The following is a 286,558-nucleotide window of genomic DNA, read 5'->3' as shown; positions in this document are numbered from 1 at the left end:
AGCAATGTTAACGAGGGAGAGAGCAGAACAATCAAATGGTGCGCCTCATTGGAGCTGCCGAACGGAGACTGCCAGACTGGGAAATGAAGCTGTCAATTATGAGTCTCCCATCGACTCTCCACTGGAGGGAGCAGCAGAACCTCATGGGGGGAAGCCTCGAATGGAAGTGGAGCAAACTTTATCCAGGATAAATATTTAAATATTTGGAGCTGGCCAAATGAAGCGGAGCAGGAGACAAAAGGAGGTGGAGCGAGGCAAACGAAGCAAATGAAAAGGAACATGAAAGCTGCCGCAATTTGTTGCAAAAACAAAGAAAACTTTTCCAAGCTGGAAAGGAAATGCAACAAAGTGAGAGCCATGGAGAGGGAGGAGGAGAATACAGCTTGGGAGATATTCAAATGTCTTCCTCTGCTCTGCTCTGCTCTGCTTCTTCCTCCCTCCAATGCAACTGCAATCAGCCACGCCTCCTGCAGTTGCCGCCCACTGTGATGGGGCTTAATAAAAAAGGAGCAGCGAACGTTGACAGCAGCAGGGAAAAGAGGAGAGAGAAAGGTTCGCTCTGAACTCTTTCTGTCTCCTTTGCTTTGTCTGGAGAATAACGACGGAGAGAGCGGAGGCGGAGGAGACACTTTCCCCATCTTGTTTACAACTTGAGAGTGACTTTTATTGCCTCCCATTTTGATTTGCATTTCGGGGGAGTCGCCAAACGCCACATAATTGAATGTTGCAGAAGGGAGAAGGGAGAAGGAAGAGTGTATATGGATGGAATATAATGGAGACTAAGTAGGGCTGCATTTGGAGATCGATTCATGATCGAAGTTCTATGGGAAGCCAGCCACACACCCATCCCAAAGCAAGTAAATGGAATACTCCAAGCGACTCTCCTCGAGTCCTCTCCTTGCTTTGGCTTCAGTTACTCCCGCCACATGGAACAGTAGCTGGGATGCTGAGCTGAATACGGAATCATAAAACTAAGTGCTCCCATTCATTCCTCTCCCTCTCTCCATCCCTGAAACTATCACCCACCCCCCACCATATTACTTCCCCTCGCTGTCGTGCGGCTGTACTTCCTGCGATGCTTGTGCGAATCCTTTCATTTCATATTTAACCAAAGGAAAACGCAACTGAAAGGAAAATGCGGCTAGACGAGAGCCAGGAGGTGGGAGAAAGGGAGAGGAAACAATGAAGAGGAAGGGGAGAGTGTAGCGGGGAGTGTGTGTGGCAGGCAGTGAGGCGAATGACTTCAGCGGGGGAGGGGGGGGAGATGTGTGGGCAGAGGCAGTGTCAGGATAGTAGTCAACATTTGCTGACTTAGCTGCAATTATGGCAGATATTTTTATGAACTTGATGTCAGCCCGGGACCCACACTGAGATACAGATACATTCTCACACATGGCGAGGGATATAAAGGGAGAGAGACTGAGAGACGGGGAGCTGTGTGGCAAGTGTCCTGAATGGGAGACAGGACTGTGGCTAAAGGCCAAGCGATGCATGGAAAATGAAGATGAAGATGAAGTTGGAAATGTCAGTTGGAAAAACATCCTCTCCAACAGTTTGTGGAGCTGCTGCAGAGATTGTGAACTTAGCGAGGGAAAACATTCTGTAATGTGGAAAAAAAAATGCGGAGATGGGAGATATCTGTAACTGCTGATCTGGAAGGAAATCAAAAGCGAATCTCTTTGAGGTTTGTTCTCTCTTCATCTTTCTTATTGATCTCAACAGCAACCCAGAAATGGCTAGCATTTGTTTGTCACATTTAAGATTATGCTTAATTATATATTTATTGAGATTATTATATTAAATCGCGGCATACTGGTAGAAGTGCAAGAACAATAAATGCCTGCTGCTCCTTTACTCTCCTTCTCTGTTGCTGCTGTTGATCTACATGGCTCTGCTGTTACTGTTACTGTTGATCTACATGGCTCTGCTGTTACTGTTTCTGTTGATCTACATAGCTCGGTCTTACTGTTACTGTTACTGCTGTTAGTCTGCTTCTCTGCTGTTAATCTTATTCCGTTGTTACTGCGGTCCCCTAATTCTAATATACATTAATCCCCTTCCTATTGAGAAAAGTATTGTCCTCATTTACCAAAAACATAATGGATAATTTCCTCATATTCCCATGCTCCTTTTTAATTCCAAAATTGCATAATTATTTCCATTATGTTGCTGTTTTTGCTGTTTTTCTTGTGGAGGATGTGGCTGTTGTTGCCTTTGTTGGTTCTGGTGAAATTTCGGGTGAAAAGGAAAAAGGTGTCCACCGGAAAAACCACACAAATTTCCGCCAGCGGCCGCCAGCAAAAAGCAAAAGTTAATTGTTCAAATATTTCCAGAGCACACATGCAACGCCCTTTGACCTGCCCCTCAGTCAGTCCTCCGACAGCAACAATGAAAAGGGGAAAATCCGAGCTCTGCTTTCGTGTGCCACAAAATGTTGCACCTCTCCTCCTGCGTCTACTTCTCCTCCTCCTCCTGCTCGAATGATTCACGGAGCCGTTTAACAGCGAACATTTTGGTTGTTGTTTTTATGCTCATAGAGTAGGGAGGGGGATGGAAATGAAGGGGAAAAAGCCTCTTCCTTTGTGGCACTCGACACTGGAGAGGAAAAAACAAATTTGGAGAGAGGGTTTCATCGCATTTTCCATCACATTTTCACCGCTTTTAATTCGAGTCTCAATAAAAATCATCAACAATTCATTTTCACGGCGCCCCAAAATAGGCGGGCGAATTTCGGGGAATTCTCCAGTTTTATTCCTCTTTAAGCGGCGCTGAGAGGAGAGCCATGAAATTCCGTGTCATAAAATTAAATTTCTCTGCAATTAATTCCATTCTGCACCACGCCCCTGGTCCTTGGCTATTTGGCTTCTCCAAGGGAGAACTTTTGGTCGAATTTTAATCGCTGACCCAGAATGACCTTCGCATCGATTTCTTCTGCCTGCCTCCTCTCCCCCTCCTGCCAAACACTTTCTTTTCTTTTATTTTCTTTTAATTTATTTATCTTTTTCGGCCATGTTGCTCCACTTTCCTTTTCTCCATCCCTCTCTCTCTCTTCTCTTTAACTTTTCTCTGTTGCTGGTGGCACTTCCTGTCGCCTGTTAATTGTCTTTAAATTACTGCTGGAAAATGTGTGCTGGGGAGGGGAGGGAGAATACTTCGATTTGTGTTTATCTTTGGCAATTTCAAATGAATTTTCTTGGATATTTATTGCTGCAGAAACTAAAGGATGTTTTCCAAAGGCAAAGGGTTCTCAAAGCGAGTGTCTAAATGGGGGAAATTCGGGATTAACGAGAGTCTTCTTTTCTATGGTAATAGTTCTCCATTCGGGGATTCATTGCTCATCTGGAATCATCGGAATAAACCCAGCAATTGCCAAATTATCCACGAGAGTTCCCATGTATATTCAGCATCCATTTATGGCTCTCTCTCCCTTCTCTAGTTAGAGTCCTACCCATGAAGGACTCTCGGAAAAACAGCAAGTGGAGGCTCCCATATATTTCTATTTCTTTGTGCGTTTTCATGGCCGATTTTTATCACCACGAACATTGAAAATTTACGAGTTTTCACAGGGCATAAATTCAGTGTTTTTCTCGCAGCTTTTATTATCTGCAAAATATTTTATACGCGGCGAGTGGGGCATGCGAGGGATACACGAGAGTGGAGTGGAGTGGGGAGTATCTAATGGATACATGAACCCAAATTGAGTCACTTTGCATGGACCAGAGCAATCATCAGCCAGGCGTCATCCCACTGGGAAACTTCATTCGGGGAAAGCGAGCAAAATGGGCGAACAATAATGATAAAAGGTGAAAAATGCACTCAGAGGGTGGCATGGGCTGGGGCAGGGGGAATACTAAGCGTAACTTATTATGGGAGAGGTTTCTCCTTCTCTGAGGTGGAGATGGAGGAGTGGCAAACTTTGCGCTCAACTTTCCCAGCTTTCAGCTGCATGTGTTGCATGCTTTGTGGCCCTCGAAAGAAAGCATGAAAAATGCACGAGAAGGGGGGGACAAACTTGTGGGAAGGCAGTGAAATTGTTGGGAAACTGCAGCTCCAAGTAAACAGGCAAAACTAATTTTTAATGTCTTGCCTAGAGAGCGGGCACTGGAGGAGGGGTCTCTCTCCGTTTGTCTCCGTTTGATAGCGGTGCAAAATGTTGGCACTTTGTCTCCTGACAGAAAGGATCATCAATTCGCGCAACTGCAGCACTCGCCCATCCCTCATCGCTCGCTGAAGGATCTCTGGGAGACTTCCACCCAGTGAAGGTAACGAAAAACAAGGAAAGAGAAGTTCGAGGAGAAAGTTCAAGGAGCAGCAGAAGGGGGAGGAGGCGGGAGGACAGCCGTTAACAACTTTTTCTTTCTTGCCAATAAATTTTCAATTTCCGCCTTGAAATTTGCAATTTATTTCACTGCAGCAGAGCTAATTTCCCCCTGACCCGTCACCCACCGTCGCTCTCCTTCTTTGTAAGTCAATTTCTGAGAGTTTTCCATGTCGGACTGCAGGCTTTCCCATCAAAACTCCCACACGAGTAAAGGGGAGGCAACGGGGAGACAAAAGTACACCTGCAAATTGCATTGTCTGCAGAGGGGATTGCCCCATGTGGAGATCTGAGGAGGAGGGAATGGAAATGGGGCGAGTCCCATGCAATCCTTTGACAAGTAAACAACTGCAGGAGTGCCTTCGCTGTGGCACTGCTCCCCCTCGTTCCTATCATAAATCACTCGGACAGAATTTGATTTGATTTGCAGAATCTGCGAAAATATTTCATAAATATTTACCATCGCATTTTTTTGACGCTTTTCCAACAGTTTTCCTGGCAACGAAGGGGAACTTTTGCAACTGTGAAAATATTTTTCACGTTTTTCGTTTGTTTTCCTTTTGCTACTTTGTTGTGCAAATATTTTCCCACTTCGTTTTCCCCCGATTTTGCACTTCATTTGTGTCCGAAGGGGGAGGGGTGGGGCGTGGCTGTTTGCTTTCCTTTGATAGGCGAAATTTATGCACCGATTGCATTCGAAGCGAGAGAGTTCCCATCCCTGAAATTATGATGAGGTCACTTCGGCCCCCACTGCAACCCACAGAGGGAGGAGCGACACAAGTGGGTGGAATGGGCTTGCTTAACTACGACAGCTGTGGAGAGATCGTTCCCCCCTGGAGGCCATTTCCATTGGATTTTAACGACTTGAGAGTTAAGTTTGCCCGCAGGGTCCGGGAATCCTTTTCCAAGCGAAACATTAAACTTTGTCCCTGAAGAGGTGGGGAAGGGAGGAGGAGGGAAAAAGCAACAGCAGGGAGCAGGGATTACAGCAGCTAGGATAATGGCCAAACAGGAAGCGGCAGCAATAGGAGAAAACATTTCCAATAATGCCAAGGAAAATGTTAAGGACACTTCTCTGCTCCCCTCTGGTCTTGTTCTTTGGTTCAGGGACATTCAAAATAATATTCCCCGAATATAAGCCCCGAATCACGGACATCATTTATGTTATATTTTATATTATAATTTGGGAATGTTTTGTGAAGTTCAAAATGCAAATGCCACAGCCTATTGGATAAGCCACAGCCGAAAAGGAAAGAGAGGGAAAGAATAGATGTAGGCACACTGCTCTAGATCGGATTGTTCACCACAGGATGGTGAGTGTTGTGTCTGCGCAAAGGAAGTTGATTTCGTTGACTAATTATAAATTATAAATAATATTTAATGATTATAACTATTGTAATTAAATGGAGAAGAGAACTGAAATGGTCCACTCTCTCTGTGGTCCATCCCTTCGTGTAAAGCACAGCTGGGGCCCCTTGAAGAACGTTTTACACGTTAAGCCCTCGGCCCTCTCGGTTCTCTGTTCTCTCCTCTTTATACATATAAATATTTGCCGTCTATAGGAGGCTCTGAGTTCGAACTTCACTCTATACTGGCATGGGATTGCATCCCATTCGAATCCTCGTATTCCGATGGTGAAGTTCAGTCGTTCTCAGACATGTTGCCAAATAACAAAAGCGGAAGGAAACGACACGAATAAAAATATTTTATTTTATTTTATTGTTTTGTAATTTGGAGTTTTGTAGTATTTTTCGGTATTTTGTAGTATATACTGGTCTACTATACTGGTACTGCAACAGAACAAATGTGATATTAGAGAGGAATAAAATAGACAGCAGTAGAACCCCTGATATTCGTCCTTGAGGGACATGCGATGTATCATATGAAAGGTGTTGGATCATAGATCAAGAGTATGCATGATAATTCACTTGGTTCGAAGGAGGATCAACTTAGCAACTTTTATTTATGATTATTGAATTTTTAAATAAAAGCCACGGAATAACTCGCGTTGTAAACGTTTAAATAAAAATGATATTCAATTCATATTTTTATTTTAGTTAAACAAAATTACAAGTAACTCTTACTCTTTTATATTACAACTTATAACAGTTACGGTTCCTGCCTGGAATCACTTGATCCAAAGCTAAAAAGGGGAAAGAATAAGGAAAGAATTATAAATCGTATTACATTGCTTACTAAGCACGCCTACTGCCCCCCATCCATCCCCTCTAACCCTTTGCTAACTCAATTTGTCTAATTAACTTATTTTCGGTCTGCCCCAGCCACACCCTCGAGGGTGGAGTATCCCTCTCCGGCTGAAGGGCTTTCCCATCTCCAGTCAAGGCTGGAGGAGGAATCGGAATCCCTGGGATGCTTCACATCCTTTATATCCCTTTCGGGTCGTGTCTGCCTGTAATTATGTGAGCGGGATAAAAATAGGAGCGGCGTTGCCTAATTGCAGGCGACAGTCTCGGGGGCGGCTCACGTGGCGTATACGCAGCGCGGGAGAACTTTTTCCGCATTCCATTTTCCAAGGCAAACCTTTGAGATGTTGTCGTTATTTTTGAGCCTTATTTAAAAGAAAATCACGCACGTGGGTGGCAAATGGGGTGCAAAGGGAAACAATTCTAATTGTCAGCATTGTCAACGGAGGAAGGGAAAGGCAAGCCCCGAGGCAGAGATGTGCCTATAGAAGTGCGTTTGACGCTTCAATGCTGCGTTTAATCACGAATTTAGATGTAGAGAGGGGCTGGAGGTAGAGAGGGGCTATCAAATATCTGACAGATAAGAGATACAAGTGAAGGAGCTGATGGCAGAGTGAATGGGGAGGAGAACCCCCAACCAACTGTGACCACAAACATTTCCACGTCTCCTCTCAGCTGCAATCGTTTTGCGGTTTCCCAGAGAAGGAAGGGGGAGGCAGGAGAAAGGCAGAGACCCGCCACAATTGGAGACCATTTCATGTTAAATTAAGCTGCGAATGCGAATGGTTGAAGTCACTTTCAGGGTCCTCCACCACAGCAGTGGGAGTCGGAGGCGGAGTCCCTGCCCAGAAGTCATTCCGGTTATGCAGCGATGCAAATTGGATGAGCCGCAGGAGGTCCCCCGTTCCAAAGGATCCTCGCAGGTGCTCCGGCTGTTTGCAGTTTCTTTGTTGTGGTCAGCAATTAAAAATTTAAACTGCAATTGTGTACTCGGAGAATCCTAATACTAATTCCAATTGCAAATGCAAATGGCAAATGGCCGCAAGGGACCGTCAAAGGACCGTCAGCCACCCCACAGGACACAGGACAGAGGACACAGGATGCGGCTCTGCTCTTATGAGAATGCGGTTGGATAATGAATTGGATCTGCTTATAAATGCACTAGCCAGAGGACAAATACGGAGGGTACTTGCATCCAAATTGAATTCTGCTCGGACTATAATAAACAACATTTAATGCGGACACAACTCTTCCCTCCTGACAAGGGAGTGGACCAAAGGGTCGGAACTAATCACCTCAACATTTTACCCAAGGTTTTGCGTCCAAGAGCAAGGGGAACCCCTCACCTGTCACTCGTCCAAATGCTGCCAAAAACAAACTCCGAAAGGAGGAAAAAAATGCACGCGAAATGAAAAGGGAAGCGGGAAAGGGCAAGGGAAAGGAGATGGCGTTTACTGGTGACAGGTGCTAAAAGTTTTCCAGTAAACATAACTGCCACAGAGGGGGGTGGGTGTGGCAGGGGGGCAGGTGCAGGTGCAGGAGAACTGTTAACTTTGCAACAGTGTCAAAAACTGCAGGCGCATCGGCATCGGGGGAACAAGTTGAAGCCATTCGAAAGTTTGTTGCGGCCAGCAGCGGGCAGAGGAGGTGCAAGCAGGTCCAATCGAGTGACATCGATGGGATGTCCCGATGGGGAGTACTTCTTGTTCTTGTCGAGTGGCAGGTCAGCCTGAGGTCATATCGGATGCCCTCTGAGCCACCAATCGAGCCTAATTAAGCGAAGATTCTCTGAGAGATGAGAGGATTTCCATCGCCCGACTGCCCAGACATTCTCCATCCCACATTCTCCCCATCCCTGCTCGCATCTCAGCTGCTCAGTGAGGCATCAAAATTGTCGTCTGAGATGTGTGGGACGATGCCAATCGAATGGCATTTAATTTGCACAACTTCAGAGACTTCCACGGCAGTGCAGGCTATCAATTTGGGACGTCGCTTGGTTGGGCAATCCTCCTCCATTGGTTTCTGCTTGTCTGCTTGAAGAACTCTGCAAATGTGAAGATATTTCCCTTCAGGGACAAAATCGCACTCGAATCCTTGAGCTGCGTATTTTATACAGATTTTAGATCTAAATGTTTTTCTGGGGGGGCTTGAGTCTCTCCTAAGAATATTTCTCGTTTGGTTTTTTCCTCTTGAAATTATTTTTATGAGCTGTCCATCAGGAATGGCATAGCCCAGACAGCAGCATGGGGCAGGAGGAGCTTCAGCTCCAACGCCTACTCCTACTCCATGTCCATCCAATTAATTAAACGATTTAATCGCAGCAAACGTTGCTCGCATTATGAGTCAGGATACAAAGAGGTCGTTTATGTGCATACCCGCCAGCAAAACAGGGGAACGTACAGGCAGGCATATGGAGTGATGGGACAATGTTTGCTGGGCAGTGTAGTTAAGCCCTTCATCAGCCTTTTACCATCTGTCGTCCAGCCATCCTTGTCGCTGCTCACATTCGTTGCCCGAAACGAGGGAAATTGCCTTTCCCATTCAACGTTGATTCTCCGGCCCGGGATGTTCCGCCGTGGTGGTGGCTTCCGACAGAAATTAGTTCACTTCACCCTGAGGGGAGCGCTGTACGGCTCATGGATCCTGGGACTGTTCCCTTTCACCTACGACCGCTGGACGAGGAAATTGCATCGTTCCAAGTGGCTAATTGGCTATGGCATCGTCCTCAATGTGGGCATCGTGGCCATGATCCGGGCCAACGACACGGAGACGGAGACACCCGTGCGTATGGAGGTCTTCCAGCGAAATCCCCTGGCCGAGCAAATCAACGCCGCTCACGATTTGCACAGCCTCGTTATGGTAGCCCTGATGCTGCTGCGGTGCTACTGGCGCAGCGAGGACATTGCCAAGATCCTCAACGAGCTGATGGATCTCCAGAGGTGCCACTTCCGCCACTATACCCTGGACGATAGCTGCAGCTTCGATGACTTTGTGCTGTACAAGGGCTTGTCCGTGGTGCTGGAAGTCTGTTCTATGCTCATAATGGAACTGGGAATGAATCCTAAATACAGCCTGCAGCTGTTTCTCGGTGTCACCGGTCTATGCACGATCATCCTGGGGGTCCTCCTGGGCGCCTCGCACTTCCATCTGGCCGTCGTCTATATCTATCGCTGTGTGTGGATCGTGAATCGAGAGCTGCTGCGATTTGCCAACCAGCTGGCGGAGGGCGAAGCAGTGGACTCCTCCAGCGTGGACAGACTTCTCTGCCTGTACAGTCGCCTGCTGGAGCTGAACCGTCGCCTGGCCGGCCTCTACGACTACCAGATGGTACTGGTGATGGTCAGCTTTCTCTCCGCAAACATCTTTGGCATCTACTACTACATCATCTTCAGCATCAGCCTGCACAAGGGCATGGATCTCATCCTGTGGCTGATTGTGCCCCAGGCCCTGATCATCAACATGTGGGACTTCTGGCTGGCCATCGCCGTATGCGATCTGGCCGAACGAACGGGCAGAAAGACCTCCACGATCCTCAAGCTCTTCAATGACATCGAGCACTTGGATGTGGCAATGGAACGAAGTGTAAGCTCAAAGGGGCTTCTGCTGGTTGGCTGATTCTCAGGGCTTACTTTTGTCTCTTGCAGATCTCGGACTTTGCTCTGTTCTGCAGCCATCAAAGGTTTAGGTTCCGTCACTGCGGACTGTTCTACGTGAACTATGGGATGGGCTTCCGCATGGCCATTACCAGCTTCCTCTATCTGCTGTTCCTCATCCAGTTTGATTTTAGCAATCTCTGAAGAATGAATATTAAAGGAGTCTCCATCTCCATCTTCGTCTCCGTCTAGTTGGTTCGCACTCTTTGTGTCGTCTGGAGTCGAGGGCTCTTCTTTCCGCGAGGAAGGGTAGGTCCCCGGTCCCAGTGATGCCATGAAAAGGACTTACAAGTGACAGCTGAGGATGTTACTGGTTGGTGGGGGGGGATGTCTGGTAGGGGATGACACGCGACTTTTCCATGTTCAGCGAGAGAGATGCGAAAGGAGTCGTGTCTAAGTGAATGCCTTGTTGACTTTTGAAGCCATCTCCGGGTGAGATTTGCGTGTGGGGGAGACGTGCAAAGACAGCCGCAGGACATCTGCCTCAATGGAGAACGAGTTTCAGCAATAAAAGCAGAATTCGTGCTGTGCTAAAAGCCAAAAAGGGTGCACACAAATGGCTTGGAAAAGCACTGGAATTAGGGCCAACAAATGAACGAGTTTGCAGCTTTGCAGCTGGCCAAGAATGCAGGCAGGCATTTCCTGGCTATAATCTCCACCGGTTCCCCAGAGAACAATGCAGAGAAAAACATGCACAAAGCAGCCACTAACATGCACGGCCCCACTGTACTTTCCTTTGTTGGCCAGCTGGTGGTTTTTTCTTGGGGGCTCTGTTCATTTTCCAGCTTGTTTGGCTTAATTTATATACATACCTTTGCCTCTCACCTAGATGAAAGTCTGTGCCACGGACAGAAATATATATCCGAGTATCTGCTCATAATTCTATCAGCATGATAGAAGCAGAAGTAACCCCGGGGGAAAGAAAAGCAATTGAAAGCAACAATTAATGTGGGCGCTGTGGCAACAACAACAAACAAGTCCTGTGAAACATCAGCACTCGAGGCCAGAGATAAGCTGCATGCTACCCACTCATTGACAGGAGCCAACCGCTGTCAAAGCCAGGCACTTTCCTCCTCCATTCCCTCCACGGAGCCAGTCTCCCATTAGCCCCGATTAGACCCCAGGAAGACAATGCCAAAGGAGACATCGACAACATCGAGTGGAGCAGCAATAAAGGCCACGTCCCTCACAGGCAAAAGTGCGTAAATTGATTTTTATTATCCCAGGCAGAAAAACTTCCTCTGAAACCCCCTCTGGGGGTCTCCGTTTCATTCTGCTTGGCTTGGCAAAAAGTTTCGGCCACTCTCGATTCCATCTCTCTCTCTCTCTCTCTCTCTCTCTCGCTCTCCCTTCCTCTGCTCTCTTTTATCGCCAATATATCCCCAATATAGTTGATTTATTGGCTTTATCCGTACGGGCCAGAAATGGTTCATTGCTTTGTTTACACCATAAAAATCCTGATGAACGCATTAGTTCCACGAAATGTTCCCCATCCAGCCCTCGTAAATTCCATCGATAATTTTTGTGCTTTTTCTGCTGTTCTTCTCTGGTGGTTTAAATTTATTTTACGATAATACGAAATTGGTTTAAGGTTCTGCAAATTGATATTCATCTTTGGAATAACTTCAGAAAATAACTGAACATTTTTGCAAATTTTTATAGAGCAGACTTTAAGCAGGGAACCTTTTTTTCAACATTTCGCTCTCTCTTTTCCATCTGATAGGACTTTCCCTGCAGGAAGTTTATCGTTTTCGGCTCTGCGGCTCGAAGGCCCCACCACGCCTGCCCTTTGTGCAGATCAAGTTCACCTCAAATTACAATTTGTACAGCAAATTAATTAAAATTTGCCACTGGGCTTTCCACGAAATTGAGCTGACTGGCCATTTATTGTAATTAGGCGGCGGCAGCCCGAAATTTGGCCTCGTACTCGTATTTTTTTTTGTTGAGGTTTCTCTGTAGGCCGTCCAATGACCCAAAGGATTGCTGCAGGCTCGAATGAAAGGCCAGAGTTTATCAGCGAATTTTTAATTTAAATTTATATGTTTTCGCAGCAACCCAGCCCCCCATTCGAGGCACAAATTTGATTGACTTTCGAGGGGGGGAAGAGAGAAAGGGGGAAACAGTTCCTTTGAACTTGAAACCAGACATTGGGGCCGCTCGCGCCCGTGATGTAAGTGCTCGTAATGAAAGGAGCAGCAACAAAGGCGACCCGCAACCTTTGACCCGCAGCCCTGTCTCTAATTACGATAAATGCCCGCCAATTGTTCCATGGAATCAGCCCAACTGCCTTAATTAGTTTGCCAATGCGTTATAATTTGGCCCCCAGCCATCAATTTATATGAGCCGATCGGCCAAAGAGACGAGCGAGGCGAGGCGACGAGCAGCTGCAAAGCTTGAAAGTTGAGCTTTGGCGCTGACTCCAAAGAAAAGTTTTTGCGAAATTAAATAATTGGCAATTTGCTGCAAGTTGCTGGCAGTTTAAACAACAATTCAGCGACCAGCAAAGCCGATTTGTGTCTCCGGCGATAGAGAAATAGAGCAACAGCGGGTGCAGGGGCTGGGTAAAGCCAGGAGGAGCAAAGCAATTAGTGGCAAGTCTCAAACGCTGCTAAAATATTTATTTAATGAGAAATTTCTGCCTTGGTACAAAAAGTTTAGTTCACTTGAAAGGAAATCGCAAAAGAAACGAAGAGCAGCTGAGAGAAAGTTCTTGATTTTATTTATTATATGCTGTTAAGGCACCCAGCAGTGTCCTGCAGAGTCTCCCTATACACGGTCCACTATATCGTTCCCTCATACAGTTACTTCCCTTTGAGCTTTAACAAAGGAAATCCTTATAGTATACCCTGCACGGCTATAACACTGACATAAAAATCGAACAACGATTCCAGAACTTATCACTATGCGACGACTATGCGTGGAATAGGTGTCGTGTCAGAAATATTTCTGCTGTCCGCTGACACAGCAAATCATCATAAAAGAATATATTTTTATGATATTTTGGCGCCCTGCCCGCGGAAAAACTGCTGTCCTCAGGCATTGTTCGCTCATCTCATTTCGGGGCGAGAGCCATAACCAGATGCTGTCATTTTAATAAAAATATATATTGAAAGCTGGCAGAAATCAACGAAGGGACGAATCCAATCGAATCGAATTATCTGAAACATTTGACGAGCTGCTAAGAGCAGGAATGTTGACCCATCGAGCGGGGTTTTTATTGTGCAAACAAGGGAGCGGAGGAACAGAGAAGCAAGAGGCGAAGCTGGAGCTGTAGCTGGAGCAGGGCCACGTGGCCCTCCAACAATTGGCGGATGTCCTGGACGAAGGCAATAAATCAAATGCCTGTGTACACTCTGGCTTATATTTTGTTTGCCCGTCGTGCAGATGAGCAGGAAATTTGCCAGAAACTTGGCAGGAGAGCCAAGCCAGCCTTTTTGAATGGGTCGAAAAGAGAATCCCCTACACAGGATAATAAAAATCAATTTACGCGATTGTTTGGAGTGCCTCTGCTGCTGCTGCTCCTGCTCCTGCTGCTGCTGGTGCTTGTGCTATCGCCGCTGGCTTTGTGCTCTCTCGATAATCGAAGATAATGGGGGCTGGGCCCCTCGACGGGGACCAGAGGCCTGTCACTGACAGCGATGGCTTCCTCCTGCCAAGGACACCGCCCACTTGTGCTCTCCTCTCCCTTTCTGTGTGTGTGTGTGTGTGTCTGCCATTGTGTGGCTTCTGTGCTGCGTCTCCCATTGTTGGCCTAATTGTTGCTGTCAGTTGTGTATTTTCCCCTGTAGCCGCTTGGCCTAAATGTAGCCGAATGTCTGGACAAATGTGGAATTGAATCTTCCACTTGCACCAAGAATAAAATAACAGATGGGAAAGCATAAATCAGCCATAGTTAGGCGGCGAGGGAAAAGCGTATGAAACTGGAAAGTCGCAGTCACGGAAATTAGCAGAGCACCGAACAGAGAGCACACATCCAATAGCAAAAGCCTGTGCAAACTTGGCCAACAAAAGGACTGGAGAGAGGGGAGTAGAGTAAAGGAAATGCACTGCGGCTGCTCATGTTAGTTTCTGCTTTGTGCACGCTTTTCTCTTCTTTCTCTGCATTGTTCTCTAGGGAAGGAAAGGAGGGGGGACTGCCTCCACTCTGAGCTTAGCCAAAAAGTACAGTAAGCTGAAAAACTCGTTCATTTCTCGGCCTTAATTGCACTGCTTCTCTTTAGACTCTTTTCACTCTTGTGTGTTCCTCTTTTTGGCTTCCTACAAAGCGTTTTCTGAATGGGAGTTTTTCTTTTATTGCTGCCCCGCGGCCATGTTCCGATTTCCTTACATATCTGAGCTTGGCTTCTGCTCTGATTGCAACTCATTCGCTTTGAGCCAACTGTGTGGAGGCTTGCAGCTTACGGCTTACGGCTTAGAGTTTATTTCCCATTGACTCTGGGGTGACTTCCCCTCACTTTGTGCCTGGCTGCTACTTCTAATGATGTGTCCTGCTGCGCACTCGTACGAATTACAAATTCATATAATCAAATTGCACCAGGAAGAGCAAATACAAGACACTCGTGACGAGCATGTGGAAGCCCATCTCAAAGTTCACGTAGAACATGCCACAGTGATGGAGCCTCAGCCGGCGATGGCTGCAGAATAAAGCGAATTCGGAGAACTGCAATGCAAAATAAACACTTTAAGCATCAGCAGTATATATTCCGCCTCCCCCCCTGGCAACTTACACTGCGTTCCAGCTCCTGGTCCAATGTCTGCATATCATTAAATAGCTTCAGGATCATGGAGGTTTGCCTGCCCGTCCGCTCCGCCAGGTCGCACACTGCGATGCTCAGCCAAAAGTCCAGGAAATTGTTCACCAGAGCCAGCGGAAACATAACCAGCATTACAAACACGGACATCTGGCTGAGGCTGACGCTGTAGACGATCATGTAGAAGGAGACGATGATGTTGCCGCCCAGGAAAATGGTCATCATCATGGCTGTCTGGTAGTCATAGCAGGCGGTGAGTCGTGCGCTCAGTTCCAGCAAGCGACTGTAGAGCGACAGGAGGAGGCGAACACGAGCGGAGCTTCCGGCTTCCGGCCTGATCCTCAGCCGATTGGCCAGGTCAAGAAGCTCGAGGTTGATGAGCCACACGAAACGGTAGATGAATGCCACGCCCAGGTGGAAGTGAATGGCCAGCAGGAAGCTGCCCAGCTTCACCAGCGAAACGGACTCGTTGGGCATGCCAATGTGGATGACCAGTGTGGATGCCACGCCCCCGACGATGAGCAAACCCTTTTGGATCACATACCGATCGAAGGTCGGGCACTCCACGGCAGAGTCTGCAAAGTGTTTCACCTGCAACTCCAGCAGCTGGTTGTAGATCCTGCACAGGTCTCTGCTCCGCCAGAAGGTTCGCAGATACATCGCACATATTGTGATTATTCCGCCAACTCCCAGGATCAGGCTGATTTGCTCCAGCACAAAGTTGCGCCGAAACACGTCCAACTTGGGGTCCTTCGCCACGGGTGCCTCTTCCCCACCATGTGGTCGCAGCATCAGCACCACCAGAGTCGTGTTGAAGGCAATGCCGTAGACCAATAGCCACTTGGAGCGACGCAATCGTCTTTTCTTGGAGGCATACGTAAAGGGGAAAATGCCAAGAGCCCAGGAGCTGTACAGAATCGAGCGGAGTATGAAACAAACCAACTTATGACGACAGCCACGACGTGGTCGGAACATCGTAAGGCAACTGTTGTCGCCCATCCATACGGAGGCCCAAATCAAGCTGAAAATCGATGAAGATTCGGTCGAAGTGCTGAAATAATTAAATTGCTGGATGCATCATGCATGAATGGTTTCCCGTAGGTAGGGGAAGTAGCACTATCAATATTAATTTCATACAATTGTAAGATTGCTTCTGGATTAATATTTAATGTGTTAAGTACTCAATTCTTATTTATTCAAAGGCTTCGTGTCCAGGCAGTAGCTTTAAGAGAGCAACAGCGCTGTTAATAGCCCAGGTTAACAGTATCTGGCCCCTGTCCGTTAACAGCCTCTGGCCACACTCCGTTAACAGTCTGTGGCTGCTCTCTTTTACAGCTCACTGTTAGCGCTCTCACCATCCACACGGCCTTAGCTGTTAGCTAATATTAATATGTACTTACGGTCCAATCACCAGTGGGAACGGAAAGAAAATGCAAAGTGAATTATAACTCGCACTTGATTTTTACTTCTGAATGCAACTCTATCCACACTCTGTGGGGACACTGTGGATCTCCTACAAATTCATGAAATCAAACTGCACCAAACAGAGCAGATACGTGAAGGTGGCGACGATCATCTGGAAACCCATTTGATAATTCACGGAGATAAATCCGTACAGCCTGAATCGAAATCTGCGATGACTGCAGAGCCACGTAAACTCGTTAATCTGCTGGGAAAAAGGGCTCTCAGCTGCTGCTCACCAAGAGTAGGAATCGATTTACTTACACTTCTCTCCAGATGCACATCGGTATGCTCGAGGTCACTGAAGAGCTTCAGGATTGTGGAGGTGCGCCTGCCCGTTCGCTCGGTGAGATCACACACGGAAATGCTTAGCCAATAGTCCCACACATTCATAGCCAAGGAGAAGGGAAAGATGATCAGGGGCATCGACAGCTGGCCCAGGCTGACGGTGTACACGATCAGGAAGTAGATGATCACAATGTTGCCAGCCAGTCCGGATGCCAGTATCAGTGTGATCTGGCCCTCAAAGGTGGCCTCCAACTCGTTGCTCAGCGCCAGCAGGCGACCGTACAGGGAGAGGAGTAGCCGAATCCGCGAAGTGTCTGACCGAGGGTCCACTCTCAATCGACTCACCACAGCAAGGAGCTGTCGATTGATGAGCCACACATAGCGATATATGCAGAGGATGGCCAGGAGGAAGTGCATCACCACCAAATGCACACAGAACTCCATCAAGCAGAGTATCACCAAGAAGAGACTCGACGTATATAATTCGGGCACTCCGAAGCTCACCACCAGCACGCTCAGCACAGCACCCACAACGCACATGCCCTTCTGGATCACATAGAAATTGAATTTGGAAGCATCCTGCACATCAAGGCACCAGAAGTGTCGATGCTCCAAGACCAGCAGCTCGTTCAGAATTCTCAGAACTTGTCCGTTCTTCCAGAAGGTAATGAAGTGTGTTCCGCAGCTGGCAATTAGAGCGAGGATCCCGATGAGTACGTCGATCCATTCTAGCAGCTGATTTCGCTTGAAGATTTCCAGATTCTGCACAGTTTCTGCACTATAGAAAGAGCTCACGACGACGAGGCACATCAGCAAGCTGTTTATCGCCACGCCATAGGCCAGAAACCAACTGTGACGCCTCAGCTGCCTCGCCTGCGGGTCGAAGGTGAATGGAAACAGACCGAAGGCCCACGAGCCCCACAGTGCTAGCCGCAGGACGAGCCAAGTTAGTTTCGCCGCGAAGCCCTCACGCCGTCGAAACATTGCCGACTGCCTTTCCATGTGTTGTGGCAGAAGAGCAGCCCGGCCATTAATATTTATATCAAAATTAAACCATCTAACCGAAAGGCTTTCAGCTAATTAAAGGAGCAAAAACTGTGTGGACATATCGATTGATGGGAACTCTTATTTGTATTCCAGGTTCATGTAATCGAACTGCACCAGGAACACCAGATACAAAATGTTCGTGACGATCATCCGGAAACCCATCTCATAGTTCACGTAGAACAGTCCACAGTGGCGGAACCTCAGCCTGCGATGGCTGCAGAACAGTGCAAAGTCCGAGAGCTGCAATACGAACAGATGGATTCGGAATCGGATTAAAGATACATCGACTATAGCTTACACTTCGCTGCAGTTCTTCATCCGTTTGCTGCCCATCATTGTATAGCTTGAGAATATCCGAAGTCTGCCTGCCGGTGCGCTCTGCCAGGTCGCAGAAGGCTATGCTCAGCCACAGATCATAGAAATTGATGACTAGGGCTTGGGGAATATCAGAGCAACTTCGAGGAGCGAGAACCTGCTCCTGTTGTTCCAGAAAATAATGAGCACGTGGGCGATCATGACATTGGCAGACATGAGCGTGACCATGAAGAGGGTCACCTGAATATCGTAGATGGCAGCCAGTCGAGAGTTAAGTGCCAGCAGGCGACTATACAGCCACAGCAGCAGCTGGATCCGAGCGGTGTCCACCCGCTGGCCGCGCCGCTGTTGGTTGGCCAGCTCGAGCAGCTGTCCGTTGATGGTCCACACGAAGCGATAGATGTAGATCACGGCCAGGTGGAAGTGCGTCACGCCCAGGAGCACGGCCAACTGCGCCAGGTAGATGCAGAAGGCTTTCGTGATCACGACACGGCTGTTAGGTACTCCGAAGTAGATCACCAGCGAGGAGCAGACTTCCAACAGCACCATGAGGAACTTCTCGATTACATACTGGTCGAACTGGTCCCCGTCCCTGAGGATGAGCTGGCTGAAGTGTCGCTTCTCCAGGAGTAGGAGCTCGCTGATTATGGTGGCCATTTCCTTACTCTTCCAGAAAGTTCGCAGATGCATAACGAGGGCGCTCAGCAAGCTGATAATTTCCACCAGTCCCTCCACATGCTTTACCACGGGATTCCGGTCGAACACCTCTATCTTGACGTAATTTTTCATGTCTGTGTCTGGCAGCAGCGACAGCCCCAACAAGGCCAGGTTCAGGACCAGGCCATACGCTAGAAGCCATCGGCAGCGGCTCAACTGCCGCGTCCGGGAGTCGTAGGTGAACGGGAACAGGCCCAGTGCCCAGGACCCGTACAGAGTCGCCTTCAGAGTGAAGTGAGCGACTCGCTGACGATAGCCGCGACGCGCTTGTTGTGGCATTGTTGAAGTTCGGATCCGAATGAAGTGCTGACAGGACAATAATCAGAAATGTTCGATGTCGAGTGCTGCTGATGGGATAGCAAAGAAGAGAGCTTGATAAGAAAACCATTAGGGCAAAGTAATTTCCCATTGGACTCGTTCCGAGGGTGCATTTAATGAAGAGCAATCCATATTCCACATCAACAAATATATCCAAAATACAGAACATAAACCACTTGAGGTATCCCTTGGGATATTCCACTTCACATTTGCAGAGTTCTTCAAGCAGACAAGCAGAAACCAACGGAGGAGGATTGCCCAACCAAGAGACGTCCCAAATTGATGGCCTGCACTGCCGTGGAAGTCTCTGAAGTTGTGCAAATTAAATGCCATTCGATTGGCATCGTCCCACACATCTCAGACGACAATTGTGATGCCTCACTGAGCAGCTGAGATGCGAGCAGGGATGGGGAGAAGAATGTGGGATGGAGAATGTCTGGGCAGTCGGGCGATGGAAATCCTCTCATCTCTCAGAGAATCTTCGCTTAATTAGGCTCGATTGGTGGCTGAGAGGGCATCCGATATGACCTCAGGCTGACCTGCCACTCGACAAGAACAAGAAGTACTCCCCATCGGGACATCCCATCGATGTCACTCGATTGGACCTGCTGGCACCTCCTCTGCCCGCTGCTGGCCGCAACAAACTTTCGAATGGCTTCAACTTGTTCCCCCGATGCCGATGCGCCTGCAGTTTTTGACACTGTTGCAAAGTTAACAGTTCTCCTGCATCTGCACCTGCACCTGCCCCCCTGCCACACCCACCCCTCTCTGTGGCAGTTATGTTTACTGGAAAACTTTTAGCACCTGTCACCAGTAAACGGCATCTCCTTTCCCTTGCCCTTTCCCTTTCCCGCTTCCCTTTTCATTTCGCGTGCATTTTTTTCCTCCTTTCGAAGTTTGTTTTTGGCAGCATTTGGACGAGTGACAGGTGAGAGGCTCCTCCTCCTCTTGGAAGCAAAACCTTGGGTAAAATGTTGAGCTGATTAGTTCCGACCCTTTGGTCCACTCCCTTGTCAGGAGGGAAGAGTTGGGTCCGCATTAAATGTTGTTTATTATTGTCCGAGCAGAATTCAATTTGGATGCAAGTACCCTCCGTATTTGTCCTCTGGCTAGTACATTTATAAGCAGATCCAATCCATTATCCAACCGCATTCTCATAAGAGCAGAGCCGCATCCTGTGTCCTCTGTCCTGTGTCCTGTGGGGTGGCTGACGGTCCTTTGACGGTCCCTTGCGGCCATTTGCCATTTGCATTTGCAATTGGAATTAGTATTAGGATTCTCCGAGTACACAATTGCAGCTTAAATTTTTAATTGCTGACCACAACAAAGAAACTGCAAACAGCCGGAGCACCTGCGAGGATCCTTTGGAACGGGGGACCTCCTGCGGCTCATCCAATTTGCATCGCTGCATAACCGGAATGATTTCTGGGCAGGGACTCCGCCTCCGACTCCGACTCCCACTGCTGTGGTGGAGGAACCTGAAAGTGACTTCAACCATTCGCATTCGCAGCTTAATTTAACATGAAATGGTCTCCAATTGTGGCGGGTCCCTCGCCTCTCTCGGCTCTCTCCTGCCTCCCCCTTCCTTCTCTGGGAAACCGCAAAACGATTGCAGCTGAGAGGAGACGTGGAAATGTTTGTGGTCACAGTTGGTTGGGGGTTCTCCTCCCCATTCACTCCGCCATCAGCTCCTTCACTTGTATCTCTTATCTGTCGGATATTTGATAGCCCCTCTCTACCTCCAGCCCCTCTCTGCATCTAAATCCGTGATTAAACGCAGCATTGAAGCGTCAAACGCACTTCTATAGGCACATCACTGCCTTGGGGCTTCCCTTTCCCTTCCCCCGTGTGACAATGCTGACAATTAGAATTGTTTCCCTTTGCACCCCATTTGCCACCCACGTGCGTGATTTTCTTTTAAATAAGGCTCAAAAATAACGACAACATCTCAAAGGTTTGCCTTGGAAAATGGAATGCGGGAAAAGTTCTCCCGCGTTGCGTATACGCCACGTGAGCCGCCCCCGAGACTGTCGCCTGCAATTAGGCAACTCCGCTGATATTTTTATCCCGCTCACATAATTACAAGCAGACACGACCCAAAAGGGATATAAAGGATGTGAAGCATCGCAGGGATTCCGATTCCCCCTCCATCTTTGACTGGAGATGGGAAAGCCCTTCAGCCGGAGAGGGATACTCCACCCTCGAGGGTGTGGCTGGGGCAGGCCGAAAATAAGTTAATTAGACAAATTGAGTTGGCAAAGGGTAAGAGGGGATGGATGGGGGGCAGTAGGCGTGCTTAGTCAGCAATGTAATACGATTTATAATTCTTTCCTTATTCTTTCCCCTTTTTGGCTTTGGATCAAGTGATTCCAGGCAGGAACCGTAACTGTTATAAGTTGTAATATAAAAGAGTAAGAGTTACTTGTGATTTTGTTTAACTAAAATAAAAATATGAATTGAATATCGTTTTTATTTAAACGGTGACAACGAGAGTTATTCCGTGACTTTTATTTAAAAATTCAATAATCATAAATAAAAGTTGATAAGTTGATCCTCCTTCGAACCGAGTGAATTATCATGCATACTCTTGATCTATGATCCAACACCTTTCATATGATACATCGCATGTCCCTCAAGGACGAATATCAGGGATTCTACTGCTGTCTATTTTATTCCTCTCTAATATCACATTTGTTCTGTTGCAGTACCAGTATAGTAGACCAGTATATACTACAAAATACCGAAAAATACTACAAAACTCCAAATTACAAAACAATAAAATAAAATAAAATATTTTTATTCGTGTCGGTTCTTTCCGCCTTTGTTATTTTGCAACATGTCTGAGAACGACTGAGCTTCATCATCGGAAGACGAGGATTCGAATGGGATGCAGTCCCATGCCGGTATAGAGTGAAGTTCGAACTCAGAGCCTCCTATAGACGGCCAATATTTATATGTACAAATAAGAGAGAGCACAGAACCGAGAGGGCCGAGGGATTAACGTGTAAAACCTTATTCAAGGGGCCCCAGCTGTGCTTTACACGAAGGGATGGACCACAGAGAGAGGTGGGTGGATTGCAGAGGGAGGGAGCAACCAGTGTGCACACATCGGCCGACTATAAAAAATATTGAACCATTTCAGTTCTCTTCTCCATTTAATTACAATAGTTATAATCATTAATCATTAATTATAATATATAATTAGTCAACGAAATCAACTTCCTTTGCGCAGACACAACACTCACCATCCTGTGGTGAACAATCCGATCTAGAGCAGTGTGCCTACATCTATTCTTCCCCTCTCTTTCCTTTTGGGCACCAATAGGCTGTGGCATTTGCATTTTGAACTTCGTAAAACATTCCCAAAATATAAAATATAAAACAAATGATGTCCATGATTCGGAGCTTATATTCGGGGAATATTATTTTGAATGTCCCTGAATGTCCTTAACATTTTCCTTGGCGTCCTGTTTGGCCATTATCCTAGGTGCTGTAATCCCTGCTCCCTGCTGTTGCTTTTTCCCTCCTCCTCCCTCCTCCATCACTGCAGAGCCAAAGTTTAATTTTTCGCTTGGAAAAGGATTCCCGGAGCCTGCGGGCAAACTTAACTCTCAAGTCGTTAAAATCCAATGGAAATGGCCTCCAGGGGGGAACGATCTCTCCACTGCTGTCGGAGTTAAGTATGCAAACTAAACCCATTCCACCCACTTGTGTCGCTCCTCCCTCTGTGGGTTGCAGTGGGGGCCGAAGTGACCTCTTCATAATTTCAGGGATGGAAAGTCTCTCGCTTCGAATGCAATCGGTGCATAAATTTCGCATATCAAAGGAAAGCAAACAGCTACGCCCCACCCCTCCCCCTTCGGACACAAATGAAGTGCAAAATCGGGGCAAAACGAAGTGGGAAAATATTTGCACAACAAAGTAGCAAAAGGAAAACAAACGAAAAACGTGAAAATATTTTCACAGTTGCAAAAGTTCCCCTTCGTTGCCAGGAAAACTGTTGGAAAAGCGTCAAAAAAATGCGATGGTAAATATTTATGAAATATTTTCGCAGATTCTGCAAATCAAATCAAATTCTGTCCGAGTGATTTATGATAGGAACGAGGGGGAGCAGTGCCACAGCGAAGGCACTCCTGCAGCTGTTTACTTGTCAAAGGATTGGACGGGACTCCCCCCACTTCCATTGCTTCCTCCTCGGATCTCCACATGGGGCAATCCCCTCTGCAGACAATGCAATTTGCAGGTGTACTTTTGTCTCCCCTTTACTCGTGTGGGAAATCTGATGGCAGTCCGACATGAAAAACTCTCAGAAATTGACTTAAAAAGGAGGAGAGCGACGGTGGGTGACGGGTCAGGGGGAAATTAGCTCTGCTGCAGGGAAACAAATTGCAAATTTCAAGGCGGAAATTGAAAATTTATTGGCAAAAAAGTTGTTAACGGCTGTCCTCCCGTCTCATCCTCCTTCTGCTGCTCCTTGAACTTTCTCCTCGAACTTCTCTTTCCTCGTTTTTCGTTACCTTCACTGGGTGGAAGTCTCCCAGAGATCCTTTAGCGAGAGATGAGGGATGGGCGAGTGCTGCAGTTGCGCGAATTGATGATCCTTTCTGTCAGGAGACAAAGTGCCAACATTTTGCACCGCTATCAAACGGAGACAAACGGACAGAGACCCCTCCTCCAGTCCCCTCTCTCTAGGCAAGACATTAAAAATTAGTTTTGCCTGTTTACTTGGAGCTGCAGTTTCCCAACAATTTCACTGCCTTCCCACAAGTTTGTCCCCCCCTTCTCGGGCATTTTTCATGCTTTCTTTCCAGCGCCACAAAGCATGCAACACATGCAGCTGAAAGCTGGGAAAGTTGAGCGCAAAGTTTTCCACTCCTCCATCTCCACCTCAGAGAAGGAGAAACCTCTCCCATAATAAGTTACGCTTAGTATTCCCCCCGCCCCTGCCCCTGCCATGCCACCCTCTGAGTGCATTTTTCATTATTTGTTCGCCCATTTTGCTCGCTTTCCCAGTGGGATGACGCCTGGCTGATGATTGCTCTGGTCTATGCAAAGTGACTCAATTTGGGTTCATGTATCCATTAGATACTCCCCACTCCACTTCCCAGTATCCCTCGCATGCCCCACTTGCCGCGTATAAAATATTTTGCAGATAATAAAAGCTGCGAGAAAAACACTAAATTTATGCCCTGTGAAAACTCGTAAATTTTCAATGTTCGTGATGATAAAAATCGGCCATGAAAACGCACAAAGAAATAGAAATATATAGGAGCCTCCCCTTGCTGTTTTTCGGAGAGTCCTTCATGGGGAGAGACTCTAACTAGAGAAGGGAGAGAGCCATAAATGGATGCTGAATATTTATGGGAACTCTCGTGGATAATTTGGCAATTGCTGGGTTTATTCCGATGATTCCAGATGAGCAATGAATCCCCGAATGGAGAACTATTACCATAGAAAAGAAGACTCTCGTTAATCCTGAATTTCCCCCATTTAGACACTCGTTTTGAGAACCCTTTTCCTTTGGAAAACATCCTTTAGTTTCTGCAGCAATAAATATCCAAGAAAATTCATTTGAAATTGCCAAAGATAAACAGGAATCGAAGTTTTCTCCCTCCCCTCCCCAGCACACATTTTCCAGCAGTAATTTAAAGACAATTAACAGGCGACAGGAAGTGCCACCAGCAACAGAAAAAAGTTAAAGAGAAGAGAGAGAGAGGGATGGAGAAAAGGAAAGTGGAGCAACATGGCCGAAAAAGATAAATAAATTAAAAGAAAATAAAAGAAAGTCTTTGGCAGGAGGGGGAGAGGAGGCAGGCAGAAGAAATCGATGCGAAGGTCATTCTGGGTCAGCGATTAAAATTCGACCAAAAGTTCTCCCTTGGAGAAGCCAAATAGCCAAGGACCAGGGGGTTGGTGCAGAATGGAATTAATTGCAGAGAAATTTAATTTTATGACACGGAATTTCATGGCTCTCCTCTCAGCGCCGCTTAAAGAGGAATAAAACTGGAGAATTCCCCGAAATTCGCCCGCCGATTTGGGGCGCCGTGAAAATGAATTGTTGATGATTTTTATTGAGACTCGAATTAAAAGCGGTGAAAATGTGATGGAAAATGCGATGAAACTCTCTCTCCAAATTTGTTTTTTCCTCTCCAGTGTCGAGTGCCACAAAGGAAGAGGCTTTTTCCCCTTCATGTCCATCCCCCTCCCTACTCTATGAGCATAAAAACAACAACCAAAATGTTCGCTGTTAAACGGCTCCGTGAATCATTCGACTAGGAGGAGGAGGAGAAGTAGACGCAGGAGGAGAGGTGCAACATTTTGTGGCACACGAAAGCAGAGCTCGGATTTTCCCCTTTTCATTGTTGCTGTCGGAGGACTGACTGAGGGGCAGGTCAAAGGGCGTTGCATGTGTGCTCTGGAAATATTTGAACAATTAACTTTTGCTTTTTGCTGGTTTGTGTGGTTTTTCCGGTGGACACCTTTTTCATTTTCACCCGAAATTTCACCAGAATCAACAAAGACAACAACAGCCACATCCTCCACAAGAAAAACAGCAAAAACAGCAACATAATGGAATTAATTATGCAATTTTGGAATTAAAAAGGAGCGTGGGAACATGAGGAAATTATCTATTATGTTTTTGGTAAATGATGAAAATACCTGTCTCAAGAGGAAGGAGATTAATGTATGATGGAATGAGGGGTCCAGCAGCAACAACAGAATAAGATTAACAGCAGAGAAGCAGACTAACAGCAGTAACAGTTACAGTAAGAGCGAACTATGTAGATCAACACCAACAGTAACAGCAGAGCCATGTAGATCAACAGTAACAGTAACAGCAGAGCCATGTAGATCAACAGTAACAGTGACAGCAGAGCCATGTAGATCAACAGTAACAGTGACAGCAGAGCCATGTAGATCAACAGTAACAGTGACAGCAGAGCCATGTAGATCAACAGTAACAGTAACAGCAGAGCCATGTAGATCAACAGCAGCAACAGAGAAGAAGAGTAAAGGAGCAGCAGGCATTTATTGTTCTTGCACTTTTACCAGTATGCCGCGATTTAATATAATATCAATAAATATATAATTAAGCATTATCTTAAATGTCACAAAAACAATTGCTAGCCATTTCTGGATTGCTGTTGAGATCAATAGGAAAGATGAAAAGTGAACAAAACCTCAAAGAGATTCGCTTTTGATTTCCTTCCAGATCAGCAGTTACAGATATCTCCCATCTCCGCATTTTATTTTCCACATTGCAGAATGTTTTCCCTCGCTAAGTTCACAATCTCTGCAGCAGCTCCACAAACTGTTGGAGAGGATATTTTTCCAACTGACATTTCCAACTTCATCTTCATTTTCCATGCATCGCTTGGCCTTTAGCCACAGTCCTGTCTCCCATTCAGGACACTTGCCACACATCTCTCCCCATCTCTCTCTCCCCATGTGTGAGAATGTATCTGTATCTCAGTGTGGGTCCTGGGCTGACATCAAGTTCATAAAAATATCTGCCATAATTGCAGCTAAGTCAGCAAATGTTGACTACTATCCTGACACTGCCTCCACCCACATCTCCCATCTCCCCTCTCACCCCGCTGAAGTCGTTCGCCTCACTGCCTGCCACTTTCCCCTCTCCCCTTCCTCTTCATTGTTTCCTCTCCCTTTCTCCCACCTCCTGGCTCTCGTCTAGCCGCATTTTCCTTTCAGTTGCGTTTTCCTTTGGTTAAATATGAAATGAAAGGATTCGCACAAGCATCGCAGGAAGTACAGCCGCACGACAGCGAGGGGAAGTAATATGGTGGGGGGTGGGGGATAGTTTCAGGGATGGAGAGAGGGGGAGGAATGAATGGGAGCACTTAGTTTTATGATTCCGTATTCAGCTCAGCATCCCAGCTACTGTTCCATGTGGCGGGAGTAACTGAAGCCAAAGCAAGGAGAGGACTCGAGGAGAGTCGCTTGGAGTATTCCATTTACTTGCTTTGGGGTGGGTGTGTGGCTGGCTTCCCATAGAACATCGATCATGAATCGATCTCCAAATGCAGCCCTCCTTAGTCTCCATTATATTCCATCCATATACACTCTTCCTTCTCCCTTCTACAACATTCAATTATGTGGCGTTTGGCGACTCCCCCGAAATGCAAATCAAAATGGGAGGCAATAAAAGTCACTCTCAAGTTGTAAACAAGATGGGGCAAGTGCCTCCTCCGCCTCCGCCCTCTCCGCCAATATTCTCCAGACAAAGCAAAGGAGACAGAAAGAGTTCAGCGTGAACCTTTCTCTTTCCTCTTTTCCCTGCTGCTGTCAACGTTCGCTGCTCCTTTTTTATTAAGACCCATCACAGTGGGCGGCAACTGCAGGAGGCGTGGCTGATTGCAGTTGCATCGCAGGGAGGAAGAAGCAGAGCAGAGGAAGACATTTGAATATCTCCCAAGCTGCATTCTCCTTCTCCCTTCTCCCTCTCCATGGCTCTCACTTTGTTGCATTTCCTTTCCAGCTTGGAAAAGTTTTCTTTGTTTTTGCAACAAATTGCGGCAGCTTTCATGTTCCTTTTCATTTGCTTCGTTTGCCTCGCTCCACCTCCTTTTGTCTCCTCCTCCGCTTCATTTGGCCAGCTCCAAATATTTAAATATTTATCCTGGACAAAGTTTGCTCCGCTTCCATTCGAGGCTTCCCCCATGAGGTTCTGCTGCTCCCCTGCTTCGGCAGCTCCAATGAGGCGCACCATTTGATTGTTCTGCTCTCTCCCTCGTTAACATTGCTTACATTTCCCTTCGATTTCCACTTCTGTTTCAATTCGAATTCCATCATTTACAGCATTTGGAATGTGTTCCATGTGAATGCCTCATTAGCCAGCCTCTGGTTTCTACTCTCTGCTCCATCGATTTCAACTGTTTTCATACACTTTTCCACACATTTTGACCCACTTTGGAACCCTCTTCGCCTTTCGCCATTCGCTACTCCAACTGCAGTTGAAGCTGAACCTGGGAATTCATTTGAAACTTATTTGTATTTTCAATTAAACTCTCGAATATTTCCCTCCACAAATGCAGACCCCACAGCGGATAGGGTGCCTTGCTCCATTCACATCCTGTAACTGCTCCCTCCCTCCCTCTCTCCCTCCTGCCACACTTCCTGGCTCTGCTGTCCGTTATCGGAGCTTCCGCCTCTGCTTAGTTTCCTCTCCCCTTCCCTGCCCGGAACTGTATCCCTCCGAAAGTGTTTATCATTAGTTCACATGACCTGCCCTCCCAGTCCCCCATTCACCTCCCCCGCAGTAGCTCCATTTTCCCTCCCTCCCATCCTGCAGTCTCCTCTTCATTTGCGTAGTCATACAAAATTAATTAGGAACCTCTTCACACATCTCCAGCTCCCAGTGAAAACTGAGAATGGGAATGGGAATGGGAGAGGAAATCCGAGTGAGGGTTGGGAACGAACTGAGTCCTAAATTACTCATACGCCACCGGCAGCCATTAATTTCCCTAATGTGCTGCATCCAATCCCTTCCAGCTGCGACTCCAATTTCATTCTCGCTCCCACTATGAATTGGGGCCCGAGACTCCTTTTGGCAGGATTCGGGGTCGAATTGATATATTTGTCTGTTGATGAGGTGAAAAGTGGGCGAAAGTCAAGGTGAGAGCGGCAGAAGGTGAGAGCGGAAAGCTTTCTTATCGGGAAGCGATTCTCCCTGAAGATTAATTGCGATTTGTCAGGGGAGAGAGCACTTATAGCTCATAGGTGACTCCGAAAGGTGAACAGCAAACAGAAAAGAAAGCCAAGAAAGCAGCAACAGAAATGATTGAGGTGCGGAAACAAGGAAGAGAAAACAGGCATAGGAAAGTGCAATTGAAAGTGAAAGAAAGCCTGGAAAACTCTGCCGTCTCTCCACTCTATCCTTCCCTCCCCCCTACACACAGATTTCCCCTCCAGTGGGTCGGGGAAAAGTTTCCAACTTGCGATGGAATTGCATTTAATTAACATTCAGCCACAACTTATCCACCCCCCTCGCATTACTCACGGAAATCACTCTGCAAGGGGGGAGCGCGGGTTCGCCCCTTACATAACTTAATTGCAACAGTTGGCCAACTCCTCCGCTCCTCCGCTCTCCCTGCCCCTCCATCTTCCTTCTTTAATTCCACTCCACGCATTCGGTGAATCGAAACTTTTAAATCTTCATTATGGCAGCTCCGTTCTGGCCATCATCTGATCATCTGGACAGAAAGCGCGGAGTCCTCTGCCTTCCCCTTTCTCTTGCTGAACTCTCTCCACCCGTCCCGGCTCTTTCCGCCTCTCCCTGATGACATTTCACTTTACATGGCCTTTCCTCGCTTGGCTTTAAATTTCCCCACCATTTCTGGTGACATTTTTCCGGCTTGCTCTGCTTTCCTCTTTTTAATTGAAAGACGAAAGATTTTAACGAATTTATCGATGGCTGGATGGCACCTCCCCCTGCCCTTCCATTGCCCACCCCTCCCCCTGTTCGGTCTGCCTTGTACCATATTTTATGCATGCCCCACTGGGCGCTCACTGAACAATTCTCCGAGCAGCAGAGAACGGGAGACTGAGACTCTGAGGGATATGAAATATATCTCCATCGCATTTGCATGGATTCAGTGCAAAGTCGCGGCAAGTGGCTCAGTAGGGCAGGGGCAGGGACGGGGGCAGGTGCAAGTGTGGCATATGCAAATAATGATGCGATTCAGGAGAGAGTTGCCCTTTTCCCTGTGCTGTGTCTCTCCCTTCTCGGAGGATATTAACCAACTGGAAGATAAACAGCAACAACACAATGTTCCCCCTCACTACATTCCCCCTCCATCCATCCATCCATCCATCCATCCATTCATCCTTCCATAAATCATGCAACACCTTCGACCCGTTCTGTGAAGTTCTCCGAGTCTGTCGCACAATTGAGCGTCGCACGACGTGACTTTGAAGCAGTTGCAACTAGACTTTCCCCTCTGGCCCCCTGTTAACCTCTCGAGAACTGAGATATTCATGTTCCCCTGCATCTTTCTCCCTCCATCCCTCGTACTCCCTCGCCAGCTGACATTAGCATCTCAAACAAGGCGAAACATTCAAATTGATGTGACCCCAGACCCACAGCCACAGCCACAGCCAGCCCGAGAACGAGAAGATGGAGGGATAGATGGCTGAGGAGGGAGAACCCAATGGAGAGCCACAACTAGTCATGCATTGGGGTCAGGCCATGTCAGGGAGCAGGGTGGAGGGGAGGCATCACTTTTTCCTTGGCAGAGCCGCGAGCATGCGTGGGGCGGAATGTAGTGAGGATTTTCCACTCTATCCAAGTGTTTCCATTTGCATTTGTAGGCCAAGAACATTCAGAAAGAAAAACAATAAGGAAAATGAATTAGAAATGGGAAAGTATCAGGTGGGTGGGGGAGGGGCTGCCTCCCTCTGCTGCTGCTGCTGCTGCTGTGGCAGAGTTTCATTCAGAGAAATACTTTCCCAGGCTGCTGTTCCCATTCCACTCCAACTTCCATTTGAGTTTCTTCATCTGTGAGTTCAAGGCCAGGACTCAGCCTTGAACTCTGCTGAAGCGAAGGCAGCAGAGCAGCAGAGGATGGGGAATACATTCCTCGAATTTGTCCGAACTTCTCTCGGACCGAAAACTCATTAAAAATTCTGAAAGCAGAACCGAAAGCAGTTCCCAGTCAGATGGACAAGCTTTTCCCCCCGGAGAGCACACGAGAAGAGGAGGAGGGAGACATCCCTGGACACCTCTGCGTATGAGTAATGCCATGTAAAGCTGTTTGTGGGCAGAGAAAAAACTATATAGAGGGGCAGATTCAATTGAAGGATACAGTAAATGGACAGAAGGTACTGCAAAGGGATATTTAACATTGAAACCAGATATAGGACCAGCTCGGGATAAGAGTGGAATAAATGCAAATTAAGAGCCACTTCCAATGGATCATCTGAAGACTTTCCCTTTAATCAAACTGTGTAAATCGATCTAATGTTCTGTCCCACATCTGACATGGGCATCCACCTGCTCGATGTTCCTTTGCCAAGTGCAGATTTCATCCCAATTTGGATGCCTTTCATCGTCAGATGGCTGGAAAATGCTTTGTTTGCTGTCTCGCTGGAACTCGCCTTGGCCCAAAGGAAAACGTGCAACGTGCAACGTGGAAAAATGCTCCAATCAACTGAACTCAGCTGCACACTACACCGCAACCGTTCCCATACCTCGCCCCATCCCTCCTCATCCGCCCCCGCCCTGGTCAAAAATGCGGGCAATAATGAAAGTGCTGACAATGTGAACCGAGCCCAGGCCCCAAATTGCAGCTGCACCTTGTCGGCTTCCCCCCCTCAGCACTCTGTCACTCCCCCAATTCCTGATACGCAATCGGACCCCCATCCATGGCGACCACAGCTCCCTGCAGTTTAGCGAGCGACGAGTCCGGAACAGGACCACAGCCAGGACGAGGACGAGGACGAGGACGGGAATGCGAACGAGGAGCAGCGCTGACGTTCTGCGTGCTCGGAATTTAAAATGGGTGCCAAAAACAGGCAGCTCCATCCATCATGGGCGGTGGGGGGTGTGGCGCAGATCCATTGGGGTGAGAGTGGGAGGGAGGGAACATTCTCCGTTGCACTTTGACCTGCATCTGCTCATTAATTTTTGGCTTTGTTTGCGGAATCCCGTTGGATATTCGCGACCCCACACAAAACACATATTTTGTGGCTGAGTCCTGCGGTGGGGCATCCGCCTCTAATTGCCAGGGAAAACTTTGTGCCAAGGCCTTAAACTCAATTACCTGTTCGGCGCTCGGTTCGGGCCAAGTTCGTAATTGGTTTAAAGTGTTGTCAGAGTGGGATGGAGGTCCATGTTGAACATGGTACCAGTGTGTGTGGCCTCTTCAGCGAACAGAAATACGCACACGGAAAGCAATTGACCCAGAAATCCATCTCCTGCTGCCTCCTTCCGCCCCCAAATCGAAGCCCAAACAGAGCGACAAATCAATAGGAAGGACACGCGAAGGGAGCCCCAAGGGATGCTGCCTGCCCTGCCCTGCCCCTTTGGCCACAGGCAACAAATGTTGCCAGACATCGGTGGCATGCTGCCAGCAGCATCCCATCCGCGTTTCTCTCATTTGCCATGGGAGTGCCGCTCAGATAACTCGGAGAAGGAGCTTTCACTCTCTTGTATCCTCTCTTTCGCTCTCTCTCTATTGCTCGCTGGCTGTTGCCATAAATTTGTTGTCTGAGGATGCCCGACATCCGTTCGGGGGAGGTCAGTAGTCCTTTCAGTGGCCCCCCGAAAGGAGTCTGCCGCCAGTCGATGGCTCTGCCCGAAATGCTCTTGTTATTCATGTCAACGATTCGCACATTAAGGGTGGCAGGAAGGAGGGAGGCTACCCGTCTTGGGCACTTGATTTCGGGATGGAAATTTAAATATATTTATCCAAGGGGATGGGAATGTCCTCAGACCTTCGGTGCAGCAAGCAAAAGTCTCAATTTAAATATCAATTAGAAATGTTTATCGCAGAAGGAGATGGTGATGGAATGGAGCGATGGGAAGGAGAATGAGTCGAGTGGATGCTGCCATCAATCAACGTTCGATTTGCCTCCACATCAGCTGCTTACATCCCATCCTAGTTCATGGCCAGGGATGCCGATCCCCGTCCCAACCAGGAGACAGTTTCCTTTAAATCCCGATGAAGATGGAAGATTGAAGAGATTCTGTCGGAGCTTGGGGCAAACTTTTAATTGATTTGTGTGGCAGGAAAACTTCTTCCGCTCTCCCTCTGTTTTCCCTCTGCTGTCTGTCTTTGAACAATATTGTTCAACATTTCTGTTAATTTGTTTGCCACCGACTAAAAGAGCAGAAGCAGACAGCAGACACAGCAGACAAACAGAAGGAAAACTGCGCAATTTCCATGTTTATTTCCCTGGGAAATACTCCGGGAAACACACACGAAAACCCCAACGAGAACTGAGCAACACACAGACCGACCTTTGTGGTTCCTTTTGCGTTGGTTCTTTGATTCCTGGCAATCCGCAGAGCAAACGGAATATTCAATTGAAATATTTTGGGAATCGGAAGAGTGAGATGTGAGGATTAGCTCCACCCCCGCACCCCCCGAACACATCTCGATTTATTGGCAAACTTTCCACTGCAAAACATTCTCCCACACGTATCAGGGGAATATTTATAGTTTTATTTATGTTTTGGGCTGAAAGTTTCTTAACTTTTTAATTGTTTCTCAAGTTCCTCGGAGATGTAAATTAATTTGGTAATTGTTTTTAATATTTTTGCCTATCCCTCCCCACCCCTCTCTCCCACAAAAAATGTTAAACTTTCAGTTTGATTGTTAGCCAAAGTTTTCCTTCCTTTTCCAAGTGGAAATAAATATTTTCATTTGCCTGGAAAAATATTTACAGGAAGAACAGAAGGCGAACAGCAGGAAGGATACGAAATAAAATGTTTTGCAGCATTTATTTCTGTTTATTTCTCGGTGATAAGTTTGGGGAAAAGTGGCTTAAGTGGGCGAGAGGGAAATGCTGCACTGCGGATTATTTATTGCTCTTGTCACAGATATTTTTAACAATTTCCAAATACACTCGTACTTCCCTTTCTCCAAATACACTCGTACTTCCCTTTCCATGGGTTTTCTTTCGATATTCCTTTGAGCAGCTTAGAGCAGAGTTTTCCCTTTGAATTTCCTCTTCTTTCAGGGTCACTTTTCCTCATTTGTGTCGCTTTTCCGATGGAACAGACAAAAGAAGCCTCGGCCCAGAGTAGGAACAGTGCAAAGCAGCAAAAGAAAAGAAAAGAAAAGTTCTGCGATAAATGGAAACAAAGTCAGCAGTAAATTTCCCTTCTCCGCTTCTCGGCACATTTTCACTTTTTTAATACTTTTCCCCATCCCCCAATTTGAGGTCGTGTCACAGTTTGTTTCCCCTCCAACAGATCCGTGGGACTTCCCTGAATGGTAAACAAATTTCCTGCTTCCTCTTCTTAATTATGAAATGCACGGGGGGCGGTGGGGGAGGGGCAGCAGTTTTCAATTGTTTTCCTCCTGCAGGTTCCCCTCCAACCAGCACTCCGTCGGCAGAGGACGAAGCCAACTTTTGTTTCTCTCCCTTCGCTTTAACACATTTTGGACTCGCCAAGGGAGTGGGATGAGGGTGGTGGGTGTCGAGAGCTGTCAATCCCTTGACTTTCCCACGATTCCCTTTCCCCATCTCCGATAGAGGAGTCGTTTAAGGCCTCCTCCTCCCCATCCTACCTCTCCTACTACTGCGACAGTGAAGGACGCATCGTAATTGCTTTTGTATGCTGAGAGGAGGACTTACAGCGATGTCGGACGGAGACAAAGGGCCTCTAAGCCGAAAGGTAACTGTTGTGGCTCCTGTGGGGTGTGAGCGACTCCCACCACCTCCCCCCTCTGCACCCATTGGGTACTTTCAGCTACCAAATAATTTGCAGCAGCCAAAGAGGAGAAAGCCACAGAAAAGGAAGCGAAAAATTTCCGCTAAAAGGAAGCAGCACACACACACACGCTCACTAACACATATTAACACACTCACACACCACACACACACACACACACGGACACACAGAGATATAAAGGGAAAAAGGGGAGCATTAACATCCCGCAGAAAAAGTTGAATTAAATTATGAGTCTGCGGCGGAATAAATTCGAAAGAATGAAAATTTAAATAATGCGCCATAAACCGCATTTGTGTTGTGTGTTGGTGTGTGTTTCCGCTATACATGCATGCATGTGTGTGTGGTGTGTGTCTCTGTGTGCGTGTGAGCAAGAGTATTCCAAATTTGATGCTCAGTTGCTGTGTGGCTCTGTTGCTGTGTGGCTGTGGCATTCAGCATAAATTGTTGCCATTTACACGATACTTGAGCACGGAACGCAGGCTCCTCCCACTCTGCCCTCCCTCCACATTCTCTGCCTGTAATTTCTCTTCTCCACAGATGAGAATAGAAGCGTCGCGAATCCGAATGTCTCTCTGGGCAAACTTTGCTCATCAGTCCGCGTAATTTCGCGGTGCAAGTTTCAAATTTGTCTGCGGTTCCTTCCTGAATTATGTGGCCCGCCACCCACTCCCCACCACCCACTCCCACTTCGTATCCTGAGTTCCAGGATCCTTTGGAACTGCCTCTGGCCGAAACTCAAAACGTTGACAATCTGCTGCTCAGGTTGTCCCAGAGATGGGCAGTGGGGAGTGGGGCATGGGGAGTGGGGCATGGGGCCAGGAGTAATCACCTCTCCGTCTGGCTTCTTTTGAATCACAAATTAGTTTTCATCAGGCTCAAGTGCCATCAGTTCCAGTTCCACTCGCAGTTTACTGTAGTTCTGCAGAAAGTTTTCAAATGAACTTAGGCTGATTCTCTGGCAGGGAGAGAGAGAGGAAGTGAAGGGCAGGGATAATGCCCTGGGGTCAGGCGGAGCATAATTCTAATGAATTGAGCTGGATTTCGAGGCTCGTTTGCTATGGTCAGGTAAGCTATGGAAGACAGAGGCTTAAACTGGCCAACTGGCAGATCCAACCACAGCTCTTCCGCATCAGCCACAGCAGCCTCTCCTGCTTATGCTGCTAACTGGCTCAGTGGAACTAACTGATTCAGAGTGAATCCATTAATTAGGCCACATAAATTGAAAGTACATGTACGAGCGCTTTGCAGGGGGGTGTGACAAGTGCTGAACCCATTTCATTGGTCAGAATACTCTCAAGAAGTGAACTCAGAGTATTTTCTGCAGCTTTTATCCATCATTTCCAGCAAGATCAAAGAATATTTGCCAGTCAGTGCAGTGGAAAATATTGATCCGAGCAGTGGAAAATGTCCGCTTCACTCGCCCCACTTTAACTCCTGGGATCCCAGTCCCCTCTGAGCAGCCTCGTTCTATCGTTTCCCTCTCCTATCCTCCCATAACCCACATTTGGTGCCCTTAAGCATATAAATCTGACTCTGGATTCGGTCTGACGGCGTTCCTTCCTTCCTTCCTGTTCGAATTTATAATTCAGACGACTTCTCATTCCGATTTGCATGCGAGCTTCTCATGAATGTTTCCATTTCCCATATTAATTTCATATTTACTCCCCCCCTTCCGCCTTCCCACTAGCTCTTCGTCTCTAACTGTGCCCAGCACTTCTCCCATCGGTCTCGTTACTCATCTCCTTCTCCTTCTCTCCTTCTGCTGCTCCTGCTGCTGTTTCCCCGTAATCTTGTAAATTATTTTGGCCGAAAGCCAAGAAACTGAATTCTGAATTCAGAAACGAATTAAATTGGCAACCTGAATGGTTTATCCCCTCATCCTCTTCCCCTTCCATTTCCCGCTCGTACTCTCTTTCCTGGCTGAAGGACGTTCTCAGCATTTGGCCTTCTTTTAATTTCGTTGAAATGTCGCGTGGATCTGAATTCTCCTTCTGCCTCTCTGCCCGAGGGAAGAATTGGCAATAATAAAGTCGCATCAGGGCCTATCTTCTCTCGATTTAGAGAGCGGACGGCAGGCATTGTTAGGGAGGGGAGGGAGAGGGGAGGCGTGGCAGGGCATCCTCCATGCAAAATTTGTAGTTTCTGCCTGTCGTTCGCTTTACGCGTCGCTCCGCTTGGGTTTTATCGAACCAAAAATGTTTTACGGCTACGTGAGGAACAAGGCTACCATCTGGTTCTCCCCTTCACTCTCTCCCCCTTTCTCTTTCTCTCTTGTGAGCATATTGACAGTGGGATTGGGGATTGGGGATTGTGGCATACGCATGCAAAATACAAAGCCAAACAAAATATTCACTTGGCGAATTGACTGAGGAACCTCTCCCCTTCCTTCCCCTTCTCCACTTCTATTTTCACCACACGCTCCTCTCGATTTCTTCGCTTCTGTTTGTTGACATTTTCCGGCTCTTTTGTTTCCCATTCGAAGGATAGAGAGAGGGCAAGCGAGGGGGGATTCATGTGGCATTGGGTCACGTCCTACCTCATCGATGAGGATGATGATGATGGGGATGATGGGGATGATGGGGATGATGATGATGTGGAGGTCGTCTGTGGAATGTCCGAGAAATGCGTGGATTGAACTGCCAAATGCTTGGAGACAATTACTCAGCGCCTAAATAGGAAGAGAGAATCCAGCAGAGAGCATAGAGCATAGAGAGAATCCCGAATGAGACCAAATAAATGCTCTCCAATTCACTTTGTCCTCTGCTCCATCTCGCTGGCGAAAAAAAGGGAATTTGGGGAATATTTTCATGAATCTTTAAACATTTTTCACATGCAAATTTACATTTTAGTTCCAAAGTGGGCAAAAGCTTCGGCGACAGTCGCGGAAATTAAAGAGAAAATCCTGCATAGTGGAAACTGCGGGGGCAGCCCACAAAATATGTGGATTAGAAATGGGAGACAAAATCTCTTGCAGATAGAAATTTAGTGGCAGTTCCCCTACCCCCTGCTACCACCACTACCCTGCTCAGTTATATTTTCGAGTGAAATAATCGATAGCAACGCGAGACAAACAAAAGTCCCCGCGGCAATGTGAGGCAAGGCTGAGAGACAGCGAGAATTGTGACAGGATATTGTCTGAATCGCATTGGGAAAGCGCGGAAGCGCGGAAAACCGATGGGAAAAGTTGCCAAAAATGCCAGAAACGAAAGCCGAGCAGCGGCAACGAAATTGATAAAAATTTGAAAGGCCTGCGGCAGTCGAAGACAGTGAAGGGGAAGGAGCAGGAGGAGGAGGCTCTTCTCCTTCCTCCCATTTGCCTCTGACAATTTCCATTGAATGTCAATGCAGCCACGCCCCTCTAACCGTATCCATATCAGCCGCCCACATTGTTTGCCCATATAATTTGGCGATTAAATAGTTCTGGGGAATATATCATGAGGCGGCGGACACACATTTCCCATTTGGCGGTCACTGCAGCATTTCTCAATTATTTACCGATGGCCACAAATGAAATGCGGACTTCCTCCTCCCACCTCCCTCCGCCAGTCCCTTCTCCACTAGTATTTCGGTTGGTTTTTGGTATTTCCCAATTAATTTGGAAATTGTTTTCCCATTGGGGGGTCTCCCTTTTAGCTCCGTTTGCTGCTGCTCCTTTTTAGTTTTGGCTCTGGTTAAATGTCGTTTATAATTGGCAGTAAATCGCTTTTTGATTGTTTAGAATTTACATTCGGCTTACCCACTCCATAGAGATGAATGATCTTGGGTGGGCTGGAAACCACAGAGGGAAGGGAGAGAGAAGAGAGGTCACATACATTAAAGTTGGTTACCTTTGCCCCATTCCCTTACTGGATGATATCTATGGCTGATTGTTTGGCCATCATTATTTATTTATGCAATGAATATTCCCCCAAATACCCCTCACTCTTCCACCCATACCCTTACCCCTCCTCTGTTCACTGTTTCCAGACATTTAACTTTTGTCTTCTGCCCAATTACAAATTCATAGACCCAAAAGTTGATTGCTCTGAGGCAGCCGCAGACAGACACAGTGCCTCTCCCCTTCCCCTTCCCATTCCTATACTTTCACACCTGTTCTACCTCTATCTCCCCTCCCTGCTGTGCCGCTCCTCTTCACCATGAATAATTCGGGGACAGTGGAATGCCTTGTCCGCTCTCCGCTGTCTGCTCTCCGCTGACAAATTGTTGGGCTCGTTAAATGTTGGCCACAAAACTTGCAACGAATTATGTAAATTTGAATGGAACGATCCTGAAGATCCTTGTAGTAATATTTCCACTCAAAGTACTCCTCCTCCCCCCCTTACCCGCAGATGTCTCGGAAGGGTGGGGAGACGGGAAGCTGAAGACAGACATTAATTCCATTTGAGTTGTATCCTTGGCTTCCTGTTATCCTTGGGTTCCGCCCACATAAATAATTTTTAATGATGTGAAAATGTTTTGCCAAGCACTTTTCCTATAATTAATGGCAACTTCCCAGGGGAACGAGGAGGAGGAGGAGCTGCAGGCAGCCCCAAGGAAAGCCGCAAAACAAATTAAATTGGAAGGTGAGGGCCGACATGTGGCGGCAGCTCTAGCCGGAAGCGGAAGGAGAAACATACCTCGGGAATCCACAGGCACTTCCCAGAATCCCCTCTCGTCTCTCTTACTCTCTCTCTCTCTCTCTCTCCTCCTGCCATGACCATGTTGCTCGATTCCTTGACGCCAATTCAATCAGAGTCCCCGATTCGGTATTTCCTGATTTCCCATCCCCCTCCGCCCCCTCCGCACTCATCGTCGTCTGCTTGTCACTTCTTAAATTTTCTTTGACATTTTCCCATTTGCTTTCGCCCTGCAATTTATATTTAGAAATAATTTCCGTTGCACTTTGTGCCCATTGCCCTCCCCTGTCCCGTCATCTGCACAATGGATGGACAGGAGAGCGAGAGCAGAGGAAAGGAGAAACTCTCCGAAGAGCAATGTGCATTCATTTGTACTCGGGAGAACTCGGAAGAGAAAGCAGGCAAAAGTTTTCTTTGTCCGCGAGCAGAATTTAATGCAATTGAAATGGGAATTCCAGCTCGGGAAAGTTCTCAAAGCAAAGGGAAGATGGAGAGCAAAGGGATCGCCCCTCGCCACCGCCCTTCTTGGACCTTGAACTTGATGGAAACCACACACTAAATCCCTTCCTGCACTGGGATAATTCCTCAGCAAAACGGCAAAGAGGATTCCAAGTTGGAGTCACTCCAGAGCCACAGCCACAGCCCCAACTCTGGTGGGGCAGGCATCCCCCAAAGAGCCAAACACCGCAGTGCAGTTCGTGTCCGAGTCCTGTTTCACGGCAGCTGCGAAGCGAAGGAGGAGCCGCAGGTGGAGCTAGTGGTGGCACCTGCACATAGGTAAATTTGTCCAGCAGCGAACTAAATTCCAAACGGAAGTGACACTCTAATTGAGAGCAACGAGCCAGCTGGGAGATGTCCGGCTGGAGAGGGGAAAAAGAGGTGGGGCAGGAGAGCTGGGAGAGGAGCGCGGAGAGCAGGACATGTCCACTTCATGCGGGTTCTGGGAGCAGCACTAAAAAAAGTAAACTCGTTAATTGCTAAGTGCAAAACCATAAAACGGATGTGGAGCAGTGGAAGAGATCTTGGCTGGGGAGCAGGATGGGGAGCAGGATGGGGAGCAGGATGGAGATTGGTTTGTTGGTTCCGCAATCAGTTGGCAGAGGGGTGGAGAGTGGTGAGTGGTGAGGGGAACTATAATGCGGGTCTGGAGTCGGACTCTGCCGAGTGCCGCAGAATTAAATAAATTTAATTGAGGAATTTGCAGTGCAGAATGATTTAATGAGTGAAATTAGTTATCCTTTGGGGTGGGAGATCCAATCCATGTCCCTTTCATCGAGTATATCATATTTTATTTCGATGGATATCTTCTGTGGCGTCTCATTTCACATTCAACTGATTTGCATAGCCTTCCAAGGGGATTTCCCACAGAGGTTCAGTGGCAGCCTCACCTTCGAGGCGTTCTCCTTCCTTCTTCTGCTTCGACAAATCTGTGCTCGCATTTCCTTCGCCAGTCATCGACTGGGGAACATTTTCCACAGAAACGAAGAATAAGACGGGAAATGCGTTGCACACTCGTATTTATGAATAATTCAGCAGAGGGACATCCGACGACCCTTTCCTCCTTCCTCCTTCCTTCTGATTTTCCTATTTGTTTACCACAAATTGTCAAAATGTTGCCGGAATGACACTGGCAGCACGTGTAAGCCCCCCAGCCCTTCCCTCTCTCTCTCTCTGTCCTTCTCCGACCCATTGCCTTCCACATGCCAGAAAGTTTGTCCAAAATTGGCCATTGGAATTTATTCATGTCGATGCCGCAGGAGGGAGGAGGGGTACGTCGGAGGAGCATGTGAAGCATCATCATGCAAATCACTCACTCGGAGCCACCTCCTCACCATCATCACCATTGATGCTGTCTGTTGGTCAGCTCTCCGCCAGAGTCCCGCAGCTGGAAAACTTCCCCCCGGTGACAGCTGGAAAAATTACATCAATTTCATAATTATCGTGGGTGGTCGCCTGCCTCCCTCCCTTCGCCTGTTTTCTGACATTTTTATTAAATTTCTTCGTCTGTCCGAACCCCCTCCCAGCGGGGCAGCAACTCGTGTCCGGTGCGAGGCGACTCTGCGCTTTAATTAAAGAGAAATCAAGTGGAGTTTGTCCCTTGTAATATATCAAGATTTCCTTCTCCGCCAATATAACTTTTTGGGTGTGACGAATGTGGGTGGTCCGCAGGGGCATGGTATGGGATTTGATTAATGAATGGAACATGGAAGGCCAAAAGTTGTCCACTTATTGGGAGAGCAATCCAATTAGCAATCCCAACACTCAGCGAAACAATTCCACCATCGGATTCCCCTCTCTGTATCCCCAGTAATACCCATTACCCTCACATATTAGATCATATTTTTCTGCCAAAATAAAATTTTTGTTTTTCTCCGCTTTTATGATTTGTCTTGCGAAAGTTTACGACTGTCTCTCCGCGCTTATTTAAAATTTATGACAGAACATAAACCAAAATCCGCTCTCAGCCGCCCCCAGACGGACTCTCCCTCCCATTATTACAGACAAACGTCAGTGCTGAGAGAGCAAGGAGTGCCTTTCCGTGGCCAAATCATCTCGAATGTTCAACTTTTGGCGCATTTTTAAAGATTTAATCTGTGGCTGTGAGCAAACAATTGGGAAATGTTTTCCAGCGGCAAGGAAAATAAACAAATATGGAACACGAAAACAATTAAGGAAACAGAACCACAAGAACAAAGTCAAAGGAAGAGCACGAGGATGAGAGAGAGAGAGAGAGAGCAGAGTGGGAAGCAAATTAATTAACAATCGAGGCTATGAAAATGCAAGCAAAATGGATAAAATACTGATTGCAGATCTCTTTCTCTCTCTGCTCTTTCGTTAGTTGCAGCTTTTTGTGGCAATAACAACACTGCGGGACGGGCGTGGCAGCAACATGCGTCAGGAAAGGAAAATCAGCCAACAATCAAACGTCTCTTCCGATTTCCACTGTGGGAAAAATCATAAGGAAGACGATATAGAAATGGTTGAACATCTTAGAGTTTAATTATAATTTTTCAACAGTGCGTGGAGTAGTTTACGTTTTATTTGGCGCCGTCAGTGTCGATCCCATCCACCCCTCGCCATCCATCCATCCTCTAGTACCAGAAACGCACCTTCAATTCAGCTTCTTGCAAAAATTGCCGTCTAATATGGCGCAATTGGTTTTCTGTATATCGAAAGCTCTGTTCTTGGGTGCGTTGAATACCGCGAACGGGAATGTTTATAGCATTTGGTTCATGTGCCCCAGCTGGCACCTCTGCTGGCTGTGTGCCGCCCGACGCCACTTCTGCACCGGCTACTGCAAGTTGCATAAAACACCAATTAAACACACACACACACACACACATAGGGACTGAAACATACCTTCTTGTGGATTGCGATTGCCATACTGTTGGGTGGATCCAGATGGGTTTCCTTCGGGCTGAGAATTCATCTTTAGTTAGTCGCTTGAATTTTTCGTCTGTAGTTTGACTTTATAAACAAAATCAGAGGCTGTTGAGTGCTGGAAAACAGCCCAAAAAATGCCTGCTATCAGAGTTGCTCTGGAGAATGAAGTGTTGGGAAACGTCCAAAACTCAGACGCGCCGAATAAGGAAGGGAGGTATATCCAAGGCTTCCAGACTTGGAATATGTTCAGCGATCGATCTGCTGATTTATATTTCCCTTAATCTTTGAGTTGCTTGGACACACAATGCATCTACATTCATTTAGGAATGATTTCAAACAAATATAGGCTTACCCCCATATTTTTTAATGCGTGTAGCAAACATCTAGAACTCCATCATAGGTCTAAATGCAATCCACTCTCCTTCTGCTTCCCCTAGTCGATCCATCCCACCACCAGGGTGATTCTTCGCCTTGGCATACAATGCAACTGTTTGGCAAACTTCTTACGCTCCTCCAGCCAACAGGCTCAAACAGTTTCCATCACAGCTCTCTTCCTCTCTCCCCGACGTTCCCTGGCAATCGGAACCACCCAACCAGGTCAAGTGAAATGTGCTCCACAAACTTTTCTTTGCTTCCCTCTTTGCCTTCCTTTCCTTTCCTTTCGTTCTGTTCCTTATCCACACACTGGCAACATGCATCAAAGGAGGAACACACAATGAGTGCTCCGCCAGCTCAAGAGAAAGTGGAAACTGTGACCCGATTCCTGTGAGCCTCTCCTACTTGGACACGTTCCAATGCAGATGTGTTGGCTGCTCGTGTTTGGACATTGGGGATTTATGCCACGCCTCCACACCACTGAGAAATTTATACAGAAATTCCCAACTTTGCAATGAAATTTTTGACAAATGCTTCCAATTAAGTGGAACAGAGTGTGAGTGGGAGTGGGGGGAGGGAAATCTCCCAGGATCACCCACCGAAAACACAGGGCGCTCACATGGTGTGGCCAGGCATATTGATTCGGATTTGGACTCGGTCTGCCATGGGGATTTGGCCCTAAATGCTTCTCATTTATTTTAACGCCCAGCGAGAGTCGAAAGCCCAAAGCTCATATGTGATACGGGGCGGGGACTGAGGCTGGTGTTTTTGAGCAGTCGGACCTGGGTGCCGCAGGATATATTTCCGACTTGAAGCCGCCGCCGCCGCCTGTGGCGTAAATATCTGATTAGGCTTCTGCCCACGAAGCCTTCTCCGTCTCCTGTTCCTCCTCTCTCATTCTCCTTTTCTAGGCAACCGAACAAAGGAAAGCAAGAAAATGGTGAAAATGAAAATAATCTTGGGCAACATCTGCAGGAGCAAGGGGCGGGGACGCTGCAGGACTTGACTGCTCCCTTTTCGATTGGGGACAAGGTTAAGCATTCGGCAGTAAAGTGGCAACTTATTGTTTGGAATTGCCTGAAATTGTGTTGGCCAAAAGGCTGAACATGGGAAGCTGGAAAATGCTTGAACCTTGAGGTTTTCCTCTGAGAAATTGCCTTGAGTGGAGGATGAAAACTGTTTTCAGGACATATTGAAAATGTTTCGACCCATCAAACAGATAATCTTGGCCTTAAGCTGAACAATTAGTTGCCTTATTGATATCTGTGGTATCTCAGTCTATACCTCTTTCATCCTTTCTCTTCTCTCAGACTCTCTTTTCAGAGCTGTTCACTGGTGGTCTGGAGAGCATCCTCATCATGAGGTGGCTGTGGTTGCTGTGGTCATACTGTTTGCTCCTTCATGTTTTTCCTGCAGCTGACACTCCAGTCCATTCAGGCTTCGTCTCCTCCTGCTCATTGTGTAGCTTCGTAATTGTCCTTGTCCGGCAGGGTCCTGTGTCAGTTATCCTTTTGCTGGTTGTCAGTGTCCTGGCCAGCTTGTTGCTTCTCTCTGTGTGCTTCTCTAATAACTGACGAATATAATTTGCCCTTTTCATGTCTGCAAAAGGAATTTAATTTAGTTTAATTGGCCAAATAGAACATATAATAAAGAGGGCAAAACTAATTGGCAGATGGAGTCCAGCAGAGTGGAAATGGAGAGCTTATTAAAGTTGCATCCTTACGAAAATGCTTTCATTACCAAAAGCTGATTTGCCCGCATGACATTTATTACTTTTTAATGAGCAATTTTCCCCCAAGAGCATGGAAACTTCCGTGTGTCAAAGTAAGACCAAAACCAGAGGAAGGAGCTGCCGAGCAGCCGAGCAGCCAAGCAGCACTCCACGTGGCTGTCATTAGGTTGCCCCGAAAAACCTTGGCCACGCCAAGTAAAACTTGCAACACTTGCACAAACTTTGTAAAGTTGAAACAAGTTCAAAATGAACTCGATAAAATGGCCAAATCATGGGCCCCATCCAAGACACTCTCGGCCAGATTAGTGCAGAAGTCATAAAGGCAAACGATGGCTAAATAAAAATGGTAAATGCGAGTTGCCAACTCATGCAAACGTTTTGTCAGCGTCAGTGGCCGAAACTTGCTTGCCTTTAAAATTATGTCTCGGCGCCTCAGGCCTGTGGTTAGGCGAGTGCTGGTGGCAGTGGCATGCCCCGCAACAGCACGCTGCAACATGGCCAGCAGCAACTAGGCTCCAAGTCAGGCCTGTGGTCGGGCCCGAGCCTTGATTCTTGAGGAACTTTCAGCGAGGCCAAACTTCCACTGCAGTGGAAGGAAACTTCAGTTTTGTCAACATGTTGCGGCTGGCAGAATTTCTACAAGAGACAACAAAAAAAAACAAACAAAAAACTTTTAGCAAAGTGTGGAGTAACATTTGGATTACATTTTTAACAAGAGATGAAAAGGGCAAATGGAATTAAAGTGATGTGAGTTTAACAGAATTATATTTGGTTTTAACTTAATTACGCACAGCTGAAATTTCTTAGCTACAAAAATGTATATGGACTTGCAGCTAAAACTAATTTGTTCTGCATAATATACATACATAAAAACATCATCTTTCCAACATTTCATGAAGGTAATACAAGTTATGTAAAATAGACAAAAGGACAGTCGAAAGTGTGGCCTCAAGAGGATTAGTTACAGTCCCTTAAAGATCTTAGAATATTTTGCCTATTAAAAGTGTACAATATTTTTATATTTGTTTTTAATTCTATATAAAAGGCACACACAATTTTTTAAATAAAGGCAGCATAGAAATTGATTGTCTTATAATTATTTTATCAGATTTAACGAAAAGAAAGTTGAATTTTCATGACGTTCATTCGACTTTTTCAATACTTTTTCAATATATATACAAAGATAAATAGAAAATGTTAGCAATATACACACATTTGTATGTACCTCAGGGAAAGAAGTACATACATATGTTTGTAGAATAAAATATATTTCTTAAATCTATTCATAATTTAAACAAACACTAATGCTCGAATAAAACTGTTGCCAAAATCAATCAATATAAATCAATTCCAATTTCGTATATCTTAAATCCAGTTTGAAAACATTTTTATTATTGTCGATAAACTGTGAATGCATTTTGGGCTAAGCGACGCTCAACAGAATAAACTGAAATCTTTTGTGCCAAACATTTCCATGGGGCGGGAAAATCCTTTTCTCTATTGCGCACACAATATAAACTAACAATTCTCTCTGAATCGCTTTTTGTTTTGTGGGATTTCCTTTTTAGCTGAAAGCGTTCGCAATAATCCTTTGTGCATATCCGAGGCAAACAAAACTAATTTCGTATTTGTTTTTCCGAGCTTTTGCTTGCAGCCAGGATTTGCGCACCCTTTCACGAAGAGAGAGAGACAGAGAGAGAGAGAGTGGGCCACCATAAGTGAAGTTGGTAAATAAATCATTTTATGCAACTGCAAATGGAGTTTGTAATGCAAATCCTTTTTGCCAAGCTAAAGGGGGATTTTTGCCAAGGCTCCTCAAGCCCTATTCCCTTTTTCCCCTCACGTATCCCTGTGGCTGTGGCAGTGGCAATTGGAGCACTAAAGAGACCGCGGGGAGAAATTAAGACAATTGTCGATCCGCTTCGACGCTTCCACGCAGCCGGAAAAATGCTGCTCCCAGTCGACTTCCATTTCCACTTCCACTTTGAGACATCGCCAGTTGCATGCGAAATGAAGCTCTTGCTCCATGGCTAATTGGGGGATAGACCAAACGCCAAACGGCAAACGCCAAACTCAAGTCTCACCAATGCGATTAGCTGCAATGAAAGTTTAAAGTTGTTGAAACTTTTAATCCAAGCAGCACTACGCAAAAACTTCTGCCAAAGACAAAAAAAAAAAATCGACTTTGCATCGAAATATACATAAATAAATAGGGGACAAAATGGACTTCAAAAATTGCTGGGCAATTTTCAGCTTGAAAAGTTTGCAGTTTGAAGTGCAGAAATAACTAGCGACTAAATATTCAGAGGACTACGCAGCTGCGGGTGTACAGGGTGTTCAAGCAAATTTATGTACCCAATGATCTTTAAGAGAACAGTCCAATAATATTAAATTTGTATGCCAAAAGGTTCTCAAAAAGTACCCCAACTTGAAGCGCAGAAGACAGTCAAGTTTGGGATAAAACATTATAATAAATTCCAACATCATTTTCAGCTCTCAATGTATTCAACAGCAGATTGAATATCTCATTGCCTGCTTTGTGAAGCCACCCACTCGGACGTGCCCCTGCAACCTCATGAATATCTCAACGATTTGCCACAAGTAAAAGAAAAAAAAGAACAACTCAACGCATCGCATGACAGAGTTTTCTTTCAGCCCCGAAGGCAGTCATGGCAACTAATCCAATAAGTTCCACTTGCACTATCCTAATGAGCCATTTTATTTGCCTAACCCTCGCCCAGTCAACCCCATGGAACTGCCAGGAGACCCATCTGAGCTATCCCCCTATCCACATCCACATCCACATCCTGTTGCTGGAACAAAAAGTTTTCTGTGCCGCCTTCCGAGACAGGCGACAAAAGTTACATTTAATGAAGCGTCAGGGCCAACACACAACGCTGGCTTCGGCTTCCTGCAGATTCAGATAGGGAGAGAGAGAGCGATAGAGTTGATAGAGGGGCCACCAGTACTTGCAACTTGTTGGCTGGCAATTTTCCATGTCGCGCAATTAGGCAGAAAAAGTTAAATTGCTTGTCATAAATGTAAAATTTGCAGCACAAAAATTGACTTAAGTGAGTGCAGTGCAGCGGCAGCTCCCAAAACCAGGACGAGATTCATCTCCAGCAGCAGCTCGAAATAAATTTAAGCGGCTTTTGAATTTAAATTGCACTCATAAGCGTCGTAACTCCTTGAGCTGTAAAAAGCGCTGAGCTGGTCTGAGCCGAAACCCCCCATAAAGATTACAAAAAAGTCGTAAAAGGCCAGAAATATGAATGCGATAGTCATACTCTCTCTCCTCTCTCTCTCGTACTAGTCCTCGTTCTAGTCCTCGCGCTGTGAGGGCACCGAAAAATGGCTCAAATAATATAAAACAGCAGACTCATGCGGAAAAGTCAACGCAGCCAACATTTTGCCTGACATTTTCCGCTGTCAGCCAGCGGGATATTGGTGGGGCAGGGGCAGGGGGATTGTCCCCACCAAAATGGAGCTGAGGGGGGGTGTCTCTCTTGTAGTTGTTAAGCTGCTTGGGGAGGAAGGCTTAAAATATGCGCCGCTGGCTCAACATTTTGTCATATTTTGCAGCGGCTACAAGAAGCTGGCTTCATTATAGAACAGCTTGAAGCAACGCCCCCTTGCCACCCCTCCCCCTTGCATAAAATATAGAATTAAAAAGCTCGCCAAAAAGTTGGGAGGGGGCTACACAAAAAAAACCACAGCAAAAGTTGAAAAGCAACGACAAAAGCGAAAAATATAAACAAAAAAGTAACAAAAATGTTTGCTGACTTGTTGGTCGCTCGAGTAAGTGTATTAGTGCGGGGTAATGGCTAAGCGGGCGAGGGGGGAGGAAATTGCAGAGAATTTTGTATGGTTAGAAGCTTAAGTCACACCTGCTCTGTGTCTAGATGGCCGTATATCGGTATGGCTGTGTGTGCGTGTTGTCCTAAAGTTGAAACTTAATGTGGCAGCATGCCCCGTACATGCCTAGCTTAACTTTACATTGTAGTCAAAGACAATGGTATAAATAGGTCGAATTCTGGGTAAAAGGAAGTTAAAGTTGGTGCTAAAATTCCATTCAAGATAAGGACAACAGCTGGCGTAATAATAGAGCTACTGCCTTGCCGCTTTGCTTATCAAATTCTTTGCCAGGAATTATCATTCCATCACAGTTCTATTTAAAATAAAATAATTCTGTTGGCCCACATACATTTCTTAAATCTTAGCTTAAATAATAGAGATGCTCGCCCATTTAATTTTCAGACCAAATCCAACACTTAATCAACCCCACAGCACAGCCCCTGCATATTGTATATCTGCCCATCGTAAAGATTCCATTGTTGCTGTTGCTGCTACTGCTGGCCGCAATCCAAGTTGACATTTCTCCGACCCCTTGGAGACCACTCGCACTAGTTTCATGTTGCTCCTACGAGTATTTCTACGGCACAAGTAAACCAACGCACGCACCAAATATGCAGGAGGCCGGGAGGAAGCACCAGCACAAACAAGGAGTGGCAATAAAATGCAAAGAGGCAAACAAAAACAACACTGAGAGGGGGGCGGACAGACAGGCGGACAGCTTTTGAGTCAACTCGAATTTCAGATGGTTTACAACTTTTGTTTATTTATGGAGCCCCGTAGCCGAGGCCTGTGTATTTCGTGCTTTCATTTGGGCACGGCACTCAAATTAAAGGACCTACAGAAAAATGTGATTTTTCGAAAAAACATTTATAGACCTCCCCTAAAACCCTACACACACGCACACCCACACAGACACTCACTTTGGGGCAAAAAGCTTTCACCTGCAATTTAGTTTGGTTGCACTTGCCATAAAACGAAAATTTCATTAGGCCCCTAACCCCGAGGAGCGAAAAAAGCAACACATAATGGAATAGGAGACTTTTCCCTCCGATTAGTACTGGACCACTGGACCACCCCACCGCTCCATTTGCAGTTTGCCTTTTCTCTCAACTCTCCATGTCTTTTTTTTTTTGCTATTCCTGTTGTATTTTGCCGTAAATTCCAAACCATTTCCATTTTCCACAAAACGTGACTGAGTTTCCGGGCTCTCCGATCTCCGCCCCTCCCGCTCCAGCCGGCCTGCCCCATTTCGTTCGTTTCGGGGCAGCCATCGGCAGAGGAAACTGTAAATAAATTTTATTTTTTGGCCGCCTGCAAAGTGCATAGAGGAGGTCCGGGCCGGACCGGGGCGGGCCGGAGTCCGAAACGGCCGTAAGGCAAGCCTTAAAAATGGAAACTTTATCTGCATTTAGTACATAAATAATCGAGGGGGCCGGCCTCTGTCTGAGGCTCGGCACTGGAGGTGCAAAAAGGCTTTTAGCTGCATCGGGATGAGCCCCAGCCCTGGATCCGGTCCAGTTCTGTCGGCAATTTGGTTGCTAATTTGTTTTATCTTGATGGCCGAGAATTTCCCATCTCCACGATTAATTTGTCTCGATAAATATTAGAGCAGGTTATCGATTGGATGCCAGCGCCAAATGACAGCTGAGCCGACGAAAAATAAAACATTTTACAAATTGACGGAGTAAATTGCACAAAAATGTCTTCGCGCTGTGATTTTGAGTTTACGAATCGAAAGAACCCGAAACGCCATTGTGCCACACCAAGTGCAGAGCGCCGAACATATAGCGAGGTAGGAATAAATGAGATTGCTCTTCAAACTATTTACTCACAGCGGTCGGTCTCGTGCCACAGTCCTACGAACATCGGGCTCCCGTTCCAGCGCCTGAATGGGATCGGCTTCCAACTGTAGACTATGATACGTTCGATGGCTTGTCGAACTTGAATGAGCCCCTGGACAATCTATCCCTGCAGGAGCGTCATCGCAGCAAGCTGACCAACCGTAAAAAGGTGTTGGCCTATCAGCGCAGCCACCACCAGCGTCTCGCTGAGCTTCTGGCCGCGCAGCAGCAGGCGGCCCAATGTGATACATCCGAAGCTTAGTTCCGTAAGTGAATTGGTGCACAGTTGGTCATAAGTGAATTATCCTCTTCCATTTCCATTTCCCACGCAGTGTCCATGTGTCTCTGGGTGTCTCTTTTGATGGCACGAGGGGCTGCCGACATCGATTGATGGCCGGACATGAGGCTCTCTCCCTAGGGCCAAGCTATGACAGATAGTGCGTTTTGCTGTACCAGGATCTACACTACAATAATATCAACCATTTACAAAATACACAACAATACACAAAAGATAATAATATGTAAGCAAATATCACACGTGGCTGCTATGCAACATTTCCTGCAAATTCGTCTGCGTCTGCATCTGTGTGCGTCCGCTTAGGCTGTTGCTATGACATCGCCACTCAACAATACAATAAATAATAACCATGATTTTGAACTGATGCAATGCCACTTTTATTAGTTTATTTGCTTAAAAAAATATCCGCGAATTTGGCTGCGCAAGCGTGTGAGATCGATTAAGCTGTTAGTTCCGCTGTTAAGTTAACAGCTTCTGTCGCGAACTGAGCTGCGGCTGTTGAGACAATATATACTTGCAAATTGTAATACAAGAACTGCAGGTAAATAATCATAGGCTTAATAATAATTAAAAATATTTAGTCTTATGGTTAACAGGTAACAACATTTTTTTTTAGCTTAAATTCAGTTGTTTTAACAGCTTAGCGCCATTTTGAATTAACATGCGCAGCCAACCTTGCACATTTCGTGCTGTTAGCGTCAGCTTAATCAGCTGATAAACAAAAGGCGTAAAATTTGCAAAAGCACACAAATAAATTCACCGATTAATCCAATTGATCATCTTCAATGTCTTGGGGGCGGGCGCTAGATCATTTCCTGCTTGTCCAAGAAATCGTAAACCTCTTTGCACTGTTCTGGGTCAGCGCAGTAGATTTGTGCGGCGTCAGGGATCGACTGCAGATGCCTGAGTAGGGAGCGCTTATGCGGCTTGTACGGTGCTGGACGAGTGCACATCGCATGCTCCTTAGAACGCTTGAGCACGACGAGCTGCGACGGTTTTGTGCATCGAACCACATTGTTGGCGGAGCAAACGGGAACCATGTTTTCTGCTTCGTGATCTTCGAACTGATAGCGCAGCTCGATGAGCGCGGCGGCGGCATCCATTTCCAGGGCGCCGTACGTGATTACGGCCAACTCCGGATGATACATCGTATTCCCGGGTAGTTAATGTGGCTTCAGTTCTTTTCTTATAACTTGTTATGATTAATGGGACCTGATCTACCCGCAATTAAAAGTTTACTGCCTCTGTTGGGTTAATCGATCTGCGCTGTTACGCTAACAGCATGTTAGCCGATCCTGCCAACTGATTGCAGGCATGCCCAGATGCCCGGACAGCTGATTTCAGGCAAGTGCTTAATATTGTTCGTGCCACTATTTTCTTGATGTGCTAGTGTAACTTCAAGTGGCTACTATCTAATTCAGGTTTGAGCTAATTGTTAACAGCCGAGTGAATGCATTTTAAGCAATTGCCGTTTATGCTTTCAAGTGATTAAAAGCCTACATCGTTCAGTGGATTGCTTTTAGCTTGTGTACACACAATATGCACATGTCACCGGCATCCAAAGGCACACACACACACAGAGAAATGCCTCTGCTGATACACGGACGGACGGACGGGCCATGACAATGTCAAATGCATTGAAGGCAATGAAGCACTTTAAATGCAAAACTCACTCAAAATGTGTGTCTACAGAATTGTCATTGAGTTTCCATTTAACGAGCTTGGCAAATAACCATCTCCCATTTACCAGAGAGACAGACACACAGACAGACAGAGAGAGAGAGAGAGAGACAATCAACTCTGGCCAGGCAGGATGTACAATTTGTGTCCAGGATGCATTGATTTATGTCCAGCACGAACCTGAGCGAGTGTGGGAGTGAGCTGGCAGATGACTGCCAAAAACATGAATCTTCATTTGTGAATTACATTTTATATGGGTGTCGGACATTCGGTCAAGCAGGCCGTGCAACCGACAGCCCTGCATACACACATATATGCATACATATGTTTCAATTAGTGCACAAATGAAGGGTCGGGATACATCCCACCAAAGGGATACATCTCCCTACTATGCATGCCTTGAGCTTAATTAAAGCAAGTCTTGCAGCTTTATATATGCAGATCCTGTATCTCCATCGCTTGGACAAAACCAAATGCATTCGAGTGTAAAATTTCCTGTTTAGAATACTCCAATGTCTGCCTGCCGAGTGTATTGCATTTTGTAAATGGAATTTTACAGTTGCCAACGAAAGACAATGCACATACTATTTGGAATAAATATTGGTTCTCCAGCACTTTGTCTGTGTGCAGCTCTCTCTCAATTATTTAATGAAGATGTCTTGTCTGCTTGGAAATTGTTTGAGAAATTGAATCCCAAGTTGGGTCGCTGGATTTTGGCAAACATTAAATACAGCTAGTAAAATTGCAAACAGACTGTACCATTGCTCGTAATTAAAACTAAAGTTCGGAGTAATTAGAAGAGAGAAATGAGTTTGGAATTTCATTCATACACTTATGTATGCCTGGTGTTGTGTTATTTATTCTGAAATATCTTGGAGACTATTTCCGGCAGTACTCAGACTCCAATCTCTATGAAAATCATTAGATTTTTCGCTCATGCTGGCATATATACGCCTGTAAAAAGCTATAACGCCTTAGCCCATTTAATGCAGTTGAAATATGTTCCCCTCTTGCAGCCCCATTTAAACAATTTCTTCCACTTTCGTTCCATGAAATATCTCCCATTGTAGTGCTGCCTGCATTTCTGAAATATTTCATAAACCCCCTGCATGCGCAATTTTGCGCCAGAAAAGAATCTGAAAGTTGTTGAAAATTAGCTGGGAATGGAATAAGTTAAGTTGCCTGCCGTCGAGCAATTTCGTGTATGGGGGTGGGTGGGTTGGCACAATTGAAATTCATAAGACTCGGAGAAATTCCCCATGCAGTTAACTATGGAAGGTAACTTGTTCATAACTTCATGTTATTTCCTTAATGAAATTCCCCCGTCAGCAGCACAGTTTGCCCGGCCCGGAGTGTATCCCCCAATTTCAGCCTCCCAGCCCACCCACACCTTTCAGCAGGCCAAGCCAGAGCTTTAGCTTATTGAAATGCTGAACGTTGAGTCCAGGCCCCAGCCCCAACCCCACTTAAGTCTCCCCTTTTCAGCTACAACAATGCAAATATTATTCCTTGACACCAGCTGTAGGCGAGGAGGAAGGCTTTTGCCAGCTGCTGTCACAGTCAACCCAACCACCAGCCAACGCTTCATCCCAGGGGTGGACTTCCCTTCAGCCACATGGCTGTACGTGTGCCCCACCCACTTGGCATTTCCATTTTGCTGCTAATAACTTGTTGCATAACCAGAAATCCCTGACGCCCTGACGCCTGCCATAAAGCACTTAATCAAGTTAATAAAAATTGATGGCTGGCACGCAAACAATTTATATTTTAACTGCCAAAAGGCGAGAGAGACATTGGCTTGGAGCAGCTCCTTTAAACAATCTGGATTATTGCAATTTGATGTCAATCTGAAATATGATGTAACATGAGAAGTAATTGAGTAATGGTAATGCTACATATATGATAGATACATATCACAATATGTGTGCTATGATTGCTTTTCGACGTGCTTATAATGCATCTTTTTATATGTTTATGATTTTTATTCATTTTAGGAAAGACAAATTCTTGGAAAATGGAGAGGAGGAGCGTATCTGGGACTCCTTTGTGAAAAATCAGTTGTGTAATTTTTGGAACGTGATTTATGCATGCAGCATTATTGATTTTCTGATCTAAAGGTAATTTCTGGTTTCTAAATTAATGAATACATATTTGTATACGTTTTTTTAATTAATTAACAGATGAAACAAGCAATAGAGTCAACGGAATTTGTGAGTATATATTTTATCATTCGATTTGAAAATTCAAATATTTATAATGTTTTATTTACAGGTTCTATCTGGAGCTCAAGAGGACTAAGATGTTTATTTACGAGATGTAAAAGACTGCATAATACAGAGAACTCTAAGAAATGTAGATGGCATACCAATCGACAATCTTATATTTTCTGTTTCTCAACACATTTTGCGGGTCGATAAAGTGTTTCCAATCGAATCCAGCATAGTTATGTTCACCTTTGTGATTCCTTGAACATTTATGGCCACGCTTGTGCCCATTCAACAGACTGATATTGAATTGGATTCTCGTGCGAAAAGAAGAACATATCATCAGCTTGAATGAGTTGATTTACGATTCATTTACGACTTCAAGCAGCAAGCGAATGAGTAATTTCTTAGTACGAAACATTTCCTCGATTGTGCAACCGTTTTTAGTGTTATTATGTTTATGTGAATATAAACTGTTGAATGCATTACCATAAGTGATATTATATTAACAACAGCTTTACGACTACTCCCGTGAATTGTACGCCCCCCCACTAATTTCTGGGCAATGCGTGACTTATGATTAATTCACATGTAGTGCGCGAAAGGAGCGTGACTCTAACCCATTCCTGACCCCTTCGTGGGTGATACGTGATTGGAAATAATTTAAGCTGTTCTGTTCTTTTTTCTGTGCTGCGTTGCGCTGTGCGGCTGTCTTGCCTATCAGCGCATGATAAACCAATTTGCGCAAATTTAAGATGAAAGAGAAGACAGGACCACAGCGACGCAACGCCATGCCACGACACGCACACATACCCATACCCATACCCATACTCGTACTCGTTCGTATTCTCATGAAATGGAAGCATTTTCACAACTGTCATTGAAATGTCAACATAAATCTACTGACAGCCGGGGACAGGACAGGCCAGGGAACGAACCCCCCTGATTTCGCTCATCCCAGCAGCCTTTGCTTCTGCCTCTGCCTCCCTGGCTCTGGCTCTGGCTACTCCTCCCCTTTCCCCAGCGACTTTTGCGCGCTGCGTGACGTAAATGCTGATGAATATTTCTCATCTGTTGTCTGTGGTTCCCCGTCTGATGCGGGGGCCATCGAGATTGTGGGCCAGTGCTCGGTGCTCGGTGTTCGCTGCTCGGTGTTCGGTGGCAATGCCAGTGGGTGGTCGAGGGTATCCTTGCAGTTTTGTTATATGTCGTGGATTTCAGAGTTGGCTTCGGACCAGGAGCAGGATGCGGACGCGGAGCAGGACTCCTCATTCTACAGCGAAATGGGCTTGTCAGTTTTGATGAACTATCTTTGGTGCTCGCCGCGTGGCAACGTCCTCGTCCTTGTTCATTGCTAATGCTAATGCCTCTGACAGAGATCTATGTGCGGTCTGATTCATTCGAGTCGCAGTCTCAGTCCCAGTGCCAGTCCTAGTCCCAGTCTCGGGAGCACCACAAGATGAGGTCACGTACAACTGCGTCGACGCTGACTAGGACTCTTGTTTGGCTTATTAAATGTTCAGTTGTACTTTGCAATTCCATACAATTCCAGACAGTTTTTGGTCTTGTCTTGTCTTGCCCATGCATTTAGTATTAATCTGGCTTAAATGTGATTAATGTCTGGCCAAAAAGGTGCCCCCCTCTGACAAGAGTCGTGCGTTCTCAGACACCCAAGTCTCGTTTAAGCTAAGCCTGGCTTAGCAAACGTAATCAATATACCCGGCCCATTAACATATAGTTTTCAATTAAAGAATATGTTTTGTGGGACATCTGGAGACTTGCAAGATGACTGGAGATTTAATTTAATTGGCTGGAGACAGCTGTAAGTATGGGGGGGTGTTCTTAAAACTGTTTGATTTATGCTGCTTGGCACTAGGAATTTTAAGTCCACAGCTCTAGCGAAATTGGAGCATTAACAAAGCAGAATATTAGTAAATTCCATGTAAACATTTCCACAAAGGCAGGACAATTGGTGTCTTTATTATATCTTTCTTTATAAAATAATTTCAAAATATTTGTACAATAAGCAAAGAGCACTAAGATTGCCAGTCTTCTAGAATCTAGATTGATTGATCTGATTGCAAATACTTCTCTGTGTTGCTTTTAAACGTGATGTATCTGTATTGTAATTATCATTCTTTTAGGATTTTTGTCCATTCCCAGAACCAATGCTAAGGGGTATAGTTGGTGTGGTTACGCGGGGAAAGCCCAGTGAGAAAGCCGGGGCAGGCGCCGCGGGGCGCGCGGCGTCTTGTGGCGCAATCTAAAAAACAAAAAAAGCAAGGGCAACCAAATTTGGTTTCCACCTTTCCAGCCCCCCCCCAAAAAGGAAAGGGGGGGGAAAAAAAAAAAAGGGACTGCCGAACTACCAGATCGGTCATTAGCCAGAGTTATTTTAGTGCTCGCCCCCCCGGCACGAACAACGAAACTCAATGGAGCTGTACATTGTACAATCTACATGTTAGATTTAAATATACATGGTAGATGTAGATTTACCAGATGTAGCTAAAAAATGTAAAATTTTTTTTTTTTCTAAAATTCTATAAGCGTACTGTGGCGGGTATGGTCGCGTCCCCGCGCTCGCACTTTCCTTCACGTTTTGGTACTTGATTTAGTGCTTGGAGGTTTCACGTTCATACTTTTTCACTGAAACATCGATACCATCGTACTATCAATTGTGCCATCGATGGTTTTACGGGCGTCTCTGATCTGCGTTTCCGCTTCCGTTTCGTCCGCTCTTTCAATTTTGCAACCCGAATCGCACAGACGTGTCGAGCAGAGCACCGATTACTTACAAAGTGTTTAATATTCAAACAAGCCGATATGTTTACAAATGTTCCCGTAAGGCGAGAAAGAAGTCTTTAATTACTTATTTATATTTGCATAAGATCATATCATATTTGATCCAGATTGAACATATTTGTGCGTGATTCACGTGCACATGGAATAGCATGCGGTTTCATTTTTTTATACAAACGTGCATTAAATATTGTGACTAAACATACTTAAAGTATTACCAATTAATAGTTTAGTGTGCCCTTCCCTTTTGGTGTTCTGTTTCCTTTCCTTGTCTACTTTCTTCGACATTCATTTATTCTGAAATGAGTGTAAATATGTATGTATGCATGCGTGTGTGTGCAAGTTTAAACACGATCTACTTCACCAATATTTCATGAAATCATTGAGCTTAGTTTCTTTTGGCTGGATTTTGTGTGTGGTATTTTTTTTTACTAATTTGGACGCATTTTCATGTCCCATCTGAAGCAGCGTCATTTTATGTGAATACATATGTACTCTTACATATGTATGTATGTATGTGCATATGTATGTTCGCGTTGCTTTTAATTTGTCCATGGCATATACATATGTATGTTGTGTGCATACTTTATTTTATTCTTTATTTTTAAATACTCCAGCTCATGTTTTATCTTAATTAATCATACATACATTCATACAAATTTATATAACAATTTGACGCCCCCTTTTTGTGTGTACTTGTGTTCAGACGCGTGTCAATGTGTGTGTTGGTGTGAGTGTGTGCTTCCACCCTTTTAATGGCTGATTGAAATTATGTCAGCAAATATTCTTAGTATTATTATATTATATTATATTATTAATATTATATTCTAATTTTAGTATTATATTATATTATTAATATATGCGTTTCTCAAATAAAATAGTAGCAGATTTTAGTAGCCTTTCTACAATAGATTGGGCTGTGCCGACCCCTGTTCTAGAACCCTCAAACCGTTTGTTCTTCTAATTGGTTTCTTTCCCTATTTGTTGTTGTTGTATTTTATTTAGCTGTCGCAATTTTTTTGTTTATTTGCGATTCTTGTATTCTATCATATATGCTATATTAATTTAAACAACTATTAATTGTAAAATCAAACAATCTTACAGGAAATCGCTCGAAGGGATTGGCAGCAAATTTCCTATGTTGATTTCAAGCAGCCGTTTCGATGCCAGTGCGGCAAATTGTTTAAGGACCAAGATGTCTTTTCGAAGCATCTCAAGCTTCTGCCAGGAGGCATTCACGTTTGCGAAGCTGCAAGGGCTGCAGGCTTTAAAACTGATGAATCCAAAGCTTAGTTCAAGCGCCTAGAAGAACCAAAGACAAGTCGCAGATATTTGCATTGGGTACTGGGACGTCCGTTCCAGTTTAAGTCCAGCAGCCAAATGTTATTTCAATCCATAAAATAAATGAAAAGCTTGTAACAAAAACATTAAAAACAAGAAACAGCAGCTAGAGAATCAACCGAATATACAACCGCATAGCGCAGTTAGACGCCGAAATGCCAAATCTGCAAAAGTTTCGCACCTATGGGCAGAGTCGGAGACCTGGAAATGAGGCTGGCTACCACAGGCCCATGCAGCTCTGTGTGGGGTGTTTCCCTTCGGAGAGCTCAAGCGGATGGCTAGCTCCGAGGCGCTTCAGTGGAATCAGTTCAGCCAGAAGGCCCAATATAAGAGAATTATCTGTATGCGAGAGGTGCCAAGATTACGCGCCTGGATGCAAAAATTATATCCGTAATTATTCAATACATCTCTTGCCCCATTCCCCTTCAGCCTCTTCAAATGAACTCCTCCTGCAATCCGACTATTTCTACTATACCCTTGAGTGAATCGATGCATAATTTAATGTGCCCCTTTGGGGAAGCTTCGTAATAACGCCCTTAGCTAACTTAATCTTGAACAGCTTTAACACTGCCACTTTTGCTGGGGCACTGATATCATTCATGACTTGGTAGTGAATGGCCTGTGGGGTCGGGTGGTCCATTCATTAGCTGTTTGCTGAGGCCAGTGGGTTTGCTTTAAAGTTGATTGTTTGCCAGCTGTGCTGCTGTGCACTTTGTGTGGTTTAATTAAAGCTCCGCAAGCAACACAACACCAAAAACACACACACGCCCCCACATATGCGGGGGAGGAGATGGCAGTCGACAGGCGGCAGCTGCCTTAAACCAAATTACACTAATTGGGTTACCATATGACAGGGCAATGCGTCGACTGTGACATTTGTTTGCCATGGCTTGCCAATGCTTGCATTATATCCTGCTGCTGACATATCCACCTCACAGACGCCGCCGCCCCCATATATACATACACAAATATGTGCGTCGAGGCGTGGCATAAGCCCAGTCGCCAGTAAGTCCTTCACTTCCTCCCTGCTGGTAATAAGCTGCAAAATGATTTTCCGCATGCCGGCTGCTTTGACAGCTGGAATAACACCCATATGGCTCAAAGCGGAGTGCGGAAATGTCGTCTGAAGGGAGCTTCTGAAAGGGGGGAACCCCCCCACCCAACGAAGATCGTGTGTCGTGTGTGGTGTGAAACTTTAATTTATTTGAATTCTTCATCTTGTAGTTTAAACATTTGCGGGCGGTTCAAAGGACAACTGCTTGCTGGAACCACCAGTCGCACCCGATGGTGCCTGGAGCCCCTCCAGTATGCGATTGAGTGCCTCCGAGCCGAGTGTATACTCCTGTTTGTTGGCATTATTGTGCATGGCATCGATGTAGACACTGCTACGATCCAGGTTCCCAATCTCTTTGCTGCTGAACAAACGCTGCAGAGCCGCATTGACCGTTTCCGAGCCGAGAGCGGGAGGTTCGATCATGTCCGAGTGGTCGATTGCTGCCGTCACTGGTTGGCCAGCAAACCGCTGCGACGCTGACTCCTCTTCGTTTGCCAGGGCGGAGCTGTCGATTTCCGCCGAGTTTGCGATGCTGACAGTCCTGTGCGCCGTCTCCTTATCGTTAGCGACATGGCAGTGGCGCAGCACATTCGTGACCGTCACCACACCCACGACACAGGACACAAGCCACTGGGCCAATGTATTTGTAGCCATTTTACTTGGTTTTGATCTTTTTGAAAGTTTTAATTTTGAATAGTCAAGGCTAAGGCCTACATTTTCAGAAAATTCAAAATCAAATTTAAAAAGCCGCCTGCTCACTGACAAAAGCTGTATTGCAGCCAACAGCAGCGCAGTTGACAGTGTGCTGTAAGGCGCACATTTCAGTGCTGTTAAGCGCATATAGTGCAGTATCTTTGTTGACCAGCAACAATGATGGAGTGTGTCCGGAGTTCACACTTACTTTTTATCCTTTTGCCGTTTTTGTTTGAACCTTATAATGTAAACAATCCAATAAAATGGAGTTCTGAAAGTTAGCCAATCTTGTACTATATTTATTGATGAATCGGATTAAATTATTTGTTAAGGGCTGAGAAGGCTAACTGGCCAGTAATTTTAAACCGAATATCAAAATCGAGGAATATTAAGGCATCTTGTCGTGTCCGCCAGTACATTTACGGTTTTGTTTTTACAAAATACATACCGTATTTTAGTATATTTCTGACGGTCAGTCGGTATATTTGCTCGATAAATCCGCGGTCACACTGGTCCTGCTGAATTTGTTTTGATTTTCAAGTTTTTTAGTTTTTTCTTAAAATCGCAGCTGTGATATGCTGCCGGGCGTGGGTGTGTTTGGAACGGGCGAAATAGCCAATGTGCTGGTGCCCCTGCTGCGCGAGAAGGGCTTCGAGGTGCGTGCCATCTGGGGGCGCACCCTAAAAGAAGCCAAAGAGACGGCCACCGCACAAAATGTCTCGTTCCACACGAACGTCATCGATGACGTTCTGCTGCGCAAGGATGTGGACCTGGTGTTCATCGTGTGCCAGCCGTTCCTGCATGCGGAGATCTCTGTGAAGGCTCTGGGCATTGGCAAGCACGTGGTGTGCGACAAGCCCGCGGGACTGCATCAGCAGGATGCTCTGAAAATGGTGCGAGCCTCGCAATACTATCCCACTCTGATATCGCTGGTGAATCATCCGCTGCGCTTTCTGCCGGCCTTCACGCACATGCGACGCTGCCTGCAGGAGGAGCTGATTGGACCGCTGCCCGAGGTGGTGCTGATGGATGTGCGCGTCCAGATGGGCACGCTCTTCCCGGAGAAGTACAACTGGATGTGCGATGCCCAGATGGGCGGTGGAGCCCTCAATCTGGTGGGCAGCGTCGTGGATCTGGTTACCTTTCTGCTGCAGCAGCAGGCGGTGCGAGTGCACGGCGTTCTCAGAGCCTACACCAAGACGACGCCGGCCATCAATGGCATTCGGCAGATAACGGCCCCGGACTTTTGCAATTTTCAAATGGAGCTGGCCAGCGGCACCCTCGTCACGGTGGCCCTGCACAGTCACACGGTGCCGGCCAAGGCCTTCTCACAGGAGGTGCTCGTCTATGGCAGCAAGGGACATCTCGTGGTGCGCGGCGGAGATCTCTTCGTGCTGAAGGAGGGCCAGCCCAAGGAGGAGGCTGTCTATGTGGATGTACAGGATCTGCATTTCGCCACGAACAACTCGCTGCTGCCACGTCCCTACATCAAGGGTCTGTGCAAGATGGTTGGCGCCCTCAAAGAAGCCTTTGGCAGCAAAGAATCCTCGTGGGTAAAGGCGCCCGTCTCCACGGCGGCCACCTTCGAGGATGGCCTCTACGTGCAGGCCGTTGTGGAGGCCATACGCAAATCCAACGAATCCCGGCAATGGCAGCGCGTTCAGCTCTCCACCGATGCGCCGCTCAATCATGACCAGATCATTCGATATGCACGCATGTCCACCATGTAGAGCGGGATCTGTGCAATCCCCATTAAATCACTAATATATATTCATATATATATATTTTTTAGGTGTTTAGTCTTTAAGCATTTACCTGATTGGGGAATTATCTATGGGATATAGTACTCCCTCATCGCATCCATCAATGTATTGTATTTAACTTATTTTCTTTGGCATTTACATTTTGCTACTAATAAAATGGTTTTATTTAGTTTATTAGCCTCTTAAATAACGAAACTCTTTTTTGATATGCGTAAGGGTTATAGCCTTAAGTATATATATGTATATATAGGATTGATATAGTTTGTTTTTTGGTGTAAATATTTGTAGACAACAATTTTGATTTTTCATTTTGACTTGGACACCTGTATGTGTTTTTGTTCTTCAGTTCTTTGATCTACTATATTTGCTGGAAATATTTTTGCTCATTATAAATCCATGTAAAAATATATTTTCGAAAACATTTATCAAAAGAAAAGTTTCTTGTTGAAGTAAGCTTAATCAGAATAGAGATAAATGTTTTCCATTCTGATATTCCTGTATATAATAATCATTCTCTGTCATTTGTTAATGGCTTAAATATTACACTCCGTTTCATCGATTCACATATAGTTTCCTCCTTTTGTACTCACAAATTTCCTTCCGTAGGAACAATATTTCATGCATAGGAACCTGCTTCAAAGCAACACCTTTATAGGGTCTCCTCATTCTTTTATATTCCCAAAATAACAAAATCAAAATCCAAATGAAAAGCATTTAAAATTATATATCAAATTTACCAAAATTTTTTTATTTAAGAAACTAAAACAAATCAAAATATAATCTAAAAGATTTGCTATACACATAAGACATAAGAAATTTCGATCATCATCAGCCGTTTTAAACATAAAATTCGAACTTAGGAGTAAAACTAAAGCTACATAAACACTAAAGAGACAAAACAAAAATGTGGATCACAAATGTATCTTTGTTGTGCCGGAACCTTACGAGCTTAGATGATGATATTCAAGATTTGGCATAGCCCGGATCCCTGTACGAGGAGGGAGTCCCAGCTCGTTGGATGAGTTTTGGGTTTTTCGTATGGAAAATGGCAAGTTTTGATTGCTAAAATGGAAACTGGGCGATTGATATTGTTTATGGGTAATTTTTGTGGATTTGTTTTTGTTTTTTTTTGGTATTCAGCACTTAAACTGGAATAAGCTACCCTAAAGCCTTCTTGTATCAATGAATATTTAAATAAATAACTAAGCTAGCTTCAACATGAACGATTGGGTCGATCGATATAAAAATGAGCCAAGAAAACGCTGACGAAATAGGTATTATGTAAATTAAAGACTTAACTAAAGATACAGGGAATTAAAAACAGAGAGTTTGTTGATAGACACACCCAATTATGTACATAAGGAATAAAACGTAGACTTAAGAACGTACACGTAGGCGATTTAAACATAGTATGTGTAGGACCTAGCTCCTATCGTTTGTTCAGCTTGTGCCAGAGCGTGAGGATGGTCAGGACATGCATCACACCGATCACAATGCCCATCAGCAGCAGACAGTCGGACATGTGCACGTCCGAGATCATCATGTACTTGAGAAACACTTTGGGACTCCGAAAATGACAGTACATCGTGTTCTCTGGACACTCGAGGAAAGCGCGATCCATCCCATAGATGGCATTCAAAGCACCATGGAATCCGGCCCGGAAATAGCTCAGATGCCACATCCAACGGAACAGCGGTGTAATGTCAATGTATCGCGTACAGAAGCCAAACACGGAGAACATCACCGCCAATATGGGTCCCAGAAACACGGCAAGCTATGGCATTAAGGATAAAACATCAATTAACTTTTAGTTTTTGGTGAATGCTAAGCTGTGATTAACCCACCTTTGTTGGCATGGTGGCTCCCACGAAGAAGCCCCAGGCCTGGGCACTCAACGAAGCCATTATTCCCAGCAGCATAAAGTAGTAAATGCGAAAAGACTCGACGCTATCGTTGCCCGTCAAATGTACGCTGATGATGATGTACAGGGCGGTGCAGAGGCTCTGTAGGATATCAAAATACGTACGTAAAGGTTAAAGTAAGTGAATAAGGAGAGAAATGATGTAGCTTTTAATTCAGATGATATATCATGCACAGATGTATTTTTTAACTCTCTTTCTTTACTTTCAGCCTCTAAGAATTGATTCGAAAGAATCTTCATGTCAGAAAAGCCTGGCTTAGCCAGTTAAATAAATCTTCTCTTGCCATCTAGTAATTTGTTAAGCATGCCTTAACTATTGCTTGTTAGAAATTTGCTTGCTTGATCAGAACCAATTGAGAATGCTTTGATTACTCGTTCTCCAGCGATTCTCAAGATTCTCTCGTTCGAGTAAAAGCAATTGCAATCAGCAAACCATTAAGTATAACGAAAGCAATGCCTTTCAAAGGCGAAACAACAGAGCGTGGAAATTTCACTCGCTCGCCGTACGAACAATTGTTTCGGTGGAATTGCTGCTAGCGAAATTGTCCGTGGGGTTCACATACGCGAGTCTGTCACGCAAAATAAACCTGAAAATCAGCGATTTTACGTCGCTAATTTGACTTAATGACCGAACCAGCAATTCATTAAACAAAAGCCCACCACCACCATCTATGATTGTTAAATATTAAATAATGATTGATGATGTCCAGCATGGTGAATGATGCGGGTGGTGGGAATAACCTACCTGGAAGGGTATCTCGAAGGAGATCAGCGATAGGAAGTACGGACCGAGCTTATACCAGCGGTTAAAGTGCTCCCTTGTCAGCATGTCAATTTCCAGCGGAACTGCAAATAAACATTAATTAAGAAATTTTTATTCAATTCGATATGAGCACGAAGACCTTTTTATATATGTTTATTTCTGTATGTACCTATGTAGGTCAGGTCAGTAAACCGAAACCGGTAAAGATCTTAACTCGTATCCATCCCATTCCCCTGATCCCTTTTATCTCTCTCTCTCTTAAGAGATCCCCCAATCCCTGGCATGGACTCATTTTTTATTTTTAAAATGCGTTGAGAATCGTTCATATACCGGTTTTGTTATACAATAGCCATAGCCCCGTCCCCCCACCAAGCTCGTGTCGCTTGTCCATACGCTTATCGTCGGGTACTTTATGATTATTTACTTTTTAGGCTTCAGGATTACCTTTTTTTCGAATTTTTTTAAGGTGAGAAACTCATTTTGGGGGGGTAATTTACATGGAAATTATAAATGAAAAAGTGGTTCGACTTTTAGACATTTCAGCTGATCGAAGCTGCGACCTTGTGCAGGAGGTTAATGTGTGAATTCTGAGTGGAATATAATCGTAGGTTAATAAAGGGAGTGCAGAAAAATATGCATATGAAATTACCTATTTGGGGGATTTAAATTTTGGGAAATATTCCCCTTAAGATTTCCCTAAGAAAAATGTCATAAAATCTTTTAGGATTTTAAGCGTCAGTCCTAATGCATTCTACAATTTTTTTTTAAGCTTCTATTCAATTTCCTTATGTCCAATTTTAATAGACTTTAAAGTTTAATGATTTGTTTGCCAATTCTCTACTAGTATTGCGAAACCAGTTGCCGCTTTTCGCTTTTTGCGTTTTTTTTACTGAATATTTATACAAATTAATTTGATATATTAATCCCTTATAAATTGTATGATATTCATTTTAGATAATTATTTTCCTGTTCCCAAGTTGAAGTACCACTCCGCACTTCCCCTCCCCGTTGATTTCAATATTATTCGTATATCTATATGTTTATTCATAAGTTCTTCAATTTTGCCAATTCTTTCGAATAAGCGATAAAATTAGTCATATCTTCTAACATTGATCTACAGACTTAAGCCGACAATGATCCACTATCTTGTCCGCTAATCTTTGCTCTTTTTGCCAATTAAAATTCGGCAAAACGTTTGTGCAAAATGTTAAGACAAATGTATTCGTGTTCGGAGTGTTGGCCAATTCGCATTCCGAAAAAATATAATTAATAAATACACACAAAAATAAGACAGTTGACAGTGTACACACAGAATGGCCAAGAAACAACAACTAGAAAGACAAAGCCAAAGGTGGCCAAGATAAATAGCCATTGCACAAGACCAACCAGTGAACAGCCCAAACAGCAGCAGCAGCAGCAGCCGCAGCAGCTGCACTTTTGACCAAATTTGGGGACAAATTTTTGCAAAATTTGTTGGCCACAAGATTATTATTGAATGGGAAATGTTGGCCAAAATTGTGATAGTCTCTGTCTGAGGCGGAGGCTAAGGCTGCAAACCAGTGGCTGCCTCTGAAACACTTGAAATACTTGAACAGACCCCCAAGCACCATGGAGCATACACAATCCCCGCTACTTACATGTCAAGACCACCGCCATTTTGCCCGTGTAGACCAAGAGCAGTGTCGAACCGTACAGATAGACGTAATTGCCCAGCACGCTCTGTGCATTGTTGCCCACATTCAGGTAGAGATAGCCAAAGACAACGCCAATGAAAATGTGCGAAAAGATCCGGGCCAGCAGCAGAAACTGAAAAAGATACAAAGCGGTACGTACATTAGATACATTCATGTGGGGGCAGTAGATACACAAAAATTCAGAAAATAAAAATAAGAACATTAGAGTTTAGTTAGACCGACTAAATGATACTTGGGAACAGGTTCCTTATGCTCATTTGTGCAGTCGAAAAATCACATTGACTAGATATAAGCACCCATGATAGACGCTATGATATATTAAGAATTATAATTGATCTTCTTATTTAATTGCCTTTCGTATAAGAAATTTCTTAAGCTAGCTCTTATAGCTTTTCTTTTGCCTGTTACACCAAGAATACTCAGCTGGGTGCCCTTCGTTTCCGTCTGGTATCGCATAACAATTTTGGGGTCAACGTCCCCAGCAACACAATATGCCCATATCCATCTCGAACTGCACAGCACTGGGTACCCAAACAAGCACTCGTGCACTCCCAGTGATGTTGGCCATTAGAACACGCTAAAAAACCGAAATCTATGTGAAGGTTAGAGCTGTGGAATAGCTCGTTGAATTTATGGCCCGGTTGAGTGGTTCTCTGCTGCTTGGATAACATGAGAAATTCTCGATCGTTGGTCGGGGTGTTTGACAAGTCAATAGCAAATTGGCAAGGTGCTAAAACCTCCACTCAAACGCAATTGCAGTGTATGCAAATCCATATTAATCATTTTGTGCAGCGTTGGCGGGGCAGCTGCAGGGCAGCAACAAAATTATGGCCGGATGCTAATGCTAATTATTCATTAAACAATTTCACATTTAAAGCAAATGTCATGTGCTAATTGCTCACATTCAGATGATAAACGTCATCCATCAATCTTGTGGGAATTGCTTTTTAGCCAATGCCGCGATGCCGATGCCGATGCCGCCTAGCACGCGGTAATTGATTCATTTGCCATGGTAAATATTTAAACTTTTGCCCTCACTCAATATTTATCGCACCTGCCAACCAATAAGCGCAAATAAGCAAAGAAATAAAACTAAACGAGCTCTAAACTGTGACATCTAAATGGGTAAATAAAATCTAATTAAGTATAGTGATAGCGCTTTTGATTTCATGAGATTTATTCAGATGAATTGCGATGTGAGAGCATCTGCTGAATAGTTTCCTGGGGAATAAACTCTCAAGAGTTTCATTAGAGTTGAACAAATATTTTTGTAGATATTTTTGGCAAGCTAAGGGGAATATTTCAAGCTCATTTCTGGAAGGTATTCTATAGGTATACCTGAATTTACTCTTAGAACTGATATGCATATTTTTAGCAATTTCGTAAAGCCTCAAAAATAGCTTTAAAAAGCAAAAAAAAAATTAAATAAATTACACTTAAACCACACTTTTATATTCTCTTAATGTGCGCGCATAACGCAAAAAAAAAATTATAATTATTATTATGAACATAAGGCCATGAAGAGCCTTCAGCAATTATCTCCTAGTACAAGCAATTAAATCTATGCATTATTTCACTTGAAACCGCAGACATTAAAGCCACACATAAATCTTATTTTTTGTGTTTTATTTTTTTTGTGCCAAAATGCGAAAGCGCAGCCAAGCTACCGAAAAAAAAACACCTTTGCTTTGGCAATAAATTAAAATGGAAGCAAGACAAATGACAATTAAATGAAATGAAATTATAAAGTAAAGCAACAATAATAACCACCGCAAAAAAAAGCCACAAAAAAACTAGATAAAAAGTAAAAACCAGACATTAAGGCAGTTTAGTTAGAAAAATGAAAATGAAACCAAGTTCCGAACTGGATTTTACTTAAAATTTCGAGGACAAATTACCAGAGAGCGAGAGACAAATTACCAAATCAAAGTGACAGGCGCTATCCAGGCCAAGCCCTAAAACCGGCTTAAAAAAGGTAATGGCTATCCATATTTTATATAATTTATTTTCATTTATGCATTCAAGTACGAGTATAACTCACGTAGCTGCGACGGGCACAGATCAAGATGCGTTGCATCAGGAGCATATATTGCATGAGGAACGAGGCCGAGCTGGTGGCATTCGTTGGCTTGGCAAGCTCTTTGACGGTTGCTTTGACATTGGCGAGTGGCAGCGGCTGCTGCTGCTGCTGCTGCTGTTGCTGTTGCTGATTCTCCGATTGCTCTTGATCCACCAACTCCAACTCGGTGGAGCCATTGAGTGCCTTGATCTCCTCCAGCGCCAGTTCCTGCTGTGCCGGTTTTACATAGTCGTAGCTGGAGAATTGCGCCAGCGCAACTGTTGGCAACATTTGACTCGAAGTGCTCAGCTCTTTGCCGCCAATGTTGTCTGTAATTAAGGTGGAGAAAACCCCAAGGGGATTAGAGAAAGTTAAGACTGAAAGAGATCTAGCAAAGATCATACTTAAGCAGAAAATGTACTTTTCATAGAGCTAACTTTTGAAAGAAATCAACGTTAAATGTGCTGGAGAAACATTATGTTAGATTCTACGTATAGACTTGCTGGAGAAACATTATGTTAGATTCTACGTATAGACTTTTGCTATGGGAAAACTATCTAAATTGAGGATATTTATAAAGATTGGTTATACTTTCAGGAGCTACTACTTGCTTAGTGCCAACGAGTACCTGCAGCGAGTGAGCCAAGAAGTTCGGGGGCACTCGCTGTGTGTGAATCAGCGACTGTACCGACGACTGTATAAAACGAGAACAGCAAAGTGTGCCTCAGAATCATGCCAGCTAAACCAGTTAAAGGTTTTTTATAGACCATTAAAGGCCTTTATGTCATATAGCATTACAAGCCTCACACGAGATCTTTAACTTAATTTCCGACTGTCAAATTTAACTAAAAGTTCCCAAACACAAAATAATTTGGTAATGCTCTATTCAAGTCATAGGAAAAGTCTCCAAAAAAACACGTCTACTATATATAGAAATCTATTTGTAAATTCAAAGTGTAACTCCAATAGTTCTCCTCAAAAAAGTTATATAAAAAAAACTCTTACCTGATATTTTTGCCATGAGCCGTGAGACCTCCGCACTGTTCATATAACGATATCGATCCACATCCTCGTAATACTTTTTATTCGCCGCATGGATCAATTCATTCAGATCACGTTGATGCTCGCCGACGGCCACCTCCAGCACTGGATACAACATACAAATGAGTTCAATATATAATATATGCATACAGATTGGGCAGATCTATATAGATTTGGCAGATCTATATAGATTGGGGAGATCTCTACACTTACGATAATCAGCTGGATTGTGATAGCTGGGACAGACGAGCTGCTGTTCGGCAAGGAATGGCACCAGCTCTCGCACTGGTCCCTGGTACATGCAGTGACCATCGACCACCGTATAGAGCTTGTCAAACATCTCAAATATCAAAGCACTAGGCTGATGAATGGTGCAAACAATGGTGTGGCCCTGGGAGGCGAGTTTCTTCAGCAGCGCCACGCAAGAACTGCACGAAGAGCTGTCCAGACCACTAAAAATGAGAGAAAACAAATTACACTTTAAGTATGGTGTGACTCAACGGCATTTAATGGCTGTTCACCTAACCTATGACAACAAATTGGCAACTTGGTAACTCATTAAGCCGCATTATGGCCAGGAGATAGATGGAGAGAGAACCGAACCCCTAAAGCCCAAAGAATAACACTAAGAAATTTGACAATTTCTAACTTTTATGAGAGATTGTTGTTTGAACTTGATTGTATGAAAGTACATATAAAACTCGTTTTGGCTTTTGTACCCTAAGCCCATTATCCATTGCAAGTCGAGCGGCAAGTCGGCCTGATTGGCATTACAAAGGTTTGAGGCATTTGGAGGAGGTGTACTTGCAATATAATTTATTGATCCGCATCAAGCGACACAATATAATATCTATCTGTGACTCTGTGGCTCTCCGGCTCTGTGTATCGATTAAAACTGGTCCCTCCCCGTAATGTGGAAGCCATTAACGATAAAATGTTACACAGAGTCTGCCCTTTAGCTGATGATTTATATACAATAACAAGTCGATAAGATCTGTGCACTATATTACAAGTACCCGTGGTAGTTGTATTACGGAAATCTGATTGCTTGCCACAGCAATTTTCATTATGAAAATCGACATCGATTTTGCAGTTCAAAGTTTTCCGTTCCCTTGCAGGGGGAATGATTCCCCAAAAGGGAACGAAAATCTGTAGAGTCATTGGAGTACATTAAAAGTTAGAATTAATTGGACTAAGTCTGTGTCTAGACGCCGGGGGGTAAGGCTAAAAATAGTTTGTGTCCCCAGAGGGACTGTGGCAACAGCTCGCTACAAAAATAGCTTCAATTGGACAATTAAAAAAAAAAAAAGTCACTTGATTCTTGCTGCCTGGGGGTGAACCCGGATCTAGAGTCTGGCTCGACTGTTGGACTCTGCTCTGAGAAAGATTTTTGGAAATAAATGAATAGAAAATACGATTGAGAAATTTGATATTCAATGAGTTTACCATTCTTGCTTTTAATTATTCCAATCAAATTGTATTAAAATTTTTAATTTAATACATTTTTTTTCTGTATTTACTGAACAACTCAATTGATAGTCGCGCCGTCAAACAAACTATTAATTGTGGACTTAACTGTCAGTTAATGCAATAATTAAATGATTGATAAACCCAGTCGACTTTAGATAAATTCAGCAATTGGTTCTAAATAATTAAACAGCTTAAACGTTGGCTCCTGCTCAATGAACCCAATCGATCAAAGCAAAAACTAAATAACTATATAGAATATAAATAATATATATATAGAAAACAGATAAGCCAGTAGCAATATACAGACAAACTTGACTTGTGGGTCAGGCATTGGATGGATTTTATATTTTATATTTTGCTGTTGTTGTGTTTAATTTCCGTTTATATAGGAAACTTCAGTATCAGTACAGAGTATCATCATCCGTGCTGCATGAGATGACGATCACTATCATGGCTACTCGAATTACATAGATGTATCCGTATTTACTATATATAGTACTTGTACTTGTACTCACGTCGTTGGCTCATCCAGATAGAGTACTGGAGGATTACTTATCAGCTCCAGGGCAATGGCGAGACGTTTCTTCTGGCCACCCGAAAGCTTTGCCGTATGCACATTATACCGATGCTCCATGCCCAGCAGCGATAAGATGTGCTTAATCTAAGAACAAAATAAAAAAAAGATGTGCAAAACTATCTGTTAGATAACATTTGGTTGGAGATTTCTACCAAGATCACTTACCAAATCCAATTTGTAGGCCTTGCTGACCTTAAAACCCAGCTTAAGATGTGCAGCTAGGAGCATTATTTCGCCCACCATTAACTGGGGACGCAACAGATCGTCCTGATGAATGTAGCACAACATTTGACGGAATCTGTCAGAGCTGGGCGCCATGGGCTTGCCATTAACTCGAATATTGCCCGACACACCAGTGGCGCTGGCAGAGAAATGATTGGAAGAAATCACAAATTAAAATCAGCAAATAAACGAGTACAAGCAATTAAAATAATTATTATAATGTTAACGAGCTCACGAGTTCACAAGCCTTCAAAACAAAAAAAAAAATCCACAAAAAAGAAACAATAAAAATAAATATCTCCGCACATGTCTGGGGACAGAGGCGGAGGCACTACTCTGAAATCGACAAAAACCGAACTTAAATTAAATGTACATACATATATCAAGTTCATAGTTTACTGACCGATAACGTTTAGCAATGAAAAGCTGTGGTAACGCCTCGGCTTGCCTCTGGCGGTGCCTCTTTTGGCACATTCATTTAATTATGATACAGACTACGCGTAATTACAGACATTACCCACAACAGAGATTTGATTTGTGCGATTTCCCTTTCGACACGTGCATCGTTTTTACTTAATAATTATATAGCTCAAAATGGTAAATGCTGTAATAGCTGTCATTTGGCCATCAAAAATGTAGAGAGAGATTACATTCAGATTTCCTTTCAGCTGCGTCAGCGGAGGGTCGCATTCAACGGACAAGGAATGAATCACTCACCCCACTGCACTGGGATCGGGTCTAAAGTTCTACTTATACAATGGGCTCTTGAACTGTTTTGTCAGAGAGCGAGAGAGAGAGAGGAAGTAATGAGATTATGTCCGGGATGGGAGGCCAAGCTTAATGCCTTAAATAAACTAAAGATTGTGAATAATTTTGAGAAGCGTAGATCATGAAAATAGAGCAGAGAGAGGTAGAGTAAAGTATACTTATAGTCCCGCATGTGTCCCTACGCTTATGGGAAATTGCAGGTGTGACCTAGTGGAACTAAGGTAGTATATCCCGATACTCTCAGACCACAGACAACAATCTCGTATCTTTTTTTTTCTCAAGTAACTATTTAAATTGAAGTACTTTTCATCTGCAACTTGAATTAATTGTCAGGCCATTAGGCACCACTTAAAATGCCGCCCCTTCTGTATATCCTATTGCCATATACATATATATATATATATATATATATACATATTCATAATCAATCGTGCCATAGAACCAAGAGCAATTTGCTCGGCATTGCTGACATCTGAACAATGTGTTGATTGATGGAACGAACGAATGGCAGCGTCTGCGCTTTATATTCGTTTTACTCGTACGATGCGAGCAACATGTAATTAAATCGACTGAAACCTGATTGCATATTCAGCGATACATCAGACACAGCGCAGAGTAGCGGGCAGTAAGAAAATTGAATTTTCAAGTTCAAGTGCGAGTGCGAGGGCGAGGACGAGAGGGGGAAAACACTCACCAGAAGCCAGACATGACATTTAACAGGGTGCTCTTGCCCGCACCCGAGGGACCCATGATGGCTGTCAGTTCCCCAGCACGAAAACTACCATTCAGACCATGAAGGATTTCCTTGGTGACTGCAAATACATAAGACCATAATGAGTAATTCTCTTCCGCATACATACATATATCCCCCATAATGATTACTCACCAAATTTTCGTTCTGGAAATGAGAACTTTTTCACTTGATATCGCACATCGGAAAACTCAATATTGACTGGCTCGCAAGGATCGAAATTGGCATGCGACATGCCCTCAAGATAGTTGGGCCTCTGGAAGACATTCAAATTGTTGTTCAACTTGGCTGCCAGGGCATCCGAACCCCGGGACGATGTGGACGATGTCTCATCGATGGACAGCTCCGAGCTGGCGGCTGTGGTGCAGCAATTAATGCCCAGACAGCCACTGTCGTGATGTTTGCCCTGGTGGTGTCTCTTGTGACTGCTGGCACCGGAGGTGCTGCTGGCATCACTGCTTGCCCCACCGCCACAGCAGGCGGCATCCGAGGGTTTGATATCTGGCAAGAGTGTCATATTTAAGTGGTTCTTCGGGAGAGGTTCTATAGCTCTGGAAAAAGCAAAGAAAAGAAAAAGGTCATGAAAAGTCATGAACTTTAAATCTTTAATCTTATTTATTTATTTTATTTTATTTTATTTATTAAATAGTTAGTAAGTAAATTGCAGGTGCTTAACCTTCCCAATTTCCCTCTAAAGTCCAACCCATTAATCTCTCATTCATTTCATTTATATGTACATATATGTATATCATCCGATGTCTTCCCACATTTTTATTTCATTTGTGGAGTTCCAAAGATCAACAGCCAGCCAAGTGACGGACTTCACATATCATCTCTCACCCCATAAATTATTGTGCAATTTTCCTCACCCCAATATGCAGCTATAAGCAATCATTCCATTTCCCAGATTATTATCCAGCCTTACGATAATAATAATAGTCAGAAACCCTAACGATCTGTTGCCGCTCGTTAGGTGGGGTGTTATTTTCTTTCAAAAGCAAAACAAAAATAGTTGGCGAATTGTACATACTTATTTTTGTGGGCGTTCTCTCGTTTAGATTTCACAATTTAGAGCTCGGGACACTCTATTGAAACTACATACATCTGTACATGCATACAATCTCTCTGCTGCGACAGATGCGTCATTTAATCATTGTACACATAAATGACTGCTTTGTTTCATACGAACAAAGAAAGTTATTATAATGTGAGAATTCTGTGAGTAATGTGCATACGATTATGCAGAAAATGTTTTTGTTTTAATTATATAAGTCTGTGCACAATATTTTGTGGAATTTCAACCAGACACCAGGGACAGACACCCATCACTGTACTTTCAGTCTGATGGACAGACAATATTTAATAGACTTTCCATCTGATGGACAGACACCATTATGTGTACACTTTCAAGCCTTTTCCATTCTGATGGACTGCCAACAGCCCAACGGACTTTCAGTCAGTAGATCTCTTATCTAGAAAGAATTCCTCTTTGGTTCTTTATGTAATTTATGCGCAGACTGTGTTTGGTCTATCGGGAATCATTTATCAGCCGACTACCCAAAAACAATCTCTCCCTGTAACCAAAACTCAACTCAACTCAAAACTCAATATGTATTTCTGCTTTGTCATATTTTAGGGTTTCTTTTTTGTGATTATTGAATGACTGGACACTATGCAAATATAGTGAAATTCGTGGCTTAAATTCTTACTTCGATCATTTCTGGAATTAATTCTATATAAACCCATAAGCGTTTCAATATAAATAAGGTAAATATTTGTCAATTTGGCTGTTGAATATTAATTAGGATTGAGATAGATATTCGATTGTTTGTTGTTCGATTAGCTAAGGTCTGTTAATTTGTCAAAACCTTGACATAGGTCAGGTTCGAGGCTTACGTTCAAACAAGTTAAATAAACAAAACTTGGGAATACTATAAGGGATGGCTCAGAAATTTGTTCGAGAAATATTTACTCAAAGTATTTAAGTATTTTTGGAGCACAAAAAAATATGTTTGAAAATGTTTTAGCATAAAAAAGAAAATTATCTGAAAGTAGTGTAAGAAATGTATTAATTTTGGGTGCTAATGGAAAAGTAAACAAGAACAAGAAAAAAGGGGAAAACTATTCCAAAATAGTGTAAGAAATATATGAAATATTCATGCATAAAATATCATAACTCCGGTAGTCTTTTTGTTAAAAACTTATTACCAAAAATTGGCCTTCGATATGTCATTCAACCAACCAAAGAATATCTAGGCTATACCGCCGATAAGTCTGTCCATAAAACGCTGCAAATAGCCGCCACAAAGTGCTTAAAAGTTGTTTTACATCTTTTTTTACAGCGTGTCTCACTGTGCACGTTTGTATGTATTTTATTTTTTTGCCAAGTATAGATATCTTTTTTGTTGTTGTTGATGTTTGCCAAACAACTCCTCGATTGGTAAACTGATATTGACTTTGATGTAAAGAGCTTGGTGTCTGGCGGCTCGGCTGCCCCTCGGTAGTAGAATGTCAAACTCAAAAGTGGGCAAAGACCGCGAAAACCAGTTTACAAGAAATAAACCAAAAGCGAAAAAAAAACACGAAAAACTGAAAAATAATTTTCTTTAGAGACCGAAAATTAGCCAAAAAAAAAAATCAAATCAAGATCAAGTCTGGTACGAATATGTTCTTGATTCAACTAGTTGTCTTTCGAGTGCATTTCGAGTGCAGTTTCATTGAGTCTTTGCCATTGATTGGGGCAGGGCACGACAATTGCCGATCAATTTATCGTGTTGGCTGTGGCCGTTGGCCGTATGACATAATTATTTAAATATGTAAATATCCGAAACGGGTATACATACGAGTATGTATTTATGTGAATATGAAACTGAAAGAATGCTGAATGAATGAGAATGTTACGTGTAAGGAATGCTTTTGCTTTCGAAGATTGTTTACTCTGATGGAAATTATTGTATAAATTATTGAAGCAAACTTGATGAATAGGAATATCTGATAGAAGTTAAGGGTGTTTTTCCGCTCTGTAGCTCGATATGTGGTGTATTTTAAGTGAAGTTTGAATATGATTCAGACGGATAGAGAATATGTATACATATATTTAATAATCTTTGAGCCATGGTATTAAAGCAGATCATACAAAGTAGATGGCAGATTTATATAGCTTTTATAATGATTTGCAACTGTTATATGAATCATTAAAATATATCCCTGACATTATAAGATTTATGTAGCCCAAATACTCGTAACATATAATTTGCAACGAATAAAAACCCTCGTAAATTGCTTTCAAAAGTAGTTCAAAAGCACCGAACCGAAACAACTGGCTGCATGTAAACGTAATTTAAATTTTTTGGCAAAACTCTCAACAACGAACTATCAAAGGTAGGTTGTTGCTGGGTAAAGGTCCCAGACACACGTTCTTGCCCATAACTCACTCAGTCAATGCAAATTACTCATTCGCTGCTGTCTGCTGTTTTTTTTTTTTGACATGCAAATACATAAAACTCACAGAAGAAACAAAAAAAAAAAACGAAAAAAAAACCGATTGCCATTTCCATTAAAGTCACGAAACTTTGAGAGAACATGAAACAACTTCAGAACCCAACAAAAAAATAATAATAGTACTGGTAAAAAAAAACAGCACATTAAAAAAAAAAATTGAGAAACATATTTCTACGAGTACTACGAGAAATTCGACCCCAAGCATCACATTTGGCTAGCGATAAGGAAAAGTGACATTGTCCAGGGTCAGCACGTGTCCAGTACGGTTCAGGGCATTGCTACACATCCATCCATATATGTTTATGTAAAAAGCGGGGGGGCGTGGCTGTAACTGAACGACTCAAAAGAACTCTTTCCACGAAATGTCGCAGTAGCCGGCACAAAAATGTTTGCTTGTTTGTTTGGCTTTCTGAAAGGCAAATATTATTCTGCTCTTCTCTCCCTTTTCGCATTTGTATACTACACGACTGTTGATTGAGTAGTCGATCCATCAGTTCAGGCAATGACCGCTATATTCGGTTTGTATATGATATATGATGCGAGTACATATGTACATATATACTGTTTCTGTATATTAGTTCTCAATTTGTTTTTATTTGTATTTGCAATCCGTAAAGGTATGGTATGCAAGATCACGTAATGAGACAAAATTGCTGAAAATTAAGTTGATTTGAGTGGGAATTTAAAGGGGGGGAAATGAAGCTGAAGCTACTTTAGCGATAGAGCTAGCAGATACTGCAACAAGTTTAGCTCAAACTTAATTTGCATTTTATTTAAATTTTAAACAAGTGGGCACTATAATTAGCTGAAGTAGAAGGCATCCCTGTCAAAAATAATTATCTTAACCGCTTCCGCGCCTAATTGCTAACACATTTTAGATAAGCCACAAAGCTGTATACATATTAGCTACGATTTGCATGCCGCGAGTTCTCATATGCCACAACACAGTGACTGCTGGAAGTGCGCCTGCAACTCCCGCAACAAATTTTAAATTGTAATTCCATGCACAAGTCCCAACAGCCCGCGAGTCATGAATACGTTAAGCGAAGCACCAGATCGAATGACATAACTGGAAACGTTCCCACTTATCAGAGATAACTTTATCACATCAAGTCGATGTCCATTGTACGAGTTGTAGCACTGTGGCCTACATTTTCAAGTTCTGTCTAAAAAAAAGAGTGAGAGTGGGAGAGACAGAGAGAGAGACAGAGTGGCAGAGAGAGAGAGAGAGAGTAAGGAAGCTTTTTTTCCCCCTCGATCGATTGACCAAAGAACACATGTGCAGCAGGCAGGCATTGCAGGCATAGCCATATGGCACTTACTTAGTATTCATTCCACTGTAAGAGGCAGCTGCTCACTGTGCGAGTAAGAAAATATGACTAATTGGATTTTTGAATAAATTAAACAAGCCGGAGACTTATGTTTGAAATTGTTTAGCATCTAGTAATTAAAATACAATGCTTGTGAAATATAACACCTAGCAATGCATTGCTATGAAATCAGCTGTTTTGTGCAATGCACTTTGCAAGTGAAAGCAGTTTACTGTAGAAAGCAGCTGATTTGCATGCCGAACCAGCTGAATATGAAGACTAGTTTCAGTTTACTTTAACTAGGCTCAGTACATACATTCTTTCGTTCAGTTAATTGTTTATTTTCGCGGTGAAAAGCACTAATTTTATTTAATTACTACCAAGTGCTACTCTTTTTCGTGGAAGAGTAGAGACTGGTGTGCCTTAAGAACTCTTCTTGGAAACAGTTTATTTTGAGGTCTGCACTGTTTTCACTGCTTTCTTCAGGCCTCTGACCAAACTACCAGTAAATGTCATACGGGCCTGACAGGAGTGCACTCTCATACGTACATATGCTTTCGTTCTTTCACTCTCCTGCACACACTCTCATGTGTGCGCCCTCTCTCTTTTTTTTCGCTTCAACTCTTCTACATTCTCACACCTCACTCTTTTGTTAGTGGGTCAGAGGTTGGGTAATGTTAACGAACCTGTTGACTGCGCTCCCAAATGACGATGCTCACACACGCGATGCGCCCGGAAAGTTCTTTCTTTCTTTCGTTTGGTTTCGTTTCGATGCTTTGGCTGGTCTTTGTTGTCGAAAGTTTGTTGCTGTTGCTGTTGCTATAGTTACTAATAATATTGTTCGCCCTAAGACGCAGAATACGAGTGGCGGCGCATATGGACCAAGACAATGCGACGTAGCAATTGACAAGTGGAAAAGCATCGGCACAGAACGCAATTCATGAATGAAAACACAACATTCCACTGGGAAAATTGAAGAAAACTTGAGCCCAAGAAAACTTTTCTTCTTTGATTTGAAATTGTTTTTGGATTCTTCTTTAAATCGTTTGCGGTTTTATTTTATTTTTATTTTGTATTTTGTGTGTAATTGAATTCGATTTTGTGTTGCACTTTCTTCCTTTTCGGACTGACATTCACCAGGAGGGGGGACGGTGTAAACGAGAGGGGACGACCGACTCACTCACTGTATGTTTGCGCTGTTTTGTTTCACTCTGCTTTTGCCTCCTTCATTGAACTTATGCAGATGGGCAGCGGCGCGTAAATTAATTTCAATTGTTTTTGTATTTGTCAGGCACGCCACTGTACATTATATACTTTTTTTTTTCTTTTCGATTTTGCTTTATGTTATTTCTTTTTGGGTCTCCCGTCTGCCCCTTTTGCGCTACTGTTTCGTTTACACGTGCGCTTCAAACGCGACGCTCGCCACAAATAAACGGTAAAGTGCTCTCCCCATGGCTCTTATAAGACCCCAACCAGACCCCAACCAACAGCTGCTCCAGCGCACAGCTGATGATCGCTTGCTCTCACGTTTGGTCTCGCTCGCGCACGCCGCAGCGCTGGTTTCTGTCGCCTCTCTCTTCCAAGCGCTTTTGCTCTCTTGCCGGCCGCTTACGTTATTACATTACGTTAGGCGCTGGGTTTTTGTATGTTGTTGGTTGTAATGGCAATGTAAATTACCAGGCCCTGACCTCCATATTGGTACCGTTAACTGTTGTAAACGGGTAAGTAAGCTCGCGCTCTCTCTCTGGATACCACTTGGGCGGGTAATTCTCGCCATTTCTTGGGGCTTGGCTCCGTGCGTGGTTTGGCACAAGTTTCCCTGGTGACGTCGCCTTGCATTTTAGATTCGCAATTTTCTTTCATTTTGTGATTCATTCTGCGGTTTCTACAATTATATTTCTGTGATATGGAAAATCTCTTTGGGCTCTGGGTATTGTTCAACAGAGCGGGGGATGACTGATGATTGGGTTTTATTGTTGGTTAAAAATAAAGCAATTATTGGCTTGCAGCAATTAGCTTGCACTATTAATGGCCTTTTAATACTAGGGTTTGAAGAGGGTTTCCTACCCAATAGGCTTTGGCGGAATTTACTGTAATCATCAGTTCGTTATGGAATTTAGTTAGAACGGGCTATTTGGTGGGTTATATATACTACATACATGCTGTACTTCCTTCCATTATGGGTTATCTTTGCCTATATATGTATGTATATATTTTTCTGGTTTTTATTGGCTTGTATAAAATTAAAATACTCTTTCTTTTGCATACGTTATCTTTTGTATAATTTTGTGATACCTGTAAGATAAGATAACCCTTAAAGCTGAAATATTTTTCTTTAGTTTAATTCATATTCTGATGCTGCTCTGCTCTGCTTTAAATATTATCCAAAACTCTCAATCTATAATAATTGCCATGGCTTTTAGGTAGTATCTCAAAGCAGTTTCCCAATTGGATCCAAATATCCTCCGATTTAGGGATTAAAAATCATCTAGGATCCTTTTCTCCATATCTTTACAGAACATATCTTTACGCAAATGCACAGCAAGTTGTTTTCATTCAATCAACTTTAAAATGCTGCTCACTTAGGCCTAAACAATCCCCTTAATAAATTTGCGTAACCAATCAATTAGTCAATCAATACCTGACACTCAAATTACTCAAAGATTTTATCTGCGTTCATAGTACAACTGTGAGCCCTACCTTAGCACCCTATGGCACCCTGTGGCACCCCATAGCACCTGGCTGCATCTCAAAAACCATACCTTTAGCCCTTACCCTCCGCCTAGCCCTTACCGGTTCTGTTCTCATCCCGAACACTTACATTGTACACACACAGACAATTCCTAACTGGCAATTAGACGAAAGGCAAATCGCGTTCGACGTGTCGTATGAGCATTTTGTGTTGATAATTGATAATTACGTGATCTGCAAGCCGTATGGGATCGCGAGCTCTATCGGTCAAACCTAAGCCAGCGATTAGGTCGGGCCATCGATTTTTATAGCATCAAATTATGGTGATTAAGTTGGGTTCGTGAACCCAGCCAATTGTTCAACCATAAAATGGATAAATGGCGCAGTTCCCTTCTGGATGTGCATGTGGAATATCTGGCCTTGGATGCCAACGGTTGGAATGCGAGTAATTAATTTGCCAACTACAGGCGGGTAGATAAGCCTCATTGGATGGGCAAACACAAGACAACAATCCAGCAATCCACCTCCGCAGATAATGCAAAATATTTGCCCTTCTTATCAGTGCCTCCCCCAATTATGTATGTGGGTTTTTCAAGCGATGATGCCAGTGATAATAAACGGTGTGGCAGATAGCACACAGAATACTGTACATCAAATGATTAGGCTACCAATTGCGTAGCCAACATTTGCAGCGATTCCCACGAACTTTGGCCAATGAAAATTTACTCTTTTATCGCACAGCTAGTAATATTACTCAATCCTCTTCAGTTGATTTATCTCAGTTACTTGGATTCCCCTTCGCACACAACGTGTGTGTGTGTGTGTGTGTTTGTGTGTGGGAGCTGCATTTGAATTTCTAATTCGCAACTCGCGAGACCAACGTCACGATATTTTTCCCCCTCTAGCAATTGTCGCTGGAAATACAAAAATACCTCAAAGATCTTGTGGGAGTTGCTTCAATCTCTGGTCAGCGTGAATCACACTGGGAGAGTGCATTGCGGTTTAAAAATGGTTACATATTGATATGAAGTTAAACGCTTTTGCCTAAACATTTATTAAATGCATTTGAAATCACAGGGTGCAAAGAGGAATTTCCGGAAATGGTTTAAAAAAAATTACACAAATTTACATATTAATTTTAAAAAAACACCATTACACAGTGCTGATTAGATCCACATCATCCACATCCCTAGTTTATTGATCAATATTTTACAACCTCCAGAAGAAGTTGTCATTAAAAAAGAGCATCTGCCATCATTAGTTTTCAATTTTCTGGCAATGTTTCAAGTGTTTTAAGGTCTCAAAGTAGCATGTTAATTCAAAAGGAATTAAATTTTAGAACTATGATTTTTAATTCAATTATTACATGTGAATATAATAATTTATATAATATATAATTATATAATATAATATAATTAATTGAAATCACCTCACACACATTATGGACATGTCTGTGAATCATTAAAGTTGTTGTTCTCAACTAAACAATATTTTTAGAGGTCTCTTACCCCAAACAAAAACCAAAACAAATTTCTCTAAAAATATATGTGTTTATGGAGCAGTAAAAACTTAAATGTTCTTTTTTTATTTACACAAAGGCCTCACTCATCACAGATGCGTATATCACCGAGATACGAACAGACCTTTGTCTTATAGAGAAACAAAATTTCGAAGGATTTCCATGGCAAGAAGAGCCATTCCCCAAGAACCTGGCACCCGTCTATAGCTTATCAGCAGGGCCCCCAAACCATTAAGCTGATTTAAATGAATGGGAAACCTATTTTGCTTATACAATACGGTTGACAACTTAAGCTTTAATGCACTGAGAAAGCTAATAAACAAATTAGACTTTGTCGTCGGTGGCGAAACTACGCAAGCAGAGATCACGTTGACGGGATCGTTGATGATGATTTTAATGATCGTCAGCAAGGGGCTGTTGATTCCTGCTTATAAGCCCCACCGACAGCTGATTAGGCAGCTCGTGTCGCACTTACCCCCCACCACCACCCGGATGAGAGGTGACAAAATCTTTTGGTTTCTTCTATGCCATTCTATGTACGATCCAAATACAAATTATATAGAATAGATTTAAATTCCAAAAATATAGTATAGAAACCTTGATAGCAATCCGTAGGGACAGGCACATGTCGATGGAGCGTGTGCGACGGAAAACGAACCCAACAAAACTAATATATGAAAACTTACCCCCCGATTCAGTGCAAAAACTTTTGCTAAACAAAGGGTCAACATCTGGGTTCATGATCATTTTTATTTTTTTCCAGGGCGACACTTTTACACAAGGAGAGATTTATTCGAAACAAAAAATTCCAAGACGATAACATAGCAAAATAGAATACAAACAATAAATAAACAGAATTCATATAGCAACAAAAAGAAAGAGAAGAATCGTTCAGCCGAACATGAGAGAAGTGAAGTCTTTCTTAAGGCCGAGCCAGAAATCGCAAGAAAATAAAATCGCATTATTAAAAGTCCACTTTGGACGCCAAATGTTTTGCTAATGAGGTATAAATATATACTATATATACATATATATCCAAAGCCAAATCGGCTTACGTACAGCAATATGCACAGCACCCGGACTCGACTCGACTCGGACTCCTCACCATTTGGCAACTAATTAAGACTGCTGCGAGGGGGCGGAAAGGTAGCATAGGAAGAGTCTGGGCCCTGGCACTGGGGCTGTCTTGGAGCGTCTCTCAGCCTGATTGGCATGCACACCACTGCAGGGCGCAGAGCGGTGGGCGAGCGGCAACGTACTCGGGGGCAAGCCCATTTGGCGTGACGTTAGATAAATATGAATGAATCCAATGAATGAATAAATGAAATGAAGTGAAGTGAAGTGAAGCCGGCCTGGCCTGGCCACAGGCTACCTCTCTACTTAGCATTTTGGTCTGCTCCCATCTGCCCCATCGTATGATAGAGCGATCAATCGTTTAATGATCGTATCAGTTCTCGGCTGGCGGGATTATACGACAGGCGTACATGACGATGGTAGCGTAGACAGGCGAGACCTGAACTGAATGGAACTAAGGGACGGTATATAGTTCACTGTTTAGCGATGGGATTTTGTTGTAATGGAAATTAAGCGAACCAAAACTAATGCTGCTGCACTTAAGCGTCCAACTAAGTGAAAAGATTGCAAATGAGCAATGAATACTGGTATTTACTTTTCCGCCACAAGCAGCAGTTATACAATGAAAAGAGAAATCAAATGTTATTATAGTCCGATTTTCGTGTGGGGGTATAATTAAGCTTCTAACAATACAAACGTAGACTGGGTCCATAGGAAAAATACCAAGGAATTAAAGTACAGCGGAAAAACTGCAAGGAAATGTTTAAACTATTACAATCTAAAATTTAAAAATAATAATAAATAACTAAACATAATAAAAGCAAAAGAACTTGGGCTTTATTGGCATTCTTTGAGCAATTTTTTTTAGTTTTATATATAAAAATATCTGGGTACTAACATTTTGAAAACGAAGCGCCAATGAGCTAGAGATTCATGAGATATTTTAAGAGTCTCCAGATGACTCAATCTTAAACAAAGTACAACAATTCAAAAAACTAAAACAAATACAGAACTATTCAGTTGGCACATTTTTATTGAGGCATTTATCGTATACTCGTATTTTCAAATTTTTTGGCTGTGCGGCTTGCTTGAACACACTGCTTTCAAATATTAATTTCCAATAAAGGATATTATAGGTATATTTAATGCACTAGAAAATGTAACCCATCTGTTTGGACACCCACTATAAGTATATATGTATATAAATACTCGAATTTAGATATCCTCCACACTCAACATACATTTTATTCTCCCTTAAAAGAACATTAAAATAAACTTCAATTACTATTACTAGCCAACCAACAAAACGACTGACATTTGTGGTTTTTCCTTTCCGTAGTAGCGCTACCTGCCCCATCCAAAGTTTCATCTCTAGGCCCAAAACCCATGCGTCACTTTCTTTCCAACCACCAACAGCGACAAAGGCCAGCCAACAGAGCGTCGGCCAGAAAGCCACCGGAAACCCGCAAAAGAACCGAACAGAACAGCAAAAAAAGGGGGGGAGAAATTAGAATTCGAGGCACGCCAGACATGACCATACTTTACGATGCCATGTTCCCGTATATTGTATATCGAAAGGTGTGTTCTGAAAGGAGGACTCAGCTGCTCAGCTGCTCAGCTGCTCAGCTCAGCTCAGCGCACAATGGATTGTTGCATATGAATATCAATATTCGTTTGGTCATTTCATTGTTTCAATTCCTATGCGACTGGCTGCTGTTGCTGCTCCTCATCGACCACTCGAGTTGAATAAACTGTAAGAATAAACTGTAAAGTGGTGGAAAATTATGATGATGATCCTACAGAGTGTTGAGGTGATTGCACTCGACCTCCAGTCGGCGGCAGCTGTCAATGGCACTCAACCTTCGTAGATTAAGAGGCGGCGGGGAAAAGAACAAAAGAAAAATATAATAGATCAAGCAGCTGCTGGGCGCTGCATGGGCTGCATCATATGTGGGGCTTTATCGGCATGTCATTATGCACAAACTTGACCGATATTGCTTATCATAGGGAAAAAAACTATAGAGGAATCCCACTCCAATAAGAATGATAAGCAGAAAACTTGAAGCTGCAAAAACGTTTCCCCATTAATTGAATGCCAATTGAGTAGATTGCAGTACCAGACAGAGAGAGATTGCATATAGCGAAAGAGAGAGATGGAGCAGCGAATAGAAGAAACAAAATAAAATGCAAATTGCAAGCGGTATCTACTAAGCGAATAGAAATTTTACAGTCAATGCTCTCCAGGTGGACAATTCTGTACCTTCCATAAACTGGCAGCTGCCGCAGGAAAACTTCGTTTCAATTTTATACTTGAACCAACCCTAATAGGCAGAGGAAAAAAGTAACAAAGGATATCCTGTGCCGTGAAGGGAATTTTTACTGTATGTACTCTGCTCTATGGAGAATTAATATTCCGCTGAAGAGAGCTTGCACTGTGCGAGTACGTAGACATTTGATATTGTATGAATAAACCATCTCCGAAAAGGCGGCAGAGAGCTTGTGGTGCATATACTCGTACTCGCACTCGTACTCGCACTCGCAATCGCACTCGCATAATATGAATAATCCATATCCGACCCTGTCGAAGTCGGACGTGTCTGCCCAAAGCTGACCAAAATACACCAACTGTTGATAGCCGCTCCAGGGAGATCTTACTGTACGATACACTGTGCTATATAGACATTTGATTGAACATATGAATAATCCATATACGCACGGCCCGGTTCACAAGTCTCCTCAAACACAGCACTTACAATAATTGAAATTGCAGTAAGCATTCAAGATTAACCTTTGACTCCACACGAGCCTTGCAGCCTTCCACTTATTATTGTTATTTCACATTTACTTAAACACTTGCCTTGCTGCTCTAAATAAACTTCAACTTACACAGTATATAAAAAATATGCATATAAAAATGCGGCGGCTGTGTCTTTGCGCTACTTGTTGTGCCCGCAACTGCAGTAAAAGTACAAATAAAATTAAGAACTACTATATGGAAAAAGGGAAACGAAAACAAAACGCGTAATAGGCACGAGTGTGAGGGGTGAAAGTGCAAAAGGGGGTTGAAAATGCAATGCAGTCTCTGATTACAGTGCCCCGAGGCGCCAACAGCTGGAAATTTCAAAATTGTCCAGCAGTTGACAGCACTGTTTTTTTTGATATCACTGCAACTTATCGCACAAAAGTACCGATAATTTCCGATTTCCGCGAAAGCTTAACCCACTGTCGACCAGTGGGTAAATCAATTTACACACAAATATAATGAAACCTGAACAGTTCTAGTGCAGTTCAGGTGAAACATATCGTGGTCATTTTTGTTTTGTAAGTAATTAAAAGTAAAATTAGTATTATATTCCACGATTTGACTCGTAGTTGTTTCCGCCAGTTTAATAGACGCGGGCTAAGAGGGTTAAGTTCGTATATTTTATCGATAAATAATATTAAAATAATTACAAAAATATAATTAAAATTAAATTAAACAATGAAAATATCAAGATTTAAAAAGTCTCACAAGACTTTGGTGTTTTTTGCCACCAACTTTGACTATCGGGAGCCCTACCAGGTGTTGGTGGACGCCACATTCTGCCAGGCAGCGCTGCTGGTGAGGAGTCGCCATGAAACTTGTTGAATATTTGATACAAATTATAAATTGCAGCACAAAATTGGCATTGACGAGCAGATAAGGAAGTATTTCCAATGCAGTGCCAAGCTGCTGACCACCCAGTGTGTGATCCTAGAGGCGGAGGCATTGGGCGCACCCCTGACAGGAGCCACAACGATTGTCAAGAAGTTCCATGTGCACAAATGCGGGCACGAGGGCAAACCTGTGGCCGCCGCTGATTGCATCAAATCAATGGTAAGATTGAGACGAACAGAGGAATATCGAACTAATTCCACACTTTCGCCGACAGACCAAAGACAATCGCTACATAGTCGCCTCCCAGGATCGCCTGCTGCAGGAGAGTCTGCGCAAGATTCCCGGACGCTGCCTGCTGTATCTGCACAAAGCCACTCCCGTGCTGGAGGGGCCCTCGAAAGCATCCAAAAAGTGGGTGCTAAAACAGGCCAAGGACCTCATGCTGGGCAAGCATGCCGCAAAGATTGACTACATGAAGGAAAAGCAGGGCCTAAAGCCAGTAGAAGCCACCAGCACGAGTTCAACGAAACGCAAGGGACCCAAAAATCCCAATCCGCTGTCCTGCAAAAAGAGCAAAAAGGAAAAGTCGAAGCCGCCGCTACAAGGCGTAGAACAAACTGTTCTGACAAAGGCGAAACGGAAACGTGTCAAGATCCCTGCCCATGTCAAGGCAGCTCTGGGTAAAGATTAGGTCTTAGTAGTAGTTGTTTATGTGATTAAAGAATGATAAAATGGTGAAGAAATCTTCGTTCCATAGTGCGTTTTGCAAGCATAACCACACCCTCAAGCGAATATACTGGAAACTTAGTGCCTCCAACGCACTGTAGATGCTCCAGCAAACAAACGCAATTCCAGTTTTTATCTTTGTGTACATATTTGTATACTATATTTGTATAATTAAACGTTGTACAATGTATAAAATAAAAGTTGACTGAGCACCGAGAGGGGCAACCAACGCCGCATCTTACAATTTACCCTCGCGTATTTTGTTGAGCGTCTGCTCGGTCATAAACTGGCCGAGGATCTTGGTCAGCGTGGGATTGCGGGCGCAGTAGGCCAGCAGATTGACGGGGAAGAGGCCACACCAGGTGAGATCCATCTTGTTGGCCAGTGCAACGGCAAAGAGTTCGCCGCAGCGTTCCGCTGTCATCCGCTTCTGATTGGCCGTACTTTGTCCATACTTGGCGCCCTGCTCGCCCGTGAAGGCCTCCTGCAGGAAGTCGGTGGCAATGGGCCCCGGGGCGAAGATAGTCACGTCCAGCTTGCGCATCTCCAGCTTCAGGGACAGCAGATACGCGTTCAGGGCATGCTTGGCCGCGCAATAGGTGGCCGAGAAGGGCACAGGACCGAATCCGGCGATGCTGGAAGTGGCGGCCACATGACCACGACCCCCGTTCTGCTCGATGAAGTAGCGCACCACCAGACGCGTGAGATGGACCACAGAAAAGACATCCAACTCGAAGAGCTCCCGATCCACCTCGATCTCGATGTCCGTCCAGCTGGCGCGCTGCGATCTTCCCGCATTGTTGACCAGCACATCCAGGCGATCAAAGTGATTGAGCACCGTGAAGAGATTGGACTCGTGCCGCTGCAGCTGCAGCATATCCATGGGCAGAATGAGCACATCCTTGGTGGCCAGCAGACCGCGTGCCGCTGCCAAACACTCCTCCTGGACCTCCTCCAGCTGCTCCACACGGCGCGCACTCAACACCAGTCGAACGCCATGGCGGGCCAGGCTCAGCGCCAGGGAGCGGCCAATGCCGCTCGAGGCGCCCGTTATCCAAACCACCTGTCCGCGCATCGACGACAGCGAGACGCCAAACTTTGACTTGATCCACAGCGCCACATTGCAGTCGAGCACGATCCACAGCAGCACATAGATCACATAGTAGCCCACCAGCAGGATCAACAGGAACTCCAGGAAGGTCATTGTACACTCTCTGAGATTTGCTACCTTTGCACTTTGCCGTAATACAATCAACTGCAAAGCAAAAGTTTGCGACTCCTCTTACGGCGGCCGTCTCTCTCACAGATAAGAGCCGGATCAGCTGTTCCGCACTAGAATGCCTATGGCGGTGGGCAAAGATTGCTCTGGTGTGGGTTGGGTGGAGATGATGCAGTGATTCAGTGGGGTGGCGTGTTAATTATGTGATTTGTTATAATATATTAAATGGAATTGTTTTCGCCGTTGGTATGTGAAATGAGTTTCACACATTTAATGGTTCCAATGGGTCACGTCACTGCTGCAGCACAGGCAAATCCCTTCCATTAAATAAATAACAAAATTCTCATATCGTGATCACCATGCAGTTGTCACACAATTGCTCATCTCCGACAGCCAGCAGCAGGGCTGCCTTTACATAAAAGTCGTATCAAAAGTATTAAAAAAAAATTGCTCGTTTCTTTTGTTTTTTTTTGGAAATGTAAGTAAACTAAGTAAAGATTTATTGGAAGCGAGCTAGGCCTGCAGCACATCGCCCAGATTGTCGCAGATTTTCTCAATCTCCGTGTAGCCGGCCTGCTCCATCGTCAGTATGGCATTCGACAGAGCCATTGTCTCGCGCAGGGAATTCGCCTTCAGCCAGATGCGTCCATTGACGCCGATGGCGATCTCGTAGGGCAGTTCACGGGTAAGGGCGGCCAGCGCGGGACAATTCTCGCGCAGCAGCAGGCGTCCCAGATTGAGGGTGCACTTGAAGAAGAAGCCATCGGCGAGGAGACCCAGCTTGCCGCGCTTTCCATTCGAGTTGACGCACACCAGCTCCGGCTCAATGTCCGCACTGGCGTTCAGCACACGCGCATAGATGATGTCGCCCGGATTGAGGTCGGGCCGGTTCTTCTTGGTGGCCGCCTCAAAGGCCAGATACGAAATGGAGGCAATGTCCGCCGAGCCAATGTCCACGCGATACAGATCCCCAGCCTTGCCCTTGATGATGCCCAGCACCAGATCGCCGCGCGCGGGCACATAGCGTCTCTGGTAGTTGTCAATCCAGTACGTGTTGGGCTCCTTGTGACGCAGTGGACCCGCTTTGCTGGCCACCACCGTATCGTCCAGTCGCCGCAGTCCAGGGCCCAGTATTACGCGTTTTTCCTTTGCCACCTCCTCTATGCTGGTGATGCGCTCTCCAGGCATTACAATGGCGCTGCTGCTGTCCATTTTAAAAGTAGTTTTGTGTTAATTTAATTCCGCGTTGGAGTCCAAAACAAAAAGCCGGCCGCGTGTCGTTTGAAACATATGGTCACGGGTGGCACGTTTTGCAGCACTGCTTAAGATTGCAGCCCTGGTTGCTGTGCGTGTGTGTGTGTGCATGATCAGCTGTTATGCTACAAAAATATCTGGTTTTTTTTTTTGAATTTAAACTGATTTTATACCCTACATGAGTGTGGTATGACATTTGCAGACTCATTTTCTAGTTTCTACTCTCATTTCTAACCACAACTCTCTTTTGCAGCTTGGGCCCATATGCCACAGGAAGCCCCTGTGCGTTGGCAGCGACTAACCTTGTGCGAAGGTCAATTCTCTCAAAAGAACAGTTGCGTGAGAACAATCACCCCAAAAGCATAGCCGGCGCAGCACCTGGAAACGCATACATATAGAGAGAGCGACAGCAACTCTCTCTCTCTCTGCAATGGCGAGCATATTAGCTTTACGTGGCGCTCTCCGCTGCTGGCCCCACTCTGTGGGAGCAGAGGTGGCTTCCACAGCCTTTTTCTCGTCCGCAGCTTTCATTAGCAAAGCAGCCAGCAACAGCAACGCCGGAAGCTCTCTAGAATCGCTATCATCTGGATTTAAATTTCTCAAATTTAAAAGTTCTTGGTATGTATTAGTGTGTGTGTGTGTGATTAGTAATATTTAATAATTTGATATGCCAAGTGCGTGCTTAATTGTTTGCCTTAATTTGTTAATCAAAGCGTAATGCAAATGCAAAGATTTTTCTGCCACAAAGCTCCTGCGATTATCTAACAAAAATGTCTGTGCAAAATTTTCAAGTGCCGCTCCCTGCTCTGTATCTGTTCTTAATTGAATTTAATTTCAACTAAAACAATGACAAATATTGTTTATTGCAATTATTTCCACAAATCGTGTACTTTCGCTTTTTTTTCTCGGCGATAATTTACACGTATTCCGGCTGCGGTTTTTCGCGTACTTTGCGAGTGACCTTTAAAAGCTGCTTAGAGGTCATACGGGAGCAGCGCTCAGTGCGCTGCGCCGCTCTCCCGCTGTGTAGAAAATACATTTTCTTCGCTTCGTGTTTCAGACAAAATGCCGCCCGTGTTGTTGACTTTGGACAATTTTAGAATACTTTAATTAAAGATTTGATCGAAATTAAATATAGATTTGGTTGGAATTAACGGGAATATTCCATGATGAAAGTCCAACAAGCATTTTTGTAATTCTTATCTGTCTTTGGGCAATCTGGTTGTCTTTTTCATACCCTTCCAGAGGGCATTACAATGATGGTGTGATTGAAAAAATTTGATTTTCGATCTAAAGAGCTATGAGAATAACACAAATATCGTTGCAAATTAATTGTATAAATCATAGAATAATTTTTAATAAAAATCCAATTTTGTGGTTTCACTTACGCCACAAACCCCAACGAATTACAAATGTTTAACCTTTTGCCATCTCTCTCTCTCGTTGCATTTGCAGCAGCAATATGACTATCAAGGCGATCAAGGCACGTCAAATCTACGACTCCCGTGGCAACCCCACCGTGGAGGTCGATCTGACCACCGAAAATGGTCTGTTCCGTGCCGCCGTTCCATCTGGCGCATCCACCGGTGTCCATGAGGCACTGGAGCTGCGCGACAACGACAAGGCCAACTACCATGGCAAGTCTGTGCTGAAGGCTGTGGCCCATGTCAACGACACCCTCGGACCTGCGGTGATCAAGGCCAATCTGGATGTGGTTGATCAGGCTGCTGTCGACAACTTCATGATCAAGCTGGACGGCACCGAGAACAAGAGCAAGTTCGGTGCCAATGCCATTCTGGGCATTTCCCTGGCCGTTGCTAAGGCCGGCGCCGCCAAGAAGAGCGTGCCCCTGTACAAACACATCGCCGATCTGGCTGGCAACAAGGAGATCATCCTGCCCGTGCCCGCTTTCAACGTGATCAACGGTGGCAGCCATGCCGGCAACAAGCTGGCCATGCAGGAGTTCATGATCCTGCCCACCGGCGCCACCACCTTCACCGAGGCCATGAAGATGGGCTCCGAGGTGTACCATCACCTGAAGAACGTGATCAAGGCCAAGTTTGGTCTGGATGCCACCGCTGTCGGTGATGAGGGTGGCTTCGCCCCCAACATTCAGTCCAACAAGGAGGCTCTCGTCCTGATCACCGATGCCATCGCCAAGGCTGGCTACACCGGCAAGGTAAGGAGTCCCTCAAGAGTTACTCGCCATTGAAGAGGAAATCTCTATAATCCCATTTCGTATACGCTTTGCAGATCGAAATCGGCATGGATGTGGCCGCCTCTGAGTTCTTCCGGGATGGTCTGTACGATCTGGACTTCAAGAACGAGAAGAGCGACAAGACCCAGTGGCTGTCAGCCGACAAGCTGGCCGATCTGTACCAGGAGTTCATCAAGGATTTCCCCATTACATCCATTGAGGATCCCTTCGACCAGGATCACTGGGAGGCCTGGACCAATCTGACCTGCAACACCAAGATCCAGATTGTCGGCGACGATCTGACCGTGACCAATCCCAAGCGCATTGCCACCGCCGTCGAGAAGGGCGCCTGCAACTGCCTGCTGCTGAAGGTGAACCAGATCGGTACCGTCACCGAATCGATTGCCGCCCATCTGCTGGCCAAGAAGAACGGCTGGGGCACCATGGTCTCTCACCGTTCCGGCGAGACTGAGGACTCGTTTATTGGTGATTTGGTTGTGGGTCTGTCCACTGGCCAGATCAAGACCGGTGCTCCATGCCGCTCCGAGCGTCTGGCCAAGTACAACCAGATCTTGCGCATTGAGGAGGAGATCGGCGCCGGTGTCAAGTTCGCCGGCAAGAGCTTCAGGAAGCCCCAGTAAGCGTTGCTACTTCAAAATTCCAACCACACCGAATGCACCCGCTGATGATGATCAGCAGCAGCTGCAGGAGAACACCCATCCTGGGGTGGTGCTGATACTTTTTGGTGTACGTGTTCTCGTCAACCCCCCTTTTGGATTTATTTGTGTCTGGCGCACAAATCGGCAACAGAATTAAAATACCAAAATACCGTTTGCTGTCTCTATGCTTCGTTATTAGACATTATTATTAATGTTAAAACATGATCTAATCATTATTTATATAAACAAACAACCAACAAACACCCCCCTATGTATCAGATATTCTGTTAGCCGGCCCCGCGTGGATATCGTATTCGTAGTCGTTGTAATTCTCTTGAAATTATATACACACTCAATCCCCCCACCCCACTCTACCACCCAATACAGTGAAATGAAACCACAAAATTATCGTTGAGACATAGAATTAAATTAAGCATAAAATCGTTCAACTCAAATAAAGCGAATGCCCCCCGCAGGTGTTCCAATAGTCGATGGGGCTTACTTCTTTAACATGTATAGCATGGTGCAGCTCCTTCTTGGAGGTTCAGTCATAATATAATATCTCCAACATTTCAATCGCTTCGCTAAAGATTCTCTCCTAGTGGTGCTGGTTGTCAGAGAGACGTGGGGGGCAATTATCCAAGAGTAGTCGCTTTGATGGCCCATCCCCATCAAGGGGTTAATGTAACGTATTTGTTTTATATTTTCGACTAGTGGCGGCACTGTGGGGAGTCTGCTACACTGCTATACGCGCTCTGTCGGTCGTTGGCTGTACTTGCATCAAGTAGATTGCATGTAATAAAACATACATGTAAAATAATCAAAGTGGTGTGAAACCCGGCTAACCCGGCGGTGGGGTGGCGCCCTAGCGTACCTTAATGTCATCACTTATCATCATTCCCGCCAGGTGGAGCTGAAGACAATTAAGTCCATCTTAGTATGTGTGTTTAACCCTTGTAGATGTAGATGTAGTTCGGCGATGGCTCGGGCACAGCGTCGGGATTGACAAAGAACGGTTTGGGGAACTCTTTTGGATGTGGAAGGGGGGCTATAGTGTAGGGTCGCCTATTTTAGACCAGAAGGAGACAGCCACGGCGATGGCCACAAGAGCCAATAGACCTCGTGTCGCTACTCGAGTTGTCGGCTATGGAGCTGCAAGGCAGGAAAGAGATTTCAATCCATCGGGAGAAGATTGTCAAAGCGGTCCAGCGGATCCTTGGGATTGCCCGAGTAGACAGGTCTTTGCTGCACATGGCAGCACATGGATTCATGCACAATTTTAGATTATATTCAAAATTTCGTTTAAAATTCCAAAATATTAATTAATACAATTTTAGTTAAGTTTTTATATTACAAAGTAAATATTTATTGTTTCATAACGTTGTTTAACTAACTAATCAATTAACATTCAATACTCGGCGCATTCGTTTAAAAATCAACAAAGTTAAAATCATAGTAGAGTAGGCAGTGTATCGTAATAATACGCTAATAATACGAAACGTAATCGTCGATAATGCATGAACTAAAAGTAGGTTTAGCACATGCTACAAATTGCTTAAACTATTCGAAGGTAGGTAGTGATGATTGATGCTTGGAAGTGTATCCAAATGAAACAGTGTCAAGTCTTGGGTAAAAATTCTAATAAAAACTAAGGCACCGAATTGGTTGCAATCGCAATGGGCCATGTGGTGGGCCCCTTCATGACAATGTCCTCCAGTGCGTTCTTGATCTTGATGAAGCGCCGCTTGAACTCCAGGCCACAGCCCTTGGATAGGCGGAAATCGACTAGTATCTTGCCATCCATCTCGATGATGTGCGCCTTGAAGACCAGCCGCAGCTTGTTCCGATCAATGGTGGATACCGTGACCACACCCTCCTCGCTGGCCTTGCACGTGTATCCGCCCAGCCGTTCGATGGTGCCCACCAGCCGCTTGATCGTGTCGTCCCAGCGCGTGGTGACAAAGAATCTCGTCATGCGCCGCACCAGACGCTGGAAGTAGTTCTGCGAGGCGCTCTGCGTCTGATTCATCTGCGTGGCCAACAGCAGATCGTCCAGCAGGGCCGGCTGCGAGAAGCAGTAGCTGAGACGCGCCTCCTGCGCCACGGCCTGATTCTCCTGACCGCCAGTGGCACGACCGCTGCGCAATCTCACATCAAAGTCCTCGTCACTGCGCATCGTGGGCATCGGCTGGGAGCAGTAGTTCCGCGATATGGAGTCATCCAAGCCATTGCTCAGATGGGCACTCGACTGCAAACGTTGTCGCTTGGCCTTGGGCGAGCAAATCTCCAGGGCAGCCGCCGAATCGACCAAATCAAAGGAGCGATCTGTGCGTGCGTGGGTGGGTGGGTGAAGAAAAAGAGAAGAAAAGAAAAGTGTTTTAGTGGGCATAATATTGATGCAGATTTTCCATTCATTCATTATCAATAAAAACAACAAAAATTGTAAAAAACGTAAACAACTCAAGCGATAAAAATGCAAAAACCATTTGGGTTTTGGTGATAAAGCTCTATGGAACTTGGATATACACCATACAGCTAAAATCACCAAAGATCAAATAATGTGCAAACAAAAGAAAACTCATGGCCAAAAATAAAACATAAGCTGCAAAACAAAATGCAAAAATGGAATAAAATGCAAAAAATTTGTATGCAGAACGGCGGATTGTATTGGCTTGGTTGAGGGTTTTCCCACAGAGCCAATGCTTTGGTAATCTAGCTTTATGAAGTAGTTTAAATCTATCATACAGCTAAAGCGCCAAAGCAGAAGCAGAGCAGCGCAGAGCTTAGGCACAGTTTAAATCACTTTCGAATATATAACACTTTTTATCACAGAACACTAGATATAACACCCTTAATCGTTAGTCACTTTCGTTGCGGTTGCAGTTGCATCACCGTCAGTACAGGCACAGAGAGACTCTCAAGATGTCAAAAGCATTGAGAGTCACTAAGTACCTGAGCCGGCAAAAAGTGTGCTTGCACATAAATCACTCGATGAACACACATCACTTCTCATCATGCACGCGTGTCATTCAAATTCAAATTCAATTGCGCCTTACCGTGCTCGGTAAACTGCATGTTGGACCACTTGTGATCGAGAATCTTCTCCAGGGTTAGGCGTGTGCCCGGACTGGTGGCCAGCACTTTGCGCAGCAAGGATATGGCCAGCGTGTCCAGTTTGCTCCATGGCGTCTGTGTTTGCCAGCGATCATTGTCCTTCCAGTTGATGAACTCCGGACAACTGGCCGATGGCTGATCCCAGGGCAATTCTGTGTACAAATTTTATAATATTATACAAATTATATTAGCAATATGCGAAATTTGACAAGAGCAACAAAAAACAAAAAACGTGCGAAATGAAAAGCAATTTCAATTAAATATGTAAACGAGAGTAGGGTAGAGTAGAGTAGAGTATACGAAACGTGCTTTGACTGCGTAATGATTGCATTATTATTCTTCTTTTTTTTTAGTTCTGGTTATAACTGTGGTATTATCGTTCGATTTCGGTTTTCGTTTTCTGATTACTGTTGTTACTGTTGTTGTTGTTTTTGTTGTTGTTCTGGTTGGTGCGTTGTTAAGCAATTTAAGCTGGAGCTTTGGTATAAAAGCTTTAGATGATATACAATGTGCAAAAAACAATCTACAGCTAGAATACCAAAGAAACAGCAAAAATTAAAGGTGAACAAAAAGTGCATATGAAAGGCGGCAGACAGCGAATGGGCGAAAGGGCGAACAAGAGAGAGATAGACAAAACACAAAGCACAAAAAAAAAAAAAATGTAACGATAATACGTATGTGCATGTGCGTATACGTATGTATGTATGAATTCCCGTTAGATGAAAGCGAGTCGAGACGAGAGATGCTTGGCGTGGCGTGGACGATGCGATGCGAGGTGCTTAGGCGAGGGCGATGATTGCGATGCTTGGGTGAGGTGAGGTGCGGTGTGTGACAAAGAACACAGAATGCAAGGCAGGCAGGCGAGGACGTGCGAGAGAGCGAGCGAGCGAGCGAGACAAATATGCTTCAGATTTTGCAACTGTTGCCCTGTTACTGTTTTTTTTTTGCTTTAATCGGTGCACAAAATTATAAAAATTTGCCAACAAAACCAAAAACGGTGCATTAAACGGTTTTCTCCACACACACACACACGAAACACGTAAAATGATGATTATATCACTTGGTTCCAACCGATTTACACTTACCTCCTGCCAGCATGGTGACCAGTATGACGCCACATGACCAAATATCCGCAGGCTGTGCATGATATGGCTTCAGGAGCACCTCGGGGGCCACATACGGCAAAGTGCCGCAACGTTTGTCCAACAGCCGCTCCTTTCCCTTGCATCTGCATGACGAAAATGATGAGCAGCGGCAGCACCAGAGGGAACAGAGCAAAGCGCCAGCCGCCAAAAAGCGCCGCATGTGAAAGAGAAGAGAAGAACATAGAGAAAAAGTTTTAGCATAAGGGCAAGAGACAGATCGATCTTTCGTTTGATTGTGTTTGTATGTGTGTGTGTGTGTGTGTGTGTGTGTGTAAGCTTCTCCTTATCTATTCGAAATGCAGAACTGCCCAGGCACTGGCTAAACGGGAATGCAAGCATAAACTTCTTCCAGCATGAAAGCTCAAAGGTAGTTCTGGGTTTCTTTTACATTAAAATTCCCCAACACTAATGAGAGCACATCTACGAAATCTGTTTGTAAATCATCTGCCTCGTTTAACCAGTGCTTAAAAGTCCATTGAAAAGTGCATAGCAACAGAAAAAATGTCAAGCATAGGCGGCTAAAAGAGAATCCAAAAGCAAAGCAGCACAAAGATATGAAAGATAATGCCTGCCGCCGTCTCAAGCTCGAGTTGAAGTGTAAACACAAGTGTTTTATGGTGCAGAAAATGATGATTTGACAAATCTTTAACTATAAATAATTATTTTTCGGCATTTTCCTCCCCTCCCCTCCCCCGTCAATGGAGTGCAGTCTAAAGCAGAAGCAAAATTGCAATTAGCTAAATTGAGTTTTCGTTTGGCTCCCAAGGCAAAATCCTTTGGGGGTGTTTTCAATTAACAATTCTGCTTGTGGGTTCATTTTTGGCAACAAACTTTTCTTTCCTGGTCGGTCGGTCGGTCAGTGGCAGCGCTAATGGATTTTCTATGCTTAGCTATATGTGGAACCCCCCCCCTGCAGGGGTCTGTATTAATTTACTCAGTAGTTTTGACATGTTTCAATTGAAGCTTTTTGGAGTACATAAAGTTGGGAAATTTCCAGATCCGGAATTCAATATTTTGTCCGACTGATTGTTACTTCCAAGTATATGGGAAGGTTATTGGGTCTAAGTTAAAGACATAAAGTCCCTAGAGTTAGTATAGCCAACTATTTCTGAGGCAGCACGGTCTAATATTCTTTTCGTCATGATCGGAGGACTTTCAGAGGATCAATTGATCGTAAAAATTATCTGACAGGCAACTATTTCTTTCCTTTAAGGAAAAATAAACATTTTCCTAGCTTTAACTCTCATTGTCTATGGTTTCCAGAGCCTGAGACTCAGGAACCAAATATAATTTTCTCTTTGAGATTAATCTTTAAGCAAACAATCCATCTTCCTTTTCATAATCCTGCAAAAATCGCTTGAAAATTCTACATCCATCATCTATTATTATCTCGGGGTCTGTTCCGTTTGTGTTTGGTCAGATGTTTCCTTGGAAATGTAATTTTGTTGTACCTAATACCTAAACATGGTGGCCATGCCAAAGTCGGAGATCTTCACATTGTCATGCTCGTCCAGCAGCAGATTCTCCGGCTTGAGATCACGATGGGCAATGCCACGCTGATGCAAATAATTGAGTCCGGACAGGAGTTGTGTGAAATAGCGCTGGGCCTCGTGTTGCGGCATTCCCACATCGGGTTCTGTAAAAGAAAAAAAAATGCCAAAGAAAAATACGTTAAAAATACGACGCTTACTCTCTGGATAAATGTTCAGTTTAAGAGGTGGTTAAATGGTGTCAGTCAGGCAAAAACCAGCAAAAAGAAGTCACGGAAATTGAATTAAATTTTGTGACACATTTAAACAAAATGCAATTTATGTTTTAACCGCCTCGCACGTTCTATCTGTTGCTAGGAGTGTATCCTTCCTTGCCGCCTCTCCTATCTCTATATGTGGTGTGTGTTTTCCCCTAGAGAAACACGCAAAAACTGAAAATGGAAAATATGTGCAGCAGAGCACACAAAAACCCCGGGTGCCATGCACTGGCCGGCCAGGGGTCAGGTCAGGCCAGGGCAGGTGGAAAAACAAATGTAATGCGAGCGGCGAGAGCATCATCCTTCTGCCTGCCTGTCGTGCTGTGCGTGTCTAAAGGATTTATGGGCTTAGCCACGGCCTCGTCTAGTAGAACACCAAAAACAACAACAATGGCAAACAACAACAACAACCACAATAGCCATAGCAATGATGTTCGGGGTCGTACAACAAAAATGCAATCAACAGTTTTATGAAATTTTAATCAAAGCCTCTGGACACAAACAATGCGCCACAAAATGTTTGTTTAGTTTCCACTTTTACCTGTTGAGATTTTTGCCTCTCTGTAGTATGTAGTCTCGGTTTCTGTTTCTGTGTCCTTTTCAGAGCATTAGAAAGTCTCTCAAGTAAAGGACCAAACACAGTTTTCCCCACTCGGAAGTGCAGCATTTTCACCCCCTGCCAACTCAACACTCAAACGACATAATCAGAAAGACAGATACGACGAGCGATGGCAGGAAAACCTCAAGAGAGAGAACAAGAGGAGCCGCCTTCATCTGAGAGAACTAAAAGCTAGACAGATTGTATATCCTCCTGTCCCCTTGCTCCTTTCACCTGATTGACTGTCAAAGAAAGGTCGGTCGGTCCCTGAACATCCTGCTGCTGCATCCTGCTCGGCTGAGTCGTCTCTTCATTCCCATCTCCATATCTTTGGCCACACATATACATTTTCCATCATTTTGTTGCTTATTGATTTTGCTTTTCTGCTATTGACTCGACGATATGACTCTCCCTCAAAGGCAAAGAGCAAAATTATGTTTAGACATTTTCAATCGACAGAGCGCCTTGATGGAATTATCCACATATTGATTGAATTTTATAGTTTTCCCAATGAACGGTACGAACAGGCGGAAACCCTTTAAAAAGGCAAAAGGGAAGCTCTGTAAAGGTAAGGAATTTTTTGTTTTCTTGTTGCTTGTTTTTGTATTTGCGGAACACAAAAAGCTGATGAAAAGTTTAGTGAAAACAGAAAATTCCCGTAGTTTCAACAATTTTAATTGTCTGTCATTCATTCGAGTGTAGCTTTGATAGGGCAAAGCAAGTGGAGAAAACATTGGAAAAACTTGAGCATCGAGTGAAGAATTCAAGTGGCTGCATGGATGGATGATGTGGTGTTTTTTTTTTTTTCTGGTGCTAAAACGTTCAATTTCCTTTGGAAAATGGACCACCCTTTTGGGTGCGGGTGGTGCTGGGTGTTCGCTTCTTTGGTTTGCAAAAGTTTCAGTAATTAATTGAGATTAAGGGAAAACTCTGCTAAAGTTTTTGGCCTTGGGGCGACGCTCTACTTTTAAATGGAAATTGCAATCTATTGATTAAGGAAGGTTGTGGTCTGTCTGTCGCCTGCCTTAATTCGCTTAAATTCTTAGCAAGTTTAGATGCAATTTTCCTTGAGAAAATTCTCACTTGGTTACAATTTTGCCTTTTTGGTTACAACATTTCGTAGAAAATTCACAAAACGTGAATTACTTCATTTACTTTAATTGGAAATGGGTTTTCTTTGGTTTGTGTAGTTTTACTACGCATTTTACCAGTTAAGTTTACAAATAAATTTAATTTTCTTCATCAAAGTTCTCTGCACTTTGAGAAGAGAAACTTATGCCTAAAACGTGTGGCTCTAATTTGATAATGGAGATATTGAGTTCAAGTTAAGTTTCGTTTAATTATTAAACTTGGTAACAATTTCTATCGCTTGACAAAGTTTATGGGGTAATTTTTCTGGGATGCACAAATTGGAATCTCGAGACTATAGTCAAGATTAATCCTTGTGCAAGGACGTTTATAGTAATAAGGCGGATACTTATTTTCGTTCTTTCTTTCCATTTCTGTTACACGTCCCACGCGTCGTACAGCAGCGCTTCTTGGTCTCAGGTTTTAATGGAAATAAGTTGAAATAAAATTATCCCTTTAACGTTATTCATTCGTAATATCTTTATTCCGCTTTGCAGTAAAGAAATAAAAGTCCTGATTGAAAGTCTTGAATTTAATTTTCTGCAGCATAAAAATACGCTTGAAAATGAAAACTACTCAGAAAGTCGTGACACCGATAAAGCCCTGCTATCTCTACCTTTTTTTTTCCACTTTATATATTCTAAGAAAAGAGTGTAAAAATATAAATTTTAGTGAAGATAACAATTTCTAGGTAATCATTCCCCCCCACCAAACCACTTTCTTACAATTTTCCACAGAAATGTTGGACATTTTGCTTATATTTTGATAGTCTTCTTGCAGACATTTCCAGCTGCTTTTCTCGCTCTTGCGTTTTCACTGTCTATCCCTTTAGTTGGTTGGCTTCTTGTCACTCTCAATTTGTACTACCTGAAAAGTTTACGGGGGGGCGGAGGGAAAAAGATAAAGTTATAACAGGTGTACACCCACCCACCCAGAGGAGACCATCATGGTGGCGGCGCTTTTCCCATCTATAAGCTGCTGGCATGGCATGTCATGGCATCCTACTCTCGTTGTTGTCAGCATTCCGTGGTGGCGTGTGGCACACACACACAAAGACACACACACACAGAGAGTGTGGCACATTGTTTGCCATTCATTTATCATGTGGCATGTTGGCTGTTTCCTGCCATCCTGATGCTCCCTGATGCCTCCTCTGATGCTGGCGCCATTTGCACAACTCTTTGCGGGTTTAAATTAAATGGGAAAACGAGTGCGCGAATCTTCTTTTTCAATGTAGAATATTGACTGACTTTAAGAAGCTGAAGTGGCATTGCCGCCGCCCGTGGCATCAAGAAAAACACATCATTTGCATGCATTTCAAAGTCACAGAGAATACGCGCCCCAGATGATGATGGCGATGGCGATGGCGATGATGACGATGGGGCACTGCCACGAGCAGATGAAAGCTATAAAATTGCATGTCAGTAACATTTTAGCATAATTAATTGCATTTTACAAAGAGAGAGAGAGAGATACAGAGAGAGACGGAGAAAAGCGGAAGGAAGTATACCGAGATCATGTCCTTTTGCTCCAATCACAGAGCCAGCCACCGACCTCATTTATGCGAGGAAATTGCTCGAAAATTTCATTTGTAATTGAAGCATAACTTATATAGCATACGCCACCAGCAGGCAGGCAGCAGGGCACGGCAGGCCTTCTCTCTTTCACTGCCATCGCATCAGAAAAGGACGTGCTGATTGAGTGAATGACCAAATCGGTTCAGAATCGATATATCCTTCTGCTGCTGGTGCTGCTGCTGCTGCTGGGGTGAGTGGGTAGGTACAAGCTTAATGAATGCATTTCTGTGCAAACAGACACAATTAAACACACACGCACACACACACACACACGCATCCCACATGCGAGTGTAAGGACATCACATCTGTCTCTGGGAGAGTGCAGTGCACGGACTGTGTGTGTGTGTGTGTGTGCCTCTCCATTATGTTTCATTTGCATATTGAACCTATTTATGGCAACCCATTCATCGCACTCCACTCATAGGCCCTCACGCCCTCACTTCCTCCTCCTTCTCCTCCAAAAAGACTTTTTGTTGCATGCCCAACAGGCGCTAGACCACATCCAATGAGAGAGAGGGCGAGAGAGATGAGAGTGGTGACCAAATTGGAAGCTTGTGATGAAAGCTCGTGACTAACGGGAATATCAGATGATAAACCATTTAGTGATGATTCAAATTAATGAATAGATGCAGATCTCTAATGCAGAAACTTTTGGTGCAATTTGATTGATTTTTAAAAGCAAGTAAGTTTTAGTAAATTTACTCAAAGAAATTAAACCAACATTTGTGGTGGAAGCATAATTGATTTTCGATGAAAAGATGCGAAAAAATCTTTAATTTCTAATTATGTATTTATTTATTATTATTATTTATTTATTATTATTATTTATTTATTATTATTATTTATTTATTATTATTATTTATTTATTATTATTATTTATTTATTATTATTATTTATTTATTATTATTATTTATTTATTATTATTTATTAATTTATTGTTATTATTTATTTATTTAATTATCGCTCAGGCAAACACATTTTGTTGAAATTTTTCTGTTAAATATTGAAGCAAGGATCGTTGTGTTAAGTAAAGGAATATACCATGGACAATTTGTAAGCAAAAATTGCTGTTGACTTCTGGCGGGGATCAACTCAGTTGTCAGCATAAATTCCGATACATGAAAATAGATCAACTAACTCCCTTCCAAAATAGGTTCTTCTACAAATAAAATGAACACAAAATACCACACATAATTTATGAATGTTTGCTTTGATCTCTCTGTCTCTATATGCCACTAACTCATGGTAGATGGTAGCCACGGCCCACGCTCTCATCTCTAGATATCATTAAAAATGGCTTAGCAGCGTGGGACTAAATATGGCTGCCACCACATTGATTATTGCACTAGCTCCCACCCTCCACCAATGCAACAGAACCGAAACTGCCCCCTCTATCCCCAACAGATACAAAAACCAGCAGCAGCAGCAGCAAGAGTATGATGGAAAGTACAATGATGATGACGGTGTGATTGCGAAATAGGAGAAGGAAAATGAGCTATGAGGTGGCAATCAATGCAAGGATGCCACTTCCATTAATAGGAAAACTCTCTGTCTCTCTCTTTCTCCCTGTGCTCCCTGCCGCCTCTTGTCAACCCACCGATACCGAGTTGTATGTACGCGCGCTGACCTTTTGCCAAGTTGTTAATATTTATGAAAATGCCACGAACTTTGCACCTATTACTCCTCCCACACAGTTGCCTTTCCATTCCGTCTGTTTTTGGCAAATTGTCATTGCAAGTGGCAGGCAGGACAGAATAGGGAGGAACGAACCCCGCGCACTGTAATCAAGATCTGTATCTTGTCAATGTGATTTGTCGCTGGTCCCTACCCTCCATCCAACTGGTTTGTATTTTGGAATGTATTTTCCATCCATCCATGCCACATCCTTTAATCCTCCTCCGCTTGTCTCGTTCGTCTCTCTCTCTCTCTCTCTATTTTTGTGTGTGTGTCTGTGTGGCATTTTTCTGGGCTCCACATATTGGCATATTTGCGTCTGGGGGCCAACGTCTATATGGTTTTGGCATGTGTCGTCTACTTTACGTAGTCGAGTAAGAGTATTCTTTCATAACTCTGAGCTCTGTCTATCTGTCTGTCTGTCTGTCTGTCTGTTGTCTGCTATTTGTGTGGGTTGCACGGATTGTTAGGTTTTGGTGGACGGACAGGACACATACGGATTCTAGGACACACATCACATCATCTGTATGGATGGATGGATGGATGGATGGATGGTAAACCCGATTCTAATGAGCAATCCGACAGAAGTCTCCTCTTCCTCTTTTCAAGCCATAGTCTCGTTGTTTTCTGTGTTGTCTCTCTGGTAACCACTTTGAGGGATCATTTATGTTATTGGATTCCAGTTGTTGTTGTTGCTCTTGGTTTTGAGTTTGAGTTTGGCAAAGTTTTATGCGAAATTCGGACTTATAGCCAGTTGAGTGGCCAACAAACTTTAAGTAGTTTCTCCAACAGGCTTTTGTAATACGTACACAACTAAAAATAAAAAAAAAACAGTTTGACTGCAGTTTTGCTTTGTGGTTAAGTGGGATTTCACTTTGGTTTTTGGAAACTATCCAAAGAAGATTGCATTTGGCCATGAAATTTCAGTTTCAATCTATTCACTCGAATTGTCTTTTCAAATGGCATTTAAGTGGGCGTTGAATAAATGTCAAGTCAGAAGTAAATTTAAGTTTATTTTCTAGTTTTATTCTACTTTTCAGCAGCATCTGTTTTGGCTTTTAGAATGGTGTAAGAAAAGAGCAAAGAACAGTTAGAAGAACTTTTACTGGCTTACAATAAACTCTATACATCAAGCAAGGCATCATATAGGTGGAGATTTTTTAGCAAACTTTAACGTTTGATGGCCTAAAAGCAGTCGTGGGTCTTCTTAAATTTAAAAGCAGCGTAACAAAAATAATCCCTTATCTGCGAGACACGATTGAGCATCATTGAAGAGATCAAGCACACGACATGTATTTTGTTTTTTGTTTGTTTTGTTTATTCACAACAATAGGAGCAAGATATTGGGATCAGGTTTATTTTATTGACCCTGTTGCCCTATTGCAACTTTGATTCGCTGTACACAATTTCCCCTAAGCGAATAGACACATTTATTACGAATGACACGCTACAGATACAATTTGCCAGATAGAATTCGGGTTTTTTATGCGATAAATTCTAAAAAATATATCAAGCTTTAAATAATAAAAACCCTATAGTTTTCGATATATTTAGATACGAATTTTTCCATATTATGGGGTAAAAAACCACCAGTTTAAACGTAATACGACACGATGTAATTAACAGCTGTTTTGTTCTTTCCCACTGAATGGCCGGCCAGTCTAGCGTTAACGTGGAATACAACATCCAGATGAAACCAATGCCTATGGTACTTTATTATATAAATGAAATATTTGTTTTCACAGAAATCAGCTTTCTGCTATCATTCAGGGAACATATTTCAGAGACAACTCGTTGGCGGTTTTCCAATAATTGTTGCGTTACCAGTTAGACAACTTATTCGGCTGGCTCAACAAATGTTGATTTTTATAAGCTTTTATCACTGTCATTCTTACACTTTCAAGTGTAAAATTTCATTGCGTACTCACCAATTCGATCGAATAGCTCTCCGCCGGCGGCATATTCCAAGAAGATGTACTCCACACTGCCCTGCGAGCGCTTGCCAAAGAACCGCAGAATGTGTGTGTCCTGAAGCATCTTTTGTATGCACACCTCCTTCCGCACCGATGTGACGGCATCCGGATGCTTCTTCAGATCCACCATCTTCATGGCCACAGCTTCGCCCGTCTGTCGATTGATGAGCAGCTTCACTCTGCATTTTCACACAGACGCACACACACACACAAACACACAGGAAAGGGAAGAAAGGAGAGAAAGTACTGGAATTAGCTACTGGAACAGCTCGGGGGGAACAACTGTGAATTGCTGCAGTTGCAACTCGGTTCGTTGTCGTCTGTGCATCGACTGGTCCGGTGTGGCAGCGCCGTGTTCCCCGTTTCGGTGGCGGGATGTCAGGATGCCGCCGCCGCCGCCGCCATGGGACATGCGCAGTGTGGAGCCTGCCCGGCAGGGGGCACAGCAGCAGCAGTCGTTGTCGTATACAGCGGGAATACGCCGGAAAAGTGCGTTTCAGTTACAGTTCGTTCGGTTTCTTTTTTTTGCCACTGCTCTGCGGCAGAAGCATTTCCGGTTTATTGACTTCGACCCACACACATATGCATGCACGGGGGGACACACACACACACACAGACCCAGATGCCAAAAACTTGATGAAATTTTTCGGATGGTAACTTACTCGCCATAGGCGCCCTCGCCGAGGGTCTGCGCCAGTGTCCAGCCCTCGACAAATTCCCGAGTGGCTCCGCCAACAGCTCCTCCACCGGCGGCTGCTGCTGCTCCTGCCATAAAAGCCGCCATTTGTTTGCCTAGTCCTACCGATAGGCTCCTATCGGTCGCTCGCTGGGTGCACGGTTGGAGGAGGTCTGGGTTCTGTTTATTTTGCTGCGTGCCTTAATATCCTGTTGGCCGTATCCTGTGTGTTGTATTGGTGCCTTGCCGCCATGTGGTATCGTCCTCTTCGTCGTCGTCATCTGTCGCCTGCTAAAGCTTCTGCGGCGACCTCGTGCATAGCTGTCACAGAGGCAAAAACAAAGATGGCTATTAGTGGAAGAACACACAGAGTAGAAGCGTCAAAAAAAGAAGCAAAAAGTTAAGGGTAAGGGTAAAGGATATAGCACGGGGGGGTACGTAATGAGAGGGTAATGCCGCCAAGCGTCGAACTTTTCTAATTTGTATTGCGATGTGTTCCACACAATTCCACAACGTTCCGCTGCCGCGCGCTGTCATTCACATTTACGCTTTGTTTCACACGCATACATATACGCACACACACACTTCTACGAGCCAGGGAGAGAGAGAGAGTAAGAGAGAGTGCGAAAAAAGCACATGGGGATGCTGCCTGCCTGCCTGCCTGCTGCTGTTGAAATTTTGTGGTGTTTTCAACTACGTTTTCCTGCTCCTGCCTGCCGCCTTTAATATTTCATCCTTTGGCATGGTCATGGTTCGTTCGGCTCACCATTCGGGCAGCCGGCCGACAGCCAGCGCAGGCGCTTCACAGCTTTTGCGAATACAACAAAAAAAAAAGAGCGCGCAAGCTTCGCTTCGACGGGCAATTGAAGCGAAAAAGGACATGGGCAGAGTTGAGTGAATCATGCGAGTGTGTGTGTGAGTGTGTGTGTTTGCATGAGTAATAAGGAAGGACACAGTGGAACATGCGAGATATGACAAAGAACTAAACAAAGGAATACTCAAAGGAATTTCAACAAACAAGTTCATAGATCGGTAGTAACCACCACTTTCATTCCTAGCTATTCATTCAACCCTTTAAATTCCTGTATACCTTTTTATGGCAATTGTATGTACGCTATGGTTTCTCTTCTGGTATGATGATCTGGTTCCAGCAGAATATTTTGAAATGGTATAACAAAGAGTGGCACAAAGGAACACATGTGAAGGCAGTTAAAGAGGTCATAGGACCGATCTAGAAGCCACCCTTTAATCTCATTTCACAATAATTATTCATTGAGCGCACATCCAAATGTTTGTCCCTCGTTTATCTCACATATTATATTTTTGGTTCTTTCCCACTGTGCCTGTTCTATGTGGTTGTGTGTGTGTACATTTGCGTGGGTGTGTATCCATGAGTGGGGGGGTGGTACAGCAGAGCATCATCATCAACAGTCGCAGTTCCTCTTCCACTACAAACCACCATCCTTCCCACTTCCTTTGCCCCTCGACAAGCCTCCATGGCAGCATATTGCGTATATTAAACTAGCGCTGGAAAAAGCTCTCCACTCATCATGCACCATCTCCACTGTCGGTCCAATCACCCTTCCTCACGCTAGCTCCTACTCTGCTCCCTCTGGATCCATCTCTGTCGGTTCCTAGCTCTCTCTCTCTGACATTCCATCCTCTGTCCAATCACCCCCTTCCCTCTCGGGCTCCAGCGCTCTCTCTTCTGTCCATCAGCGCAATATGACGTCGCCGCTATGCCTGACTAGCTTTAATTTGCTGCCATTGCTCTCTCTCTCTCTCTCTGTTCAGCTCTCAACGAGCTTGCGCTTGACTAAGCTTGAGTGAAGCTGGAGAGGATGCTGTGCTGGCTGTGTTCCCCGAGAGAATTCTGTTAGTTGGAGTCTGTTCTGCCGCTGCTTCTTCTTCTTTATGCCGGCTCTCTGCTGCTGCTGCTGCTTGTTTTACCGGCAAAGCTTCTTCGCCTGCCTCTGCTAGCGTTGATTTCTCTGCCAGCTACGACTGCGCTGCCACTGTTGCTTTTGGCTTGTTCAACAGGCCACCATTAACATTTCTTATGGGGCATGGCTTGTCTGTCCCGTCTGTCCTATCTGTACTTTTTCTTTGTACATTCAACAGAGTGGAATTTTTTCCTGCGTAAGCGTCTGTTTGCGTTAACGTATGTATGTTTGTTTGTGTGTGCGTGCGTATTCGAGAGTTTTCCTTTTTTCTTCTGTTCTCTTTTTTTTTTGCTTTATTTTTTCATGTCAGTTTTTCTTGGGGCTATTTTTAGGTTTTGTGCCAGAGGGAAAACCATTTTTTGTGGGTTCTCTTCCTCCTATTCTTATCCAGTTATTTCTTTCTTCTTTTTTTTTTTGTGGTGAATAATTGAAAAGTTTTTTAAAATCCAATTTTTGCATAAGAACTGGGTTTTGATATTCATGGAAATTGTAAAGGGGATTTATGGATAATGGATATAGAGGGATCCCTGAGGCCGGAGGGATATATGCACCTATCCTATGTGTATATCCTCAAAGGATTATAATCTGTCACACTGCTAACAAAAAGTTTAGTTGAGTTGAGTTAATTTCCCAAAATGATGAAATATCCTTTTCTAAATTATTCATACAATCCCAAAACCCCCTTTCTCATCGCATAGCACAAGGTGTGCAAAGAGAGGGTGTTGTGGAAGATAACATGTGTTGCACCATTAAAGCTTCAACGACAAAATGTAGAGTGGGCCAGGGCAGCAAGTGGCAGCGGGGCGTGTCACACAGCACGTGTCGACAGCCTAAAGCCAAGCCAAAACCTCAAAAGTGATGGAATGAAAAGAAGGGGTGAAAGAGTGTGGGGAGAGAGAGATACCGGATGAGTAATGAAACTCCACTAAAAACTTTGACAAGTTTTTCACAAAAAAAACTTTCCACTGCGGCTGAAAGAAGCAAAAAACTTCCGCCCGAGAGATATCAAAGTTGGAAAAGTATGTTATGGAGACCATTCATTCATTCATTCATGCAGATGTGTATATGGGGAAAGACAGGAAAAGACACAACCCCCAAAAATCAGTTTCAAGAGAATTCCTTGCTTAAAGTTTAGGCGGCAAAAGAAATAGCTGAAGTATGTTAGATAGAAGTTACTAAGCATAGTTTTGCTCTGATGTGGAGAGTTCCCTTACATACTCTGTGAATATGGATAAGCTAATGCTGTCTAAACATATGTCTTAGGTAAGGAGCATCTTACTTAGAGAGGATAGGGACAGTTCTATAGTTTCAATATTTCTTAAAATATATCTAGATCAAATAATTAAACGCTTAAAGCACTGTATTTATAGCAGATGTTTGTCATCCACACGGCATTTATTTTGTTTTTGTTTTATTCTCGGGCATTCTCTCGAGTCTAGCATCTAGCTAGCATGTGACGCGTCATGTGGGAGCGATGAAAGCAAAGATGGTGGGTACAAGGCAATCTCCCAAGTTCTCTCTCTATAGAAAGTCTCCATCGAATAGAAAACCGCATTAAAACCGCACTGATGCTCGTATTTGAACCCAAATCATTAAGAAATTGTCACCTGTCATAGGCCTCGTATCATAATAAATGAAATGAAAATGTTGTGTGATGCGGGGGAAAAACCCATAAATTTGTCCTGCGTTTCCACTCTTATCAAAACAATATAAATGACTCAGAGGCCGAGGGGGTGCCCATGACAAACAAAAGTAAATTGTAGGACATTTTTTGGCTCCTTTTTTGTGTGTTGCCCCATCAGATAAATGCAACTAGATTAACTTTTGTGTAATGAAATCTAAGGATATTTAAGGCTATGACTAAACAATTTCACAGGAACACGAAATTGGATGAGAATGAGGATAATATTACCAGCAGCAGGCAGAACTACCCACAAAGGAGCCAACAACGAAAATCCTAAACAAACAGAGCGAGAGAGTTTTAGAGTAAAAATCAAATAAAATTAAAGAGTCAAACGAAGCGCACAAGAGGATAAGGAGGAGGAGGGATGTTGAAGCGTGTCTTTGTTGCCACACCAGCAAACACACACACACACACACAGAGAACCAGTAGAACCATTTTCATGGATTAGTGAAAAGGCAAAAAGCGAGCCAAGAGGAGAGACCAAAGCAGGCCACAGAGGACAGGAGTCACCAGCCCTGGACACAAGTGGCTGTGGGGTGGGGGGATACCCCATCCCAGGAGGAGTACAGAAGGAGAGTTGGAGTACAGGAGACAGACAAAACTAGTCGAGTCGCTGGCTGGATGAGTGGGCAGAGGGAAAGCCAGCCAACAAGCGGCTACAAAATTAATGATATTGTGGCAAGTCGAAATCCAGTCTAGCGAGAGTCGAGTCCAGTCCAGTCCAAGTCCAAGTCCAGGCCATGGTCAAAACCATCTGGGTTGGCTTATTGGCTAATGCCAAATAGAAAAAAAAAAGAAAGAAAACCCTGTAATGATGATGGTTGATGGTTAGCCAAGCCATTAGCCCCGCAGGAGCCAAGATTTCCAGCAGCGGTTTCAGATTTCTTCCAGCTCAAAGGGCGGAGGGAAAAATGGAGGTTTGCAATAAAGAAATTTATGAATATTTTTTATGGCTTGACAGAGTCCGAAACACAGAGCAAAGCAATGAGATCCCAAGAAACTAATAGTAATAGCTGTTGTGGGAGCAAGCGCGGAGGGCTCCGACTCACGATTCCAATGGAAGGAACGAAAAGTCCACGCGAGAACTGAAACTGAGTTATAGGATAAGGATTACTAAAAATCTATGTTTTCATTATCAGAATCACTTTAAAGTTTAAACAATTGGTTTACGAAATTCTTAAGAAATGCATTTTTCTGGATATGAGAACAACAACTAGAAATTGAAGATATGAGCGATGAGATGGTTAAATGGTTCAAGCAAGAGGCTGCCTAAAACTTATAGTTGGACCATAGAACACAGAAAAATATCAATATCTTATCGAGAGCACTAAAAATACATTTTTTAAAATGCTTTTAACAGAAATTTCCTACTCAACAGAAAGAATGTAACATTCAACATGTTTAAAAAATCAGATCAGATTCTGAGATCAGATAAAACTAAGATCAATCCTGCACCCAAGAACTATTTATAGCAAGCTCTCCAATATTAATCACCCTTCAAACACCTTCCAATTCCACGGTTTCCACTATATTTAAGCTTCTTCTAATAATTTATCTCTCGTTGTGGCCAGAGGAAGGATCCTCTAGTTTGCTGATCATTTTGCAGATAGTATGCAGATACACCAGCAGGCAGGCGGCTTTTGCAGAGGCCGGTCTTTGCGACTCGTTACAGCACCACCACCTCCTCCTCCTCCTTCTCTGGGGACCAGGGGACAGGCACATAGCAACAGCGCGAGTTGCAGAAAAACTTCAGGACAGAGTCGTCGTCGCTGAGGTGTGTGTATATGTGTGTAGTGTACGTGTGTGTGTGTGTGTGTAGTGTCGGTCTGCACGGCGGCCGATAAGGCTAAGCAAATACGAGTTTTGTAAAGTATTTCAATTTGAACATTCGCTTTTTTTTGTGCGCCCTGTACATGAAGAAGGAAGGAGGCTCCAACGGCTGGCTGCTGCGAACAGGAAAGCAAGAAATGAAAAAAGATATTGCATGGCTATAAAAAAAAGAAGAAAAAGAGACACAGGCATCGGAAGGATGGACCGACCGACCGACCGACGGACAGGCATAACAGGCTGGCAGACGGACAGACAAGTGGCAAGACCAGCGTTGCAAGTTTTTTTTCTTCAATTTTTTTGTTGCTTTCTGGTAACCTCGAGAGTTTTTCCTTTTTTTTTTGCGGGCATTGCAAAAAGAGCAGGGGAGGGGCAAACAAAAAAAATGCCGCATATGCAATATGTTGTTTATAAATTGCACGCCCAAGCAAAAGTTTATTTAATTAATATGATAAAGAGTGATTACCGTCGCGTCTGCAGTAGGAGGGGTGGAGGGAGACTGGGTGTCATCAATGGAATCGTTTCGGGGGATTCATCTTCTCCATTTTCAGAGCGAGCACGCGTTCGCGGTTCCTTTGAGGTTATTTACTCTTCACATTCTGGCGGTTCCATCTTTATTCCTTGCTCTCCTTGGACTGCCTTCTTCTCCTTGATCCGCTTTATTTTTCTCCAACTCGGGTTTTTGGGACGTTTCCTTCTGCATTTTTTTTCTCCGTTCTCCTTAGAAGCTTTCCTTCCAAGCATCACCATCGGGCAAAGGCAACAACTACCCCCAGGGGGTTATAAGAAAAGGCGCTCCGAATCGAGACCGAAACGAACCGAATTGAACCGTGTTTTTTTGTCGAAAAAGTCACCACTGAAAAATGTCTCAGTCCGCGTCTTCGTCGAAGCTTAGGACACACTCACACACACGCGCGCGCAGAGACACAGACACAGACGGTATCCATCCGGCATCCTGTGAGCCGCGTTGTGTCTGTATCTACACCGAAGTCGCCACCTCTTGGCAGGGACATCCTCCTCGTGGTCCGTGGTCTGTTTTCGCCTCCCCATTCTGATTCGGCTTTTCGGGAAATTCGATTGAAAAACGTTTACTACAATAGTACAACTACTACTATACGACACTACTATGATGGCGAGTAAAGCTATTTTCGGGTTTTTCTTTTTTAGCTTTTGCAAGTCCTGCTGAAGGCCGTTCGTCCTGTTTCACCGTTGAATTTGAATTGGATTATTTGAGTGCGATTGCATTTGGCATGGACAAAAAACTCGTACCAAACGCAGACACACTCAAGAGCGCGTGAGCTCAGTTCTGCGTTCAGTGAAGAGCGACGTCACAAAAGCTAGAGAGCACAGCCGAAGATAGAGAGAGATGGCAGAATGGGAGCTTACGCTTGCGCGCGCCAAAACGGTGGATGGATGGATGAGATGAGTGAGAAAGGAAAGCAACAGCCACACACATACACACGTTTCCTCGGTGGTGGTGGATCCTCTCTCTCTGCAGCCTCTCGCCAAAATCTTTCAAGTTTAACTTGCTCTCAACGTTGAGAAAGCCGGCTGCCGGCGAGGGCTGTTGCCCCTTTTTTTCTTTGCTTTGCCACTGCTACTTCTCTGCATCTTCTTCGTCTTTTATGTGACTCGACTCCTTCTCCCTTTCCAGCGTTTGCGTCTTCCTAACTACCTATTCCTTTAGGAAGCTTTGCTAACGTCGCTGCGGACCTTTTTCCTCAAGCCAACATAGGAACAGAGTGAACCTTACAAGAAATTTGCGAAATTCGATACTGTCACCTATTAAAAGTAATTGGATTGAACAGAATTTCAGACAAAACAAAATCAAACTGGTCCACTCTAAAAAGGGAGCGAGGCAGCCACACTCGGAAAAGTATTTATTCATACACGTTCGAAATAAAACCTGAGAACATAATGAAGACCATGTAAGGTTTGCAATATTGCTGTGGGTAAAGTCAAAAAATTTTCCCAAAATAATTGTTTCTTAACCATACAAATTATATTTAACCAGCTGTTCGAACTTATTTGGGAGTAACTGTAACTTTATCTTTTGGTGTCGCTTCTCGACTCTTCTATTATCGCTCCTGAAAAAGACTCAAGTCTCGTTTACATACTCATACACCCCTCCTGCTACTCTTTCTCTGTTTCACCATCTCCTTTTCGCTGACTGGACTCACTACTACTTCAATATTTATGTGTGTATTCTGCGTAACAGCAACAATATGATGTTAATGCAAAAAACACAACCACAGCAGCAGCAGAGCGACAGCAGCATCCAATTCCCCACCAACTACAACAGCTTTTGGCTTGACAACCAAACAAAAGGGAGAGAGAATAAGAAAAATAATAAAATAAAATAAAGAAAGAAAGAGAAAAGAAAAGCAGAGAAGACACAATAGACGCACGCGGTTGCCGGGGAAACAGTGAACTTGCAGTACTTTGCAGGGCTTTGCATGTGCGAATGTACAAATGTGTGTGTCTCGTTCACACTCTCAGGCGAGAAGCGAAGCTGAGGACACAACAAGATGAGAGAGATGCCGACTGAGCCATGGAAAGCTAATATAGGGTGAGGCAATCGATCAGTTCGAGGACGCACATTTGATAAGCTTTTTCTTAAGTCTCATGGTGATGCTTGCATAGATTGGACAAATCAAGATATGGTCTCTGATATAATAATTCATCACCCTATATTAATAAACCTTGCCCCCTTCTGACGAAAGACTGGTGAACACACACACACACACGCAGTTATTCTCTTTTCCAAGCGGGCGCTTTGGGTAAATTTGCTCTGGCGACACTGCGACAGATTATTTGGCTTAATTGATTGGCTCATCAAATTAATAACAGTTCCATACACAGAAACAATACTATTCCGAAGGGGGTGTAGCCGAGAATTGATTAGGGAATTATTCTGCTCCTTTCTTGGACATATGATAAATGGGATAAATAAATACAGTGGAAGTTGTGTAATTGAAACCAGCAGCTGGCAGAAGTAAAATGAGAGAGTATATCTGTATATATCATTTTACAAGCTATTCATTCTTTTATTATGATTTGCTATTTATACAGGGTGTGCCAAGTTTTAGTCCTCCATGTAAACATTAAATAACTTTGACATTTGTGAACAGTTTTGCATATAGAAGGTATTTTTATTTATTTGGTCTTTTAGAATTCATTCAGACTAATTTTTGAATTTTTCCCCCCTTTTTGCATACTTGTTAGTTAGAAACCAAAATTAAAACTGAATGTACATTGGAAATTTTAGCTGATTCAGCCCTCCCTTTCGCAAAATCCTGGGTACTACCTTGGTTAAACCTTTGGAAGATCATATTTTTGCCCTATTTTTTTATGTTGATTTCAACTAATTGATCCTAATGCTGGGCTACATCTGAATCGTTTTCTTTAAATATTATACTCTTCATAACGCTTTCATTGATTCTCATGGACTTTTTCATCGCAGTTTTTTAAATACATTCTCCGTTTTTTATACCCGGTACTCAAAGAGTTAAGGGGTATATTCGATTTTTTGTTAAATTTAGAAAGTAAAAAAAAAAAATAATGTTTAGCTATACTAGAAATTTTCTATTATAATATAGAATTCTCTTCCTTCCCTATTTATATGAATATATAAATTATGTGTTATGTGTAGCTAGGCCTCCAGTTATGTGTGTGTGTGTGTAAATACTGATTAAATCAGTTCAGTTCCCTATTTGAGGATTCTGTGGCCACCCCAGGGCACGATGTTGCCGCTGCCTCATGCGCCGCTTGGATATATGTCCCGTAGGTTCTCCCTTTTTGGGTTCTGCAGTAGCTTCGGTTTTCTCCAGCGGTTTCTTCGGTATGGCTCCAGTTTCTGCGGCCTTCTTTGGTCCTGTTGCTGCGACCGGCTTTAGTCCTGTTGCTGCGATCGGGTTTAGTCCTGTTGCTGCGACCGGCTTTGGTCCTCTTGCTGCGATCGTCTTTGGTCCTGTTGCTGCGCCCGGCTTTGGTCCTGTTGCTGTAGTCTTCTTCGGTTCCAGTGTCATCTTTTCGAGCAGTTTGTATGGTACACCGGCATCATCCTGACTGCTTAACGTTGTTTCCACATCCGATACGGCGGATCCGTAGATGCTGTCCAAAGTGCTGTCGTTGGCAGTGTGGTACGAGCCAGAATCGTTGAAGCTGGTCGAGAGACTGCTTTTGGTAGTGTCCTTGGCCAGACGTGTCTTGCGAGGCCGAAAGTATTCGGGATCCGTGATCAAGGGCAACTTACGGTGGCCATTGCGGACCAAATGAATCGGCCCCTTGGGTACGTACTCTTCCTTAAGCGGAAGCGGGGCCAAGGGTTCAGCACCCATGGACATCAGGCCGTAGTGGCGCATCATGGCGATGGCCTCTTGCTCAACGGTGCTCGTGTCTTTCCAGTCGGCCATGGTGGCGTGCTCACCCAGCGGCTTGGTGCCGGAGATCTGTTGAATGCGCTCCATCATGGTCAGGGAGTCCTGAATCCTCTTGGTCTTGGAGCTGGCCGGGCCGTACTGCATATCAATCTCGGCGTTGCGCTTGTCGCGATCCGCCAAGTATTCGTACGTGCCCGGTGGACGCGGAGTATACTCCGCTTCGCGCTTCATCTCATAGGCCATCTGGCCCAGCACAAAATTGCAGCCCGGCTGCGAATCGACGAGATCGTCCTCAAAGCGTGTCGACGGGGTCCAAGCCATTTTGGATCCAAACTAACGGAGCAAATTTCAGATTTACAGTTAAGCGCGAGTCAGCATAAATTGCGTTCTACACTTACTTTCTCGGTTTAACACGAAACTGGCGCACAAATGTAGCATGCAAGCCGTTGGCACAAGTCTCACAACTTACTTAACTCGAAAATAAAATAAATTAAATAACGCTAAGCTAAGCTAAGCTATATTATTAAAACAAAAAAAAATTCGATTTGAGCGTCAACTTAAAAGGCGTCGGAAAAAGGGTTGCCACCCGGCGTGGAAAGGGAACACGCGTTTGGGCAAATATTGCGCATTGGGCCACCATGCTGTGGGGAGTTGTCGCTCACCGGTGTGGTAGATTATTTTGCGCCAAAAAGTCAAACAAAAGGAAAATGTTTAAAAACGCACAAAAACCATGCCAGACACTGCGTCAGCAAACGGGAGATACAACTGCTTGGCAGGGGGCGGGGGCACTCTTCACTCGATTGATATGTCGCATGGAATGCTAATGTTTATTTAAGCAAACTTACCAGAGGCGTCTCTTTTTCGCACACCTTCCGGCTGCCTTCTGTATGGCTGTCTACGTATACACAAATTGCACTGGCTCGCGCACAAACGCACGGCTGACAAATGGACTTTTTCCCACCGGCACTCACTTCAATTTGGACGTGCACATGCTCTCATTTATGAATTTAATTATTTAATTTGCGAAAAATGGCCAGTAGAGGTGTCAAACCATCGAGGGCACTATCCATAGTATCGATATTTTACTGCTAGTCTCTACTATCGACGGTTTTGCGACTATCATGATAGTATCGAGCTACAGTCGTTGCGCTTTTGATATGTTTGGATTGGCTGCTATAAAATACGAAGACAAATTTGTAAAAAAAATCGACAGGTGGCATCTAATTTTTACAATGGACAAGTTCCTAAAATGTTTCAATGGTTTTTAAATAATTATTTCAGCCCGATACTATCACGATAGTATCGACTGTTTTTTCAAAACATTCGACGTTGATATTCCTCGATATTGATATTCCGTTTAATATTACCAGCTAGCTGGGACTCTCAGCCGTAAAAAAATAATTTTATCCGATAGATACATACATTTTGTTCAGGATTGGTTAGTTTTTAGAACTCTTTTTCATTGGATTGTTTACATATTAAGGTTCAAACAAAAACGGCCACACCACGAAAATGAGGGGAAAGTCTCCACAAAAACACTCTATTCTCCACTGAGAAGAGAGCACTCTCCACGAATTGAGAGCAAATTTTGAAAGCTCTCCACGAATTGAGAGCGAGTTTGCAAACTCTCCACGAATTGAGAGCGAGTTTTGCAAACTCTCCACGAATTGAGAGCGAAAAATGTCAGTATTTTTGGTGCGCTAAATTGAGTTTGGCGGTCAATTTGAAATGTGTCTTAATATTTGGAAAAATAACTTGATTTGTTTTGTCGAGTGACCTCAGAAACCGAGCACCAGTAACCAGTAAATAAAAAAAAAAAATTAATAGTTAATTTTTTTAGCCCGATACTATCATGATAGTATCGATTGTTTTTTTCAAAACATTCAAAGCTATCGATGGCTCAACTATCAATCGTTTGACAGCCTCTAATGGCCAGTCTGCTGCTCGTTCTGCGGTGCTGTGATCAGTGTGACTGACCATCGGAAATATACCGAAATATGCATCGCATTTTATAAAAATACCAAACAATTTCTGATATATACCATTATATACCGATGATAATTGATCGAGCTTAACCCACTAAGCACCACCACTATGTAAACAGGTGAATAACTTGAGTTAAATAATGAAATATAATACGAAACGTACAGTTTTCTACTTCTTTCTGATTCCTCTTTAATTATAAAACTAAAATGACCCATCTTCAAGTTTCATAATATTCGTGCGTGATTTGAAATATTCATTGGTCGACAATAGGTTAATCGTTCTCTGTCAATTGGAGATCATTTTCCTCGATTTTGATATTCCGTTAAATATTAGCAGCTAGCTAGGACCCTGAGCCCTAAACACGTATTTTTATACGATTACTTAATTATTTTTCTACAAGATGGGCTGATTTTATGTACGCCATTTATTGGATGCCCATACAATACAATTAAAACAAAAACGGTCCACGAAAAAGAGAGCAAAAATATAAATGTTGCATATCAAATTTTATACAGTTTTAATATTGCTTGAAAAATGTTGAAAGAAAAGAGGAAAACTTGAATCACTTTCGTTTCCCGAAATTAAGCTTACAATATACTTAGGAATACATCTAACTATGTATGGATGTGTTTTTGCCTACGTGCCCAGCTTCGAGTACATATCTTTAATAATCTGCATTCTCGTCATCCGTGTGGCGCAGAGCCATGAGTCTTTGATCTGAAAGACATCGAACATCTTGCGATCCTCTCTGAATGGCTTGTAGTACAGGTCATAGATGATGCGCAGGATACGCTGGATGTTCTCCTTGGTAGTGCCGTGGTGCTCGCGATAGGCGGTGTTCTTGTGCATTTTCGTGTACTCGCCGTCGTCCCACCAAAATGGAAAATCATCCTCTATGACTGGCTCCAAGGTGAGGGTGATTGGATGGTCCGTGGAATTGGTTGATGTTTCATTGCCAGTCTTCAAAGGAGAGAAAGAAAAATATAGATTTTATTGGGGATTGCATTGCATTTAATCGAAAATCACTTACTTGAGGTACACTCCAGCGCCAGTTCAGTGCCTGCTCCTTGGGTGGTGTGAGTGGTGCTGGTGGTGGCGGCTGGTATTGAGGTGGTTGCGGCACCTCTATCGTCACCGCTGTAGGGATCTCTATCGTCACCACCGCTGTCGGGACCTCTGTTGTCACCTCTGGGGGCACCTCTGTCGTCACCAGTTCCACATACTCCATATGCTCGTCATCCGCCTGGGCATCGTGCTCGGCCATCGACAGAGCCAGCTCATCGTCCAGGGCCTCCATTTGCATAGTGTCTACATTGACCTGCACCTGCTCCTCGATTATGGGCTGCTCTGGCTCCGCGATGAATTCATGCTCCTGCTTCGCGATATAGGCCTGCTCCTGCTGCTCGAAGTCCTGCTGCAGCGCTTCATCCGCGGCCTGATCAATGGCCTCGTACCAGTGCAATTCGCCATTGAAATCGACAGCCTAAAACATACAAAAGGAAGATATTAAAGTGCTTTCCAGAGATATAAATGGCAGCAGTACTCACTATCAGTTGCTTGTGGCCAATCATGGTGTCCTGCAGTCGCGACAATGTTTCCTCCGCCTCGGGGCATTCCTCAACAATCATATCATCATTTTCCAATTCCTCGAATAACTCATCGTACAGTCGTTCCTTCAGTTTTGGTTTTATCGTTGTCACCGCCACTTTCCCGCCCGTCCCGTCTTTACCCACAAACGGCACCTCCTTCTCCTCCTCCTCCTGGAACTCGTCCGGCTCAGACTCCTCCTCATCTGTGGATTCGACGTCACTCAAGCCACTGTATCGCACATTCCGTCGCGGCCTCAGAGTTGACTTTCTGTCCGCGCCAAAGCTGCCCTTTGACCCTTTGACCGGCTCCGGCAGCTCTTCTTTTGGATATGAGACCACTTTTCTGCTCACGCCACGGTGCCGTTGATCCATATGCCGCCTCAGATTCGGCTCCCTGTTCGAGCTATAGTTGCACAGCGAACATGTATGGATGGTCACAAACGGTTTCATAGGCTCCCGTACGTCTCCTGTCTCCTCTGGCTCCAGTTCTGCATCTTCTTCAGGTGACGACTCTTTGTCACTGGGGCAATTGTGCACTGCATCCACATGCCGTTCCAGATTCGCCTTTCTTTTGAAGCTTTGGCTGCACAGCGAGCATTTATGGCTGACAGTCGGCTTGGGCTTCTGCCGATTTTCCAACTTCACCTTCTGCCGTACTTCCCGCTTCACCTTCTTCAGTACTTCCTGCTGCACCTTCTGCAGTACGTCCGGCTTCGCCTCCTCATCATTTGACGACTCATTGCCACTAATGCCTTTGTGTTCTTGCTCCAGATGCCGAGCCAGATTCTCCTTCCGTTTGGAGCTGTAGCTGCACAGCGCGCATGAATATCGGAATCTGGGCACATTCGGCTCAAACGGTACAATCGACACCACACTTTCGTCCGGCTCTGGCTCCGGCTCCTCTTCGTCTGAGGTGTGTTTCCCACTCAGGCCACTGTGCCTCAGGTCCAGATGCCGCTGCAGATTGCCCTTCCTCTCCGAGCTGTAGGTGCACAGCAGGCATTTAAACGACTTGTCGCCTCTCGCTGGATTGTTGTGCACCTGGATGTGGCGCTTCATGTCATACGGACGATTCGTTGAGTAGGTGCATCCCGTCACGTCGCAGACGAGAGATGCCGGCTTCGAAGATTTGTATGCCGGTGCCTCGCAGCCCGGATGTCGGTTCTGGTGGTGTCTCTTTATGTTGCACGCTTTATCTGAGCTGTACCAGCACAGATGGCACTTGAACTCCCGTCCCTCGAAATCCACCTTCGAGTGGCTCGCCTCATGACGCCACCTGTTGTAGGCACGGTCGGTCTCGTAGTTGCAGTTGTCGAAGCAGCACTTGAACTTGCCGTTGGCCGCGTCCTCTGGCCGCAAATTCGTATTATTTTCCATTTAAACCGCCAAACAAAAACATTTGTCCATTTTATGCAGCAGTGTGACCGCAGATTGAAAATGGATGCAATTTCCTATTATATACAAAAATACCTCAAAAATACCGTCACCTCAATTTAGACTTGAAAATATACCAAAACACGATAAATGGTCACTCTGATATTTTAGTATTGGTACTAACCATACAGTATATATGTACATAGATGTACATAGATGTACATATACATATGTGTGTACATATACATATGGTAACAAGCGAAAGGTCGACACGACATTTTCTGCGGATGATCCCAGGGTCTTCGGCTCAGGGATCGATCTAATGCACTCGGCGCGTTCGGCTCATGACGTGTAACACACAATACATATATAATTGTATGTTTTTCTAGCGCTTGGAATTGTATATTCTGACTTGATCCACAGCGCAGTACTCCTTATCCACACAATCGCATTTGATGTTGGTAAACTCTACTCTAGATAAGATCTTGGAAACATTTTCACTAATTAAAGGATCACTATGACATGTTATCTAGTTGATACATACTTCAGTGATCGAATAAAAGATCACAAAAAGAGAGAGCCAGTTCAGCTTAGGCCACATGTTAAGGTTTTGATGCATCCATCATACGTATTGCTGGCGTTTCCCTATACTTTAGAATTTTTTTTAGAATATTGTGACACTTTTCTTAAAAGGACATAAAATCATAATTTTCTTCACATTCGAAGAATGTTCCATTAGTGTATTTAAGGAGCGAGCTGCAAGTTCTTATCACATATATAGTTATATATACATATATAGTTATACCCTTTGCGGCACATCATTGACCGCCAATCAACCGCTTTAGTGATCGATCACATATTGATAACTTACACGCATATTTAATTGCTTGCTTTAAAATACCTTTAACGATCAGCAATTATTCATAAATACATTCCCAAAAACCACCTTCCGAAAAGCGTTCAAAATGGTATTAGTTTTTGTTTGACCATCAAAACCTTAACATGTGGCCTAAGCTGAACTGGCTCTCTCTTTTTGTGATCTTTTATTCGATCACTGAAGTATGTTTCAACTAGATAACATGTCATAGTGATCCTTTAATTAGTGAAAATGTTTCCAAGATCTTATCTAGAGTAGAGTTTACCAACATCAAATGCGATTGTGTGGATAAGGAGTACTGCGCTGTGGATCAATGTTACTTGAAGTCGATAAATCGAACCTACAAATATCTTAGTATAAAAGTGAACTTACTTAAACCCTTAGTTACCAATGTTATGGTATGCGAGTACTTTATTATGAAGAAATTGAATCTCATATTCTCCTATCTTAGGTAAATGGGGCGATGCTAAAACGGGCAAATGGATACAAGCCATTTCTCTACAATATCACTATCGATTTCTGTAGATTCATGAAATATCGTAGGTCGAATCCAGTCGCACTTTACGCACTTGGTTTGCTTGGAACGAACACCAATTTGAACCACTCATGTCCCTACCACGTAAGCTGTGGATCCTTCCAGCACGATCAGATTCTACATCTTTCTAATACCGATTCTCCTGCAGGGTGTTATGTTTGTGGATAAGCTGCCTACCAGCTTTATCAATCATCAGATAACAGAGATTTTGCCCTTTCCTGAAGGTGACTACATGTTGGAATACCGTTTCTCTTCAGAAAACATCAATCGAGCTGTCTTCCAAGTCTATGGAACTCTTTCTTAACTTGGTAATGTTTATGGTTGACTTAAAAATTATATATTTTCTACCTTATTACTTTTAAACTTTTAAAACATAACTGTGACGTAGATTGGAAACTCGCAGAACCGTTTTGCTTTCGCTGTCAAATTTTCCATTAACAAATAATTGCAATACATAGTGGCTATATAATATTGTAGAAATTCAACTTTTTATTTAATTTTCTTTACGAAAATGATTTGATAATTATTACATTATTAATTATTATTATAAATAATTTTAATAATATTAATATTGATCAATCAAAATAAATACAAAAAAAATTACAAAATTGACCTTCATCTTCCGTCTGTACATACATATGTATATGACTTACATATTTATTCTGTTACAGTGAAACACTTCAAAAAACTTCTTGTAGATTGAATTAAAATCCGTCATTAATCCGTTACAAATTTAATTTTAAGCTTCGTCGCTTTCAATTGTTCCGTAACATTGAGCGCGTTCACCAGTACAACTTGATCAGCGCTCAGTGATGGATTTCCTACGATAGTTCTGGTGACCGCTCATGATAAGTGTTTTTGTTGCAAATATTGGAGCAGTATTTGCCATGCAAAATCAGTTAAAAATAAACGTAGTCTAGAAATACCTGAATAAAAGGAATATTTCACTTGATTATTATTATTATTTGCTGCATGCAGCTTCCCCCTGCCACCTCACCCCCCTTTTGTACAATGACCTGGTGACACAAAGTTCATTATCCTTGCCACCGTTTACTACAGCACACATGCGCTTTGCGCCGCATGCAGCCGGCTTTCCGTTTTCATTGAGTTTTCATTAATGGACATTCCCCCCTCAGTCACGCCAGCCCCTGCCTCGACCGACTCTTCGTGGCGATGCTTCGTCTTCGCTGCAATGTTCGTGGTAGTCCTTGCAGTTCTAGCCATTCCGTGCTTTCCGTTCTGTTTTTGGGGCCAGTTGCAAGTCGACAGCTGGCCAAGGCACATGGAAAACTCGGCGAGAGGAAAACGCGCCAACTACACATAGAAATAAATTGAAGAAAAACAGCGACGGGTAGAAATATATTTCCAATTATTAAAGTGAAAAAAAAAAACATTATTTTGGCAGGCATTAGCGGAGAGGGGGGTATAAAAAGTAAAATTCTAATGAAAAATGGGCTTGCCTCGGTCCCTGGCTTTTTCACTCTCCATCTCCGCTCGTGTGTGTGTGTGTGTGTGTGTGTGTGTGTGTGTGTGTGTGTGTGTGGGCGTCGCTTGCCATTAAAATAATTGCACAAATATATCCGGTTATGTTGCTACGAAAATGCTGTTTGCTCATGGTGCCAGGGACCCCCGACTGGGGCACAAACAAGCAACCATTCCACAATAAAAAAAAATTATGTTTTAATTGGTTAGCCAACGCCCCCCCACATCACCCTTCATGGGGCACGACCCCCTCTGGCTTTAATTTCGAGCCTCCCCTGGGGAGGCACGATGGTGTTAGTTAGCCCTTCTAAATTGGCATAAATTCATTTATGGGTCAAACACCCTCTTGAAAAGTTACGAATACCAACAGCGAACAAAAAATTCCCCTGCACTCGAGTGTGCCTGTGTGTGTGTGGTTGTGTGTGTGGGACTTCCGGTTGCACTGCACGTAACGGAAATATGCAGCCCCCGGCCCTCTTAACCCACACTGATTGCTGCTTTAACAATTTCCAATTTGTGCAAGGTTATTCGCAGTGAAAGAGAAATGGAATGTTGCCCGAATATAGTATTTCAAAAATAAGTGAGATATTCTAACCAGCTAAATGAACTAAACGTTAACAAGAACCATTCAAAACGTCCAAACGTGTAATTAAAGCCAAAACAAAGGAATCATGAAAATCAAATGAAAATATTGAAAAGCGATTTGCAATGCTAATTGTTTATAATTCAAACGAAATGTTTTTCATCGTTTTCGCGCCGCTCCTCGAGAGGCACACTCATAAACAAGCAAAGCGAAGTGTAAAGGGGAAAATGTTTGACGGAAGTTTGAGCGGAACCCCGAACGTGGGATGCTCTTGCCAGAACGGGGGGGAGGCTTTCAAAGCAACATAGTTCCCATTTATTGCATATTTATTTAACCTTTATTTACGGAATTATATAATGTATTTCTTCATACTCCATCTCATTAAATCCTCATGGTTTTGATTTACTAAACACCCAATTTAATATTTCATTAATCCCTCTAATCTTACCCCAAGTATAAACAAAATTCATTCATTTAAAATTTGTTTTGGTTCAGTTCTGATTTATATTCCAATCCTCCCGTCAGCAATCTCCCAACAATCCTACCTATCATCTACAATATATTTCAGCCATCCCATGCTTTACCCATTCGTTTCATTCACAAATCAATTAGTTCAAACATTACTTAATTTTTCGTTCCTCTAAATTTACCCTTGAAATTCGTTTTAATTATACGCCCATTCAGCCTATTCTCAAGTCGCCTATAAATTGGATATCCCAGCTATTTATACCCTTCTCTGGCTAGAGTATTTCTCGAAAACCAAAAGAAATGTAAAAATATGAAAACAAAATCTGATTTCGTGAGAGTTTAAACAAATTGGATTCGTGCCTCAAAAATCGCTTCTCTTCCGTCAATTACAGTTTTTGGCAGGAATATTCGAATATTCGAAAAGTGAATACAAAAGGAAAAAACTCAAAAACTGAAATTATTTTGAACTTACTGTCGCTGTCGAAGTCAACGTCAACGTCGCTGCTAACGTCACTGCCAACGGTGCACTGGAGGTTCTACGACAGCAAACCCGTTCAATTGCCGCTCTCAAGAGGAAATCTCAACTCAAGGTGAGTCATGAAGGGAGGGGTACAATACAATGATAAGGAGAATCATTATTTGCTTCTGCCACTTTTTCCATTGTTTGCCCCGTGGCCTTTGACCCGGCCAGGTGGTCGTTCTCCTCCACATCTTGTCGATGACTCTTCAGTGTCGTCCACTTGTCCCAGTTTCTCAATTTCCATGCAGCTCTGCAGCTTGGATAGGGGTCAATGGGTGGCATGGGAGGGGGTTGCGAAGAAGGATGAGGATAAGGAGTGATATTTTCTCATCTAATTTGCTGTTTTCTAGAAGTTGAAGGAGTTGCTTGCACTCGAGAGTTCTTTTGATTAGCTCAATGCAAAATAAATGGGGAAATGGAAACAGTTGGAGGATAAGAGAAGTTTATGATTTCTGTGGGTATTACTATAACTGATTTTTTGGCAAATTAATTGTAAGGTTATTTAGTATCAGAGGATCCTATGAATATAGCAAAATAATTGCCGAGTACTCGGATTATGGGAAAATGCAAAGTAAAAGATATGCCAAGATAATGAGAGTCCAAGAATCTTAGCTGTGTATTGCAAAGAAAAATAGTTTTAAATTGGCAGTACAGATTGATGGAATTTATAGGAAATATTAAAATAAAAAAAATAAATAATTATAATAAATAAAAAAGGACTTTTTATAAAGGGTATCCAACAAAATGCACAAGAATGAAGATGCCATTAATTGAAAAAGAAAATTATGGCATAAGATGTGAGGTATAGAAAAGCAGGAGCATCCTTTGCATTAAAGGTTTTATTTGCAGAAATACCATCCAAGACATATATTCTTATTTATATACAACTTCTTTGTATCTCCATACCATCAACATAGCGGTTCGCGCACGGTAATCTAACACTATTAAGCAGCTGCTAGCTACAATAGATACAACTAGTAGATGATACCATTTTAGATCACTACTCACTGCACTAATTATATACATATATGTATGTATGCCTGTGAATCTTCATGACCATCGAACTTTATCCGCCTGCACTTTCTTTCAACTTTCCTTCAGAAAAGCGTGCGTTTTCTTATACCTTTCGTGTATTTTTTTCTACAAAAATGTAACCGTAAAAACGAGTTAACCTACTTTTTTGATGTAATTGTGTGTGTGTGTGTGTGTGAGCTCTGGGTGCTAATGTATGTGTGTGTTTGTGCCAGGCATACAGTTGCATTTGAACTGTTGTTAAGCGACCCACCCACTCCCCTGCACGTCTGCGTTGCATGCAAATAAAGCACAAGAAGCACAAACACAAATACGAACACAGCCAAGAAATTTGATTCATTTGCCTTTGCATGTTGCGCCCTCAACGGAAGCGGACACACAACACACACACACACACACACACAGACACACATGCACACAAAGGATCAAATACATATAACAATTCTCACATAAAAAGAAAGGGAGCGCAGGGAGCAGCGAAACAGCTAAACAGCTAAACAGCTGTTAAACAAAAACAAAACATCAACACGAAAGGAAAGGATTTTCGTTTGAAAGTCGAAGATTTAAATACCCTCAAAGATCGATTGTTTTATTGGTGGATATATGCTTCCATTTGGATCAACTCGATCCACTTTGAGAATATAGAAAAATTCACAAACAATATTAGGTTTTTGGCCCATTAATTGCTATTAATATAACTCCTGGTGCTGCAATACAAAATGGTTTCAATACAAGCAATGCCGACCCCCCTGCTATTATTCCTTCTATGCACCACCATCATCAACATCTAGCAAAAATCAACATATCCTGCATGCGAAGGGCATAATGAAAGGGTTGAAACATGTGGCAAAAAACTTGTGGTGGCACAAAGGGTGCTGGCGGTGACGGTGGCACGGGGGGGTGTGCCTTGGGGTCACCGCAGACCGAGTGCAGTGCCCTCAATTAGAAGGCGCTCAAGGACAGCGGCAAACAGCTGCAACAGCAATGGCAACGGTCGCTAAGTTCGCCTTTAATTGCTGGGAACACGGCGTATACGTAATGCCGACCTGTATTTCCATACAAAAATTACACTGAATGTATGTGTGTGTGTGTGTGGGGGGGGGGGGGGGGGCTTTTCTTACATTGAATTTTGATTTGTATGGCGCGCCGTCCTACACTTTGAACTTTTCCCTTTTTCTCAAGCAGCTTGCATTTGGCCTTCTCCTAAACACAGGGGGAGAGAGCACAGGGGGGCAGCTGGTAGCAGAGTAGGAGGATATGGTGAAGGAGGCGTGACGCGTCGAGAGGAGGCGCCAAGTAGTTTGCCGTTGCCTTGGGTTGCATCCTCAGCCTCATCTTCAGACTCAAGTTACTGCCGCAAACAAAAACACGAAAAGAACGAAAACAAACTTGGCAAATTTTCGATTGCCTTGCTCATTGGGGGGCTTCTCTGCATACCCTTGCCCCGATTCAGGTTGAGAAACTGTGTTATATAGGGTTATACAGTGCAGTGAAAAGTATTCTATGAGTGAAAGATAATTTCTATAATTGTTTCTTTAACTTTCTGTGCTTAGTTTTAGCTATTTGGATTTTTCGCTTAGTTTTTTTTTGCTTGAATATTTTCTATACATATTTTCTGTAGCTCTGCGCAGTAAATTTTAATCTAATCTTAATTTAATCGTTGACTCTTTGCATAAACATTTTTTACTATAGATTGTATCTCTATTTAATTGCGCACATAGACCCCCCCCCTAAAGGGTCCATTGCATTTTTGCATAGTTTAGAATGTGGCCCTTTTGATCGCCTCCTTCTCCCTCTGACCGACGCTATCTTTCTCGCTTTTTCGCCAACTCTTTCTATGCCTATCTCTTTCTGTGTCGAGTGTTGCAATTTGTGCAATGTTTGTCCGGTATTCTCCTACTCTCAGCTGCTCTTGCTGCTGTTGTTTTTGCTGGCTGTCCTCGACGTTGTCTTTGCCTGCTGCACGAGCCAAGGACACGCATTTTGCGTCTGTATTTGTAACTGCAACTGTGTGTGTGTGTGTGTGTCTGTGCGTTGGGCGCCAGAGGAGCCACAAGTCGTTGGCGCTGTTGCCCGCAACAAGGACACTCGAGGCATGCATGCCAGATTTATGCCATTCTACAGCTCCTCCTCCTCCTCCTCCACGGCTTCACCTGGGGCTGCCACTGCATCTGCTTTCAGCTGCCGAGTGCATCAGCATCAGAGCCCCCCCCCCCCAATATCAGCCGGATGTGAGAGACCTTCGCTGGAGGTGAAGCGACAAACCTGAACCTGAAGCTCGACAGGAAATTACGCTGTTGAGTCTCTCTTTTTCTACTTCCCTATGCGACTAAGTCTGAGTTTAAAATTACTTTAAAACATCAAAGATGACAGTGGACTGTCATCGATGATTTTGATTATGATCTAAAGAATATTTAAAGCGGAGGGAAGGAACAGAGCAGAAGTAACTGGTGTTCTTCGGTTTCTAGTACGCAAAAATCAGCATCAGCATCAGAGTTAAATCTGTACAACGTATACCATATGCTTATAATGCCATAAAAATCGGATGACTTTAAAGGAAAATATGTCTCTTGAAGTGTATTCCTTCTTCTGATACCAAACTTATATTTCCTCCCTGCTTGTGTGTGGCTTTTGAATGTGGCTGCTGGTTTGCTTGCTGCTGGTTGGTGTCTGTGTCTCCCAGCCACATCCTCTTGCGCCGTTTCCCTCTCCTGGTAGTGGTTGTTACTGCAGTCTTGACATTTAATTATCTGCTGTTTGTTGGTGCCACAGACACTGCCATGGCTCTTGCAAACTGCAACTGATGCTGTTGCTGTTGCTGTTCTTGCAGTTATTCTGTGTGTCAAGGTTGTGGTTTGTTTTTGGCCAGAGACAGTGACTGTGGCAGTGACTGTGGTAGAGAAAGAGACAGTGGCCGAGCCTGCCTGTGGCAGGGACAGTGCCAGAGACAGTTTCAGAGCCTGTGGCAGAGACTGGGTGCCAGCCTGGTAGAAGGGTAAGGTGAGCCTGCTGTCAAGGTCTTGTCGTCTGTTTAGGAAATTCGAGAAAATTTTCAAGGCGGAACTCATCAATTCTTAAATTTACAAAAAACAAAGTCAACGAATCTCAAAGAGGAAATGGGAACTTAGAGACTGATTTGGATTTTGGGGGGCAAAATAAGGAGACTATCTCCACAGAATTGACTCGGAAATTGATAACCAAAACTATTATGATTAAGTCTTAATTTTAAAACCAAAACGAATATGATTAAGTCTTAATTTTAAAACTAATCAGAAGAAAATATACACCTCAGCACACATTAATTAAATATTACCAGATATAATGTTGCTGAAAATTCTGTAAGATTAAATTTCCCATGCCCTGAACTACCTGAACTAACAACACTAACTAACTAATATACATACGTTCTCTCTCTCTCTTTATCTTATTTACTGCCAACTTAGTTGTCGAAATGGAGCGATGCGAAAACCGGCGAAGAAGGCGAAGGTAAGCAAAACTTGGCAAATCCCTCGTACTACATACGCATTACGTATGCGCCGCGTACACTGTCTTTTCTTGTTGGATTACTTATGGCTTGCAAAGCCAAATGGAACCATAAATGGGTCAAACAAATTTAAGGGGAACTTTATCAAACTTAAGTTGAACAAATGGCAAGTGCTAAATATCTGTTTAGTGCGGATTTTCAACAATTTTTATGGGTGGCATAAGCACATTGAACGTGAAGGGAGAAGAAGGTAAAAGGAAGCTATTTATAGGCACCTATATATATATAGTAAAGCCTTAATATTGTTCGGATAAGTGGGAGGAATCACGAGTTTCAAGGAGTCAAATCGAAGTATGCATAGAGCTACTCAGATATGCCCAACCATACGCTCTGTTTCTGAGCCAGTCAGTGTCCACTAAAGGAGCTCATCACTAAGTCAACTGGTGATAATGGCAACTGAATAATAAAGCAGCTCTAACCAGAACAAATCGCAGCTGTTTGAGGTTCGATGTTGGCCAATACGAGTGAGTGCTCGTACACAGTTTTCAGGTCAATCAATAGCATTTCGATGGTTCAGGCAGGTGATTAGTATGCCAGCCGTGAAACGAGCAAAATGTCTATGTGTGTGTGTGTGTGTGTGTGAGTTAGGGTTGGGTGCAAAATGGCGGCATAGTCGTCGCCATTTTTCGCTGTGGTTTCCTGTGCACACGACCTACGACAACCCAAAACGGAACTGTCCTAGGTTAGGTCCTGCGCAGACTCACACCACACGAGGCACCCATACGCCCACACATGCATGTATTTAGTATTTAGTATATATATATTGCGTGTGTTTGTGTGTTGTAGGTGCAATCAATGAAAGTTCAACGCACGTAAAATGAAGGCGAACCACTTTGCCTTGTCCGAAAGTTCTTCTGTGTGGCAAAGACCATTTCAAAGTTAATTTAAAAGTGCAGACAAAATAAACTGTTGAGGTTTAACCAAGTTATAGATGGCAACTAGCAAAGGTAGCTATTAAATATTGATCCTTGTATCCTTGCACAGAGCTTCTGTGGGTGGTGGAATGAAAGTTAAATTGAATCAAAGCCCATAGTCTAGTCTAGTGTAGTTTGCAGCGAAATGCAGTGGTTTGACCCTCGGCATTGTAATTAAAGTTTCATTTATGGGTTTTGAATGGATGGTAACACGGTCAGAGTAGTTATGAGAGCAGGCACTTGAGGACATGCCAGTTATGCCTTAAGTTTTAATTAGTTTCAAGAATTTTATTTAAATAATATTTTTATTTATTTTAAGTTATTCCATATCTATACACTTAGCTGTGTGTGTTGCTGTTACAACAATTCCTAACATTTATTCACAATTTATTTACCCTGAAATAATATTTAATCTTTAAATGCTTTCTGGTCAAGCTCTGAATGAAATTTTCTTTTTCGTCACGTTCAATGAATCCTCTTTTAGCCATTCCAATCATTCCGTGCCGTGCCCACAGCCAACAACTTTCCCCCAATATCCAAAAATATTTCAAAATGTTTGAACAAATCCTACGACCCTCTCTCCACCATCCCGCACCCCCCAGCACTCCATAGCCAATGCCAAGTTAAGGGCTCTGCAAACAACGTTGCATATTTTATGGCGCTATGGGGCGGGGCTGTGGTGTGGGGGAGATTTGAAAGAGCACAGGCATGGCCATGCCCCCATGCATGCGGGAAGCAAGATGTTTAGGGCGCTGTGGGTGTTGGGGGCTGGCTGTTACTTTTGGGGGGTGTTGATGTGTGTTTGGCCACCGATGCAGCCAATGTCATTTGAAATTAAATGCCAAAAACTGACAGCATCAGCGAACCTCACACACATACACACACACACACAGTTGCAGACTGATACGCAGACAGGCAGCTTTTGTCACTGTCGGTGTGTTTGAGTGTCAGTGTGTGTGTGTGTGTGTGTGTCAGTGTGCGTGCATTGCTTTTTAATATGCAAGCAATAATTGACCCAGATTTCTGTTGCCACCCTCTAAAAGAAATCCCCCCCATATCGCGTATACGCCGCGTGTTTGTGTTTGCTTTTCTGCTTTCACTTTCTTTTTATTCTTTTTGCTTTTTTCTATACCCTTTTGCAGGGGAATTATATTCTTGAAGAGATTTTTGCAACGCATAAGGGGAAGCGTTTTTGAGTGTTTCAGTTTTAGTGATATATTTTCGAGAGCAGAAAAACAAGCCACAAGTCTAACCACAGAAGGCTCAGGGAAGAGAAAAAAGGTCCTTAAGTGCTTGAAGATTTCCCACGGAATTTTTAAAATTCTTGTCTAATAAAAAACCGCAAATACTTTCAAGCTCCTATTAATATCAACTAGGAGCCATAGAAACAATATGACAAAAAGTCCAGGAAGATTCGGCATATAGTCCGAAAAAAGGTGCAAACTTTTACATATCTATAAATTACTTTAAGTATGAATATTATGACGTTATTCGTTATTTGTAGTTAAATCTAAATTTAATCATACCAATGGATCTCGAAGGGGGAAGGAAACGTTTCCGACACGTTTCCGATCTGTGGCAGCACAATTTTAAATATACGAAAAAACTAAAAACGCAGTATCGTAGAGGAAGACCATATTTACCAGATTCTGAATCAGAATCAGAAATAAATTTATTTTCAGTTGCTTTCCCCACCTCCTTCGGCGCTGCTGACGCTACTCATTCTTTTTCTCGCTCGCACACACTCTGTCCTGTGCAATGCGCGACCTTTGCGAAGAAGATGTAGAATATACATTGTGTATCTACAATCTACAATTGAGATGTGGAATCGACATTGTAGGTGTAGTTAACACATGTAATTTAAAAATTCTACATAAATCATAAGCTCACAAATTTATATACTGGGTACTTAGTACGGGCATAAAAGTAGAGTCGCGTCCACAGAAGCGACTCACACGTTCCATCTCGTTTTTTTTCCTTTTTGTGTTTGCATTTGCGCTTGGAAATTATTATTTAATTCTGCGGCTCAGCCAAAGGCTATCGAAAATCAGTGCAAATAAGTGTTAATGGCAATTGGATGATTTCCATTGGAGTTGCCATGCCAGTGGCCTTGAACAGCGTCGCGTCTGTCTGCCCTGCCTGTGGGGTGGTGATGGGGGGGTTGAGTGTTGGCTGTTCAAGGCCGAGCGTACGGGCAATGTGTTAACTGGATTATCTGCGCCAGACATCAATGGGGAGCATGGGTGGAGAGGAAGCAGTGGTGTGGCACTGCCTGCAGGTAGATGTTTTGTCCGCGGTACTCACGAAGTGTTTAATTCTGTTTATTCGCACAGACGACGGAAAAAAGTTGCACTTTGTGAGCCCCGCACGAAGGAAATCGGTTCTGGCGCCCATCCTCAATAAGATCAAGAATGGAGCGGATGCCTCGGAGAGCGCTGACAAGAAATTGGGCAGCGAGAGCAGTGGCAGCGGGCACATAGCAGTCCAGATCGAGCCAGCCAGGCGTGTCAAGGTGGGTCCAACTTCGCACTGAAGTTCAACTTGAATCCATTCCTACTCTATGCCCACAGCGTCACAGCATTCACGGCATGATGGAGGAGGAGAACACCATACGACCGCATCAGGAGATCCGACAGCTGACCCTCGAGGAGAAGAAGTTCCTGCTGGCCGTGGAGCGTGGCGACATGGCCGGCACTCGCAGGATGCTGCAGAAGGCACAGGACACGGACTACATCAATGTGAACTGCGTGGATCCGCTGGGACGCACCGCCCTGCTGATGGCCATCGACAATGAGAATCTGGAGATGGTCGAGCTGCTGATCAACTACAATGTGGACACGAAGGATGCACTGCTGCACTCCATCTCCGAGGAGTTCGTGGAGGCTGTGGAGGTGCTGCTGGATCACGAGAATGTCACCTTCCACAACGAAGGGAATCATGTGAGTGGCTCGGTCTTTATTTTATCCCCCCGCAACGAACATTAAAGTTAATTATTCTGCATAGAGCTGGGAGTCTGCCTCGGAGGACACTTCTACTTTTACGCCGGACATCACGCCGCTGATACTGGCCGCCCATCGGGACAACTATGAGATAATCAAGATTCTGCTGGATCGTGGCGCCGTTCTGCCCATGCCCCATGATGTGCGCTGTGGCTGCGATGAGTGCGTCCAGTCCAGGCAGGAGGACTCGCTCAGGCACTCGCGCTCACGCATCAATGCGTACAGGGCACTGGCCAGTCCCAGTCTCATAGCACTCTCCTCCAAGGATCCTATACTCACGGCCTTTGAGCTGTCCTGGGAGCTGCGGCGTCTCAGTTTCCTCGAGCACGAATTTAAGGTGAGCCAGGGAAGTGCTGCAAGGCCATAAAATAACGAATCTTCTTTGTATGCGATGCAGAATGAATACCAGGAGCTGCGTAAGCAGTGCCAGGACTTTGCCACTGCACTGCTGGACCACACACGCACCTCCCATGAGCTGGAGATACTGCTTAATCACGATCCCACCGGTCCGATCTACGAACATGGTGAACGGATGCATTTAAATCGCCTCAAGCTGGCCATCAAACTGCGCCAGAAAAAGGTATGCTATAAAGCTGAGATATAAACCAATAAACTCTGTTAATTCCGCCCCCCATCCTCTTGCAGTTTGTGGCCCACTCGAATGTGCAGCAATTGCTGGCGAGCATTTGGTACGAGGGTCTGCCCGGATTCAGGCGCAAGAACATGGCACTGCAGGCCGTCGACATCATACGCATTGGCATCATGTTCCCCATCTTCTCGCTGGCCTACATACTGGCTCCCTACTCCGGCATTGGCCAGACCATGCGGAAGCCCTTCATCAAGTTCATCTGCCACAGCGCCTCGTACTTCACTTTTCTCTGTAAGCCACCACACGGTGAAACTCTCAGCAAATCCTCCCCTTACAATTCTCACCTATGCAGTTCTATTGATGCTGGCCTCACAGCGCATTGAGACCTTCATTGGGGGCTGGTTCTTTGCCGATGACTCGAACGTGCTGAACAAAGTGGAGGAGGTGCCCACCAAGCGGGGCGCCAAGCCCACCTTCATCGAGTGGCTCATCCTGTCGTGGGTGAGTGGCCTCATCTGGAGCGAGGTCAAGCAGCTCTGGGACGTGGGTCTGCAGGAGTATCTCAACGATATGTGGAATGTGATCGATTTCGTTACCAATTCCCTATACGTGGCGACGGTTGCACTGCGAGTGGTGTCCTTCTTTCAGGTTAGTTCTAATCCACTAAAATATGATTCACTTAGCATTGAAAAAGAAAATCTTTTCTCTTTTTTGTAGGTGCAAAAGGAAATGATTTATAATTCGCATGCCACCGATTTGCCGCGTGAACGTTGGGATGCCTGGGATCCGATGCTCATATCGGAGGGTCTGTTCAGTGCGGCGAACATTTTTAGTAGCCTCAAACTGGTATACATCTTTTCGGTGAATCCACATTTGGGGCCACTGCAAGTGTCGCTGTCACGCATGGTCATGGACATTATGAAGTTCTTCTTTCTATATGTCCTGGTGCTGTTCGCCTTTGGCAGTGGTCTCAATCAGCTATTATGGTGGGTGGAACAGCACACACAACCAGATATGATTATTATTTCATGGTTCTTGCAGGTACTATGCGGATCTGGAAAAGAAGCGCTGTCCGGAGGTCTCGCCCAGCAGCGTGCTGCTCAATATGAATGGCACCAATGATCCCAATGCCTGCATTGTGTGGCGTAGATTCTCCAAGTGAGTGTCTCAGCATCTACTTAATTAGTAAACTATTCGATTAGGTATATAACTCCCTACTTTCAGTTTATTTGAGACCACTCAAACGCTCTTCTGGGCTGTGTTTGGTCTGATCGATTTGGACAGCTTCGAGTTGGATGGCATAAAGATCTTCACACGCTTTTGGGGCATGCTTATGTTCGGCACCTATTCGGTGATCAATATTGTTGTGCTGCTCAACCTGCTCATAGCCATGATGAATCATTCGTATCAACTGATTTCGGTGGGTAACAGAAACAGAGATGAACCGTTGTTAGGTATTAAAGTTGTTCTCTTTATGGCGTAGGAACGTGCCGATGTGGAGTGGAAATTTGCACGCTCAAAGCTGTGGATTAGCTACTTCGAGGAGGGCGGCACATGTCCACCGCCATTCAATATTATACCCACACCAAAGTCCATTTGGTATGCCTGCAAGTGGATGCGCCGTGTGTTCTGCAGTGGCTCCTCAGCAGCGCGTAGAGAGCATCTGAAGACGATACGGGTGGGTGGCTTGCATACAAAAAAGAGGCTTTAAATCTATCCCTGAATCCCACACAGCGCAAGGCACAACAGGCGAGCGATCGGGACTTTAAGTACCAGCAGATTATGCGCAATCTGGTGCGTCGCTATGTGACGGTGGAGCAGCGAAAGGCCGAGTCCCAGGGCGTCACCGAGGACGATGTGAACGAGATCAAACAGGATATATCCGCCTTCCGCTGTGAGCTGGTCGAGATACTCAAGAACAGTGGCATGGACACGAATGTAACGGCCGGACAAGGTGGTGGTAAGCCCAGGAAACTGTTAATTAGAATATCGCGTCTTTCTCTAAGAGTTTTCTCCACCAGGAGGCGGTGGCAAAAAGAATCGCCAGAAGGAGCGGCGCCTGATGAAGGGCTTCAATATTGCGCCACCGGGCTCAACGGGTTCCCTGGCGCCGGTGGCCGAGTTTTCCACATCGTTGGACAACTATGACAACCAGCACGAGATACTGAGCTCAACCATTTCCACGCTCTTCACGCCCAACTTTATGCACAAGCGACAGCAGAGCCAGCAGGCGGGCTGCGGCGGCGCCGAATCACCCACCTCACCCACACAGGGCACGGCGGCGGTGACGACGCCAAGTGGGCCCGTCACCAAGTACAATAAGTCCGCACTGAAGCCGTACAACAAGCGCATAGCTGGACACAAGAAGCGATGGGGTGGGGTCTAGCTTTATCTGCCAAAATGGAGCCTTAGTTAATTGGCAAATTGTTTTCTTTTAGGCACCCTCATCGAAGCAGCCAAGGTGGGCAATGTGAGCAAAATGCTGGGACGCTCCAAGTCCGAGGATTCGGTTTGCAATACCTCAAATAATGCCACACCAGTGCATGGCCAGCTGCGGGTCACTTATGCCCAGAACTCACCGCAGCATGCAGGCTATGCTGGCTACCATGGAGAGTCCACGCCGCCGGGTGGAGCAGCCAAAGCCACAGCCACAGCAACGCCCACTGCCTCGAGCCATCCGACACCCACGCATGTGGGCGTGGGCTCACATTTCTTTCACACAACCAGCGGTGGGTGAATCTTTAGATGGCAAGCCAATGCCCCTGCCTCGCTACTCATGGTCTCCTCTCTCTCCTACCAGGTCTTACTGCCATTGCTGCGCTGAAGCGTAAGCGCAAAAAGTTCTCCTCCAGCAAGAACATTTGCCCTGTCACCGAATCGGTGGCAGCTGCCACGGCTGCAGCAGAGCTATTGAACGATAAGGTTTGTTGGCATTTGGCAATAGATCCTCGAAACCCATAACTAATGGAAGATCTTTGTCAGACCCTCAAGCGTGTGTCCAGCTATCCGGCAGCCACTGCCGAGGGCGGCGTACAGCACAAGGATCCCGCCCAATTGGTGAAGCCGCGACGACACGAGCAGACCCAGAGCCAGCATGATTCGGTGGAGACGTCCACATTTACGCTGTCCATTGATCCATCCAATACGTCGGTCAACTCAAGGGAGCCACTGATCAGCACCAGCTGTGTCTCCACCATGGGAGCCGTTGGCTGAGGGAGCACCACGGCGAAAATACTCAGCGAATTGAGTGGATGATTGTCAGAGAGATACCAAAGAAGATATAGCAGCTAGCTAACTTAGATAGCGCACCTGATATGCAGATACCTAGAGGCAGCGATGGATACGGCGCTAAACTAACCAAATAAAACATAAACCAACACAGCCTAGATCTTAAATTACCTCACCACGGATATAGGACATAGAAATCACACTTACCAAATAACGAATAAGAAAGCGAACACTCTCTATAGCTGGGTTTCAGCCGCATACTAACTACCAACTACTCTGTAACTGTTAACCAAGAATACTTTTCATGCAGCACTACACTTACCTCTCCCACACTCACAGAAGTTCAAAGTATTCTCCTACTCAATAACCGTGTTCCAACACTACTTGTCAGTGCTGCTATGCAACACTACACCTAAATCATCACCTGAAACTCTAGCAGTACTCTCTCCAGCACACCACACACACACACATATCATATGATCGCTTTATAGAGAAACCTTTACAGGAAACAAAGCAAAACAAAGCCACTCGAAATGATGCCCAGATAAAGCCCTTTACCAAACACCAAAATACAAATACAACAAAATACGAATTAAACTAATACAAAAACTATCCCATATCGATGTTGAACCGTTGCCTTAGCATGAAACATATTTTTTGATACACATAAGTTTTGGATGAACATTGAATTACCGTATTGTACTCGGAACTGAGGGAAGCGCGCGCTGTGTATTTGTTGATTTGATAGAATGGATTTGAAGCCAAGGATTTGTCATTGTTCAAGCAAGCAAAGCAAAGCAAAGCAAAGCAAAGTAAAGTAAATAAATCAAGATATGTACCACAAATTTTATACACCGATTTTAACCAAAAAAAAAAAACAAAACAAAAACACAGCAAAACAATAATCGAAATTGCAGTACAGTACTACTAAAGTGTTTGCATTTTATGGATATAAAATATATCCGGATATCCGGACTATGATATGCCCATATCCATAATCTACACACACACAACGATTTTAGCATAGCATACAAGTATAATATACAATTACCTATACTATACCTAAATATAGACTAAACAAATATTACAAATTAAAAACAAATACGAATAATCCAAATTTTTAGATGATTTTTTGCGTTAAAGTAGTTAAAGTAGACAAACACCCACACACCCACACCCACACGAACAATACATTAAATACATACATATATGGAATATCAACGAATACAATAGCGAATACAATGTCGTAGAACATTTTATATCATTCGATGCAATGAATCAACCGAAATATGTATGTCGTACAATAGCAATGCAATGCATCCCAAGTACATATCTCTGTTGCTTCAAACGAACAATTGCAGGCAGGCGAACCGAACAGAAAAGAACAGAATACGAAAAACCAGTGTTAGAATAAATACAAATAAAATTGTTATTTGCACGGACAAAATAAAAATAATACAAAGTATCTAAACGAAAATAAAAACAATTACTAAATATTATCCTTTTTAATAATGGTTGGTGGAATTGTTTCATAGGCATTACAAACATTTTTTGGGAATACAAATGGTTTAGCAATTATAGCCAGATATATCAACCAGAAATTGTCCCTACTTTGATCAAGTCATGGCCTCTCAAAAAAAAATCTTTCTAAAAATCTATCCTAAAAAAATGTAATGAAATAGGCGTAGCCTATATCCTTTGAGTGTCAGGTAAACCTCATTTTTAACGTTGGTTTACTAAGTCTCAATTGTCAGATAGTCCAAAGAACTTTAGGAAATGATGGTGACCCAGAAGTCTAATCGATAAGATACTGAATTTGGAACTTGTAGAGGCCATATTTGAACGCAGTCTACAAAGTTAGGGAAGAGCTACCACAGCATCATAATTGGCGACTCCCCCAACTTATCTAAGCTATATGATGCGCAAAAACTGTTGTGCAGACTCAAACTGCGGATCCGGATGAAATAGTTTTAGCATTATTTAACAATCCTTCCTTCATAGATATCAGACTGCAAGAAAAAATTAAGATTTAGGCATGGTTTTTAGCGTGTAAGCGAGCTTTACAACTTTTAATCTCTGAGATGCTGCTTATCTGCGCTCCAAGTGTGAGTTCATTAGCTCTTCTATGGCAATCCAAGGCAAAACCCACTTCCGATCATTAACAACACAAGTTTCTTGATTATTATTTGTATATCGCATTTATTTTAAATGTTTCATATATATATATTTGCAAATAAATTTTATATATATGTATATATATTTTGTTGTTGTTTCATTTATTTTTGTTGTTGTAATGTTGCGTCATTTATATAAGATAAACAAATAAATCGACACATAGGTATATAATTAGAAATATTTTTTCGGCATCAGTTTTTTCCGCATTTGTCCCTTATTAATCATTTTTGTTGTTGTTTTATTTATGTAAAAAACAAAATAATATACATGTATATTGTTGTATTTTTCGTTAATACACACATATATAATATATATTTTAACCATTTACCGTTGTAAACATAGAAACATTACATAATTTCCATTTATTTATCATTTGATTCCGATTTAAGTTTATTTATTTATATATATATATATATATATGTATATCTGGTTTGTTTTTGTTTTTGTTTTTTTTAATTTGCATCTAGCAAATGTTTATTTTTTACATGAACAAACATTTGTTTTTTGTTTTCTTTTTTTTGGGATTTTTGTTGTGATTTTTTGTTTTTTTGTAGATAAGATTCCGTTTTTGTATAATTCACATTAAATGCTATGGAAAGAAACAATTACATTTATTTTAATTTATTTAATTAGAAAAATAATAATAATTGGAATATAAATCACTTTGCGTTGCATTAATTAGGCTATAAATTTCATATATATTCATACATATATACTAAATAATTTTTTCGTTTTAATTTGTTTTTTTTTTCTCATTTTCCCCAGTTGGGACTGCTATAGCAGTGGACAAGCCTACAAAAATATTTTGGATTCAATTTGTTTTAGTCGGTTGTGAAAAATGCAACAATTAGCCACAAGATAGCAGACCCAACTGGGGATTTTGCCTTGGTTCTCCCTTTTTTTATTATTATTTTTTATTTTTCTCATTTCTCATCTTGTGGTTGTCCTTTCAATATGTATTTAATGTTTATCATAATAAATTGTGTAATAATTCGTATAAAAATTTTTTTTTGTGAGAATGAAAAAAAGCGTCTGCTGTTTACATATACATTTATATATCTATGCAAGTGTGTATACATGTGTGTGTATGTATGTAAATTGGAGCGATTGGGGAAACAATTGTACAGCACGGAAATACTTGTTTGCTGGTAGTCTAATAAATTCATATATTTCGTTTTTTTAAATCGTTTTGCATTTGCTCTTTTCTATCTTTTTTCCTCCTTCTCATAGAGTTCATTTTTTTGTGGTTTTAGCTTGAACTATTTATTATTTACATTCCTATGTTTATAAAAATCATTAAAAATTAATCATCAAAATTCGGATGTCGTTTAAGAATGTATAAGTATTTTGGGGGCTGGCTGGGGGCACGCCTCCAAATGCTTGTTTTACACGTATTTTACATGCAGAGCAAATGCAAATGTGTGTCTCTTGCCAAAGCTGCCTGCTATGCGCATAAAAGTAACAGTTTGAGAAGCATTTCGGCACAGGTTGTTTTTTGACAAGGGCTGTTTACAAAATTCTTTATATATAGCACATATGGAGATTATTCTTTTGTTTCGTTTTTGTGACAATGATTTTAGCAACAACAAATATTACATATACTCGTAAGTAAATACCATTATTGTAACATTTTACAAACATTTAGACGTGGTGTGAATGTATTAGTTTTACTCCTTTTTTCCCACTTCGTTTTCTTTTTTTGTGTACAGTTTTTATTGTGTGTGGTTTTTCTTTTAGGTTTTCCTGTTCTTATTTTGCTGGTTTTTGTTTTTTTTTTTTTGTTTGTTTAAAATTAGACAATTTACAATTTGATTTCTTTTGATTTTTTGTTTTTGTTTTGTTTTTGTTTATATAAAAAATACATAATTACAACTAATTGTTTTGAATCACTTCTTTGAGACATAAAGTGCATTTGTTTTTGTTTTCTTCGTTTTTTTGCCCTCATTTTTCTTACTTTTTCCTTCGATTTGCATGCTTACAGTTGCAGAGCCACTTTAGCCGCGCAGCATGTTGACCAGCATCGCCGCTAAAATGGTGACGAACAGGAATGAAACCACAATGCAGACGGCCTTCTGCTGGTCACTCAGCCGCTTCCGGTTGCTGTACAGCGACGTCATCTTGGCCGCAAAGCGACGCAGTGTGCCGCCCTGGCTGGCCAGTCTGGCGGAGATGGCCGTAGAGGAGCTTCCGGTGATGGCACCGACAACGCCACCGCCACCGCCGCCGCCGCCGTGCGGATGATGGGCATGGTGCATGTGATGGGAGTGATGCATATGGTGCTGGTGATGCATGTGGTTGCCGCGCAGAAGGAGATTGGAGCCGGCGCAGCTGGAGCCCGCCGTGGAGGAGCCGGACGATGCGTTGCCATCCCCGCCACACGGCTGATGGTGATGGTGGTGGTGATGATGATGATGGTGCAGTGGATCGCCGCATGCATTGAAGTTCGACAGCTCCTGCTGCAGCCGGCCAATGGCCAGGGGATCGGCGCCCACGCCGCTGCTGCCACTGATGGCCGAGGCACTCACGGACCTCAGGTGCAGGCCATTGGTGGAGCCATTGCCCGCCGATAGCTTCCTGCTGCTGCGCTGCGAGTGTGTGGCCGTATTGGGGGACGTGGAGCCGTGCAGGTGGTGGTGGCAGGTGGCCGAACTGGGGTCCAGCTCGCTGGGCACCTGATACCGCAACGGACTTGACGGCTGGCCATAGAGCAGCTCTCCGCCGGACGCTATCCGCACGGGACACACACGGAACTGGTAGCAAGTGCCCGCTGCCAGATTGTCAATGGTGAACTTGGTCTCGGGCCCACGGTACAGCTGACGGTAGTCCTGGTTGGCCAGATTGAGGGGAGCGCCGCTCGCACTGCCACTGGAACTGCTGCTGCGCCCCTTGGGCGACTCCGTTTCCAGTTCGGCGGCGCCCAGGACCGCGTACTGCAGCTCGTACTCGACGCGGTCGTGGAAGGAGTTCTTCGAGTGCTGCCACTCGAGGGTCAGCTGCATGCCCAACTGTCCGGGCACGTCCATCAGGCACACACTATTCTCGTGCACGACGCGCGGCGGCTTGATGTTGGCCGGCAGCGTGGCACTCGTCTCGAACACGTAATCCTCGGAGTAGTCCCCGTCGCCAGCCCTGTCCGTGTGCGCGTAGATGCGGAAGGTGTAGCTGCTGCGCTCCTGCAGCTTGTGCACCTTGCACATGCAATTGGTGCCGGAGTAGACGGCCTGGAACTGCTTCGCTCGCGTCACATACATCTCCACAAAGTACTTGGTGAAGTCAGCGCCACCGCCGGCCGCAGCTCCTCCATTGGTCTTGCCGGCGGGTCCACCCTCGCCCCACTTCAGCTTGATGTAGTTGTGGCCCGCGCCGCTGCACTCGAGGCGCGGCGGAGCTGGTGGCGCCGGCTGCGTGGTCAACTTCGCATAGGCACTGAACGCTCCGGCTCCGATGGCGTTGACGGCCTGCACGCGGAACTTGTAGCTGGTCTCGGGCATCAGACCCGTCACCGTGTACCGAGTGCACGCATCCGGCGTGGCAATGGTCCGCTCGCCATACTCGATGTTGTACGAGCAGATGGGCGAGCCATGCGCCGCCGGCTGGGTCCAGTTGAGGGTCACCTCTTGGGCGGTGAACTCGTAGCCCTGCATTTGGGGTGCGCCGGGCACGGCGGCCGGCGTGCTCACGCACACCACATCCGAGGCGGCGCCAGAGCCGGCGGCATTGCTGGCCAGAATGCGGAAGAAGTAGCGTGTGAAGGGCGCCAGGTTCCTCAGTTCGGCACACATCACCGCTCCCTGGTAGCAGTTGTGGAAGTCCGTGCTGGGCGGCTCTCGCAGGGGCTCCTGCTCCAGCTCCTCGCTGCGCTTCTCTTGGCTGGCACTTTTCAGGATGTAGTTGGTGACTGGGGCGCCGTTGTCCTGGAGCGGCGCCTGCCAGCTGACACTCAAATGGGTGGCCGACTTGACCAGCACGCGCAGCTCCTCGGGCACACCAGGCGCGGCTGCTGCTGCGGTGAATTTCATCCACTGGGACCAGTTGCCGGCTCCGATGCGATTGATGGCCCGCACCTGCACCTCGTAGGCGCCGCCAGGCACCAGATCCTGGGCCACAAAGTACGCCTGCTTGCCTCTGTACACGATGTGGGGTGGCTGCACTTGCTCCAAGCGGCGCATTTGCACCTCAAACTCCAGTATGGGGGCGCCGCCATTGTAGTCTGGCTGATGGAGCTTCAGCAGCGCTGCATACGGCGAGGGCGGGTCACTGGAGTACGGTGGAGGAGGGGCCGCTGGGGCCACAGCCTCTGTGGTGACATGTCCGATGTCCGAGTAGGGACTCTGACCGGCGGGACCCTCGCAACAGGCACGCAGCTGATAGGTGGTGCCCGGCTGGAGGCGCTCGCACATGGCCTCGGACTCGGAGCCGCTGTAGATGCGCTCGAACACAGGGCCCGAACTCAGTTCCAGATGGTAGCGAAGGATGCTCGCTCCACCAGTGTCCGCGGGCGTGTCCCAGCGCGCCTTAAAGTGGGTGCCATGGATCTTGCCCTTGGCACTCGGCTTGCCCGGCCTGCCCGGACGCTCGGCGGCCGTTCGGTAGCTAACCTCTGGCGACCAGGGCGAGACGCCGGCCTCGTTCTCGGACCTCAGACGGAACTGGTAGCTGCACGCCCGACGCAGCTGCAGGCACTCGTAGTGGAGATCGGTACCCTTGTAGGTGTTCAGGTAGCCGTGTCCGGAATCAGCATCCTGCAGCTGCAGCAGAAAGTCCCCGTCCTGGGTGCGCCTCTCCCAGAACAGCTTCAGCGTACTGGGGCTGCTCGAGTGCAGCTGGGGGGGCTTGGGCGCGGCCGGCGGATTGCCGGCGGTGCTGTAGCTGCTGATGGGCGAGTACAGGGACTGGCCCACCTCGTTGACGGCGGCCAGCCGGAAGCTGTAGACAGTCGTGGGCTGCAGCTTGCTGATCACATAGTGCTTGGCCTTGATCTTGGCCAGCTCCACGAACTTGATGGGTTGGCCCTTGCCCTCGTCGTACTCCAGCAGATAGTGCTGAATGGTCGCTCCGTTCGCAGGCGGTGCTGCCCAGCGCAGATTGATGGAGCTCTTGGTGCGCGACACCAGTTTGGGTGGCAAAGGCTGGTCCGGCTCACAGGCCGGGGTGCGGAACTCTGTCGGCTCGCTGACCGTGCCCTGCAGCTTCTGGTAGTGCACCTGCAGTCGCACCAGATAGTCCTGTCCCGGCTGCAGATCCTGCACAATGCACTCGTATGCCTCGCCCCGATAGAGACTCTTGTATTTGCACTGTTTGCCCGAGTCGCTGAGCAGCACCTGATAGCGCAGATCGCGCATATTGATGAGCAGGGCATCCGTGATGACCGGCGATTCCCAGATGATTTTCGCTGCCCGCGAGGTCACATCAATCACCTCGGGCTTCTCAATTGCCGAAATTTGCTCCACAATCGTCGACTGGTAGTCCTCCTCATCCTCTCCGGCCAAACTGGAGTTGTCTTCGCCATCCTCGGACGTGCCCACCGAACTTGCGCCACCCACACTGCTGCCCGTTCGCTGGGGCAGTGGCGTGGCTGTTCCCTTCGTGGCATTTCCGGGATTTCCGTTCCTCTGCGGCTGCTGCTGTTGTTGTTGTTGCTGTTGCTGCTGTTGCTGTTGCAGCTGCTGCTGGGCGAGGCGACGCACATCATGAGGTCCATGATTGTTGTTGTTGTTGTGCAAGTGGCTGCTGTTGTTGTTGTTGTTGTTGTTCATGTGATGGTGATTGTTGAGGTGCGGTGGCAGGGGCAGTACACCCACCGGAATGTTGTTGTTGTTGTTGTTGGTGTGATGGCCATTCAGATCGTTGACACCTCGCAGCGAAGGCGAATGTGTGGGCGTGGACAAGGCGGGATCTAAAAGCAAAAAAACACTTTAGCATGGGGATCAATCCTTTCAAGACAGTTCCTTTTTGGACAGGATTCACTCACTGGACTCCCTTTGCCTTTCCAGCTTCCGCAGCAGCTTCGTATGCTGCCTCTGGCTGCGCTCGTCCCGATAGTTGGGCGGCGACGGCGAGTGCGGGGAATGTGTATGGACTGCTGGCGGTGGCTGCTGCTGCTGCTGTGCCGCATTCACAGGTGGCTGTGGTCCAACTCCGCCTCCCACACTGGGCGGTGGCTGCTGTGGTGCACCCTGTGGCGGCGGCGGCGGCGGTAGATGATAGTGCGGTGGTCCATTGCCAGCAGGACCTGGTGGATAGCCGGCCATGGCCGGCGTATAGAAATGCGATGTACCATTGGCGCTAATCTGTGGAGGGGGACACCAATGTTTATGTTTAACAAGTGCATCAAATTTGATGGTTAAATAGTGGTTAAATACTTTAAACACAACAGTTTTGGTGCTGCTTGTGGTCGAGGTTGTCGTTTTGGTGGTTTTCTTTTGCTGCTGCTGCTGCTCCATTTTCCCCATTTCCCAGGCAAACTAGAACTACCACGTCAACGTCTACACGTTGGCTATAAATAACAGTCGAGGTTCGTGGTACGCAGAGAGAGAGTGCTGATAACAATAACTAATTAATTTGCCAAATGTTATCAGGAGGCAGTGAGCACTGAACTTTCTAGCGCAGCTCACACGAAAATTTCATTGGAAATTGGCTGGCAAAATCTTTGACAACTGGCGCAAAATGTTCCCAACAATCAGTTCAACGTTTGAAATTTGAATAATAACAAATGCAACAACAACACATCGCGTAAATCGGTGGTTTTTTCGAAAATTAATTAATTAAATTTTATTGGGGAAATATACCGAAATATACCGAAAATATACCGTGGAAAAAAAGAGTTTAACCCTCTTAGCCCCCCGTATTTAAACAGTTGAATTATTGAGCTAAATGGTTGAAAACAATACTGTTTGTGAATTATATTCTTCTTCTTCACCATCATAAAAAATTACTACGATGTCTGTCACCTGAACTGCGCTAAAATTGTTCAAGTTTTCTAATATTCGTGGGTTAATTTAAATACCCCCTGGTCAACAATGGGCTAAGCGTGCTCTGCCGATCGGAAATTACTAAAACCTGTATCCTTTGAAATTAGTATTAGCCATTGGTTGCTTAACCATTTTAATGGGGTTGAAACTGTTTAATGTATGCTAACATTTTATTAGCCATTCAGTCACTGTTATAAACATTCACTCAAGCAGTGCCATGTGGAGTGCCATAGCAAGCAGCTTCTAGTCAATGCATTCTGTTTGGCGCGCCCGTTTGAAAGTTAAATTTGAACGGAATTCCAGTGTGATCTGATTTCCACAGCAAATCATTAACTAAATTGGTTTCGCTGTTTATGGGCACCGGCAATTATCCACGCCCGCATGCTGTATTAAGCAAAAATTACACCACGATGCCTGATGATTGATAATTTTTTTTCAGCTCAAAACTGTGTGAAAAATGCTTCACTGACATCAAGCTAATTTCAGGTTTTTTTTGCATGTCCAAAATTGGCAAAACTTGTGCAATGATGTTTTTAGATGACTTTAAAGCATTTTGCACCTAATTGTTGGCACTTGGCTATCGTTCGGTCCAAAAATGGACGATGCTGCACGGTTATTATGGATGATCATAAAATATGAATAATGCCGCCCAGGCCACAAATATAGGTCAAAGTTAATGAGTTTCTTCTTTTATTTGGTTTTTTTTTTTTTGCGGGCCAGCAACGGAAACGGCATAACTGAGAGAACAAAAGAAGTCGGTGGGGGGGGATTAACACACAACAGAAAAAAAGTGTGGTGTTTTTTTGCAAGCAAAAAATGAGAGATGAAAACTCATTCGGCGAGGGAGTTACAGAGTTAGAGAGCTGCAGAGTTTCGGTTTCAGTTTGGAGCTTCTCCACGGATATGGTGCGACAGTTACAGTTATCCGAGCGCATAGCTCAAGTTGCATAATGGCAGTGGATGGATTCCGCAGATGCAGAGACTCCGACCACAAATACGACTATGCTATGCAAATTAGCATACAATCAAATTATAAACATTTCAACATAAACACACAAGCGGAAACTGCCATTTTGTGCGGCACTGTTTGCGAATATCTCTGCGAGTGAGTGGAGTGTGTCTCGTATGTGTGTGTGTCTCGTGTGTATGTGTGTGTGTGTTGTGGCAGCAAATTGTTAATTAAGTCAAGGAAAATTCAGCTCGAGTCAAGCAACCGCCGGGCACTTTCATTTCAGCAACAAACCGTGACGACGCCACATGTGTCCGAAGCTGCACCACCAACCACAACCGGCAGCCAACGGATGAAGTTGTTGGCGCTGCTGCTGCTGCTGCTGCTGCTGCTGCATGCATTAATCAAGTTTTCCACTGTCAAAATGGCATTAGGAGAGCCAAAGCCAGAGCCTGAGACTACTTCAGCTGCTTCGGCTGCTGCTGACTGGCAAGTTATGTAAAAATGTGACAGCAAAAGTTCAACTCAAGTGGAGTTCAATTAAAAGTCATCGAGTGGCTGCGAATGGGTATGGGGTATGGAGGTCCGGGGTCTGGAGTTTCGGCCTAACCTATGTGCAACAATGTTGCCAGCAGCGGGCACGACCAGGCCAGGCCAGGCCAGGCCGGGCCGGGCCAGGGCAGCATTTACTCGTAATGGATTGCATTTACCAGATAAAACAACAGCCACAACCATTAGCTTGGGTCTACAAATTGTTATGCAAATCGAAAATGTTTAAAGGTAAACGTTTGTCTTCTCGGGTTGACAGTTCGCGTTGGTTGGCAACCCTGCCATACCCCCCACCCCCTTCAGCACAACAGTTAGCTGGCTGCTGGGAAATCCAACGTTGAGTTCTGTTGCTAAAATACATTTTCAATTTATTAACCGCTAATAATTAATGCATTTTTGATGCTCTGACTGCCGTTTTAATTGTCTTCTCCCGTAATTTATGTTCATTGGGTAAAACTGTCTGCAATTTCTGCTCAAATAATATAAATCAACCCCGAAAAGTGTCAACCAATTATGGAAGACAGACGATTGCTGCTGCAGAGCATAACCGGAAAGCGGGTAATCATTGGAAATTATATAATCCACAATTGCAATTAATATCAGTTTTAATTGAGAGATTGATAATATTATAATAAATAACATCAAGGGGGACGGGACGCGACAGGTGGGGGGTGGGGGCTGGTGGCGTGCTGTCGGAGAGAGCGTTGGGTAACAGAATATAAATTGCGCTAGGCGCTAAGCCAGAACCGGAATGCCAATTTCAGTATGGGGGCCAAGTCACGAGCTTGTGGCATTAAGAGAGCTATTTCCTCTCTCTACTGGGGCGGAGGGGCCAGTCGGCCAGGGTTTTTCCAGCAATGCAAATGGAAAATATTTCAATCAAATTTTGTTAACAACTTTCTGCACATAAAAGAAATGATGAGAATGTTTATGTTGTACAATGAAATTGTTATTATTAAATTATTAGATATAAGTGGCCCGCCAGTGGCGGACAGAGCAGACTCTGGGGATGACAGAGCAGAGCAGAGGCAGGAGCGGTCCGAAACGTGATGTGAATGGGTAACGCTCATCTGCTTTGGTTAACAACCATCTATTTTTTTATATATATATTTATTTTTTTTGCTATTTTGCAAATTAGCGAGGCAATTTGAATGGAATGCATGTGCCTCTGCCGCTGGCCGCTCTCATGGGAGCCGAACTAGTTCCGAACGGTAATGGAGCAAAAAATATGTGCAATAAAGTTAAATTTAAAAATGATTTAAAATGGCAGCAATTTGTAACATTTCAAGAGGAAATAAATGTAACCACATGCAGTGTAATATGTCAATTATTGAAAACGCTTTTGCATTGCTCAGATAATTGTTTTAGCAAAAATGAAGAATTAAATATTGGATATTAGTGAAAATGATTAGCTTCAATCTTTTATTACGTCTGTAATTATGTCTATAATTTTGTGAGAATTCATAAGAATCTTTTCGAGGTTTATGCTAGGCCCAGCTGTAGCTTGATAAAAATGTAAATTCATCAGTAAAATGCTCAAATAAATTCAAAAAAATGGAATATAATTTCAAAATTGCAACCTCATGCTATAGCTATAAAAAAAAACTGAAATGAAATAGACATTTTTCTACGAAACGATAAGAAACTGAAGTTGAAGAAACTATGCCTCACGCGAACTTTGCTTCCAATGAACCCCCTGGCGCGCAAACAACAAACTTTGTTCATCTGGCGATCATTCGCCGGGTTCGCCCCTCTGGTCACGTATCCCCTCGCCCCAGTAGCCACGCCGGCAATTAGCATTCAAAGCAAACGTCTTCGTAGCGCCCTCCCCTCCCCTCCCCGCCCAGTCAAATGATTGTCAAAGCTCACGCCTAAGTGACAGCTTGCGAAACGAACGGCAAGCAGAGACGGTGAGTGCATTTTTGTGGCACTGCATATTCAAATATTTGCCGGAGGGTGACTCACGTACGGAGGCTGCGACAATTGGAATAATGCGAGCAGCTAATTAGTTATGCAATTTTCACGCTTTTCCTCCGTAGTTTTCCCCGCGGGATTCTCCAAGTCACAGTTAGTCAGCGAAATGGAGAAAGGCAAACACAAACACAATGGATGCAGGAGCACACACACAAAACAGGCAAACAAAGCAGAATTGCAGTTTATAAACTAACTAACCAATAAATAAATAAATTATAGATGCAAAGCGTCGCGTCGTCCGACAGCTTGCCAGCTGTTTTTTTTCCATTTAATGTTGTTTTTTTTTTATTATTTGTTTTGTTTAAAGTTTATTTTAATAGTTGTTGCTTTTTGTAATTGGCATTTAGCTAAAAGTTAAAGCCATTTTAGATCGTCTAACTCGTTGCGGAGAGTTTTTGTTTCCATTGTTCGGTTTAGTTCAGTTCTGTTGGGTTTTAGTTTCGCAATGAATAAACAGCTGGCATAAACAGTCTCCTCCTTTTGTATCAGGCCCCTGATTGCCCCCACCCAGCAATTGAATTGTTTTCTAGGAACAACTTCACCCGGATCCGATCCGGTGCACAATAAATTATATTACCAGACGTCGACGACGACGACGACGACGAGACTCGCGACTCGCCCCCTCCATGAAAATTTCACTTGAAAATCGAATTAGCATCGGGGAATTATTGTTGCATTCGCTGATTGCAATATTGTTCGCTCAATTAGCTGTAAAATAATTGATAAGCAGCCCTGGGGCTCGCGCTCTCGCGTTGCCAACTGTGAGAACTGTGGAAGTCCCAGGAAGTTTGAATCAATTTTGTAATCGAAATGGGATGTCTGTATAGTATTCGAGAGCACACAGTGACAGATGGGCAATATATTGCACATTTTGATGGGCTGCCAAAGGAAACAATGTATCAGAGCATCAATTTTTCAAACTAGAAATACAACAGACCTCGTATGGCACGAAACAAAGTATTTAATGTGGTGGAATATTCTGCATAGTTCTTTAAATAATCCTTTGCAAACAGAGACAGACACCTTCTGCAGCTCATGCTCATGCTCCACTATTTAATTACATTTTTGAATAGCTTTAAAAATCTCCACAAAGTTATGAAACTTCTCTTACAAGTCATTGAAAATGTATGAACTTGCTTACAGTTTGCATGTACTCGGAAAGCCGTTCATAAATTATAATCAATTTTTGAACAAAGTTTATGAAAATACATTGAAGTTTGCTCAAATAAATTACTCTTAAGGTTGATAGCTCTTGAGTGCTAATGAAAATTAATGATGCTAGCTGATACATATCGATGTACATTCACTTAAACAGTAGCAAAATGCGGTCACTAGTTTAAGTAGCTCCCCATACATACATATATTAGAAAGCGTGGAACAACTTTTTGCCATGCCAATCAATTATAAAGTATCCAATGAGAGAACCCAAACAAAACACTTTGACTCATTTAAAGCCTATCTGGATTTCTCTAGTCTATTCATTCCTGATCTATGGCGCATCTCCCAGGCAGTCATAAAACACAAGTTAATTGCACTTAACGGCTAGCTCTCATGGCTGGGAGAGAGCCCACTCGAAGCTACTTACAAATGAAGGTGGATGTAGGTGTCCCTGTCCGGGATGAAGCTGTTGGTACTGCTGCGGCGACAGCATCACGTGGGTCACAGTTCCATTCTCGTTGACGTACTGCGGCACCTGGACGGGCACCGTCATCGGTGGCGGCGGTCGACTCTGGGAAACCATTTGAACGGTTGCGGGACCTGCAAAGAGCAAAAGAGCGATGGGCGAAAATTATTTAAAGAATGCTTCAACAAATGGCAATATGCTGATGATACATACAGATAGATGTGTGTGCGATATGTACGATGTATATATACATACATACATATATATATATACATATATATATATTCATATGTGTGTGGTATATGTAAAGCTTGAAGGCAAAAGCTAGAGCAGTCGACAGTTGGCGCCAGCGAGGCGACATCGAGACAGAGACAACGCCAGGACATGGCCAGGACATGGCCAGGACATGGGATGGAACTGGATGGGACATGGACGGAGACTGGGGGGACAGTCATGGCTGCTTTATGTCAGCGGCGATTTCACTGTGTTTGTTTAATGGATATCTCTCTTTCTCTCTGACTCTGAATCTCTCTGAATATACATATCCATATCTATATATATGTATGTGTGTGTGTGTGTGTGTGTGTGTGTTTGCTGCAGCCAACGAAATGCTTGACAGAGTCTGCCAATTTCCCTCACCCCTTGGGGCACTCTCCCTCTCCACACTCCACAGTCTGCCTCTCCCTCTCGAACTACTCAACTACGATACGCATACGCACCGTTGCCCAATTCCGATTTCATTTGCAATTTAAGTCTGCCCGATGATTAATATCCAACCCGTACACCCCTTGCTGCCCAAAAGCCATAGGCGGCCTGCATTGTGCCCATCTCTCTCGCTCTCCCGCTATCTCTCTCTCTCTCCATTTCTCTTTAATAAATGTGTAGAAATCTCTAGAGCAAACATTTTTTGGCAGCTGTTGGCCAAGAGGCAGAGTGATAGAGGGGGGGCAGAGCTGGGTTGAACAAACGACAAAGGGAGTTGAAGTTTTTGGGGTTCTTGGCACTGCTTCACAGCCGCCGCTTCAGAGCTTCATCTTGCATTGTCTGGGATCTGTTCTGTTTCGGTTTTCGGATACTGTTTCTGGTAACTGGTTCTGGTTTCTGTTAGTGTCATTAGATACAGCGAAAAAGGGAGATATAGATGGTGGGGAACGGGTCTGTGCAGCTCCCATTTCCATTTCCATCTATGGATCCATTTCAGCTGCAACTTTGTCGCATGTCATTGCCACAGAATAAACGACAGCAGGCCGCCCCATAGGTCGACACACACCCCAAGTCCCCACCCCTCAAACATTTCAGATATATTTTGATTTGTGGATTTGTATTGCTTTTCAATTCCATTTCTCTGCCTTCGTTCCTTCCATCCTTCCAGCCGCCTTTTGGCTGCATTGCGACGACTAAAAGCCAACACACACACACACACACACACATAGAAGAAAAAAAAGAGCACTCCCCGAAGAATGAGCAATCATTTGGTAGACTTCCCCGGTGATTTGTTAACTGTAGATGTCTGGACAAGATAGGCGTTTAATTTTGGGCGTAAATGATAAGATATTTTGTTTGAATTACAGAAAATTCCTAATATGATAAACAAATAACTTGATAAAAATAATCTAAAATTAGATTTGTTTGAAGCTTCGATATCATTAAATTAACACATGGAAACAAAGTGAGTGCAATCCATTTTAAACAAACAAATATTACATGTTGGTTTCTTCTTAAATTTCAATTTGATCGCTTGCAAATTCATAAATTCTCTCGTACCAAAACATACAGCCACAAATATGCAGATACGTATGTATGTACTATTTCCCATAAAAACAAAACGAGCGCAATTCATGAATTTTCGTGTTCATCATAAAAAGCATTCCGTGTTTGCCCATCAATATGGATGGGGTCAAAATGCGATTTACCAGCTGCGCTTTGGCGGGGCGCCTCCACTACCATCAACATCCAACATCATCACCACCATCAGCAGCCAGATGCAGTTGGCAGCTTTGCACTTTGCATGCGCCGGCACGTAAAAATAATGTTGCCACGCCTGCCCACCCTCCCCCCACCAACCAACCGCACACCATCCTTGCTCTGGCGGCTACTTTCGCATTTCTATTATTTTTTTGCTGCATTTTTTTCTAGTATTTTATGCAGAGTTTTTTTTTTTGTTGTAGTTGTAGTTGCGTTGTGTTCTGTTTCTGCTTGCTAAACAATGCAGCGTTGCATTTTTTATGGACACCACGCGGCGTATGCGTAATATCGGCTAATGGATCGTGGGGGCGCCTTCGTTCTCCGGCTCTCGCACTTGCTTTTATAGTTAAACTGTAAACTTAACGGTAATGCGGCCTGGTAATACGCTTAGCCATGTCTCGCGTCCATTCAGGCCGAAAATGCGAGCAGCAGACGTTGAAGATTGAGCCACCAGACGGGGGCACTGGCACTCACTCATCACCCCCCACCGACCCAGCTCTATTGCGGGGGCTTCCACTTTCCACTTCCATCCTTACGGCTCTATCGAGGGGACGTGGTCTAATCAACTGTTAAATGCTGTCCGCCAGCCAGTCAGCCGTACAGTACTTTGCGATGGGTCTACTCCGTGTACGTGTACGTGCACGTGTCCATTGTCCGTTTGTCCGTTTGTCCGCTGTCCGAAGCTCTGCTCTTTATCTGCTCTTAGGTGTAAAAATGTTGGTTTAGTGCGCTGACGCATAACGCGACAAAGCAAAAAACTGATGATGGCTGATAAAAGCAAACACCACTGCCGTAGTGCTGCACTTTGGGCCAATGCCTGATGCAGTTAATCATCCAGCTAAGGGTTGGGCTGTCTGGGGTCTGGCCAGGAAATGCACACCGCACCGTTGCGAATTTCCGAGCAGCGCATTTGGCCGAGTGTTAAAAGGCAGCAATTAGTTAGGCGAGACTTTCAGCTCCCACTGGGGGTAAGAGTGGGCTCGGCTCGTTCAGCTTATCACTTGGTAAGCAGACAGACAGTTAAATGAAGTACTTCAGCCACTGCCCCCCATCTATCCACAAGCCCATTCCCGGCAAATGTCTGCGACTTCAACTCAAACTTAATTAATGCTAAACTGCTTAAGAAGCGATGGGCTGCACTAGGGGTGGCGGTCTACAGGAAGAGCGATGGGTAAGGAGGCCTCGCTGGCACTTGCGGAAAGTGTAAGTAAAACCATTTGTCAGCGAGGGTTGTCCCAGGTGGAAGATATATTTTAGGCATTTAAGGCGCATATTTAAATGGAGTTGAAGTTTTTTCGGCAATTGTTTTAGCTAATAAAATACTTTCTTTGGATTTCAAAATATTTCTTCTACATTAGATTGACATGGGACTTATTGGTAATGAAACTTTTGCATAATCGAGGAGCAAAATTTACTTAATTTGTTGCTTGAACCTGAATCTGATTCTTCTTATGTTAGGCCTTTCCTCAGTCAATCCTGCTTAAAATAATTCTCTAGAGACTCCAATTTCAACCCTCGCTGGCAACCAGATCATCATCTTCTACTTTAATTTTCTACGCTGATGCGTTGACCTTGTCCTCCCCCCAACAGTGTCGAAAATAAAGTTGCGTCTCCAACGCGTTTTGGCTAATTGCAAATTGTTATTGCTTTCCTGTTTGTTACGCATTGTTGCCTCACTGGCCTCCCATCCTCCTATCCTACAGTCCTACTGCCTGCCTGCCTGCCTGCCTGCCTGCCCGCCAGGCTGTCTGTCATACACTCTTCACTTAGTCATTGTCTAGAGACCGAGTCTGAGGTCAGGGGCACGAGCGCGGGCACCTCAGCGCGCGGTTGTCTGGAAGGTTCCGATTGTTCCGACACGCACACGCAAAACACGCACAAAATGCCTATAAAATTAATAACAATTCGGTTAACTTTGAATGCGATGTGGAAAATGTTCTGTTCTGTCTGAAATCGTTCTGGCTGTGGGGGATTTGTGTGTTCTGTGGTTTTCTAAATGAATTGAGTGCTATAAGTGAGTTATTGATGTTGATTTAATCAGATATATGTATGCCATAATATAATATACATAGTCATACCGAAAACACTTATTCATATTCATATTCACTTTCGTTTTTGGAGTTGAATAAACTTTCGATTTGCTGTGGGGCTGATTTATGTTTATTTTCTTGGGGACATTGACAGGCCTGATGATGATTTGTGTGTGGTGTCCCAACATATTATACATATATTTTGATTTGTGAAAGTTAATTCTCCATGGGAGTCTCCCCTCTTTGGCCGTCTCTTTCTCTTTGGATGTACATACTCGAATCTGCTCGTTAAGTTTCCCTCTTTTGTTCTTGATAATTACCAACCAAATCTAGACCAATTTGCGGTTAGTTGGCTCATTATAATCGACACTTTTCCACACTTATCTCACATTTTCCGCTCATCTTCATTGCGTGTCTCCCTCTCTCTCTCTCTCTCTCTCTCTTTGTCTCTCCTTCTCTCTCTCTAGCAATTATTCAACTTCAATTAACGATGCGTGCGCAATTATCTCGATAATTATGGCGACTTTTGTAGCTTTAAATATAAAACAAAAAAAATAAAAAAAACTTTCGCAAAATGCAATTAGAGCATAAAATTCACGAGTTCTTCAATGGAAAGCTCTCGTTTCTTAGCTTTTCCTACAACAATTTTGCTCAGCTGTTAAAGTGTTCTCCCTCTCTCCGCCGTACAAATCGCATTAATTGCGCATACGCCCCGTTAAACGTTGCCCACAAAAATCGACTAAGACTCATTGATTGATGGGCGGGCATAAGGGGAGGGCCTGCTGCTGCTGCTGCTGCCGCTGGAGGCTGTACGAGAGAGGCTGTTAGGTGGCAGTGGGTGCTGAAGGCTGTCTGAGTGAGGGTGGCGGTTTGCTGGAGGCTGTCTGTGAGGGGCGGTAACTGTCTGAGGGATCGGGAATGGGTATTTGACTTTCCCCGGTTACGGGCTGGGGTGGCGCCATCCAGCGCCATTTGACAGTCTGCACGTGTCGCACGTTTTGTTGATTGTAGGGATTGGTATGGGTATTGGCAAGGGGGGGGGGGCTGAATCGGCTGCTGTTTTCGCGCCTGTTCTCTGTTTATTTGAATTTCCAATATTTTGCGCACCCAACAACCTCTCAGTGGCCCACTCCAAGCGACGAAATTCTCCATCTTCACTGTAAATATTGTCATTTTGTGTGTCAACGTAAGTGAAGTCCTCATAGGCAACGAAGCAAATGGGTCCCGACACCAAAAAGAAATGTTAAGCAATTACGGAGCCGAAGGTTTAAATACTCTGCCAGTTGCATTGTTGCAATGGCATCTAAATAATTCAGTTAAAAATTGACATAAATATGTAGAGGAATATTTTTTAGATTTATAGATTTCAGTTTAAAGATCAACAGTTAAAAACCCTGAAAATTTACTACAATATTTCCTTTTTTGCCTTGCAAAAATCTGTCCAAAAATCATATTACCCCCCATTTACAAGTGCATAAAAAACCTTGAAACAGGAAAAACGTTGAAACAGTCGTGAAATTTTTCGTCAACGTCCCATGGAATGAGGGCGTGTCAGGCATTCTGTCAGCTGTGGCTGCCCCCCAGTAAGCGAAACTCTCATCATATCGTACAGATACAGATACAGACATAAATACATGCGGATATCTGTATGTGTATATATCACGTCAACACATTATGCCTTCATTTATACTTTATGATGAGTAAATATTGTTATTAAAACGAAAAATTGCGCGTTGTCGGAGCGATAAAGCATGCCCTCTGACACCACCCAAAAACGGGGGCATGTGGCAAGGCTGTTATTCAGCATTTGGTTTATTGGTTCTGTCTCTTTAGTGCAGGAAAAGAGTGTGCGAGGAAGAGACATCATCGAGGCAGGCAGGCAGGCAGGCAGGAAAGGAAGAGAAGAGGGCTTTAAATTAATGTCTGAAGGCATGAACGGCTCTGAGGTTGTATCAGGTGCATAATGTATCAGGGTATCAGGTGGGATAGCCAAGTTAATGACGGGAATTTTCGGTTTAGTTACAGGATTTATACCGATTAGTGAGATATTTAGATGGTGGAGCAGCAAGACGGAGACTAAAGAAGAGATGTGCAAAGTTATTTAGGGAGAGAGATGGGAAATGTAAGTGAGGAAGAGAGATGGGCTCTGGAAACATTTCAGGTATTTGCTTTTCTCTGTTTATCCAGCCAGAAACTGATTGGATTAGATTCGTTTAATTATGTTTGGTCCATGCGAAGGAAAGAAAATTACATAAATGTTGGATGCCTGTGCGGAAAATTCTTTAACTATGTCAGGAATAGTATTCAACGAACTAAATATTACATTATTTAGTAATTTAAAATACTGAAATTCTCTTAAATTTAAAGCTCAAACAAAGTCATTAATAAGTAAATACTGGTATTAATTATTTGACAGCTCAAAACACATTGCAATTTTTGAATTTGAATGTGTATAAATCGCTCAGGAATATGCAGAGCAAATATATTGCATATATTAATCCAACTATTGCCAAGCATTCTTTATTGCGAAACTTTTCTTTACTCCTCACTTTCGTCTCCCTTTTCTCAGTGCACAACAATTATATAGCCCCACTTAATCAACATGTTTAATTATTCCACTAACTGCCAGCGTGTCTCCCCTGCTTCCATTACCATTTCTAGCCACAATCATTAACACTTTCAATTTGTTGCACTTTCGGCCCTGATCCGCACTTCAATTTGCCTCATAACAGGGCTTCAGTCCCGCCTCCCCCGTTGCGTTCGACATTACATTACCATAAATGAATGCAGTGCTCCTCTGCTCCTCTCTCTCTCTCTCCCCTGCTTACTCTTCTGTCAATTAGTAGAAACTGTAGCATTTCAGCCCTGCTGTTCGACTGTCCACCCCACGCATAAGCCCCAATTCAATTAACTTGCACACTTAAGCCAAAACAAAATAACAAAAAAAAGAGAGCAAATTTCGTTGTTCTGGTTTCGTCTGTCCAGGGGGTGCAGCTCCTCCGGGGGTTCGTTCGGTTCAACTGAGAGTTCGCCAATTTGGTTCTGCTCTTTTATTTCGAGCTCCCTGCTCGCTCTGCTCGGACTGTTACTTCTCTTTCTGCTGCTCATTACTCTTCCACTGGTGCTGGCTGAGCATTCCTCTGTCAAATGGCATTGACATTAAGAAATGCTAACCCGCAATTTGCCAGCGAGCGGCAAGAAACCCAAAGCGAAGAAAGTAGTAAAGCCCAGGGGTGCGAAGATGCAAATACCCTTTTAAGAATTTAATGCAGATGCCAGGGTATACAAAAGTATCGATCTTTGCACTGTGATCGAAATGGGATATGTTATAATTGTTCTACACAACATAAACAACTTCATATGAAGTTTCTCATAGGATTCCAAAGGCTTCTATTACCTTGCACTACCAAATTCTTGATCAAAATGCAAGCACCCGCTGCCAGGGTATACCAATTAAACAAAAACGACTAGAGTGAGAGGGAGAGTAAGTGTGGAAGTGGGAAAGGAAGCAGCAATAATAATAACAAGCCAAGGCGAAACAAAGTGTGAAAGAAGCAGAAACAACGGAGGAGGAACGGAACGGAACGGAAGGGAAGAGCACGAGAAAGCGAAATCAGCGTGTGGCGCATGAAGCTCATTAAAACACGAAATGGAAGACGAATGACCAAGGCAATGAGAGACTACCCTCAAGAGGTGGCGGAGGGGATGCACGGAAGGATACCAAATGCAGGCGGACCTCACACCCCCCTCTCTGTCCCGAAACTGAGGAAAAACAAATGAAATCAAATTTAAAGCGTGCTTAATTAATTTTTCCTTCCTCACGCGGACTGCAGAAAAGTGGGCGGTAGCCTCCAAGTGGGTGTGGCCATCTGTGTAGCTGAAGGTTAACTGTTGTTTGTTTGGCTTTCCATTGCTTTGGCTTCGCTTTCCTTCGTTTTCCTTTGCTTGCCACCGATTTATTCTCCTGTTTTGTTAAGACATTAGCAGGGAAGGTAGAAAAAGGGATTTATGCGAAGTAATTGCTGTGGGAGGTGGAAACCCAAGCAAAAAAAAAAGCAGCGAAGAGCAGACAGCAAACTGAATGATTAATGTGTAGACGAAAGCTCAACTCCTGATTGGAATTTATTCTTTCTTGTAAAGGATTTCAAAGATTTAATTGTATGAAATTACCAAGAAAAAACATTTTAGAATATTTTCTTGGAAATCGTAACCCTTTGTGTCTTTTACGTTTAAAATACCCATCAGGATAATTGGGATAGAAAATATTCTCTGAAAATTGTTGTTCCTTCAACCAGAACTTACCCACTCCCTTTCTTTTAGGTAAAATCTTTTTTCACGCATTTATAAATGTTTAACGTTTAGTTTTACTTAAAAATAATTATTTAGTAATTTAAGAATCCATTCTGTTCAAAAGTATATTTCCATTTCAATGCAATAAGTGCTTACCCCCCAGAAATCGAGTAATATATTTTTAAAGCTGCGACTTTTGCCTTAAGGCGGTACTTTAATTTCAAATCGTTTTTGTTGTTGTTGCTGTTTAACTTTTATGGCTTTGGTTTTCGCGTTGGCTTGGCTTTTGTGGACTTTGCCAGTTGGCCATTTGGCCATATCGCCTTGGCCACGGCCATAGCCAAAGCCGTTGCCTTTTTGCCTGAATAATTAATTTTATTTATGCCGCGACAAACGATGGCAGATTCTGTTTTTTTTTCCATCTCCGCCTTTTTCTCTCTTTATTTTTTCATTTATTTTGTTCTCATATTTTTTTTTTTCATTTGTGTCTTGTTCTTTAGCTGTACGCTTGCCTGTGTCTCAGCCGCAATGCTCATAAATTGTTGAGCAAATGCAAAGCAATATGAGAAAAAGAAAGGATCGGCATGGGGAGCCGCAGGCGTTGATACTCTTGCAGAGCGATTGGTTCCACATATATGATAATCATAAAACATTTTTAAATATTTCCTTAAGCTAGTAGGAATGGTATTTCAGCACTCTATCTGCACATTATATTTGAAGCTATCTTCCATGCTTGTGCAAAAAAAAAACTGATTAAAATCCTAGCACCCTCGCTTTAAGTGTATAATGAGGTACAGTGTGTATGTCACAGCAGGAGGGTGGTGTGGTGCGGTGCGGTGCAGGGGAGGTGGTGGTGTTCGAGCAGAGACAAGACAATTAGTTGGCAAACACGGCTAAAGCAAAACAAAAGTGAAAAGACAAAATAAAGTTACGCTACGCTGATAGTCCAACCAGAAAATAATTTATTTCCCTTTTACGCAGACAAAGGCTGAAGACACACAGATACAAATATACACATATTATGAGATAGACACAGATACAAGCAAAAACATATAAGCACAGATACACGAAGAAGAACTCAGATACTAGCACGAGCGCAGACACACAGATACATATCTAAGCAAAGACACACACATATACTCGTACACTCGTACATTCGCACCATTCCACGTGCTCTGCGCCATTTTGTCCAAAAGAAGATTTATAAGGCCGCAGCCACCGTTTGTCGTTGTCCGCTGTCGCTGAGGATACTTCAAGGACAAAACATGGAAAAACTCCCCAAAAACAACAGCAGATACGGCAAAAATTCAGACTTAACTCAGACGCAGACCAATAAAACTTAGACAACGAAAAAAAAAATGAAAAGCAACACAAAAATGGGGCCAACAACAACACAATATATAGGTACGAGTATATAGTAGGGGAATAACAAAAGAAGAACCTGAAGGGTCTGTGTGACCTAGTACAGGTGTTAAGGGACAGACAGGCAGGCGGTGTCCTGCCAGGGAAGTTCAACAATTTGCACCTGTCACGGCTTGAGCAACATTGAACCAGGCAGCCAGATCAAATATTTGCACAGCTGTTGTTTCAGTTCTTTGAGTTCCGACTCCAATCCCTTCTCTGATATTTGGCCAAGGTGTTGGCTTGGGATTTGGGTCAGTCAGTCATTCAGTCAGTGGTTAGTACCTGCCTATACTCGTATGGTAGTAGTATATAGTATATATATTTATTTGTGTGCTTGGGTCAACGTCTTGTGGTCATTGTTTTTCGTCTGTCCCAAAAGGTTCGCTAGCTCATTCGTTCGCTTCGTTGATTTGTTGGGGCCTTGGGCTCTGGAAACATTAATCAAAATACCCTTAATTAATCATCCTTTTTGTCGGAGGCGGCTGAGTGTCCCAGGAGTAAACCTCAGTGGAAAAGGAACCACAGTCAGGCGTAAAATTAAAATTAAAACGCATTTAATTTTTCAATTAGAGCGAGATTTCTTTAAGAGGAAAAGAGTGAGATGTTTTTAAGGGACAAACTGATTTTCCTACATTTTGGAATAACTTTTGCTGTTTGTCTTCTCTATTTATTATCGAAAGTTTTTTCGTGATTTAAGCTCGATTTATTGACAGCCTGCGAGCAATTTTAACTGCCGTCCACATATGTCACTTCAGATACTCCCTGTACATCCCCCTGAACCACCCAGCCACCAATCAAGCCACCAGACAGACTAACGACGCCTTCTGTTATTGTTGTGCTTGTCAAACCGTAAATGGCGTCACTTTGACAGTCTGTCCGCTCCCCCAAAATGCGGGAACCACCTAAAAAGACTCACCCCCATGCCGGTTAACCTACTGTCCATCACCGCTGCCTTTTTGCTTTTTTCCACTCATATACTATTCGTATAGTCGTATGTTTATGGATACCATACCATTTCTTTTATTTAACATATTTTATGCGCATTTTATGGCAATATTAATTTTTGTTTCTGTTTTTCCGTCTTGACGGGCTGTTGTTGTTTTTGTCATCACGCCTTTTAATGACCATTGATTGGACACTAGATCGCATACAAATATTAATAAATAATAAAAAATTAATCCGAATTGTGCACATGGATTGGGGCTGATTTAGATGGATAAACTTTAACAAGTCGCTCAGATAATGGGGGAGGGAGGAGGAGGAGATCCGTGTGGTTTTAAGGTATTTAATACAAATATGTGGAGGTTTTCGCTTGATCCTTTGCCCCTTTCAGAAGAAAAGGCTGGGCTGGGCCAAAGTATGCCAAGATAGATTATGGAGGCATCTCGCTCAAAAGAAAGGAAGCTCACAGAATTCCTAGTATATAACAAAGGTCATGTTGTAGTTGTAGCAGATTGATATGCCTCAAAGTTGTGTAGGAACTGAAACAGTATAAGGTCTTGAGACACGTGCTTGTAGCTGTTAATGCTTTCAACTATCTAAACATTAAATTATTATAATTCTATGCACATTTCTATATACATAAATTCCATATAAATGTATACAATTTTCTGCAAAGTTATAAACTCCAGCTTTCAATTTCAATTGAAACTCTGAAAAGTTTATTTCCTTTGGGGATACGATACTGCACCCCTATTGCAATTCAAGAGTCACTGGAGAACCCCATAAATGGCCAAATAAAAACTGCTCATATATAAAGCCATTAGCTGCCACTTTAAAAAACCAGTATTAATTAAATTTTTTTACTTTTCGAACAAATTAAAAATCTTTTTTTTTTTTTTGCCAAATGCGCCAACAATTTATGACAGGAATTTTTGTTAATTATTTTTGGACTTTTGTTGTATTTTGTATGCGACATTCGTCAGAGGTTTTGATCACAGTTACTTAATTATTATTTTGTTTGTTTTTCGACTTTGTTTTTTATCTGTTTTGTTTTCATTTTTGCTTTTATTTTTTATTTAAGATTGAATGCGTTTTTTTGTGCATTGTTTTTGCTTTCAGTTCAGCTTTTATTCTTGTTTTTTTTTTTGTATCAGTTTTAATGAAGAAATATAAAAAAGCTATTCATTTTTCGTTGGAATTTCGTGGAGGCATTTTGTTTGCACAGTTTATTTATGGGATCTTCTGTCTTTTTCTTTCACAGTGTTTCCTGCTTTTTCTCTGTATTTATGGGGTTCTCTTTTCGGGGATTTCGCAAGTCTTTGGCAAACATCTCGATTTTTTTTTCACTTTTGGCTGCCAAGCAGAAAATTGTTAAACAATTTTTTATTTCGATTTCTTTCCTGCTTACTTCTGCACTTCATTGTTAATTATTTGCTTGCTTTTTATAACAATCTTTTTTTCGTCTCTTTTTTTGAGACCTTTTCTGTTTTGTTTAGTTTTTTTCGTTTTCTTCATTTGCGTTCGTTGAACTTTGATTTTTTTCGGAGATTTTGTTTTACGAGTGCTATGATTTCTGTCTCTTTTTGTCTTTTGCACGCGCCGAGTTCTTCTTTTGGAAAAAATATGCCAAAGTTGAGCGCTCTGGAGAAATATTTGTGGTTCCATTGTGGCCGAAATGTGAAAGTTTTTCGGCTTCTTTTAGTTTTGGAAATGGTTATTGAGACTGGAACGAATGTGTCTAAGTGTGAACTCTTGACACACAATTGGGCGCATTTAATAAGGTAAGAAAAATTAACGAACTTTTGATTAAAACTTAATGAGTTTCTGATTAATGGTATTGGGCAATTTCTACATTCCTGAGACGTTATGATTTGTAGATCAACTTGTAAGCATTTTTAGCAAACCTCTTGCTGTGCTTTTCAGTTTCTCTTTCCATTTGAATGTCGATCTGTCGATCTCGATCTCAGTCACCATATTTGGTATATTTATTTTATTTTTTTTTGGAAACAAGACAAATCAAGTTTTAAATTTTTAGACACGCGCCTTGTCGCCCACACCTTTGCATCACGCGCCGGCTTTCAAGTTTATAATTTCTATTGAAAGCCTATTGTATACTGATCTGTTATCGAATGGATGAAGTACGCTAAAAATCGTAAGAAACTGTGTGTGTGCTTTTTTTTTAGCTATGGGAAAGTATCCGAAAATTTGCAGATGTTTAATCTCTGGACTCTAATGCCCACTTCATCCTTCAGTCTCCCCGCTGGAATATTGATTACCTTATAAGTTACGCAGCTAAAGATTTTTAGTCTTAGTTCCCTGAACCTTCAGACCGGAATCTTGTTTAATTTAATTTTTAATTTGCTTTGGCCTTGCCTTGATCCGATTCTGCCAGACTGTTAGACATTCTTTATGCTTCTGGGGCTCTGCATTGCTGAATTATTTTCAATTCATTTCTATATATAGCCTTATCTTTTCATGAAATTGTTTTTGCTTATCTCGGCATTGTTTCTTGGGCTCCTCTCTCTCTATCTCTCCATTTTCCATTTCCATTCATTGTTTGCACCGCTCTCTGTCCCTGGTCCCTGGTCTGCCCCTGCTCTGATCTGGTGCCAAGGCAATTTTCCATGGCGTGTTGTTGTTGCACAAAGTTATGCGCGTTGTAATTGCAAAAGTGACAATATCCGCTTCGTGCTTAGTAGCTGCAACAGCAGCAGCAGCAGCATTGGCAGCGGCACGAAAAGTATGCCACAAAACGGATGCAATAAACACGCAGCCCAAAGCCAAAGCCAAAGCCTGATGCCCGAAGCCCGAAGCCCGAGAGCCCAAAGCCAAAGCCAGAGCCTGAGCCAAGTCATGAATGGCAAAGTGAAAATGCCAAAGCTAAAGCCAAATGCGCAGAAATTAGCAAAACGGAAAACGAGAAAATTCCAGCAATACAGGCAGCAGCAGCAGCAAAGATTTTCATCATCAAATGGAAATAGAGAAAGAGATTTTCTACAAAAATAAAGTTTTCCATAGAAACAAAGAAAAATGTTAATGAAATTAAAACAGGCGCCCCCCAATGGAATTAAAACCATATAAATAGCAAGACGAAAACTGACTAAAATTCAAGGCTTAGAACATTTCAATAAAATTCAAACACAAAAATGTATCTCGCAGATACACAGCCACACACACACACACACACACCACAAATACACTGTATGTATTTCTGCATAATTAGACAAAGTGGAATTCGTTTTGCGATTCTCAGATACCATTTTATAAATTGCAGTCCTAATGTTTATGGATATGGTCGTACTCCCTGGTGTCTGTCTCTTTGCCTTTGAATCTCTAAAATATTCAAAGTCACGTTGTCCCTCTTTAACAATACAACAAATGATCTCCGTTTGAGCTTTCCCACGAACCTATTACCAAAAAAAAATATATATATACTTATACGGATGTGCATACTTATTATACATATCCCACAAAAATCCCACACACAGTTTTAGGGGCCATAAAAAGCGTTAAAGATTTGGCCATATCACACTGTAGTTGATGGATAATTTGGCAAATGACCTTGCGGAATATTCAAGTGGATTTGGAGTTTTTTTTCGTTGTTGGTTGTTGGTGTATATGTGACCTATAGAGGCATAACAAAGATACGATAAATCTGCAGTGGTTACCATGAAATCAATGTTCCAAATCAACGTTGGAATATCTTAATCTGATTTTGCATTCTTGTGATATTTTCGCATGTGAAATATCGTAAAATCAAATTTGAGCTACGAATTTCCAAGTGACTTCCAGTAATTTTAACCAAATTAATTCTTAAGTTAAGTCACATCTTTTCCTAATGTGTTCCAATCTAATAACGCTGCCATTTACTTTTCAATTCAGGTCTAGAACTTTTGACAAAAGAATTCTTTGCCTCATTCTCGCCTCATTCCAACTAGCATTTAATACGCAGTTACATTTTTAGATAGTAGAATATTTTTTGTATGCAAAAAGTAGAGCGGGAGTGCACATTAGTCATTCGCCGGCAGTTGGGCTTTTGTTTTGCATTTGCGGATAGCAGAGCGTGCCAGGGCGAGTGCGAGTGCCAGAATGGCAGAGCCTCTCCCGTGTGGGCGTAATCTCGAGGCATTGTCACTCAATGCCTCACTTAACGGCACTTAACAAAGCGCATTCAAACACGAGCAGAGCAGAGCAGAGCACAAAACAACATTTGAACTGCATCCGAGAGATATGTATATGTTCGTACTCGTACAGCGCCACAGAGCAAAGATACATTTACAGATACAGTTGAGTTCGCACTGTACGTACGTACGTTCGTAAGTGGCTGCCGTCAATTATAACATTTGTGACAGTTGAAACTTTCAAATTAACCCACACATAGAGCATTTGCTTATCGCAGTAACCGAAAACAAAAAAAAAAAAGGAACAAAAAAAAAACCCAAGCAAAAATGAATGCGAAATTTTTGTCTTCTTTTTGCATCAGCCAAAAGGTTATTGCAATGGCAAGATTACGACTAGAGGATACCTTGTGCTTAGAATAATGATGTAAGCAATATGTACACAATTATTTAGAATTTTAGATGAATAAAATACTTCCCTGCAAGAAGATGAAACGAGTCGAAAGTATTATTACTAATGAATGGGTTTGGATAGATGATATAAATAATATCTTTGTCTGTTCAGTAAAACCACTAGGCAATACAAATAAAAATTACTCTTTCGCACATGAGCTCTCTATTTTTATAGTCGACACTCTAGAGACACTCCGCTTCTTGGAAGTGTCCTATTGATCCTGTACTATTACCTACACATATCAATAGCTTTTGGTGCCTCTGAGAAGCTTCCTTCTGCGTGCTAAAAACCTCTTATCTAATACATTATACCCTTTTACTGCTCGAGTACAGGGTACACATAACCAAGCAAACTCGCCATGGCCATTGGAGGAGGCATTAGACGACTTCAAGTGGCAGCCAAGCGGCAACGAGTGACCCAAATACTTCAGCGACTGGCTTCAGCTTCGGCTTCGACTGCAACTTCAACTTCAGCTTCAATGTTGGCCTGGCTTGGCTCTGGCTCTTCGGTGCGGTTTCGGTTGGGGCCTGGGCCTGGGCTAACGGTAAATGGCAAACAAAAAAAAAAAAACTGCGTCTGCTGCCAATGCTGTTAACCGCATTTCTCATGCACTCGCACACTCGTATCTAATAGATACATTTCGCATGCCGTGACTGCCACGCCCCTCCACTACTCCCCACATTTCGCATGCAGGCACGCACATGACATTCTTTTCGCTTCGGCCACAAAAATTTCAGAGCTGCAAACAATTTTCCCCCTCTTATTTTTTTGGCTTTTTTTGCAATTTTTTTTTTTTCATCAACAGCAGTGACACTTTTATGGTTTTTTATTTTTCAATTTTTTGGTGCGCCTGCCAGCGGCAGTGCAACTATTTTTTTAATTATTTCATTAGCAGGGCTCAAATGCTGTTAATTATGAAGTTTGTGGAGCTGGAGGTGAAGGAAGGAAGGAAGGAAAGAAGTCTGTCTCAGACATCTTGACACCAATACACAATACTCGGTATGCATATGAGAGGGAGTGTGAACCGACTTTAGCAGGTCTTTGAACTTGAATTTAATTAAGAAACTAAAGTCGGCCAACAACCCGTATGAAAGCCGAAAAGTAAAAGTTGATCCGCGTGTGAATCATCCATCCAGCGATGAAGAATCTTCATTCATTCGCTAAACAAAAGGTTTATTAAAGTAAGTGAAAGATTAATGCGACTCTCCAGGCGGAAATAAACACATAAATTCATATAAAAGATCGTGATAAGGGAATATATATGGTTTTTTTAGAAGGTGTGAAAATATACTTTTTTTTTTATGCCAGCGAATGAAAGGCTTTTCTACATTTTTTTTTGCTATTTAAATGAGTGTTTTGTATATAGCCAATCTATAAAGCGGTATTAAAAGAGTAGCAACAAATTATTTTGGCTGATTCTGATGATAGAAACTAAAGTTTAAGATTTAAGATCTGATCCAATTAAAGTTTTGGGCTGTGAAAGCGATAGGAGCTGGCTTCAAGTCTTTCGTGGAATTTAATATATTGTTTAGACATGCCTTAGGCAATCGATGCGTCAGTGGTATAATGCCCGTCTGAAGTCCTTCATTCCCTGAGGATCCCGCAGGCAGCTCAAATTGTTAAAAAAAAAAACGCTGGACATTCCCTTTGGCTCTTGTTTTCATATAAAACCCTACATTTTTATAAACCGGACATACCAGCCTCAACTTTCGATTCTTTTTATATAAAACCCTATTCCAAACCGGACATGCCAGATTCAACTGGAGTTCTGAGACTTTTTTGTGGGCATTCCAAATTCGATTTGTATGAATCATCTGGTTTTTGATTTATTGGGGATTTTTTGTAGACCCAGAAAGTTGTTTTGCCACCTACTGACGCAGTTTCAGCTGGAATTCCGCAGAAATTCATTAGGGAACAGCCTTTATCTGGAGCACATGCATTGTCGTCACATGTTTGCCGATAAGGTAGCTGCTGTTCTCTCCTCTCCCTTCATGTATATGTATGCCCCCTGAGATACATATTTATGAATGAAGAAAATAACCTCAAGCGATGGTGTAGAATAAACAGCAAAACGAACGTAAATTGAGGATGTGAGTCATCCAGCAGCACCCAGCCAGGGGCAGGCAGCGGCATTTAAGTGAATTATATATAGCGCATCTTTGCCTGGGTAGTGGTCTCTGTCTCAATTTTAATTTGTATCTCAAAGATATCAAACAGCAGCACATACAGATATGCAAAGAGCAACAAACTAGCAAATAAATAAGCAAGCAAACAAACAAACAAACACCAGAGTCGTGACAAAAACAATAGTTGTTTTCTTAATTTGCATTTGGTCTTAGATTCCATTTGCTCTGCACGTATCCCAGTGCACATAGATATATCTTTCCCTCTGCCTGGTTTGCTTGGCATTTCAGTTGTATTGATAAGAAAATTAGTTGCCCAAGCAAATGCCAGGGGAGCGCACTTATCGGCTTTGTCCAGCCCTAGGGCTTAAATTCCCTTGCCAAAATTCTACACAAAATTAATTATAATCAAACTTGTGAGCTTATCGAATGTGCTGAATTATTAATTATTTATTTGTGTCCATCAAAGATATTTCCATGCCTACAGCTTTAAGAGGGAAATTAAGTTGGTTGGACTACATAATTGAATACACATTTGGTAAATTTAATGAAGAGCTAATTAATGTTTAATTAAGGCTGCACTTTGGTGAGTAATTTTAGAAACCATTGGATGGAAATAGTAGTAAAATGCTATGAAATTTTCATTAATATATTCATAAAGGATATATCAGATTTTGATTATGAGTGAATGGTTCTGTTCTCTTATGAGAATGAAAATGTAGAAGTATTATTACAATTTTTTCCACTTAAATTCACCGATGCAATATTCCATCGGTGCAGAATAATCATAAAACATATTTATATACTCGTATTAAAAGTCTTTCCGAGCACCCTCTTCTTTTTTAAAGACCCTCTCCCTGGCTGCCCCTTGATTCGCACCCTTTGTGCAACCGCAAATGCAAGTCAAGTTGAAACGAAAGAAATTTCCATAATTAGCGTTAATTGCTGCTTAGTTGTGCAAATAGAACACAAGCCGAAAGAGAAAGTGCGCGAGGGAGAGGAAAATCTGTGGAGAGTTAATAGGGGCTGGGGCTGAGAGAGGAGTGTGGTTTTGTGCCCCCCCTTTGAGAACAGTTGCAGCGGCAGTTTGTGAGTCATCAAAGGGAAATTGCAAAAAGAGTGCCTGGCAAAAAAAAAAAACAAACAATGTAAGAGAAAAGTGAACAGCTTGCTGTACAAAGGGGCTGTGGGCGGGGGAAAACCTCAAGTGACCGGCATCCCAGTCTCCCATTTCCAGCCCAACTCCCTCCCAGTGCTAGCCGGCCCCCAGCTCTCGACCATTATCCCACCTCTTCCGAGCTCTGTTTGCTAGGGGCAACCACCTCCATTTACTGTGGAAAAGTGAATGGCAACCTGGGCCGACCACTGGATAATTTGTGGCAAGTGCTGCACAGCCACTCCCTCTACACTCCATACCCCCCACTCCACTCACTTCACTTCATTCCATTCCACTGCTCCCAAAAAAAAAGCGGAGCAAACACACACCCAATGAAATGTCAAAGAGGTTGGAGGCGCTCACTCTGCCTCTGCCCCTCAAATTTTCGCACAAAATTTGATCAAAATTGTAGTAAACCAAAAAAGCAAAAAAGCAAACATTTATCAATTGAAATTTGCTCTGACAAATCAAAAAGGCAGAAGGGGGAGTAGATATCGCATAACGATTCGCAGAATTCGCAGTCGACTTTTAATCAGATTGTCTATCATATGACTTCGCAGAGTTGAGAGGCTGCTGGGGTCTCGAAAATGAGAAGGTAAGAGAATCGAAAGACGGTGGCCTCCTCTTGGGGAGGTTGAAAACCATATAACTTATGCACATAAGAAAGTGTTTTGCGGGCTTTAAGATGCATTTATCGAAATTAAAAGTCATATAAAGAGTAAATAAGAAAATATTTACAATTTAATGCCAACTGCAATGTTTGTGCTTTCAATAAACCCTTGAGATTTTCATTAAGCATCACTTGAAATGTTCTTCAGATTTTTCTAGCACAAAAGGGCAAGGAGTAACTCCACCATTTGGAGCCAAAGTAGAGCATCAAAGTTGTCGCTTCGATCGACTTGCCCCAACCCAACCCAATACAACTTCCCAGTCTTTGAGTCGTTGTCTCTTGCTTTTTGGGTGCGGCGTGTGCTTGCTTTTAATTGAATTGAATTGAATTGAGCGTGGCCAGACCCGAGTTCAATTCCACTCCAGCACTGGCTCCAGCTCCACAACTCCACTCCGACAGTCAGACAGAGTCTGTGAAAGACCCGAAAAGACAGTCGACAATATAAGACATTTTGCATGTGACTTTGGGGCGGCGAAGCAAAATGGTTAGGGCGTGGACATGCCAAAGTTGTTGACGTTGTCTTGGATTTTGGCTCTTTGCAGATCTTTCGCTGGCAGTCAACAAGTGCCAAACACTTGAAAGAGTTTTGTCAGTTTGCAGTTTGCTGAATTTCTATGCAAATTTCCATTCCACCAAACCCCAATCCAACAATCCTCCCACTCTGCCTCATTTTGCTATATCAAATTATTTCACTCAAGTGACATCATCATCAGCAGCATCTTCATCTTGGCAAAGTGGACGTAAGGAGCAGAGCTCTGAGCACAGCTTCACCCTGACCTCGTAAAACTTTTGCCGCATTTTCGCACGTGGCCATAAAAAGAGCAAAACGGGGTCTGGTCTGCGGATTTGCGGAGGAGGTGTGGCAACTGCAGGATTTGGTATTCCTTGCCAAGACCAAAAATAATAATAAAAGATGTACTTCCTGCCTTTGGCATGGGGGAGCAAATCCTCCAAAGATTGCATAACTGCAGAAGGAGGAAAAACGAGGCGAAATAAAACTGAAACTTTTATGTCTGACCTTGTTGCACGGTCAGTTGCTTACACAAATATATACACACATACACACACACACAAGCAAATATCCACAATGTTGGGGGTGTTCGCTTAGGAGCTTAATTGAAATTGAAATGGAACTTGTTGTCACTTGCACTTACACTTCACGCCGAAACGGTTCGTATACGTAATCATCTTTGATTGTTGCTTACCTGCAAGGAGAAAAGATTGTAAAGAAGAATTAGTGAACGAATGACTATATATTTGAGGGCTTAAATCATAATTTGCATGGCTAAGACTTATTTGTCTTAAATATTACGCAAATCATAATTTTCATAGCTTAAGATATGTTAAACCATAACTTTCATGGCTCTTACACAACTTAGAGCATCATTTTAATGGCTTGCACACAACATAAAGCTTTTAATGCATCATTGACTGCACTTCGATGATTGCGAACATATTATTAATTCATAAACCTCATTTGGGGATACACGGCTAAATGGATATACAATATACGAGTATTCATATGAAATTCAGACTCTCATTTTTTGTTTTCCGATGGATGGATGGATATTCATATGTTAAACACAAAATGCAAACAATTTCAACAGGAACCAGCACCAGTTCCAACAAATATAATTGAAACACAAAACAAAACAAAAAAAAGCAGAGAGCGAATATGTTGATTGCCATCTGTCGAGTGCTGTATACTCTTCAAGCGGAATGAATTGATTACATATTTGCTCATTTCGCTATGGAAATTCGCATGATACTCGTATTTTTATTTGTTTCAAGAGAATACGAAAAAATTGTACATTATTTTTCTTGAGAAAAAAGGAGAGAGCGGGTGAAGAGTTATTGGAAAGAAAAGAAATCAATTGGATATTTATCTGATACATTTCCATGGAATATATCTCATATTTATTGCAGAGAAAAAGATCGAATTTTACATTTGTTTGAGAAGTTGGCGAAAAAGAAACGTTTTACTGGAAAGAAAATAAAATGAACAATTCATTTCTCCCAGACGGCAGCTCTACAAATTCCAAAGTATCTATGGCAATACACTTTTCATTAAGCAAACCCATGGCATATTCTGTACGTTTCACATTTGGATCGTTACAAAATTCACAATTTAATTAAGCCACAACTGAATTCAATACGAAATTCTTAAATAATAAAAGCAAACATAACGCCGCTCGGTGGTGCTTGGTCAGCAAGGGATAATGCATACACACATATCGTAAATTTCCTGAATATTTCATGGTTATATGAATACATTTTTAAATACCACAAATCAACGCAGTGGCGTCTCATACAGGAGGGGGCTTCACTCACTCAAAATTGCAATTAAAATATTAAAATATTTTACCAACGACTTTGGAGCCTTAAATTGGATTCTTAAAACTTTATATCGTTCCTGTTCTCAATGTTTTTTCAGACTACGCGTCTGTTTAAATTTATATACATATATGTACATATGTGTGTTTGTATGTATATCCATTATATTACATTAAAGGCCGGCCTTTTAGCTTTTGCGGCCAATGGTTTGGGGTTGGACTACCAAATTAATTGCATAATTTAGTTTTTCAGCAATTATGGATGTGTTGCATGTTCCGCATGTGCGGCAAATAATACAAAAATTCCAGGAAATAATTCGGGGAATGAGATTGTGGCTGGGGCCATGGGATTTTGTAGAAGCTCAAAAATCTATGAACCAGATTGAGAAACAGCGAAACATTTTTGTTTTTACCAAATCAGCCGCAAGGCAAAAACGCTCTAACGACAAAATTTTATATGAAAACAAATTTATAAATATTTTGTTGCTGTTCTTTCCAGACAACATATGGATTTGATGTGATGTCGTTGAATGTACATGAACATATATTCATCTATACATATATACATATTATTAGGACAAGCCTCGACACATTTTGTGGCTTCTTTTTTGTTGGCTTTTGTTTTACGAGGCAGCTGGGCGTGGCACAGTTTTTGTGTCTCCATTTATTTAGGGGGGTTTTTTTCGTGGTAAGTGCCAGAGTCATTTGATGCTTTACGACTCCAGACATCAGTACCATATACGAGTATATGTTACAATGAGTCTTATGATTCTCCCAATAAATCCTTTGCCACATGAAATGTTTCTTTTATCTGTATTTATTTTTGTTGTTGTTTTTTTGATTTATGGAAGCTAGCACTTTGTGGCTTCTTTTTTGCACGTTTTTGGTAAGGGGGAACTACAAAAAATTATGATCTCAAATTAATTTAATGCGAGGCACGTGTCATTGGAGCGCAAAGAGAAAATGATGATGACTGTGTTTGAGTTCCATAATTGCAATAATAGAATCAATTGTTTGTAGTAGTATCTTTTAAGATCACAGGAAATTGTGACTATTAAATTTATTAAATGTTTTAATCCACTTTAAAATTATCGCTTACATAAATGTTACGTCGGAAATTAAAAAAAAAAACAATTACAAAATATCTTGGACTATATAAAGTCCACAAAAGATAAAACGTACCCCCCATAATTCCCAGAATTATCCGCCTAATCAATTTCTAATCACGTTTCAATTACAATCAACCTTCAATAGTCAATAAAACCCCTGGACATCATCATTTAGTAGCAACCTTTCACATTGAAAAGCGAAATATAATAAAAGTATACTTGGATATTTATCTTTAAACAAATTGGTTTACTTAGCAAGCATTGCCAGTGAGCTCCATTTGGCTGACCCTGCCAACCCTTTCCCCGGCAGAACAATTGACCTCCGAATTTCAACCACAGCATAGCGCCAGCACCAGCTCAGCAGCAATCCAACCACCCACTGACCCACCAACAGAACAGAGCACATTAACCGCTAAAATCCTCTTTCGACCACAAAAGTCACACACAAATGGCCAACAAACAAAAGAGAGAAAAAGAAAGAAACCAGCGGGGAAAATGAAAAAAATGGTCACCGAAACTGTTGGCAATTTATATGACTGGAATTGGGATTGGAACTCGGACTCGCACCCACAGTCGAAATCGGGCAATCGAATGGCATCCAATCGAACGGAATCGAGCCCTATTGTGGGGGGAGGCCAGAGCAATTACAACAATCATAGCGTGCCCCCCAAACAAGGAGAAATAAAGCGGCACAGGGAAATACAACAAACAATGGCGAAATCAATATAACAGTTGCAGCTACAGATACAAATGCTGGAACAGGAGCAGGCGAGACAGTGCGTTTTATAGGTTTAAGACAGCAAGACGGGCTGAAAGTTGATAAAGTTCAATCGAAACTAAAGTTTTTCGTAGAATAAAGAATATAACAGTCATCTCATATTTAAAAGTAAACTTAAAACGTTTAATGTCCTTTTTCCTAATGACTTTGTGTAATCAACCTTATGGTTATGAAACGCACTGTTCATCTTCTGTGCATACTATAAAATAGTTTAATAAATGAAACCCTCAAAAAACAGTACAAAGAAGAAAAAACAGCAAATAAAAAATGAAGAAACAAAAAAAAGTGGAAACAAAAAATCAAAAAGGACAAAAAATCAGCAGAGTAGCAAACAAGAGCAACAAAAAAAAAGTTTAGGATCAAAAAGGAGAGAAGATAAAAAAAATTGAAGAAGCAGAAGAGAATCACATGAATGGCACTTAACTTGGCCAGAGGGGGCTAGAAGCAGGGAAGGGAGGGCAGGAAGGTGGACAGAAACAGAGACAGACATAAAGATAAAGGGCGAGAGGGAGAGTGAGACAACTGAAGTGGGCCTCGAGGCCAGCAGACGGGGCCAGACTGTGGCGCGAGCGAGATAGCGCTAGCGGGATGGTCATACAAAAAACGTTACAGTTACAATTTTAATGCGCATTGCATGTGTGCCCGTGCCCCCCAGCCACCACCCAGTGCTCCACTCTCCTATGCCCCTCCAGCACCACCACCACCACATCCCTTGTCTAAAAGTAAGTTTCTGTTGTTTGATGCCAATTTTTTGCATTTGCTTTTTCCTCACCCCTTTCCCCATCTTTCGTTTCGTTCTGATACCCTTTCAGAGAGAATATTACGATTTAGACGATTGCAACGCAGAAGAGAATAGCCATGTTCCTCAGTGAACATATTGAAGATATTTGGCTATTAAATTCAACAGAGTTTGTCTCAGTATGAGTCGAAACTCTCAACATCGAGCATAGTCGAGGCTTTTTAAGGAACCATTGGTAAAAAAAAGCTATCAGAACATTGGAAATATCTACTGTATGCATATTTATATATCAGTTGTCTAGCTCATGTAAATATTACCAAAACTAGATTCCCATATCGTATAGCTGTCAGAGGAACAAAGCCTGTCAAAGCCTGTCTTTAGGCTTCACTGTTTCTAAAACTATAGCAACCCAATTCAACAACTTTTTATTTTTAATAGTCCAGATTCATTTGTAGATCAGATTGAGATCATATATCCATGGCAAAAAATGGAACGCAAGGGTACCTAAGCCCTCGACTCTAATCTTCCCTTTATGTACGTTTTGGTTCTTTTTTTCGGGTGCTCTCTCTCCGGTTAGTAGTGTCTCTCTCTCTCTCTCTCTGTCTCTCTCTCTCTCTCTTTGTCCTGTTGGCTGCATTTCTCGGTTGTTGAACCCACTCTCTCGCCAGAAGCTTTTGGAGTCCATAAGTGGCCCTGGCCAACAACACCAGCAACAAAAGGCAATACAAATCAAATGAAAGCTGCTCCGCTGCTGTCGCTGGTGCTGCTGCAAATTTTTTTCATTAGAGCAAAAGAAAAATGCGACGAAATAAATAAAAATGCATACAAAATACATACACATTAAATTCAAAGGGCAGGCAATCGTGAAAAGTACACTCAACACAAGTAAAAAACTTTCTAAAAGTCAAAAATATTTTACCTAAAAATTCTAATTAATATCTTTCTTTCTTTCTACATCGTTCGATCTGGGTCAGACTTAATGAGCCTATAAAGAACACCCAAGTCACAATCTTTTTGACTTTTTCTGTATTTCAAAATTCAGGCTTCTTTTATGTTTCTCTCAGTGCAAGCAACCGCTAAGGACTCCCCCAATTTTTTGTAATTTATATACTGCTCTGTTTTAATGCTGTCAACCGATATTGTTCGATAGATATATATTTTGTATCTTTTATAGCCTGCGACGACGGGGAACGCCTCTTGCTGGATATAAAGTGCCGCCCCATCAACGCCCTCAACCGCATGGCAATGACGGCAACAACTCATTAAAAAGCAATTAAAAGAGTTTTTGTCGTTGTTTTATATTATTGCCGGTGCCACTGCTACTGCTGTTACTGCTGTTACTGCTGCTGCTCTGCTGTTGGTGTCATCTACGTGCGACAGGGGGCGTCTGAGGAGACACTCAATAGCCGCTGGCTATTCGCAAGGTCAACACGCACAGCAGTAAATATATGTATGTATGTATATATATAAAAATACGTATACCCGTATACCCGATGTATTGTCTGGCGTGTGTCTGGCCCCGGTATAGGCCCAGGAGGAGGCGGCGCAGAGACAGAGGCCTGTGGCAAACAAAAACATATTACGCATACGCCACGAAGGACGCGCCAGGCGAACAAACAAGAAGGCGAACCCAGAACAAGCCACAGAACAAGGACAAGGTAAGATGTACAGGACAGGACCAGTGACAGGGAAGAGGAGGCGGACACTGAGGGAAGACAGGAAGAGATACAGAAATGAACAAAGATAAAGGGAAAGATAAAGGATATATGTATGCATATATGTACCTACTTGTATATATAAATTATGCTTCCAAGAGGATAGAAAACATGGATAATTATACATAGATACATAGACACAATGATGAACTTCTGAATTTGAAAACAGAATCCAGCTAATTTGTGAAATATGGAGCCAAAGGTTCACTAATCCCAAGCAAAACCTAAATATGTAAATCTGTAAATCTGTATTTATTTGAATTGAAGTCCCCAAACTTGAACTCTCTTCAATCTGTTCTAACCAAATATATATGCCAAAATATGGCCAATATACGCATCACCCAAATAAAGCCCCACTCATAAATTCATTCCCCACCTACCCTTTTTTATTTAAAAATTTCTAAGCCCAGACAAAAAATGCTAACCAAAACGCGCGTAAAAAACTCGCCGTCTACTACTGTATATCTGTTTGCATTTTTGTTGTTGTTTTTTTCTTGTTTGAGGCTAACGTAACGTAGACAGAAATGGCCAAAACGTGTTGACAGTTTTCTTGTTGTGGCTGTTCCTGGTCTTCTTCTTGGCTCTGATTCGAGTTCGAGCTTGCGGCAGCCAGGAGCGGAACACGAACAAGCATTGCCTTAAGCATGTCCTTGAGCTGGAGAATTTATTGCCGCTTTAAGTTATTTTGTCATTTTGCATTATTCCGTTTAGTTTTCTTCCTTCCTTTTCCACCAGCATCCCCAGTGCCACTTCCTTATTTCGTTATAGTAGAGGGGCAGGACATCCTGCCACGCCCTGATTTCAGTACGAAATTGCGCAATGTATTAAGAAAACATTTTCGAGCAATTTAAAGGCAATTTTTCCCACTCTCTTTGGCACTGGATGAAATTTATGCGAAATTGTTTTCCCTCTTTTTTTTTCATTTTATTTATTTTACTTCGATGGGAGATGGCATTTATTTGTGGTGCCACCCAGTGATTATTTGGACAATATTGCGGCTTAAGTGTGGCTTACACAATGCCTGATATATGGCAGACCCCAAGGTAGCTACGAGTATATCTTCCAGAGAGATTTTTCGAAACGAAATGGAATTCGTGTCAATAAATTGTATGTTAATAGACTTCGCTTTCAGTTGGGGAGGGGGGACTATGCAAATGTCACAGTTCCGAATTCAATTATTCAGCTTTAAGAATTTAATTAGAAGAAAGAGATATAAAGAAATCAGTGAAGATTATCTTCTAAAGAAAGAGAATCACAGCAAAGCTGCACCCGAACAAAGCTTTATTAAATAACAAACACCATTTGATACAATCTTTTTAGTTAAGGTATTTTGTATGTGTGTGCTGTTTTTTTTGCATGTTTGCTGATATATTTATGGGGCACCAACAAAGTTCACGGTCACGGCTATTTTACCGCTAGTTTTGCCAAAAAATAATACAACGGTATGAGGTGTAGGTATGTACATAAATTGTACGTTTGTTTGAGTATACTATAGCATCTACGAGTATGTGCAGTCGTCCTATTATTCTATAGAATTCGCACGAAGCAAATCAAATCAAGTGAAATTCTCATTTGTCACGCAAACAATGTTCTTGTTGTTCTTTGGATACCCAGTACCCTTAGAATGTAAGGGTAGATTGTATATCTGAAGTGACATACATATATGAACCAGTTAATAGTCCCCTTAAAAATTGTGATCGGTAGTCAAAGACAACTTAGAAGAGCGACAGGAATAAAAATGGTAAGAGAAAATTTAAGGGGGTGTCAATGTATAAAACTCTGTGATATTCACAATTTTCAAAGATATTTGGCTCACATTTGGTTGAACTTAATGAATAAATGTTAACTTAATGTGACCTGTGCCTTTTGCTTTAATAGTTTTATTTTTATTGCAGTTACACTAGAAATTTTTTCCACTCAGTATGGGTACTAACGAGTAATGGGTATCCTAAAATCGAAATAGTATGTGCACTCATGCCAAACGTATTTGTTCTTGTTTTGATTTGCTTTGCAGTGCTCTCGGGCGCAGAGATTTTGCGCTTGAATATCGAAGCAAACAGGAGGCGGGGCGGGAAAATCAATTACGTGTACGCGTCGCAAACGGAAGTGGCAGACGACACCACCAACAACAAAAACAACAAGAACAGAGCTACCAGAGTGGCAATGTTGTTGCCGTTGCCGTTGCCACTTTAAGCCGGAAATGTGCGACAACCACAAAAGCTCGACGGGATTAGGCAGCGGACCAACTCGAGGGTCAAACTCTGGCTTGCTCTCTCCTGCTTTCTCTCTGTGTGTGTGTGTGTGTGTGTGTGTGGTGAATCTCTCTCCTGACCACGTGCCTGACATTTCAATTAAATTGCCAAAAAATATCTATCTATATGCTGGTAGATTTATATAAACGGTCATGGAATACCCAACACACACAGGAAGAACTTTAAGCCCCGAAAAATGCAAACGAATAAATTTCACTTCTTTGGCAAATGCCAACAAAAAAAGCCAAAAAAAAATTTGTGGAAAAAATGTTATTTGTATGCACATGTAGAAGGAAAATCGGGAAACAACTTCCGTTTGATGAGAGTTGCATAAAAATGCGGATAAAAATGGATAAATATTATTTTTTGGGGCAGTGCGAGGACGAAGGCTTAATGCTATCGACGACCAATTGCAGGCCATAAAGTGAGGATATTTGATCTTTAAAATAATGTATGAGCAGGTGTATCTGTTTGGGTGGGTGGGTGTAGGTTTCTGAGTGCTCGCAGGTGCTTAAACTTTAGATTATTCCACAGTATTTATTCTATAGATTTTTAGACTGTAACAATTTCCATGGCAAGGGCATACCCAGTGGGAGAATGGTTAGCAGCATTGATTCAGTAAGAAGTCAAAGTTTCTTACTTATTAATTTACTAAAAATCTGCATCTTTTGACTCTCTTGTTACATTCTTTTTTACGTCTAAAACTTTAAATGACTCAGAAAAACGTGATTTTCCAGCTGTAACTGATTCAGTTACTCAACAACGTAATAAAGGGTCCATTAACTGAACCTTAAACTGCCGATGAATGACTTATTCTCACACACAAGTATTAGATAATCAACAGCTTTTAAGTGACATAACACTGAGCAACTTCAGATGACTCATAAGCTCTACACCTGTAGGTAACGAGAGGGTTATTCAGCGTAAGATGCGCTACTCGAAGGGCGTCAGAGAGAGGGCAACAAAAATGATGCACAAAATTGTTAAGTCTGCAGCTATAAAAGAGGACTAGGGAAGAATCCTTAAACTTTGGACGCCTCAGGGATTCTTGGCTGCAGCAAATTGAATTACCCTCAAACTTTAGTTGCCTGATTAAGTGACCCTTAAACTGAAGACGCTTGATGGAAGCTCAAACTGTGTTCTAACTGAAACTTTAAGCGATTTGATGATACTATAAATCCAAGTGCTAGTCTGGAGTTGCAGAATTTTTAGCGAGTCTTTTAACTGAAGGAATATAATGACCTTTCTTTATAATTTCATTTAATTTTAGTCCTTCTACTCTACTAAGATGATTGAGGCTCAAATTCTATCAGTAAAACTGCAACACTACGGAAGGGAATACCTTTAAGAATCTCAGCTAGCTCCCATTATGACATTAAGTCCTTCCCTACTCCTGATGGGGATATGGATATCCCATTAGGACTCACAAACTGTGCAACCCAAAGAGTTTCAAACTGTGCAAATTGCAATTAGTGCCTCGCTGATAGTGTGAGACATTGACTGACTGACGGACTGACTGACTGAGTGCCTCGTGCCCAAATGATATAATTACGTTTCAATTAGTGCAGCAATGGCACAGAGGCTGGGCACATGTAACAGACCTTGCCACATGCCACATGCCGCAAAACTTGCAACAAATTATATTAAATGAGGAAAGCAAATGCAGGCGAGCGGAAGTGGAAGTAGGTGGGAGGGGAAAAATACCAGCCAGAGTTTTATGGGTGGAGAGTGTAAGACCATTAAGTGAATGATAAACTGACATTGATAGTGGAGGAGCAACTTGAAGCCTCTGGACTCAAAACTGTGTGTGTGTGTGTGTGGAAATTCATGTCGCTGGAATCTACAAACAAATGTTCTACCAGATAGGAAAATTAATTTCCAAAAGAGAGAGCACCCAACGAAAGGGAAGGCAGCCCAGCCAGTACTTCCACATCTTTGTTCTCCGATATTCGAGTGAGTGAAGGCACAGACAAGGCAGCACAAAGGCTGTTCAGACTTCTGCAGATTCCCAATTTGGTCTGGTTTAGTCGTGTCCTAGCAAATTTAGATGCTTCTAATTCAGAAAGTGGATTTTTATGTACATCAAGGCAACCCTCACTGCACCGAAAACCTGGAACTTTACTGCTGACAAATGTGGGTCAATTGTCCGATTGGACCCAGCGCTGACAGCCAGAGTTCATCCATCCACTCGTCAAAAGGAAAACTAAAGTTAAAATATGATTTTGGTTTGGGGGAAATATATTTACTTTTCGCTGTCAGTCCCACAAAATGTGCTGCCACAATTTATGCCGCCTCACGATGCTCAATCCCCACAGAGCAACTCCCCCAACTCACCAACTCACCAACCACAGCGCAAGAGCAATTTGTCATTTAGAGTTCTGACAGCATCGTCTCTGTTGTCATTAGCATCGAAGGCTGAAGTGCGAGAGAGATCCACAAAAATGTTACCCATTCGTGGCATAATGTTCTCCACTTCAAAGTGAGGCATAAAACTCAACCGTCGACAAACGAAACTTGAGTCAAGTTGAGCAAACTATCAAAGGGGGAAAAAAATCATCCGAGAGACGAAACGCAACGCGGACAAAGAAGTTAAGAAAGAATACGAATTTTTTGTGATTTTGGCTAACCTTCGAATTTGGCATAAAACTCAACGAACTTTAGAGACGTGAGAGGGGGTAGGAGGGTGGTTACTTCTACTGTTGGTGCTCCACTGAATATGCAAATGCAATGCGAGAAGAGAGCAACAACAATAAAATCGAGTAATGCGAGGAAGCCAATAAATCTGTGCCGCCAAAGCGGCTCGTAAAAATGGACAATTTTATGCTGAAACGGGTACGGGGGCTGGGTGTAGGAAGAGGAGTGATAGAGAGAGCAGGGATACCTAGAGAGGGTTCTGCAGAGCAGCTGCCACTGGGAGAGCTCCGTCTAGATACTTCTTACCTGTCGCCCGACTGACTGCTTACAGTTTGACATTCACAGCGAAAAGACATTTTATGCACTTTTCTTTTTATGACCCACAGGAATGTACAGAGAAAGACGACAGGGGGGGGGGTACTCTTTTTTACAGTTAAGAGCTTGTAATATGACATCAGAGTGGCAGTAGCAGAACAGAACACAAGAGAACCAGGACCCTGAACACGAACCCGGACCCGGGCACGGAACACTGACAATCCTGACAATGTCCTGAACTGGAATGGAAATGTTTGTTTATGCCTCACTGAACAATTGTACGGGCTTTTGGATGGGCCAGAGTAGAAAAACGTTTTATGTGCGAATAATAAGTAACAATCATTTGTGGTCTTTCCATCAGGCCAGAGCAGCGCAGAGCAGAGCTGAGCAGAGCTGAGCAGAGCAAACGGAGCCATGTTGACTCTGGCCCATTGTTGGAGTACCTATCCCTGCCATGCCATTCATTCTTTGATTTTGTATTACTTTGTGACACAGTTTCTCTGCCTCCGCTCCTCGGTGCCCGTCCCTTTTAGCAGGTGCCTCTTGGGCACGATCTCAAATTACTTTCCGAGAGGACATTCACATATTGTTTTTCGTCTTTTTGTTGCTGGGTCAAACAACTTTTGTACAGTAAAACAACAAAAACAACAACAACAAAACACAAAACTTCCGCTCAATTAAAGAAAACAAAAACCAAAAACGAATTTTATTTGAGAGCTCGTAAAATTGTTCCAGCTTCTTTTTGCTTCTTCTGCTTCTGCTGCTGGACATCTGTTAAGCATTTACTGGCTTGGCTTGGCTTGGGAGGCCAGGCATCAAAAGTTCAAAAGTGCAAAGTTCAGATGCCCCATAACCTATGAGACAGCATCCCCTTCCCTTCCAATCCGTCGTAATCAGTCTTAATAAGTTGAGGGCGTTCAATGTGCGGGCTCTGGGTTAATTAAAAATTATTACCAAAGAGATTAACCGAAATAACAGAGCAAGAATAATGAAAAAAAAGAGAGGGTGGGATAAACACACACACACACATACACATAGCTACACACACCCTCTCACTCCTTCTTTGGGCCCCTTCCGCCATCTTTGTTGTTTATTTTCATTGATTACGATCTATTGGAAAGTGTTGATGTAACGCTTAGATTACCTCTCACTCACCATCCCTCCTTCTCTCCATCACACCATCTCTCTCACACTTTTTCTTGAGTTTTTCCCCACTTTTCTCTGGAGTTCATTGACTTCAAGGCCTTTATGGCAAACTTATTTATGCGTGCCATAATGGAGGCACACTTTCTTATAAAATATTCACCCCCCCATATTTATTGGCAAAATCAGTTCTTGAACTCAAATGTGCTCCGAACTGACGAAGAGGAAGATGCACTGAGCGGAATAAGTAGAGGGAGGAGGAGGTGAGTGAGTGAGTGGAGGAACAAGCTCTCGTTAGGGTCTGTTATTCAGCCTGAATGACACACTCTGGCATAAGGGCGAGTGGGCTCGGCTCGAAGAATGTGACAAGGCTAAGGATAGCAGCAGAGTGTCGGGAGCAACTAGCTCCCACTTACGTATATTCCATTGCAGCTCAATTTCTAAGGCTTTCAATTGAAAGTGGTACAGTTGTGTGCAGTCCTGAATAGAGTTATTCAACGAAAGGTGTCAAGAACTTGCAATGGGGGCCAGCAATTGACAGAAGGGTCGACCAATGTTGGAAACAAATCGATCAATCAGAGATTATGTTTGATATACAAAATATATATTAAGCTTAAAGCTAAGGCAAAGCTTTCAATCTGTTAACAAAATATAAATATTCTGTGGAAAGTATTTGAATATAAACAAAGAAAAGAATTATTTTTTAGTTAATTAGTATAAATCAATTTTTAGTATTAAGTTTATTGAATTTTTAAAGTTATCTACCGCAGAATATTGAATATGTAAATTATGCATCTTAATCTGCACTTTAAATTAAGATTTTCTTTGTATTATTCCAGTTCTGCTTTCAAACCCTCCTAAATTACTTTAACACATTCTTTAATATTTCTCCACTTCCATCCTTTTGCTGCCAGATCTTCCAGCACGAACTTCCTTTAGCAGCGGCCTTCTTCCACGTGCCCCCTTATCAGCCTTATCAGCCTTTCATTCCATTCATTTCAATTTTTATATTTTCTGTTACTGATTCTTATATTTTCCTTTTTGTTCTGCTGACCGAATGAACGTACAGATTCTTGGTTGGGGGGCATATATAAAATAATAGGAATTATGTTGATTAGAGTTAGGAAGGAAGGGACTCGCCTCGCTCGTACTCCAGCAATCAACACCATGTGAGGGTGATGGTGAGGGTGTGCAAACCTTCCTTCCCTGCTCTTCTACACTATCAAGCAGAACATATATTTTTTGCACCAACCTATAGAGTAAATGCGGGAGTGGTGTGTGGTTAGTTATGGTTAGGTGGTGGGCTGGGGGGTAAGCAAGAGCATGCTCAGCATTCTTATAATTATAACATGCTCAGCATCCATATCAATATACTAAAGTTGATGTCGACCCGGGCGCAAATTCCATTAGAACAACGGGAAAGAGGAAGCGAAGAGCGAGGAAAGGGAATGGGCGTAGAGTAGTGAGATGCCATGGCATCGCTGTGCTCTAAGACTAAGGCCCAGCACGCACTCAGGGCCCATTTCCTCTGCAAGTTTATTCGATTAACAACAATCAGGGCAAACCAGACCAGAGTCGAGCTAAATTGAGTGGAGTGGTGGCTAAGGAGATGAAAGAGGAGTGGGACCAAGGCAAAGGCATTTGCCAAATGAGCAAAGGAAGCAGGAGACCGGAGAGACCTACCAGATGGATCAGGGGGTGGGGGTGGCGCGGCAGTCGGAAAGTGTGACCTGATGTCGAGGTAGAAAAGCCATTTACACTTCCTCGTAATTGTAAATTATGTGCAACTTGGCGGAGGAAGTACTAGTGCTCTAAGCTGCGTCCCCGTTTGAGGTCCCTCGATGATGACATCCAACTAGTTGACAGGAGTCAGCATAGGGCGCCAGGGCGTTGGGGGGAAGCTGTTCCACAGGCAAATTCAATTAGCACATAGACAGCCCACACACACACACACACCCACACTCATACACGTGTGTATCGTATCGTCTGCATTTTAGTGTAAGTTGGTGAATTAAATTAGTAGATGTTCAAGAAATAATATTCCCCGACAAAAAGATACGCCGATAAAAAGTATTCATTTGCTGGCGCTATAATATTTCAAAATTTGCTTCTCAATCAATGGAGGGCCTTTGTTATCGTCTGCTCCGGCAGCATCCGTACCACAATTAAGGTTAATGACATTGATAAATTGAAAATGCTGGTTATTGGGGTTTCTGGGTTGCGCCAAAATTGATCAAATTCAATTATATATTTTGCCAATACTCTCTAGCTTTCTCAACAACCCCCCACCCCGAGCTGGCAAATGAGTGAATGACACATTTTTGGTCTCGCGCTGTCTCTCGCTGTATCTCGGAATTGGATGGCCAGTCTTGACCGAATGGTCAGTTAGTCGGTGGTTTCTGGGCTTGGCCAAAGGCACGTTCCAGTTGGACAGGCTTCTGTGGTCACTTTTCGTTTCGGCCAAGTGTGAGTGGGTGGGCGTGTTGACAGTATCTTGCTAATGCCAAACACACAAATGCGAATTGCTTTTGGTTTCGATAAGCTTTGAATATAGGGTGTTACAAGGGCACCCCCTTTGAGGGCTACTGGTGGGAGGAATACTGGGGAATATTTCAAAAAATTAATTAACCTTATGGAAATATTATTAGCCATAATCTAACTTAATATAAAATAAGCTCAAATTGAATATATTTCAGCTTAAATTATATTTTTTTTTATGGCCTATTCTAATGAAATATTCGTAATGAATTCTCAGAATGGGATTCTAATCGGGGCTAGAAAATACAACAGAAAAGCCGCTGTACCCCTGTGACATTGCTTATAATTATAATTTGCCTCTGAGAATTTTAATTAATCAAATTTAGTTTGAAGTACAACAAATTTCGGAAATATTCCTGGAAAAAACAAATTTAATTGCTTGTCGTCAAGCACAAACCCAAACCCAAAATTGTCACCCTGTAATGGTATTTTGCTCATTCCAATATCTTTTCTCATACTCTCCAATTGAATAACGAAACCCCTGCTCATATGCAAATCTCATGAGATGGGCGTACATTGGCCATACATACATAAGTATATACTATACGCATTGCTAACCCAGCGGGAACTGGTACTTAAGCCGAAGCTGGAACTGGAACTGGATGCCATATCTATTAATACTCGAACGGGAATGGGCACGAGTACTCTACTCTCTACTCTACTGTAGTTGCTGTTGTGCTGCTCGCACTTTTGCTGTTATGAAATTACAAATACGAGTAGTACACAGAGTACATTCGGATTGAGCTTTGCAAAAGTAGCAGAAAAAATAAACAAATAAATGAATAAGAATCCAACGAGCGATTTCAAGCTAATTTGTTGCTTGATGATATTAAATGACTAGCTTTTGAGGGGGAGTAGGGGATGGGATACACGGATATACACAGAGAGTAGAGTGGGGGGTAGAAATGTGTATTCCGGAGAGATAAATCAAATGCAAAGTTTACTTGTTGACTTTGTGGGTTACAGTGGAGGGGTAGTAGAACTGGTAGTAGAAGCCGGCGGCGGAGGCGGCGGCGGTTTGGGCTGAGGTTTCGTTTCGTCTGGCAAAAGCTTTAAATGCCAAATGTATACAACTTACTGCAGGGTAAGCGAAGGTTGCTGCTGGTGTCTAAGTGTGTGTGTGTGTGTGTGTGTGTGTTTGGGGTGGTGTGTGTGTGCTGTGGGTGCTGTGGTGGTGGAGCTTTGCCTTGTGGCTTTCGTCTATTTTTAGGTTCGTTTTTATCATTTTTGTTTGCTGCTTGCCAAGCTTTTGGCAGCTTAAGAGCTTGCGACTGCATCATCGTCATCATGGGGAAAGGAAGGGCTTAGCAAAGTATCTTTTGACGAATTGAGATACTTAGGCAGGCAGGGGATTACTTCAGCTGTAATTAGCTGTTGCCTGCCGCGAAAGATGTGTCTGGCTGCTTGCACAGGGACAGACCGAATTTTTGAGTGAAGGATTGCACTTAATTTTTGGAAATACCAGTATTACTAGGAGTATCTGATCCGTTATTGCGATCAACTCTCTTTAAGTGGACTCACCGTATTCCGCTGACATGGCGCACATTGGCTGATGATGATGCGCATGCGGATGCGGATGATGTGGATGCTGCGGACATATGCCCTCGTGCGGATGTGGGGCAATGTAGTACTCCGGATAGAACTCGCTCGGATACGGGATGTAGAGCTGCCCGGGCGGCAGCTGCGCCTGGGGCGGTGGTGCCACATTTGGCGGCCCAATGCCGTTGGTGCCGTTGATGGAGCCGTTGCCCTGACTCCCGCCACTGCCACTGGAGATGCTGCTCACACTGCTGGCCGAGGATCCACCTCCGCCGCCGCCTCCTCCTCCGTTGGGTGAGACTCCTCCGCCGCCGCCGCCATGACCATTCTCATGGGGCTGGGGTGGTGGCTGATGGGGCTGCTGCTGTGTGTTTGGAGGATGCGGCGGCGGTGCATGGTGGAGGGCGTGTGGCGGCGGTGGTGGCGGCTGCTGCAGCATGTGCTGGTGATGCTGCATGGCGGCCATCAGAGCCAGTTGCTGCTGTGGGTGGTGCAGCGCACAGACGGGCGGCACAATCTGTGCCCCCTGCGGCGGTGTTGCGGTCTGCTGCAACAATGGTGGCGATGCCGGCAATGAACAATTCGAGGAACCACCGTCCGAAGGTGAATGTTGCTGCTGCTGTTGCTGTTGCTGCTGCTGCAGTTGTTGCTGCTGTGGTTGATGCTGCTGCTGTTGCAGTTGCTGTGGTGGCGGTTGGGTTGCAGTTGCCACGGTTTGTTGCATGTGTTGATGTGGTCCTGGTGGTGGTAGTGCTGCTGCTGCTACTACTACTGCAGCAGCTGGTGATGCCTGCAACATGACCATGTTGCACGCTGGCGAGGCCGAGTTGCTGTTCAGGCTCGTTGTCGAGGATGTGGTCGAGGAGCAGCTGCCACCCGCATTGCTGTTGTTGTTCTGGATGTTGCTGCTGCTAATGTTGCTCGTGTTGTTGCTGTTATTGTTGCCGCCGTTGCCGTTGCCGTTGCTGTTGCTGCTGTGTTGCTCTGCAACATTCAGTCGCACCATCGTATTTCACTTGCTTGAATATCTCAATATTCGATTTTGATTGTAGTCCCGTTTAGTATTTTATCAACATTTTTGCTGCAACTTTGTTGCCAGCTGCTGGTTAATATTTTATGTTTTTTATCTGTAAAAATTGTTTATCACAAATTAATCGGTGAACAAGGAGTAGCACGGAAGGAGGGCTCAGGGCTTCTCATCCCACTTGGTTACCAATCCAAAAACGTTATCTCTGCTCTTCGCTGCGATAAGACGCGAGACGCAACCCACCACCCTGCCCCCCATCAACCACTGTGACCATGGCCCCCGATCTCAGGTTATCTAGACAATTTTCTTGGAATTCCCTGTTGATTCTAGATTTTGCTAGTACAGAAGTTTTGCGATGGTTTTTAATTGAAAAGTTCTGCAGAAACGTATCTGCAAAGGTAGAGGAGACATACAAAGCTTATGGAAAATATGGTTCGCCGTTTATGCTTTTGCTTTGAGATTTGTTTGCCCCACTTGCCCAGCCTCAATTTGAAAGACCACCCGCATTTGCCACACATGCTCGTCTAATGCATAATTAACTAAATATTTAGAGAGTAAATATTAGTCTGTGTCTTTGAAAAAGACTTCCGTTCTAGATTTCCTGGAATTTCGCTTAACATGAATAGCGCAAAATGATTTCCCATGAAATCTAGTGCAAAACATAAATCAAATTGGAAATTATCTCTCATCTCAGCGAACAACCGATTCATTACAAAAAATACAATCATAGTTTCAGCAACAACAATTACAACAGTAACAGCAACAAAAATATTTCAACAACAGGCTACAAAAAAAAATGCTGAAAAAACAAACAAAAAAACCAAACAAACAGCTGCAAAAAAACAAACAAAATCTACATTAACAGCTTCAACAACAAACTCAACGGCACTATGTATGTATGTAAATAAATATGTACATATGTACAAATGTACATATGTATGTAATGTATTGTATGCACACCAACAACTGATCACAGAACTGCGCATTGTGTCAATTTGACAAATAATTGAAATACTTGCACAAAAAGCACACAAAAACTGAACTACAAAGATACCACAGAAACGGGGTGAGAGAGCATAGGGGCATCATGTGGCATGGGGGAACACCACCATCACCACCAGCGCCACCCACATTCAAAACGAATAACAAGGGAATGGCATAAGAGATAAGAGTGAAAACTAACGGCGGCTACAATAACAGCAGCGAAGCAATGTTAATAAGAACTGCCTGTGGCTCGTGTGCAACAACAGCGACAGCTACAGCAACAGCGACAGCTACAGCTACAGCAGCGGGCACTTAAATGAAACCCCGCAAATAACAAACAGAAAGTGAAGGCAAAACAGAAACGAAACTGCAGCGAAAATAGCAACAAACAAAAGGGAGTAGGGTACTCTACGGCGAATAATGCGACTATGGGTTACTCATCAATCAAAATTGTATTAATAAGAATATGATCTCATTGCAATATGAATATTCTAAGAGCACAGCTAAATTCCAAAGCGTACACTACATTGTCTGGAATTTAAGGGAAGCTACAAAGTGATATGTTATGCTTTTTTTTAATGGGAGAAAACAGAGAATTTAATTTACATCTCTTAATTCCTATGGGAAGACGACAAGGCACATTAAAAAGTAAATTGGTTTGTCTTAATTTATGTGTGGTAAACCCCTGATTGGCGAATCTACAAGCCATATGTTTCGAAAGCACTCATCGGTCTGCTAGATCTCTTAAAGTGCTTCCAGTTGCAGGGTATGCAAAACAACAACAAAATTAAAAATTAAAACGTAAGCGTGTCTTAATCGTTCGATTTGGTATTCCCCGCACACCCGCTCTCTCCACGCAGTCTCTGCCACTGCCTATCATTGTCTGAGGGTTTGACCCACGCTTCGAACTGTCTGTGTGGCGAAATTTGATGCCTGCGCTTTGTTGTTCTTGCTGTTTGTGTTGCTTTTGTCGTTGGGTGTTTTCATTTAGCTGTTAATGCAGCTTTACTTTAATGGGTTTCTTTTTTGGCCCTTTCGCTCGTTACGTCTGTCCGCATTTATCGCACCTTCCACCAGGCGGACAGACATGACAGAGCCAAACGACTGACTGAACACTTTTTTTTTTTTCGACAAAGGTGTTGGGTGTTGCATATCCAAATACACACAGAGAGAGACACAGTGAGACCAGGGGTTCAATGACCGACTCATTAGCCAGCAGAAATAATTTCCATTTCGGGGTGCATTGACTGGCGGCAATCATCGCACAAATACCATATGCGAAACGAAATCAAAAACAAATTAAAGAATGGCATTCCATTCCGCGAAAATTCTTCAAGTGGTGAGAGTTGTCCAGGGATCGAGGCAAACATGAAAGAAGAATTGTAAATGAAATTCTGGAGAACAATATGAACGGAACACTTCTGACATTTCTGCGGGTATATGTTTGTACATATACGGACGTGTACATATTTATGCACATTTCAGAATATTTAGTAAATTCCGCGATGCCTTTTATGATGCCAAAAAGATTACGAGATAATAATTTCTTAAAATCTTTATGGAGCATTTCAATTACCGCTTGTACAAATAAAGGTTTGGGGGCAAAGCCCTTTCTTTTTACTAAATAATACTCTTGGGGAAGGTACACCATTTCTGCTATAAGTCAATGAATAATATATCCCAAAACTCAAGCATTCCCTGAGGTAATATGAAGCAAGAACGTATAATATTTAAGGAATTTATTTGGGTGTAAATTGCTTTGAATATTTCAACAATTTCTGAATAAATTTTTGAAATATTATTGCCAAGACACCTTAAAATTCCTTGAATTAATAAAAATGCAATGGCATTGTGTACCTACTATGTAATCCATTTTATTAAATTTCAATGGTGGCTTTCCCACAGCCCATTAATTTAATTTCCATTGGCTTATCGTACTTAGGTACAAGTTTTTCCCACCCTGGTTTTTTCCAAACATTAAGAAAGTTCAACTCATTTGATTCTTAGAAAAATGCTCAAGATGCCGCTGGAACACGCTCTTCAGCATTGAAGATTTCGGTGTGAATAGAGTTGTAAAGTTGTGCCCCCCTAACCATCAAACAAATTAACATAAAACTAGAAGTAGAACAATTTTTTTTATATGCTTAGAAATTTCCATTGCAAATGCTTCACGTGGGTTGCATTCTAATTGATTTAGTGCGTCTGCTGCAACACCAAGACAACAACTACAACAACAGCAATTACCAGCAAACAGCAACTGCAACACAATGTTGCAGTGGCAGAAGCAGCTGGCAAAGAAGTAGGGGACCGATCTGCAGTTGCAGCAAGAAGAAGCAGCAGCAGCAGCAGCAGCAGCTGCAGTGGCAGTGGCAGCAGAAGAAGCAGACGAATGAAGTGCGACTGTTGTCACCTGTCTCAATATGCACTCTCATGGCTGTCTCAAGTACTCGCCCAGAGACCTCGCCCCATCTCGCCACACTCCACCACATCCCCCACACACCCCACATGCCACGCCACACACAGCCCGCCCGCAGACAATGGTAGACACACGCACCTCCAATGTTGACGCTGACGCTGACGTCGACTGCAGACAGCCAGAGGGAACACGGCACAGGTGTGAGGGAGGGCGGGAGTGAGACTGAGACAGAGACTGAGACAGAGGACACCACGCGGAAATCTACGCAGCTTAGCAATCTGCTTCTTTCTCTTTTTCATACCCTGTAGACGTGAAAGTACATAAGCGTGTTGGGTCTACGTAGGTGTTGGTAATAGGAAGAAGGAAGTGCCCAGGACTAAGGAAGTGGAGATGAATTTTTGCACAAATGGATATGGGATTTCTCGAATTTCTACTTCTCTAATGTCTTCACAATGAAGTACATTTCGTACATTGATACCATTCTACACCTTTCATGCCAAAAATCTAACAAAATCGTGTAATATCTCTAATTTCAAATAAGTCTGGCATTTAATTTTAAAAAATATAAAATATATAAATCATAAATCATCCCAATCTGCTAGAGATCTACAATAATAAAAAAAACTTACATATATTTGTTATCCCATGAAAATGAAATATTTTTTGGCAGACCTCTGGATGACCTGCGTGCTGTTGAAATTCCACTTAGTCCATCCCGTTGCAAGTCTGCCTATCAGGTATCGCCATAGTCTCTATATCGACTATACCTCCCCTGACTTGTTTTGTTTATGCTTTTTCTTTTTTTATTTTTATTTTTTTTTGCTATATTAAATGGCAGACAGATGAAGAGGAGACATATGTAGACTTTTTTCTTAACACCCGCCGCATTTGTGTCAAAAGTGTCTAGACCGGCTCTAGGTGCTTCCAGAGGTGCTGCTGAGGGTGGGCGTTGTGGATGGGTAGGCGTGTCAGGCCACTCAACGGCAACGCATTTGCGACACGTTGAACGTCTTGATGAGGCCATTTGTTGTGCCATGGCATGAGTGTGTGTGTGTGTGTGTGTGTGTGTGTGTGTGTGCGTCTGCATTTCTTGAAGGTAAATCCAAAGTGTCAACAGAATCTGAAAGTGTTGTCAGTCAGTTCAGTCGGTGCCGTCCACGCTCCAAAGGTGTCAAATGTCTAATGAATTATTGAGCAGCTACAAAGCGAAGGCCCTCCTCCATCCCCCATAGAACCCGAATGGCAAGAAGTCGTGATGTGACATAAAAAGTGGTTCGGAGAACATTCTGGAATCGTGTTGGATAACTGTTTTAAGAGGATTCTTATCTGTAGAGAGACTAGAACTATCGAGCACTAATTTAATCGTAGATATCTTAAGGAAAACCAATTCGAAAAACCAATTAAGAACAAAATTTAAATCCAAGAGCATTCCCTCTTTAAGTCCATATTCCAGTTATCTTTTAAAAGTTTTTAGCTAACCAAAAGATGGCTGCAAATGAAACAGAAACAATCTTCGAGCATCTCTGTTTCAGGGGCGCTTACTATTTACCATCTAATGAGCATTCCCCAAGTTCAGTTGCCCAAATGGAAAACTCTTTGCACCTACCACCTACACCGATGGTAAATTTACATTTTTTTATCCTGCCTGCGGTATCTGTTGAGTTAGTGGAAGTGATAAATATTTCATAGCAAGCCCCAAGCAAGTCAACACTTTCCCATTCACAGAAGCCCCCAAGACAAAGCAATTGACTGACTTCCACAACGTCTCTAGCTCCAACTCTAGTGCTAGCTATTTTTCTTTCAACTCTTTCTGCTTTACCTTTACCATTTTCATGAGCTTGGTGATTCCATTTCTACTTCTGCTTCTTCTTCTTCTGCTTTGTCGTCGTTGTTTTTTTTTCCTTGATTTTTTTTTCTTCTTCTTCGACTTAACAAATGGCTTACTTTGTGTGCAAATAGCAATGGCAGAGGCAATTTTTATAACGGTAATTTCTAACATTTACCTAGTTACCGTTAATAGACAAGTTGGCCAAGTTGGCGAGCCAAGACATGAAAAAATGCCTGGCCAAAGACGGGCCCCATGGTGCAGCCCCATGGCGGCAGTGGCGACCATTTCACAGCTTTCTTTGTGCGCCGCGCTCGAGTGCATCGAGTCTGGTACACCACTGGGCGAGGGAGGGTGTATGGTGGTGGAGTGGTGTGGAAAGTGGGGAACTCCCAGTGCGTTCGCCGCCAAACCTCCTTTTAGAGCATGTTCAATGACTGGTTATTGGTTCCGTTTAGAATGATTTCTGGTTCAACTAAAGACGGGAATCCATCAGCACAAATATCCGCAAGGCTTGCAAACAACATTGCACATGCACACCGAACTTAATTACATAAGCAAATACCCGAACTCCTGCTCGTATACACATGCCACAATTATTTCCTCCTGTGGTTAGTTGACGAAAAAAAAAAGACTTGAAAAAAGCGACACACATGTTTCCATATGCAACAAATTGCAGAGATAACAAGCGGCCACCTCCTCCTATGCCACCTGTTGTGACCAGCTGCATGCTGCTGCCGCGACAGCCTCGCTTCTTCGCTTAATTACTGTGGTTGTGCCACACAGATACACACACAAACACACACAGGGATACACGAATGCATATGATAATGATTTCGGTGTTTTTTTTCGGCATTTCTGGTTATTGTTTGAATTTTTTACCCTGGGCCCGCGGGGGCGGGGCCCCCCCCCCCCCCCCCACAAAGAACGAAAACGGGGGGGGGGGGGGGGGGGGGGGCTCAATTGTGGGCTTGTGTTTTTTTTTTGTTTGCTACTTTTTGTTGCATAAGTCGATGCCATAAAAACAATGCAGCTACAATTTGTGGCAGCGTTGGTGGCTAATTACTCGGAAGGCGATTGCATAAAGACAACTTTGCCTTTTTTTACTTGCTGGGAGTGTGGCATGTGTCTGCAGGTTGATGACTCAGGGCTAGAGCTGTTGTCAGATACTGCGAGAAAGATCTTTGGGCTTTGTAGGGGAAATATTTGAAAATTTGTACGAAATATCTACCAGATAGCAGTCTAATTCCATATCAATATCCCTAACATTTACAACCTAATTTGCAATTAAAGTGAACAAACAAGAAAAATGAACAAAATTCTTAATTGAATGACGAACGAAATTCCTGATTGCTCATAGTCCAATTGCCATGATTCCGGTTGACAATTTACGACCATTAAGTGCGAGGTTGAAGTATCCTTGTGGAACACCTAGTGCTAATTAAAACGTTCGTGTGACTAGCGAGGATATCTATCCATATCAACACACGCAAACGCCATGATATACGAGCGTGTGTGCACATCTATCTGAATATTCATGTTAAACACGCCCAATAGCGCCCTCGGGCTGTCACCAGGGTATGCAAAAATAATCCCAAAACCAAATGGAATGGTGATAGTTATAGGGATAGTGCTGGAAAAGGATGAGGATGCGGATGCGAATGGGGATGGGGGTGCACACATGCAATGCGGTTTTTCAATTTCCCCGATAACGAACTAACACTGGGCGTTTGGGTTTGGGGTTGGGGTTGGGGTTCCGAGGGTGTCACACTGTCAGTTGCGGGCGTGGCATGTAAACCGCATAAATGACTAAATGAATGCCCTTGGAGCACACACATTAGATGCGGGTGGGCGTGACCGATGCAGTCAACGGGGCATTATGACAATGCTCGACACACAAAAATGTAGTAAGTATTTTCCACGGCCGTATGCGGGTCTGGGGTGCGATGTGCCATGTGGGTGCAAGGGAAAACCTTTGCCCCTAATGATAATCAAAATGTACTTAAATATTGCATAACCAATAAATACCACAAAACTAAGTGCTACAACTAAATAAAAGTGCTCATAAGATTTCTTTAACAAATAGCTCCTTAAGCACCTAAAAATATTCCACAGATAATACCAAAGCGAGAACACATTTCTTATACGAACCGCAATCCGTGAGTGTTCCTAATTTGTTCATCTTTTTTTGGCATTCCATTTAAAATGCAACAAAAATTTCAGTTACAGTTTTCACCCATTCTGTAAGTATCTGCCTTCAGTACACAAACAATCATAATCAGGCACACACTTTGGTAATGAAATAAATTATTCGAATTTATTGAAGTTTGGCGACAGAAACGACTCAAACCGACAACGAGCCAGCCAGCCATGTGCACCATGGGGCAGGAGAAGACCATAAACTCTAAAATGTAATTTAATTGTTGTCGACAGTAAAAACTTATCTCATAAATGCAGCAATCATTGTGCCACACATACTCGTACTCGTACTCGCACTCGTACAGAGCGAATAGGAGCGAGAAGGATAGAGAAGGAAGCATTTGCATTTTAGTCATTTTTGTGGACTCTGATAGGACTCTGAATGTGGCACAGGCAGCTGCTCTGCTGCTCTGGCGGCTTCTGCCACTGCTGGTATTTCTCTTTCCTTTCCTTTCCCTTCTGCTTTTAGCTTTTTTGATAATTGCATTCCTTAACTGTAACTCCGGAAAAACTCTCTGAAATCCCCCTTTTACTACTATGGCACTCTTACTCGCTAATTGGTAGAAATTTTCATTCCGCCTTCGGTTTTTTTTTTCGGTTTGTTACATTTTTCGGTTTTTTTTTGTATAATTTCCATTTTGTAATTTTGCAATTGTAGTTTGTTCGAGTGAAAAATTAAAAACCGCAAGCAAAAAACCGAAATTAATTGTGGGCAGGCATTGAGGCGTGTAATTAGCTGCATGTGGAAAGCATGAAAATCCCCCCCAAAAAAAACAGGGAAACATTTTTTCATGTTAAAATATTATTCAAGAAAAAAAAAATTAATAAGCTTTTAAAACATTTGTGGGCTTGCAAAATATATAAAGAAATTAAAAAGAAAACGATTATGGTAGGAAAATTCTCTTAGTTTTTAATTGAACATTTTACTCAAATTGAACAGCTTTTTCTTTTCCTTTTTCTTTCCATACCAAAAACCTCTTGACTAAATGTTTGCGTTATTTCATATGGAAAATATTTTCTCCTGGGCTTACCAAATAATCGCCTAGGCTTAAGTTTCTGGTAATCAAAATAGTTCTATGGCTGCTTCACTTGCATCGGCAGCTTAATCAATATCCAATCTGTTGGCAAATTAGAAACGACAACAAATCCCCAAAGTATTTTTCTAATACCGCACGCAAAATGCCTTGAGGTGTGCCTCTGTCTGTCTCGGGGTGGGCAGGAACCCCCTGCATCGGCTGCGAATATCAGAAATAGCTGGGATGCATATGGCAGACGACAATCGATGCATACGATTTCCAGACCCACTCAAAAAAGCAAAATCAATATCGAAAAAAAGACCCCGTAGAGAAGAAGCTAAAAATTTCCAGAAATATTTATGACGCACACACACAGAAATTTTCGATGGGGTTGCAGCAGCAATTTTCCGATTGTTGAGCCGTATGGGGAGGACAAGCGGGGAGAGGAAATAAAGGAAATACCTTAACAAAATTTAATCGAAACTCGGAAACTGAGGGGGAAACGCGGTTGAGGATGCACTCTTGGATGCACGGGACGGTTCAGTTTATTAGTTTATAAAGTTTGGATTTTGTGTGTGCCATTTGGTTCATGTGTGAAAATTGCTTTGCCAATATATACTCGTACATATATATGTATGTATGTATACTTGTCCACAAAAAAAAAAAATGGTATAAATAAACTAAATAAAGCCAAAACTGGGAAAACTTCAAACTTTGGGTTATTCCAGCAAACGTTACCAAACCAAATAAAAATACAAAAAAATAAAATCAACAACTGTTGCCCCCCGCTGGCTCTCTAATTGGAAACTTTGCTCGCTGTGAGGTTTTTCCACCAATTATAACCAAACCAACATATACTTTTTGTTGTTCGAAGGTGCTTTAGACCCTTAACCCGCCTTCCGTTTTAGTTTGTTTGTGGACTATATTTTTTTTTTTAGTTTTAAGTTGAGTTTATTTTGTATTTATTCGGAAATCCTCAACCATATTCAACAATTTCTTGTTGCCTTAATTTGAAATAAATTTATATCAATGTTTTTCGTTTGGGTTTTGAGTTCACATTTTTTGCTGTGTCAATTGAAATGAATGGGTTTTTGGAAAACTATGGGGAACTTCAATAACTCTGGATAAAGTTTGCGAAGTTTAGATATTTAATGTTCTAAAAAGAACAAATAAATTGTAATTCAATAAATTAGTGAATATTCAGACTAATGAATACATTAACAAATTTAATTAGAATTAATTTGTTGGTTATTTTACAGCCGAAAATCTCTACGAAAAATTAGCTTGCGAGCTTAAAAGCATGAAATATTCAACATGTTCTGTATTAAATTTTAGGTGAAATAAAATTCAAATTACCCTTGAACCATAATCACTTTAAAATACTGCAAAAGCATGCCACAAAAGATGCCCCAAAAAATGTCTATCTCTACTCCAACTCCACTCGATAATCTCTTTAGAAAGAGCACTTACTCTGACACATAATTACGCCATGATTAGATCCGATTATGGTTAATCTTTTTGAGTATTTCTTTATTTGCTGCTCTGTTTCCATTGTAAAATCTCGGCACGCAATAGGAATAAAAGGAGCATTTACGAGTGCGTGATTCCTATATTAATGCAGTCCGGACGGGAACGGGGACTCACTCCGTGGCAGAAGTGTTTGCGTGGCATGCGAGAAGACCACAAAATTGGCCAGACAAAAGACGAATCAGCCGTTGTTGCAAAGCCGTTCACTCTGACAAATGTCATAAAATTTGTTCAACGATTTATTTCTTGTTTCCTTCTCTGCCTGTTCTTAGTTAAATATGATTTTTGTCTCCCTCTTTATTTTTTTTTATTATAATTTGTCATATTTTGTCATTTAGCATTATAGTTTGCCATTCCATTCCCCCGAGGGCCAACATGGGTTCTTCGGAGATGGGTTTGTGTATGGGTATGGGCATGGGTTCTTGGACAGCGTGACTGGTCTCTAACTCTAGCGGGACACAGTTTTCGCATGGCATTTTCCTACTCATATCTCATTTGGTTTTTGGTTTGCAGAATGGTATGGGCGATGGATGTGTGGTGTGGTATGGTGCTTTTTGGACCGCTCTAATGTCGGCGCCTATGGGCACACACACACACACGCACACACACATGCTCACTCGTCCGTCCTTCTGTATGTCTGTCTGTATGTCTGTCTGATCTGCTTGACAACAGTGGAATACGAGCAGAACGGAAATGCTGCTGTTGCCCCTGCCTAACCAATGCCGAACCACCCCAAAAGAATGGGAACGGACCGAAAAAATGTTTGGTATGGCTAGGGGAATCCCCAAACAATGAGCCTGGGCCAAGTCCATGCCAGAACGGACATGCCAGCAGCAACAACAATGTGCCCAGCAAAATTTCAGTGTCCGCTGCCAAGAAAAAATACAAAAAAAAAAAAATGAGAGGGGAAGCAAACAATCCCCAGTGAGGCAGCAGCGGAAGAGACTTGACAACATACGCAACATGGGCGAAAAATGAGTGGCGACGCCGACGAGAACGACGACGACGGCGCACATGGCGTATGAGTGACGAAACGAGGCAGAAAGAAAACTCCAGACTCCCAGAACCACCACAGACTCCAGTTCAAAAAGGAGGGACCCAAAACTGAGCTGGGGCACACGCCCCGCACAGATTTGATAGTTTTTATCGATTTAAGTGGATTTTGGCCTCACACAAAACGGAGCGCTCCGAAAGTGGGCGAACGGGGAGATAGAGCTGCCAGAGGCGCTCACAGATATGGTTTGAGCGGGGCGAAATGGGGTGGTGCAGAGCCCGAGGCAGATTCAGATATATAGACAGACAGCCTTGATTTTTGGCAAACGTCGCGGCCCCAAACAAATAAACATAAAACAAGCAAAAATGTGCTCTTTCGTTAATTTCTGTAAGACGAACCAAGGGAATACCCTTGCTTGGGATATTAGCGGTGGATCCGTAACATTAGGGATCTAAAAGAGGCTTGAACTATTTCTAATTAAGAATTGTAATTATGTTATTGCTCTGGCTGGGATAAGCTATAGATTGATATAGATTTCAATATTATTCTTCAATCAAAGCACAACTGATAAACCACAACCAAGGACCCCTTTCTACGGGAAGGGCACACAACCGTCAGTGTAGTTCATTTCAGTGCTTCTGTGCTCTGTGCGCGAGTGTTTGGCGCGTGTGGCAATGTGCGTTGTCTGCGTCTTGGCAGCCGGCGTAGATAAGCGTTCCTACACCCAAAAACCCACACGCAACAACAACAAAAAAAAAAGAGTGTGGTGTGTGGCAAGCATTAGAGCTGCGTTAGAGCTGCTACTGGCTGTGCTACTGCTGTCCTCTGACAACAGAGATCAAAACTCAAAGTTTTGCGTATAAAGCATAAAGATTCGACCATGAATTGTTCAACTTTTTTTTTTTTGTTTTACTCCCAGCATCTTTACCATTTTTCTTCATTTCTTACGATTGTGGCAGGAAGTCTATGCGTGTGCCACGCCCACCCCACGCTACGAGTATGTCCCCTCCCCCCCATTTAGCCCACCCTCTTTATCAACACTTCTGCGGCGACCCCAAGCAAATGCGTAAAAATTATGCCACAGCTTGAACGGCGAGGCAGAGAGAAAAACAAAAAAAAAAACGCACAAAAAAGAAATGGGGAAACAAAATGCGGAACTAGCGGAACTACGGATGTTGGGAAACCCAAAAGCAAGAGAGGAAGAAAAGCAACGCAAAGCAAACCAAAGCCAAATACTGGACAACCAATTTACTTTTATTTTATAGATGCCTGCTTGAGGTTTTTACTAGGGGTTATCCTTTACAGGGAGATACATTCTTTACCCTCTCTCATTTCTTTTTTTTTTGTTTGGTGTAGAGGCGTTAAATATTTCCCAGATATGTGCATAATTTATGCCTACAAGGCAGAGCCAAGAAAAAAAACTACAGAAATAATAAAATGGAGATAAAAAATGTATTTATTTTGCGCATATTTACGCATGGGCCAACCGAAACTACTACTACTACTACTACTATTATTACCAGCTGCCCGACTCCCCTCCGTTCCGTTTCGTACGATTTTGTATAGAAAAAGTGCCCCAGCTAAATGCGCATAAATATTAAATGAGCTGGTAGATTGTATTGTGTAGCTGGTAGATGCTAGCAGAGAGTGTATCAATTGTTCCTCCTCTTTTGCAGCCCCTACTCTTGTTGCTGTTGCCGAAGCCTTAGACTGGAAGATGATGATTTAGTTTTCAGCACTCTATTGCAATAAATTCCATTTGCCAGGCCATTTCCAACTGGTTTTGTCAGGGCGACTCTTGTCTGTCTGCCTGCCTGCGTTTGGTTACTCTCTCTCTCTCTCTCTCTCTCTCTCTCTCCGCCAGCTTTATATGCCCTCGTACATATATAGATATCCCTCCTAACTGCTTGGCACTCAACATTATAAATTGCCGCATGAGTGGGGCGGTGGGGATAACTGGTAGCAGGGACTGGTAGCAGTCCAAAGCCATTGCAGCCAAACAAAAACTTATTATTTATATTGTATATGTTTGTCCGTTTTGTGGGTCTGTATCGTATACAAAAGTACTAGAGGGATTGCAGAGAGAGCTGCGCTCCACTCTAATAAATAATTATCGTATTGTTTAAGTCTCGAATGGAATGCCATAAATCATGTCTTGGCCACTAGACGTCGCGAGATATTTGACTCTGAATTATTATCATCACAGTCCCATCAGACTGATAAGAACTATGGCGACAGTGTGCAACAAAGAGAGTGAGGGCAAGGGCGAGACCGAAATGGTATGGAACTGGACTGGGAGACTGTTGGTGGTACGTACATATACATATATCCCCAAGTAACTCGGCTCCTGTTATAGCCATGCCAGTGAAACTTAGATTTATTTTTTTTTTTTTCATATTATTTAAACTATTTTTTCTTATATAATAATTTCCCAGACATACCAGAATAAAACAGATGCACCTACTTATGTATTTTCAAAGCTTAAATGAGCATCTCTTAGCCTTAAACTTAAAGGCTTAAAGGCAATCCTTTACGTTATAACTCAGCATCTCTATTGAAATCTAAGCTCAAGCTCAAGTTTTCTCTAAGATAAACAAAATCTCTCGAAAACTTGAAGCTCATTCCGTTTACCACACTTGAAACCATTTTCTACCCATTTCATAGGCAATTTATTCAAAATTTATACAGAAAACTCTGGGATTTGCTTCACTTAAATCTCATATGAATATCTAATCTGTTTGTCTTAAATCCACTCGGCTCGCACCCCACCCAAAAAAACGTTAAGCAGGCAAAGAGCTAGCAAACAAGTTGATATGCCTGCCTGCCTGTCTGCCTGCCTGCCTGGCCCTGCCTGGCCACTTGGGGTCTAAACCCCACTCAGAGGCCAACAAAGTAAGCGGCACTTGTTACCAACACGCGCGCGCTGCTCCGTCTTTACCAGCAAAATTGCGTTTTGGCCACAAACCGTTTGCCCTTTGGCTTATGGCCTCCGGCACGGGGCTGAGGCCCACAAAACCTAAAGATAGACGACGACGAGTAGGCAGCGGAGGAGAATATTATGGCACCCCAAAGTAAACTAAACGCGTCAAAATGAGCAAAAACGAAGCTCAAACTTCTGCGTAGTGCACAAAAAAAAATATTCAAATAAACTACGCCACATACCACCACGCCCAGCACCCCCAAAAAGCAAAAAAGAAATAATTTAAATCAGCCCCCAAACACGGGGGAATAGTAAACTAAACTAGCAGGCTGCGGTAGGCTTAAAGGAATGTTTGTGTTTGTTTGTATGGGGTGGGGGTGGGGGTGGGAGGTTAAATGTGAAATGCTTTTAAGCGAAATCCTGCAGCAGCAGCCGCATCATCATCATCATCATCATCATCATACGAATACGAATACTCATAGTGAACTAGGCCCAAAATGAAAAGCAGAGCAGACTTTGCCGCAACTTTGCTGCAATGTTGCGGCTTGCCAGGGCAGCCCACAGGGGAGGCACTAAGCGTAGGTGGACCGACAGCCATGGCTACTTGGTTGAATGAACGATGCGGCGATGCACCCCGAAAGAGCAATAATTAGTGCGATGCACATGCATTTATGGACACTTTATTTTGGCCTGTCAAAAACGATAAACCACTAAATAGAATTTTAAATTAGAATTTTTTGGCTCTCAAGGTCTTGTTATAAGATTTACTTTTGGATCGAAATTTGGTTCGCTTGAAAATTTTTCAGTTGTTTGCCTCTGATGGTTAAAATCGTATATTAAACGAGCCGTTTGCAGCCTTTTTCCTCGCTCGAATCTCATCTTCAACGGTCCAGCTCCGATCGCATCTCTCCCGATAAAAAATTCCTTGGCCTGAGCCGGCCTGTTGCCTTGAAAAAGCTCGCTCCGCGGGCTTGACTCTCTTTTGCTCGTAGTCTTTCTCCAGGTATGGGTGTCCTCGCTTCAGTATCTCATTCGGCTGCACGTTTTCGTTTCTGGTATTCACCTGTTTTCTTCTGCCAGCTTTCTCCATCGTTTGATCCTTTGGCTTAACAATTCTTTGCTTCGAGCCGCTCTCCACACATTGTTCCTTTTGGTAGCTTTCTTTGTTGGAATTTATGAACCTGACTCTCTTTTTCCGTTCAACTTTCGTCACGTCATCGGTTGTAAGGATAGAAGATTTGGTCGTTGGTGGTTGACTCAGTCGTTTCTCCGCGGATGCGTGTCGTCGCTTGAGCATTTCACATAACAGTTTGTTTTCATCCACTTGAATCTTCGCATCCACAGGATTGCATCTTTTTTGCATCAGCATTGAATCGCTTTCGTGGGGCTTTTTGTGAGCCATTGTAATTCTCATAAGAAGGGATTTTAGCTTATTAAACTTTGCGGCATGAATCGCTTCCCTGATTGGCGCATCTAAGCAGTCATCGCTAGGCGAATCCCTCATGTACGGGTTCATCCGCCTGATTACTTCTTTCTCATATTCAATGGCCAGCAGCCGACTGCGACCTGACATGATCCTGCTGCTATCCGTTGAGCTAGTGCCACGCACGGCATTTCCTTTATTGTATTTTAAATAGTCCTCATCCCTGGTCTGGTTGTAGCGCTGCAGCATGTCATTCCTGTTGTCTCCAACGACGGATCGAGTCATCTGCTGTTGTATGCCGTATTGAGAGACACAGCGCCAGTCCTCTGCTGAATTCTGGATGGGTCTCTGCAGCAACATAGGTATCTGTCCACCCTCCACTCGTCGCTTTTCGCACGGAGTTATTCTCGATCTGGGAGTGTTCTGTCGATCCAACAAACTAATGTTGTATTTTCCCTGGCACACTGCTCCGTAGAACTCGGAAAGTGTTTTCATTTGTAGATTCTGGATTTGCCTGAGACTAAGTGATCGCTCGGGGCAAATCGGAGCAGTTTGGCTCCGGGAATCTTGGTATTCCTTTTCGCAGGATTCTTGAACCTCACTTTCCGATTTGCCATAGCCCGGCGTGGGTCTCAGACTCTTGGGCAGAGGGCCCGAATTGCCGGGTCCACTGCAACAGCATATGGCCGGTGCGTAACCGTAAGGCATGTCCACCGAATCCAATGAATTTTCCGATGAAGATCTACGCATTCCCAGTCTTCTAAGTCCGGCCCGAATATCTGAAGAGGCCGCCACCTTGCGGGGCGTGTTATAGGCAATGCCATGATTCGCATTGGCGAACACTCCCATGCCGTTGGTGCAGTACATCACCGGACTGTGTCCGCATCGGGCCCTTGGTCTCATCATACGACACGGCAGGCACAGGAAGCGCTGCATCATAGCGAGCAACAGCAGGAATGCCCTCGCCGGCATGGGCTTCCGCAGGTCACCGTTCTCATCGAAGATGCCGTAGTACAGCTCAAAGGTATCGGACATGACGAAGGGCACTTTGAGCGTATTCCAACCCATGGTCAATGGGTTCAGTATGCGGCTGAACAGGTTTAGGGTGAGTTGGTAGAGGAAGGTGCACACATTCGTCGCTGACTGGTCGACGGCGTTGGCCAGCACCCGGATGAGGCCACTGTTGCGGTTCCACCACTGCTCCTGGGCCGATTGGCAGGCGCAGTTCCCAACTGGATCCATTCGTGGATACCAGGAAATACAGCTGGTTGGATCCGAGCGTCGCTGACTGGCGCGACAACACGATCGAGACATGTTTTTGGGCTGCCACAAAAAATATCCAAAAGGAGAAGGTGAAAAAAGTTACAATTTTGTTGAGGCTTTATTTTTGTGTGCCACAAAATTTTGGTTTAGTCTCGACTGAGGCTCTAAACAAACTGACTTCAAACGAAAGAATGAAAGAAATCTATTTCTTGGGTTTCTTGGGTACCCCCCTGAGCATAGAATTGATGGAACTTCGAGCCCTTGCGGGAGAATTCGGCAGACTAAACGTACTGTGTATGGACCATCGTACACGCTCCTTTTCGATGGCCTTCTGTATGGATTCACGCCTATAGCGTTTGATCTCTGCGAAGCCCACCTGACCATCGGGCAGCAAACGGTTCTGGCTTGGATGGCGGCGAATCCACGTCCACTCCTTCTTCGAATCGAATGGCTCGTGGTACAACACGGGCATCGTGTCGCCATAGTATTTTCTTGGCCGTCGGGGCGCAGCGGGTGGCTCAACCTTTTCCGTCTCATCGCTCACGGTGGTCGCGTAAAACTTTGAGAGTTCAGCGAACGTCTCATTGCGGCGAGACTTTTCATAATTTACGTGTTTTTTGTCCTGCTTTAAATCGACCTGGCCCAGGGCCGTGATGACTTTCTGAGGATCATTGTCCAGGCCTCGCTTCTCGTTCAGGTCTTTAATGAGAAATCTCAGATGCTTGGCCTGCTCGGAGCGCAGAGTGCCGAGGTGATTGCAGTGACTGCCCATCCCACGACGTCGTCCCTTTTCGTCCATCAACCCCTGCGAGTCGATCGAGACATCATCCATTTCCTTACCACCCGGCACCTTATACCGCTGTTGCATCAACATTTGTACATGTCCTTTAAACTGTCCATTTGATTCTTGTTGTTCCAATCTTTCAATGGGTTCATTTGTTTTTTTGCCAGTCTTTTGGTTTTTTTCAATTTTTGGACGATCCGTTCGGATGTCTTTGGATTGAGCGCCTGGTCCATTGGCTTTTTTAGCATTAGCATTAGGACTCATTCCGTAACATCTTTCCGCAATCATAGGTCTCAATATTTGGTAGCCAATAATGGGCGTTCGTTTACCTTTTTTGAGAATGGAATCGAAAGGCAATGAGACACATCCAGAAGTTTCACCCTTCAGAAAATTCTGCAATATTTCCAGAAGTTTAAACATACTTCTAGGATGGGTGGGATTCTTTAGATTTCCGTTCTCATCGAAGATGCCCATGTAGCGTTCACACATATACGGATGACAGTGGGGCACGTGACAGGCATTGTAGCCACAGCGCTTGGGATGGAGCAGCCGATTGTAGTTCTGCAATGTCAGGTCAAACAGAAAGCCGGCGACTTTCATGGGGCAGCCCTCAAGTAGCTTCGCCAGCTGCTGTATAACCACATCGTTGCGATGACTCCAGTAATGCCACCGACAGTCCTCGGCGGTGCGAGGCAATCCCCTCCGCTGCAGGTCATCGCACATCCGCGGATCTGGTGGTGGGCATTTTGGCTTGAGCCATGGAAAGCACGGAAAGATTTTGTCATTGTTGTCGCTGCAATTCAGTCGGCGATGGCTGTGCCACATCCCTCGTCAGATACATGAAATTTTGATTTTTTCCAAGAGACATTGAAGTGAAATTCAAAGCTAATCAAGCCGGAAAAGAAATCGATAGGTGTATAAAAACCCTCGTAAGATTCACACAAAAATGTGCCACAAGTGCAATAATTTTTGCACCAAAACCCAAACTTAAACCATTAATTTGCTTAAACAAAAAATAAATCCTACACCTACAATCGATACTCGTGGCATAATCTGTTTGTAGCGAGCCACTATAGATTTTATGGCCACTTTAAAGCCCTTTCCGTGGATGGGTTATTGGCATGTGTAAATATCCGAGAGCATGTCGATATATCAATGCCATTTGTTGGGGCATTGTGCTGACTGACACGAAAATTAAATAATAGTTTTTTGTCTTTCTTTCCCAGCTCACGAAACGTGTTCGCGACGTAAAAGTAAATTTGATTATGTTAATTTTCTCGTTCTTTTATTTTTATCTCTGCTTCTTTATAGCTCTCTCCCTCTTTTGGGGGCACGCCCTGAAAACTGAGAATGAAATTAGGTAAAGGTGAAGAAACGACAACGACAACGACAACGAGGTAAAGCGATATGAATGATGATTGAGAGGTGTGTGTGTGTGTGTGTGTGTTTGTGGCAAGTCAATACCCGCAGCGGCTATCCCACTTGCTCTTCCATCCGAAGATCTTGTGGGATTTTGGGGGCCTAAGCAAACACGCAACTCGAAATGGGAATGGGACTGGGGGGAATGTTGCGATGTGGGGTTCACTGACCTCAGACACAGAGGCTTGGACAACAGTTGGCCAAAAATAAAAGAGTTCCAGCCGGAAATGATCAACAGTTATGCTGCACTGCGAGTACGATTGTGGCAAGGAATGTATCTGTATCTGTACCTCGCTTTTCGTAGCACAACTAAATCCAAAATATTCTCAAAGCTCGTCTCAAACAGACCGTAAAATTTATAATTACAAAATTGCATGTTCTTTGTTTCTGTTATCATGAGCAAAAACAATAAACTTGATGGGTCGTCTCTCCCTCTGAATCTCAGCGCAGATAAAAGCTTACACGAAAGCCTCAACAACACCCAACCAACGTATTGTAAAACAACAACAACAAAAACTACAACAACAACTACAACAACAATCAACGGTCAGTCATTGGGGAATGTTTGGGCAATTGAGTTAAATTTATTGGATGTGGCCTGTGCTGTGCTGTGCCGTGAGCGGGGATTTCGTTTGTCTACTAAGCCTCTTATGTGCAAATTACTCCGGTATGTGGGAGTCCCCCCTGTATCTATAAAAAACAAGGGAATCCTACCAAGCGAACAAGTGAAAATATTAAGGTAAAAATGGGTCGCCAATTGTGAATGTCGAACCTAGTGTTCGATTGAATTTAAATTAAAAATTCAGAAGGTAATATTAATGATGTTCGACAAACACTAAGCCCGCTGTAAAATGAATGTTCAAAGTTTACACGTTTTCTCGGAACTGATACTTGAACCCAGTCTCAGCCGCTGATTCGAATTGCAAATATATTTTCTAAGAAAAAAACCCCATTAAACAGCCGAGTTTTAACGTTTTTGGATTGGTTTCATTATGTCATATATTATAGCTGGAATATATACTTACAAAGATGAAAAAATTTGCAGAAAAAGTCTTAACTGTAATCCGTCTCAGCAAATTGTATTTAAATTGTATTTCACACTTGAATAGTTGAAAATTTGAATTTACTTTTTCCAGTAATTCGAATTTAATTTTATATCAATTTATCTAATTTGATTTAGAAAGTTTTTGTTTTTATGATTTTGTTTTAGCAAAATGGTTTTTTTTTGTAGCAAAAGTCCGTTGACCTTTTTAAGTTTTTTATATTCTTATTTAAATTAAAATTGCACAAAATTTTAAATTTTTTATTATAGCAATTTTTTGTTTAAATGCTTATTAAGTTTATAATATATTTTTATTTTTCGTTTTCTTTTTTGTGTGGCGCTTAATTGCTTAACGCTGTAGAATATAAAAGTTAATTTGATTTTATCTTTTTTTTTATACTTTTGTTTTTATAAGCAAAACAATGAACACAGCGTCACAAAAAATGTTTCGTTGATTTTTTGTAGTGGATTTTTGTTTGTTTATTGCACTTGGATCAAAAGTTAAACAAGTTTTAGTTGGAATGGTTTAGTGTTCGATTTGGTATTGCACTGTAGCCCACAGACTGAAATATAAATGATAAATACAAATATAAGAAATGCCGATGCTTGATCCGCACCCAAATTGAGGTAACTTTGAATCAATGATAAAATTTCTATTGTTTATAATTAAGTTCTTTGGCAGCAAGTATATTATATGGGAGTGTTTGTGTTTGGCTCTTGTATCTTTGTATGTACTAGCACTTGTATATGTTTTTCCCTTTCGTATTCTCTCATTCTCTCATTTCTTTTTGCTATATCTATTGATAGAAAGCTTCATTTATGCACGGCTGGCTGTCGACTCAATAAATTCTAAAAACTTATGGCGCTTCCTCCATCCACCGCCCTTCTTTATCTAAAGGAAAAACTTTTGCTTCAAGTGTACGTATATTTTGCTCGTGGGGTCGGAAAATGTCCATGTTAATTAGCTGACAGTTGGGGAGAGTGGAGTGCCCTGAACCTTGGATGCTTTTTCGGGGTACTGTTTAATCAAAGTTTTTCAGCCTTGGCAGAAAGTTTTCTTAGCCGATTGATGGCTCGCTTACTTAAAGTATCAACCAGATAAAACGTAAAATACGTTGATCTACGTTGGTTAAAGTTTTCCGCTTCAGATAAATAAATGCTGACTGTGATTAGGTTAGGTCAGTGAGGGAACTGAAATCGCTGGCGATACGTTTCGGACTCATTCAACTGCAAGGAAAGGGCAATTAAAGTTGAAGTTTATGGTCATTTATTGGTGAGTTATTACCGATAAGTCCTCGTAATTCATGAGATCAAAGTTCAAGTTTGGATAGCAAGGTTTGGTGCCATTTAGATAATGGAATTGTAATTGTATGGGATCTTTTTTATAGAATCATTCCAAACATTCGTGTTGGAAGTTTATTTATCGAATTCAAGTCTAAACAAACGAACAAAAAATATCTAAAGAATCGCCACTTAAATCGTTTATATTTATTTACTGCAAAGTTGTATCAATTGTTTTATTTTGAGTAAAAAACAAACCAAACAAATTTACCAAACATTTTTTATACTTGGTTACGTATTGGTTTTTTTATCTCCTTTGTGGTTAAAGAATATTTGCAGTGTTTTAAAAATGTTTTAGTGGCTTTTTATGGTGCTTAAAGATTTTTATGTAGCCTCAATTTGGGATAGGATAAAAATTCAATAAACTAAATTTTACACATATTTTTGAGTTTTTGTATATTTCGGGCTAAGCCCTATTCAGTTCTCTCTATTTTTCACATATTTTTCTCTGTTTATGTTTTGTCACTGCTCTCTTTTTATGTTGTTCTTCCACGCTTCTTTTATGTTTTTCTTGTACTTTTCTTTTTGGGATTATTCTTGATTCTCTCACTCCCACACACAGTCAATTCACACACAGTTAGACAGAGACAATGCACAGTAAAATTCCGCTACACCGGAAATTACAATTGAAAAATGTGTATGGTGGATGGTTGGCCCGTTTTTATGTTGTTGCTTCCCATTCTGTTTTTTTTGTCACACGAAAATTGTTGTTATTATTTATGATTATTACGATTATTATGATGATGATTATTATGTAGTAGTAGTATTTTTTTTTTTTTATCCGAATTTCAGCACAAAAGAACAGGATGTCAGCCGAAAATAACAATACTCGTAAACAGTTATTATTCGAAATTTCGGTTTATATTTTCAAAGATATTTTTGCATTCAAGTGGATTTTATGGCTCTTTTTGCGCTGAGCTGAAGTGGGGGGTTTTTTTTTAAAGCCATGTTTTGTGTTCTACTTGATTTTACTGAGTTTTGTTCTTATTGTTATTTATTTTAATTTGATTTAACTTAGTTTTTGTGTGTGTCACTTTATTGAGTGGCATTTTGTGGTATTCTATTCATTATATATTCGCTTGAAATCTACCTGTTTTTTTGTGTGTTATTTTCTGATATTCTGATATTTGTTGCACTTTTTCCAACACTCACTTTTAATTGTTTAAACTTTTGGATACTCTCTCTCTATCTCTATCTCTTTGTGGAACAACTGTTGTTGTTTTTTGTGGCAGTGTGGCAGATTTTTTGTTGAAGGAAGAAAGAAGAAAACACACGACGCGCTGCCTTGCCCTGCCTGCCACCTCTCTGCACTCTCTCTGCGATACTGATATTCTGCTATCAACTGCGCTGCTGTCAAACCGTACAGTTTGAGAGTAAAATTCGGACTATTCGGTCTACGGCCGAGTGCCAGGTCTCAGAGTCGCATTCGAAGCGGCGGAAACGACACGAACAAACACGAACAACATAACGCTGCGAGAGTAGAGCATTGAGCACTGTTGGTCCGAAATGTATCTCTCTTGGGTCGCGTCTGGAACGGCGCACTGGAAGGGAGAAGGCCGCCACGACGCTAGGGGCCCCGCATATGCCATGTTTTACTACTACTACTACTACTCGTGAGAGAGAGAGAGAGAGTAATGTATCTGAGAGATACGCGCGAGAGGAGAACGTAGTAAAGGCCCACACACACACACACACGCACACACACTCTCGGCCAAAACCCGGCATTCGTTCGGTGCATTTTATGTGGGTAAAGAGAGTGTTTTCGAAAGCGAAGAGAAAACACTGTAAGAGAGACCTGCAGCAGGGCCGCTCTTTACTTTGGAAAATACATGGCAAACAGCACATCGTATTTGAGTTTTGAATTCTGTGTGAATTCCCCATTTTGGGGGCACTTTTCGCTGGAATTTCAATTTGGTTTCCATCAATGAGGGAGGCGCTTTGCCAATTATTATTGAGTGCTGCATTTTGGTAGCAGCCGAACACGCAAAAGTTCTTCTTCTTCATTTCTGTTGTTGTTATTCGACAAATCACGAATTCGCATGTAATTGGATATTCAAATCAGTTGCACAGAATTTACATGTGTAACTTTTAGAATTTAGACTTCTGTTTGGGCATAGATTATACATAGACACATATTGAAGTTTTTGAAATGAATTATGAAATTGAGTTGCCGCTGAAATATTTAATTAGACAAAAATTATGGTTATCATATGGAATCGTCTATGGCACATGGCACAGCTTTGAGGAATTCTCAGCACCCAATGAGCAACCTTTGGCTGGGCAATGAACTCAGATCCCAAGCGGACATCACAGTAGTGCCGCAGCATAATTGCTTTATTAATCGCATTTTTAGACCCCATGATAACCCCAGAGAGCACCGCGGCGGCCAAAGCAAACCAAACCAATAAGCGAAAGTAGCCGAAAATCTGTGACAGTACAAATGAGAGCATTGTCTGTATCAATTATGATTCTGCGGCTCAGCGCAGATAACAATTTGTACTTTGACAAAAGTCAGTGTCTTTTCGGGACAGATTTGTTGTTGGGACAGATCCATGCCAAAAATGAAAAGTAATCCGAGAGCACACAGCCCCTCTGGGGGTTAGAGTGAGCCACAAGCTCAGGCATTTATGTTCAGGCAATGTCTCGACCGACCCTAAGTCAGCGAGACAAGTCAAGTCCGTATCCGTTTTCCCCCCACACACACAGACACACAATACGAAACTAAGTCGGAAAAAAATAAATTGAAAACTTTTGAAAAAAATCCCAAAAAAAAAAAAGGTAGAAGAAGACGAGACGAGTCGAGTCGAGACGAAGAAGCAGCACAAGTAATAATAATGTGTGGCCTTTGAAATGCGAAACGTTTTATGGGTATTTTTATACCCGGTACTTGTAGAGTAGAACGGGGTTTGTTGTGTTTCTGTAGAGGTAGCTAACGGGCTGAAAATGTTTATATTCTTGTTGGGAACCAACAAGCTACATCCAACAGCGTAAATCTATACCGGAGTTCGTTTGTACCCCTTGTGGATACTTTTACAATCAATGTTACCCCCCAAATAAGTCTCTGTAAAGGGTATCTCCATGGTTGGTTTAGCCATCGTAGTGGCTTTACTTGTTTCGTGTTAGATTCTTTTTGTGCAATCTTCTTTTATTTTGAGTGAGTAAAACACAAAAGACATAAGCTAAAATGCAAACTAAGTAAAATTGTGTTAGGTCGCATCATCATCGCCATCTGCATGATGATGATGAGGATGTTGCTGGGAGTCGCTTGGGGCACTGGCGGGATGGGAGAATGGGAGGGTGGCAACACTCTAATAAAATTTACGACAATGCGAATGGCAACGGCGACGGCAAACTGAGAGTGAGACTCTAGACTGGGGACTGGTACTGGGTACTAGGTACTGAGACTAAAACTCCGGACCAAGAGTCAGTCGTAAGCCCTGCAGTCAACTAACCAAAACTATCAAAAGACGGCCCAAAAACGTATCTCTCTCTCTCTTTTTTCGCAGTGTGTCTCTCTCTCTGTCTTTCTGTCTCTTTCTGGGCATTGCATGCCACAACTCTCAGGCGCTGCCACTACCTCTGACTCTGCCCCTGCCCCTGCCCCTGCCCATGCCTCTGGCCACTGCCTCTCTCTCTCTCTCTCTCTCTGTCTCTCTGTATGGCTCCGTTTCCCTCTCCATATCTGTGGCATGCTCTTTGTCTGGTTTGGTGTGGGAAAGAATGCAGTGAAGGGAATTTCCAAGTCAAGACTTGGCAAGCCATGGCCGTAATGTGTAATGTATCTCTTGGATACATTTTTAAATTGTATGCCATACGCTGTTTTGGAACGTTGACAATGTATCTGTAACTGTGTAGCTGTAGCTGTGGCTGTATCTGTGCATTTGTAACAGCTAGCAGTGCATCTGTGTGACCGTAGCTGTAGCTGTAGCTCTCGTTCTGCATCTGTATCTGTGCGCCTCAGCCAAAAGGCCAACAACATTTGCATTGGCCATTGCCAATTAATCAACCCCAAAAAAAAAGGCAACAACAAACAGAAAAAAAACGAGTAACAGAAACAGAAACCTGCAATTGATTTCAATATTTCATCAGCATTGTATCTTACACCGAAAAAAGAGTATCTGTGTCTGTGAAGTGCAAACTATGGCTGTGTCTGTGCCATTTTATCGTTGCGTAAATCAATATATAGTATTCCATTTTTGTTGCTTTTTGTTTCTTTTGGTGTATTTTTGGGCGGGGGTTACTACGCCCGCGTTCAATTGCATTTCGAGGGCCAGACCAAATGGCCCAAAAAATGTATCTGAGCAGCGGCTAGCATATAGATGTAGATGTATCTTTGTCTGCTGCCGCTTTGCACGAATGCATACGAGTATCTTTCGCTGTCCCCTGGCCTCTGGCCCCTGGCCGTGTGTCTGTGTGTTTACCTTTCCCTTGTTGCATGCTTCTTGTTGCACTTTTCGATACGATTCGTTTCCCTTTTTGTCTTTCGATTCTCTGTCGCTGTCGCTGTCTCTGCCTGTGTCGGGCTATGTGGGCTAGGTCAGTTCAGAGTTCACGTGTTTCCCCCGCCCACCCATCTATTGATTGAATCGCCATCGGAATTTTCGGTCATTTTTGGTTCAACGCCAAAGCAACCTGTTCTCTGCCAAGCTTATAGATACAATCACACTGGTGGGAGATACAATCACTGGTGGGAGATACAATCACTGGTGGGAGATACGGATACGAGAGAGATTGCGACTGAGAAGTCTCTTATCTCTTCCCTTTGAATTTTTGTTTTTTTTGATCAGCAAATCCAACATGTGCTGCTAGAAATGGGAATGCTTCAAGTTGGTTTATTTATTTGCTCCAGGAATGCACGAATGTTAGATCATAGATCATAGAGAAAAGAGGAGTAAGCCTCAGTTGTTGATTGTAAAATTCCATAAAAGTTCTTTTGCACCCTAACATTTCCCTGCACCTTTAAACACTTTAAGAGTAAGTATTCGTCTATCTGCCATCCTTTTAGATATTGTAATTTCAAAATTGGAATTTTTAAACGAAATTTCCATTAAATTACGGGCAGAAACATTTCCATAAAACATATTGACATGTGCAGCACTTTGCCCCCAAAAGATGAAGGAGCAGACTCAATAAAAAAGTTATGTAAATGGTAAATAAAACCACACGCACACACACACACACACCACACATACTCGCCACCTCCCGTAAACCATTGCCACCCACAAATTCAGGTCAGGCCGACAACAGATGGCGCTGCATGATATATATATATGTACATATACGAATATATGTATATGTATATATTTTTGCACAAGGCATACGCATAATTTCAATTGCATCAAATGTTATTTTTAACCAACACAATTTTGTAAAGCCACAAGGCAGGAGAGTGGATACGGAAGGAGGAGGCACACGAGGGAGTGGTGCTGCTGCTGCTGCTGATGGGTGGGTGTGTGTGTGTGTGTGTTGCCGCAACTCTACGTTGAATTGTTGGTCTGGGCAATAAATTTCAAATGCACAAAAAGAACCTAAAACTAAGAACTAAGCAGCAAGGAGCAATGGGCAAATGGTCTTGGTCTTGGGCTTGGGGTTCTGTGGCAGAGCTCATCTTACAGCTGCTGTGGAAGTTGCTCTACTGATACCCTGAATCAGGTAGATATATAAAGGTATATTGTATCGTTGAGAGTTAAGGGACAGTCAGAATTAAATTAACATTTAATTTTCTCACATTTTTTACCCCGTTTTTGTGGATATTTGGCAAATGATCAGTTCCCATTGTACAGCTGTCTGAGCAGCGGGGTATTCTATGGTCTCAAAATCATAGTAATCTCAATAGTTGTTGCTGCTGCTGCTGCCGCTGTTGCAACGATTTAGTTGCAGGCCACTTGTCATGCGAGGAGGCAGCCCCAACAGCAGCAACAGCAGCAGCAGGCTTCTCCTCCAGAGTTGCCTTGGCCAAGTCTTCAAATTGCCAGTTAGCCAATCTCCCGCTCTCTCTCTCTCGCTTATACCAAGCTCACCCGCCTCATCGCGCCCCCTCCCCACTAGACCCCCACTCCAAGCCAATGGCAAACAAACCTCTGCCCGTTGCCCTCTATCAACACCCCGCCTCATCTTGGGGCACATTGGCCACATTTTTGCAGTCGTCGAGTGGCTTTGTTAGCGATGCGGCGATTGCAACTTGTTCTGAGCCGAACTGGTAGCCTCCAAGAGGGAGGGAGAGGGAGCCGGGAGCTGAATCCAAAACTGGCCACTTTACAGAGCTCTGGTTGGGGCTGGACCCGCACTGCGTGTGACCAGCGAAGAGAAAGACGAGAATTGGAGAGGGAGAGAAGGAGACAGCACGCGGCAGAGGGAGCTGGGAGCTGGGAGATTGGGGCTAGAGAATTGCAATTTGAGGCGCAGCATCTGTGTGTGGGATTTCCAGTTGTTACAATTGTATTGCTGCCCCTGTTGTTGGGTGGCATTTGAAACAATTTGAGCTAATTTCTGTAAATTGTTGATCTTATCAGGCACTACGAATGCATACAAAAGGATGGCCACAAACGAAAGAATATCCAGGGATCACTCTGAAGTTCAAATGCAGCTCCAGCACTTGAAACTAAATAAGACACTTGATTGCACAGACAGCTTAGGGGGCTAAGTAGTATTGGCTAAAATTTAGGGGAAGACATCTGATATAGTTGAAGGACGAAGCGATTAAAAGAAAGAAAACCTTAGATGAGAGCATAAAGTTGGGTGCAAGGAAAATTGTAAAGAACATTTAGGTGGAGCTGTTGAACATTTTATTTAGAATTTATTTGTAGGCTAAGAATGTAAGAAAAAGATACAGACAAAAGGAGTAGAAGGTATATATTTTTTAAATTACTTCAAGTAACTTAATTCATATAAAATTCCAGCCCGTTTATGCTCTATCGAATTATGGAATATTTACTAAAATACCTGAACAACAAATCACAAAAATCTTCATATATTCATTGTGAGAAAAGAGAAGGTATAGCAATAAATATAAGAATAATTGCTGGTAAAATTGTTCAAATTATTTCAATTAATTGTCCTTGTAAAAGAAACCGAGTAGCGTAACTATTAAAAAATAATATATATATATGTATTATAATATAATATAAATAATTTAATCAGTCATCACTTTATATATACGAAAATATTTACTATACATATATTGCCATATAAACATTTATAACCGACGAATAAAATAAATAACTTTTCATTAAATAAACATAAAATATTGAATTGCGAATTACCATATTACCGACTAACCAACTGACGGTTAGATCATTGCAATCAGCGTTTGATATATGTATGAAATGGCGCAGAATCATTAAACTCACCTGAAAAGATAAGAAAAGAGAGAACCATATGAATATATGAATAATTTCCAGAAGGATCAAGGTCAAATCTGGTCAGATTGCAGCCCGGAAAACCCAAAACCAAACCCAAATCCAAACTTATTTTTATTCAAGACTATCTTTCATCTTCAAAGCTGGAAACAACAAAAGCAGCGACAACGACAACGAGAGCAACAACCAGCGGCAAAAGATGGTGGAAAAAACTTAACCCAATTCAATGAACATATCTATGTCAACATGGTTGTTGTTCTTGTTTGAGTGTTATCAGGCCATAAATGTTCTTAGCGCAAAAAAAAAAAGCAAAGAATTTAGAGAAGAAAGAGAGAGAGAGCGAGGGAGAGAGAGAGGGCGAGAATGTTCTGTGGAAATGCAATGCAGACAATCTATATTTGAAACAGTCAAACGGAGCAGGCACAGAGCAATAACAAGTTGGATGGTGTAGAAAAAAAAAGGCATCTAAAACTAGTCTGTCCAGATATTAGAGTATCTGTGCATCCAATCCAGCGGGTGGCTCTGTGGCTCTGTACGAGTATCTGTGTGAGACCCATTTTGAGTTCAAGATTCTTTTGTTGCTCTTGCCTTCGGGGGCTGGGACTGGGACTGGGACCGGGACCGGGGCCACAGTCAGCGACATCAAATCGTTCTCTCTGTCTTCTCTATTTCTCCACAGATTGGGTGCTTGTTGTGTGTGCCACTAAGTTCTTTTATGCACAGCCACAGATACAGCATATAGTACTACCAGAGTGCTGAAAAGAGAGAGAGCTGCAATAGAGAAAACCCCGAAAATGCAACTACTGTATGCATTGTAAAGATTTCAATTTGAATTGCATTTGATGTTTGAAGCTTAGTTGGATTTCCATACGACTCCCAAAAGGAGGAGGTGGAAGGGAAAAGACACCCTCTTAGCAAACACCATGTTGCCCCACTGGAGACGCCCCCCACCCCATCCCATCCCCTGTAACTGGTTGTACCTCTGTCTGGAAGAAGGAAAATCCAAAGCAAATGCTGCCATTCATGTCGTTGGCTTGTCCTCGTTCCTAGCTGGCTTTGAGATATTGCAATGAAAACTGCAAGCACAGACACACCAATACTATCAAAGACGGCACACCAATACAATCAAAGACACACCTATACTGTCACAGATACTCTAACACTCTCTGTAGCACGCTATTGGAGGTACACCAACACCCTTCAAAGTTGCTACAACACATCAGCGCCTACACCAACACTGTCGCAGCTGTATTCCAACACTCTCATAGCTACACTCACACATGGCTACACACTGGTCTTGTGCAGCCACGACTGTAACCACCAACCAAACTGAATCCATCTATTGCTCTGCCTGCCTTTGGCTGCTGCTGCTGCTTCTGCTGCTGCTCTCGAGTAGGAGATGGTTCGTTGAATCAGCTTGTGCTACATATTTTGATGGAATGTTGGTGGTCTCTCCCCGCTCCACTCACCACTCTCCCCTCTACCAACACTGCACCAACTGCAGTTTGAAGTTTTTTAAAGTTTTAGCACACACATTGAATGAATTTGGTTGGTCGCTTCGGGGCTCTCGGAGGGGCTCTTGTTCTCATCTTGTTCTTCAGCTTGTTCTCCCTCATCCAACTAAGCCGTAAAGTGTTTTCTCAATAGCCAGACTTTGGGTTCTTTTTTGGGGAGGATGGGGCAGGGATTTGTTGCACATTTGTTGGCCACTGGATTGAAGTGTTGTCAGAAGTCAATATGAGTGTATCAAAGCATTAGTTTGAGGGGGGAGTTCTGTGGTATCAGCATAGATTTTAATGTTTAGTTTATAAAAGAAACTTTGATGCTTGATTGGAACTCTTTTGTTAGCAAAGAAACAAACTTTGGATGTATCCTTGAAATACATCTATAAATCTATATATTTTTGGGTGTGTATTAAAGAGAAATTTATATCAATCTGGATAGAAAACTGAAAGAAATTCAATTCAAATTATATTCCCTACAGAATAGCTTGCATGCGGTAAAAGGGTGATGCGGCAGTTGCATATTGCAGGGGTAGGGGTAACCACTCGTTTCTCATTTCGAAACATATCGCACATTAGGTCTATTTTTATCTATCCATCGTTGCCCACATTTGTAATTAAAGTTTTATCCAATCTGACAGCACAAAAAACGAGTTCTCAAGTCAATCAAGAGAATCAGTGTCACTTGTTGGGCTCTGGCTCTTCCTGCGATTCGTTATGCTGGACTCGTTTGGGATTTTCTATATTAAGAATAAGGGGAAGGAAAACTTTTCAAGGTTCCTCGCTGCCAATCTGTGGAGCTATGCCAGTGCTCAGTCAACTCGCTGTAAGACGGTATACAAAAAAGTGGGACAATTAAAACGTTGCGAAAATCATAAAATGAAGATCAGGTTTTAAGTCCCTTGGTTGGGGCATCGCATATCAGTTACAACGTCGCCTTTGTCTGCCTCTTCGGCTGCAAGACAGCGCTCGAGTTGTTTTAATTAAAATTGAGTGGAAAGTGGATGAGTCCTGGCCGAGTGTCAATTGGTTATCACTCATAATGAGCGATCATAACGCCTGACAGGCAGCCAGGCAGTCAGAGCTCTGTGGCTGCATCTTTGTATCTATCTGTGGCAGGGTCAGTTCTGCTATTAGTTTGCATTACATTTTGGTCATTGAACTTCTTCTTTTGCGGTTCGTTCAGGTTCGTTCAGGTTCAGTCCATCCAATCGTTCAGTGTCAACGTCATCTGTGCACACTCCAATTGGCAGAATACGAGGAATTCTTTCTTTTGATTCGGTTAGGTGTACTCGTTTTTGTATCTCACAGATGCATCTGCATTGCTGCCTCGCATCTTGGATATTTTTAGCTGACCAGCATCTTCGTCTTCTTCATTATCATCATCATCCACTCTCTTTTTTTATAGGCTCGAGGCGGATTTTACCTCATTTAAACTTGTTCCTCCTTCTCCTGTTGCTGCTGCTGTTGATGTTGCTGCTGCTGCTGTGGCTTTTGCTTCTGCTTCGACTACTTCTTTTGCTGTTGGGGCCGGCCGCATCTTCTTTCTGTGGCTCCTCGGCCGACTGTCTACTACTTGCTTAATTCATTATAATATGTTACTCTATGGGGGTATACGAACTATACGAAATACCCTTGCTGGCAGTACTCGAAAAAGACTTTTCGTGTAGTCAAGATCTTTAAAGAGAAATAAATGAAATTCTCAAACGGATCTCATTTAAATAACGCTTTGCAAATGGTGACCCCGAATATTCATTAATTTCTTTATTTATGCTTAAAATATCTAAATTAATTATAAAAAAAAGTAATAATTTATAATATAAATTATATAAATTATAAAATATAATTATAAATATAATAAATCTATCTATAGGGTGATTCTGCTCAAAAACGAACTAACAATCGGGGTCACCATTTGAAGAAAAATATTTAAGGGAGACGTAATAGAGGGTAACCCAATCCAGTTTGAATCAATGAGTACCCCTAACACTTCCCAAGTTTGCTCCTCTGTCATATCTTGTATCTCTTACCCACAAAAGAGTATCTCTCAATCGTAGGCCGTTCTTTCTTTCCTTCTTTCTGGTTTCTTCTCATAATCTTCATCATCGCCATCGCCATCGCCATGACCAGACCCAGACCCATCGCCAACCAACATCATCATCATCATCATCGTCAGCGTCATCGTCATCATGTTGTAATTGTTAGACTGTAAAACTTTGGCTTTGGTATGCGCACTTTCTCCTTAAATGCTATTTTTCGTTAACATTGTTTTCCCCGTCAGCCGCAGAGTCGACGAGCCGACAAGCAACACGCTGGTGGAGGGGGAGCTGCAGGTGGAGGTGGTTTCCCCCCTTTCGTGCCACGATTAGCAGCAATTGTTGCTGTGTGAGAGGGAGTTGCTGTTGGCTTGGTGTACGAGTGTACGAGTGTATCTCTCAACATCTAATTTGTGGCTTTCCTCGAGACGGTGTTCCGTGTCTTCACTCGGTTTCGGTTTTCGATTCGGTGTCCGACGCCGCTACCTTGTTCGACTCCCTCACTTTTTTTCACTATTTTTTTTTTTTTTGACATTTTTCGTAATCTGTAATTTCTTGTTTTTTGTTCACCGTCTCTCTGCGACGGACTGGTACGGTACGTACGAGTGGTACGAGTTGTATCTATCTATTTGAGAGATTTTTTTGCGGAGGTAACTGTGAAATTCCCATTGGTGTTTAATTGGCATTTTTTAGTGTCGCAATTTTAATGATTTAATTTTTGTTTTTGTTTTGTTACTGTGATGTTTTTTTTTTCATTTCGTGTTTTGTGTTGTGCAAATTGCTGAAGTTGCAGTTGAAGTTGCAGTTTTGCACTCTTTTGCCTGGGTGTGTTGACATGCGTCAGCCAGTGCCACTGGACATGGACAATGGGGGGAAATGGGGGAATGGAAATCGAAATGAAAATCGGTGATTGGGGATGGTGATTGGGACTCGACTCACCGAATTGTACACACGGTCCTGGACCTGGAATGGAATGTGTGAACTGTCTGCGAGCAATTGGCATTGCTAACGATTTGGCTTTGGATTTGGATTTGAATTTGGCTTTTCTGTGTGTGTGATTAGCAATTGGAGCAATTTGGGTAGGAAAAATGGGCGGACAGACAAACAGGCAGGCAGACAGACTGTCCGTCTGACAGCTGGACAGAAAGAGAGAGAGAGCGGCACTTGACTTGGCTTTGGCTTGGTTTCGTTTTGGCTTTGGTTTTTTGAGCTGACACTGCAGGAATATGGAAATGAGAGCTCCCCGCACATGAGGTGAAAGGGGAAATCATTGGGGGATTTTCTATGGGGTAATTTACATATCGAATGGCTCTGACGGCAATAGACATGCATACATACATACATTCATTTATTATGAGTCAGTGCTCAGATATGCAAACATTCTCCAGAGACAAAAAGAGATGGAAATCGAGGTAGCAAGAAAGCGTGATTACATTTAATCAATTATTTATCGTTGCCTATCAATTGTCCAAAAGTATTTGCATCGCTAAGGAACAGCAAGAAATTAGGTTTCACTTGCTGATGTGGAGATCACTGCCATAATATCGTTTCACTTACCGATTCTACATGGTTTTAGATGTGAGAAATCGATTAGGTCTAATCCCTAATACTTCAAAAATCAATCAAATATATTGTTAGTGCAAAAACGTGATCAAATGCAATCAATAGAGGGAATTAAATTGAAAAATAATAGTTTAGTTAATAATTACAACTATTAAAATCGAACAATCAAATTATATAAAATCGTTTTTGATTTTATTTGTGTAGAAAGTACAAAATTTATGTTGCAAAAGGCACTAAAAGTACTTGGGTTTAATCACAGGTTACTCCAAAACAAAACAAAACGAAAACAACAAAGCCAATTACAATTACAATTCCTTTGCCAAACCTTCTGTAAAAATCTCGAAGCTTCACTCCCAGTGGCTGCACTCGAATCGAAGTGAAGCGTGCCCCAATTTGTAATCGATTCCCTTTACTGTAACAACACCGACAAGCCAATCTATTGCTGCAGCTCTCGTTCCGTATCAGGCTACAAAATTCAATCAAAATATCACTTGCTCTCGACACTTTACCACAGGTTGCACAAACCACAAAAGCGCTCGAGGAAGTCCAGGTAACAAGCAGAGAGAGAGAGAGATAGATAGAGAGATGTGTGTGGGGTGGGCAGGTTGTATGGTGTGAGGCACGGGGGAGGTACAACACACCTACGGAAAGACCTTGAAAAGCATGCAATGCTATTGCAGCCCACAACTTTCACCATTGCCGCTGTCGCTGTCGACGTTGCGTTAATTTTTCATGTCACAGTCACAGACAAGCGAACAGGGAACAACGAACAGAAATGAAATGCAGCCCCAGAGTTGGCCCAATCTGCACGGCAATTGCAGCGCGCAAGCCAATCAGTGGGACAGAGACAGGCACATAGACAGAGACTGACTGGAGTCGCTTCTCCACATGCATGCCCCAAGTCGGCATCATCATTACGAGTCTTATCATCAGCGTCACGAAATGCAACCGCAAGGCCTACCCTGACTACACTGGGAAAAGCAACCTCCTACAATGAGAATTTTTTCAAAAGTCACTAAAGAAAGGAATTCTTGGCGATAGTACAGATATGCAGTTTATTAAGTATCCCAGCAGCCAGACGATAAAAATCGAATTGTATTTACATCAACGATATATAGATTCCAGATTGATTGAAGATTTGCATTTGGAATCAAGACGGTAAGACGGTGTTCTTGGGAATTTCCGGAATTATGTTTCAATACATGAAATGTTTTATATCAACGACTACGTCAAGTCCCTTGGCTTTTGCCCAGTGCATCATCAGCCTCTCCACCTCATACTGGTATCAGTGCACTTCACTTCCCTACCTTCGTCGCTCCTCCTTCGGCTTGTCTTGCCACATGCAATTAATGTTTTGTGTTTTTTCTGTTGTTGCCGTTGCTGTAGTCTTTCACCTCGCGATACGCTCGGAACCCAAGTCAGAGAGCTTAGCCCGTTCTAGCAACAGCAGCAACAGCAGCATCTTCTTCAAGGCAATACAGCAATATGGCCAGGCAAGCCGCCCCATCCATCCGACAACTGGGCCCCCGACTCTGTTGCATCTTCCGCAGCATAGGTAAAGATTTCTTGTGCATGTACACACACGAGAGTACGAACGGGGCTATATCCAACACATACGATATATAGAGATGTTTTTTTTTTGTATGGGTATACGTATACCCATCGTACTTATGTTATATCCACTGCAAATTGCATATTTTTACTCAGCTTAGCTCACGTTTCTCGCTCGTTTCGCAAGCTGTTGAAAAGTTTCCTTTGTCTCGCGCCCCCCTCTCTCTCTCTCTCTTTATATTTATCTCTCACTCTTTCTCGCTAGTGCACACAGTCAATCTATATGTATGCTATATGGGGGGATATATCACCCTCTCTTTCTATAGCTTGCTCTCGGCCTTTGTAGTTCCGTTTATTTTATTGCATCTTTTTTCTTCCTCAGCTGATTTCTGGCCTGCAATGGGGCATTATCACTTGGTTAGAGGCTTTGACAAATACTAATTAAAATCTGAAGCTCATAATGGCGATGCAACATACAAATTCCACTCATTCTAAGAAATATTAACATTTCTATTGCTTCTTCTTTATTTAACAATTTTTGGCAAACTTTTTTTTCACTTCTTATCCCCTGGTGCCTTAAGCCAATCAATATACTTTTGCTTTCATATCCAATAGAGTATTTCCACTGCTCTTTTAAAGCCCTAGAAAATGCCCATCTTGTTTTTTAATAAAAGTTGTATCTGTTGTGGCTTTTTCAGCTGTTTACGTATGGCACTCACGGCCCGTCGTTCTATCTGTCTGCCCGTCCGTCTCTCAACTCCTCAGCTACTTCAACACAAAACACTCTGCCCTCACCTCACTCGGCCGCAGGCAGGCCCCCATTTTGCTACCAGCAAAATCTGTGCATTGGGGATTGTCATAGGACCTTGGGCACGAAGAGCTCACTTTTGCTGTCTTGTCTGTCCGCCAGAACACAGCACAACACAACAGAGCAGAGCAGAGCCGAAGCGAAGCGAACAAGGTGTGCAACAGTTGCAGCGAAATTCTTGTTTTTTTTTTCTTGTTTCTTATTTGTATCTTTTCTTTTCCCTTTCCTCTGTTTCTTTTTGTTGTATTTTGGGGGATTTCCCAGTTGTCTATGGTAAGCGATTTATTTTTATTGTTATGGCACATGGATAGCGACAGGGACAGGGACTGGGCCAGAGATTTATGCGCTTACTGGACAGAATTATATATATGTACGCGATTTACGCGATTTACGCGATTTTTCATATAGGTAGAGTGGAATGTGATTTTTATGACGAAATTTATTAAAAGTGATTTTTTATGCATCTGGATTTTAATATACGAGAGCAGGGGTGAGGGTGAGCGGGTGCAGCGGTCGGTGGTGGAGTGCGGCGTATCCAGTATATGTATATCCAGTTAATGGCAAACGAAGTTTTGGTTTACTTTTTGCTGGCCCCAAAAAACCCGTTGCATACAGGATGCACTCGAGATGTTGCGCAAACATTTTTGTGGCAGCCAGTTTTCCATCTTCTTCGCCCCTTGATGTTTGTTTGATGTTTGCTGCTCGATTGGATCGCCAGCAATTTGAGCATAAAAAAAAATGTAATGCCGCAAAACTGCACACAGCAAACAGCAAACGGCAAACATCTGATTGGCAGAGAAGGAAGCCAAGGCAATGCCTGATGTCTGCTGTCTGACATGGCAGGCGACACCACACAGCCACACAGGCACACAACCGCAGTCAAACGCTTCAAACATTTCAAAAAGTTTTTCAAAAAAGAAAATCATTCAAACAAAAAATTACTAAAATCAGAGCAAGAAAATTATTTCTACATATATTTTGGCTTTTTTATAAACGAAGTGTGATTGAAAAACTTGTAAATGGGGAAGACCTATTGGAGGGATTAGTTGGCAAATAATAAGTGAATGCAGTACAGAGGAATGATTAAAATATTGCCCAAATTACAAAGGGCAATGGTTTACATTGGTTTAAAAATAATTGAAACAGGCTCAATCCGAAAGTAACGTTTTATGTACATTAACCATCACTTTAAGCATCTGTAGCTCTCAATTTGTATCCAAATAATAATAATCCAATTCTTAAATAAACCAGGGAACGTAATCATTATAACTTATATTTTAACAATTACATGGTAATGATTATATATGAATTTTTTATGTTTTTCTTCAATGATAATAATTATTTTTGAGTAATTTAATAAACTTTACACATAATATTTAATAAACAAAAACTTTAGCCCATTGTTTAATTACTGTCCCATGGCAGACTCTTCAAGCCACCCTCTTCACACATCTATCAATTTTTTTCCTTCTTTTCAAAGTTAATGCAAGAAAACTAACTTTTGGTATGCAGTTCCAACTTAAGACAACACACATACAACATACATGCACCCGAAAACTAACACACACACACACACTCACACACTAAGGCACACATGTTAGTGTATGAGAAAAAAGGAAACTGCATTGAAACTCATAAATCGAGTTTTTCCAATTTTATCCAACAGCCCCGCCGCTCAAACCCCACTGACTCCCCTTTTTGCACCTCCTCCCTTACACGAGCAGGCGACACGACGCGACGCGCTTTTTTCCAAGCAGATTTTTCCTCATCGACTAATTTTTCTCTTTTTATGTTAGATGTTGTATGTGGCGAGGGTTATATGCATGTGTGCTTGAATATGTTTGTATTTTCAGCGACTTAATCATTATTTTTCCAGTGCTTTGCTTTCATTACTTGTTCACAAAAACACACACTCGTAGCGATGTACATGCGAGCACAATTGTGGATGAAATATTAAACGCACTAAAGTCAAGTGCTCTTAAATTGAAATATTTTAAATTTCACCGGAAATATAGTTGCAGATTTATATATGTACATATTTTCATTTTCATTTTATTGTTGGGAATATTGAAATTCCTGCAAAGGTCACATATAAGCGAAAACTTTAATATTTATATGGATTCTATTTGGATTTATTTTTATTTTTTGGTGATTCCCCCATGTACGGGATTTTGTTTGGATTATATTTCAGATTATTATTATTTTGTTCGTATATTTTATTCGAATTTTCAGAGTATGTTGGTGTTTTAAAAATTTTATTGGTACTTTAGCCGTTGGAAACCGACACATTGAAAATAATAGAAATGTTTCTCATTTTATATTGCAATACAATTTGTAATGGTTTAATATTGAAAGAGAAACTGTTTTGCTTTTTGGGCCCGTAGAATTTTTATTTCTTTATTTAAATGTATGTACTGGGGTTCCGTTGATACTGTAATGTTAACAATAAATGCATACCCAGTTGAGCTAGGTTCAAATGGAATTAAAGATCCTCCTTTTATAAAATTTGATGTGGCTATCCTCCCTACTCACTTGTCCCACTTGTAGCAAATAAATATCAAAACCCAGTAACTTTTCCTATAAAATTGTTGTACCTAGTAGTTTGACCATAACTGTGCATTTTTTGTTGGTAGGTTGTTGGTTGGCAGGGAAGATGTGACTACTTGGTCATGATGTCTTGACTTTTTCTGTTACTCCGTCCACTGCTTAAGGGCACTTCTTCTTCTTCTGATTTTTCTTAGGGCTCTGTTTCTGTTTCTTCTGCCACTTCTTGTTCTTCTCTTCGTTGTACTTGTCTTTTAGCACTATTCGGTGTGCATTGATTTCTTTGTTTGCCAACAACAACAACAACAACAAATACTAACCGCCACTTGCATCCATGTATCTGTGTATCTGTGCTGGCATTCGTATTTGTATATGTATCTACATACATACATACATGTGTACATGTGTGTATGTGTGATTGTATCTGTATCTGTGTTGCTTGTGTGAATGAATCTGTATCTGTAAGTTGACTTGTTGACTGCTCAGTTTGCTTGATTCAACAGCAGTGGCAGCAAGAACAACTAAAACAATATTACATACCTTACATACACCCGCTCTCTCGCTCTCTCTTCACTACACTCTCTTTCGCACTCCCCTTGCCCCTCTTTTACAAACCCCTCTCCCTAGCACATTCTCTACTTTCCTCTCCATTCTCCCCCTCCAAAGACACTTTGGTTTCAGTTCAGTTTTTTTTTTTATATTTATTACTTTTTTATGCCTTTATTGTTGATCTCTCTACCACTCTTTCTCTATGTGCCTCTCTCACTACCTATCTCTTTCTCACTCTCTCTCTATGCCCATGCCCTCTCTTTCTCTCTCTCCTGCTGATCAAGTACTCAATTATTTTATGCCTCTTTGGCTGGTCTGGTCCCATTGATTCCCTGATTCCGAATATCGCATACCAATGCTTCCAGTGAAACCAATTCCAGTTTTCAATTGGAACGAACCAACAGCAAAGCCATCGAAGACCCTATCTCTCTCACTCTCTGCACTCTTCATCCCTCTATTCCACTGGGACGAGTTCAGACACCCGTAACTAAGAGCGACTTAAGAGACTAAGCACACGAGAGAGCATACGCCATGTACAAGAGCAGGCGGCTTAGAAAGAGAAAGAGATCGCACATTTCCGAATGGATAAATACTACAGTAAAGATTCCCATAATAGACCGCTCTCTTAGCGTACGAGAAAGATCTCCTCTTGCGGAAGAAACGTATGCGGTCCGAACAACCTTTACAATTCGAGGAATTTTAATTTCTAAAAACCTTCTCTCTTACGTATTGTATTTCTCAATAAGTTTAATGTTTGATATGCATACCCATCCTTAATTGGACTTTTACCTACAGGGATATTTCACAAAGTTAGTTAATTAGCAATAAATCGAAGGGGAACTTTTAATTTTTCTTTACCGGTTTCTAATTGAATTATCTCAAGTTCTGCTCTGAGCCAACAATTACCATAAAAAGTTGTACGCTTTTGTGCCATGCCATAAAGCCATACCCTTTTTTGTTTGCGAAACTCACTTAAAATTAAGCTTTTTTTAAAGCCCTGTTCTTGCATGTTGTTGTTGCGAAATATATAATAAATGTATATAAATTATTCAAGCTACCGCAATCAATTTGCGTGCTAATGAAAACTCATTAAATGAAGTGCCGAAGCTGTGGGCAATCAGCGATGGCTGTCATCTCACTGGCTCTCGGTACCTTTGGCATAAATAAGCGACAACAGATGGTAAAACACATACAAAAATAAGTAAGAAGTAAGTTTTCCACGATATTATTCGGACTAGAGGGTACCCTGTAATTATGTGCACCAAAAAAAAAATATTATAAAAAGGAACGACAAAGGAGCAAGCTCTCAAAAGAGGCCTTTAACAATGACAGACAAAAATGAATAAAGATTTCACTCAAAAATTACATACTCGAAACCCTTTCTATGAACCCCTGCGAATATAATATGCCCCCTTCAATCTTCGATTACCGGGTATATGAAAAGGAAAAGCCCAAAACAAAAAACCCAATAATAAACCTTTAGGCGTGGGCCTGGGCTTTTGCAACCTTCCTTCCTTCCATTCGATAGGGCCACCAGAGGCCAAGACCTCTGACGTTGCCAGCCAAGGAGGAGAACGAGCTGCGATTTGCTTTTGATTGCGGCCAGTATTATTCTTAGTCAATGCTAACATTCTGTTGTTGTGGCTTTGCTATGCTGTGGCTGTGCTGTGGCTGTGTAGCTCTTGTCGTTGAACTCTCTTGTCTGATCTCTGCCTTGACACATTTTCAAAAAACGAAAAAGCTAAATAAATAAGCACAAAAACAGAAAACAGAAACCGCAATTGAAGAAACTGCACAAAAGGCTTGAAGTTTGTCAGCACTTTGACATGTTAATTACATTTACGTTGGCCCATGATCGGAATCATCATCATCATCATCAAGAGATGCTGCTGATGATGTGACAGCCCGCATTGGAGTGGTTGGCAGGCAACCAACTTGGCTAACTGACTGACTGCCTGACTGAATGACTGAACGATTGAATGGCTGACAATCAATTTTTCTGCGCACCCACAGATCGGGCGCCTGGCAAATTATGCAGCCTCTCCTCAGATGAGAAGGCCTCTTTGTTGTGACCTGAACGCAGCAGAGAAGGGCGCGTGACACGATGCTGGAGAAGTAATTATAGATAATCCTAGAATCTTCCTCTGAGAAACCTTTGTAGCATGTACCATCCAGAAGCACCAGAAAGCATAAGAAACTAAGCAAAAATATTCTTTAAGAAAGTAATGTTAGGTACATAAAAATATACCAAATATCCAAGTGAATAATTTCACTGATTTTTAACCATTAATTTTACTCAAGAGTTCTCCACCTTGAACGCACCCATCGCTGGCTGGCACCCATTGCCCTGGGCGAATGCGTCACCTGCTACCACAGCAGCCATACACAGCAGTCACAATCCACAGTCAGAGGCCGTGCCAGAGTGACGGGTGAATCTCCTGGGCTGGCCGAAAAACATAAAGACAAAAAAAAAAAAAAAAAGCAACCAAATCTTGATGGATTTTTTTTGCCAGTGGGCAGAGGACTGTGTGGCTCGAGGGCTCAACGTTGTCATTTGATGTCATCGTATGATATGCAATTTAAGCAACAATTTATGATAGCTGCCTAAGCACGACAACTACGATGACGGGGCAGCAACGCAAAACGCAACTTTTGAGATGCGATGGAGACAAGCGCTGCTCTCCAGGGTTGTCACATGAGAGTCGCTTGCTTGCCTGCTTGCTGCTCAGAGGAAGCGGCAGATTGAAAGAGATGAAAAAGCCAGAGAGATGCAAATCTCTCCCACTCTTAATCCCCTTTCTCTCTCTCCGTCTCTGTGTTTCTCTGTCTGTGGGATGGCTTGATGCATTTTGATGCACTCGACTGTGGGCACAATTGTTGTGTGACATTTAATGGTCTGAAGAACTTGAGTTCTTCCTCATGCATAGGAAATGGAATGAAATTGAAGTATGGATATTTTGAAAGAAATATTTCATCAACTTTTAATGGCAATAGTTGGGAATAATCTAACAACAAAACAAAAGCAAAAAACAAAAAAAAAACAAATTTAATTTTCCTGCTAGCAGAATTCGTCTGTCATTGACATGACTCTTTGCAGCTCGCTTCGTAACCCAGATGCACTTTTCGAATGCAGCACACAAGACAAAAGCCCAAACATTGAGACCCTCTCCATGATGCCACACACACACACATGATGCTGAAGGTTTGAAAGGAGCGGAGCCAATATATACACATCTTAGTGCATGGCAATGAAGGATATATTAAACTAAATAAGTGTGCAGAATGTGCGGCACGTACAGGACAGGACACGACACATCTTCGGATAGGAAGCTCTCTATTCAGCTCGTGTCTGCGCTCAAAGAGGAGACGAGTCCTCGTAAGCTCGTTAACCAGGACCCCCGACTCGGCAGACAGGCAGGCGGTGGCGCATCCATACATGTCAATGCCAGATGCCATTTTGTGCCACTTATCAGCTTAGTGACAGCTTCCAGGATACACTGCTCGGGCTTTTAAGCATGGCAGTTATGTGATCCGGTTGGGTAATTGATCATCAAAAACGAGTGAGCTGAGAAAAACAGCACGAAAGGCACGCAAGGATGCAGAAGTTGAGAAAGGCGTTAGCCTGGGGTTGGTTGTGCAATCTTTAGCCAAGAAATCATAAAATTTTGGGTTTATTTAAGTCATATTTATTTTTAACTTTTGATGATATATCAGAGTATTCTACGGTTCCTACTCTCATTTCATCTTCAGTTATGGAATTATGGTAAATCTTTAACTGAGATATACCCTTCATTCTATAGAGCATCTAGGTCTCCCCTATGTCTGCGCTGGCCCATCGATTTCGCCCATTTTAATAAACCAAACTGAAGCATCTGTTGCAAGGATGATGTATTGCTACCCCAAAAGATGTCAGCGCTTGTGTCGTCCCTCAATTAGTTGCATTCAAGCTTGCCATCAGACCGACCACCTACACCTATCAGCTCCCATCTCTTATCTTCGACAATCCCTCATGAGCTTAAAGCTGTCCCAAAGTCTAACTTTATTTTTAGCCTAGATCAACTTTTGAGCTGGATTTTGGTGTTGTTGTCACCTGCCCCCCCAAAAATTTCTCGTACCTTGGGAAAAAATGAGCTGCTCCTGGGGTCTCAGGCACAGCCATCTACCAAAGAAAGAATGAAAGCAAAAAAAAAGTTTATAACTGCTTCAAGGTTCACACGGGTAAGAAGGGGACACATTTTTTAGCTGCACCTTCCGCCCACACCTAGTCGTACTCGTACTTCAGGCTGGCAGAGTCCTCCAGAGCCGGGGCCACCTCATGCCAACTTGGTACGCTCCCTGACCAAGAGCCTAAAGGAAGCGCAGTGACAAGAGATTTAGTTGACTTTTGTTTTGCTACGGAAATGGCAAAATGGCATGACAAAAACGAGGAATGCACAAAAGGCGGTGGCATGGATATGGCATGGAGAATGACTGGGTGGATTTGGATGGACAGTGTGGGTGTGGGTGAAGAATGAACGGACGTGCAGCGCTTTTCCTTTTGTCTAGGTGCAGTTCTGGGTCTGTCTCTTCTTTGCAAATTGCATGCCGGCACGCCATGACGATGACGATGAGCAGGACCACGACGTTGACGTGCCACCACCACCACCAGCACGAGCACCCTACCCAATCCCCCCACTATCCATGCACCGTCAAGATGAAGGACAGGTAAGGACTAAGTCCAGGTTGGCTCCGGTTTGCCGTGGGAGTGGGATTTCTGTTGAGGTGTTTTTTGTTTATGGTGGTGGGCTTTGCTTCCGCTTGGCTATATTGGAAATTGTTTGGCATTAGACATATGCCAGCAGATGGCAATTAAATGGATCCCAAATTTAAGTACGAATTTTCCTGGCAACAAAATGTGGACTACTATCTAAAACAGCAAAAAAATCGAATTATATGCAAATTATTAAAAATGAAACTTCAATTTCCTTGAACTTTTTTATCCAATCAACCAACCCACCAGATAGCAAACTTCATCTTCTCCAGCTAAATTGAAGTTTCTTCAATGCATATTTTTCAGTGAAATGTGTCAAGGTGGTTGAGGGAAAACTTATCCAGCGTTGTGCAAAGAAAATTAGATTTCGCTCCCAGCCTCCTTGCCAGCAGTCGACCCCTGAGGCACTCCTCAAGCTCACTCAATTTCCTGGCAATGTGTCAAAGTATTTTCCATACCTGCCAAGCGAAATGCTGAAGTATTATCAAAAGGAAAATAATTAATTTTAATTATATGGAAAAATGGCTTCAACAGTAAAGTTGTATTCAAGTTTTCCGCTTTATATATATATTTAATAATTTATATACATATTTATTTAAGCATGGAAAAAATCTAGACGAGTTAAGTCCATTATGTATGGCTGTGTCGTCGATGTGCGACTAACAATCTCCTGTCTCCAATCTCCTTTTTTTACAAATAAAAGTACCTGTGAAGGGTGCCCAATTAGGGCAGCTAAGCTAACAAGAATTTATGGATTGAACTGCTATATTATTGACATGTTTTGCCGCTTAGTGCTATTGACCAGCAAAAAATATTTGCTGGTAGCAAAAACATTTCTAAGCTGCTTAAAAGTTAATACAACGAATTTCATAGCTTATTGCGTATGGGGGAGCACCTGTAAAGACCACTCTCTCTCCTAAATCCTTGCCAATATCCTTGACATAACCCCTAACATTGTCCAATTAAGCTGAACATGTTCTTCGTTTGCAACTTGAAATTATTATTGTCCCCATTTCGAGCAATTAAATTGCAATGCCCCCAAACCATAATGCATCTCAAACTGTAATCATAGGGTGGAGGCATGAAATGCAATTACGAGTGTAGTCCGCAGCCAACCCAAAATGCTGCTGAAACTGTGGCAGCAGTTCGCCTAAAACTTTAATCAAGAAAAGCCACGCAGGGGCGGTAAATTGGCCTTTTTAAACAGCCCGAAGCGACTGCTGCTTCTGACCAACCAAAAATGGCTATAAAGTAAGCGAATTTAAATGCACAGAATAATCGTACAACAAATTTAAGTCAATTAAATAAATGCTGGCAATAATTAAGCCCAGGCAAGAACAACAGCTGTGCTGTAGTACAATGTTAATTCTCCCTCTCTCTCTCTCTCCAATATTCCCCCTACCTCCGGCTGTAAAATGCAACAATTATGCGTTGACCACATCCAGCCACGCCCACTGAATAAATGGATTGAATAAATGAGAGTAGGAGCAGGACTGGTGGGTGGGGAGAAAATAAAGCAGAGCAGAGCATAGTGTTTGTGTGTGTGTGTTTGTTAGGAGAGATGGCGTACCCGATAAGAAAGCGGAAAGGGAAAAGCTTTTAGCGATTTATGGCAAGCAAAGTTCGTTAACCAACACTGGCGCACACACACACACACACACACACAGAGACACACACATAATGGCATGGCATCTCTTCTGTTGGGGTCAGATTACCAGCAAATTAGCGGTTTATTAAAGCGCCATTAACACTTTATAATTTAAAGCCCCAAAAAGAGCACACACACAAAAACCGCCAAAAGGCAAAGGCCACACTGTCGAAACTGAGAGAGAGAGAGAGTGAGGGAGGGCGGGGGCGCGGGCTTGAGGATGGTTTGAGAGATGATCTAAAATGCAAGCGACCAAAAAATGTACGTCCAGCGGGCATGGCCGTCAGCTAATGAAGTGGGAAGATATCCACGGGGCGGAACGACTATAGACATACCCTTAAATCAGAATTAAATATCCCCAAAAGTTAAACGATTTAATTGCATATAACTTAAGGGCCATTTTAGTATGAGAGGAAAATATATAACAAGTAAATATAATGATAATTTTTCTTGTTGCGCTGACAAACACTTTTTACTTATGTTTTTATAGTCTCAAAGATGCAAATATTAATGCAAGTAGATTTGAAGACAATGGCGAATCATCTCCTCATAATAAAAACGGATACGATGCTGGTATATCAATAGTTACAGTACTGTTACAGTACTTATACCCTTCCATACCACACAAGTACACCAGCTCTAATAAACTGAAGAAAAGGAATGGTAAAACGATGAATAGAAAAAGCGAATGAAAGGACACAAGCAGCGGTGGAAGCACAGTCAGTTTATTATTTATTTATGATGTATTTACACAGGTTCTAAAAGTGCTGAAAGGAAGGAAGGAGAACAGGAAGGACGTACCCAACCAGCGAGATGAGCTATGGCCTGAAATGATGACTCTGACCTCAGATTTGGTGCGAATGAGCAAAGCTATATATATATATATATATATTTGTGTAGGTATGTATGTATGAACGTGTATGTGAGTGTAGTTAGGTGTGAAGAGAAGGTTAGGGGCCAAATGAGGCATGTCTGCTGTTAAGAGCTGACACAATGGCATGGCGCCATTGCCGCCCAACCTTGAACCTCTTGGGCATGAGAGATGTTCTGAAGAAGGTTATGGCCGTATTTTTCGTTTAAAGCTGAAAACAAAACCAAAAAAATAAGACGAACGATTCCATCGTTTTAAGTCGAGATTTAATCAGGCTCCCATGGCCCACTCCCTAGCCGGCAATAATTCCCAAGTCAATTCAATTGGAAATCCATTTGATTGTTATTAATTTCATATAATTTAAGCACATCAAATAAACAACTTCTGTCGCTCCGCACCCTTGGCAAACCGATAATTTGGCCACATTTATATGGCGAGCATAAAAAGTAAAATCGCCATAATAAACATAATATTTTGCGGACAGAGCAACAATCAATAGCAATAATAACAATGCTGGCAAATTACAGTAATGCCAATGGCTGGTGCGAAAATGCCAAAAGTGCAACGGACAACAGCCGCAGCATGCAACAACAGACAAAAAGGCGATAAAAAAAAACGAACCGGAGATAAACGGGCCAACAAAAATATTGTGTACGAGCGTGTGTATATTTTTGTTTTGTTTTTCTGATTAATGTGCATTTGAAATGCAAAGGTCAGAGAGCGTTATCTGTGAGATACAAAGATTGAAAAGATTTGGTTTTTGAGTGGCGGCAGCAAATCTCAAGCAAATCACATTCATAGGCTTCTTTGCATCAACAGTTTTCTCGCAGCAAAAACGTTTAGGTAAAAACTGATGTCATAATCATTTACCAAACTAATTTAATTAAATACAATCAATCGTCAATCACTTTCATGGGAAAATATTTATGATACAAATTATCACCTATTAAAATAATAATTTATTTTAAATGAATTTATGATCATTTTTATTTAAATTAGCATTTGAAAATAACCATAAATGTTGTACAAATACAAAATTTTATGATTTAAATAACCAAAGCGGAAATTGATTCAGCAAAATATGCACACAAAAAAAACAGATAGCGAGGCGAGCCTTAAAGCACACACAGAATGAATTTTCCATTATTTAAGCAAATTTTGCAATTAAGTTTGTGACACCGCTGTGACAATCACCACACCGCACTGCACCGCACCGCACCACATGGCGCATACGTGATATCCTCTCATTAAATTGAAACGCTCAAAAGCAGGCAACAAAAAAATAGACTGCAGAAAAATTTCCACCAGATTTCGGTCGTTCTGTTGCAGCACACAGAAATATTTCACAAATTGATGTCTTTGTTTGTTCCAAATGCAAAATCCCCGCTATTAAAAAGAAAATAAATACGCGCAGCTAAAAAGAAATCGTACACAAAAATGAGAACAAAAACTAATTTCAATTTCCATTGTTGCGAGTGCATTTGTTCCCCCGCCAGCGCATTGTTGTGCGCAATTTAACCGCCAAATTGTCCAATTCTAATGCGCTTACACAAATCAATGGGAAGGAATATTGAAAGAAATATATAATAAAATAAAGAAATGCTTCGAAAAATACACACAATTGAATAGCAAATATCAATGAGAGCCCATTTAATCGTCTTAGGGAGAACCACATGCCATAGAAAAGAGAAGCACACAGAAGAATAGAAAAAAATCCTATAAGAAGATTCAATTATTCATGGAGCAGGGCTAGGTACAATAGGTGTGGGAGTGGGACAATATTTAACTCGGAGAACAAAAAGCTTAAAACTCTGTATGGAAATTATAAGCCACATCTATGTCCCATAAATCCCTTTGGAGTGATCCCCAAGCATTGGCAAACCAATAAACTACAACCTTTTCACCCTCTCTTGACGACCTTGTGGCTGTCAAAATTTGACCCAATTTCCGCAACGCGAAATAAACTTTTTCTTAAATCGTCAAATCAGTGCAGATGCAGGCGCCCCCACAGCCAGAGCAACAAGAACTTTTTCGGTGGAAGTGAAAATATTATAAATATAAGCATTTGAAAATTTATTTATGGGAAATGCATTTTTATGCAAGGTCTTAAAGTTATCCACTCTTTCCATTTAGCAGCTATAAATTTAGTACTTATTCAGTTTTTTTTTTTGTGGTTGCTGTTCGTTGTTAACTAGCCATAAGTACTAGTACCAGTACTCGTAGTTAAGTGGCCAATTTACGATGCACTGCCCACGGACTGTCAAACTGTGAATGTTTTTTCGGGTAAGAAAGAGTGAACGAGGGAAAGAAAGATTGTTGAAAAGAAATGGCCACGCTAATGATGGCTTTACAATATTTTAATTGCGTTGTAATTGAAATTAAGTTGTAAATAGAAGGAAAATTGAAAGAATCGGTCAGCTATTGGGTAACTAGTCAGTACAAAAAATAATAATAGTACGAGTGTTTGGTTATACAACATCTACAGACGGCTTGTCATATATTTATTGATAGAGTTTCCCAACAGCCAACAACTCAACACCAACACCACTTTTGTTCACCCAAATTGACCGCATGTTCAGGCCAACTTACTCACGGCTACTTCTTTTCATTTCCTTGCCATTTTCCCGACAAAGTCCTTACATGCAATAAAAATTAAACTAAAATTTGTGCATGCCCACTTTGCCACTGCCCCATTACCTCGGCACTTTTCTCCTATTCCCCTTTTATGTGAGCTCGAGTATGTACTTCCTTTGCCACTATTTTCCTCCTTCGCCTCGTCCTGCATTTTTTATTTTTTTGTGACGGTTTCCTCGCTTTTCCTCTCGCCGTGACAAACGTGCTGACATTTTTCGCTCGACGCTTCGCATCAAATTAATGTTAGGAAAATATGCATATGCATGTCGAGTAAACGAGTATATTGTAAGCAAAATATTTGCACAATGGGGGGGGAGGTGGATGGTGGATCCTTCGAGAGTGCAGGGCAGGAGAAGCGGTGAGGCGGGGATGGAGCGGTAGGGTGGCAACATGCTAACGAGTGTCACTAATAGCAGCAGTAGCATAAAATGTTTGCTTAACAATGAAAATGCATTGGAAAACTGCGTGCCTCAGTTTGTCCCTCACCCTCTGCCTTAGTTTCCCCGAGTAGCCCCTCCATTTTGGCCCGTGCCCTAAGCTGAAATGCATGTAGAAGCGGCTGGGGGCACAGACCCGAGGGGCAGCCATCAAGCGGGAGTTAGGGGAGAGCTCTAACTGACATTTAGTTGGCAGTCGGAGCGGCAAAGGCATTACAGTGAGGAAGCGCCCAGTTCCAGCAAAGCATCCACCATCCAGCTCCTGGCGCCAGCTGCAGGCTGCTTTTACCAGGAAATACCAACCCGGACCCTATCCATTCTTTTCTCTCTCTCCCTCCCTCTCTATGCTTCTCTAGCACGGACCCAACTCTCCTTGCTATCCTTCGATGTAGCCCCAAGCCAGGGCCAAAGTGCGTGCTTAAATTCACAAGAATTTACGTGATTTTAAATGAAAATTTTTGCCAGTTCTGACCATTAAATAAGCCAAAAAAAAATAAAGGAAAAACACTATGAAATTGTAAAATGTCTTTGGGTTTTAGCCTGGACTCGGAACTAATTCAAGTTAAGTTTTAGATAGCGCGAGAGCACGGTCTCTATTATTCTATATTTTCTGTATACATTTTTAATTAGATTTTTTATATTATTCTTCATTAACTTTTCACTTAAGTTAACACTATACAATTAGATTAAAAGTAAAGTCATACTGGTGTTTATTTTGTAGTAAGGAACAACGTTGAAGTTGTATAAGCATGGGAGCTGTTGTTTTTTTATCAATATAACATAATCATTTATCCGTCTTCAATGCTCTTCTATAGCTGACAAACTAAATTACTATTTTTATTAGATTCAATGATTCAATTTCTCAGAAAATCGCAATTCGATCAACGAGTCCCAAAAAGAAATCCCCCAACAACAGAGGCAAAACCAAACACTTGAATGGCCAAAATTTAAATCAAATAAAAAGATATCCCTTTTGCGGATTTTTCCCTAGAAAAATAAGCATAAGGCAAAAACAATATTCCTTTGTGGAGTTGTAAAAGTTTTCGTTCACTTTGTTGATCATTAATTTAGGAAATTCCTCAAGGTAAAATACATTACGTTATGCACACAACAACAATGTAATTAAGTTATTAGGAATGCTTGTTCCAGGGTCAACAAAATTAGAGTCACGCGAGGCCCACGCGAAGAGAAAAGCCACCTTTTCAATTAACAGTTGTGCAAGTGGGAAAATCGCTGCATACTTTCATGCGCTCGGAAATCAAGAATGAAAAGAGGGAATGGAGGAGGCTCTAAGTGCAACTAGAGCAAACCAAATACCTGTTGGGCGAGCAACGAGCAAAAAAAAAAGTATATGAAATTACGCTGCCAGAATAGGATACTTTTATTTAGTGCAGAAGTTGGACTCTCAAAGAGTTTAAAATTTCTGATATTCTTAGCTTAATACTGAAGTAAAGCCGAGACCAAATTATCATCCAAGTAAAATCATGTAATTTACCCATCCATGAAAAGCGTATGTGATATTCGTTGCTCCCTGCTGAGTCTTTTCGTGGTGGTATTTCTATTTGGTTTCTTTCTTCCGCTCCCTTTCCCATGGCTGCTCACATAATGAGCTTAAAGCCTCAAGCCTTTGCCGCTGCTTTGGCGTGACTGAAAGACGTTTTCTTCTCCTCAGCTTTTTTCTGTTTTTTTTTTTGTTGGTATGCGCTAATTGTTTAACTATGAGGGTGGTTTCGGTACCGGGATTGTGTATGGGTGTGTGGATCAGGAAGAGTTAAATGCGAGTCTTGATTAAGCGGCGAAATTAAAGACTTTTTGAGTGGGAGAGTTTCGTTACGTTTTATTTGACTTGGAGGTTAATTAAATAAAGATATATGTGTGTGGGGGCTACACGGGTATGTGTACTTTCTACTTTGAATCATTGTTTTCCTTTTCTTGAATTAATTACAATTATTCGAAGCAAAACTTTTATGATTTCCACTACCATATTTCCCTCTTTGCATTTATTCTAATTTCCCCCAAAATTTGTCAATTGCTAAGCAAATGCAATTCCAAATCTATTTACGACAACAAGAAATAAACAAATTCCGTTTCAGCAACAAGGAAAATTGTGTCCTACCTGAAATAAGCAAACAACTTTCCCCCTCTTTTCTCTCCTGTTTATACAGACGGAAAAAAAAAAAAAAACAAAACAAAAAAAAGAAGCAAATTTCACACCAATTTCATCAACAAGCGGAAGTGTGGCAGGGAGAACTTTTGACAGACGCCTCAACTTCCTGATTTGAAAATCAACAAAATCAAGAAATAGCTGGAGGGTGAAAAGCCACACCGACCTGAGGATACCCTAGAGCCGGATATGCAAGGCCAGCAAAGATGGATGGAAGTACCAGGGAGAATTTCTTGTGGAAGTGCATTCAATATTTGATTTCCTCACAAAATCAATACCCACCCAATCAAAAATAACAGGATACCAAAAACGAAAACAACAACACCCAAAAATAGGACTCCCACAATGGCAGCAAGGTGCAAAAACAGAACAAGACCTGGCGTGAGGGGGGGGCCGAAATGTTGTGCAAAATTTGTGGCATTGTTGAATGGCCAGGGAACGGGCTGGAGCTAATCAAATAGTTGAACCAGATTCGCAGTTGAACGCTTCATTAGTTTTGACGCAACTTCGGCTGGGGAGGATGGCTGGGACAGGCGACAGCTGTTGGTGCCATTGCCACAAGGACAGCTGCGGCTGTTGCTGCCACTGCCACTACTGGCTCCTGCTGCTGCTGCTAGGGCCACCTCCCTTTGCACCACTTACAGCAAAAGAATTGAAATAAATGCGCACTTTCAAAGTCATTTGCAGGCAAATAGTCGCAACGGGATTTTCCACATACACACACACACACATACACACTAACCCACTTGATAAATTCGCAGGGAAAACTTATCCAACGCTTTGGAGTTTCTTTAATTTTTTTTTCTGCTTTTCTTCTTCTCTTATGCTTTGCTGAGCGGATTTTCCGCACTGTTATTTTTGTCAGGGGTCTGGCTCGCCCTGTATCCATCCCCCCCCCCTGCACCCCTTGGGGCAGCAATTGTTGCTTCGCCTTTCCTTAAACTTCATTCGTGACATTTATTTGCGGTTTTTTTCCTCATTTTTTTTCCTGCTTCAATTTTTTGTGTGTGTTGTTTTTTGCCCCGCTTTATTTTTCTGCCGGCTTTCTTTCTCTGTATTTCCATTCAAGTGAGTTTTTCGTGGAGCAGACTTTTCCCTTTCGCAGCGCATTCAAGTACGTGCAACTTGTTTTGGGGCACACCCGCTCCAGCGCTCCACCGCTGCCTTCTGTCCCACTATCCAGCCAACAGCATTCCCTGCAGCTCCACTTACTCCGGACCATTATAATAAGCGAGGCGATGCGGCACCTTTCGCTTTTGGTTTACTCTAGCAAAAGAGGGGGTCTTTGGGATTTTCAAGGTAGTTGAAAGAGATTATGTAGAACAAAGGTAAGAATTTCAGTGCTTATAAGCAACAGATTTATATATTTTTATCCTAGATTAATCTCCAATTAGAGGATTGTTACTCTTAATACTAAAAGATATATCTTACAAGCGGGCGAACAGTTGAAGAGATAAACAAAACGTTTCTACCTCTAATAATATTCTCCTTTAAAAATGGTTTTCTGTAATTCTAAATCTATGAAATCAGACCTCTTGTCTGATACCTCTTCAAAAAGTTTACAAAAATCCGCTCAACTTCCGAAAAGAGAATAAAACCCATCTACAATTGTTGAAAACAAAAGTTTCCGCTCAACCTTAAAGTGTATTTAAAGCCTTGCCTTATCCAGTCTTAAACAAGCTTTCTTTCCTATATTTTCTTTTGGGTCTTGGGCAAAACTTGGGCGGTTCAATGCACGCGCCTGGCTTTGAGGATACCTACGCCCGGCGAGGAGCGTGAGGGGTTTGGCATTTTTGCTTTGAGAAAGTAAATTCATGGCTGAGCAATGATTTGGCAGAAAGGAAAAATACAAAAAATTTTTACTTTTAATATGTATGCACTCGGCTAAGGCCCTGCTCTGTGCCGGTGACTCCATACTTAGATGATGAATGGTCTTTCACTGGCTTGGCTTTTGCTTCAATCCGCCTTTCGCTGGCTGACTTTTATGTAATATAGTTTACGGGTTCGATGGTATTTCCGAGGGGGGATGGAGAGTTCACTGTAAGTGGTGTGCAATTGTTTTGACTCGTATTTTGGGCACTCGAGACTGTCATTACGCTGTCACAATAGCTGGGGGGATTATTGGGCAGATCAATAACTACCCTAAATGTTATAATTGTTTAACAATATAGGAAAAACGTTTGTTTGATCCCATTTTGCTGGAATTTCTGCCTTTGTGAATTTCTTTTGTGATTTTTCAGACACATTTTATACCCAAAAAGCTTTAAATTCCAAGGAATTACCACACCTGTTCATACATATCTCTACATGAAAATCTCTTCAATGACATTCTTTTGCGCACTTTCGGCTCTAAATCTGTTTATCTACTACCATTTATTAGACCCCCACGCACAAAAACACACACACACACACACTCAGCCTGCAAGATACTCCACACACACCCATCTGCTCTCCATCATGCTTCCATCTAATCCCCATCATTATTCCCATATCGCCCTTTTGGAAATTACACTTCAAGATTCCCCAACGGACGAGGCGTTTTTTTTTTTTGATTTGAGAGAACTTTTAAATTAAATGGCAGGAGCATTCGATTACCTTTCACCTCAGAAAAAAAGTGACTGGAGGAATATCAATTTATTATCTAACCAAGTTTGGTCACAGGGGAGTAACCGTAACCTGCCCCAAACCAGCCAACGGTAAAGCTGCTGCCCTGATTATCAACTGAAAAAAGAACTAACCACAAAATTAAAACGCTGTTGACTTAACGGACTCCTCACAATCTGTTCAATGTTCGCACTCCAGAACCCACCCACACACACAAACACACACACATAGCCTGAAGCTTTAAGCACACGCCACACAAAAACCATCTATGAGCCACCTGCCACGCCTCCTCCTCCTCCGCTCAAAACTCAACTCAATTACAGTTTCAATTGCAATTTTAAACATTTTCCTATTCATTTGCATTCATTCGGCGGCCGTACGTACTCCGCAAAAAAGCCAACAGCAAACAAAAGTCAAAAAGCTCATCATGTAACGGCAGACGGCAAACGGCAAACGGCAACAAAAGCGCGCCCAAGCACTGACATAGACACTCACGCGGAAATACACACACACACAGACAGACCCCAGAGGAGTCACAGACATAGACATTACACGGACAGGCAGCTTTCATTGGCTGAGCTCCATTGAAGCAGAAGCTTAAGCTGATAAGGCATTTGAATTTTTTACAGTTGATTTAGCCCCAAAATGAAATGAGAATTTTCACCTGTTGCCAGCTTAAAAGCCTACGAAAAGCCATGGAGGAACTTCAAACACCCAACCCCCTAGGGGGTGGCAGATAAAGCTAACAAACAGAGTTCGCTCCAACCGCCATTCAAGCTGCTGTCAAATGAAGCAAGCACCGCCATGTGGACCATGCCAAAAATTTCAAAGGCTCAGCGAAAAGTCATAGAAAGAGCTACACGGAAAGAAATGCTGTGAAATAATTATAAAATATTTCTAGTGCTCACATCATTTGGGCATTAAAAAGTCTTAAATATTTCACTAATTATTTAATTAAATAAATATATTTGTTATATTTTTAAATTAAATACCATAAATTTCTTGCAGTGCATGGATATAGGCAGCGATAGAAGATGGTATTTGAGGAGGAGTGAGCTCTAGATAAGCAAGCAACGTGGAATGCCAAAATGTAATTAGGAAAAGTTTTGCATTAAGATCACATTAATGCATTTTAAACGCCAAAAGTAGAACTTTCCCACACCCCCACCCCCCACAGGGAAAAGAGTGAAAAGAAAAATCTCCAATTAAAGTTGCACTTAGCCGGGCTGTCAGGCCCCCCACCCCTGGCCAGGGATACACTATCAACTTTTATACGTAGCTGCTTTTCGGACAAACCCTACGAAAATCCGCCTACCCGTGCAGCATGCCGCCTGCCCTCCCCGTTTGAATTTTCCCCTAGGGGTCGCTAGGGACCAAGCCGCTCACTGCTGTTGTTGCTGGTGTGGCGAAGTTTTGCGCAGTTTTTGAAAAATTGATTGCATAATGCGACACAACAACTGAAGTTGATGAGCGGCGACAGCAGACGAAACAAGAGAACGACAGCGGGGCAGCATTGGATGGTAAGGGAGCTACGAGTATGTGTGGGGTGGGGGGTGAGGGTGCCAGAGCAGAGGAGCAAAAGCTAGACAACGCGATAGATGAACTGACAAGCGTGGAGTGAGCAGCAGACGGCATCTGTTGCCAGTTGGTTTATGCGGAGTAGAGAAGTAAAGTTTCAGAGCTAGAGATTGGGGTAGGAATTTTCTTAGTTTCATATTTTTGATATTTTATCTTCCCAATTTTACTATATTATATTTACTATATTTTATTATATTTTAATAGTTCATGATCGGTCGTTTGCCGCATAAACTCCAACTTTATTGCAACTTTGATGCATCGCATACCCCCGACCAACGGGCTGGCCTGATGCTTGCATGCGAATATCCCCAGAAAAAAAAAAGCATCGCCACCTCATCATCAGGCAGCGTCATCTTCTTCTGTCATGTTCGCGCAGACTTTGGTCGCGGTCGTTGTTGCTGCTGCTGCTGGGGCTGCTGCTGCTGCTGTTGCTGTTGCCATCGTTGTTGAAGCAACGTGACAGCTGTTGCTGCAACAACAGCAACATGCAACAACATCGTGGTGGTGGCAAGTGGTAGTCATAATAACAATGCCGTCAACACCAAGCGCCAGTCGCAGCCTCTCAACTTCTTTTCAGCCCTTCAGCCCTTCGTACTTATTACGTAGCTGTTGCTGCTTGTTGTTGCTGCTTGTTCTTGGTGGCGTTGATGTTGCTGTTGTAAGCAACAAATTGCAACAGTCTGCCACAAATTGCTGTAGTGACTGGCTGGTGCAGGGGGGGGATGGGGGGTTCGAGTGAACTCTTGTTTGCCAATAATGAAATGCAATATATTTACATGCCGGCAACAGGAATCATTTATTGGGAAAGACGTATTACTTATAATTCATGTAATTTCCCATTCCATCAATGAGGTACATGAAGGGTGACCCCAATGGAAATAATAAATTTACAGATTTAATGGGATAATATGTAAAGTTTCTTTGATAAATGAAGTTGTTAAAAGTTACACAATATCTAATAAGGGAACCCTGTAAGAGATGCATTTAAATACAAGTTAAAACTATATCCTGTTCAAAGCTGAACTGCAATTGGTGACCCCGACTGCTCTATTATTATATCATACCCACTCTAATGGCTTGATTTCCAGCTACAGAAACCCTGCAGGAGTCGCCCTCAACACTTAAATATTTTTTTTTCACTTTACCCTACAATTCGCGGCGAAAAAGCCCATCAGCCAGCAATTTGGTATCAGGTCAGGCACTATCAAATTTAGCCATCCAACCCACAATTGAGATTCGGAAAACGTACTGAGGGAAAAGCATCAATAACCTTTCACTCGCCTGAGCTGTAGTCAAAACCATCAATTTTTTGGACCTTGTTTTTTTTTTCTCTTGATGTTGAGGCTATTCCAATAATTGCCCAACAGAAAACCCTCATCAGTCATGTTTCCTTAACCATTTCAGGGGGGGTGGAAAAAACTCTTTTTTCGGTTGTTTCTTTTGGGACTGGCGCTCTCCTCAAAACAATTTGTAATGCAACACTTGTTGACCGAAAGCCATAAAATCAAAAGTCCATGCAATACCCAAAACCAATCATTTCCATCATGATGATGCAATAACAAAGCGGGGATGTATTCACGTATAATTGCTAGACGAAGGGAGGGAGGGAGCTAAACTGTATCTCAGCATACAAATTGTTTACTTAGCAACCGAAAAATAAAAGCCTGAAGGCAAAAATATTCTTCGGATTTTGAAGATTTTGTATTTCCTGGTTGGGTATTTTACTGGCAGTTCCGCCACTGTCTCCCCTTGGGGCACAAATAACCATTCCGGATATCCACAACAATTACACACTCATGGCACCACTGAAGGGGATTCCGATGGCAATGCGTGCCCACAAACAAACAGGACCTCTCCAATCATGATGATGATAATTCAATACGCTCAAGATGGCCGCAAGTGTTGCACTTGACGACACCACACAGCCATGAATCCCATGGCCGGTTCGGCATGGCTGGCACGGATGTGGGATGGGTGGGGTACAAAAATCGGCTTGTAAACATGGCATAAAGCATGACAAGGATAACAATGCCGATGACATAAACACGAACAATGCCACAGTTTTGGAGTGGGCCACACAGAGAGAGATAGAGAGAGGGAGAGAGCGTGAACGAGAGCGAGAAACAGTCTGAAATTGGGTTTTGCCTTTCAGGGATTGGGACTCGGCTTGTGTCCGATTCATATGCCTGAATGGTACAATTGTCTGCCTCCTGTCGTCGGTTCTGCTCCGCTGTGGAGCACACTGCTCGTCGGATGAAACACTTTCGCATTGAAGCTAATGAATGTCATGAACAGGACGGCTCAATTGTACCAGGACTAGGATGATGAGTGGGTGGATTTGTTGGTTTATTGAAATGGTATGCGGGAGTATTAATAATTGAATCACATTGTAGTTCTAGGCAAAACAAATCCTAAGGCAATCTACAGCTGCAACTACCACGAGTATTGTTCCCCTTAGATACATTCGTTGAATGATGGGAATCAAGTTGTTTCGCTGTAAAAATTCCCCGTAAGCGAACGGACACATTCTTTTCGAATGCAAAAGGAACCAACTTTAGTGGACTCTACTTATAGTTAAAATCCTACTAAAACCTTAAGCCATACCATTCCAACTTAAAGAAACCCCTAACTTACTTTAATGTTTATTTTAATTCACTTTCCTTTCACCCCGAAACGAAACCCATTAAGCGCACCTCGCTGACTAGAACGCATATTTCTGACCATTATTTTGTGGACGATTATTAGATGATATTCATGGCAGTCACATTTATGGCCATGGCTTTTGATGAGGCTTTCTACCGTTGAGTGTCACCGAACCGAACCGACCACAAGACTCAAGGCGTTCTTTATCATGGGTATTGGGGATGGTGTCGTGATTACGTGCGAGGGGACGCTGTCTTGCACTTGGTCAGTGCACCACTCATCGGACAATGGACAAGGCTAAGCTGGTTGGACATTCAACATTGAACATTGAACATTGAACATTATTCACCGCAACCATTGAATGAGAGAGAGAGAGAGATCAGGCTTTGGTGACATATTATCCACCCCACACCCCACAAAATGTCAGACTTGTCTCTGTCTCTTTGTATGCGTATGCGTGTGTGTGCGTGTGTGTGTATGCGTTGGCCATGTCACATAACCTGTCACAAAAGCAAAGGGGGGTGAACGAGTATGGCGGGATTGGAGGTGATGTGTACGACTTCTACACGTCAGAGGCATAATTGAAAATTGACAGTTTATTGCCATAGACACACCCACTTTTGGCCTTCTCATTCTCTCTCTCGTATTGTGGGCCATGATTAAAATAACAAATATACGCACACACACACAGCGGCACACAACAATACACACACATACATATACACATACACCCACATGCACACAAAATGGAGGACAAAATATCAGTGAATGAGCTTTAATTTCGACATAATAGCCAACAAATTTCCTATTGTTCGATGGAATTGGCCTTTGGGCGGGGGATACAACAGGGGGGGATTGTAGCCCATGGGGTGGGTGGGTGTTGGTGGATGTTCTGCGTTGTTTAGTGGCGTTTTGGTGGCCTAGGTTGTGGGTGGTTTACGGATATCAGATATGCCCCCAAAATGCACTATTATTTTGTGGTAATTGGTTTTGTTTTCGAGCATTTCCATTGCTTTTGAAGCTCCTGGCGCTGTTGCCTGGCTGGCACTGAAGCAGCTGATGGACCGCTCATGTGTAATCTTCTCCAGTCCCTTAATGATGCGAATCGGTTGTGCATTAATTTAAACATGGCACAGGCAAAACTCTTTATTTTTTTCAATTAAATTGCATTTTCTTTGACAAGCTTCACAGTTTGTAATCTTATACTATATTTTGCACTAATTAGTTGCACTAATTGCTGCCACTAAGCTGGTTGTGGCTGCCAGTTTTGGTTCGGTCTCTGAAGAGACAGAAACCGCCCGACGTTGCTGTTGCACCTGAGATGCTGTCGGGGCGGACTGGCGGGGCGGGACTGTTGCTATGGTGTCCATTGCCACTGCCGCTAATCCTGACTGATATTGTGTGGTTTGAGATGTTGTGCGGAGCTCTACTTGATGGCTGCTGCGGAAAATTGCGGCTTATGTGGCTGCTGCAACCTCTGTAACATCTCTGCTGTTGTTGCTTCTGCTGCCTGCTGCCAAAGTGATTGATGTTGCAGTTGGTCTTGGATAATGATTATGCCCCTCGGTGATGATACTGCTGTTGCTACCAGCTTTGTGTGGATTCTCCTGTTCCTATTGAAACCCTTGTTTCTGCTGTTTCTGCTGATCTGTTTGATAATGTTCCGCTTGCTGCAAGGTTACGCTGCCCAGCCACTGTAAAGCCACTGCGGCCACACCACCACTTTTGTTACTTCTGTTAACACTGTTGCTTTTGTTTGTTTGTTCCAACCCATTGTTGCTCCTGTAATTTCGGTTCATGCTGCTCCTGTATTTATTGTTGCTTTTGCTGCGGCTTTTGTTGCTGCTGCTGTTGCTTCTGCTGTTGCTGCTGCTACTTTTTACCCCATGGGGAGCAACAGTTGGGAGCAACAGCTTTTGTTCACACCACACCACAGCCCCCGCACAGCTTTTGAATATTTGATGTTCTACTTAACCAAGCCCAAGGCCCAAGCCCAACCCCGCTCCCATTCCAGGACAAAAAGCCCCAAAATCAACGTTGAGTGCGCTCCAGCCCCGAAATTTATTTGTGGACAGGTGTCGTGTTTATGGTTAAACATCCGCATGGGAATTTCAATTGTAATTTAAGGGTTTTTGTTCTGGGCTGGGCTGCGCTGGGCTGTGCTGCTTGTTTGCTGTTGTTACCTCCTTTGTTTAGGTAATTACAGGGCACTGTGAAAGACGACACGAGGCGATACTTGGCGTTGAAGCATAGAAAACCGGAGAATTAAATTGCGAAAGTTAAGTTTAGTTAAATTCGAATATTCTAATTAAAAGCAAATAGATTCACTTTAAGTGGCATTTAAACGGGGAGAATATAGTTGAGGCTTAAGGGAAAGTTCATGCAGTAATTCAAGCAATAAAATAGAGTCATAATTATCTGTGTAATTAATCTGCGATCAAAAACATTTGCTGGAACACCACCTGTGCGAGTTTCCTATCGCAACTGAAACTTAAACTTCAGGATCAGCAATCTGGCCCAAAAGGATTAACTTAATCTTAGACCTCTCTGGTGGTCAGCACTCTGCAAGGACTTTGCTCTCCCTGAACAGCCTCCCACTGAAGATTAGTTTGGCCTTTAATTTGCAACTTTTGAGTTGCCTTGTAATCATTGAAAGTCTCCAAAGCGAAGGTTCTGGAGTTCAAGCTTTCCCCCAAACCCAAAAAAAAAAAAAATAAAACAAAAAAGGGAAAAGGAGAAGCAGGAAAAACTTTGGCGCCAAGACGACATTTTAGGCCAAACGCAAGGAAAAACTTTTCCTCAGACAGACAGACAGACAAGGGGAGAGGGGCAAGTTGGGCGGGTGTATCGGAAAAGCTGGATGCGACTGTAACTGTAACATATTTGCATAAATTTCGGGGGGTGTCCCCAGCGCCGAAACGCGACCGAAGTTGTGAAGCCTGTCAAAGCGACTGACTCTCCAAAAGATGAGGGAGAAGAAAGCCCGCACAAGCTGTACACCGACAGAAAAATATTGGCAACTTTTGATAGATGGATTCACCGCTGCCCTTTTATACCAAATCGATGACCAAGCGCAGGAAATTCTGAATAAAATTCACAATGCAACAAAGAACATCTGTTGACATAAATACAAAATTCTATTCATCGCTTGAATTTGTACAACTGAAAGCCACCAAGCGAATAGCCCAAATTAAAGTGTAAAACATTTTTAAGGGAATAATGAATAATTTAAAAAATAAAAACAATGTTCTATGTGAACAAAAATCGAACTAATGATAACAGAAAATCTTGCAACAAGCAGCAGATTTTTTTTGACTGCAAAATATATGATAACTTGATTTTTTTCACTGTACGCAAAAATTCTGCTATCTAACAAGTTTCAAAGTTGAAGGTGGGCTCGAAAAATTAGCCAGCTGTCGAAGGGGCCGAAGAAAGAAAGTGCCAACAGAGACTGGGCAGACACAGTGAAAGAAAAAGGGAGAGGAGAGATAAAGGCAGCGGCAGAGACAGCGGCAGGGACAGAGATAGAGGCTACTCCTGAGAAACCCACAGAGACGACACAAGACGAGACCGGAACAAGTGACAGCGCTACACAGTTCAAAGTTGAAATCATGAGAATTACTTGGCGAAAAAAAAAGTTTCTGCCCTTTCTCTCACAGTTTGTTGTCGCTTTTCGCTTTTGGTTTTTTGTGTGTTTCCCATTTTCCATTTGATTTTCAGTTGGGCGCTGGTGAAAGGTGCGAGATGAGTTTGCCACTCAAATTATTTGTCATTATGCATTTGTACTTTGTACGAAAAATGCTGTCAGTTTTGCTTTACCTATTTAGATGTTGTAGCCACCCAATTTGTATTTTGTATTTATTTGATGGCTTTTGTTTACCTGTGAAAATTTGTTGGGCTTTTGATTTATGTATTAATGTTAGAGATTTCCAGCGCTGCCCCGAAAATCATTTGTCATACTCGTAGGCGTAGAGATTAACATTGCAAATTGATGAATGAGCTAATGCCAGATGGGAATCGTAGGTTACTTTTGGGAGGGGAGAGTTTGAACTTAACTAATCTGGAATGAACTTTTGATACAAATAGAATTCTGGTGGACTGTACAACTTCGAGGCATAAGCCCTGAAATGGGCATAAAAAGTACTTTGTACTCCCTACAGAAGCCAAGAAATTATATTCATAAAATCAACTCCTTCCCTTGAATAAACACAAAAGCAAAGTTATTTCTTTCCTCGTTTAAAATAATCCTTAAATTAGTCTAAAGAGCGTAAACATTTAACTAGAGTCAATTATTTCAAGCAACATAACTTAATTAAACCACAAATAAAGTCTAATATTTAAGCTTCTTGTCTAAGCTATTTCCATAATTAAATAAATAGCCAAATTTGCATTAAATTCACCTTCACCAAACCCAATATTTTACCTGCATATTTACACACAAAGTGGCATGTAGACTACCAAGAATAAATCCACTTAAACTGTTTTCATTTTCGCTTAAATCAAGTCCAAGTCCTTCAACTCTGAAGAACCACTCTGGCGAACTAGTTCACACACAAGTTCACACAAGTTCCTGTACATGTGACACAGAAAATACTCGCACTGTGTGACAAGTGGGCAACGTAGCTTAGAGACAAATCAAAGTCAGCTCAGGCGGCGCTCATCTCTTAGGGCATTTCAAATTGCAATTAGCCACACAACAGCCAAGCCAAAGCGATTAAGTCATGATTTTGATGGCTGACTGCTCAAAGCAGGACACAGATAGAAACAGAGAGTTGAGTTGACAAAGAGATGGAGACGAGAGATACTAGAGCCCAATGGAGGTAATAAACGTGCGATTACTTAACTCCATACAAATGACGATGTCGAGGAATTGTCGCATTGACAAAACTCAAATGGCGGCAAACACGCACACGGAGAAGGAGAGAGAGAGTGAGAAACATGGATAGGTAGAGTGAGTGGCAGAATGGGAAGGAGTGAAGGAGCTGGGTAGATGGAACATTAAACAATCAGTTTCACATTTGTGGAACCATTTTCACTGTCCTGCTCTGCAGGCTCCCTAAAGCTCTCCCTCACTCTCTCTCTCTCCCGCTCTCAACCAACAGGAAAACTTTTGCCAGGCAGCATCTACGACTTCATTTTGTATAAGTGTGTGTGTGTGTGCAGTATCTGTGTATATGTGTTGTTCGTGTGTTAGTTGTATAACATTACAAAACGGTACACATGTGCAATCTGTCTACGGGTTAAATTTGTTACGTTGCACACGCCATGCGAACATAAAAAGTGCATTTTCAACTTGGCACCAATCGACACTAGAGATTGCTTAGACTGGAAACGGGACGGGGCTCCATTTGCAGCTGCACCCAACCCCTCGCCATAGCGCCACACAACCTCCTGTGTACCTAGTTTCGTTTCGTATGCAAATTGTCGTTTAAGCTAAAAAGAAACACGTGACCCTTGTTCGACAATCGCTTCATATATTATTTAAGAACCAAGTAGGAGAAAGGATTTTCATTTCGCTACGCAGCAAAAATGTGGAACGGAACGCCACCAAGGACAGCGACAGCAGCAAAAATAAGCTACCAAGGACAGCTGTCCAAGAGGAAGACTTTTCCGTATGAAATGTTTCAACAATATTTTAAGTGCTCTGATGACTAATCATGGCAGAGCTCAGGTGGAATATTTCTCAGGAATTGTGCGATTTTAATGAGGCTCTCTCTTAACGAAAATCAACAAAGATTACCACACACCAAGTGGAAGCCACAGAGCCAGCTAATGAAATTCTTCGAACCAATTATAATACGAGTATCATTCGTAGTAGCTAAAACCACAACTTAATTTGGTATCACACACCCTACACTTTGCTGCACTTCGCTCTGGGATTGTCTGGGAATGCCACCTTAAATTGAATATAAAACGTAACATTCTCCTAAATCGGAATCACAAATGGAAGAGCAAGCAACGAGCCAAGAAATGAATGACACGATGGAATGGGTTACTGAGCGAGAGTTAAAGTTACATATGCACTCCATTCTCCCCCAATCTCCTCCCCCTTTTATTTCTGTGTCTTTCTCTCACTCTCTGGTTAGACATCCCTGCCAGTTGTCGTCGTGTCAAACTGCCAACAGCTAAAAGTCTTTGGCTAACTGGGGTGAAAAAAAAATCACACAAAAAACAAGAGTAAGCTTGGATAGATAGCTCTGTGGAAAGGAAAGTGTGGTACCTATTAGATGTACATACATGTGTGAATATATGTTATTTAATCGTTGACTTTCATCAGCTTTGGATCTTCAACGGTTTATTGTTTCTTTCGACAATATAATTTGATCCAATGGAAATGTTCAGCTGAGGTTCTCTCTAAGAGATTTATTAGTCAGTAAATATTCGAGGGGCGCAGTAATGAATTCATATACGAATAGCTCAAGGATGTTTCTTAAATATTTGTATACCACAAAAATTATTCTTCCGTTTGTTGCCAAGGGTATCAAAATAAACGAAACATCAAATTTAAACCACTTTAAAAATTGCTGGCGAATTGAAAATCCAACAAAATTCTACAAAACCTGGGCAACAGAAAATAAAAAATGTGGAGAGAAAAATAGAACGAAAGGAGAGCGAAAACTACAGAAACTGTCAAATGCATTATCATGGCATCTCTTTGCCAGAAGTTCAAAAGGTAAAAACCAAAGGAAATGCAGTCAAGTGCTTAGCGTAGACGACCAACCAGATCTTTGGTGAACTTATTTAAGATTAAAGATGGGCGACAAACGACAAAAGACTCTTTGGAAAATGATGAAAATAGCTTTGAAAGTAGGATGCATTTTTTTTAGATACTATTACATTAACTAAATCTAAATAGAGTGATTTTATTTGAAAAGTTTTCAAATGGATAGCGAAATTTGTTGAGCTGCTATGGCCTTGAGGTGTCGTCAGCTGTGAAGGCCAATCGGAAATCGTTTTAAAATGAATTCACACTCTCTTTGTTTGCCTTAAAATTAACAATTAATATTCAATAAAAACCTGTACAAAAGAAATCCGTACATAATCGTTGAGCAATGCAGAAAAAAATTTTAACAATTATGGGATTTGTTAAGCTTTCACATTCAATGATTTTTAATTATTTCAATATACTTTTTATTACCCGGGAGCTTTCATTGTAAACAAGATTAATAAACAAGTAAGTTTATAATCAATTTAATACAGAAATAATTCCGCTTTTGTTTGTACATTCAAAATGGAATTCCATGCCAAAAGAATCTCCGACATTACACCAATTAAAGTCTGTTTGGCAGATCAAAAGCAATCAAATCGATAAGTCAAAATGAATTACAATAAATGCACAGAACATTGTTTTCCACTTGAAGCAATTTCCGCCCGAATGTCGGAGTAAATTTGATATAAAACGCTGCTCACATATTTTCCATTTACCTAACTACAACCATCCAGCTTTTGTAATCCGCTTAAAGCTTTCTTAACTTAAATTTTCCACAGAATTTGGTGCAGCATCTAAGCCCTTATCATAGTTCTGCTTCCTGCTGGCTAAAACTCAAACAAATTAAATCAATTCCCCATCACGCATACGCCACGTATAACATAAATTCCCTTCCTCATCCACGTAGAAAGTTTTCCATATATAGATATAGATATATGTGGGTACTATGTGCAGCTTAAAGTTGTACAACACCCCATAGACAAGGTAAAGAGTAAAGCATAGTTAGGAGGAAAGTCTGGGTTCTCTTTCATACTCGTACTTTTTCCTGGGCTATGTTTTTAGGGGTTAAGCATATACGGTTGTGGCATTTAACAAAGTTGAAGGCAGCCGCACAGGCTTCTTCCAACATATGTGCGGCACGGCATGGCACGGTAAGGCACGGCACTCCTGCTTTTGCTGCACTTTTCCTTGGCAGCTTGAGAAACTTTTTACCCATGACTAAGAAACTTTTACGCCAGCCCAGCCCCATCGTAAGCGACCCTCTAGGCAACATTTTCAATTGTTGCACTTGCCTCTGTGCCTTGCAGTATCTTGTTCTTATTAGGATCTTTGGATAAAGTATCTCTGTGTTATTTGAAGACGGGGTTAGCCCCGTGCACTCCCAACCAGGACCAGGTAAAATAAAAATTGCAACCTAAGAACTATTTTAAAATTTTTATTAAAAAGTTACAAGTTTAATTTTTTCAATAGAATTAATAATTTATTAGAGTTATTTTTTAATTTTATTTGTGATTGATTTTTTTAATAACAGTTAATAAGAGTTATATTTGATGTTTATTTTGAAAGTACATCCCTGGTTGTAAGCCGTACTCGACGAGTACATATTGGCCGTCTAGGAGGCCAATAGGAGGTTTATCGTGCAAACAACATGTACTGGGAAACACATACAAAGATCTCCGAAAATAAATTTTCTTCAAGTTTTCTCTTTTTTCATATTATTATTCGAATAACTAGGTACACCTACAAATTTCGTTCATAGTCCTTAATTCATAGAAAATTCAGTTCTTGCGCGATAAACAGAAATAGAATTATTGTTATGAATTTGTATTGAAAAAAAACACAAATAATAATTAAAAATGATTGTCTGATGTAATTATGATTAAATTAGGAATTTTTGTTATATTCCATGTTTCCGTAACATACATATTTGCTTCACTCTGATTTATTTAGTTAAAATTAACATTCACACCTTTTATTTGCGGTCCCTCCTAACGCTCCAATTTCTAGTGGGTTTTCCTAAGCATCTAGCTATCTTCTTTTTGGTGGGTTTCTGTCTTTTTTTGTGCTGCTTCATGTAGCCACCAATTAAATTGTGGCTTGCAATCTGTGGCCAGAATTTTGTGACAATTATAATAGCACATAATTCCGCTTTTAATGTTTTTTTCGTAGCAGCAGAATGCTTTTAAAGGTTGAGATAAATTTCACGCCCCATGGAAACGATGGATGGGGTGGGGTGGGGTTTTGTGGCTCTTGGGAGGAGTAGCCACTCGACTATCCTTCGAGCCTGGCATCACCACCAACATCCTGAACCACAGAAATACACACAGCACAGCGAGAGATAGACAAAGCGAAAAGTTTGCTTGTTTGTCATGTTTGGTTTTTGGTCTACAACTCGCCAATTTGCGAAACAATCCAACCGTAAATGTGCGCCTCTCTCTGTGTCTATCTCTGTGTGACAAAATCCCTTTTGCATCTGGAGCGCTTAAAGCGCTTTAATTAAGTTCGACTTGAGCCGGATTGTTAGACCAAGTTGTGTGTGGGTGCTGTGCTGTGGTGTCTGCCACCCCCCACACCCAAAAAGCTGATTGAAAGTTGCAAAAATTGGTGTCAACACATGGCCCCAAAAACCCCCAACCAATAGGATTCTGCAATCTCTATCTTTATTCCCGTAGAAGTTTTTAGCATTTCATTAAAAACTTTATCCCAACTGTTTGTCATTAGTGCCACGTGTGTGTGTCTGTCTGACTGTCTGTGTGTATGCGAGTGTGTGTGTTGATTATCACGTTGCACGTTGCCCGACAACTACCGACAATTGAGAGTGTTAAAGATAGATTGCGGCTTTCAACTAGAAAACTTACAAAGATAAACAAAAATGGAAAATGGCTAAAAGTCAAATTGGGCTTTCGAAATGAGTTTGAACGAGCAAATGATTTGACTTGCTGGCAGCACATTGACATCAGGCTCAATTGGTTTCAATGGGCATAACATTATTAGATAGTTGGGAAACTAATATTTATCTAAGCGATTCTTGGGGAAACTTTTATGGCAAATATGAAGCTGGGTATTCATTGCTAAAAGGTTTCTAAATCAATTAATACAAAAGAAAATATGCCATAAATTTAAACTAAAATACTTTCTGAATTTATTTCTACGCAAAATTCAAAGATATTTACTTAAATACGTAATCTGTATATCTGATGGTCAACTTTAATATTGATATTTATATTCATATTTATTTTTATTTATATTCGAAATTCAGGACGAAATACTTATCTATGTTTATGTGATTACCTGATTGCCAGAAGCAAACCCACATCCTTGAGGTTATTGTGTGTGATTCTCTATGAATGCTAAGCGGATCTAAATGGATTTTGGGCATGTAGGTATATATAAGGAATATAAGTGAATATAATTTGCCCAGAGAGTGGTGCACAGATACCCAGAGAATAATCTCTTCTTCGTTGAAAAATGCAGAACTTTCCTCAATTTCGACATGTCTCGAGAGAGTTAAATCGACAAACCCCAAATGCAAACATGAGGAATGGGTATTTAAGACAGAGAGACAGAGAGAGAGAGAGAGAGAGGACCACCTACTTGCCTTGCAGACAGATATGTAGACACATATCGCAGTAGACAGCCCATGACTAATGCCACGCAATGCATTATATAAGTGCTGCTAATGCACACAAGAACATGCAGCAGAAATAGCAAATTGGGAGCGGAGCGGGTATTTTTGGAAGCTGGAAAAGCGGAAAAGCAGAGAGAATCGCTAAGCCGCGGGAGAGGGACAGAGACGGCGAGACATACCATTGTCGCAATATGACGCATACGCGTATATTTTATGGCCAACAAATATGGTAAAAATGGGAGAGGCCAAGGCACAAAATAGAGTCAAAGTCTGTGGCGGTGGCAGCGGCAGTGGCAGTGGCAGTGGCAGTGGCAGTGGCAGCAAGCAGTGACAGGGTGAGGCAGATAACTATGACTTCATTATGAGCTCATGCCCGTAAAGTGCAGCAAGAGCATACACCCAAACCCCAAACGCCATACCCCAAGCAAAAATTGTGAACCGGAGGCCCAACCAACCAACCAACCAACGAGCAAGCGAGCGACAACTGCCTGCCAGCATAAGCCAAACATTAATAATAAACAACTTACAAGCCATAAACCAATGGGATGCCGTCTACCAACAATTCCCGCGGCAACAACGAGCCTCAAATAAATTACAACCAGCCAAATAAACAACGACAAATAAAAAAAACAGAGAAAATTACATTAAAAGAGCGAAAGAGAGAGAGAGCGAGAGGGGGGAACCCCACCATTCAAAAAGCAGAAAACGCATTTCCAGTCAGCGCTGAAGCTGCAACACAAAAATTGGTTGGAAGCAAGGAAGCTGAGCATTGAGGGTATTATATCCTTTAAATGCCTTACAAAAATTTGTTTGTCATATTAAAAAGTAATAATACAATATAATCGTTTCCGAATGAGAAACTATCCAAGGAAGGAACTTCCTTGCTTCCAAATTATATCCAAAATAAATACTTTCCACAGCAATGTACCTGTCCTTCTTCTCCTCATTGCCAGACACCTGCTCAAAATCCGCTTACCCTCTCTACAAAAGGGTATAAAGCACGCACAGTGAGTGCTAAAATTATGACAACAGGCGGCTGATCCTGCACTGGCTTTAGCCCAAAAAAAAAAAAAAAAAAAAAAAAAAAAAAAACGGAATTTTAAAAATGGAAAATGGAAAAGGAATTCTCTCAACTGCCGGCCAAAAGCCAATGGAGATGGTAAAAATTGACACTGGACATGGGGACATCGAAGTGGACGTGGATGTGGACGTGGTACATGGACATGGACATGGACGTGTGGATGTGGATGCACGATGGCGACAGGCGACAGGCGACAGGCGACTGACTGAGGCAAAACGGGTACAGACAACAGAGGCGAATGATGCATGCCACATGCTACGCACTTTGCACGAACACACAAGATAAACTAACAAACCAAACTGATTGCCAGGTTCCAAAATACCATTTCTCCCATGGAAATGCGACCAAGTCAAAGTAGAATGTCTTTTCGGTCTTTTTATACCCGTACGAAAAAAGAGTTAAGGGGTATATTAGATTTGTGGTAAAAGTGGATGTGTGCAACGCAGAGAAGGAATCGTTTCCGACCCCATAAAGTATATATTCTCGATCAGCATCTCCGTACGGCCGTCCGTCTTGATGAGCGCCTAGATCTCAGAGACTATAAGAGCTAGAGCAACCGAATTTTGCTTCCAGACTCATGTGATATCACATGCCCTATGCAGTGCGCGACCATTTGCAGAGAAGATGTAGAATCTAAATGGTACATGTAGAATAAACATTGTAGATGTATGTAGATGTAGAGAGCAGATGTAGCAAAAAAATTTTAAAATGTTAAATTATTTTAAGATTTTACATAAATCATAAGCTCACAAATTTATAGACTGACTGAGTACGGGTATAAAGTAGAGTCGCGACTACAGAAGCGACTCACACGTTCCTTCTCGGAATTTCTTCCTTGGAATTTCTGGGAATTTTCTAAAGGATTATCTGTATGTTTTCTTTATTGCTCTGTTTACATCGTTTCTTGAGACTCCCATATTTTTTAAAGCATAACACACATTTTTTCTTAGCTGCTACCAAATTGAAAAATTGAAATTCTTTCAGAAATCGCTTCTGTTTTTTTCTTGGAACATCCCTGAAAAGAAATCTGCAAAATGGCGACAATGTACAGTAAAAGGCAAATGAAATACAGCAGCGAAAAAGACACAAACAGAAGGAGAAAGACAAAAGATGTATAGAGGGGTACTAGATGGCTAAACAGAGATAAAAAAAATGTTTTTTGGCAAAAAGCCTTGGGGTGGCAACGGCAACTAAAAAAATTGTTAAAAACTGTAAAACTCGTATGTGTAAGTGAAAATTGGCGAAAAACCGGCACAATAAAGGGGTTGGGGGGATTGGGAAATGGACAAACCATTCTCTCTGTGGGGAAAATGCGGTGTGTGCGTGAGAAAGGGCGAAAAGGGGGTGGAGCATGAGAGAGAGAAAGAGTTGCATGGGGCGCAACAAAACGACAGCGAGGAGTCCATAAGACCACAGCGTGTGGCGGACCAGTAACAAAAAAAGAAAGACCTACAAAATGGCCAGAAAGGAGGACGTGGCTCTTTTGGCAATGGAATAGAGGTAGGAGAGAGGAGTGGCCTGGCGTGGCGTGGCTTGGCTTGGCGTGGAGTGTCGTGGCATCCAGGAGCGATAGGAGACTCTGGTGACACAGTGTCATCTGCATACACACACAGCCATGCCACACACACACACACTCATACACACAGCTGGATATGGTCAAGTTGGCGCACAGGCAATTGCCTGGGAGTTTCGCCACACTGTTTGGATGACTTCCATATGCGCTACGGATTGATCCGAGAAAGAGATGCACATATACAATTAAAACAGAGTCGCCGTATCGGGCGGGGGGTGGGGGGAATGGGAATCTATACCTTGTTCAGGTTGAAACCCAAGAACTCGATGCAAATTGAAACAATTCCTGGTTTCATTCACAGCGGAAAATGGCAAAAGTGAAACGGTTTAGATGACACTGTGGGATAAAGACAATAGAGAGAGAGAGAGATGGAGGGAGAGAGGGAGAGAGGTGGTGCTATCACTGGAGGCAGGCAGACAGGCAGCCAGGCAGCCAGTTGACGTGTCTGTGTGGCAGTCAGTTGATAGCCAGCGATTAAAAAAAATGGAAGGAAAACGAACTCTGATATGCGATTTGCAGAACTGATACTGTTTGGGGCGCAGAAAGGTTTTTAGGAGTTGTTAATGGCCAGTGGTGAAAGGAAGCAGCTAAAAAGAGGTTATCTATGACAGAAAGCTCAACATTTTCAGACGCTTTAATATTATGTTGCAGCGTATCCTTATCCTCTATCGGTAGGGATATTTTCACATTTTTTTCCTTAAATTTTTTACTCTATTTCTCATAATTTACTCAAACTAGTCTATAAATCGTATACCTCTGCTTCCCGCCCTGTTGTTTGATATCAACGTTAAAATTTTAATAGTTTTACTTCCCCTTTCGACTTCAATTTTCTTTTGGATGTCCCCAAGTAACGCCCTTAGGTATATCCCCAGGTATCTTCTGCTCTGGGGTTCCAACCCCAAGGCAATTACCTCTCAATTTGCAAGTCCACCTTTGACTCTTTGTGTTTAATCCTCTGATGGCAAGACAACACACACACATACGCAACAGAATACAGTGCAACCTGCCTATGTCAACCTGGGGGCTGCCCCCAAAACTACTTATTGCATAGCCAAACAAACAGATTATTTGGCAAATAAACCAAACAAACAAACCGAAGAACTTACTCATGGCTTTTGCTCCAGAGCTCCCATGTAGCTGCTCAAGCCAGGTCGGTCGCCCCCTAAAGTGCAAACAATCACACACAAAAGGAGCGCCACAATGAACACCACAGTGCCACAGTGGCACAGCCCCCAAAACGCCCAACGGCTGTGAAATTAATTTTAACCCCTGACCGGGCCAGGACAGGGCGAGAGAGAGAGAGAGAGGCCAGTGCAGGCCAACTCTGTTGGCTTTGCTTAACTGATTAAACCCCTGAATGGGAATGCCCAGGATGCATGGACATGGTAGGGAGAGGCTACGAGAGTTGGTAATGGGTCCGGTCCGGTTTGGCCGTACCCAAAACCCCAACCGCAAAATGCAGAGAGGAGGGGAGTAGAAGGAGGCGTCGTCCCTTCGACTATCTCTCATGAATCAAAGCATAAAGTAATGGCTAAAGTTTTAAGGGAAGAGAGACTTGGGGATCGTGTCAGGCTTTTGCAGGCTGGACAAACTACATATATATATATATATACTGGTATATGTGGGATATATGGACTCCAAATAGCCCTAGGGCATGGGCAGCATGAACGTAGAAAAACTGTACAACAAATGTCATAAAACGGCCACTCACCTCGATAAACTTTGCTGCGTTTGCCAGCGGCAACGATTTGTTGCTGCTGTTGCTGCTGCTGTTGTTGTTGTTGTTGTTGCTGCTGCTGTTGCTGGACACTTGCAACGTCCAGTTGCACCAACAAACGAGGAGCTGAGGCTGCTGCGGCGGCTGCTGCTGCTGCATTTGTCACAGCAGCCACTGCCGCCGAATGTTGCTGATGTTGCCCATGTTGCTGCTGCTGATGATGATGAAGCTGCTGCTGCTGCTGTTGTTGCTGCTGCTGCTGCTGTTGTTGCTGATGATGAAGATGTTGCTGTTGCTGCTGCTGCTGTGCCAGATGGGGATGGGGATGATGGGCATGGGCATGTGGATGGGGATGATGTGCGTGTGGATGGGCATGGGCATGGGCATGATGATGGTGATGGGATATGGCGCCATTTGGCCCTGTCCCTGCTGGTGGTCCATGTGCCGGGCAATAGCTACGATATTCCCCATTGATGTCTATGTAAATTGGCGCCTCCACAAGTGGCCAAGCGGCGCCAGTCAAAGATGTTGCCGCTGTCGGTGCTGCCACTGCTGCCCCAGCCACTGTCACAGCTGTGGGGGCGGCAGCTCCTACTGTTGCTGCTGTTGCAGCTGCCACGGCAGCAGCGCCTCCTGCTGTTGGCGTCAAGGTAATCAATTGCACGGGCAGCAATTGGGCGCCATTTCCCGTACCCGCTGGCAAATGAATGTGTGGCATGCCGCCATGTTGAGCACAGTGTTGTTGTTGTTGCTGTTGCTGCTGCTTGGGGGACAACTGTTGCTGTTGCAAGAGTGGGAGCTGAATGTGCTGCTGCTGCTGCGGTGGCTGCAGCATTTGCTGCTGATAGTAGACCGTTGTCTGTTCATAAGCAGCATAGAGTGTGCTGCTGCTGGTGCCGGTGCCGGTACCGGTGCTGCTTTGCGATGTGGTTGTCGTTGTAAGTGACATGTTGCTGGTGGTAGTGGTGGTGCTGGTGCTGCTACCGCTGCTTAAGCCCACTGCCACTGACTGTTGCAACTGTTGTTTGGCCTTCAGGGCGGCTGGCTGAAAGGGTGGCGCCAATGGTGTCAGATTCGATTTATATGCCTTAATCAGTGCACTGCTTGTGGATGTTGCAGGTACACCCGACAATGCTGCTGCTCCCACTGCTGCCACAGCGGCTGTGTTGCTTGTGGAGGGATTTTGATTTAGTTGCTCCGGTATATCCATTCCATTCGGTTCTTTACGACATGTGGCCGGCACCCGATTATCGTTACTTCGATTATTGTTGTTGTTATCGACTATCGCAATGCTTGCTGGCGTTTGGTAATGGGTGAGGTTGCCCGACCTATCGATTACCTGATAACTTTCACCGATGAAAGTCACCAAATCGTGACAGGCCTGCTGCAGTTCTTGCGATGTACTTGCTGCCGGTCCTTGGGCAGCACCCCCATCAGCATCCCCATCATCATCATCGCTTTCGATGACATGTTCGATGATGCGAAAGTTATCGTAGTCTATAATGCGCGCATAGCCCATCTCTAGAGCAAGTCCTGTAAAACGGGCCACATTATCGATCTGATCTTGCTCCGTCTGCTCCTGTTCCTGCTCTTGTTCCACTGCCTGCTGCTCCTCCTCTGGCTCTTCTTCCCGTACGTCATCCTCTACCTGTTCTGGTTCCACTTCCACTTCTTCTTCAGATTCTACATCGTCTTCGTGCTGATCAGTGGCATTCGGAATGTGTCCCTCCACAGAATCAATATTTCGATCCACCAAATCTTGTCCATCACCAACGATGTCCTGTTGTTGTCTTAAAATATCGATGTTGTTATCGGTATCTATGCCATCGATGTTACTATCAATATTGTTATCGTTTCGTATACATTCTATATTGTTATCGATACTGTTATCGCTGTGCATAATATCGATATTTGTATGGTTCTCAATAGCACTATTATTTCGTATACCATTGGTTGCTGGCGTGGCTGTTGCCTCCGCTTCCGACTCCGTCTCCGCCTCCGCCTCAGCTTCCTCCACAATTTGAGCTAATTTTGTCTTCACTGGTTTGACCTCCGATTCATCATCCTCATCCTCCGATCCATCATCGCCATCCGTTTGAGTGCTGCTATCAATGAGTATTGTGGCTGTCGAGCCATAATAATCGCACTCGTCACAAACCAAATCCACTTTGCCATCGTTCGCCTCCACGTGACTGCTGACAGTTGCTGTGGCTGCCATAGTTTACCTGTGAGTCGATTTTGAGTCCTATAACTTTTGTAGAGTCTCTTTTGATTGGCTTTAATCTAGATTGTTGTCGTTCAAGTTAATAAACAAATGCAAATTTATATTGTGTTGCGACAACAACTGTTGCAAATTGTTGTGATTGCTGCTGCAAGGCAAGGACATATTGCCGTTGTGTGTCCTCTTGCTGGATTTTTTTTTTTGATCAAATTAAGACACACACACACGTACACGCTTCAAGGGGTTTGCCAGCAGAAAACAGGCAACAGTCATAAAGGCCAAGTTTTTGCCCTCAATTATTTACACCTGTTGAATTTCCACCTGCAATGAAGAAAGAAAAAAAAGCATAAAGAATATTGTTGAACTACGGGAGTTTTTCACTTTCTATCAACTTTTCCAACTCAAGTTTCCAGTCGAAAAGTTTGTATTCCACCACCCCACCCTTTTTGGTAATTGTTTATTGAAAGCCATAAAATATTTATTTTAATTAAAAGCAAATCATAAATGCAAGTAGACAAGGAGTGGGCAGTCTGGCCGCCTGTTGCCCTGGCAATTGTTTGTCTTGAACGAAATGCACAACAGATGGCAATTTCCTCTCCTTGTTGTTGTTAAACCAAAAGTTGAAAGAGGTTAATATATATATATATATAAATATATACATATATCGAAAGGCGTTCACATGAAAGCACAGCAGCAGCAGCAGTAAATATTTGCCCACAAACTTTAAAACGATATAAAAATACAATATTTTAAATTGAATTTCCTTCATAAACTAAACTCATCTCATCTGAATGAACGAGTAAATAATATTCTATGATGCAATTACTTTTAAACAGCAACAACAACAATACAATTATTCTGAGGGATTTTCTGTGTGTGACCCAATTATAAAGCCATTTATCAAACAAAAAAATATCAAATCAAAGTGAAATTTAAGCCAGTTAATAAATGAATGGGCATAAAACCGTAAGCCCTTAATTTATATGCATTTCGCTTTACTTGCAAATGCATTTTGCACAACGAAAATCAAATAAAATCACAGACTAGAAATAATATTAGTAAAATCAGCTAAATCTACACAATATGCAAATGCAAAATCCATTCAACAATCTCTCTCTCACTCTGCTTCTCGATGTCTGCCAAACACACACTCAGATTGGTCAATATGCAATATGTATGCGTAAATTGCGTTTCGGTCAACAATTTCAATATTTTATGCGGCCAACCTGGCGTATGAGCAATCTCCCTCTCTATATCTGTGTGTGTGTGTGTGTGTGTGTGTGTGTGTGTGTGTGTGTGTGTGTGTGTGTGTGAATGTCCGGCCAGACACGACCCAAAATTGTTGTCCTTGCGGCCAAGAGGCATATGAATAATGCATAGAGCATGGCGGTACGGAAGTTATTTTCTATTCAATTTACACTACTTAAATATTTTGGAATGCTCGGCTTATGGCAGTTTCTGTCTAAGCTGTAGCGTATCATACCACAAGTGTTCAGTCATGACAATAATGACAATATTTATCGGAATTTTACGTCAATATTTTGGTGTAGTTTACTTTTGGGGGCCAATGTATAAAAGGTGCTGCGAGAATCATTTAATTGGGGCTACATTTTATTAATATTTCATAGACTTTATTTTGCATGCATTTCCTCCTAAAATAATTGTATTATTTGTATTTTGTATTATTTTTTTAGAATATCATAGTGTCCAGAAAGCCCCCTGGAAATCTGTGCATCTAACAATGAGATTTGAATACTAAAATTTTAATTAATTTAGATAAATATTTATCCATTTTCTTGCGTAGGAAATCCGTTTGTTTCTGCATTAAAATACTTTCAAAACCATTTGCCAAAGCACAAAAAAAACAAATTTAGCTAATTGTCACAAGCTATTGACAAAATCATTTCAAATATTTACAACTTCATGAATTTGCAATTAAATTAATTAGATTCACCAAACACTTATCAAATGTTGATGCACAACATGCAGAGACCATAATTTGCTACATATTTAATATGATTAAATAGGGCTCATTAAAATGAACCAAAACAATGTTGTTCACACTCTCTTGGCAGCAAACACGTTAATTGGTCAACAATTTCACCAAAGCATAAATTTTCCATGAAAAAGTTTTTAAATATTCACTGAAAAGCGAAAAGTTTGCACAAAAATTAATTAGGCAAAAATTAAATTTATGGTGGCTTAAAAACACCGCCGCAAAACAAACAACACAGAACCACCAGAAAACCAATAGAAAATGTTATCTAAAATAAATTTTTAGAATACAATTTATCGGTGGAAAACTGTTGGGGAAAAATAGGGGAAAAAACTGTTTACAAAGTACGTACATATATCTACTATACCTATATACCGCAAAATATTTTGCGAGCTCATTTCCATTTCCGAATGCACGATTTCATAATTGAAATGCGGAAAATATATGTACCTTCAACTAAAGCAAATATTTTTAAACATTCCAATAGCTATAAAATCGGTGGCATGAAAGCATATATGTGCAATATATATATATATGTAGTGAAGGGAAGGTAAAGGGAAAGCATAGTTTAAATGATTCATTTTCAATTAAATATGCACGAACATTAAAATTAATGCAAAAATTATTTAATAAGCACGCTTTGCCCATAACATAATTGATAGTCAGAGTCAAAAGCTCACCCCCCCTCTGGTGCGTTTAGTGGGCGTGGCAGCCTTTATCAATATAAAGCCAGAGCTTGCGGGAAGGAGCCGAGGGACGTTGCAAAAAGTTGCGCGCATCGCAAACTTGAAAAAAAATGCAATTAAGTTGGCAGAGGCGCCAAAGGAATGGCGCTTAAAGGGGTTTGGGATATGGCATGGTATAAAAAAAGTAATACACCCAATGTGTATGTACTGGTTTCTGTGTGAGTGTGTGTGTGTGTGTGTGTGGGAGTATGTGGTTGAGCGCGTGCATGGCCACAACAATAAGTAAAGCTACAAATTTAATTAGCACTGCAAGAAGGCAAGAAAAAAAATGTATAAAACCCACAAACAGAATTAGTTGAGTTATTGCCACATGGTAAATTGAGGTGCTCGCTTTCAGTCCTTTCACGTGGTAAAACTTTAAGGATAAATGGTTGGTTGAATATAGCATGGAATATATATAGCTAACTCTCAAAAATAGATTAACAAAATATAATGAGAAACGAGCTTCAATAGTTTCAAAGCTGTTTCATACTTTCAGCGGCATCTCTCAACCAGTTTTCTTTGATTCTACAAATTTAATTATTTTTCTCAGCTATTTCTCTTGCCCAGTCAAAGTGCACCTGAAGCTTTGGCTGCACACACATCTCCACTGACAGGTGCATCGCTTTGTAGTCAACATTTTTTCACATATTTCATTAAACCTTTGTCCATGGCGTACTACCACGCCATTCCTGGGGCGCACATATCAATTATCTTCAATTTCGAGATCTATTAATGGAGTCACATTCTACGAATTTTATTTTTCATCACCAAATATTCGTAGAATTCAGCACTCACGATAATTAAATGTCATCCGAGAGTAAGGTTTCATGCAACATTACACCCTTTATCAAAGGGCAAATCCATCCTTGAATGCAGCTGCCACAAACAGCTTTATCTTTATCTTCCACGTATCTATGGCAACCTTAATCCCTCAAACAGTTTCGCTGCACGACCAAAGGAACGCGTTCACTTCAAATTCCCTCTGATGGCCATTTTGCACAAAGTCCTTTCACTTTAGGGCATCGTCTTACTTCATTTTATATCTGACTACGAAACTATAAGAACAAACTATTCCGCGCCACTTTCAACTCCAGGGAAGAGGACCGCCACAGAAGAGGAAATATATTGTGGCAGCCACGTGAACAAACCATACACGCGGTGCTCTCACTCAAAGTTTCACTCAAAAGCATTAAGTGCTCTCCGCAGTAACAGGCTCGCTCTCTCGCTGCCACCCACTCTCTCACGACGCATGAGTGAGCAACGGGGATGCGCCCCCCATTCACCCGCATCCATGAAACATGAAAAACCGAAACCAATTTCAAGCTTTCAGCGTTTCAGGACACGCAACAAGTTAGAGTTCATTTTTATGACCACCGGTGGCCAGACTGGCCAGCCCGCAACCAATATGCGTGCAACCCCAGCAAGTCGGTTGTGTAGGGGGGGGGGGCACAAAAACCCATTTACGACGCCAATTTCCATTTCATAGTTTCAGCGCCACCGTAGGGCATCATTTGGCTTATGAATCCGCAAAAGAGATGATGCTCTGCTGACCCCACGTTTGATGTCGCCCCCACACAGCTCTTGATCTTTGGGGTTTTGGTGGCGTGGACGCTGGCCCACGCTGCGTATGATTAATATGTGTATTAATTTGTTTTATTGCGCATACGCCACGTCTTATCTGAGATGCTGCCTCCCCCACAAATGATAAATTCGCTGCACGCGCGCATCCACAGCACATTCACATGACACGACATTTGACTAATGACAAACGGCCGCCTTCTCTTGAGAAACAAAAAAAAAAAAGGAACCCATCAAAAACTTTAATGGGGGAGTCGCACTTTTACACTTGGCAACAGAAGAAAAACGAGTCAACGTAGGAGAGATAAGAAAAAGTAGGTAAAGTATTATAACATGGCTAAAACGTTGACAACTGGCTAACAAATGAAATGCAAACATGTTGCAGCAGCCAGTCGGGAATGGGAAAGAGAAGGAATGCGAATGTGGGGAACGGGACGGGACGCCTCAACGACTGGGACGACGATGATGATGATGAGGATGATGAAGGAGCCATAAAAAAGGCAAATATATATGTGGGCCTCTAAGCCGCTCTTTGGATAACAGAATGATTGAGGGAGAACGCACCAGCACCAAAGATGGAATGCCCTCTTGGGAGGCTGTAATTCCATTTTGGAAACAACACAGTCAAACAAAAATAAACTGTAGGTGCAAAATAATGCAAGAATTTCGTTCAAGTCAGATTAATTGATTGATGGATGTCTATAGTTTTTATATTTTGTTTTTATTCAATTGTAAAATCGATAAAATATTTATACAGAAGCAATAAGATTTTTCCTACGAGTATCTATATACCCCTTTACTTATAGAGTATAGCGCAAAAAAAAATACAAAAAAAGGGAGAAGAAACTCCAACCAAATGAGCGAGCACCGCTTAGCCTACATTTCTCCTGGCTGAACAAAAACATAGAAAAAGTCCTGAAAATAAATAAAGTTTAGGCAGCAAAACGCACATTGAAATACCCTGCGAAAAACACAGGGAAACAGTCGCCCAAACCCTGATTATGGCCATATATAATAGGCAAAATCCAATAAGACAATTTTCCAACAAAAGTTTCAATCCACAAAACTTGTACTGCAATAAAAGTGCGCGTAATAACCGTAAGCACAGCTAAACGTACATGCTGCATAACAACTTTTAAAGCTTATCAAATATATTAAAGAATGTTTTAGCTTGCAAACTCCTGTAGAGAATGATAATACCCTGGCACAGGGTAAACAGAATCAAATGTAGAAAGAGGCTTGCAGACAGGCAAGCAACGTGAAAGGAGCTTAAGGATTTAAGCCCAAACATGGCATGGAAACATGGTGAGGTGGGGGTGGCAGTGGCAATGGCAGGTGGCAGGTGGCGGTGGCAGAAGGCGACAACGAGTGGGTAGCGCTACGGGGATAGAGGTTGAAATGGTGCCACCACAATGGCAAGAGCTGGAGTTGTCTGTGTGGCGGCCCAACGGTGTGAGTAATTAAGACGCAAGTGCGTAAAAGTTGCCCGCATGAAAATGACGCAAAACGTTCAACAACCGTAGACCAGGAGAAATGTGTCTGAAGAAAAAGCAGAATAGACAGCTGGAGATGGAGACGGAGACGGAGACTGGGGACAGCACTGAAGCTGGAGAACTGGGCACTGGCAATGGAGGTGGAGGTGGAGCTCTGTAGATGATGCTGTTGATGAAGCCCCCACTCCAAAAAGTAAGCACAAGAAATGGCTTCAATTAATTGACTTAAGCAAAGAACAAAAACAACAAAAACAAAAAAAACAAGGAGTTGGGTGGCACACAGCAGGAGAGCCACAAGCACAAATTGTTGCTGTCGGAAAAATATTTTATAATTTTTTTTTGTTTTCTTCGTGGCATACTTTCAGGCATCGCTTGGCTTTCCACTGTGTAAGAGCTTTACTCTTATCGCTTGGTAAACCCGAAGAAAATAAGCTTAAGTCTAAGTCAAACTGTCTTAAACAAAGAACATTTTAAGCAAAGAAATTTCAATCAAAATTCATGGAAAATCAAAAATGTCTCAAGCATAAGAAATGAAGTCAAAATTGAGATAAAATCAAAGTGTCCTAAATTAGTGATATTTTACTCAATAAAATATGATGACTTAAGCAGAGCAAAATCAAGCAAGAAAAATTCAAGATCTTCAATATGAAATTTTGAAAGAAATTTAATCCAAAACACAAACCTTTCTGACCCTTCTTCAGGTGTTTCCCTTTAAGCATTTGGCAATGTCAAGAAAGTTCAAATTACTTGCCGTAACAGCTGTCTTTTCATTGGCTGCCTACCCCCCTCCCCAAAAAACAAGTCAATTAAAATTGACAATCTAAGGATATCAAATTTGTCAATTGGTTGAGAAAGCACGTCCCTGACATAAAACTAAATTACAAAGGCCGTGCACAGGAGAAGAAAGAGGGCGGGCACACAAAATACACCACGAGCACAATAAACAAAGTGCAATTAGTGATATACGAGATGGTTGCAGTCAGGGAGGTGAAACCATCACACAAAGGGAGTTTCGCAGTATACACGTACTGGAGGGTAGAACAGGTCAAAGTTTATGGCAGAATGCAACTCATATTTTATACAAGGCAGAAATGTCTCGGTTGCAGGACATAAAACATTTTACTGTGGGTTTGGGGTTGGGGTTGGGGAAAAGCCCAGCCAAAGCCCTGACACTGATGCTGACACTTCCACACAACTCATCTGTCGCTCTCTACGAGAAATGAGAATGTGGCATGTGGCAGGGTGGGGATGGAGGTATGGAGGTCTGTGGCAGTCTGTGGCAGTCTGTGGGGCACTGGCACTGCCCATTGTGCATATAATTTGTCACTTGCATGCTCTTTATACACACACCAAACATGACCAGCAGACGGAAGGGACACACACAGTGGAGACAGTGGACAGGAGACAGTGGCAACTGAAGAGGAGACAGCAGTGTAGCGGAGACACAGTGCCACAGAAAAGAGATACCCAGACAGCGGACAGAAGGCAGGTCATATTTTCGAATAAAACACAGCAAGTATAACTGTCAAAATGGTGAAAATGTCGTTTATCACACACAGTCACAGTCATATAGTTATGTAGTAGTCCCTACATATACGCATACCTTTGGGGCCCACTGTGTCACATTCACTGTTGACTCTGCATAAATGTCAAAGAAGATATAAAATCGTATGTCGTGTGAATTTGTCTGGCCGGATGGGCCAACGTTTGTCCGTTCAATTGAGAATATTTGATTATCAAATTAAACTTAAATAAATTTCCTGAATTCAGGAAATTTTTCTGAAAATTGCAGTCAGGAGAATTCAATAAATACAGATTTTAATTTTGTGAATTGGTAGCAAAAACTTTAATATTTATTTACTTTAAAAAACAGTTAAAGTCACTTCCAGAAACTTGACTCAAAAATGGATGTAAAATGGTTCTAAAATTGTAAATTAAATAGAGAGCTATCCTCTCTTTTTAAATTAGAAAATTATGTTGATTACTATGAGTATGATTGATTACTATTGACCTGGATTACTATCTATTATTATATTTTCTAACCACATTCTAACCATACTTATATTTATTTTTATAACCCTCTGTTTATCCCGCTCTATAATCTGTATATCTATCTTTATGACTATCTCCTTTCGCTAACTGTCCAGTAATCCATCATCTGACATTGAACTAATCATATCACAGCCATAGCCTATATAAATATCTATTAATATATTCAAATACATACGTATATATATTTTTCGACATTTCCTATCTATGCTTTATCTATTTCTGCATAATTTCGTACTATTTAATCGTATGTATATCAAATATCAGCAACTACCTTTAGTTGCTAACGAAATGATAGTTAATTTTATTTTCATGATGCATCCCTTAACTCTTAATCTAGATTAATGGATGCTTCTTAAATTGATTCATCTTCATCCCTTTATTATGATACATCCTTCCATTTACCACATATCTATTCTCTTTTCTGTGCATTTCTTTTTGTTGGCTACCTTTGCTATTTATATCTCAGTTCCTCTTTCCTCTTCACCAACGCATACCCAAAGACAACACCTTGTGGAACGTAGAGCATCGACCATTATACCTCAGCATCAACGTTTTTCTCAGTTTAAGTTTTATCCCTTGCCATAAATAATAAGCGTGAAGCGTGTCTGTCATACATAATTGTCATTCTAAAAATTCCTTATGCTTATATATCTCTCTCCCTCTCTCTCTGTCTGTCTGTCTGTCGCTGCTCCTATGCTCTATGCTCCCTCTCTTTCGTTTGTGCATACAAAAATCTAGTCATGTTTTGTTTGGGCACACTGACAAGTGTTAAAATAATATTTACACTGCATTTTAAATGGCATTTGCAGCTAAAAAATTTTCCTGAATTTTCCTTTTGTTTTTTGTTTTTTATTTTTGTGTATTTTCATCTGCAGCACAGAAACCAAACAATCAACAAACGAATTTCCTGGGTAGTCCGGGATTTTTTTGGTCTGGGCAGAGTCGGCAAAATGCTACAGCAACCGAGGGAAACATCAAACATGTTAAATAAATGTTCGCTTTGGGCCACGTTTTTCGTTTCGTTCGGGCCTGTCTTTCTGGCTTTTGTGGAACTTCCCAGCTTCAACTGATTTTTTGGCTGTTTCTATTTTTAGGCTTCTATCCAAAACGGAAATCAAACAGAATTTAACCAGCACACACACACACATACGCACACAAGGATATTCACACGGAAAAGAGCAGTGACGCGCGACGCGTCTGTTGTGGCCCTAAAGCCAAAAATCATAGCATACTTTAATGCGCTGCCCACGGGTCCATTTCCGTTTTTGCATACAACCCGTTTGCCGGTGGCACGAAGGGTATGAATGGCATAAGGATTTCTTTGAACTGTTTCCCCAAATAGCATCAAAAATATTATGAACAGCAAAGAAAGGGTCCATCATGATTGCAGTTGCCACAAACACGAGTAATATCTGGATTCAGGAAAACCTTTTCAAGTATTCTTTTCATATTCTATGCCTTGGCTTAGCACAAGGGTATCAATCATTCGTTTTATTTGCCTCGTAGTCGCATGCTTCTTAGCCATTTTTTACATCCATATTGCGTATTGGAGCGACGTTCGAGTGCCGCGGCGTGTCACGTGAACGCTTCGATGGCTGCCATATGGCAAACTCTGTCTGACACTTTTTGATTAAATTACCGTTGCCTGTCAATAACAGCGACGGGCCAGGAGTGCAAAGCAGCGGCATAAAGGCTGCTCTGTCATCACTCTACCTCCCCTCTCCCTCGCCCTCTCTCACTCTCTCTCTCTCCCGCTCTATTCTTGCAGTTTTGCAACTGTCAAAGTTTTTATGCCATAATATTAATATTGTTGTTGCAACTCAATGAAAGCTTTTTTTGTTCAGCCCTGTCATCATATCAATTTGCAACATCCACGCATTATTCTCATGGTGCTGCTGCTTCTGCTGCTGATGCAACAGTAATGACATCTTGACTTGTCAGTCAAGTTTGACAGCTGTTTAAGCTCTAATTGCCACTATAAACATGATTGATGCCTCGCCTATGTGCACCCGAAAACTTTGTCCTTGTTTCGCTTCTATACAAACAACTCTCTCTCTCTCTCTCTCTTTGTTTTCTGTGTTCTGTGTCTGTGTGTGTGTTTTTTTTTCTCCCCAGTTTAATTAAACCTCCATATGGCAGACGGTCGTTCGTAGTGCGATTACCAAAGAGTTGGCTCTTGTGTAGGCGGCGATGAATTCTATTTTTAGATGCTTCCACTAACTGTACTGCGCTGATAAGGACGAGCAGCCGGAGCAGCAGCAGCAGGAAAAACGTCAGCACAAAAGGCGTCCCCTGATGTAAATATCAGAAGCCAATATTGAACTGTTCTGTGGATAAAGTTTACTCTCTCTCTCTCTCTCTCTCTCCTTTTTTTTTTCTTTGTTTGTTTGTTTGTTTGTTGGGGATTATTGATAGATATGGACTGGCTAACACTCGCTCTCAGCCCCTCCGTATCTCCCGTACTCGCTCCATTATGTAAAGGCGATAGCCGCTTGACGCAAGTCAGTGAAAGGAAAATTCTTGTTACCAACCAATTTGTTTTCGGTTGTTTGGCTTCTGATGAAATATTTCAGAAAATTGTGATTCTATTTTTTTTTAGGTTTTGGAGATGATGCAATAAAGTTCAATAGGTTCGATTGTGTGTGAACTATAGACTTCTAAGGAAGATTACTTAAAAGGAAATACACAGTTCAATACAAGACAGAGACTATTCGGCTTCGCCTCTTCGCCTTGTCGGTCCCCAGAATTTAACAACAAAATACAAAGTTTTTGGCCACGCGCAAAAATCATTTTAAAACATTATTAAATAGCATTTTATACGAATTCTTACAAATACTTAAAGTAGATGACAAGGTAACTTAGGTATTGATAATATTTCGTCAAAATATATATCTCATACCAAATATTTTCCAATCCAAGCAAGTCACTCAAAAATTTCACTTGCATTCACTTTTAACCTAACAGCACAACCGAGCTATCGAGCCTAAAGTTATCATTCATTGAATCATTTTCCTTGACAAACAGTCACACACAAAATCAATAGAAATAGGAACACCCAAAAAACATGCCGAACTTTAATGGTGCCATAATTGTGCACACGCTGCAGCTGCTGAAGATACCAGCAACACTGCGTCAGATTGTGAACACCATATCGACGCACACCGATCTGCCAGAGGAAGATATCAAGGAGCCCGTTAAGCAGACCCTCGAAATGGGCAAGCGTTTGGGTTTCCTACAGAAAATGGATGGTAAGTAAATCAAATTCAACAATATGTGCTCACAATTAAAAGAATCTACTCTATAGGGCGTTACTACATGGTGCCGATGACCTTTGAGACGCTGATGAGCGAAATGCAAGCACTGGACATGCCCGACAAAGCCGAGTCCAAGCTGAAGCCTAAAAAGGAGAAGAAGGTAGCCAAATCGGAGGGCAAGTCCGCTAAGAAACAACTCAAGTTGACAGATACAATTAAGAAATTGTCTGACGATTCTCAAACCTCGATCATTACTTTAGTGCCGTCCGAAATCAAAATATGCTCGAAACCCAAGGGTGTCAAGTAGTCAAAAGACCGCTGCAATTATGCCAATTAGAACACTCTATAAACCAATCTATAAACCACTCTATAAACCACTCTATAACCCAGCTTACAAAAACACAACATTAAGCCTTGACAACAGCAACAAAAGTAGCCCAACTTCTATCATATATTAGCCAGATTTGATCCGATGTGAACCCAGCCATTAAGTCACTAAAATTGTCCGTTTTGTTTTGCTTAAATTTTGTTTCTTTGACGCAATAGTCACAAATAAATAATTAAATAATAATGGAACTTAAAAATATAATTTTTAAACAATATTTAAGTCAGTTTGTGGCCTCAGTTTATTCAGAACTTTAAACTTGGTGCAGAAAAATCTCCAGAAAAGGCAAACGAACACAACCAACCATTTTGGTAGTGAGACAAAATGACAAATTTCCCCCAAAAACAATTTAATTTCCCCAATCAAATTTAAGTTGCCCCACACAAAGGATATTCATTTTAATTACAAAATTTCAATCAGAAATTGTTGCATATTTCCTTATTACTTTGTTTCTCCTTCTTTGAGTCCCCCCAGGCAGCAGCAGCAGCAGTAGAGTCTCTTCTTTTGAGAAATGATTGCTCATTTACGCAAGTTGACAAATGTCTCAATTAGCGTGGGACGACAAATCTTCAAACTGCAGGGACCCCTTGGGGTAAAAGCAGGACAACGGCCAAGAAGGGCATGCCACGCCGCCCCGACAATGTCGCGACGCTTCCTATTCAATTTGAAAACCAAATGAAGCGTCCCCTCCGTCCGCCCAGTGCCAATTTTCTCCGTGCATTGACCATATGGTTGGACATTTAACCCACCTACGCCAACCAGACGCCCACACATTCACGCTCAGCCCCGTTACAGGACACTTCACCACACTATACCACACTTGAACACCACACTACACCACACCACACCACACCACACCACACTACACACGGTGCCACACCGCGAGGCCACAACACACTTCACCTCCCACTGACTTTGCAAAAAGCTTTGATGCCAGTCGGTTTTTTGGCATACCCCTGCGAGGAAGGGTATTCTCATTTGGGTCACAGTTTTGGTTAGCCAGAAAAAGGAAGATTGTATGGAGAATATATATCCTTATTCTTGTTATTCTTATTTATTATATATATATTAATTATTTATTTATTTTATTTATTTATTATATATATAAAATATACATATAAAATATATTAAATAGCTTCCATATGGTAGAAAGTCTCTGTAGCACAAGCATCTGCTTTGCAACATAATGCTCTTATCGTAAAACAAATCGCTGTCATTTTATCCTTTCCAACTAGTAGTTTATTTTCTTTATAATCATTCAAGAACTTTGAAGATCTGCTAACTATATCCCACCGTAGGGTATCTACAACTTCGATACAAGCCTCCCCTACTTTCTTTCTAGTACTTTTCGTAATGTTCTCCTCTTCATTTTTGCTTTGACCTTTGCGATGACGTCGGACCGGCTTCGGGTTACAGCGCGAGAGCAACGCACGGCAAATGCAATGTAAACAGAGCGGCAAGACAGAGAGAGTGATAAATAGATGGAGAGACAGCGAGAGATGGGCAAAAGAGAGGCGCTATAGTGTGGTGGAACTACGAGGCGCACACGAGCGCGTGTTGAGTTACCCACGAAGAGTGCAACAAATGTTTGAATGACAACATTGGGTGTGGGGGGGCGCTGGCACTGGCACGGGCACGGGCACAACAAGGTAAATGTTGGGGCACGTGGATGGATGGGTAGTACTCCCACTGGGCGGGTGGGTGTGTGTGTGTGTGTGGCTGCGTGGGTGGCTGCGTAAGAGTCAGACTCAAAGCGAGCAAAGTTATGTCTTGTCCTTTTCTTTTTTCGGCATACTGGCATACATAGCAGGATACCCCCGGAGACCAGTGGGGAATTATATTGTACGTGTGTGTGCACACCCGTATATCCATGCTATCTATACAAAAGGACCTTGCCTGGTTGCCGGCGATGCGCGCGTGGCCAGACAATGAAATGACAAAGCCGCCTGCTTAGGTTCGCTTTTCTCTTTCAGCAATTTTGTTGTGTGCGATTTTTGGTTTTTGGCTTTTTGGCATATGGTGCCACCCAGTTCCTACCCCACCCTACCCTATCATACCAGTACGAGTGTGTGTTGTGTGTTCGCCAGAAAAGCTGTTTTGCCAATTCCCCCTTCTTCCCCTGTGGCTCTTCTTTTATGAGGTTTTCTAGTTAAATATTTTTTTTTATTTATTTGTGCAACACCGCATCGCAATTTCCATGATTAGCAGATAAACATATGTCAAGTTGGAAAGTCTTTTTTTTTCCTTTTAATTTAAGGGCTGAGCTACAATGGGGTGTTGGTGGCTGTGGCTTTGATTGAGCTTTCAAATGGGTTAAGTTGGGGTTTGGCTGTGGGCACAAGGTACGGGGCACAAATGTTTGTTTAGGATGCAACAGCTGTTGCCGGAAAGTTGAACGAAAATGTTCCTAAAATGTGCGTGTTGCGTGGAAAATTTAAAGTTCCGGTGTTGGTTGAGAATGGATTTTAAATAGGAAAATGGGCAGCTGTTTAGACTGACATCTCGCTGGAACGAGCATATTTACGCCCTATTTTAGGTGGATATTTTGGCATACTGTAGCTATAGTTTTAAGCCTAAAAAACACTTCCAAAAAAAATGAAGAAAAAGTAAAATTTCCCTCAAGAAATGCAAACAAATTGGGGGATGAATTTTATTATCCCAAACATAAATTTGCTTCCATATTGAAAGTTTTATGTCTACTTTTTCACACATACATACATGTATGTATATAATTTTCCGAATAAAACTGGGATATTTTTTAATTGATTTATGATTGAGAAATATTTACGTGCATTGCAGAAAACTGAAAAGTTAATTTTAAACCAAAGCTGTTGCCATATTGAGATTTTAGATGTGGCTTTTATTGAACAATTAATTTTAATTTTGTAACCCCAAGGCTGGTTCCATATTGAGTTAGTTTTGGTCGATATTTTTCGCAATATTTCCTGTGCCTTAATTCCACCCAAAATACCCTGACAACTCTGCTAAAAATAGACGCTGCCGAGTACTTTAAAATCTGTACTCCCGAAGGAGTGGCCTTCAGTAGCATTCTATTATCTCCACACCCATCCATTTGCACTACTCTGTTGGATATTTACATGTACTTTTCCAGCCCTTAATTCAATTAACTTTAATGAACTGAATTATAATTGCAAATAAATTATCCATTTACGACGCACACAAATTCGCGTTACAGTTTTCGCCTCAGCTAAAAGCTAGAGGCTGTGAGGCTGTGAGGCAAACCCTAAACCCTAAGACGTCGTCAAGGCCAATTAGAAAACTTTGTGCGAAAATGGCAGACGAGACGGAAACTTGTCTTTGGAACTGAGAGAAAGCCCCCTGGAGCCGAAACGAGTCGTAGTTGCTTGAGCATATGGCCGCTGCGGGCAACAAAAAAAAAGCTCACCAAAGTCAAACTCGATTAAAAATGCATAAATGCAATTAAAAGCAAATGGAAATCGAACGAAACTCGCAAAAGCTTTCAATGTAAGCCAACTTGGTGGGGGGGGTAGTAGTGTGGGGTGAGTAGAGAAAACCCAAATGCCAAAAGACAGAAAGAAGCAGATGGCATTGGCAGAGAGAAGTGTTTGGGGGGAGGGGATTGGGGCACTAGCCAGTGGGGAAAAGACACTCAAAAGGCGCGACAAGTGTCGACTGAGTTTTGCTTTGCTTTTCGCGAGAGGCACAGCTGAAGAGACAGAGAGAGTGAGTGAGAGAGAGAGAGGCGGCGTGAAGCCAAAAGCAGTCCAAGAAGCGAAGCCCTGACCATGCAACGACCGAGCCAGATGCAGAGTGGCAGCAACAGACAGAGAGAGAGAGAGGAGTGCAGTGCAGTGCAACACACGCTGGTTGACTGGTTAAGTTGGTTTTGCTGACTGCACTTGTTTTTGCCATTATTATTGCTGCTGCTGCTACGACTACTTGCTACGTTTTGTGGCAGCAACAACGATAAAAAAAAGAAGAAGTAATTTTTTAGCGAACCGAATGTTTTGACACACTGCAAGAGACATTGGTTGATTTTGGGCTACTGTTTTAATTCCATTTGGCAGTGGCAAAGAAAAGAACATTTATTAAATATAAAAAATATTATATTATATTAAATTTAAAAAAAATATTAAATATTAAAAAATTAATAATAAAGCTCTGCAGTCTTCTGCAAGACTTTAGCACGTGTACTAGCTGCGAAACAGCCAGAAAGATAGACAGACATTTATTATTTATTTTATTTATTAATATTATGAAATAATATTAAATTTAATTGTACGGAGCGCTAGCATCGGGGCCCTCGGCTCTGTATGAGACAAAAGGGTGTAGGAAGACAGACATTGCTTTATGGATTCCTTAAGGATCGTTTCTTAGATTTTGCATCATCTTTGATTTAACAAACAGCTGGGACACAAAACCGCAACTGCCGCTGCAATAACAACTATTGCCAATTCACCCACACCCACTCGTGCACAGACAACAGTTAGCCGGAGTCTCTGCTACGACTATCTGTGTCTGCATATGCCTGTGTGTCTATGGCTATGTCTATGTGTGTGTGTGTGTGTGTGTAAAGCTAACATATTGCGGCACTTTTTGGGCACTTTTAGTGCAATAAAACCACTCGAAATCATAGAACCTAGCATGCAAAGAGTAATGCATGCAATTTCTAACCAAAAAACATCATAAATTGTTGTAAAAACATAAAATTCCAGCATATGCTAGCGCACACACACACATGCATATATAGGCACAAAACCCACTCTTTGACTTACTTTCAAATGCACTGTGTAAAAACGGTGTGTTTTTTTTTCCTTCTTTCTTTCTTTTTTTTTTGTTTTCTTCGTTTTAGTGTGTTTCTATGCTTTTACTTTTTCCTTTTTCTTTTGGAATTTGCACTCACACACACATACACACACACCTACATACGTAAACACAGCACACACACACACACATACAACAAACACGCGCGCGCGAACACGAAACGTATTTTGTTATTGTTTGGTTTTCTCTTTTCTTATTTTTTTTGTTTTTGTTTTTTCGTCTTTTTTTGTTGTTGTTGTTGCGGAAAAACCTTATAAAATGCGTAACAAGTTTGCAATTTTTGTGTGTGTTTGCTGGCTTTATCGCTTTATGCGCGCTGTAACGGTTAATATAACGAAACACGACATGGGGTGCTGTGCTTATAACGGTAAAATACGGTAACGAAACAGCACGATGACGATGTCGATTACGATTATGACGTAGTGGCCGAAACGAACGGACCGCCCACTATTTGCACATGCGATCCGGAGGAGGTAAAAACCGTTGCGACAACCGACTGCAAACGCGGCAAACGTTTGATTGACGCCGCCGCCATGGAAAATGAGGCACGATAGCCGCTGCTGCTGCTGCTGCCGCTGCCGTTGCTGCTGCTTGCCACTGCAAAGCTTACCGATGGACAAAATGAGCGAAACGAGCGACAGGCACACAGCACACGAGAAGCGTGGGAGCGAGAGAGCCAGTGGGAGCCAATGTGGAGAGAGGAGAGAGCACGAAAAATTGCATGCAAATTCCTGTGCTTGTGGGTGAGCGAGCGAACGAGAGAGAGAGAGAGAGAGCGCGTTTCAAAAGGTGAGCACTGAGCACTGAGTGTAGGGGAGAGAGTGGGAGTGAGAGTTTGAGTGGGAGCAGCTCATCATCGTTATTTGAGTGCTTTTTCTGGGCAGCAGCCTGCAACCTGTATGAGGGCCCCAAGGAGCAGAAGCTTTTCGTGGGTGTTTCAAACGGTTGTTGCCGGCTGAAGCTCCAAACAGCTGTTCGAGGAAGAGGTTATGGAGCAGACATATGGCAGGAAATTGAGTTTGGGGCGTAGGAAGGACCTTATGATGTCTTCAAACAGAATATTTAAACGTATCCATGCAAAAGAAACACTGAACATATAATTCGCAATGGCTTATAGTGTCATTAAAGGCTGACATATGGCAAAAAAAAAAAACAAAGAAAGCGAAAGGAAGAAGAATTTCTGATACATAAAAAGAGATTAATGCAACATATTGATGGAAAAGGAAAACAAATACATGATTGTTTTCTTGTACCATTTAAAACTGACGATATGGCAGTCATATGTGCATAAATTTAATCGAGTATTTTCAATTCATGTTACATAAATCATTTTCAGTTTTTAAAATAAACACAGATTAATTTAATAAAATTTAATTAAGAAAAAGAAGACTATTATCTCTCATTTCTTGTTTCATAATTTTTACTTCCAACTATATAAAATCATATTCAACTGAGATAATATATGTGCATCATCCTACGATTAATATCCCCCCTAAGACGTTTCTAGTCACTCCCTAGCCAAAGGTTAACAAGTAACAGCCTAATTAGTTGAACCCACATCTTAGAAGGCCAACAAGCTGTTGATATGTCTAATGTCTGACCTTTGCTAAACAAAATCCGCACACGGCTGCCGTTACCCTACCCAAGAACAAACAACAAAAGTTTTGCAACTCCATTTTCCAAGACAAAAGAAAAGCTTTTTGCTTAGCCAGCAACAGAACCAGCTAAATCGCAATTGTGGTTTGAGTATCAACTAAAGAGCTTTATTTTAGATCATGCTGGAAAAAGCGACAGTTACAATTTTGTTTAAATTCTAAAGGGAAACTCAATCGATTGCAGAATCATTTTTGGAGGAGTTGCAGAAGCAGCATTAAAGCACATATTGGCTGGCACCAGCACGGCTCAAGCTGAAGTAATTAAGCCCTAGCAATACTCTCTCAACAGAGATCCACAGCTGTCCAAGAAATTGGTGACCAACATCGGACCCTTGCGCGTATTGGACAAGCAGGAGGATGCCTCGTGGCAGTACGTTGGCTGAAACATAGGATCCCAGTGGAGTGGCTGCAGATTAATCAGAATATCAGTGCATAAATTCGTATAGCTTTATGCCAGGACGTAAACAGCCATCTAATTGAATGGTCATGCTTTTGTGGATTAAAAGTTTTTTTGTAATCATTTTTCCAGTAGTTTAGTTGGTTTTATTTTTGCTGTGTACCATTTGAATTTTGCCTTTTTTGTTTACTAAATTGTTCGGAAATTTTTCGAGCTACGATCTTCATTTAATTTTGCAGAACCGCTTGTTGGTCTTGTGAAGCTTCAGCCACCACTCGAAGTCATTATTCACAGTCTTGGGTTTGGCCGCCTGCTCGTGTTGCGCTACATTCGCATCGCGTTCACGCAGCCAAATCCTAGCATACTCCCAGCTTATGATCATCGCCATTGAAACGGGGCCACACTGTAAATAATAATTTTAAAAATATATATAAATATTTACTACAAATTAAGCAACCTCCGGATCAATTATTGCTGGAAATTTGGTGGCCCTTATGCCCGCCTCCGTCTTTAAGTTATCCCTGGGAAGGTGAGGCTTAGCCCGAGACCAGTTCCTGGTTCGGCTCATCTCGTTTTTGGCGGATTAAATTTTTGAATAATTTTTGAAATTTCTTGATTTAGGGTCTAAAAATGTTGTACACACATTTTTGAATACAAATTATAAGTGTACTTTTTGAACGTTTCTAAACGTTGAATTTATTCAAAGAGAATGATCGTATGAAAGTATCCTTTATTATTATATATTTTATATAATGAAAGTTCTTTAATTTTAATTATTTAATTTTAATTCTCTAGCTTTAATCTTCTGCCCGGATCTAATTTATTTTAAGAGTACTGAACGGATTGTGTGTTTAAAAAATCTAGTAAATATAATAAACCTCATTACAGGTATGTGCAAGATCCATAATTCTGTAGAGGGTACTCTACACCACGCATCGTAATCCTTGGGAACTACTTGGCACAAAAGTTTAAGTATTACCCGTGTCCCAGTGCAAACTTAACTCGATAAATATTTCAGTTGTTTTCGATTAAGTAGCCCTATGGATGTTCGGCCGGTCATCCAATGTCCGATGTTAGCACTGAAAGTTCCAACAACAACAACAACAAAATAAAAGAAAACCCGCCCAGTACAAACTTGGGGAATTTCTCTACTTTGAACCGCCCACCGGGCCCCTCAGAAACCAACCCAAAGAGCAAACACTGAAATGTTTCGAAGGCGTTTCCTTCCACAATAACAAGAGGTGGAAAAAGCTGAAGAAATGCAAGAAGAGGAAGCAGTGGTAGAACAGAGAGAGAGAGAGAGAGAGAGAGTAGAAATTGAACCTGGAGAACCTGAAAGACAAAAGGCAAAGAAGTATAACAAACTTTAAGTCAATACACCTACACAAAAAACAACAAAACAAGAAAAGAGAGGAGGCAAAAAAATAAAACAAAATTAAATAGAAGAAAACAAAAAAGCTGAGTGGGCAGGGGGAAATGGAAAAAACAACAGCAAACTCTGGCAAACTCCTCACCACCCACCCCACTGAAGGCAAAGAAAAAAGGAGGAGAAGCAGCAAAAGTAAAACAAAACACGGCGACAGGCCAACAATTCGAGGTGGGTCGGTGGGTTGTGGCTCTAAGGTGGCTCTGCCGAGCCTGGTCTGGGTTTCGTTGGGGTTCGTAGTGGGGATGTGTAGTGTGACTTTGTGGATGCGGGGGGGAGAGGTTCTGGGGTACGTAAATCAAACAAAAATAAACAAAAATAAAACAAAGCAAACCAAATAAAATAAACAAAACTACGCAAAAGTACGAGTAGCAAACGACGATGACGATGACGATGGAGCACAAACAAGGAGGCAAACCCTAACAAGCAGTGGAGCCGCCACGAATCATTCATCAATATGTTGGCAATGGAAATGCACTTTCTTTGCTACCATCTGCATATACATACATATGTGTGCTATCGTTTGTTATCGCTGTATATGTGCTATCGGTTTGGTAGCTTCCTCCCATTAGGTCATTATCCTCCTTCATGAGTTCAGTTCTTCAGTTTTCTCAGTTCAAAATTATAAAATGTTATGACAAATCGAAAACAATCGTCTTAATAAAAAATGTCCATTCATTGCTGAGATATTTACATATTATATACATATATTATATATTATATTTATATATCTTTATTTCTTTATTTCATTTTAAAATTAAACCCCTATAAATTCCATAGTTTTGCCACTATTTAAGAATTGTTTTAATTTTATTTTTATTTAGTTTTTTAGTTTTATTTTTTTTATTCAATTATCTCTGCTTAAGAACAATAAATTTTCAAATCTTTTTCTAATCGCCTATTTAACAGTATGTTTTCATATTATATTAATTTTAAATATAATATTATATATAATTATTATATTATTATAATTATATTACCATTTTAATATTATTTAAATTAGACCCCAAATTATAGCTAGTGCAAATCAATCTATTAGCTAAAAATCCACGTATAACGTAGAGTATTTTCAACAATTCTAGAATTAAATAAAAAATAAGGAAAAGCAGTACAAAAACAAGCACCAGAAGCAGAAGCAATAAGCTTAGAAAACGAAGGAAGCCAATGAACGAGACAAAGACAAATACAAAACAATTCAACTCTGATGAAGATGACGATGACGATGATAATAATGATGATGTTAATTGTAATCATCATGTAAATGATGATTACGATAACGATAATGATGTCGCAACCACTGGAAGCATTTTCCCGTTTTCTAAAACAAACATTTGCCAATGTTCTCAACAAACTTTTTATTTGGCCAAAAACGAAACGAAACGAAAGGGAAACAGAACAGAAACAGAAACCAGACAACTGCGGGTTGTACAAGTACAGGACAGGGTCTTGGGATGGTTGAAAGTGGGTTGGGTTGGGTTGGTTGGGTTGGTGATGGTGATGGTGTGGGGGGTTGGGAGGAAGTTTCGAGCAAACAAACACACAATTACAGTTACAGTTGTGTTTGTCTCTCCGCTCTGTTGCTGT

At 42.6% G+C, this 286,558-nt stretch overlaps 20 protein-coding genes and 3 long non-coding RNA genes across 32 annotated transcripts; 8 read left to right on the top strand and 15 right to left on the bottom strand.

The window, feature by feature from the left end:
• The first annotated feature begins 9,087 nt into the window (after positions 1-9,087).
• On the top strand, positions 9,088-10,319 carry LOC111078455 (gustatory receptor for bitter taste 22e-like). Its single transcript, XM_022373148.2, has 2 exons — positions 9,088-10,104; positions 10,167-10,319. The coding sequence occupies exons 1-2, from the start codon at positions 9,088-9,090 to the stop codon at positions 10,317-10,319; spliced, it is 1,170 nt and encodes a 389-aa protein (XP_022228840.2).
• A 4,363-nt stretch (positions 10,320-14,682) lies between these two features.
• LOC111077299 (putative gustatory receptor 22d) lies at positions 14,683-15,986 on the bottom strand. Its single transcript, XM_022371515.2, has 2 exons — positions 14,903-15,986; positions 14,683-14,835 (listed from the first exon to the last, which is right to left on the bottom strand). Exons 1-2 carry the CDS (start codon positions 15,923-15,925, stop codon positions 14,683-14,685), a joined length of 1,176 nt encoding a protein of 391 aa, XP_022227207.2. The 5' UTR covers positions 15,926-15,986.
• Positions 15,987-16,439: 453 nt separating this feature from the next.
• LOC111075865 (putative gustatory receptor 22b) lies at positions 16,440-17,659 on the bottom strand. The gene is made up of 2 exons (XM_041593834.1): positions 16,652-17,659; positions 16,440-16,502 (listed from the first exon to the last, which is right to left on the bottom strand). The coding sequence occupies exons 1-2, from the start codon at positions 17,657-17,659 to the stop codon at positions 16,440-16,442; spliced, it is 1,071 nt and encodes a 356-aa protein (XP_041449768.1).
• A 141-nt stretch (positions 17,660-17,800) lies between these two features.
• Positions 17,801-19,033, bottom strand: LOC111075856 (putative gustatory receptor 22a). Its single transcript, XM_022369362.2, is given in 3 exon segments — positions 17,801-17,962; positions 18,021-18,160; positions 18,163-19,033. Coding segments are annotated over 3 exon segments (1,173 nt in total).
• A 22,647-nt stretch (positions 19,034-41,680) lies between these two features.
• On the bottom strand, positions 41,681-42,393 carry LOC121404434. Its single transcript, XR_005967985.1, has 2 exons — positions 42,142-42,393; positions 41,681-42,049 (listed from the first exon to the last, which is right to left on the bottom strand). It is a non-coding gene; the product is annotated as an uncharacterized LOC121404434 (long non-coding RNA).
• Positions 42,394-59,802: 17,409 nt separating this feature from the next.
• LOC111077187 lies at positions 59,803-60,407 on the bottom strand. Its single transcript, XM_022371362.2, has one exon. The coding sequence runs from the start codon at positions 60,321-60,323 to the stop codon at positions 59,841-59,843; it is 483 nt and encodes a 160-aa protein (XP_022227054.2). The 5' UTR covers positions 60,324-60,407; the 3' UTR covers positions 59,803-59,840.
• Positions 60,408-60,843: 436 nt separating this feature from the next.
• Positions 60,844-62,406, top strand: LOC111075592 (glucose-fructose oxidoreductase domain-containing protein 1). Its single transcript, XM_022368967.2, has one exon. The coding sequence runs from the start codon at positions 60,938-60,940 to the stop codon at positions 62,090-62,092; it is 1,155 nt and encodes a 384-aa protein (XP_022224659.1). The 5' UTR covers positions 60,844-60,937; the 3' UTR covers positions 62,093-62,406.
• A 466-nt stretch (positions 62,407-62,872) lies between these two features.
• On the bottom strand, positions 62,873-86,467 carry LOC111075565 (ATP-binding cassette sub-family G member 4). Of its 4 annotated transcripts, none has more exons than XM_022368938.2 (12): positions 86,373-86,467; positions 73,527-73,942; positions 73,335-73,452; positions 71,816-72,011; positions 71,589-71,734; positions 69,817-70,055; positions 69,568-69,708; positions 68,545-68,891; positions 66,447-66,615; positions 64,792-64,892; positions 63,970-64,128; positions 62,873-63,899 (listed from the first exon to the last, which is right to left on the bottom strand). In XM_022368938.2, the coding sequence occupies exons 2-12, from the start codon at positions 73,906-73,908 to the stop codon at positions 63,555-63,557; spliced, it is 2,343 nt and encodes a 780-aa protein (XP_022224630.2). In that variant the 5' UTR covers positions 73,909-73,942; positions 86,373-86,467; the 3' UTR covers positions 62,873-63,554. The 4 variants fall into 4 exon arrangements, with proteins under 4 accessions (XP_022224630.2, XP_022224638.2, XP_022224623.2 ...); XM_022368946.2 differs by lacking the exon at positions 86,373-86,467 and adding an exon at positions 79,383-79,627; XM_022368931.2 differs by lacking the exon at positions 86,373-86,467 and adding an exon at positions 79,387-79,627.
• A 448-nt stretch (positions 86,468-86,915) lies between these two features.
• On the top strand, positions 86,916-89,317 carry LOC111078113 (rRNA-processing protein UTP23 homolog). The gene is made up of 3 exons (XM_022372646.2): positions 86,916-87,087; positions 87,142-87,342; positions 87,398-89,317. The coding sequence occupies exons 1-3, from the start codon at positions 86,968-86,970 to the stop codon at positions 87,812-87,814; spliced, it is 738 nt and encodes a 245-aa protein (XP_022228338.2). The 5' UTR covers positions 86,916-86,967; the 3' UTR covers positions 87,815-89,317.
• On the bottom strand, positions 87,992-89,168 carry LOC111078103 (dehydrogenase/reductase SDR family member 7). Its single transcript, XM_022372635.2, has one exon. It carries the CDS (start codon positions 89,051-89,053, stop codon positions 88,088-88,090), a length of 966 nt encoding a protein of 321 aa, XP_022228327.1. The 5' UTR covers positions 89,054-89,168; the 3' UTR covers positions 87,992-88,087.
• Positions 89,318-89,416: 99 nt separating the features above from the next.
• On the bottom strand, positions 89,417-90,542 carry LOC111078122 (exosome complex component RRP40). Its single transcript, XM_022372659.2, has one exon. The coding sequence runs from the start codon at positions 90,278-90,280 to the stop codon at positions 89,582-89,584; it is 699 nt and encodes a 232-aa protein (XP_022228351.2). The 5' UTR covers positions 90,281-90,542; the 3' UTR covers positions 89,417-89,581.
• Positions 90,543-90,833: 291 nt separating this feature from the next.
• LOC111078091 (enolase) lies at positions 90,834-93,668 on the top strand. Its single transcript, XM_022372627.2, has 3 exons — positions 90,834-90,940; positions 91,778-92,501; positions 92,576-93,668. The coding sequence occupies exons 2-3, from the start codon at positions 91,785-91,787 to the stop codon at positions 93,158-93,160; spliced, it is 1,302 nt and encodes a 433-aa protein (XP_022228319.1). The 5' UTR covers positions 90,834-90,940; positions 91,778-91,784; the 3' UTR covers positions 93,161-93,668.
• A 925-nt stretch (positions 93,669-94,593) lies between these two features.
• On the bottom strand, positions 94,594-117,715 carry LOC111076160 (serine/threonine-protein kinase grp). 2 transcript variants are annotated; one of them, XM_022369836.2, is made up of 7 exons: positions 117,492-117,715; positions 106,797-107,131; positions 106,090-106,313; positions 98,896-99,073; positions 97,378-97,520; positions 96,235-96,444; positions 94,594-95,503 (listed from the first exon to the last, which is right to left on the bottom strand). In XM_022369836.2, exons 2-7 carry the CDS (start codon positions 106,916-106,918, stop codon positions 94,827-94,829), a joined length of 1,554 nt encoding a protein of 517 aa, XP_022225528.2. In that variant the 5' UTR covers positions 106,919-107,131; positions 117,492-117,715; the 3' UTR covers positions 94,594-94,826. The 2 variants fall into 2 exon arrangements, with proteins under 2 accessions (XP_022225528.2, XP_022225534.2); XM_022369842.2 differs by lacking the exon at positions 117,492-117,715 and adding an exon at positions 112,731-113,469.
• Positions 115,322-117,216, bottom strand: LOC111076177. The gene is made up of 2 exons (XM_022369855.2): positions 117,045-117,216; positions 115,322-116,979 (listed from the first exon to the last, which is right to left on the bottom strand). The coding sequence occupies exon 2, from the start codon at positions 116,965-116,967 to the stop codon at positions 115,966-115,968; it is 1,002 nt and encodes a 333-aa protein (XP_022225547.2). The 5' UTR covers positions 116,968-116,979; positions 117,045-117,216; the 3' UTR covers positions 115,322-115,965.
• Positions 117,716-119,132: 1,417 nt separating the features above from the next.
• Positions 119,133-121,640, bottom strand: LOC111075954 (RE1-silencing transcription factor A). The gene is made up of 3 exons (XM_022369496.2): positions 120,180-121,640; positions 119,663-120,115; positions 119,133-119,592 (listed from the first exon to the last, which is right to left on the bottom strand). Exons 1-3 carry the CDS (start codon positions 121,596-121,598, stop codon positions 119,269-119,271), a joined length of 2,196 nt encoding a protein of 731 aa, XP_022225188.2. The 5' UTR covers positions 121,599-121,640; the 3' UTR covers positions 119,133-119,268.
• Positions 121,641-122,461: 821 nt separating this feature from the next.
• On the top strand, positions 122,462-123,469 carry LOC111078162. The gene is made up of 5 exons (XM_022372710.2): positions 122,462-122,654; positions 122,715-122,870; positions 122,924-123,091; positions 123,156-123,315; positions 123,396-123,469. Exons 1-4 carry the CDS (start codon positions 122,598-122,600, stop codon positions 123,309-123,311), a joined length of 537 nt encoding a protein of 178 aa, XP_022228402.2. The 5' UTR covers positions 122,462-122,597; the 3' UTR covers positions 123,312-123,315; positions 123,396-123,469.
• A 2,533-nt stretch (positions 123,470-126,002) lies between these two features.
• LOC111075295 (transient receptor potential-gamma protein) lies at positions 126,003-139,833 on the top strand. 3 transcript variants are annotated; one of them, XM_022368493.2, is made up of 17 exons: positions 126,003-126,130; positions 130,536-130,578; positions 133,884-134,062; positions 134,121-134,489; positions 134,554-134,886; positions 134,947-135,129; positions 135,195-135,429; positions 135,491-135,786; positions 135,856-136,124; positions 136,180-136,296; positions 136,363-136,558; positions 136,622-136,816; positions 136,873-137,098; positions 137,160-137,513; positions 137,577-137,867; positions 137,939-138,060; positions 138,121-139,833. In XM_022368493.2, the coding sequence occupies exons 4-17, from the start codon at positions 134,139-134,141 to the stop codon at positions 138,349-138,351; spliced, it is 3,399 nt and encodes a 1,132-aa protein (XP_022224185.1). In that variant the 5' UTR covers positions 126,003-126,130; positions 130,536-130,578; positions 133,884-134,062; positions 134,121-134,138; the 3' UTR covers positions 138,352-139,833. The 3 variants fall into 3 exon arrangements, with proteins under 3 accessions (XP_022224185.1, XP_022224189.1, XP_022224177.1); XM_022368497.2 differs by lacking the exon at positions 130,536-130,578 and having other exon boundaries at positions 126,053-126,130; XM_022368485.2 differs by lacking the exons at positions 126,003-126,130; positions 130,536-130,578 and having other exon boundaries at positions 133,976-134,062; positions 137,163-137,513.
• A 1,439-nt stretch (positions 139,834-141,272) lies between these two features.
• On the bottom strand, positions 141,273-282,063 carry LOC111075289 (fibronectin type-III domain-containing protein 3A). Of its 2 annotated transcripts, XM_041593921.1 has the most exons (5): positions 281,448-282,063; positions 262,978-265,525; positions 152,570-152,742; positions 146,513-146,831; positions 141,273-146,437 (listed from the first exon to the last, which is right to left on the bottom strand). In XM_041593921.1, the coding sequence occupies exons 2-5, from the start codon at positions 265,199-265,201 to the stop codon at positions 142,536-142,538; spliced, it is 6,618 nt and encodes a 2,205-aa protein (XP_041449855.1). In that variant the 5' UTR covers positions 265,202-265,525; positions 281,448-282,063; the 3' UTR covers positions 141,273-142,535. The 2 variants fall into 2 exon arrangements, with proteins under 2 accessions (XP_041449855.1, XP_022224165.2); XM_022368473.2 differs by lacking the exons at positions 152,570-152,742; positions 262,978-265,525; positions 281,448-282,063 and adding an exon at positions 146,904-147,231.
• LOC111077776 lies at positions 170,255-178,798 on the top strand. 2 transcript variants are annotated; one of them, XR_002608192.2, is made up of 3 exons: positions 170,255-170,520; positions 177,894-178,173; positions 178,248-178,798. It is a non-coding gene; the product is annotated as an uncharacterized LOC111077776 (long non-coding RNA). The 2 variants fall into 2 exon arrangements; XR_002608193.2 differs by having other exon boundaries at positions 170,256-170,520; positions 177,894-178,169.
• On the bottom strand, positions 204,428-206,637 carry LOC111077772. The gene has a single exon (XM_022372175.2). It carries the CDS (start codon positions 206,498-206,500, stop codon positions 204,587-204,589), a length of 1,914 nt encoding a protein of 637 aa, XP_022227867.2. The 5' UTR covers positions 206,501-206,637; the 3' UTR covers positions 204,428-204,586.
• LOC111077775 lies at positions 210,109-213,754 on the bottom strand. Of its 2 annotated transcripts, none has more exons than XR_005968002.1 (2): positions 212,126-213,754; positions 210,109-210,257 (listed from the first exon to the last, which is right to left on the bottom strand). It is a non-coding gene; the product is annotated as an uncharacterized LOC111077775 (long non-coding RNA). The 2 variants fall into 2 exon arrangements; XR_002608189.1 differs by having other exon boundaries at positions 212,188-212,225.
• Positions 276,026-276,884, top strand: LOC111077774. The gene is made up of 2 exons (XM_022372178.2): positions 276,026-276,299; positions 276,356-276,884. Exons 1-2 carry the CDS (start codon positions 276,116-276,118, stop codon positions 276,610-276,612), a joined length of 441 nt encoding a protein of 146 aa, XP_022227870.1. The 5' UTR covers positions 276,026-276,115; the 3' UTR covers positions 276,613-276,884.
• Positions 282,064-283,660: 1,597 nt separating the features above from the next.
• On the bottom strand, positions 283,661-284,214 carry LOC111077783. Its single transcript, XM_022372189.2, has 2 exons — positions 284,006-284,214; positions 283,661-283,951 (listed from the first exon to the last, which is right to left on the bottom strand). The coding sequence occupies exons 1-2, from the start codon at positions 284,114-284,116 to the stop codon at positions 283,772-283,774; spliced, it is 291 nt and encodes a 96-aa protein (XP_022227881.1). The 5' UTR covers positions 284,117-284,214; the 3' UTR covers positions 283,661-283,771.
• Positions 284,215-286,558: the final 2,344 nt, after the last annotated feature.

The sequence above is a fragment of the Drosophila obscura genome, unplaced genomic scaffold, assembly GCF_018151105.1.
Source record: "Drosophila obscura isolate BZ-5 IFL unplaced genomic scaffold, ASM1815110v1 contig_200, whole genome shotgun sequence".
Classification (NCBI taxonomy): domain Eukaryota; kingdom Metazoa; phylum Arthropoda; class Insecta; order Diptera; family Drosophilidae; genus Drosophila; species Drosophila obscura.
This window is presented reverse-complemented; position numbering and strand designations above follow the sequence as displayed.

Excerpts from the sequence above, each read along its gene's own strand:
- LOC111078455 (XM_022373148.2), top strand. The coding sequence starts at position 9,088 with ATGTTCCGCCGTGGTGGTGGCTTCCGACAGAAATTAGTTCACTTCACC. Across the intron at positions 10,105-10,166 it reads ATGTGGCAATGGAACGAAGT|ATCTCGGACTTTGCTCTGTT; the intron begins GTAAGCTCAAAG and ends TGTCTCTTGCAG.
- LOC111077299 (XM_022371515.2), bottom strand. The coding sequence starts at position 15,925 with ATGGGCGACAACAGTTGCCTTACGATGTTCCGACCACGTCGTGGCTGT. Across the intron at positions 14,836-14,902 it reads ACCAGGAGCTGGAACGCAGT|TTCTCCGAATTCGCTTTATT; the intron begins GTAAGTTGCCAG and ends TTTGCATTGCAG.
- LOC111075865 (XM_041593834.1), bottom strand. The coding sequence starts at position 17,659 with ATGTTTCGACGGCGTGAGGGCTTCGCGGCGAAACTAACTTGGCTCGTC. Across the intron at positions 16,503-16,651 it reads ATGTGCATCTGGAGAGAAGT|ATGATCGTCGCCACCTTCAC; the intron begins GTAAGTAAATCG and ends ATGGGTTTCCAG.
- LOC111077187 (XM_022371362.2), bottom strand. The coding sequence starts at position 60,323 with ATGGCTACAAATACATTGGCCCAGTGGCTTGTGTCCTGTGTCGTGGGT.
- LOC111075592 (XM_022368967.2), top strand. The coding sequence starts at position 60,938 with ATGCTGCCGGGCGTGGGTGTGTTTGGAACGGGCGAAATAGCCAATGTG.
- LOC111075565 (XM_022368938.2), bottom strand. The coding sequence starts at position 73,908 with ATGACACTCTTGCCAGATATCAAACCCTCGGATGCCGCCTGCTGTGGC. Across the intron at positions 70,056-71,588 it reads TATCTGGATGAGCCAACGAC|TGGTCTGGACAGCTCTTCGT; the intron begins GTGAGTACAAGT and ends TCTCATTTTTAG. Across the intron at positions 63,900-63,969 it reads GAGCCACCATGCCAACAAAG|CTTGCCGTGTTTCTGGGACC; the intron begins GTGGGTTAATCA and ends TTAATGCCATAG.
- LOC111078113 (XM_022372646.2), top strand. The coding sequence starts at position 86,968 with ATGAAAATATCAAGATTTAAAAAGTCTCACAAGACTTTGGTGTTTTTT. Across the intron at positions 87,088-87,141 it reads TCTGCCAGGCAGCGCTGCTG|CACAAAATTGGCATTGACGA; the intron begins GTGAGGAGTCGC and ends TATAAATTGCAG. Across the intron at positions 87,343-87,397 it reads CTGATTGCATCAAATCAATG|ACCAAAGACAATCGCTACAT; the intron begins GTAAGATTGAGA and ends TTTCGCCGACAG.
- LOC111078103 (XM_022372635.2), bottom strand. The coding sequence starts at position 89,053 with ATGACCTTCCTGGAGTTCCTGTTGATCCTGCTGGTGGGCTACTATGTG.
- LOC111078122 (XM_022372659.2), bottom strand. The coding sequence starts at position 90,280 with ATGGACAGCAGCAGCGCCATTGTAATGCCTGGAGAGCGCATCACCAGC.
- LOC111078091 (XM_022372627.2), top strand. The coding sequence starts at position 91,785 with ATGACTATCAAGGCGATCAAGGCACGTCAAATCTACGACTCCCGTGGC. Across the intron at positions 92,502-92,575 it reads AGGCTGGCTACACCGGCAAG|ATCGAAATCGGCATGGATGT; the intron begins GTAAGGAGTCCC and ends TACGCTTTGCAG.
- LOC111076160 (XM_022369836.2), bottom strand. The coding sequence starts at position 106,918 with ATGGCGGCTTTTATGGCAGGAGCAGCAGCAGCCGCCGGTGGAGGAGCT. Across the intron at positions 99,074-106,089 it reads AGAGCTATTCGATCGAATTG|AACCCGATGTGGGAATGCCG; the intron begins GTGAGTACGCAA and ends TTTCTTTTACAG. Across the intron at positions 95,504-96,234 it reads CATGCAGTTTACCGAGCACG|ATCGCTCCTTTGATTTGGTC; the intron begins GTAAGGCGCAAT and ends ACGCACGCACAG.
- LOC111076177 (XM_022369855.2), bottom strand. The coding sequence starts at position 116,967 with ATGGCTTGGACCCCGTCGACACGCTTTGAGGACGATCTCGTCGATTCG.
- LOC111075954 (XM_022369496.2), bottom strand. The coding sequence starts at position 121,598 with ATGGAAAATAATACGAATTTGCGGCCAGAGGACGCGGCCAACGGCAAG. Across the intron at positions 120,116-120,179 it reads TTGGCCACAAGCAACTGATA|GCTGTCGATTTCAATGGCGA; the intron begins GTGAGTACTGCT and ends TGTATGTTTTAG. Across the intron at positions 119,593-119,662 it reads GGCGCTGGAGTGTACCTCAA|ACTGGCAATGAAACATCAAC; the intron begins GTAAGTGATTTT and ends TCTCCTTTGAAG.
- LOC111078162 (XM_022372710.2), top strand. The coding sequence starts at position 122,598 with ATGTGGCCTAAGCTGAACTGGCTCTCTCTTTTTGTGATCTTTTATTCG. Across the intron at positions 122,871-122,923 it reads CCTTAGTTACCAATGTTATG|GTAAATGGGGCGATGCTAAA; the intron begins GTATGCGAGTAC and ends CTCCTATCTTAG. Across the intron at positions 123,092-123,155 it reads ACCACTCATGTCCCTACCAC|GGTGTTATGTTTGTGGATAA; the intron begins GTAAGCTGTGGA and ends ATTCTCCTGCAG.
- LOC111075295 (XM_022368493.2), top strand. The coding sequence starts at position 134,139 with ATGATGGAGGAGGAGAACACCATACGACCGCATCAGGAGATCCGACAG. Across the intron at positions 137,099-137,159 it reads AACGGCCGGACAAGGTGGTG|GAGGCGGTGGCAAAAAGAAT; the intron begins GTAAGCCCAGGA and ends TTTCTCCACCAG. Across the intron at positions 137,868-137,938 it reads TTTCTTTCACACAACCAGCG|GTCTTACTGCCATTGCTGCG; the intron begins GTGGGTGAATCT and ends CTCTCCTACCAG.
- LOC111077772 (XM_022372175.2), bottom strand. The coding sequence starts at position 206,500 with ATGTCTCGATCGTGTTGTCGCGCCAGTCAGCGACGCTCGGATCCAACC.
- LOC111075289 (XM_041593921.1), bottom strand. The coding sequence starts at position 265,201 with ATGGCAGCCACAGCAACTGTCAGCAGTCACGTGGAGGCGAACGATGGC. Across the intron at positions 146,832-152,569 it reads ACCTACATCCACCTTCATTT|ATTAGCGCCAATGGTACATC; the intron begins GTAAGTAGCTTC and ends CCCCCTCCACAG. Across the intron at positions 146,438-146,512 it reads GGAAAGGCAAAGGGAGTCCA|ATCCCGCCTTGTCCACGCCC; the intron begins GTGAGTGAATCC and ends TTTTGCTTTTAG.
- LOC111077774 (XM_022372178.2), top strand. The coding sequence starts at position 276,116 with ATGCCGAACTTTAATGGTGCCATAATTGTGCACACGCTGCAGCTGCTG. Across the intron at positions 276,300-276,355 it reads TTTCCTACAGAAAATGGATG|GGCGTTACTACATGGTGCCG; the intron begins GTAAGTAAATCA and ends TCTACTCTATAG.
- LOC111077783 (XM_022372189.2), bottom strand. The coding sequence starts at position 284,116 with ATGAGCCGAACCAGGAACTGGTCTCGGGCTAAGCCTCACCTTCCCAGG. Across the intron at positions 283,952-284,005 it reads CAGCAATAATTGATCCGGAG|TGTGGCCCCGTTTCAATGGC; the intron begins GTTGCTTAATTT and ends TATTATTTACAG.